Consider the following 288,358-nt stretch of genomic DNA (forward strand, 5'->3'; position numbering starts at 1 on the left):
AACATTAGTAAGAGGGCTTTAGCCATCTGAACAGATAACCTTGATTTGTTCCATCTGCCAGAAATCCAATTTGAATCAAACCTCTTTTGTAACTTGTGGGGTTTATATTATTGTACCTGATTCATGGCTGAAGTTTTGGAACAGGAGTTATGGGTTCTCTGTTTGTGTCTGTTGGTATGTGTCTTGTAGATGTGATGTTTTCTACCTTTGGATGGCATTGCCAAAATTAATTTGTAAAAGTGTTTCATTTAATTGGTTTAAAGAAAATTAACGGCTTACATAAATTCTCAGAAATATAATAGAAACTAACCCAAATGAATTTCAGGTTCATGTGATTTGGGAAAATATTTGGTATTAAACCTAGTTTAAGTTTGTTGGTTTAATTAATACAGGCATGTCTTTAGAATTATATATGACTACTGTTCTAAATATAAAACAATTTCTGTAGAAATAGCTGCATCTGGAAAACTACCAAACTGCTTCTGGAAAGTTCCTCATGATGTATAGAGTTGGCTTTTGTTAAACTTATTCTATGGGGAGTGGACGTCACCTTTTCCAGGACAAACATGTGTTAACTCAGCCACATGTGGATTCATTTAAGTAAGCACACACTGAGAGTATATGAGGGGCAAGGAACTGAGTTTGGTACTATGAGAGACACAAGATTACTATGTCCTCTGCTTTCGAGGAGTTGGTATCTAGACATAACAATTCTTTTTATATGTGCAGCACTTTGCAATTTATAAAATTTCTGCATATGCGTATACATCATCTCACTTGAGTCTAACAACACCTTGAGATACGGGGCAGATGTTGCATCTGCATTTTACACATCAGGAAACAGACTTAGGCAAAGGCACACATTCAAGGTCACATGATGCAGTAGATGCGATCGGGATACTACATTTTAAAAAATATTAATATGCTTTTCTCCTTTATATTTACTTACCTGACTTCCCCCTGTTCTGCCAGGTTACCTGTGTTTTCCGAATGTTTTATCAACCACAGTGATACTTCCACTGTGGGTGATATGTGAGGACAGTTTTCCTGTCGTAAACTGGTTACATGAAAGCCACATTTTTAAAGATTTCCCTCCAGTGAAAATTATTTTTGTTGGAGTGGTTTTTATTTATACTTCTTAACTACATTCTTTTTTTTTTTTTCCCAGCACACCACCATCCCCTCCCCACTGCGGTTTTCCCACCTTGGTGTCCATACGTTTGTTCTCTACATCTGTGTCTCAATTTCTGCCCTGCAGACTGGTTCATCTGTACCATTTTTCTAGGTTCCACATACATGCGTTAATATACAATATTTGTTTTTCTCTTTCTTACTTCACTCTGTATGACAGTCCCTAGATCCATCCATGTCTCAACAAATGACCCAATTTCGTTCCTTTTTATGGCTGAGTAATGTTCCATTGTATATAGGTACCACATCTTCTGTATCCTTTCGTCTGTCAATGGGCATTTAGGTTGCTTCCCTGACCTGGGTATTGTAAATAGTGCTGCAATGAACATTGCGGTGCATGTGTCTTTCTGAATTATGGTTTTCTCTGGGTATATGCCCAGTAGTGGGATTGCTGGGTCATATGGTAATCCTATTTTTAGTTTTTTAAGGAACCTCCATACTGTTCTCCATAGTGGCTGTATCAATTTACATTCCCACCAACAGTGCAAGAGGGTTCCCTTTTCTCCACACCCTCTCCAGCATTTGTTGTTTGTACATTTTCTGATGATGCCCATTCTAACTGGTGTGAGGTGATACCTCATTTTACTTTTGATTTGCATTTCTCTAATAATTAGTGATGTTGAGCAGCTTTTCATGTGCTTCTTGGCCATCTGTATGTCTTCTTTGGAGAAATGTCTATTTAGGTCTTCTGCCCATTTTTGGATTGGGTTGTTTCTTTAATATTGAGCTGCATGAGCTGTTTATATATTTTGGAGATTAATCCTTTGTCAGTTGATTCATTTGCAAATATTTTCTCCCATTCTGAGGGTTGTCTTTTCGTCTTGTTTATGGTTTACTTTGTTGTGCAAAAGCTTTGAAGTTTCATTAGGTCCCATTTGTTTATTTTTGTTTTTATTTCCATTACTCTAGGAGGTGGGTCAAAAAAGATCTTGCTGTGATTTATGTCAGAGTGTTCTTCCTATGTTTTCCTCTAAGAGTTTTATAGTGTCCAGTCTTAACATTTAGGTCTCGAATCCATTTTGAGTTTATTTTTGTGTATGGTGTTAGGGAGTGTTCTAATTTCATTCTTTTACATGTAGCTGTCCAGTTTTCCCAGCACCACTTATTGAAGAGATTGTCTTTTCTCCATTGTATATCTTTGCCTCCTTTGCCATAGATTAGTTGACCATAGGTGCGTGGGTTTATCTCGGGACTTTCTATCTTGTTCCATTGATCTATGTTTCTGTTTTTGTGCCAGTACCATATTGTCTTGATTACTGCAGCTTTGTAGTATAGTCTGAAGTCAGGGAGTCTGATTCCTCCAGTTGTTTTTTTCCCTCAAGACTGCTTTGGCTATTCTGGGTCTTTTGTGTCTCCATACAAATTTTAAGATGATTTGTTCTAGTTGTGTAAAAAATGCTATTGGTAATTTGATAGGGATTGCATTGACTATGTAGATTGCTTTGGGTAGTATAGTCATTTTCACAGTATTGATTCTTCCAATCCAAGAACATGGTATATCTCTCCATCTGTTGGTATCATCTTTAATTTCTTTCATCAGTGTCTTATAGTTTTCTGCATACAGGTCTTTTGTCTCCCTAGGTAGGTTTATTCCTAGGTATTTTATTCTTTTTGTTGCAATGGCAAATGGGAGTGTTTCCTTAATTTCTCTTTCAGATTTTTCATCATTAGTGTATAGGAATGCAAGAGATTTCTGTGCATTAATTTTGTACTGCAACTTTACCAAATTCATTGATTAGCTCTAGTAGTTTTCTGGTAGCATCTTTAGGATTCTCTATGTATAGCATCATGTCATCAGCAAACAGTGACAGTTTTACTTCTTCTTTTCCAATTTGTATTCCTTTTATTTCCTTTTCTTCTCTGATTGCCGTGGCTAGGACTTCCAAAACTATGTTGAATAATAGTGGTGAGAGTGGACATCCTTGTCTTGTTCCTGATCTTAGAGGAAATGCTTTCAGTTTTTCACCATTGAGAATGATGTCTGCTGTGGGTTTGTCATACATGGCCTTTATTATGTTGAAGTAGGTTCCCTCTATGCCCACTTTCTGGAGAGTTTTTATCATAAATGGATGTTGAATTTTGTCAAAAGCTTTTTCTGCATCTATTGAGATGATCATATGGTTTTTATTCTTCAATTTGTTAATATGGTGTATCACATTGATTGATTTGTGTATATTGAAGAATCCTTGCATCCCTGGGATAAATCCCACTTGATCATAGCGTATGATCCTTTTAATGTGTTGTTGGATTCTGTTTGCTAGTATTTTGTTGAGGATTTTTGCATCTATATTCATCAGTGATATCGGTCTGTAATTTTCTTTTTTTTTTTTTTTTTGTGGTATGCGGGCCTTTCACTGTTGTGGCCTCTCCCATTGCGGAGCACAGGCTCTGGACGTGCAGGCCCAGCGGCCATGGCTCACGGGCCCAGCTGCTCCGCGGCATGTGGGATCCTCCCGGACCGGGGCACGAACCCACATTCCCTGCATCGACAGGCGGACTCTCAACCACTGCTCCACCAGGGAAGCCCTCATAATTTTCTTTTTTTGTAGTATCTTTGTCTGGTTTTGGTATCAGGGTGATGGTGGCCTCATAGAATGTGTTTGGGAGTGTTCCTTCCTCTGCAATATTTTGGAAGAGTTTGAGAAGGATGGGTGTTAGCTCTTCTCTAAATGTTTGATAGAGTTCACCTGTGAAGCCATCTGGTCCTGGACTTTTGTTTGCTGGAAGATTTTTAATCACAGTTTCAACTTCACTACTTGTGATTGGTCTGTTCATATATTCTATTTCTTCCTGGTTCAGTCTTGGAAGGTTATACCTTTCTAAGAATTTGTCCATTTCTTCCAGGTTGTCCATTTTATTGGCATAGAGTTGCCTGTAGTAGTCTCTTAGGATGCTTTGTATTTCTGTGGTGTCTGTTGTAACTTCTCCTTTGTCATTTCTAATCTTATTGATTTGAGTCCTCTCCTTCTTTTTCTTGATGAGTCTGGCTAATGGTTTATCACTTTTGTGTATCTTCTCAAAGAACCAGCTTTTAGTTTTATTGATCTTTGCTATTGTTTTCTTTGTTTCTATTTCATTTATTTCTGCTCTGATCTTTACGATTTCTTTCCTTCTGCTAATTTTGGGTTTTGTTTGTTCTTCTTTCTCTAGTTCCTTTAGGTGTAAGGTTAGATTGTTTACTTGAGATTTTTCTTGTTTCTTGAGGTAGGCTTGTATAGCTATAAACCTCCCTCTTAGAACTGCTTTTGCTGCATCCCATAGGTTTTGGATCATCGTGTTTTCATTGTCATTTGTCTCTAGGTATTTTTTGATTTCCTCTTTGATTTCTTCAGTGATCTCTTGGTTATTTAGTAACGTATTGTTTAGCCTCCGTGTGTTTTTTTTTTTACGTTTTTTTCCCCTGTAATTCATTTCTAATCTCATAGTGTTGTGGTCAGAGAAGATGCTTGATATGATTTCAATTTTCTTAAATTTACTGAGGCTTGATTTGTGACCCAAGATGTGATCTATCCTGGAGAATGTTCCGTGCGCACTTGAGAAGAAAGTGTAATCTGCTGTTTTTGGATGGAATGTCCTATAAATATCAATTAAATCTATCTGGTCTATTGTGTCATTTAAAGCTTCTGTTTCCTTATTTATTTTCTGTTTGGATGATCTGTCCATTGGTGTAAGTGAGGTGTTAAAGTCCCCCACTATTATTGTGTTACTGTCGATTTCCTTTTATAGCTGTTAGCAGTTGCCTTATGTATTGAGGTGCTCCTATGTTGGGTGCATATATAGTTATAATTGTTATATCTTCTTCTTGGATTGATCCCTTGATCATTATGTAGTGTCCTTCCTTGTCTCTTGTAACATTCTTTATTTTAAAGTCTATTTTATCTGATATGAGTATAGGTACTCCAGCTTTCTTTTGATTTCCATTTGCATGGAATATCTTTTTCCATCCCCTCACTTTCAGTCTGTATGTGTCCCTAGGTCTGAAGTGGGTCTCTTGTAGACAGCATATATATGGGTCTTGTTTTTGTATCCATTCAGCAAGCCTGTGTCTTTTGGTTGGAGCATTTAATCCATTCACGTTTAAGGTAATTATCGATATGTATGTTCCTATGACCATTTTCTTAATTGTTTTGGGTTTGTTTTTGTAGGTCCTTTTCTTCTCTTGTGTTTCCCACTTAGAGAAGTTCCTTTAGCATTTGTTATAGAGCTGGTTTGGTGGTGCTGAATTCTCTTAGCTTTTACTTGTCTGTAAAGATTTTGATTTCTCCATCAAATGTGAATGAGATCCTTGCCGGGTAGAGTAATCTTGGTTGTAGGTTTTCCCCTTTCATCACTTTAAGTATATCACGCCACTCCCTTCTGGCTTGTAGAGTTTCTGCTGAGAAATCAGCTGTTAACCTTATGGGAGTTCCCTTGTATGTTATTTGTCATTTTTCCCTTGCTGCTTTCAATAATTTTTCTTTGTCTTTAATTTTTGCCAATTTGATTACTATGTGTCTCTGTGTGTTTCTCCTTGGGTTTATCCTGTATGAGACTCGCTGTGCTTCCTGGACTTGGGTGGCTATTTCCTTTCCCATGTTAGGGAAGTTTTCGACTATAATCTCTTCAAATATTTTCTCGGGTCCTTTCTCTTTTTCTTCTCCTTCTGGGACCCCTAAAATGTGAATGTTGTTGCGTTTAATGTTGTTCCCAGAGGTCTCTTAGGCTGTCTTCATTTCTTTTCATTCTTTTTTCTTTATTCTGTTCCACAGCAGTGAATTCTACCATTCTGTCTTCCAGGTCACTTATCCGTTCTTCTGCCTTAGTTATTCTGCTATTGATTCCTTCTAGTGTAGTCTTCATTTCAGTTATTGTATTGTTCATCTGTTTGTTTGTTCTTTAATTCTTCTAGATCTTTGTTAAACATTTCTTGCATCTTCTCGATCTTTGCCTCCATTCTTTTTCCAAGGTCCTGGATCATCTTCACTATCATTATTCTGAATTCTTTTTCTGGAAGGTTGCCTATCTCCACTTCATTTAGTTGTTTTTCCGGGGGTTTATCTTGTTCCTTCATCTGGTACAAAGCCCTCTGCCTTTTCATCTTGTCTGTCTTTCTGTGAATGTAGGTTTTGTTCCACAGCCTGCAGGATTGTAGTTCTTCTTGCTTCTGCTGTCTGCCTCTGGTGGATGAAGCTATCTCTACATTCTTTTTTATGATCAAAATATAATCAGAAAATACATAATGGTTAAATATCCTGCTTTCCCTGAAGCAAGATTCATATTCCGTAAATCTTTGGTGTCTGGTGAAAACTAGCTTTCTAGTTCATAGACAGCCATCTTTCTGCTGTAACTTCACATGGTGGAAGAGATTAGGGTGCTCTCTAGGGTCTCTTTTATAAGGGCACTGATCCCATTCATGAGGGCTCCGCCCTCCCAACCTAATTCCCTCCCAAAGGCCCCACTCACCTCTTAATACCATTGTGTTGGGGGGTAGGATTTAAACATATGAATATTTTTTTAAAACATCTTTATTGGAATATAATTGCGTTACAATGTTGTGTTAGTTGCTGCTGTATAACAAAGTGAATTAGCTATATGTAGACATATATCCCCATATCTCCTCCCTCTTGCGTCTCCCTCCCACCCTCCCTTCCCACACCTCTAGGTGGACACAAAGCACCGAGCTGATCTCCCTGTGCTATGCAGCTGCTTCCCACTAGCTATCTATTTTACATTTGGTGGTTAAACATATGAAGTTTGAAGGGACATGAACATTCACTCTATAGCAGTAACTAACTCTGTGAATGACGGTGAATATCTGTTTATATGTCTGCATTCTAGTGTTTCCCCCACTGGAATGCATGCTCGAGGGCAAAACAGATGTCTCAGTCATCTGTTGAGAAGACATATGATAGATTCTTGTTGTATAAATTAATGAATGAATGAAGAGTGAATGGGAGCCAAGAACAGAGTAAGGCATTTACTCAGAAGAGCTCAGCCACATTCATCCTCTCTCTCTTCTCTCTTACATTTCATTACAAATTGTGTGACTTTTCCTAACAAATATAATAACACGTGTTTAAAGTCATTCCTAGGATACGAGTGAGGCAGGCTGGGAGCTGGGACCCTTTGCTGCAGTGCTTGCACCTGAATGCACCTCTCCTCAAGCAACAAAATACAAAGAAACTATAAGGGACCAAAAATAACTGCATGCATGCGCAGTTGGGGAAGATTACGGACAAAAAGATACAGAAAGACCAAAAAACCCAACTGCCACTTCTGAAGAGCTAGGAACTGAAACAGGCTGTTGGGAGCAAAGCAGGGCACTGCGCATGCCCCCTGCACACAACACCACCAAAGGGGTGGGCAAACCACCTAAGCTACCCCTCCGGCCAGAGCCCTGGTCACACCCCGTAAGGAACCAGCTTGCCCCCACTCAGGGAGTGAGCAAGGAAACCTGTTACTTGTTTTCACTCCTTCCTGCACCTTCAGGAGCCCCAGTAAAGCCTTGTCTGAATTTCTTGTCTGGCCTCTAGTCAATTTCTATTGATTGGGGAAGGCCAAGAACCTTGGTCAGTATCAGGAGGACAAGTGGGAAAAAAATAAACATAAAGAGATAAGCACAAATATAGTCCTTTTAAAGCCAAAATACAAAATTTTGCTTTTAAAGCTAGTGATATAAATCAGACTGTTGTTAAAAACTTTAACTGTAAGGAAAGAATTAAGTCCTATGTAGTATGTTCTGGTTATAAGTTGAAGTTGTGAATAAAAACACAAATAACCCCATTTAAAAATAGGCCAAGAAGCTTGTATTAGTTTCCTACAGTGGCTGTAACAAATTTCCACAAACGGCATAGCTTAAGACAACAGAAATGCATTCTTTCACACTTTTAGCAGCTTTAGAAGTCTGAAATCAAGGTGTTGACAGGGCTGGCTCCTACTGGGGCTCTGAGGGAGAACCTGATCCATGTCTCTCTCCTAGCTTCTGGTGGTTGCTGGCAATCTTTGGCATTGCTTGGCTTCTGGAACATCATTCCAGTCTCTTTGCCTGTCTCCACATGTCATTCTCTTTGTGTATGTCCATGACCAAATTTCACTCCTCTTATAAGAACACCAGTCAAACTGGACTCAGAGCCCACCCTAATCCAGTATGACCTAACATTGACTTAATTACATCTGCAAAGACCCTATTTCCCCATAAGGTTCCAGGTGGACATGAATTTTTGGGGGGACACTACTCAATCCATTATACAGCTGAATAGACATTTCTCTAAAGAAGATACACGAATAGCTTATGATAGGTACATGAAAAGGTGCTCAACATCACTAGTCATCAGGGAAATACAAATCAAAACCACAATGAGACACCACTTTACACCCACTAAGATCGCTAAAATCAAAAAGACAGCTAAAGGGACTTCCCTGGTGGTCCAGTGGTTAGGACTCTGAGCTTCCAGTACAGGGGGCGTGGGTTCGATCCCTGGGTGGGGAACTAAGATCCCACATGCTGCACAGCTCGGCCAAAAAAAAAAAAAAAAAAAAAAAGACAGCTAATAAAGAGTGTTGGTGAGAACTGGAACACTCATACACTGCTGGGGTGAATGTAGAATGGTGCACCTTTGGAAAACAGTCTGGCATTTGCTCGAAAAGTTAAACACAGAGTTACCACATGACCCAGCAATTCCACTCCCAGGTATATCTATCCAAGAGAATCAAAAACATATGTCCTCACAAAAACTTGTATAGGTTGTACATGAGAGCATTATAGATAACTAAAAAGTGGGAATATCCCAAATCTACCAACTGGTGAATGATTCAACAAAATGTGCTATATCCATTCAGTGGAATATTTTCAGCCACAAACAGGAATGAAGAATTCATTCTATGATACGGATGAACCTTGAAAACATGCTAAGTGAAACAAGGCAGACACAAAAGGCCACATATTGTATGACTCCATTTATAAGAAATGTCCAGAATAGGCAAATCTATAAGACAGAAAATAAATTAGTGGTTTCCAAGGGCTGGGGGCAGGAGAGAATGGGTAGTGACTACTTATGGGTGCAGGGTTTCTTTTAGAAGTGATGAAAACATTCTGGAATTAGATGCTGGTAATAGTTTTCTTTTTTTTTTTTGGTAATAGTTTTGCAAACTTGTAAATAAAAATTTACACTGAGAAAAAAGAATGGAAGGATACAGTGTGAGAGTAAAATTTTATACAGTCAGAAAATCTAAATAAAAACAAGCTGTGAGGGCTTCCCTGGTGGCACAGTGGTTAAGAATCCACCTGCCAATGCAGAGGACACAGGTTCGAGCCCTGGTCCGGGAAGATCCCACATGCCTTGGAGCAAATAAGCCTGGGCGCCACAACTACTGAGCCTGTGCTCTAGAGCCCGCGAGCCACAACTACTGAAGCCCGCGTGCCTAGAGCTCATGCTCTGCAACAACAGAAGCCACCACAATGAGAAGCCCATGCACCGCAGCAAAGAGTAGCCCCTGCTCGCCACAACTAGAGAAAGCCCACGTGCAGCAACAAAGACCCAACTCAGCCAAAAATAAATAAATAAATAAATAAAAAACAAACAAACAAAAAGCAAGCTGTGATGTTTCCTTCTCTGGATCTTTAAGTATTTAATAGATGAAATAATATAAAGTGACTTACCCTAACAAAAACTTAGAGTAGTGATAAAATAACGTTCTTCATGGATTCTGAGTACATGTCTCTCAGTGTAACATGGAAGACTGTGGTACTGGTGTTGTTTGTCACTTGACGTCAAGATCCTAAGGAAGTTCTGTGGTAAATTATCACGGAAGATCTGTGTCAGAAACCTCTGTATCACAAGTTATTTTGGGTTCGTTTATAAGACTCCCCTAAAATTTACTCTTCATATCTTGCCTGGAATCAGTTGGATGGTAAAAAATAAATACCAGATTAAAAAACAAACACTGCTTATCTGTTAGATTGCTAAAATCTGACCAATTCACCCATCGGTAAAATGCTGTCACCTTTTAGGCTTTATAACACTCATCAGTATGCTGAAGTACATACATGGTGTTTTTGTCTGCCCTTCTTCTGTTTCCCTTTCTGGGGTAAAGGACTTGCCCACCTGGCCACAGGGATGGGCATGTCACCCAACCAAGCCAATCAGAATCCTCCCCTAGGTTGGGACTCTAGAAAGCTCTCCTTCTACCTGTTTGCTGCCTTGTTCTCTACTCTGAGGGGAAAGTCCTTTTTGCCGTAAGAGGGGAGGAAGTGACCACTAAAGAGAGTTAGAATAAGGAGAGCTGAGAGATGAAGGGAAAGAATTAATTCTTTACCCTTCTCTTAATCTAGGTGTTTAGAACTTTACATTTCCCTCTCAGGATTGTTTGAGCACCCTTTCTCTCCTCCCATTTGCTACCAGGGTTGGTCTGTGTGACCAACAGCATACGGCAGAAGTGATGGGATAGCACTTCTGAGTTTAGGTTATAAAAAGACTCCAGGGGCTTCCCTGGTGGCGCAGTAGTTAAGAATCTGCCTGCTAATGCAGGGGACACAGGTTTGAGCTCTGGTCCCGGAAGATACCAGATGCCTCGGAGCAACTAAGCCCTGCGCCACAGCTACTGAGCATGCACACACTAGAGCCCGTGCTCCACAACGAGAAGCCACCGCAATGAGAAGCCCGCGCACCACAATGAAGAGTAGCCCCCGCTCGCCACAACTAGAGAAAGCCCATGAGCAGCAATGAAGACCCAACACAGCCAAAAAATAAATCCATAAAATAAATTTATAAAATAAAAATACTTTATATAAAAAAAAGACTCCATATTGGGTTCTCTCTCTGATCCCTCACTCTGGGGAAAGCCAGCTTCTATGCCCTGTGTGCACCTACGGGGAGGCCCTGTGGTGAGGAACCAAAGCCTCCCGCCAACAGCCCTGTAGTGAGCCCGGAGGCGGGTCTTCCAGTCCCGTCAGGTGACTGCAGCCCAAGCTGACTACTCAATGGAAACTTCTGAGAGACCCTGAGCCTTCACCTTCAGACAGCCCCAGACTCCGGACTCTCAGAGACTGTGAGATAATAAATAAATGCTCTGTTGTTTTAAGATGCTAAATTCTGCAGTAATTTATTATGCAGTAGTAGATAACTAATGTGCTCCTCAATGGGTTTTTATTAAGCCTGCAGTTTAATTTTATTCCAGTATGAACAATTCGTAAGCCCCTCTCCAGGAAAACACATTTTAAGGTGCTCCATTCCTGTATGGATGGTGAAGGGAAATTGAAGACTGGAACCGAGTTGGAGGGCAGCTCTGTCTCTTTCACAAAGGAACCCACTAATTCATTAGAATTAGCAGGTGGCACTGGTCAATCAATGCCCAAGGGCTGCTTCTCATTTGGAAAGGAGACATCTCCATTCTAGACTTTCCAACAGTTGTTAGAAATTTCTAATAAATAGTCTAGGAAATTACTCAAGTTATCAAGGAAATAAGTAATAGAAGACGTGTAAATCTGGCCCATTAAAGACCTTTTATTCACAGGACTTACCCAGGCAACCTCTGAGAAATCATTTGTGGTCTAATTACCTGCTCTGGGGCCAGGGGGCCTACTCAGATCTCTCAAGACAGAAAGCTGTATAATTTTCCATTAAAGATCTCAATTATTCAAAACACATGGAAGAAAGGCAGCACCAGGCCAAGAAATAACTTGATTACTTCTTTGAAGCAAAAGGAGATGGTGAATCTAGAGTCAAACCACATGCAATGCTTATCTGTAGCTCAGAGAACCATGAATGGTGGGTATATTTTTTTCCATCCATATGGAAGTACAGTTAATAAAGAATCTATGTAACTTACTTGGAGAAAGCATTAATATACACACATCTAGCATCAGAATAGGCATTCCTGACATTTTTCTGAAATATTTATCTTAAAAGGCAAATACCTCCAATAAAATCTGCATTTCACCTAAACAAATCATAGCAAAATATTTTCTTCTAGAGCAATAATAAAGAAAAATAACATAAAAATTTTAAACAATGTAGAATCAAGGGAGGAAAGAGACTGAGGTATGTATTAGTAGTTTCTTAAAGTCTATATAAAGGTTATGTATGAAATAATGCCATTTGAAGCAACATGGATGGACCCAGAGATTGTCATACTGAGTGAAGTCAGACAGAGAAAGACAAATATCATGTCATATTGCTTTTATGTGGAATCTAAAAAAAAGGTACAAATGAACTTATCTACAAAACAGAAACAGTTACAGATGTAGAAAATAAACTTACCGTTACCAGGGGGTAAGGGGAGGAGGAGGGATAAGTTGGAAGATTGGTATTGACATATATACACTACTATATATAACAGATAACTAATAAGGACCTACTGTATAGCACAGGGAACTCTACTCAATACTCTGTAATGGCCTATATGGGAAAAGAATCTTTAAAAAGAGTGGAGATATGTATATGTGTAACAGAGTCACTTTGCTGTGCACCTGAAACTAACACAACATTGTAAATCAATTATACTCCAATAAAAAATTTTTTTAAATATTAAATAATATGGGCCAACCATCACCTTGGCCAAGTGTCATAAAACACACCTCATCCCCACTCCAGATGGCTGTCAATAAAAAGTGGCATTTAAAAACACTGACTGAAAAAAAAAAAAAAGGTTACGTAAAGTCTAATAGTAAATCAGACTTCTCAGTTCCCAGCACATTATCATCATTGATCCATGCAGGATACCTCTTATGTATGTATATATGTGTTTAACGTCTTTTTATTTGTATATATTCTTGCATAGTGATTACTGTCTTTGTATTTTAATTTATGTAATGCAACTGTTATATACATCTCACTGACTCACTTTTGTCATTCAGCTCTGTTTTTAAGACCCATCCATGCTGTTGTGTACATGGTTACTCTCTTGATGTGTAGTTCTCCACAGTGTCAATTTCCCAGTTGGGGACACCAGCTTGCCTCCATAAATAACGGCACAATGAACATTCTTAAGACGTCTCCTTACGGACCTGCATGAGAACATCTTTGGGATATATATCTCCAGGAGAACTGCTGAGTCAGGGACTTTGTTCTTTTTTTTTTTTTTTGGCCATACCACACGGCTTGCGGGATCTTAATTCCCCAATCAGGGATTGAACCCAGGCCCCTGCAGTGGGAGCGCAGAGTCCTAACCACTGGACCGGCAGGGAAGTCCCCAGAGACTTTATTCTTATTGATATGACAAAGTACTACCAGCTAGTTCTTCAGAATAACAGTCTCCATTCCCACCAGTATTATATCAGGTTTCCTATATCCCCACCCTCTGGCTAGACTTGGTGTTATCTGCTTTTTACATTTTTGAGAATAGGTATAAAGTGGGATCTTGTTTTAACTTACACTTACTGGGTTGGAGTATCTCTTCATAGGCTCACTTTTTCCTTTGTTGTCAACTGCTGTTTGCATCCTTTAGCCAGTTTTCCTATTGGGCTGCTTTTCCTTTTGATTTCCAAATTTTTATTAATCCCATGTTAGGATTGCAAATATCTTCTCCCTATTGTCTGTCAACATTGCCCATGGCAGTGAACCTAAAACATTCATGTCAATGTAGTCAAATTATACTTACATTACAGCAATGCTTTTAAAGCTGTATGAAGTCTTTTCCTGTGTCTGGGTCACAATGGCATTCCCCTACAATTTGTTCTGCTACATTTACAGTTTTACATTCTATATTTAGGTCTTAAGTTCATCTGGAATCCATCTTTGTATGTGGTGTTTGATGGGGAACCAATTTTTATTTACCTACATATGCTAAGCCAGTTTCCCCAACACCATTTACTAGACAATCCAGCCTTTCTCCATTTTTATTTTATGATGGCACTTTAGGGGCTTCCCTCGTGGCGCAGTGGTTCAGAATCCGCCTGCCAATGCAGGGGACATGGGTCTGAGCCATGGTCCGGGAAGATCCCACATGCCGCGGAGCAACAAAGCCCAGGCGCCACAACTACTTGAGCTTGTGCTCTAGGGCCCATGAGCCACAAATGCTGAAGCCTGCGCGCCTACAGTCCATGCTCCACAACAAGAGAAGCTACCGCAATGAGAAGCCCACCCACGGCAACAAAGAGTGGACCCGCTAGCTGCAACTACAGAAAGCCCGTACACAGCAACGAAGACACAATGCAGCCAAAAATAAATAAAAAAGATAAATTTATGATGGCACTTTATTGTATATTAAATTCTTATATGTACATGGGCTGGTCTCCATTATTTTTTTTTTAGTTTATTTGCCAGTTCTTGCACCAATCTCATTTGACTTTTTGGTTAATTGGTAAGGCATATCTCCATCTTATTTCTTTTTAAGGTTGTCTTAATTATTTATTTTGTTATTCTTCCATAAACATTTTAGAATAAGATTAATGAGTTTATTATAAAACTAGAGCTGGAATTTTGACAGAGATTTCACTAAATTTATAGATTAATTTGGAGAAAATCTGACATTCCTAAAATATTGCTACCCCATTTAAACGCATTACTTAGGGCTTCCCTGGTGGCGCAGTGGTTGAGAGTCCACCTGCCGATGCAGGGGACACGGGTTCGTGCCCTGGTCCAGGAAGATCCCACATGCTGCGGAGCGGCTAGGCCCATGAGCCATGGCCGCTGAGCCTGCGCGTCCAGAGCCTGTGCTTCGCAACAGGAGAGGCCACAACAGTGAGAGGCCCGCGTACCGCAAAAAAAAAAAAAAGCATTACTTAGATAATGAACCATATTCTTATTAGACTTTGAAAGTTTGTTTCCACTGATGTTCTGTTGCAATTACGAGTGGTATCTTATTATTTTTTAAAAAATAAATTTATTTATTTATTTATTTTTGGCTGCGTTGGGTCTTCATTGCTGCTGCGCGCGGGCTTTCTCTAGTTGTGGCAAGCGGGAACTAATCTTCGTTGTGGTGGGCGGGCTTCTCACTGCGGTAGCTTTTCTTTGTTGTGGAACACGGGCTCTAGGCACACAGGCTTTAGTAGTTGTGGCGTGTGGTGTCAGTATAGTTGTGGCTCACGGGCTCTAGAGCTCAGGCTCAGTATATGTGGCGCACGGGCTTAGTTGCTCTGTGGCATGTGGGACCTTCCTGGACCAGGGTTCGAACCCGTGTCCCCTGCATTGGCCCGAATGGTATCTTATTGCTTACGGTTTGGCTATTGATAGTGGAAGGAAACGCTACCAATTTTTCTAAGCAATTCTTATATTTGGCAACTTTGCTGCACCTCCTTAGAGGGTCTAATAATCACATTGGTTTTTCCATTCATTAAACCAGGAAGGCTCCTTCTGATGCCCCAATCTAATAATACTCTTGTTTAGAGAAATTAATAAAGAAATTTTAATTTGCAAAACTATCCTTTAACTGATTAAGTTAAAGTCAGGATTTCAGTAGCAAGTTTCTCTAAATGTTCTTTGCACACCAGTGCAATGAAGCACTTCTGGGCAAAATGGCTCCATAGTTTATTAGACTTGATAAGTACAGTATTATCCTCTTGGAGACTCAGAATGTGCAAATTTAAAAGTTCCTAGAAGTGGGACTTCCCTGGTGGCACAATGGTTAAGAATCCGCCTGACAATGAGGGGACACAGGTTCGAGCCCTGGTCCGGGAAGATCCCGCATGCCGCGGAGCAACTAAGCCTGTGCGCTACAACTATTGAGCCTGCGCTCTAGAGCTCGCGAGCCACAACTACCGAGCCCACGTGACACAACTACTGAAGCCCCTGCGCGTAAAGCCCGTGCTCTGCAATGAAGAGCAGCCCCTGCTCGCCGCAACTAGAGAAAGCCCGCGTGCAGCAACGAAGACCCAACACAGCCAAAAATAAAGAAAGAAAGAAAGAACATGCTTGATGAAAAAACGAAGTTCCTAGAAGCACTGCAATATAGCTGTTTAACTTTTCCAAATATTTCAGACCACAAACTTTTTCCAAATATATAACAAATTTTGATACACCCTATTTAAATACCTAATCCATGAATTACTTATATTTATACCTTCTATGTCTCAGAAGACCAGGGGAAGTTTGGCAAGATTTGAGATCTTTCCTATTAGCTTAAGAATTTAAATCTTTTTTCTTTCTAGATTGGAACCATATTTTGATGCGTTCAATGAAAGCATAGTGGGTTACTGCTCACTCCCCATATCTGTTCCAACATGTTTCTTGGTGATAATAGGACTCCGATACACACATCGTTGAATCTAACTTTTAAGTCAGTCTATTTTTTCTCTTATTTATTTATTTTTTCTTTTTTTAAAACTTTTATCTCAGTCTAATTTTATGAGGTAAATTACTTAAACCTTTATTCTTGTATTTTCTATCCTGAATTAAAAGAGTGTTTTACCTTTAGGTTATTTGTAGGGGTTTTCCAACTTGCTGTTTCAGCCAAGGAATCCTCAGCTCCAGTGAGATCTTATTTTAAGGCCATTATGTGCAACCGATTAGAGTGAAGAGTGCCAGGCCCCGGTCACCTGGAGGCTCAGCGCCACCTGGAGGCCGCTCCCCAGAACACAGCTTGAAAAGCATGTGTGACAATAGCAACGTCCCCAACAACTCTGGCTTAGTTCTTTTAAAACAAACAAAGAGGGACTTCCTTGGTGGCACAGTGGTTGGGAATCCGCCTGCCAATGCAGGAGACACGGGTTCGAGCCCTGGTCTGGGAAGATCCCACATGCCGTGGAGCAACTAAGCCCATGCGCCACAACTACTGAGCCTGCGCTCTGGAGCCCACGTGCCACAACTACTGAGCCTATGTGCCACAACTACTGAAGACCACAGGTCTAGAGCCCGTGCTCCACAACAAGAGAAGCCACAGCAATTAGAAGCCCGCGCACCACAAGGAAGAGTAGCCCCCGCTTGCTGCAACTAGAGAAAGCCTGAGTGCAGCAACGAAGACCCAACGCAGCCAAAAATAAGTAAATAAATTTATAAAAAAAAACAAAACAAAACAAAAAACAAAGAAAAACACTAATAATTTTAAGAACCTCTGAATCGTGATACGTCTTCTCCCGAAAAATTAAGGATTTCAGTTTAACAGAGTAGGAGAGTATGGTAGAAAGAACCTGGGACAGGGGCAAGAAACCGAGATTTTAGTCCCAGGTGGCCTACCATCCAGATGTGTGAACCTGGCAATGCCTCTTGGGCCGTTTGCTTGTAAAGGTGTGAGTGGGGAACATGGAGGTGGGGGTGTGGAGGCTACTGAAATAGATCCCTGTGGAGTGCTCTGAACTGTTCCATGAGCTCTCACACGGGCTGGAGGGGACTGTGGGTCCCCATTCTCCCCACCCCCTGCCTCCCTTCAAAAGGAGCAGCTCTGTTTACCTTTGTTTTTGGTAATCACTTTTACACTGGGATTTACATAAGACTTTTTCTGAACAAAGAGCAGAGTTCAACAGCTTAAAAACTGATATATATATATATATATATAAAATCACTGTACTAGATAACCTCTACAGTCATTTTTAACTTCAACATTTTGAGTTAGAGGCTTTTTTTTTTAACCAAGACAGAAAATAAGCCTTTAACAAGAGTAAATCAATTTTTTGGGGGGGCCACACCCCGTGGCTTGTGGACCAGGGATTGAACCCAGGCCCTCGGCAGTGAGAGTGCAGAGCCCAACCAATGGACTGCCAGGGAATTCCCAGAGTAAATCATTTTAAACTGAGGAACAAACCAGGGTAAAAGCTTTTCTTGCTGACGAACGCAAACCAGAGTCAGCGGTGGGTCACCACCTTTAACTTGGGCACAAACCCAGCACTAATGTCCAGCTGGGATCTAGTTAAAGAATCAAACGTAATATTTCACTTTTCTGCCTTTTGTGTTATTACCTAAATGTGATACTTAATTGAAAATACTAAGAAAACTCCGTTCAAAGGATTAAGAAAAACCTAACTTTATTAGCTTTAAAAACAAAACTGTTACAACGAATCACAAAGACTCCCCCCCAAATTACATTCTGCTTTTATCACCTTGATAGGATGAGGAATGTTTAAATGTCCTCAAAATACAGAAGAGCCAAAGTTAACAAATAACAAAGCACTACAAACTACGAATTGCCACTTCAAACACACTAAAATGTGGAATACACACATGTGAATTACTGACCAGCTTCTTGAAGTACAATAATATTCACTACAGTCGATAGTACCAGAAAGGTGATGTGCCCCAAAACGTAACACAAGATCACACATGTGTTCAGGTAAAATAACAAATTCAACTCCTGGGTTCAGTTAACAGAAGAGTGAAATGGTGGAGAAACGTTTCTTCAACTTGGAGGATACGCACAATACAGCACGAATGAAATCACGGGCGCCCCGACTTGGGCTGAGAAAGCAGTGGGAAGAGTATGGTACAATAACAGGATTAGCCACCTTCATCTCTCCTCAGTCCCTAATATGAGTTAGGAAGATTGGGGACTACGCAGAAAACAATACAGAAAAACGCACATTAGCTGCATAGATATAAATCTTCCCTTACGGCAAGAATGGACATTCAGTCAAGGCTACGCTTTGTTCTAAGCGCCTGCAGAACGTGGTTTTGTTTCAAAAGGAAATGCAGGTTTACAAGATGGACCACATGGCTGATTTAGTAAAAGGCCTTTAAACTTTTTGTTTAAATGGACAGAGACACTTTGACTCAGTCCAAGGTTAGTTCTTAACCCTAGCTGGAAACTTCTACTTTGAACTTGACCATTTTTATAATTTTTTTGGTCAGTGAACCTAGGAGTCGTTGCAAATTTCAGTGGCTTTGTTGCTTGTATATTTGGTAATAATAATAACACTCTACAAATTTTTACAATTTCCCCCGATTCATGATTTTTTTTGTATTTTATTTATTTTTTATACAGCAGATTCTTATTAGTTATCCATTTTATACACATCAGTGTATACATTTCAATCCCAATCTCCCAATTCATCCCCCCCACACTTTCCCGCCTTGGTGTCCATACATTTGTTCTCTACATCTGGGTCTCTCTTTCTGCCCTGCAAACTGGTTCATCTGTACCATGCAATTAAAAAAAACTGCATTTCAATGAAGATGTTCTGGCTGACCCCACTTCAAAGGAAGTTTAAAAAACATGTATTTATCAAATTGTTGGACAAGGTTCACAAATCTTACTCTTTAAATTTATTTAACCTTTTAAAAGGCGAGGTTCTACAACATGGACTTACCTCCTCAGCTAGGAGGAAACTACTTCTCCAAGTCTTTGGTTTCTTTATATTGTCACACTTATTGTCAGTAATTTATTTCCCTTCCTACAGGAAGATATAAATGCAAGTGTGCCAAGAAGAGAAAGACTGACCAAGCTCACCTGTAGGTCGGATATGAAGTACACAACTGTGGAGAAAAGAGAGAGATCCAGCAGACAGTGACCCTGATGAACCAAAGAATTTTGTACATTTTCCAATGCTCAATTAGGCGTGAGATTTTCCCTTTTACAAATGAAGCCATGGTCTGTAAGAGTCTATATAGAAGCCTGAAGCACAGGTCAGCCTTCAATCTTCAACAGAACTCCAGCTTATAGGCACTGAGTGAGCGTGCCATTCCACTGCAAGCTCTTTTCAAATCATATTAGATCTCATTATGCTTCATGAGAATCACATCTCAAGTATGCCTATTTATATTTTAATCTCATTACTATGAAATCTAGGAAAGCCCACATATTGATAAAATGTCAACACAATTCCTTGCTACCAAGACAATATTTAAGTAGATTCCAAACCCAATGGTACACTGACAACAAAGACAAAACATGGAACATCGAATTCATTCATTAAAATTACTAAGTCACTGATTTCATCAGATAAGATTTTTCTTATTCATTGTATCGCATCAGGGGAAAAGGAATTTTTTCCCTTTTGTTTGTTTGTTTCTTTTCTTATGACTGGGATTCACTGCCTCTGAGTGTCTTTAAGAGGCTAAGGTGAGAAAAACTAGAGGAAGGCCCTAGCCTGGGAGTTAGGACTACCAATTCTAGAACCAGGGCTGCCTTCTGTGGGCTTCACAGCAAGTCACAGCTCCTGTTTTCTAATCTGAGTAACACGAAGAGTACATTATGATTTCCAAAGTCATCTTCAGCTCTGTAATTGAGATTCTGAGAAATCAAATCTTTTCACTTTACATCACAACTTTTTTTTTTTTTTGCTCTGCTGTGTGGCATGCGGGATCTTAGTTCCCTGACCAGGGATTGAACCCAGGCCCCCTGCAGTGGAAGCACGGAGTCCTAACCACTGGACCACCAGGGAATTCCCTATATCACAACATTTTAAAAAGACAGAATTATTGTGAGTGGGAAACAAAAACAACCGTATTCTAGAATGGAAGTGCTAACCTGACTCTATCTCCTGGCATCTCTTTGATTTGAACATCCCATTAACCACAATGTTTACCTAAACTTCTACGTTATAAACAACAAGGTCCTACTGCACAGCACAGGGAACTATATTCAATATCCTGTCATAAACCATAATGGAAAAGAATATAAAAAAGAATATGTATATATATGTATAACTGAATCACTTTGCTGTATGGCAGAAATTAACAAAACACTGCAAATCAACTAAACTTCAATTTAAAAAAAAACCCTTTATGTTGAACTTAGAAGTTCCCAGGAGCTTTTATTTGGCTCTTAATTACTGATAGGTTTTAGTGTATAATATTTTGGCGAAGGAGAATGTGAAAAGACTAGTTGGCTTTCACCTGGTTTTCAGCTCTCCAAGGCAAGGGAACTAACTGTTCTTACCATTTCTGCTTCTTAGCACCTTAAACTAGTAGATGCTCACGGGGGTACACTTTTAAATAGATTAACTTCCGGTTTCATCCGGTGGGTAAATTGAAAGAACCTAGATCATAATAGCCCATGCATTACAGGTTCTGTCGACTATTTTTACTGTCGTACAATTTTCTTATCCTTCGCAAATGTTTTTTCCTAACGAAAAACATCATCTTCTTTCCCCATAACTGTCTACATAAATTGATTCCCAAGAAGAGGTTATCATTTCTAAAGAAAACATAGCTACCATATTATGAGTTAAATCTAAGCAATGACTCAATTTCAAAGAAGAAGTAGATAAACTTATTAGAAGGTACTTAAAAAAAAAAAGATGCATGAGACTTATCTCTCACAAGATGGATACATGAACTGGATACAAAATAGCCAAAAAAAGAGCTCATAATACCTGGGGAGATCCTGGTTGATTTCACAATATTTAAAAGTCAATGGGAGGGAATTCCCTGGCGATCCAGTGGTTAGGACTTGGTGCTTTCACTGCTGAGGGCTCGGGTTCCATCCCTGGTCAAGGCCCCATAAGCCGTGGGGCATGGCCAAAAATTAAAAAAAAAAAAAAAAAAAAGTTAATGGGCATATAGTAGTTTTTCTTTTAGAGTTCATCTTGTGGAAATATTATACTAGAAAGAATGAAAATATAAATGTTTTCCTTTCAGAAAAGTTTAATATATATTAAATAATTATATTTTAAATAAAAATATATATTACTTAATATATATTTAATTTTGGTTTAAGTTTTTCTTCAATTTATTCAACACTGGAAAAAAAGAAAGAAAAGAGAAAAAGAAATATTCAGGTAATTTGCATTGTTTGACTTTAAAAGACAGTTTTAAGTTAGGGATAGAATATTCTTTAATTGGAAGGTAGAGCATGAAAGCCAAGCCAGATAATAAAACATCATGACTTTTGACCACTTAGAAAATTATAGCAAATAAATATGATCTAAAAGGAAATTCAAAAATTCCCAAATGTTGAAAATACATACATTTCCTGACTTAGGGTCCGTCCTGCAATAAGTTAGTACACCCAGATAAAAGAGTGACAAAATGCTGAATTTAGAACTGCAAAGTAAATTTATTAAGTGGCTGCCAGTTAAACTGCCAAATAATGAGTTTAATAAACTGCTTACAGAATCACAAGTTTCAACTGAATTTACACTGAGGCTTACCAGTGGTGGATATATACAAATAGAAGAGTTGATCATCTCAGAGTATTTGAGGGCAAGGAAAATATAGAAAACTCTTTTTTTTTTCAATAAAGTTTATGTCCTTAGAAATAAATTCTACCATAATAAGAACATCTAGACCACAGAAATACATTACCAAAAATGTATAGACAGCACAGTCTGAATTTCTGCATTATTCTTTCTTTGTAGTGGCAGCCATATTGGTTTATTAGTCTAAACTCACACGTCCCTGCACAGGCACACCAGGGAACCCCAGACACTTGCCATACAAAGAAAACCTCGGAGTGAGCAGAGAATCAGCAGAGCCACTTGACCTGAAGCAAAGCATTCTTAGTTTTGATGCTTCTCTATAAAAGGGACCTCAAAGTCCAAAGAGACCACAAAGAGTTAAGAAGATGTCTGCTTCTACCTTAGCAGGTTCAACGATACACTCTGAAACACAAGTAGGAAACACTTCTATTTTAGGGGAAAATGCCAACTGGAAGCCAGGGTAAAAAAATTTCACCCAGAAGAAAGTCCAATTAAAACTATCTCTGTTTGCCCCATCTTTCCCTAATTCACAGAAAAAGAATGTGTGTGACTTTTCTTTCAAATCAAACTGAAAAATGTTTAAATGGACAATTTAAAAATGGAAAATCTTATCATGACCTTTTCTAATTCAAGAATAATGACACACAAATATGCATAACAAAAACTCAACTGGTGGTTGAAGACAGTCCGAGCTACAGGCCAGGACGTGGTCACAAATGGTAGAGTGCAGTGGCCGCCTGAGGTCACAGTCATCAAGCTCACAAGGGATACGTCCTGCCTTCCAAAGCAACAGCTCTGTGTCCGGGAGGAATGGCACATCAGGAACTGGGGTCTGTGTATCACTTTCGGGATGAGAACAATGTGCACATAGATTTGGGTCCCTTGATTCTGACAGTCAAAGGGAATTGGGTATTTCTTCCCCAAAGTTAAGGAAAAATCACTTGAGAAAAATGATTTTCTACGAATTACTCTCTATGTCAGGTTTCTTTCTGTGCAAAAAATTCCATGTATATTGAAGAGCAATTAACCATTTACCAATAGATTAGTTGGAAGCCAATAGACCATTACAAAAAAATCCCACACTACATTATTAAAATTGTAAGACTATTTTTAAGTTCTTAAAAATGGTACTGCACTCAGTGACTAGAGTTTTCATTTTGCGGTACCCCATGCTATACGGAAGCAGGGAAATCAACGTTGCTGGAGGGAGCCATTCTCCCAATTTGCTATTGTTAAAAATGGTCAAGAGTTGCCACATGTTGGGGGCTAATCCTTTACATTAACGTGCTGCTCAGAGCAACAGTTAAAATTTTGAACAGGTAAACCCGGCTGCTACTCTGTACTCCCCTGTCCCCAAGGCAGGCGCTGTTCCCTCCTGTCCTCGCCTCAGCTGAGCAGCGGTCACGGGGCAGGCATGTCTCCACCACCCCAGCCCAGGTGGCAGCAGCCTCGCCCCACAACCAAAGCCTCACAGCGTGCAGTCGAAGGCCCGGGGCTTGCTCAGTGCTGCAGTCAGAGGTTCAGGGCGCCTTGTCTGGGTGATTTTCTGTTTGGGATTTTTTGTTTCCTCTTCCTCTTCAGTTTCACTTTCACAGACATGAACCACCACGCTCGGTGTCGACTCGGTTCCCGCGTGAAGTTCGTATTTCTCTCCTGTGGAGGTAAACAGCAAAGGAAGGGTTCTGTCCCTTGGAACTTCTTGCTCTACTCATAGTTTCATTGCTCATTATTGGTTTTTCCATCCTTAAATCCTATTTCAGAGAACTTCATCTTGTCTTGGCATTAGAGAACTGATGCTTTAAGGTTCTTAAAGAGTTTTGGCATTTTAAGACATTAGCTAGTACGGAGTACTGAGGTCTTGGGGGTTAAAATGTAAGTGCTAATTACTGTTCTATGAATAACACAAGTACGTCTGCTTAATTTCATAACGGTTTCTGGTTTTCCCTTGGTAGACACCTGTAAGGTTCCGGGCAGCATCGGCAATCTCGTTACTATAGGACCTCAGAGATCCAAGATACAGCTCTGATGTCTAAAAACAACAACTAGCCACTTCCCCTCAAAATGCCTTTTGTATCCCCTATAATAGACATAACATTACTTTAGGCGGACAACTTGTATGAACAACAATGGCGCCGATTTCTTAGATTGTCTTAAAGGGATGAGAGAGAGAGAGAAATCAAAGAGAAGGAAAAGAAGAAATGAAAAATAAATACAGGAGAAGAGTCTGGAAGGGATGATATGGTATCACCACCAGTTCCCTGATGTACTAGTCAACGTGACGTCTGTCTATTTTGATGGCAACTAATATTCACTAACGACCTGTTATATACTGGAATTTATAGCGGTAAAAACCGCAGTTAGATTAATTATTACATACATATCATGTAATCCTTATAACCACGTTGAAAGGTAGCTATTATGATCCCTATTTTGGATTTTAGAGGAGAAAACAGAGGCTCAGAAAATTGAAGCTAAGTAACTTGCTCAAGTTCACAAAGTTAGCAAATGCTAGAATTTGAACCCAGGTTTTATCCTCCATGCTGATCATGCTCTTACTACTTGGCTAGAACACAAATTGCTGAATACAGTCTTTAATACCAAAGTTTCTTGGGGAAAAAAACAGGAGAGACAGAAGTTTGTTACCTGGTCCCAATTTGGAAACAGCACAGAGTAAATCATAATTTATAACAGGCATCGCGTCTTCCCCCTGCTTCCACCCCACTGGAGGCGACGCAGGAGGGGAGATGAGGAACTGTTTGACCGGCTGGGGGGGCAGTAAATACGATTTGTCCTGTGTTTCGCTGGACATCTGTACCTGCAGGGAGGGAGATGTTCAAAATTTGACTGGACTATATTTTTCTCTTTCATCTTTACATTAACTGTAACATCTCTTGGGAGAACATCTCTTGGGAGAAAATTTTTAAAAATTAAAAATTTCTCTTTAACAGTGCATCTCCCAGTGGCTGGGTCAGGGTCTGTGCCTGTCTGGTTCACCACTGAACACTCAGTGCACAGCACAGAGCATTATGTGCTCAATAAAGATTAGTTGAATAGAAAAATAAATTGGTGGAGAGATGAATGAACAATGAATGGTACTAAGCACTGAATCCCAGTTTTAGAAGAGATTAGGTTATACCATCTCCATCAATTCCACCAAGAAAAGTCCAAACATGGGTTTCATTTGGAGTATGAGATGACAAACCCCTTAATTTTTTTTTTCTATTTTGAAAGCTAAGACCAAGGGAAAAAATTCTGTGTTGAAAATAAAACAGTGCCCTTAACACATCATCTAATGCCTTTATTTCACTAATTCTTCCGAGAAGAAATTGGCTTCTCAGAGTCCTATCAATGTAGGATTAGAATAATAAGCATAGCCAGTTCTTGGCAACTCACAGGATCCTTTTCAATTCCAAAGTCTAAAACAGTCTTTCTGTATGTGCCGTGCCTCCTCCCTGCTCACCCCTTCGGCTGGGAGGCATTTTCAAAGGGGTGCCTCATATGAATCACAGCACACGGAAATGATTCCATAGACTACTTTCTCACTTCTTCCAAGGATATCCCAGCACGAGTGCCATTCTAGATGCACAGGAGAAAAGTTAATTCACTGGCCTTAAGGTGTTAGGGCTTACTTAACCTTCTCAACCCCAGTTGAGAAAAGCTGCCAGAAAAATGAATTCCTTAAACTGAATAAAAAAGAGGTTGAAACTCTTTTCATGTTTAAGCAAAACAAAGCTAGGACGGCAAATATGCTTAATAAATAAATGTATATATCTGTAAAATAAAGGAAAAAATATTTTTCTCCCTGGGGATTGTTCATATCAAAGACCTCTGGCATAATAATAGAGAAAGTGGAGAACTGACAGTATTTCTGGATGGAGGAAAACAAGTTTAGAGAACACTGCCCTCTGCACCATGAAGTACCTGTGCGAAATACAGCTTCAGCTTCTTCCCATTGAAGTCTGTCTCGTGGAGTTCTATTCGAGCCCGTGCTGCTGCTTCAGGTTTGCTGAAATTTATTCGGACTCTTCTAAAGCTTTTAAACAGCTGAAACGTAACTTGGTCATCATAGATGGTGAAAAGCGCTTCAAATCTCTCCTACAAATTGAGGGGCAGCCAGGCAGAGAGAATGGGGGCGGGGGGAGAAACGACAAACCTTTACCAAGAGGAAATTTAAGTCATTAAACATAATTAATGGGATAGAACTCATTATAATTTGCCTTTTTCCCCAAAAAAGCATTTTTTTCTTGTAGGTATACAAGAACAGGTATCCTGTTAGTCATATGCTAAAATTCTGCAGTTTGCCCTTATTCTAAAAATAACCTTATTAAATATAGTGTAGATTCATATTATAAAATCATATGTAAAGTATTATAAAATAAACGTAAGGTATAAAAATCATAAAAACGTTCCCAATTATAGAACAAAAACATTACTACCATTTTGAAGTCCACAGTGTGTCAGAGTTTCTACCCCCATCCTACTCCTTTCCTGCTTCAAAGTAACCATTTTCTGGAATTTTGTGCTTATCTTTCCCTTGCTTTTCTTTATAGTTTTACAACATTTATATGGATCCCTAAATATTGAATCATTTTGCACATATTCCTCTGTAACTTGCTCTTTTTTTTTTTTTTTTGCGGTACGTGGGCCTCTCACTGTTGTGGCCTCTCCCGTTGCGGAGCACAGGTTCTGGACGCGCAGGCTCAGCGGTGATGGCTCACGGGCCTAGCCGCTCCACGGCACGTGGGATCTTCCCAGACCGGGGCACGAACCCGTGTCCCCTGCATCGGCAGGCGGACTCTCAACCACTGCGCCACCAGGGGAGCCCTGTAACTTGCTTTTTGTTCCTAAGATTCTTCCTTGTTGCTGCGTGTAACTATGAGCTATCCTTTTAATGACTGTATAGTATTCCATTGTAGAGCCATACCACAATTCCTCTAGTGCTGCTGGAATCTGAACTGCCTCCAGATTTTGCTACTACAGTGCTGCTATGAACATTCTTGGTACTATATGCATGAGTTTCTCTGAAGTGCAATCCCTGGGCCTTAGCACTGGCACATCTTTAACTTTAGTAGATGTTGCCAAATAGTTTTCCAAAGAGCTTATATCAGTTTACTCTCTAAGAGTGAATGTGTGTTCTGGTTGCATCATATCTATGCCAACATTTTATAAAGACCTTTAAATTTTTATCAATGTGAAGTAGGGAATATGAAATGGGCTCTAATTTTGGTTATAATTCACGTTTCTCTGAATAATAAAGAGGTTGAACCTCGTTTCATGTTTATTGGCCATTTGGGGCTCCTCTTAATGTGATGTATCTGTTCATGTCTTTTGTCCATTCTTCTATTGGGTTGTCCTTTTTTATTGAGTCATGGGAGTTCTATAGAGATACTAATTCTTTGTCAATTATAGGTACCATAAATATTAAAATTTGAACATTACTAAATGTATCCACTTTTTCCTTTTGTGTTGTGTCTTGAGAAATCCTTCTGCACTCTGAGATCACAGTGATGTTCTCCCGGATTGTCTTCTCAAAGTTTTATGGTTTTACCTTTCATGTTTAAGTCCTTACTTAACATAAAGCAGATGTGTATGAGGTGCCCCCCCTCACCCCAGTAACCACCATCTCTTTTTCTATCACTCTAGATTCGATTGTATTTTTTAGCATTTTGTATAAATGTACTTTTGGTGTGTGTGTGGGGAGGTCCAGGTTTTTTCCCTGAGCATAATCATTTTGAGATTCATATTACTGGGTTCTCTTTTGTGGTCCTTCTTATTGTCAAGTAGAATTCCACTGTAAGGATGTTTACCCATGTACCTGCTGATGGACATTTGGGCTGTTTCTAGTTTTGAACTATTAGGTATTAGGCTGCTATGAACATTCATGTACACATTTTGGGTAGATATATGATTTTATTTCTTTTGGGTAAATACCTAAGAGTAGAATGGCTGAATTGTATGACAAGTATATGATCAACTTTTCAGAAACTGATTTTCAAAGTGATTGTACCATTTTACATTTACACCAACAGTGTATAAGAGTTCTAGCTGCTCCACATTCTCACCAACGTTTGGTACGGTCAGTCTTCTTAACTTCAGCCATTGTACTGGGATACAGTATTATCTCACTGTAGTTTTAATTCACACTTCCCTAATGACTACTGATACTGAGTATCTTTTCCTAAGTTTATTTGCCGTCTCTATAATTTCTTGGGTCAAGTGTGTATTCAAATCTTTTCCCACTTTTAACTTGGGCTATCTTTCTTATTAAGTTGTAAGAGTTCTTTTATGTATTCTATATAGAAGCCCTTTGTCAAGTCTATGTCTTTCAAATATTGTCCTTGCTTTCCTTTTTCATTTTGAAAGAGTATCTTTTGAAAAGCAAGGTTTTTGTTTTGTTTTGTTTTTGGATGAAGTGTTGACTCCATGTGTTGACTTAAAAAAAACCTTTGTGCTTTTTCAGGGAGATCAGCTCAGTGCTTTGTGACCAACTAGAGGGATGGGATAGGGAGGATGGGAGGGAGGGAGACGCAAGAGGGAAGAGATATGGGGATATATGTATATGTATAGCTGATTCACTTTGTTATGAAGCAGAAACTAACACACGATGGTAAAGCAATTATACTCCAATACAGATGTTAAAAAAAAAGAACTGTATCAAGTATAAACGCACATAAGTATAAAAAATAAAGACAATAAATAACTTAAAAAACCCCACAAAAAACCTTTGTGCTTTTTGTGTCATATTTAGGAAATCTCAGCCATACCCAAGGTCACTAAGATTTTTTCCTATGCTTTCTTATAGACGTTTTATAGCTTAGTTCTTACGTTTAGGTCTATGATCCACTTCAAGTTAATTTTTGTATGTGAGACAAGGGTCAAAGTTCATTTTTTACCCCATATGGCTATCCCTTTGTTCCAGCACCCATTGTTGAAATGATTATCCTTTCCCCTGTGCACTGAAAACTATAAGACATAGTTGAAAGAAATTAAAGACCCATATAAGTGGAGAGATATAATTCTTTCTCCTTGGGGAATCACCTTTCTGACACTATTGGCTCTCTCCATGTATGTTTATTCACTTTTCGTTAATTCCTGCTCTTTATTCTTTTCTTTGAGGTTTTCTCCTATCACCTTAAGATGGATGCTTACTCCATTAGTTTTTCAACTTTTCTCATTTTTAATATAAGCATTTTAAAAATATACATTTCTAAGTATTATTTTAGCTGTCCCACAAGTTTTAATATATATTATTTTCACTACCATTTGATTCTAAATACTTTAGTCTAATTTCCATTATGTTTCTTCCTTGTCTCATGAATTGTTTAGAGGTTTATTAAATTTCAAATAAGTTTCAGGGAAGTTCAGGTTCAGCTTGAACTTCACATCCAGCCTCAGGCTTCTATTGGAGTAGAGAGAACTGCATGTGCCAGCCTGTAGATGGTCCGATGGCCCAGTCAGGGACAATGTCGTCCACATGGTGGTATCTTTCCTGTGACTTCAGTGACCGAGCACTGGCTTTGATGAACAAGTACAAAACCCACCTCTGCATTTGCGAGGGGGACATGAGTACACACCATCCATTCCTGAGGCTCTCTGCTCATTGGCCTTTATTTAGCATGGGTAAAACACTCCTTCTTGCATCCAGTAACAGAGACTCTTCACTTCTTCAAACATGAGACCACAAAAGGAAGACCTAAGGAGGAACTCACAGCCTGGACAGATCACTTCAGCAAGGTCTTATGGCTTCTACCAGCCACTTATCTTCTGAGCACAGAGCTCTGGCGCTTGGCTGTCCGCGTTTAACTCCTGGCTCCATTATACATCTGTGTGACCTTGGGCGAGTTACTCACTTCTGCTGTGCCTACAGTTTCCTTATCCATTAACTGAGGATAGTAAAAGTACTCACTTCATTGGGTTACTGGTGATAGAAAGAGAGACCATTTAAAGGTCTTAGAACAATACATCATAGGGAGTATTATCACTATTAGTAACAGGAACAGGTAGAGCTGTTGCAATAATCCATTTGCCATTCTGTGGTCACAAAAATAGCTGTTCTACTGTGTGATGTGGATGCCCAGGAAGGAGGTAAACACACAGCGATGACAGTGTGAGCTAGATAGCAAGTACCACGGAGGTCGCCAGTGGAAAATTAAAACCTGCCCTTCCTGACAGTCCTTTAGTGTAATTCAGATGTGTCGAGCTGATGGAGCAGTCACCTAGGAGACATGCCCTCCCAGGAGACTCGGTTGCAGTGGGTGATACAGTGAACCACTGCTTAATAGAATCAGTGTCCATCTTCCCAGGGTTCTTCTGAACTTGACCTGTGACCCTGACCCCTTGAAGCAGAGGACACTGCTCCTCTGTTATGACACTGAGGACTCTGCATTACTCTGCTATGAACTTTGACTTGAACTGAGGGAGAGGATAGCAGGGTTTTTGTTTTTTTTTTTATTGTAGCGATAAATTGAATTGTACATACTGAAAAAATACACTATTTCCATGCCAGTGGCTTTTAATCTTCCGTATTAATTTTGTCTTTTTGTTTTGTTTTCTATTTCATAAAGTCAACTGTTTGGTGATGGCCTTGGAGTTGCTTACTATGTATGTATTCATGGCGCCAAGCTTGCACAGAATGAAAAGCCACTTAAAACATGGAAACGGCTGATATGAAGCTATCACAGCATGCATGAAAATGTGGAGGAGCAAGACACGATTCCTCTTCGTCAAGGCCAGTTACGTACAAAGACCAAGAAACATTTCATTCTCGGGCTTGTCCATGTGCTTAAGGATTGGCAGTAACTTGAGCTCTGTTCCATTTCTTTGGTCTCCATCTAGATCTTTGTGTGTATGTGTCTTGATAAATTCTTTCTCACTGTTCATCCACTCACTCATTCAATAAGGCCAGGTACTACCTTAGATATTGAGGCTAAAACAAGGAACAATACTGATTGTGTGATTTATTCCAGGGTAGACGTTCATTTCCTTTCTGGTGGTGTTTTCTTCATGGACATTAGAGAATGAAGGTGATTTTTCAAGTTAGGGACCCATCTTTCCAAAGACATGTAAACTTGAAAGAATGTCAGAAACAAGTCTGAGAAGGAAGTGTATTATTTGTTCCTTTAAAAAGAATAAGGCATCCTTCCTCTTCCTGAACATTCGGTTCAGAAGCCTTCAGGTGTAGCCAAGTAAGGTTGGGGTGTCCATGCTGATGGGGAGCCTGGAGCAGGGTGTCAGATACAGGTGGGTTAAGGGGGGCAGACACCAGGGAGGGAGGCAGGCCCAGCATGGGGTGCGGGAGCCCAACAAGGATGAGGACAGTGTGCCCACATAGGGGTAGCCCAACAGAGGGTGCTGAAGCTCAGTGGGGTGAGGTGGATGTCCATGCAGGAAGACTGCCCAGAGCAGGGCAAGAGGGAAGGTATCCAGCAAAGGGGCAGGCTGATGGCGTGAGAAGGCCGAGGAGGGGACCTGCTCAGGAAGGCAATCCAGCCTGGAGCTTGGAGCCCAGGTGGGTAGGGATATGTCTGTAAGAGGCCAGCACAGGACACTGGATCCCGAGCAGGGTAAGGAGGGCACCCACGGGAGTATCAGAACCCAGGTGGGGTGAAGGGGACTTTCCTGTGGTGGGTCTGGGTGCAGGGTGGGACCTGACACGGGGTGTTGGAACACAGGTGGGTGTCCACATGGGAAAGGGGGTGGGTGGTGATTTAATTTAAGGTGATACAGAAGAAGTGATTGAATAAGTAACTATAATAAGATAATGGAAGCTAGTTATCTCTCTGTCAGAGAAAATAGTTACAGATTTGAAAAGGGAGAAAACTAGAAACAATTCTTTAGTGTTGGACTGGAGCTGGAAGTATACGTGTAAACACAGGTATGTATGCAAATATGTTCATTTGCACATAGTTCCCATCTCTGTGCCAGAGGCCTAGGAACAGTGAGACTCCGAAAGCACCCGGCACACACAGCTAACTCCTATCTCGGTTCCTAAATATGACTGTTCTCCATTGAAAGGAATCAGGGCTCCTCAGAGGAATGGCTGATTCCAGCGCTGGGGCAGGGAGAGTACAAGATAATTCTGGAATAGTTTGTTATGCTAGAAAGTTTAAAGAGGTACCCAAAGAGTGATGGGCACATGTCAAAAAGACACAGAGACCACCTGGAAGGGGCAAGTGCTGGCCAAACCTGGGACGAAAGTGAGCATAAAATCGTGACAGTAACAGATTATAACCAATGAATGAAATAGGAAACCACGAATCTTGCTGATATGAGTAAATATGTTTAAAACTTGACGGGGATACAGGATATTTACTTTCATAGTAACTCCCCCAAAGTACTTATTAATTACAAGGAAAATAAGAATAACTCGACAGTGCAGAAACCTGGGAGACACTGTCTTAATCAAGGGCTCAAAGTGAATTTCATCGGTAACAGGACAAATTAAAGATGGATGTGAGAAGAGGACAGCATCGCTTCTGTGATGTTCCTGCCAAAGGTGCACAACCTGACTGACCCTGAAGAAACAGTTTTCAGCCAAACCCAAACTGAGAGATGGGCTACAAAACGACCAGCCTGCAGTCTCCTAGAGTGTGGGCATCCTGAAAGGCAGGGAGGACTAGGAATTGTTTCAGACTGAAAGAGACTAAAGAGGCCTGACAACTGAATGCATTGCGTGATAAGGGACTGGATTGTTGTTGTTGCTGTTGTTATAAAGGACATTACTGGAACCACCGCAAATTTGAGTAGGGTTGGAGAACTAGAACAATGTAATGTATCAGTGTTAATTTCCTGAATTTTGTTTTTTCTCTTAGAATGCCCTTGTTTGTAGCAAATACAAATTAAAAAATTGTGGGCGATGGCCACCATTGCTGGCAACTTACTCTTAAAATGGTTTGGGGAAAAAAGTCCTTTGTACACCCAAACCAGTAAAAGTATTTCAATACGCACTGCCAATATACTTTATTTATTTATCTACTTTTAAATTTATATACATACACACATACCCATACACACACATATTATGGACATGTTGTGCTATTCCAATATAATATGCCCTATAAAACTTATAAAAATAGAAATGTAAATCAGATAAGAAAATAAAACAAACAGAATAGACATGGTTACTGAAATTAATTTAGGAGGGCTCAACATAAACGCTGGTGAGTGTTGGTACCCTGACCTTGTAGATAATCTTCCCAGTTTTTTATTCATCACATATTTAATGCACAGCAAGGCTCAAAAGCTGGGCTCTGTGCCAGGCAGTATAGAGGTGACACACGTGCCTATTCCGAGCTCGCTCACTCCTGAATTATCCCACCCTCCCCCATGGGAGCACCCTGCTTTGGAGAGATTAGGAACACATACACATGGGTAATCTAGATGTTTCTTAGAACCCAAAGACCTTAAATCCTACCTTGATTTGGGGACCGGCAGATCTTTTCCAACTGAAATTGAGATTACTGGGGAAAAAAAAAGCTTCAATGCAGTATTTGTTTTGAGAAAGATAAAAAAAAAAATTATAAGGCATTTCAACTGTATAGACACATGAGAGAAAAGTTATTTAAATTATGTTAGGGGACTTCCCTGGTGGTCCAGTGGGTAAGACTCTGTACTGCTAATGCAGGGTTCCCAGGTTTAATCCCCGGTCGGGGAACTAGATCCCTCATGCCGCAACTAAGAAGTCCACATGCCGCAACTAAGAAGCCCGCATGCTGCAACAAAGATCCCGTGTGCCGCAACTAAGACCCAGAGCAGCCTAAATAAATAAATATTTTAAAAATTATGTTAGGGGCTTCCCTGGTGGCGCAGTGGTTGGGAGTCCGCCTGCTGAGGCAGGGGACACGGGTTCGTGCCCCGGTCCGGGAAGATCCCACATGATGCAGAGCGGCTGGGCCCGTGAGCCATGGCCGCTGAGCCTGTGCGTCCGGAGCCTGTGCTCCGCAACGGGAGAGGCCGCAACAGTGAGAGACCCGCGTACCGCAAAAAAAAAAAAAATTATGTTAGGATAAATCTCAATTAAATTATAGGAAGTATTAAATATTATACTGGTTCTTTCTCATTATTCGGTGACTTCAAACGTCACTTCTTCAGACAGGCCTTCCCCAACCACTCTAGTTAAAAACTGTCACCCATCAAGTCACTCTCTACCCTTCCACTATTTTATTTTCTTCACGGCAATACTTGTTATTATCTGAACTTCTAATTCACTTGTTTGCATGTTAAATATATTTATCTCCTTAATGTTCCATCAGGGCTGGAGAGTCACTGTGTTCACCACTGTCCCCCCAGAACTTTAACTGCGGCTGGCACAATGCTCAATAAACACTTACTGAATACACAAACCAAGATCGAATGTGGAATCTGTAAACCAATTGTCTCTAAGAACATGACAGCTAACCTGACTACTCAGTAACCTCTTAATATGGCCGATAATTAGGATACCTAACTAAATGATCTAAGACCCTTTTTAACTCTTGTTTTTGAGACAAAGTATTTACAATGGAAGCTACAAATATAATTGAAGATAACTGAAGATAGCTTCTTCATTTCAAAATCTTATATTTGTAATTTCCTAAATGTTATATATACGATGCAGTGGTCTGAGGACCCAGCGCTAGTCCATGAACTTCGCTACTGGTCCACAACAAGGTTTGGTATAGAAATTGAGAGAAAGGGTCTAGGAACATTTTAGCAAGTTTACACTGCTGTGACATTCTTACTGCATTTTACAAATCTGTGACAGTTTGGAGGAAAAACCTGGTCCTTCACTAAGAGATAAATTTGAGAAGCATTCATCTACAGTTTACGCAAAAGTGTGTTAAAAAGGAATAAAAATGTTAACTACCAGACTGGCAAAAATTTTCAATTCTTAAAATATAAAGTATTGGTGATGCTATGGAACAATGGGAACTCTTCTACATGGCTGGTAGGAATGCAGACAGGTACAACTTTAGAGACTATCTGACAGTCTCCACTAAGATGGTGAAAATGTGCAACCTGACAAGCCAGCAACATCATTCCTGTTTATATACCCCGAGGAGACCCCCCCACTCTCACCCTCACATATACAGGACACATACAGAACATTTACAACATCACTGTTGCAATAACAACATCTCAAAAATAACCTAAATGTCCAACATTAGAATGGGTAAATAAAGAATGGTATATTTGTAAAACAGGACAGTATACAGCAAGCGACACTGAACACATATCTCAACATGGATTAATCTTACAAATATAGGGGACTTCTCTGGTGGCACAGTGGTTAAGAATCCTCCTGCCAATGCAGGGGACATGGGTTTGATCCCTGGTCTGGGAAGATCCTACATGCCGTGGAGCAACTAAGCCTGTGCACCACAACTACTGAGCCTGCGCTCTAGAGCTCGCGAGCCACAACTACTGAAGCCCGCGCGCCTAGAGCCCGTGCTCCGCAACAAGAGAAGCCACCGCATTGAGAAGCCTGCGTACCGCAACGAAGAGTAGCCCACGCTCACCACAGCTAGAGAGAACCCGTGCGCGGCAACGAAGACCCAATGCAGCCAAAAATTAATTAATTAATTTTAAAAAAACACAAAACTTTGCAGGTCAAAAGGGAGAGGCATGGTATTTAAAAAAAAAAATCTTACAAGTATAACATGGAGAAAAAAACATATAATTATGCCATTTATAGAAAATTTTAAATTATGTAAAATTCTATGTATTCCATTAGTGTTATAGTTTTCAGCATACAGATCCTGCACGTATTTTGTTGGATTTATCTTTAAGTATTTCATGGTGCTACTGTAGTGTTTTTTAAGTTTCAATTTCCAAATGTTTACTGCTAGTATAGAGACATGTAGTTGATATTGTATATTGACCCTGTATCCTACAACCTTCTTAAACTCACTTATTAGTTCTAAGAGTTTTTATGTAGATTCCTTTCTAAATAGACAATCATGTCAACTGCAAATAGAGCAAAATTTAAAAATAGTATACATACATACACACAGTATTAGGCTAAACCAGAAGAAACGCCAATACAGGTATCCACCGCTTTTTGAAAGTTTGCTTTATGCTGCTTTGCTTTTACAAAAGACCTACATTAGTACGTGTTTTCACTAACTGAAAGAAATCCAAAGAGGATGTTTCCCTTTTACAAAAAAAAGGCGAAACTCGCATTCAGCATCTGTTTTGCAGCAGCTGTTACAGAGGCAGCGCACACCGCAAGCGGTGAGAGTGGCACCGAGCTCCGTCCCGGGGAACTATCCTTAGCATCTCAGCATCTCAAGCCACCTTAGCTTTGAACTGTGTCTGTGAGCATCTGTGCTCTACCTCGATTTATTCTGTGCATCCTTTGGTAAGATGTGTCCTAAGGGATTGCTTCTTCATTTTATACCATTTCAGCTTACAAAAGGGTTTGTAGAAATACTCTACTTTTGGAGAAAGGGGGAAACCTGTATTTGACCATTCTGGCCTACAGATACACCAATTTCATATGGTTAAACTTAATAAAAAGTTAAAATTGCATGGGAAATGATAAACATGGAGTTCAGGATAATGCTTATCTCTGGGAGAAGACAAAAGGAGTTCAATTTATTAGTAAAATTTTATCTGCTAAATTGGGTGGGCACGTGGTTTTTCTTTATATTAGTCTTTATCCTTTTTCCACAAGCTAAAAATTGCCCCCCCTTTTTTTTTTTTTTCGGTACGCGGGCCTCTCACTGCTGCGGCCTCCCCCATTGCGGAGCACAGGCTCCGGACGCGCAGGCTCAGCGGCCGTGGCTCACAGGCCCAGCCGCTCCGCGGCATGTGGGATCCTCCCAGACCGGGGCACGAACCCGTGTCCCCCGCATCGGCAGGCGGACCCCCAACCACTGCGCCACCAGGGAAGCCCTGCCCCTTTTTTGAGAGCCTGAGACAGTGCCTTTACAGAGGAGGAATAACCAAACTTGGAAGTTATTCACTTGTGTCTTCCCTGGGCTCCTTGTGAAAGCAGAGGCCGAGGCAAGGGTACACACACGGAGCTTGTTTTGGGAAGTGACCTCATGTGACAAGGTGGGAACAGGGAAGAAGGGAAAGCCCGTCCTCCTTCTGTCCAGGTTGTGTTACCAAGCTGGTCACCTCTGTGAGCAACTGGGGCTTGATCCTGCTAGGAGCACTCTGAGGAGCCAGAAGCCAAGGAACTGGTGGCTGGAGAGTAGAGAAGGGACGTATTCACTGGCTTCAGCCCTCCACTGGTCTAGGATTGCCCTGTGAGATGTTAATTAACTCCCTCACACTGCTACGTCTGCACCTGCATCAATACGGACGAGCATCTGTGCACAGTCAGCAGAGAAACACTGGGACAAAGAGTAAGATATCCACAGTGCCACGGAGGCCAGCTGCTGTGGGGTTACACCTGCACACAGGTGAGTACGCTCACAACAGCTGGAGTGAAAACGTGGGCCGAAAGCATGCAAAGTGGGGCAAAAGAGGTGCCCGTACATATATACATACGTAGTACACACACATATGTACATATTATATATATATTATATATGTATAAAAGCACATTACAAAGAATGATAAAGTCAAGAAAAAGGGGGGGTTGCATTTTTTTGTGGTAAAATATACAAAACACAAAATTTACCATTTTAACCATTTTTAAGTGTACAATTCAATGGCATTAAGTATATTCACACTGCTGCACATAACCACTATCCATCTCCAGAACTTCTCATCATCCCAAATTGAAACTCTGTACCCATTAAGCTGTAACTCCCAATTCCCCACTTCTCACAGCCCATGGCAACCACCATTCTACTTTCTGTCATATCATATAAGTAGAATCATACGATATTTATCCTCTTGTGTCTGTCTGGCTTATTTCACTTAGCATAATGTCTTTCAAGGTTCATCCACAGCATCAGAATTTCATTCATTTTTAAGTCTGGATAATAGTCCATTGTATGTATACACTGCATTTTGTTTATTAACTTATCCGTTGATAGACATTTGAGTTGTTTCCACTTTTTGCCTATTGTGAATAATACTGCTGTGAACATTGGTGTACAAATATCTGTTGGAGTCCCTGCTTTCTTTTGTGTATATACCCAGAAGCAAAATCATTGGATCATATGGTAATTCTATGCTTAATTCTTTGAAGAACTGCCATACCATTTTCCACAGCACTCATACCATTTTATGTTCCTGCCAGCAATGCACAAAGGGTTCCAATTTCTCCATATCCTTGTCAATAATGGGTGTGAAGTATCTCATTGTGAATTTGATTTGTATTTTCCTAATTATTCATGATGTTGAGCATCTTTTCATGTACTTATTGGCCATTTATACACCTTTGGAGAAATGTCTATTCAAATCTTTTGCCCATTTTTCAATTAGTTGTATATACCCCACTTGGTTTTTGTTGTTGAATTTTAGGAGTTCTTTATATATTCTGGGGATTAATCCCTTATCAGATATACGATTTGAAAATATTCTCTGCACACGTTTTAAATTCTGATAAAGTCCAATTATCTATTTTTTCTATTGTTGTCTGTGCTTTTGGTGTCCTATCTGAGAAATTAATGCCAAATCCAATGTCAAGAAGCTTTCCCTCTATGTTTCCTTCTAAGAGTTTATAGTTTTAGCTCTTACATTTAGGTCTTTGATCTATTTGGAATTAATTTTTGTATATGGTGTAAGGTAAGGGTCCAACCTCATTCTTTTGCATGTGGATATCCAGTTTTCCCAGCATTATTTGTTGAAAAGACTGTCCTTTCCCCGTTGAATGGTCTTGGTATCCTTGCTGAAAATCATTTGACCATATATGCAAGGATTCATTTCTGGACTCTCTGTTCTATTCAATTGGTTAATATGTCTATCTTTATACTAGTACCATACTTTTTTTTTAAATTGAGATATAATTGACAAGTAAGTACCACACTGCTTTGATTACTACAGCTTTGTATTAAGTTTTAAAATCAGCAAGTGTGAGTCCTCCAACTTTGTTCTTTTTCAAAATTGTTTTGGTTATTTGGGGGTCTCTTGAGAGTCTATGAATTTTAGGATGAGTTTTTCTATTTCTGCAGGAAACATCTTTGGGATTTTGATAGGGATTGCACCAAATCCATAGACTGTTTTAGGCAGTACTGACATCTTAACAATATTAAGTATTCCAGTCCATGGATATGAATATCTTTCCATTTATTTGTGTTGTCTTTAATTTCCTTCCGCAATGTTTTGTAGTTTTCAGTGTACAACTGAAAAATGGTTTCTGAAGCAAGCTCAATTACTCTGTTACTCTGAAATTACTGTATGAGACTTGGCTAGGATTTCTTCCAGCTCTAAACTTCTATGATTCTCTAGTGTTTAATCTAGCCTTGAAGTTAATTAAATTTTTACTAATTCTTGGCCAGAATGGCACTACAGATTCAATTGAACAAATATTTACTGAAACCATATTATGTTCCAGGCACTGTTAAAAATACAGTTCACTTTAACATTCTCCCTTTGAATCCCCTTTTTCAATTCTCAAGTTTAAAACAAATCACTCTCCTCAAAAGATTCATTTCTCCTGGATTGAAGGTTGTATTAGAACACTCAACAATTGATTAGGTCTAAAAACCAAAGACTCAGGGTATTTCAGTTAACTTCCAGATATCATTTATTTTTCTTAAGTAATATTTTCTATTCTTTAAATGGAGGGTATAGAAACCAAATGTTCGACAGAAAGATTATATTATGAATATGATTATACAGACCACAGAAGAATTTGCGCCAGTGTATCTGAAATCACAATTTCAGATTAAATCTTCTACATACTACTTAACCTCACTCAGCTTATAAGTCTGTTTCTCTACCACAGCTCTGTATCACTAACCCTCCACAAACATCTTACATAATCCATTCATTCAACAAACATTTAACAGGTGTTGCCCCGTACTGGGAACTGTATTAGATGCTAAGTGTCACTGATCAAAAAGCAGGACCAGGAGAGCAAGTAGAGATGTCTTAATATACCCCAACCATCGTCATTAGAAAAATAAATCAAATGTCGTATGGTGAGTAGGTCAGTGGAAACAGTTTCATGCGCGAAGCGTAGTGCTTTGCGAAGAGACTAATCCAAAAGCCACGTGCATTTCTTTATAAAGTCAGTCCTATCGGAATGCTGCTTCCCATCAACATTTACTGAGTCCCCTCAGATACTCAGACCTAAATCAGAAAGGAGAATCACTCCAGCTTCTCCCATCATAAAAACCTAAATTGCATTTTGAAGACCTCTCATGTTCAAACCAGAAGGCTGCTCAATTTTTCTTTATTTTAAGAAAGGGAAAACTGGGGTTAAAAATGTCAAGTTAATAAAATCACACGGAACAAATTCCAATCTGTTACAGAAAAATTAGGTACTAAACCTGCAGTGCTCCAGATGGAGCCACTGATTAGCTGAGCACATGTATAAAAACTAGCAACCGTGCTGCTGCAGAAACAGAAATGACGAGATAAGCCTTTTCCTCGGTTTATTTTTCTTACAGTTTACTATATTCTTTACTTTTCCTCCCCCACCTCATGCAATTTTCAAGAAAAACTGATGAAAATGTAGAGCCCAAATCCAGCCATCTAAAATGAAGATTCACCTTCACATGACAATGGCACCTGTGTTACTCAGTCTACCATTCAGAAGAGGGTAAAAGCGTATTCCAACACTTATAAAATTATCAAGACAGAAACCTTTTCAAACCTGGAGAAAAAACTAAAATTCTTTTGAAAATAAAACATTTAATTGCAATCAGAATTATTTTGCCCATAATCCATCAGAAGTGGTTTTTGTTTTGCTTTGTTTTTTGCACGTATGTGGATGACCTGCACAAACAGGTTATTCCAGAAGAAACTAAAGCAAAATAAGACACTGATAGTGAGAAGCAAACTATAAAGAAAACATTTGATTCTCCTTACACTTTATATCCAATTAATGATCCATATATAATTTTATTATATAAACATTTTATATTCTGCAGCTTCAGATATTATCATGAAGGTTTTTATATAAAATTTACTATGAGTTAAGAACTGTATGTAATGTGAAGTCCACTGAACTGCTGCTAGAATTTCTGGTGATATGATTTCCAATATAAATTTAGGTTAGATACAACGTTAAATGGTTTTAAAATGGAAAACCAACCAGAATTCATCACTTCGGCAAGTTAAACAAACCCCTAGGCTATAGTAAAAAAAGAAAAACTTGGGACAGATAAGATTGTGAGGTTTCTTGAAAAATTCTTACGAATTTTAAGATAAACTAGTAATACATGTGGTTTCTCACAACAACAAACAACAAAGTCAACGTAATTACTTATTACATGAAAATTTAGAGCTCTTAAAACGTATGAGAAAACTAGGAAGAATGATTTCAAAATGTCTACACTGTGACCGAACTTGGGAAAGAAAATAGCATTTGTAAATGTAAACAAACCCAAACGGTAAAAACCTGGTGGCTGCCACCCTCTCCCTCTCCCCTTCCAGGCCTCCCGCACCTCTTGGCTGGTTTCCACAAGCGCACCCCAACGGGCCCTGCTTTTGGCTCTCTTGCCACCACTCTGCCCTTCACAGGTTGTGGCTGACCTTCCCAATGTGTAATTCTGACTGCCACTCCTTTGCTCAGAGGCTACTGACCACAGAAGGGCAAGCTCCTTGAGTCTGCAGGATGCCTCACACTCACCTTTCCAGCCCAACTGCTCTTGACGTTGGCTACATCTCACCTCAGCGCCAGCCACACAGAACTGCTCACTACTCCCTGTAGTAAGCGGTCCACGCTCTCCTGATTCAGCTCTTTCGCTCATTCTGTTCCCTCTGGCTGGAACTGCCTTTTCCTTCCCTGCTAAACTCCTACCCAACTCACACAGCTCCTCTGCAATGCGTCTCCCCGTAAGCTCTTTTGTTCCAGCTGGCTGTGATCCTACTCCTCTGTTACCTCAGTACTTTCAAGTGCCTCTAAAGGGCACGAGTATTCTATCTTACATCAATTTACTGATCATCTCCACTGCAGGACTGTAAATTCTCTGTGGCAGAAGCTGTCTGAATTCCCTGAAGCAACTGGTACAGTGCCTTACACACTGGAGCACTCAACTACGTACTCAGTCAAACTGTATCGAGTTCTGCTCCATGAGAGTCACTGGAAGGAAAATACTTAGAGGGCATAGATAGCAAATTAAAAGGATCGTGATAGGATTTTTAAACGAAGTCTTAGAACATGCAAAATTCATACCAGTGGCAGAAATATTTTACTTTTGTATGACTAAGACCCACAAGCTTTTGTGAGGTCACGACGGAACCAAAAGCGCACATACAATCTCTTTTTCCAGTTAAATAATGAATGAACTAAAGAAGGGTAACCTTTAAAAAAAATAAGCTCAATCATTTTGCCCCGGCCAGGTTGTAGAAAGTAAAACAAGAAATACTAACAACTCTGTTAAAATGAAATCATAAATAGTCCTAATTATGTAATTAGCCCTAGAAAAAGGCTTAAAATAACTCCTTCTTTTGTGAATTAACTCCCAAGTAATAGGAAGCCAGGCTAAAAATCACTTAGCTTCTCTTTAACCACAGGCTCCAAAAATGAATGGTTGTATGAATAAATGGATGAACTTAATAGGACTTGATTCAGAGCTCACTAGAAACCAGTACTTCTCAAAACGTCTGTGGGGAAGGACTGGATTTTAAATATTTCCTATCTGTTGCAGACTGATAGTCTCATAAAGCATAATAAAAATGCCCCAGCAATGTCTAAAGTTTGGTGCACACTTCTCTACTTGTCACAGACCAGTAATAAGCTTTGCAAACGGGCAGCGACATGCTGTTTCCCCGAACCCGCACACATTTAACACACTATCAAAGGCAGGGAAAGGCAGGGTACATGCCTACCTTCTGCTCTGGCACCTCAAACACAGCTTCATGGACACTGCAAGCAAAAAGTGAGGTAGGCAGATCACTTAAATCCATCATTTCTTCCAAATCATCTTCATTTTCACCAAAAATCATCTCTTCTTCCTCTTCTTGGTCACTGCTACAGAGATCTGACTGGCTGTCATTCCAAGATTTCATAGTGACCCTCAGCTTTATCCCCTAAAAGCAGGTCTTTTCCGTTCTTAAAGTTCTAAGATGTCTACCAGGCATCTACTGTTAAGAAAAAGAAAACAACAGAGATAAGACTTTGAAGGCCCAATAAAGCTCCAATTAATTCTCAAGACAGTGACTCATCAAATGAAGCAATTTTATTCAGGAAAGATCACTCAAAGTTTAAATAACCTCATTACAGTCCTCATAAATGAATTCTATACATACTAATTTGATTTGCTTGGCATACTTTATGTAATATATTTCACTGGCAACGACATATTACGAAAAAAAGGCTGCAAGTTTTCTAGTGAAATGGAGCTGGGGGTATAATACAAAATGAGATACTATCAACATGTACACCAGTTTACAAGCAGTGGGAAGGAAAATGTGAACCAGAACTGCCTTTGCATATTTGTTTGGGATTTAGGTCTGCAACACTGAAACTGGCAGAGCAGAATAAAACCCACACTGACTCACTCACCGTCTGCACCCTAAAACATGGTCTGCAATAAGCTGACTTTACCTTTTTTTTAAACAATTTGTTCTTTTTGAATACACTCTTGAAGAACTAAGTTACACAGAACCAAAAGTTCTATACAGAGTTGGTCTTTGCTAGTATCAGTAATATTTACAACGGGCAAAATCTGACATAGAAGACAATTTTTAAAATGTCCTTTCTCTGAATGCTTAAAAATCAATAATTTTAACCCCAAAGCATGGAGCTGATAGTGTCCCACTGTTAAATAATGAACAGAGTCTGTCTTATAGGACTGTTTACGTGCATTTTTGTCTCTTCTGATGAACTGCACTCCACATCCACCAAGCAGAGTGCCTTGAACATAACACATTTCAAAATGCTGGAATTTAAGTAATACTTATCGGGCACAGAAAAATTAAGTGAGCATGATTATTACTACCTCAATATTCCCTTTGTGATTTTCTCTTTTATTTCAAAGAACACGAAGTTGCAAATATATTGCTTATATAGAAAACAGTACAGAATGTTAATTATGGGAAAAAATAGTGATTTTTCCCCCCCGTTATGCCACTATATCAATCAGGAAAGACTAATTTTAAAAAGTAAAATCTTTACTTGTTTTCAGAAACATTTTCCGAGTGTCTACTTCATGCCAAGTACAGGGAGCTATGAGATGAATAAAACATGGTTCCTATCCTCAAGGAGATCCCACCAAACCAAGAATTTCTTCTCTTCAATAATACCCCCAAAGGACCTTTTTCCATTAACTGGCTCCTATACTTTTAATTTCTCCGTCTCCACCCATTCATTCCTCTTCTTCAGCAAACATACCTCTTCAAGATTCCCCACCCCCACTCCGGCCCAATCTTGAAAAAAGAAAACCTTCCATTTGGAGTCTGCCTGCCCCTCCATCTACCTCCCTCTGTCTCTGCTTCCCCTTTCCTACCGGCTTCCTGGAAAGAGGAGTCTCCTCAACTCCAGTCACTCCTGAATTCAGGGCAGCAGGACTCCTGCCACCCCCTTCCAGCTAAAACTGCCCCCATTGGACAGCAACAGCCTCTTCGTGGTGTCCTAACCCCAGGCCTCTGCCTGTCTCTGCAGCTCGGGACCGCCGCCCACCCATGCCTTCTGGGACGTCTCTGTGCCCCTGCCCTCCCCGGGCTCCGTCTTTCCCGGCTCTCCTTCCTCCCCAGCTGCCCTTGTCACTGGCTCCTCTTTCCCTACTCACCCTTTACAACGTCTCTTCGAGGTTTCAACCCCATCCTCTTCTTCATCTTACTGTTCCTGGGTGGTTTTATCCAGGCCCAAGGATTTTCACTACTCCACCACCAGTGTTTTTCAACTTTGTTTCCTGCTTCCCCGTGGTTGACACACACAACACATGTATATCAATACAGTCTCTCGCTTCAGTAATTCTTAAGCGGGGAAAGATGTCACCGAAATTGAGGGGGAAGCAAGAGCAGAATCTTGGGCATTGGAGGCAATGATGCGTTGAAAACCGACAGGATCCCGAAAGATTCTCATCTGCCCCCAGGTCTTTCCTGCCTGTGCACACTGAACTCCACCTCTCTCCTGAGTTCTAGACTTGTATTTTTAGCTTTCCTTTGAATATACCTATCTGGTACTACAACTGTTTAAAACTTATTCCTTTAAGTAGATGACTGTGCTGGAAATCTCTGATCTGGACAGGGGCGTGCTGGGGGGGAAAATGGTATCTCACTGTGACTTTCATTGTAATCTTTTCTTTAAGCCTCAATTGTCAGGTAGAGTCTGTAGCTTTGTTCATTTCTCTGTTATGTACTTGATTATTTGTTTACAAATCACTCCTAAGCTACCAGAGCTTGAGTACCTTTGAATCCCCAGTCCCTGGCACAGTTTCTAGCTCAGAGTATATGCTTAATAAGGATTACTGAAAGCAAGCAGGTAGTATTGTGTTTACCCCTCTGATACGGCAGCACAGACAAAGGAAAATTTAATTCTGCATGAGATTAGAGACAGCTTCCCCAAAGGAGGTTATGGTTAGACTTGAAAGATGAACAGAATTTCAGCAGGAAGAGAATGGGGTGCATTCCAGGCGAAGCCAACAGTTCACGGACAAAGGCAGGAAGACAGAAAGAGGAGCAGGCACAAGATCATGAGATTTGGTGTGGCCAGAGTGGACCAGGTTTGGTGGGGATGGCACGAAACAAAGTGAGAAAGGCAGGTTTGGGCCAGGCTGCCTTGAAAGTAGGGTTACAGAGTTCTGACATAAAAATTAGTCAACATTAGCATGGCATTGAAGGTTTTAAGGAAGGGAAATGATATAACCAACCTAATTTAACTTTCAGTATCACTAAAAGTGGGCTGTCTTTACCTCTTATCTCTGAGACACTAATGTCTTTATCCTCCCCCTCCCCATTAAAAAGAGGTGAGGGGCTTCTCTGGTGGCGCAGTGGTTGAGAGTCTGCCTGCCGATGCAGGGGACACGGGTTCGTGCCCCGGTCCGGGAGGATCCCACATGCCGCGGAGCGGCTGGGCCCCGTGAGCCATGGCCACTAAGCCTGCGCGTCCGGAGCCTGTGCTCCGCAACGGGAGAGGCCACAACAGTGAGAGGCCCGCGTACCGCAAAAAAAAAAAAAAAAAAAAAGAGGTGAGGAAAACACCTGGCCTGGCTGGAGAGTTAGGGAGCTTTGAACGGCTAGATTTTGAAATTTGAGAAAGTCAAGTTATTTTTGATAAGATTTTCTGTTTGTCTCAAGTTCCTTCCTCCAACCTCTAAAAAAAAAGAAAATCAGAGCACAAGAAACAATCCTTCACCTGACTTAAAAAAAAAAATTCTTAGAATGTTACACCTTCATTTCCTGTTTTCTACCTTCATTTTGGGGTAACTTTTTCTTTTGATATAATGTCAAACAGAAAAGTTGTAAGAATAGTATAAGGAATTCCTGTGTACCCTTTTCCTGTATACAATTACTTACATTTTTGTCTATTTTAAAAATCATTCTCTCATTTTAATACATATACATTTTTCCCCAAACCGTTGAGACTAAGATAGGGTATGCCCCCTTTACTCCCAAATACTTCAGTGTATAAGAATAAGATCATTTTCTTATACAACCTACAGTTCAATTATCAAAACCAAGTACTTTAACATTGATATAATATTTTTATCTAAATCAGAGTCGATTTTCACATTTTGTCAGTTATCCCCTATAATACCTTTATAGGTATTTTCCCTTCAATTTTTTTACATTATTGTTAAATTATTTGCCTTTTGTCCCAAGATATTTCAATAATCTTTATATTATTGCTATATGTTCTTCACTTATACAGTAGTGTATATTTGATACAGCTTAAAAGGATGGATTAATGAAATACCATAGTAACTGCAAACAAGTTTGAACAATATTTAAATATATCTCAGAAAGATTCAGGCTCCATAATCAGATTCCTCTAGATTTAAACTCTGTCCCCTGTATTCTATGTTAGGTAAATTACTTTGCCTCCCTTTCTCTTTCCTCAACTATAAAATGGGGGTGATAATAATAATTCTTATCCAATAACGATGTTAGAAGTGTTAAATGAGAGAATACATGCTGGGTGCTCAGAATAATGCTTTGTATATAGTTGGTGGTCGATAACTAATTATTTTTACATAGGCACAATCTATGTCAATGTATTGTTGGGTCGAAAGGATCCCAATAATATCAGAACCTTCGGTGGAACTTATATTAAAATAACAAAATGAGAAAAATGCACACCCAAATGATCTAATTCCAAGCAACAACAAGGATACAAAAATAAAACTAACACTTTGTATCATTTCAAGAAAACTGTTCAGTCGCAGATCTATCAATAAAATCAGCTCCAGAGCAACCACTGGTAGTAGTAATATAGCTCCAGTATGAAATCATTTAAAGATTTAAAAACAGAGAGCTGGGCTTCCCTGGTGGCGCAGTGGTTGAGAGTCCGCCTGCCGATGCAGGAGATGTGGGTTCGTGCCCCGGTCCGGGAGGATCCCACATGCCGCGGAGCGGATGGGCCCGGGAGCCATGGCCGCTGAGCCTGTGCGTCCGGAGCCTGTGCTCCGCAACAGGAGAGGCCACAACAGTGAGAGGCCCGCGTACCGCAAAAAAAAAAAAACAAAAAAACAAAAACCCCAGAGAGCTAACTGAGAAAAGGCCATGGTGCACTTTTTAAGGGCCTCAAAGAATTTTATGTTGTAATTCAGTGCACACAGTATTAGAGATGTTGTCTTTCATATGACGGTTCTCTTGCTAAAGGCCTGCCATGAGATTTTTTTTGGATATAGCTTAAGTCAACATCATCAACCATTTCACAATTTTCTGACATCATAAATGCAGCCAGATTTGGACAGAGAGATATGATCAGAGTCAACCAGTGGAAAAGACAATCCTAGCACCTCTGTAAAGAAATCATCTTATAAGGTAACTCAGCTGGTACTTAAGAAGTTGTTTGGTTTTATTAAGGAACAGAAAAAAATTTACAGAAGTATACAGCCTCTATGCTGATATTACTGGAGTTGTTGCTAACTCTGCCTCACTGCAACTCCTAAAAGGCTAACCTGTCCCTCAGTTTACTAACTCAGGGAAACACTGATTGGAAAGGGCTGAACCAATATCCACCAGCTTTTGTAAGCCAAGGTCTGTGCTGACCAGGGTTTAGCATCACCTGCAGCACGGAGGTAGCTTCTGGCGAATTGTTTCTTCATGGAAATATCACACGAGTGGAAAACTCCAAGTGGCATGATCCTCTGCTCTGCTACAAGCCTAGTGACGGAAGTAATCCATCAGGGGAAAATGTCAAGCACATGGATTTGACTCTGCATTTTAAATTCCGATCAGGAAAAGGTAAATTCCTCCTCCTCCTCCAGGATTAAAAAAATAATAATTTTTCAAAATAGTATGCTTCTCAACTTGGCGCGTATTTAAAATACCTTAGCTAGATGCGCTTTGTTACGTTTTGATGTGCTCAAAATGCTATTGATCAATACTGGAAGCAAACAAAATACCCCATTTCCAGCTCTACAAGTGCCCTGCTGAATAACCTTGGAACAGTCACATGGCTTTTTGTATTACATTTGTCCTCTCAATATAAAATGAGGAAGATACTCACAGATGCTGTTGAACTACTAAATACCTTTTAAAAACGTCTAAATTATAAATTTAGACTAAATTCCTTTTTTAAAAAAAACCCTCTGGATTGTCAATGTGGGGGTTCTGAATAGCTATCCTATAAGCCTCTATCTCCCACTTCCTCCCCACTCACTACTTTTAGGTAGAATCTTACTACTTTTTAGTAGCTGTGGTATGAAAAAAAAAATGGTGCAACAGTAAAGATGAAAATTAGACTTTTGAATTTTGTATGTTTCAATGACCTATGCCCTCTTTTCACATTTGTCAGAACAAATGAAAATAACAGGTTTTAAAGAATAATTGAAGTAGAGATGTAAAGACTGATGCTATTTGTTTCGCTGTATGTAATTCATTTCCTCTCACTATAACCTCTACATTCTAGGAGAAAAGTGGAGATCCACTGTCTGACCTCCACCTTCTGTAGCTCTTTGGGTCTAAATAACAAACGGTATTGAACTTTAGACCTCCCATTATTTCACAGGTTTCAGCCTAATAGATTTCCAAATCACACTATTTTTCATGATGTTTTGCCTAAGTCTTTCAACCAACATATCCTCTAGTACCATACAAAATTTGTACTCATTTGTAATCCTTAACATGAACACGTTTAAAAGTTTTACAGACGTTACAATTCAATAGTGGGACAAATCTTGTTTTCCTGAAAAGCACTGAAATCTCTTCCCACGCTAAGAAAGAAAAGTTTTGCCAACATGGTAAAACATAAAGCTGACAGCGTGGCTAAAGAAGGGGCTCTGAGTTTTCAGGCCTTTCACTGTCTTCCTGCATCAAAAATCCATTTCTAGAAAACCAATATAATATCCCCACCAAAAAGCACGAATTTAGCTGATACACAAACATCTGTATTCTGAGTCTCAGTATTGTGTGTTTTTATAATTTAGTATTTTGAATCAGAGCTAATGAAACAGTCTTAAAATTAATCACTTTAAATCCTATGTAATCACAGCTACAAATAAGTCAATCGCTTATGAAATTGTACATCTGAGACTTCTATGAAATACAGAGACTTCTATTAAAAGTTCGAATAAATGTGGTGTGCTAGGTAACTTTCAACAAGAAGGAGCAAACACTTCTGGCTTTGAGCACTGCACTAAAACAACACTTTAAATAATCCTAGTTTGCATCTGCAACACGGATCTGAACTGCTCCCTGCAGCAGACTCCTAATCCCTGAAGGAGATGATCAGATTTTGCACGGAAGCTGGGACGAAGCAACCTGAAAACGGACCACTACTGCTCTATTGGTCCAGGCAGCAGATGGAAGCAGACAGACAAGTTTCAAGAAGTTATCGAATAGGTAATGCGATCGTTACCCGCGCATCACGGAGGAAGGAGAGCAAGAAAAAAGGAGGGGCTTCCAACTTCTGGTCGCCCCTGGACTGCACCCTTCTGCCTTCAGGAGCACGTTGGCTCTGTCAGCTTTTCAAAAAGTCAAACAGCTGTTGGGAGAGAGAACATTTTTCTTGGTTTTGTTTTCCAAGACACGACCCCAGAGCTGTCAGAGAAGAGCCTGGACGCCAGAGGGGCTGGACCCGGAAGGCAAAGGCGCAGCATCTCTGGGGTCTCGGGCACAGGAGCGCCCACCCCTCCCGGCACCTGCGGACAGTTTCTTTTTTTAACTTGCCACACCCAGTGCCCCCCATCCTACCGAGAGCCGGGGGCAGTGCCTGCTCGGAGAGGCGGGCGCCGGCCCCACCCTGCGAAGGGGAGACTCACCTGCTCGCGTGGCCGCCGCAGGCAGGCAGGCAGGCAAGGAGAGGCCGGGGCGGCCGGACGGGCTACGCGGGAGACGGGGCGCCGCGAGGGGCCGCGCTTGGGGAGACGCGGCGGGCGGTCGCCGCGGTACAGTCTGCTAGGTGCCCGCTGCCCAGAGCCTAGCTGCCACGCCCTCGACGTCCGCGGGAGCAGCCGCCTCCGCCTGGGCGCGAGCCGCGTCCTGTAGAGCGAGGCCGTCGGCGTCGCGCGCGCGCGCGCGCCCGGTCCCGCGCGGCTCCGCCCCCCCCCCTCCCCACCTCCGGCGAGCTCTCGCGGCGCAGGCGCCCGGTGTCGACCGCCCGGCGGGGGCGCGCGGGGCCCAATAGCCGGCAGGAAGCGGCCCGCCCTTCGCGTGCGGCCTTGGGGCCGGGGCGGGAGCCTGGCTGCGCGCTCGCACTTGACCTGCATCCGGGTTTTCTTGTTCCGCGCAGGTGAGGGGCTTGGGCGGTCTAGCTGGGGAGGGGGCTTTAGGTGCCCCCGACGGCGGGACCTTTGGCGATCTTCTGGTCTTGCACCGTGACCAGAAATGGCTTATCTCCTTTTCTTGCTTGGTCCCATTCAGTCGGTGGCAAGAATAGTTAGTAGCAATATAATGAACATTTACTGAGGGCTAGTTACTATGTACACTGCAACGTGTGCTTTGCAGGATTTACCTCATTTAACCTCACAACCAGTGAACCGAACATTATTATCCTCCTTTTATAGATGAAGAGGGCTTCCATGTGCTTAATTCCCCAAGGCGAGACAGCAAGTTCGGTGGTTGAGCTATAGGTTGCGTCCGGGTGATGACTCCTTGTCCTGGGCTCTGAACCACGGTGGGCTTCTGCTGCAGCCGCCGCCTCCTCCAACCCCCCCCCAACTCCCCCTCCACCTCCTCTTCATCGTATGTACAATCCTAATAATATTTACATTTCTAATGTTTTATTCCCCGTTTGCAAAACACTTTTCACCGCACAGTCTTCCTTGATTCTCTCAGAAGCCTCTATTTCTTTTACAAATAGAAAGACCAATGGCCTGAGCTGTTCAATGAGTTGTCCAAAGTTACAGTGGTAGGACTGGGGCTTCCTTTGTCAGGTTATTTAAAAAAAAAAAAAAAATTTTTTTTCCAAGGCGTCTGAGCCAAGCTTGGAAGGGAGCCTGTGTTCACAGAGAGGGAAACAGAGGCACAGAACAGGAAAGGAATTTGACTTAAGGTGTGCAGTTAGAGGAAAATCAGCTCTGATCTCCCACATAGTCCCCTCTGAGGCAAAGTGAAGCAAATTGAAGGTCAAAATCAAGGAAGCAGTGCCGTCAGGCACTTAGCCCCTGGGTCATGGGACAGGAAGAAGGATTAAAGTGTGTAGAATACATCTAATCTCTGTTAGATTTAAACTAAGGAAACAGGATTGCATTATGGTCCCAATCATTCTTTAACAATTGACCTGGCACCATCACAGAGATATGTCCAACGGATCACCCCTCTGACTTCCTGTTCATTGCTTGTGTTGTTTCTGTTGCTTCCAACCCTACTGCCCCTTGCGTCCCCCCAAGTTCTCCCTTTCATTCACTTAACAAATATTTATTGAGAGCCACTTCATGCGTTAAGGTCACCCTAAGAACCGCAGTTATTTTTCTTCTCTAAATTTCTCAAACACAGCAACTTCAGCAAAAATTGAGCTTTTAGGTCAAATGAATTTGGAAGTTGCTGCATTCGGTACCCCTGCATGGGGATCCATTAATGCATCTTAACACAGAAATGGCTCTGAGAAGTCCTAAAGTAAAAAGACTGGTTTAGCCTTGTTTAACTCAGGGTTTAGGCCTTGTGCTGGGTACTAGGCTTACAGGGGTAAGGGCCATGCAAATCTATCCCTTCAGGAGCTCACAGGTAGGAGAGACAGATAAGCAAACAACTAACTATGACACAACTTTATATGTACACTGATAGAGGCATTTGCAAAGTGCTGACAAAGCAGAGGAAGGATCGAGCAATTCTACCTGGAAAACTGAGGGAAGGCTTTGCATTAAGAGGATATTTGAGTAGGATTTTTCTAGGTGGAGAATATGGAAAAGGACATTCCATAGAATAATGGCATATTTAGAGATATAAAGGTATGCCTTTATGTTGGTCTTTGGGATAAGTATTAAATATTATTCAAGAGGTTTTGTTTTTGTTTTTTTTGCATGCAATATACCACTCAAACGGGATTAAACAGCAAATGGAATTCATTACCTCATGTAACGCAGAAAAGTTGTGGGCTTCAAGCATGGCTGGATCTAAGGGCTTAAAAGTATGACATCAGGATTTGATCTCCATTTCTTAACTCTGTTTTCCTTCGTGTTGACTTCTTTCTCAGGCTGCCTTTCCCCATGAGATAGCAGAATGGCTGCTAACAACTTCGCATCATATCCTTACCATTAGAGAGTTTCTTTTCTTCAGTGCTGTCAACAAAAGTCCCAGGACTGCATCTCGTTGGTCTAACTTGGGTTACTTGTGCATCATTAAGCCACTCTCTTCAGAAGGGGCGTGGACTATTCTGATAGCCCAGACCTGGGTCATGTGCTAACCTCTGGAGTAGCTCTTAAATCTCATGGACTGAGAATTGGGGAAACGTGGCTTCCTGTGTGACCAAAAATTTTCTCTTGGTCCCTTTATCTACTCTACATTTTTTTCTACCTGATTTGTGCCTTAGGAGATACCAGCATGGACTGCTTCAATGGGTCCCTAGTTCTCTGGCTTACAGTTGAATTTATCCATAGAAGACATTGGAAGCGTGCAGAGGATTGGAGGAGGATGAAGTTAGGCCCCTTCCGCAGGCCCTTTCCCTTCTGGGTCACTGCATGTTGGCCACATACCTCTGTTGAGTCGTCTGTCTAGTGCCCCTCTTCATACGGGTCTCTCCTAGCTCTGGTAGAGTCTCCCTTCTCTTGGCCTAGAGGTGGTAGTAGCTCCCTACTGCTGGCAGCCTCAGAGTTTCATCCTATCATTCCTTCTTGTTTCCCTCAACCCTGCCCACACATTTGTATATAACCTTTACCAAACTCAGCTCAGATTAACCTTCTGCAGGAACCCTGACGGTTACCTTCACCAAAGGTAATTCAAGTTTTTATTACCGAAAGAAAGGGAAATGTGTAAAGAGCAGGCAACAGGCGATAAGATAGCAATACTGATTTGGTAGAGCTATTACAATAAGGCAGGCCAGAGATGACAGTGGCTTGGACAAGGGTTATAGGAAAGGAAGTGGTGAAAAATAGTATGTTCCTGGTGAAATTTAAAGGCAAAGTTAACAAAACTTACTGATGAATTATATGTAAGTTTTGAGCATGAGAGAGGAGTTGGGATAGAAGCAGCTGGAAGACACAGGTCTGGAGCCTAGGAGTGGGCTCAAACCAAGCATAGTGATTTTGGAAGGAGGTGTGCAGGGTAGTTGAAATCATTAGCTCAGGTGAGATGACCTCAGAGGAACAGGTGGAAAAGAAACACAAAAAGGGCAAAGGGCCGAATCCAGAACAACATCAATCTTTTCATGGTGGGCAGGGGGAGAGGTGCCATCTTATATCTATCAACTAGGTTGTGAGCAACTTAAGAACAAGAATGGAATCTTCCACATCTTCCCTCTTACATTGTGCCCACGGTGTATAAGTGCTTGTTATGAACGAACTTCACGTAGTTTTATATTTCTAACACTCCCTCCCTCTCCTCTTCATCATTGTGAGGTTTGAGTTACAGGCAGAGAAAAAAAGAGAGAGAAGTTGATCCCTTGTGACTCAATCCATTGAAACCTATGCCAAGGTTGATAAGCATTTTTGCTGTCCTGAAAAACTCAAGTAGAACTCATCAGATAAGGCTACAGATCCTGAGCAGCTCATCTCTTACCTTGGAGGAGAATTTCCAGACGGATGATTTCATTTCAGATTTTGTTATTCTTATCTGAGTAGACTTAAAAGTCAATACTTTAAAAAGTCCTTATTAGGGACTTCCCTGGTGGCGCAGTCGTTAAGAATCCGCCTGCCAATGCAGGGGACACGGGTTCGAGCTCTGGTCAGGGAAGATCCCACATGCCGCGGAGCAGCTAAGCCCGTGAGCCACAAATACTGAGCCCACGTGCCACAACTACTGAAGCCCGTGTGCCCTAGAGCCGGTACTCCTCAACAAGAGAAGCCACTGCAATGAGAAGCCTGCGCAGGGCAAGAAAGAGTAGCCCCTGCTCGCCGCAACTAGAGAAAGCCCGTGCGCAACAATGAAGACCCAACGCAGCCAAAAATAAATAAATAAATTTATAAAAAGTCCTTATTAGGTTTGTGCTATGGAATTAATAGAAATGATAAAAGATCTCCATCTCACACTCCAGTGTTGCTGGTGGAATGTAAAAGGAGACAACCAATTTTGGGGAACTTTTGCCAGTTTTTCAAGCTAAGTGTACATCTACCCTGTGGCTCGGAAATTCAACTCCTAGTTATATATTCACAAAAAATGTCAGCAAATATCCCCCCAAAGGGGGAGGGGTTGTACAAGAATGCTTTTAACATCTTTATTCATTCATAATATGCACAAACTGGGAATATTATAAATGTTCATCAAAAGAAGAATGGATAAGCAAACTATGGTATATTCCAACAATGGAATACTACACAGCCATAAAAAGAATAAACTACTGATACACATAACAGCATAAATAAATCTCAAAAAACTGTTGGGCGAAAAGAAGGCAGACACCGAAGAGTTATAGATGTATGATTCCATTTACATGAAGTTAAATAAAAGGCCAAACTAACCTATGGTAATGAGCATCAGAATAGTGGTTGCATCTGAAGGATGGAGATTGACTGGAAAGGGGTACAAAAGAACATTCAGGGAACATTCACATTTATTGGATTTCTACTATTTGCCCAGCACTGTTCTAGGCATTGAGAAGATAGTGGTGAACAAAACAGACCATGTCCCTGCTTTTATACAGATCTAAGTTCTTTTCATTGGCTGCCTAGCATCAATGCACTTTAAATAGAAAAAAGTGGCCTTTCTTTAAATATAATCAATGACAAGTCTGAGGAACTTTCTTCTCCATTTTTTTAGTTGCTGGTGGGAAGGCAGCAAAATACAATGGAAAGAGCATGGGCTTCAGGAAGTCAGCTCCACCATCACTGGCGGTGTGATCTGCGAGCAGTTTCTTTAAACCCACTGAACCTCACTTTTCCAGTCTGTTGAATGACAGTGATGATATCTGCACTGCAGGGTTGTTTTCTAAAGAGCTAGACCCATTACAGATGCTCAGTAAACATTAGTTGGGTTATTATCAGTTTACAAGTAAATGTTATTCAAGGCAGCAATGTGTTACCTCCCTTGCAGCTAGGCATAAATTAATTTGGCCTAGTGAGATATGAGCAAAAGGAAGCTGACTTAGCTGGGAGAGGTACCCTGTGCACTTCTACTGTTCCTCTTTCTTCTAGCCTGCAATATGAATATGATAGCTGGAGCTCCAGCAGGCATTTTGGACCAGGAGGTAACCTTGAAGATGGAAGCCACATGCTGGGGTGGTGGATCCGAAAGATGTGGATCCAGGATCCCTTGTGACACTGGAGCTGTCATACCAGCCCTGGGTTGCCTGTATCCAGACTGCCTTTACCTAGGAGAGAAATATTCTTCTATACTGTTAGGTGTCTGTTGCAGCCAAACCTGATCCCAAATGATATACCTTGTGAATGACCCACAGTTCCCTATGCTACTTTTCATGGCATCTGTCACAGTTGTATTTAAGAGAATAATTATGCAGTTACTGATTTAATGGCCTAAGCCCGTTACTAGAATGGGGGCAGGGAGTAGTTCCATGGGGGCAGGGAGTAGTCTGTTCACTGATAAATCCCCAGCTCCTATAACAATATCTGGTTCTGGTATATAGTAGGTGCTCAATAAATCTGGAAGAGAGAAAGGGAGGGAGGAAACAGAGCTGCTTCTGATCGTGAGAGAGATCACCTCATGAGAGAACACACACTGAGGAAGGAAGAGGTCTGAAGATGGAAGCCTGCCTGCCTGCCTGCCAATTGGTCTCTGTCTCTGTCTCTCTGTCTCAAAGGCTCATAGAACCCAGCATATTAGATATTTAAATTCACGGCCTACCACACACTCTAGATCTCCTATGGGATTTGCCTTGTAGATGACACCTTTTCCTGAAGAGGCTTTAATAGCCCAGCCTCCCTGGTAACACCCTCATTTATCTCCTCTTCCTGGAAAATCAGTCATTCCCCAAAGAAGAGAGTTACAACAGGATCCAAGAGCCGGCTGGGAAGGGGGGAAGCTTCTTACCAGCACCATTGGTTGGGAGATGAGTGATGTCGATTTTTTATACTTAAAATTTCTCATTATAAAAACTAGATTTGGGACTTCCCTGGTGGCGCAGTGGTTGAGAGTATGCCTGCCGATGCAAGGGACACGGGTTCGTGCCCCGGTCCGCGAGGATCCCACGTGCTGCGGAGCGACTGGGCCCGTGAGCCATGGCCGCTGAGCCTGCATGTCCAGAGCCTGTGCTCCGCAACGGGAGAGGCCACAACAGTGAGAGGCCCGCGTACCGCAAAAATAAATAAATAAATAAATAAAATAACCTAGGTTTTTATGGATAATTTGAAAACAAAAGGATAAATAAGAAAATTAAAATCACTTATAACCCCATGATCTAGAGATTATTCAATATTTTGGTATATTTCCTTCCAAACTTTTTTGTAAGATGAGGTATATCAGTGCCTTCTGAAGCCTGGATGCTGTGTAAGATTTCATCCAGTTATGTTCCTCTAAATTACGAAGAATCAGTCCTATTTGCCTGCAGACTCAGAGGCTGCAGAATTCACTGCAGATGAGTTCAAGAGCAGCAGGGCTACTCCACGCTGGAAGGAGCCGCTCTTTAAATGTTGCATTTCTTGGATTTGTTAGGAGGAGATATTATTTCCTGATTAATTTGGGCTGCAGATGGGTGGAGGATAATAAGAGCTAGAAGACCATCATCAGGAGAGGGGGTGGGGCACAGAAAAGAAAGGAAGAAAATGGAACATTAAGAATAGGCAGCTGCATGAATAGCCCAGGAATTCAAATTATCTTGATTTTTCTTGACTCTCAGGGTTTGATCAGGAGACAGAAGTCACACTAGTGATTTGAACAGAAAGAATTTAATATAAAGAATTGTTACCTACATATAAAGCTATTCACTAGTAACTAAACAGGTAAAAAAAAGGGATCACAGAGGTAGCAACTGCAGGAAGCAGGATGAAAGGAACCAACAGAAGAGGTTTAATTATTAAAACTTAGAAGATAAGAGGATATTCAGCCATAAAAAGGAATGAAGCACAGATCCATGCTACAACTTCGATGAACTGTGAAAACGTTATGCTAAGTGAAAGAAACCAGTCACACTAGTCCACATATTGCACGATTCCATTCATGTCAAAGTCCAAAACAGAGAAATCTACAGAGACAGAAGATAGCTTCGAGGCTGCCAGTGGCTGGGAGGGTGGGTATAGGGAGTATAGGAAATATGGGTGGGGGGGAGTGTGATAGCTGCAGGGTACAGGTGTTTTTATTTTTATTGTGGTAAAATATGTGTAACATAAAATATACTATTTTAACCATTTTTAAGTACACAGGTTAGTGACATTAAGTACATTTGCACTGATGTGCAACCATCACCACCATCCATCTCCAGAACATTTTTCATCTTTCCAAATTGAATCTCTCTACCCAGTCAACTCCCCACCCGCCTCCCCCCATTCCTGGCAGCCACCATTCGCTGCTTTCTGTCTCTATGAATCTGACTACTCTAAGTACCTCATGTAAGTGGAATCATACAGTATTTGTCCTCTTGTGTCTGCCTTATTTCACTTAGCATGTTTTCCAGTTTGATCCATATTGCAGGATATGTCAGAATTTCCTTTCTTTTAAGGCTGAATAATATTCTGTTGTATGTATACACCACATTTTTTAAAATTTTATTTATTTTTGAATTTTTAAAATTTATTTTTTATACAGCAGGTTCTGGTCTCGTGCTTGTGCTCAGCAGGTAGTTGCCACCCTCCACGTGAGTATGGGGGTCTTAGTTCCTGTAGAACAACTGGTTTCAGGACTTAACAAAGCTCAGGTTCTCGATGTCTCATCGCAGAAAGAATTCAGTGAGAGACAAAGTGATAGGTAAGAAGTGGATTTATTTAGAGAGAAATGCACTCCACAGACAGAGTGTGGGCCATCTCAGGTGAGAAAGTCCACCTATTATTTTCTTTTCAGGGTTTCTTTTAGAGGTGATGAAAATGTTCTAAAATTAATGGTGGTGATGGTTGCACATACCCATGGATATACTAAGAACCATTGAATTGTACAGTTTAGATGAGTGAATTGTATGGTATGTGAATTATGTCAATAAGGGCGTTAAATATGTAAGAGGAGGGCACAGCAGACCTGGACCCCAGACCTCTGAGGAGGGGGTGCTGATGTCTCTGAGGGGTTGCTATGAAGTTGGTTGTCCAAGTGCTGGAAAGAACTGCAAAACCAGATTCAGCTGCTGCTGCGCTAGAGTGAAGCAGTGTTGCTGAGTGATGTACTTACGAACAAGAAATAGGAAGGAGTAAGTCCTTCTTCCTCGTGCAGCCTCACTGTCTCCCTCACCGGGAGCAGCTGGCAAAGCAGAAAGGCGGTTTCAGCCCCGGGCACCCCAAAGCCATCCGCTGGAAGTGTGGGTTTAGAACTGAGAGAAAATCTTAATGACACGCCGTCTTAATCAGCTTGGGTTGCTATAACGAAATACCGTGACCTGGGTGGCTCATCAACAACAGACATTTATTTCTCAGTTCTGGAGGGTGGAAGTCCAAGATCACGATCAGGTTCTGGTGAGTGCCTTCTTCCTGGTTTACAGATGTCTTGTGTATCCTCACGTGGCAGAGAGAGAGCAAGCCAGCTCTCTGGCCTCTTCTTTTTTTGTTGTTGTTAGTTTCTGGTGTGCAGTGAAGTGATTCGGTTATACATATTCTTTTCCATTATACGTTATTACAAGATATTGAATATAGTTCCCTGTGCTATACAGTAGGACCTTGTTGTTTATCTATTTTATATTCAGTCGTTTGTATCTGCTAATCCCAAACTCCTAATTTATCTCCCCTTACTCCCTTTTCCCTTTGGTAATCATAAGTTTGTTTTCTATGTCTGTGAGTCTGTTTCTGTTTTGTAAATAAGTTCATTTGTATATTTTAGATTCTACATATAAGTGATATCATATGGTATTTGTCTTTATCCTGACTTATTTCACTTAGTATGATAATCTCTAGGTCCATCCACGTTGCTGCAAATGGCATTATTTTATTCTTTTATATGCTTGAGTAGTATTCCATTGTATGTATATACCACGTCTTTACCCATTCATCTGACGATGAACATTTAGTTTGCTTCCATGTCTTGGCTATTGTAAATAGTGCTGCTATGAACATTGGGGTGCATGTATCTTTTCGAAGTATGGTTTTCTCTTGATATATGACCAAGAGTGGGATTGCTGGGTCATATAGTAACTCTATTTTTAGTTTTTTAAAAAGTATTTATTTTATTTTACTTTTTATTAATTTAAATATTTTATTTATTTATTTATTTGGCTGCATCCTGTCTTAGTTGCAGCATGCGGGATCTTTCGTTGCGGCACATGGGCTTCTCTTTAGTTGAGGCGCGTGGGCTCTAGAGCATGCGGGCTTAGTTGCCCTGCGGCATGTGGGATCTTAGTTTCTTGACCAGGGATCGAACCCACATCCCCTGCATTGGAAGGCAAATTCTTTACCACTGGACCACCAGAGAAGTCCCTATTTTTAGTTTTTTAAGGAACCTCCATACTGTTTTCCATAGTGGCTGCACCAATTTACATTCCCAACAGTGCAGGAGGGTTCCCTTTTCTCCACACCCTCTCCAGCATTTATTATCTGTAGACTTTTTAATGACAGCCATTCTGACCAGTGTGAGGTGGTACCTCATTGTAGTTTTGATTTGCATTTCTCTAATTATTAGTGATGTTGAGCACTCTTTCATGTGTTTGTTGGCCATCTGTGTGTCTTCTTTGGAGAAATGTCTATTTAGATCTTCTGCCCACATTTTGATTGGGTTGTTTTTTTGGTTTGTTTGTTTTTTAAATTAATTAATTAATTTATGGCTGCATTGGGTCTTTGTTGCTGTGTGCAGGCTTTCTCTAGTTGCAGTGAGCGGGGGCTACTCTTCGTTGTGGTGCGAGGGCTTCTCATTGTCGTGGCTTCTCTTGTTGTGGAGCATGGACTCTAGGCACGCAGGCTTCAGTAGTTGTGGCACGTAGGCTCAGTAGTTGTGGCTTGCGGGCTCTAGAGCTCCGGCTCAGTACTTGTGACGCATGGGCTTAGTTGCTCCATGGCATGTGGGATCTTCCCTGGCCAGGGCTCGAACCTGTGTCCCTTGCATTGGCAGGCAGATTCTTAACTGCTGCGCCACCAGGGAGGCCCTGTTTGTTTGTTTTGTTATTGAGCTGTATGAGCTGGTTATATATTTTGGAAATTAAGCCCTTGTCAGTTGTATTGTTCGCAAATATTTTCTCCCAGTCTGTAAATTGTCTTTTTGTTTTATTTATGGTTTCCTTTGCTGTGCAAAAGCTTATAAGTTTGATTAGGTCCCATTTGCTTATTTTTGCTTTTATTTATTATTGCCTTGGGAGACTGAACTAAGAAAACATTGCTCTGATTTATGTTAGAGAATGTTTTGCCCATGTTCGCTTCTAGGAGTTTTATGGTGTTCTGTCTCATATTTAAGTCTTTAAGCCATTTTGAGTTTATTTTTGTGTATGGTGTGAGGGTGTGTTCTAACTTCATTAACTTACACGTGGCTGTCCAGCTTTTCCAACACCACTTGCCAAAGAGATTATCTTTTCTCCATTGTATATTCTTGCCTTCTTTGTCAAAGATTAATTGACCATAGGTGTGTGGGTCTATTTCTGGGCTCTTTTTTCTGTTCCATTGATCCATATGTCTGTTTTTGTGCCAATACCATGCTCTTTTGATTACTATAGCTTTGTAGTATTGTCTGAAGTCTGGGAGGGTTATGCCTCCAGCCTTGTTCTTTTTCTTCAGGATTGCTTTGGCAATTCTGGGTCTCCTATGGCTCCATGTAAATTTTAGGATTATTTGTTCTATCGATAGTTCTGTGAAAAATTTCATGGGTAATTTGATAGGGAGAACATTAAGTCTGAAGATTGGTTTAGGTAGTATGGCCATTTTAGCAATATTAATTCTTCCAATGCAAGAGCATGGGATATCTTTCCATTTCTTTAAATCATCTTCAACTTCTTTTATCAGTGTTTTATAGTCCTCAGTGTATAAGTATTTCATCTACTTGGTCAGGTTTATTCCTAAGTATTTTATTCTTTTTTGATGTGATTTTAAAAAGGATTTTTCTGCTGTTTCATTGTTAATGTAAAGAAACGCAACAGATTTCTGCATGTTAATGTTGTATTTTGCTACCTTGCTGAATTCGTTTGTCAGTCCTAGTGGTTTTTGTGTTATGTGCAGATGACATGATACTATATATGGAAACCACTAAAGTCCTAGGAGTCTTTAGTGGTTTCCATATATAGTATCATGTCATCTGCACATAATGACAATTTTACCTCTTCCCTTCCAATCTGAATAACTTTTATTTCTTTTTCTTGTCTGATTGCTCTGTCTAGGACTTCCAATATCATGTTGAATAGAAGTGGTGAGAGTGGGCATCCTTGTCTTGTTCCAGATTTTAGTGGGAAGGCTTTCAACTTTTCACCATTGAGTATCATGTTGGCTGTAGTTTTGTCATAAATAGCTTTTATTATGTCAAGATATGTTCCCGCTATACCCACTTTGGTAACATTTTTCCTTTTTTTTTTATTATGAATGGATGTTGAATTTTATCAAATGCTTTTTCTGCATCTACTGAGATGATCATGTGGTTTTAGTCATTTCCTTTGTTGATGTGGTGTATCACATTGATTGATTTGTGTATGTTGAACCATCCTTGTGACCCTGGGATGAACCCAACTTGATTGTGGTCTATGATCTTTTTTATGTGTTGTTGGATTTGGCTTGCTAGTATTTTATTGAGAATTTTTGCATCTATGTTCATGAAAGACATTGGCCTGTAATTTTCTTTTTTGGTAGTATCTTTGTCTGGTTTTGGTAGTATCTTTATCAGGGTGGTGGCTTCATAGAATGGCTTTGGGAGTGTTACCTCTTCTTCAGTCTTTTGCAAGAGTTTGAGAAGGATCAGTATAAGTTCTTCTTTGTATGTTTTGGTAGAATTCCTCAGTGAAGCCATCAGTCCTGGACTTTTGTTTGCAGGGAATTTATTTTATTATAGATTCTATTTCACTTCTAGTGATCGGTCTGATCAAATTATTTATTTCTTCTTGATTCGGTTTTGGTGGGCTGTAGGTTTCTAGAAACTTGTCCGTTTCTTCTAGGTTGTCCAATTTGTTGGCATCGCCTCTTCTTATAAGGGCACTAATCCCATTCATGAAGGCTCTGCCCTCATGACCTAATTACCTCCCAAAGGCCCCACCTCCAAATACCATCACATTGGGATTAGGGTTTCAGCACATGAATTTGGGGGTCACACAAACATTCAGTCCATTGCATTTGCATACCTTGGCAACTGGAAGATTTTATCCTTAGGTATGACTGAGACTAGCTTTGTAGTTTTAGAAACTGTGTATGCAAGGGCGTCTTCAAAAAGATACCCACAAGCTTGGTGATAAGGTTAAACTTGTAAAAATCAATTCATGAGTAGATGAGTTACATGTCTATTCAAAAGGCTTCCCAAAGGTGGCCAAGCCCCAAATACAATGCAAAAAGCCAAAATCTAAGCACCTAGCTCTTTGACTTTGGCCTGTGGCTCTGTGCCTCTATTTATACTGCTCCCTAGCTTAAAGAAAAATAATAACAGTAGCTAATGTTATTTAGACGTCACTCAGTACCAGGCATTGTTGTATATTACATCCTTACAACAAACTGCAAGGGAGGCAGTATTACCATGCCAATTTTACAGATGAGGAAACTGAGGTTTGGAGGGGTTATGTAATTTCCTAAGGTTTCAGAGAAAGTAAGCTCCAGAGCCTGTACTCTTAGCCTTGATACTGTGCTGCCTCCCTGTGTCCTGCTCTGTGCTTCTCTTAGCTATTATTGGACAGGCCATGTGATCTTCCTTCAGTCAGGGAGCAATATCACTGGAGATCTAGAAGACACTAAAAAAAACCCACCTAAATGACCAGACCAGAGATCATGGGCACAGTTGTACTACAATGTGTGTGGCCACTGAGTGGTTTTCAAATGCTACCAGCATTCATCTTGATGTTGCCAGTGTCTAAAGGACCAGGCTGAGTTGCCTCAGTTCTGGGAGGGACCACTGAGTTGGGCTTTTTTTTGACGAAGCCAAATTCTTGAGGAAAGACTTGTTCTTTCAGGGCTCAGTGGGATTAGTCAGGTCTGGGTTCTCAGGTGCTCAGAGAAACCTGGTGGAGGAGAAAGGGGATGGGCAGCTAGCCCCATGGTGTGGAGGCCTACCTGGAACCAGATGAGATTCCTGCTTGTGAAGGGTTCCTGTGGTTCTGTTTGGGCTCACAAGAAGCTATTTCCAGGGGCTGCTGAAGGCCTGATCCATGCTTTGGAGGGGGAGGCCTACTGTAAGGACCAGAGAGGGTAGGGGGAGTATATATCAGTGGGAGGTCACCAGCAGGGGGCAGCTGACCCAGCTCAGTGATGGTCTCAAAGCAGCTGGTAGAGCAGAGGTCATGGCAAGAGGAGTAATTAAAAAAGGAAAACCCAAGAGATGTTACAGAGCACACAGTACACTTGAAATGTTTCCTGAGAATCTCTCAAAAAAGCAGAAGATGGGGCTGGGGAAGATAATGTCACATTGAAGTGGTTAATTTCCAGCTATTAGAAGCTTGTGCTATAATAGTCTGGGTATAAAAAGGAAAAGTATTATTAGCCAAAGTCATGGTCTGGTGAGGCCTGGGTTGAATGGTTACAGCTGAAATGTAAATTAGATAAGCACATTTATCCAACAAATCAAGCTGTCGGCTTTAGGTGATTTGACTTGAGAGGAATTTGCTTTGACCATTTTCTGAATTTACAGTTTTTCAGTTTTTAAAGTGGCAGCAGCATACTGGAAATGCCCACAGAGTAGAGTTTGTTTTCTTTCTTTCTTTGAATCTTTCTTTCTTTGAATCTGTGATTTATTTCAGTCAGAATGGACACCAACACCTTTTAAGAGCAATGAAAGACATTTTCACATATTGAGGTATGGGGAAGTCATTCTGGCTTATACATGGATTAACTTGATTTTATGCTAACACAGCCTGTTTGTGGCCTATCAAACAAACATTGTACATCTGCTTTAATTATTAAAGAAAAGGACACATTGACCAGAAGTAAAGAATGTCCATGTTAAAAATAAAGATCAACTGCCTCCCTTCCTGGGATGCCAATGCTAGTACTCATTTGAATGATAAGACTCCCTTCCCAGGTGCCAAGGCCATACTGACTTACTGTGTATGTGCTGATCTGTTTGTTTTGTTTTTAAACCTTGAAGGAATGTATCCCTGACTTATTTGGTTTTCTTTGCCCTGACAAGATACAAAATTGTGCTGAAAACCATGGTTCTCTAGAGCAGTTCCTCAGTTATCCGAGAGGCTGTCTCCTGGGCTATAGTCCTCAGTTTGGCTCAAGTAAAACTCTCTTCTATTCCTATTACAGGTTGGGACCTGGGACCTGGGACCCTTTGCTGCAGTACTTGCACCTGGATGAATATCTCCTCGACCAGCAGAATACAAGAAACTCTAAGGAACTAAAAATAACTGCCCACATGTGCAGTTGGGGCAAAGTATGAACAATGAGGTACAACAAGGCCAAAACCCAGCTGCCACTTCTGAGGTGCCAGGAGCAAAGGCAGGGTCCTGCGCATGATCCCTACAAGGGGGTGGGCAGACCACCTAAGCTGCCCCTCTGGCCTACCCACCGATCCACCCCCCCCACCCCATTTAAGGGACCAGCTTGTCACCCCCTCAGGGAGTGCGCAAGGACACCTGTTACATGCTTTTGCTCCCTTGTGCTGCAGCGATAAAGCCTTACCTGAATTCCTTGTCTGGCCTCATCCATTTCTATTGATTAAAGAATCCAAAAACCCAGATCGGTCAAAGGAGTTTGCTGTCGTTCATGAGATGAGACCCAGATTGATCTGGATTCAGAGCAGCTTTCACACTGAGGACCTATCAGTTTGCTACTATGAGTCCACATAAGCGGGCACCACGTGGGGGTCTTGGGAAAGCCCCTAGAGAGCCAGAGCCAGCTTTCCAGGCATGTGTGAACTGTGCACTCCTACACGACCCCACACTCAAAAGGGCCTCACACTTGGTTTAATGCTCTGCGTTTGCCATCTTGAAGTTCTTAATAATTTTATCTTTGAACATCTTTCTGTTTGTCAGCAGGGTCTGATGGGTGCCACATGCATGTGAGCAGAGGAGTTAAAAGCAACGTGTGTGCGGCGTTCTTTGCACATAGCGTCCCTAATGTCCTCATCAGGCGTGCTCAAGGCAAATCCTAGGTGACCGTTAGGCCTGTGATTCAGTGGGGGCAGGGGTGGGAGTGGGGGAGGGCTGACATTCTAGAGAGGCTACACTTTCCATTCCAACTGAAACTTTCTTCCAATGCAGGAAGGAGGCAACGGACAAGGATCCCCATCACGTCCTTCTTACACGTGTTACTTCCCTGTATCAGCCTATCAGACAACCACATCCGCTGAAAATGACGACCTAGATGGAAAGGGAAAGCTCAGGCCACCCACAGCTCCTTCTCTTTTTATTTCTTTACTCATCAATAAGCTGAAGGCTGAGAATGTTGGTAGGATATGTGTACACCCATTAAGAAATAAAAACAGTTGAGTTAGTTTTGTGTAGGATTTCCATTGTTCAGGTAAGAACACAATACTTATTCATGTACAAGCAATGAAATACGAATTGTGTCATATCAGTGATTTCCTTATTAGTTAGTGCTCTTATATTTGCGTTTAAAATGTGTATTGCATAACATAAAAATGAATGGTAAAAAATGGTCCATTTAATGGCACTTTTTCTCACTTTTTGGGCCCCTGCACTTTCGTTTTGCACCGGGCCCTGGATGTTATGTAGCTGGCCCTGCAGATACCTTAGTTTGGACTGAAAAGTCGTCTCCGCCTTTTCCTGAACTCCAGGTCCAGCTCAGCCCGGGCTCTGGGGCTGAGACACAGTGCCTGCTCTCCACCGCACCCAGGGCCATGTCCACAGCTTCCGTCTCCCCTTCTGGGTTCTCTCGTTTCCTGCTTAGTCCTGGCCCCATGAAATTTCATCACCAGTCCCTCAATTGTATTAACCATCACACTTTATATTGTTTGTTTCGTTTTCTGACTCCTTTGCATGGAGTTTTTCTTTTTTTCATTGCTGTATGTATGTACTTAGCACATGACAAGTGCTCAAAACACCACTTTTTCACTTTTTATTATGAAAATTTCAGGCATACACAAAAACAGAGATGACAATTTAATGAATCCTTGTGGACTATTGCCGGCTTTGACTACACTATCCTGCCATTCTTGTTTCACCTCAACAATTTTAGTCTTTCTCTTTCGTGTTGTTGGATTCCTTCAAATGCCTTGTATCTCGGTGGACAACTCCCACTTATGAATGAAGAGCTATATTGCTTCCTGAAGAGAGTTGGGTGGGTTTCCTTTGCAGTTGGGTGGGTTTCCTTCGCAGTCGTGTGGGTTTGTTTATTCAAAGGCTTACGGTCCCCTCCGTGGGAGGGGTAACTTTTGTCTCTGAGGAAGTGAACGGGGTCTCTCCATCAGCTTCCCCTTCAGGTGTGTGAGTGGGGAGCTGGCAGGCTGCCTGGGGACGTAGGCAAAAATAAGCAATACTGACTCTAGGGGTAGGGAGCTTCAGTGTCTATCATGCCTGCACAGGGCTGTCTTTCCTTATTTCTCCTCCTGGTTATTCTAGAGGTCCATTCTTTTCTTCAGCTCCATCTTGACCCCGCCCCCCCCCTCCCCGCCGCAGTATCCTTACCGTGGGCCCTCTACAGCCAAATCACTTCCACTGTTTAGAGTAATTCTTAGGGCTTCAACTGGGGCATAGCTACTCTGTGCCTGTCGGCACGGCAATCCCTCGGATTGCTGCCCAGAGCACTCTTGTTCTTGATACCTACTGACTTTAAGCCCAAAGCCGCTCTGGGATGGAGAGGAGGTGAATGCGTGTGCTTAGGCTCCATATTGAATGGGAAACTCTAACAAATATTTTTGGCATAATTAAATTTTTTTTTCTCCCGCTTAAGTTCAGAGAGTGTGGCTTCTTCATCTGTGGTCTCCAGGGCTTATCCAGAGGCTCGTGGGCCTGGGTCCCAGTTTTCCAGGGTCTTCCTCCAAGCTGAGGCAGAGCATCAGCCTCCATTTCAGCTCCTCTGAGTTTCAGCTCCGCGGGGCCCCTCCTCCAGGCATGTAAGTTGTAATCATTCCGACCTCTTCCTTTATTCCCCCCAGGCTTCGGGGTGGGAGCTGTGTCTTATCTGTATGATACTTAGCGGTCTCTCTGTACCCTTTCAGTTGCCTAGTGAACAGCTTCATTCCTAGTTACCAATTCTTTATATTAAAATTTCTGTTCTAAAAACTGGCGTGGTTTCTGTCACCTGACTGGACCCTGATTGATACAATAGTTGCCTAAAATACCATCAACTCAGTGTGCCAAAGGAACGAAAGATGCCTTGGCCCAGGGCAACGGTGAAGATTGAAAGTTAATGCTCTTGTGCTCCTCCAGACTCAGAGAAAGTTGCATTTTATGCTTAAAAATGAACAAAGAATGTAAAGGTACAAAAGTATTGTCTATTGACATATGGAGGATGGGATTTTAAAAAAAAGTACAGACTTTGGAATCAGTTATATCTGGGTTTGAATCCAGGCTCTGCGGCTTACACACCCAAATGACTGAATTTCTTTAGAGTCTCAGTTTCTGTATTTGTTAATCAGGGATTGAACAGGTTCCTTGCAGGGCTGTTGAAAGAATACATTGCGATAATGGATGTAAAGTGCTTAGCACAGGGCCTGGCACAGAGTTAAAACTCAATGAATGGGGTGGATGTAGGATGTAGGATATAGCACGACTCAGTGATGCAGTGGAAAGGGGACGGACTAGAGCTCATAAGACAGTTTTAGTCCTGTGTCTACAGCTAACTAGCCCCCCTTTCCTCACAAGTAATACCAAGTTTGAGCTGCGTCAAACCAGGTTAGGTTCCCTAATGCTGGTTTCATCTTACAGGCCTGCAAGAAAATGAGGCAAATAATGAGTCTGTCCTATATTTTTCATAAAGCTAAATTATTCAGTTTCAAGGATTATCCTTTGTTTTGAGATTTTGCTCTTACTATTTGGGTGCTGATGTCCTGTTTTAATGAAATAATAGTATAGTAGGGTATTTTTTCCCATGTTCTCACTGGACAGACGGGATGAGGGAATTCTCTGGGGTCTGTTTTATAAGGGCACTAATCCCATTCATGAGGGTTCCAACCTCATGTTCTAATCACCTCCCCAAAACCCCACCTCCAAAAACCATCACACTGGGGATTAGATTTCAACATATGAACTGGGCGCAGGGGGCATTCTGTTCTTTAAGTCTGCATCCTTCTTAGAAACTGTACATCCTTTTTATTTGTCAGATAAAGGTGAAATCCTAATGTGTGGTGAACTTACCCCATGGAAATTCAACCACACCAGGAAAGGCAGCACAGCAGAGGGATGAAGGCTCAGGTTTTGAAGTCAGGCACATCTGGGCTCAAATAGCAGTTCTGCTATTTACCAGCTATATGACCTGAGTCTCAGTTTCTTCATCTGTAAAATGGGGATAATATTAAAACTTAGCTCATGGAATTGTTATAAAGGAGAATTGAGATGTACATGAAGTCTTAGTATAGTGTGTGGCATATAATAAGTGCTTATTAAATGTATGAGTATGTATACATTATTCTGTGTGTGTGCGTATAAATAAAGATTTAGGCTCTATTCCACACCTGTCTTTGTAGATTGGAAACTTAGAATGAAGAGAGACACATTTGCTTAGAATTACTTAAGAAAAATCACAAGTGTTCATTATACAATTTCAAAGTGAATAAGTAAATAAATAAGTAAATAAGGAAACCATTGCTTCAGTGTTATACAGTGTCCTGATGGGATGCTGGACATAGTTCTAAGACTTTACAGCTATTAACTGACCTGATCCCCATAATAACCCTTAGGAAGTGACCATTACTATCCCGGATTTACAGACGAGGCACAGAAAGTTTAAACAACTTGTTCAAGACCACACAGCTAATAAGTAGTAGAGCCAAGAATCAAACCGAGGCAGTGCGGCCACGAGTCTATACTCTTCACCACTGTGGGGCGGGGGGGGGAAAGTGCTTAATTCAGCCTTAAGTACAATCACAGGCATCTCTAGATCTGCACGGTTTCTACAGCGGCCACTAGCTATACGTGGATATTTAAGATAACTGAATTTAAATAAAACTAAAAATCCAATTCCTAGGTTGCACTCACCAGGTTTAACGTGCTCAATAGCCACACGTGGATAGTGGCTGCCGTTTGGGCAGCACAGACATGGAACATTTCCATCGTTGCAGAAAGTTCCATTGGACAGCACTGTCGTAGATAACTCTGGAAAGTATTAACCAAACATAAAAGACTCAAACTCAACAGGCATCACATGGATTTTCTCTTTAATTAAATACCACTTCATAATGCTATTTGCACATAGCACATACATTTTTTTGAAAAATAAGACATGCCATACTTTAGTCACTAAATCGACAAAATGTGGGCTTCCACGTAGAATATATTCTAAGGTGACTTGATTTACACAGCTTCTCAGAGAAACACACAGTAAAATTTTTTGCCTGTCAGCCAGTGTTGGACCAGATTTGGAGTTCACAAGGCTGCGGGTTGGAGATTCCCCAACACTACCCTGATGGACATCTTGTCTCCACACTGTGCCATCAAGCTGCCTCATTTCCACCAGAAGAGCAATGGAGACGTCAATCCTCCCTCGCCTACCCAGTGTTCGATTCCATCCTGCAAAACCCTCGCGTGATCTGAGCCTTCACGTGATGGCATGTCAGACCCTGCATCTTCGCGGGGGGGCTGGGGGCGGGTGGAATGGGGCTTAGGTCCCTTCAAAAGCTGCAGGCACCAATCTGTGAAGAACTGCTTTTAATGTCTGATTAGGGACCCCAGAATCCCAGCCTTTAGAAGAGGGGAACAGAGTGGGGTGGGGAGAGGAAGCCAGAGAACAAGTGGAAAGCTGAAACCCAAGTTTGGTGACCTTGCTGTGAGAAGGGAGATGGCGGCAGGATACGTATTGTTGCCTGGAGCCTTCGAGAGGGCTTGGCGAGACGTGAGAGCCATGAGAAAAATAAAGAGTCAGGGCTGTGAGTGGAAAGCTGATGTCCTTGTGCCCCGCCCTAACAGCAAGTGCCGCTTATCTGCCACCAGCAAACCGTCCATTTACACTCAGGGACAAAGACTGGGAGATGCCAGCCCAAGACAGAGTCAGGATTCTGGGGACCATGGCTCCACATCAGCCGTTCTTCCCGGGACCCAGGTCACCTACCCTGGCTTCCACTCCGCAGCCACCATGCAACTCTGCGCAACCTTCCTGTACTCAGCCTCACGGGATGGCGCTGTTGCCCCAAACCTGAAGGCAGCTCCTGGATGGCACTGAACCCATGATCATCAGCTGACCTGAGATTACAATGTGCTTTTATCCATTCATCACTGTTGCCTGACTCCAGGTTAAAAGACCCAACACAAAACCAAGGGAAGGGGGCAGAGTAAGGCTGGGAGCACATAAGATACCAAATGATCACCTGGGTTTGACATATTTAAATGGCCTCCCCGCTCACCTTCCCTTTATCCACTCTGCCCTCACACCCCCTCCCGGCCCACGTTAGAAACATCACTGGGAAAATGTGAATAGCAGCGAAATTGGATTTTAATTCCCCTTTTGTGTTTTGTTCCTGCAGCTGTGCAGCCCGACCTTGAAAAGTGACTTTTATTACCCCTTCAGAGTCTTCCTCCGAACTGCATAGGGCCTCCTTTCCAATCAGTGCGGATCCTGCCATTCTCTTCCTCATGAACCATCAATGGCTCCCATGTTCTCTAGGATATGTTTAAACTCCTCGGCCAGGCCTTCCAGTCCCTCCATGATTCTACCTCCACTGCTTATCTTTCCAGGCTCATTTCCCATTACCTACCCTGGCTCTTCCTTTGCCACCCGCCTCAACCCATCTCTGTGTCTTTGCAAATGCTGACCCCTCTGCCTGGGGGTGATCACCCTACTTTCTATGCTTTGCCCAAATCTTAGCTAGATTTGCCACCCATCAATGAGTGGAGCCTAAATCATCTCCAATTCTGAATACCCAGTTCTGGGCTCAGGGCCTGACCTTTCATAGTTGACCAGGTATTTGTGTCTCTCACGGCTGGCTTGGAGTGCAGAAACCAGGTCTTATTACTTGTAGCCCTCACTGTCCAAATGCTTAACACATAGTAAGTGCCTCATAAATACTGTTTTGATACCTATTCTAAAGGGAAAAAAAAGTCATAGTCTGTTGCCTTCTTAGGCATGTAAGACACAATACAGACGTGGTTATCACAGGCAACAGATATCAGTTTGGAAGTCAAGGTACTAAACCAAATCAGTATGAAGCACAATCCATAAAGGTTAATGATCTATCAGCACTGGTCTATCAACACTGTTATCTTGCCGGTTAGTTCAAGGCTGCCTAGGGAAGCAGGAAGCGCAGTTCTAAGAAGTAATCACTGGATGCAGAAATGCCATGGGTCCTATGCGGATTATTCGGCCTGCCAAATGAACCCCCAAGAGGAAACAAGGAATGGTAATTCCAACTTTCCAGCAGGGGTGTGTCAGGGTTTCAGCAGACTGTCTCTCTCAGTTATTAGGCTTTCAAGGTGTGTGATACAGGCAGGATTACCTGCCTCAGGATCACCTGAGCTGCCAGTTAAGAATGCAGACTCTTGGGCCCGGTCCCAGTCCCACTTAATCAGAGTACCTGTGGTTGGGGTGTAGGAATCTGTATTTTAAATAAACTCCCTAGGGGATCCTTATTTTCATTAAAGTTTGCAGACCTTTACCTGCCATTCTCAAAAGCATACAGTCAGTCTAGGGGAAGACAATCGTGTACGCAGCCAGCCAGCCAGCCAGCAGCAGCCCCATTTCTGAGCATGCCTACTTCTTCCAGATGTATGTGCACGGGGATGAGGACCCAAAGAGTCTATCGACCCCAAGGAAGTAAACCAATGACTCAAGCTTGGTTTGTCAATCTATAAGGGAGAGGAGAGAGGAGAGGTGAGTGAGGCTGTCTCTGAAATGAGCACCCCTCGTTTTCCCAGAGGACCCTGGTGTGCAGGAAAATACACATACAACAGCCAGATTGTCTGTCCGTCCTTTATAGGTGATGCAATCACCTCTTGCAAAATGAAAGGGATTTTTCTCCCTTTATGGGCTGAAGGCTCATGACCCCTGCTCCTGTCTTTCTTATTCTTCCCCTTCTTCTCTTAATTTCTCAGTTCCTTTGAGGGGAAAGAAAGCAACCAAGTAATTCACAGAACCAAAACCAAATTCGTTTTCAGAGTGGATCCAGTATAAATACATCGAGCACACCCTCACCGGGGAGGCACAGACCATCAGAAAGCAGATGTGCATTTCCTACAGGCAAGTGACAGGATGTTACACCCAGGGCTGGTGCACCATGCCATGTGAAGGCGACACAAAGGTTATCTCAAGTACAGAATCAAGAGGGAGGTGGGTAGAGATCAGGTCTGCACATAAGGTGAGGGAAGACTAGATTTGGAGGTTTCCAGCCTTTCAATGCATTTGGAAAGTAAGGGCAGAATCTCTGCCTTCCTTTAGCTCTAAAGAATGTGGCCACATTTGGTCACTGACTGGGGAAACCCAGTTCCCATCCTCAAGGATGAAAACGGCTTTCCAAATCTCATTGGGCTAAATCAGGCAGAGGCTGAACTCTGTACTGCCCACCTAGAATACTGCTTTCAGCCCCCCACCCCAGCCCCACCCTCAACATCTGAAAGTTCCAGGACCAAGATAATCTACGCTTTGCCAGAGACAAAGTCTTTTCAAGATCCCCGTCCACAGAGTTCTTGGATTAAAAAAATAAGACTTGAAAGGCAAGTTTTAGAATTAAGGGTTGAACCGCTATCAGCATGGCTTGAGCAGCTGTAAATGGAGAGGAGGTGAGTCTCCTTCAAGGTGGGCTCACTCCTTCTTGGTGTGTTCCAGGACGCGATAGGGAACCCCAGAGGCGCTTCTAGAGCCATGTTCTTCCTGCATGATGGGCAGCGTGGCGGGAGCATAGATCTCAGAAATGTTGTCATTGTTTTCCAGGGCCCCGTAGGAAAAAGAAGCTTTGAGGTCAGGCTGGACGGTCATCCCTTTGTCATGCATGTTTTGCATACCTGAAATGAAATCCATTTCCCCCAAATCATTATGCAGTGGGGCCAAAGGAGGCTGCATCTCATCCTCCTCTATCCCACCACAGACTAATCACAGTGCTCAGGAGCTAAGCATGTGCACTGTCAACTTCCTGAATGGTTTGGATTGAACAAAAAAAGAGCGCCCATAAATATACACTAGAAATATTATAGTTGCTAAGCAACAAAGGATGAATCTTCAGGAAATAAGCACACAGACCAGCCACTGTCAAAAGAAACCATTGGCTTAGAATGAGGTGGGAATGTCCGGGCCACAGGGCAAGTGGAACCAGCACTGTGTTGTGAACGTGGTAGATGCCAACACTTTTCGCTGAATTAAATCAGGATCCAGAAAACTTCATTATACTGTTGAGAGAAGACGAAAACTTTTGTGTCATGGATACATGATGGTGACACATGTATTATGATGCTCAGAGGGAGAGTTTTGACATTAACATCCCTGATCCACATATGGAGTAAGGTGCGATTTTGCTTATTACCTCTGGGCACATTAATGTCGGATTTCTACTTACATTTGAGGGCAAAGACTTTAGTCATTAATTCCTTTAAATGTAGTCTACAATTCCCCTAGTTAAGTAGGACCTGGCCTCCTCTGAGGCCAGTTCTTTTCCTGGTAGGGAATTAAGACCCTTCAAATTCTCTTGCCCCCTGGTTGAGTAATAAAAACACTGAATGCAAATTATCTTCCATGAAACCATGATGATAATAACAGCTGACATCTGACTGCTTCCTATGCCTGACGCACCGGGCTAAGGGCTTTAAATAGTAATAGTAACAGCAGCAATAATGATAATGGCTGATGAGCACTGAGCATTTAGTTGGTGGCAGACACTGCTATAAATAGTTACAAAGTTTTATCTCATTTGATTCGCACAACTATTGATTAGGAAAATGAGGCAGTTGGAAGTTAAGGAACTTGCCTGAGGTCGCCAAGCTAGCAAGTGGCAGCTCTGGGGTGCAGACTCAGGTGGTTTAAATTCTGAAGCCCACACTCTTAACCAGAATGCTGTGTGGGCTCCCTATAGACCTTAACCCCCCCAAATCCTATGACAGAAATATGCTACTATCCTCCTTTTCCAGAGAAGAACACAGAGATTCAGAGAAGTAAAGTAACTTGCTCAAGGACACACAGCTAATGAGAGACACAGCTGGAATTTGACACCAAAGCCCATGCTCTTATCTACTCTGCAAATGGCCTGGGAAGACCCAATCTGTGGAAGGGCCTTTGCTTCCACATTGCACAAGCCTTGGCTGATGGGAATTTTTTTTTTTTTTTGCAGTACGCGGGCCTCTCACTGTTGTGGCCTCTCCCGTTGCGGAGCACAGGCTCCGGACGCGCAGGCTCAGCGGCCATGGCTCACGGGCCCAGCCGCTCCGCGGCACGTGGGATCCTCCCGGACTGGGGCACGAACCCGTGTCCCCTGCATCGGCAGGCGGACTCTCAACCACTGCGCCACCAGGGAAGCCCGGCTGACGGGAATTTGAAGGGTACAGTTTAAGAGTCTGTGGTTTAGATTTTGGGGAGGGAATTGGGAGGAGATGAGGGGATGCCTATTCCTCAGGGAAGAGAGTTGGCTTACCAGGCATAGTTTAGCTTTGTCAACGTTCCCCAGCCAAAACCCACCAGGAATACACCCATAGTCTAACAAATTTGGGTTTCTTGACTCATTTCAGTGAAGGAGGTGTACGTCACGGGGAGCTGTTTCAGTAAGAGGGTATTAGAAGGACTTACTACAGAATTTGGGTTGTGTTAGGTGATTTCAGGAGGGTTTAAGGAAGCAGGGCTTTGCTTTGGATTAGATGCTATCAGGAAGTGGGGATAATTCTATAACTGGGGATCTTAATGATTGTTATCTAGAAGGAACGAAGACTAGATGGAGACTAAAGCTGTGATTGGTAAAGAAGCAGCAGTCACTCATGTGAGGGGGATGGTTGGTCTTTTTATGGTTTGGACAATGTTCATGTTTGTCTGTGTTTGGACATGACAATGGCATGGTCCTGTTTGTGTCTTGATCCATCACAGTCCCAGAATGACCTTGTGTGATGTTGATGTTCTGTGAAATGGTCTATGTTCAGCCAGGAACACCAAGGCCCAGCTGTGAGAGCCAGGCCAGCTGTTTTTCTCCTTCTCATTTTCTAGAAGTCTTCCAGGTGCTAGAATTATTTCAAGCCTCTTCTAACTATGGCGTGTAGTTAATTTTCAGAACTTGAATGCCTCTTGAACCATGACTACTAGTTGGTTGTGAAGATATCAATCTGGTTAGACCCAAAGCCAGGGAGGTCCCGATGCTGACCAGGGAAACCAAGCAGCTGGAAAAGCGTCTCTGTTTAAGAGTTTTCTTCTTCTTATTTTACCTGACATCAGGTCAAACAAGTGTTTGAAATTTTCACAGTCTTTTTTCAAGTAAAAACAAAGTGAAACCAAATTCAACCAGGCATCTACCAGGTCCCAGACATTGTGCAAGGGGCCTTTAACATATTATCCCACTACCCTGGGAAAAGGAATCCCAATTTACAAGTGAGGGTCAGAGGCCTTGGGAGGTCCAGGCACACGCCCAAGGTCACTCAGCAGGTAGGTGGTTGAGAGCTGGGATTTGAATCCAGGTCATCTGAACTCCAAGCCCACGCTCAGCTTCAAAGCACAGAAGCCAGGCCTACTCAGAAGTCCTGACATGCCGTGGCATGAGGGCAGGTCTCCTTTCTCCAACATCCAACTTCCCACCGGTCACAAGGCACAAAGAGGAAGCGAGAGCCACGTCCACAAACAGATCACAGAACGCGGATACCTAAGATTACCTTAGGTTACCTTCTATCTTCTACCAGAAAACACATCTGCATATACGCAAATACTTATATAGATGTATACACATACACGGTTTATAAACACACAAACACACATGTACATACACATACTTGCACACACAGAGTTGACACCTCACCTATCTGGAATTCAGCTATCCAGCGCCCTCATCTATCCGGAACACAGCCGAGAAACAAGGAAGTAAGCAAAAAAGGCATCTGAGCAGCCAGATTAGATGTTTCAAAAGTCCATGCACTAAAGCTCATGCACTTAACTCGCAGGAGAAACCTTAAGGCCCCAACTCAGAGCTTATTTATTTTAATTTTATACATGATTCGAACAACTTGGGTCAAATGAGAAGATTGACACGGAGCTGCTATACACAGGCAGGCTGGTAACAGCAAGAATGACAGACAACAGCTTAATAGCAAGAGATGAAGAAATAATATAAAAAGTAGACACATAAACCCTGGGGCCATTTAAATCATGGGCACCTTGGTCAGCCCTGAGAACACACCTGCCTCCCGAGTACTTTATTAAGTAGTATTCTACTCCATCATTGTGACTGTCTTTTGTTCACAAGACTGTCTTAATGGAGGGTGGGAGATTATGCTTTGGAGAGAGTTCCATCTTATATATCTAAAATAAAAATTAAATTTGAGTTAAAGAGTGAAAGCTAGGGGCCGCTAGTATCCTATAGAATTTAGGTCAGCAAATCTAGATGGGGCTGCCCAACATCTTAACTTTCTCATCTGAATCCCTTGAGGCTGGAAAGTGCTCTCCAGTTCTCTACAAGCCCCATCACTCCCTTTTGTGCAGTACTCAACTGATTCACACATTTTCGTTCCTGCCATTTGAACTTGTGCTTCTCAGTGTGAACCCTGAGCTCCCTGGGGAACTAGGCTCTCCAGAACAATCCACTCCCTTGTGGAATCTAAGGAGTGAGGTTGTGGTATTTGAATTTCATTCACCCTATTTTCCTTCCCCTCTCTGATCATTCCATTCCACTGAGATGAACTGGATTTTTCCTTTTGCAGGCATGAAGCCTGGGGCTGCAGATCAGGATTATATCCAGTGTGAATCAGAATTGTCTTTAAAAGATCCCCAAATTGACATGAGAACTGGCAAGATGTGCTCAAAACCAATCGAGGTGGCTCAGCCATTGCCTCCTCTTTTGCAAACTGAGATCAAACAAAAAACCAAAAAAACCACAAAAAAACAGAAAGAAAAAAAAGAGAGACAGTCACATCATAATAGCACAGCACACCTTCCCTGCACCAAACCCAGAGGCTGGTTGTGTCTTTTTAAACAGGAAGTAGCAGTCATTCTATGTGGATGGGCTGGCCAGCCGGATTTGAATGTTACCTGGCATGGCATCCATGGAAATGTAGGGCTCAAAGGGAATGGCCTTCTTCCTGTTACGTGTGATTAAGAAGACGCCCAAGAATGCGATGAGGCACCTGGCAAACACAGATGAAGAGAAACAAGGTCAGAGTGAGGTTGGGAGGGATGCTTTCAAACGTGAGTAATGGGAAAAAGGGGAGAACAGGGTGGCAGGCTGCGGAGGTGGGCTCACTGCTGAGGGGCCCTGAGAGGCGGCCGGGCCTGGGATCAGCAGGAAGCAGATGCGAGATAAATAATAACAGCCCGTGCAGCCCACACAAGCCTCAATCAGAACAAATCAGGCCATCCTTGGCCAAACCCTCACCTCCACTTACCCTGCATCTCAGAACCCTGCCTTTAAAGATTTTTTTTTAAATTAAAAAGTTCTTTACGGCCTAAATTCAATCAATACTGGAGCAGAGAAAGTAAAAATTAGGAAGTCCCTGTACTTGCCCCCACTATAGGTGTATATTCTTCCAGAGTCTTTTTTTTTGTTTTTCTCTTTTCTCCAGAGCTTAGATAAACAAGCACACTTTCTAAAAACTGAGGCATAATTTACAGGCAATAAAACGCACAATCCCTAAATGCGGAGCTCGATTAATCTTACCTGTGCACACACTCGTGGGATCACCACCCAGGTCAATAGAGGAGTCATTTCCATCCCTTACCCACAGAAAGTTTCCTGTGCCCCTTCCCCATTCATGCAGACCCTTCCCCAGAGGAAACCACTGTTCTGACGTCCACAGAATCGACTGGCCTGTTCTTCAACTTCTTGTGAGTTAAACAATGCAGCGTGTACTCTTCTATGTCTGACTTCTTTCGCCTGATAAATGTTTTTAAGATGCATCCACTTCATTGTGTGCATTAGTAGTTCATTATTTTTTTATTGTTGTGTGGAACGCATTATCTGATCCATTGTCTGAATATATCAGAACTTGTTTTCCACTCTCCTGTCGTATCCAGTTTGGGTATATAACGAATAAAACTACTATAAGTATTCATGTACAAGTCATTTTGTCAATATATATAACTAATTTCTTTTGGGTCTATATCTAGATGTGGAATTGCTGGCTCATAGGGTATACTATACATTTTAAAAAATGTAACTTTTTTCATTCAACGTATCCTAGACATGGTTCTACGTCAGTACCAATAGACTGACCTCAATTTTTCAAAATGGCAGTATGGTACTTAATTATACGAAGATGTGTAATTTATTTAACCTGTATTTTACTGATGGGCATTTAGGTCGTTTCCAATTATTTGCTTATACAATTAATTTAAAAAATAACAAACACCCTCATACATGTGGCGTTGCGTCCATCATTTACTTTTCCAAGATAAATGATTAGAAATGGAAAGCTGCATCAAGAAGCATGCTCATTTAAAAATTTCACTGTTATTGCCAAATTGTCCTCCCACATTAAAGAACTTCTCACACTGTGGCAGAGAGCTGGGCTCCTCATCCTCTTGCCAACATGGGACATTACCCCTCCTGTTAGGTTTTGCAAAATGATGGCATCTTGTTCAGCTTCAGTATCCAATTCTTTGATCTGAGGTGAGGGTGAGAGTCTTTCCTGCATCAAATTGTGATGTGTTCGAAATGACAAGGAGATTAAAGCCCAAAAGAGAAGAAAGGAAAAGTAAAGCCCTTTGGGGAATGAAACGCTCACCTCTGGGGACAAAGCTCCCACTGCCAGCTGCTCCTCTGGCTCTAAGGGACTGCCTGAGAGGCTGGAGCAGGGGTAGGGAGAGAGGGGCAGCCTGCCTGGAATTCGGGGCCAGGGAGCAGGATGGGACTCACCCCAGTGCAAACATGCAGACGTGCAGCACGTCCTCCCCGAGGAAGTCCAGGTAGAAGATGGCGCCTGAGCAGCAAAGAATGGAAAATGCGGGTGAGCTGTTTTCAAATCACCTACCTGCCAGTCTGTTTAGGATCTGGCGAAGCTCCCTTCCCTACAGAATACCAAAGGGGTCCAAAATACTATGACTGCACCTAGTAAGAAATGAGCAGAATGGAATAAAAGCCATTTGGGGGGAATAGACTGTCTTCTCTTTCTCCCCCACCTAGGCCCCTCTTACCTCCATCTTTTGTTTCTTAACTTTTTATTTTGAGATAATATTAGATGCACAGAAATAGTACGGAATTCCCACGTACCCTGTGCCCAGCTTCCCCCAGTGAAACGACACTATGAGCTAAACTAGAGACTTACCAGTTTTTACACACTCCTCTCCCTCATCTTTCTTTCTTTTTCTTTTTTGTTAAGTTTTTATAGGAGTATAGTTGATTTACAATGTTGTGTTAGTTTCAGGTGTACAGCAAAGTGAATCAGTTCTACATATACAGGTATCAACTCTTTTTTAGATTCTTTTCCCATAAAGGCCATTACAGAGTATTGAGTAGAGTTCCCTGTGCTCTACAGCAGGTCCTTATTAGTTACCTATTTTATATATAGTAGTGTGTATATGCCAATCCCAATCTCCCAATTTATTCCTCCCCTCCCCTTTACCCCCTTGTAACCATAAGTTTGCTTTCTACATATGTAACTCTATTTCTATTTTGTAGATAAGTTCATTTGTACCTTTTATTTAGATTCCACATATAAGTGATATCATATGATATTTGTCTTTCACTGACTTAACTTCACTCAGTATGACAATCTCTAGGTCCATTCACGTTGCTGCAAGTGGCATTATTTCGTTCTTTTTTATGGCTGAGTAATATTCCACTGTATATATGTACCACATCTTCCCCCCATCTTTCTTAAGATGGAAAACCAAGGCTCCGTGGTTAAGCCGCCGGAGCTTTCTAACCTCATGAGACTGGCAGGTGTCACACCCTGCAGTGTGGCAGTGCCACAGGCCTGCCGCCCTCACCCTGCAGCCAGCATCTGTCTGGACCCACTTCACACCCCACCACCCCAACCCTGCCCGGAGCTCCTGATTCCCTGCCTGACTGCGGACTCAAGCACGGTGTTTCTATCCCTTTCAATCTTGCCTGGACCGAAGCTGTTGACCATGACTTGAATCTCTGCATGAGGTTAGCTTTCTGGCTGCTCTGGGTCAAGCCCCGCTCAATCCCTGGTCCCGCTCACGGCACAGGCCCTGGCAGGCTGTGTGCCCTCTTGTTCTAACCTCTGTGAACACCAGTTTGGGCGCCACTCGTCCAAACTGCAGTGCAAAATATATGGCTTTCCGGCTGGGCCTTCCTCAAAGGGAGGCACACTGGTTGTTACTGGTCTTTTTACTCTGAAAATCTTAGTCACCATTGCCATTTAAAAACAAACAAACAAAAAAACCCGACACACACACACACACACACACACACACACAAATATGCTTGCAGCCTCTGAAGCCACCTCAGAAAGAAAAAGAAAAAACCTATAGGGGTGGAGTAGAAGAAAAGGGGAATGTAATAAAGATGATGATCACTTACTGAGCACGTGTTATGTACATACTCATGATCTCTAAAAATTATACGGAAGAAATGTGTGGTCACTTGGCCAGTGGAGGCTGTGGAGTTAGCAGATGACGGTAAAAACTGTTAAAGAAACCTAACACAAGCAGTACAAAGTAGGGGACATTTGGACTATACATATTTCAATTCTAGGAGGAAAGTATTATTACTCCCATGTTATGAATGTGGAAATGAGGCTCAGAGAGGTGAAGTGATTTTCCTAGAGCTACACAGCTCCGTGTCTGTGCTGGGGTGCAAACCTAGGCCTCTCTGGCTCTAAATCCTGCGCTTTCCCCACAAAACCGTCTACAACTGTGACAGGCAGAACAAGTCAGCAGAATTGGCCTTCTGACAGAGGCGGCGCCCCTTCCCTCCACACTGGGGTAATGTCCCTGCTGTCAAGGTAGAAGACAGAGATCTAGCAACCACACCCTTACCTGCTGTGATAGCCACGGTAGTGGATAGAATGTAGCCCACACTGGCAATCAGAGAGGAGTCATACATCTGTGAGGCTTGACCTAAAAACCTTCAACACAAAAGCACTCTGGTCAGTGGGCTGTGGGGATGTCGAAAGGCCGAGGTGAAAGCCGATGACCGCAGGCTTGGTCTGAAAATACGAAGATGAGGCATGAAGGAATATTCCTTGGGATTATAAGGATGCCAGCCTTGTGTGTCTCCTGGGCTGGGGTCCACGCTTTGCTTCTATTCTTCCTCTGGACACACAGCCTGAGGCCCATCCCTCTCCCCGTCCAACACCTCTGACCACATAGTTCTTATCACCGCAATGCCCTTCTCACCTCTGTGTCCCCTGCATCCCCTACCCACTAAAAAGCCATTCCTGGGCCCTTAACAGTCCAAGAAACTCCTGTAGCGCTTATCACATCCTGCCTCATGTTGTAATTATTCTTTTAAACAAATTTTCTTCTTAATTCAACTCTCACTGCAATAAATATAGGAAAAAGAGAGAGTAAATTAGAGTCACTCCTAACCTCTCCACTGCGGATAAACACTCCATCATTTAGGAATATATTCTTTGTCTATTCTCTGCATAGCATTTTGGTTATTGTCGCAAAGTTCCTTACACCATAACACACTTCCCACCCAACTGTAATTGTCTGTTTACCCGGCTGTCCTCGGACCAGGGCTGTGAGCACCTTGAGTTCAGTGACTATCGCTCATGTCTCTGTGCGTGGAAGGCCCAGCACGGGCCCGGTACACAGCAGGCCTTGATGAATGTGTGATGTGTGAGTGAGAAGCTTCCCGGGGAGGGTGGGGCACCTGATCATCTTTATAAGCCCCGGAGGGCACAGCACAGAGCCTTGCATTGGACAGGGGCTCAGGGGTGATGACCAGAATCACTGTAGGAGGACTAAGCATAGTCATACTCAGCATAATAGTAACAAAAATCATAAAAGAAGCTACTATTTACTGGACGTTATCCTGGATCCTACTAGAGCCTGCTGCGACTCTGTTAGGTAGGGGCTGTTGCTATTGTCATTGCAGACGGGGAATCTGTGTCTTGGAGAAGCTGAGGAGCAGGCCTAGAGCAGAGGGGTGAGGGGCGCGGGACGGGGAGGGAGACAGACGCCGGGGTTCCAGTCTCAGCTCCGCCAGTTCCTGGCCTCTCGCAGCAGTTCCTTACATGCAAAATGAGGATATCATTGCCGTGGGGACCAAATGAATTCAAGTTCCTGTGAAGGCAGTGAGAGCACAGCTTACACCGGGCGCCCAGGTGGCAGCGGTCACCGCTGTGTTCCCCGGAGGCACCGCTGGTGGATGGTGAGCCCCAGCGGCTGGAGTCCAGGGCCTGACCTGTCCGGGGTGAACCGGCCCCATGCACCACACTGAAACCTGCACTGTCCACCCTCCGTCCCCAGGCAGGTTTGTCACATGCTCGCCCAGGCCCCCCGCTGGGCACCGGATCTCTGACGTGAGCAAGGCCCAGGCCTACCCTCAGAACTGCTGCTTCTGAGGCAGAAACCATCACCTTGCTCTTCTACTTGGAAAGATTTCTTGAGGACAAGAAAGTTGGAGACAACTGTCTGTCTTCCACCAGGCAGACAAACAGGTGCCTCACGGGGACGGCACAGCTTCTTCTGAGGCCCCGGAAGTGGGCACCTGCCTTGGTCCAGATGGGAATCGAGGCTGCCTCTGATTGCGTGGTTCTCACATTTTGAGGCAGAGGGAAAAATACATCCACTCCAGGCTTTTCAAGCAGCACGGCACCCCTCCATGTGATAACTCAGCAAATTAGCGACCCCTCTCTCTCCACAGTGGATGCCAAACCCTGGCGACAGAACATTTGCATGTTCTACCTGCCCTACAGCTTCAAAAACAATTGTAATCGGGCCCAGAAGCTGGAAGAGACCTTTGTGGGGAAGCCCAGCAGGAAAAGAATCTGCAACTCACGCGGCTTGATAGATAGCAGTTGCCACCATGCACACGAACATCACGTAGAAGATGGGGTAGTCGAGCTGCAGGTTCCCCTGTATGGACAAGACGAGCATCCCGGCCACAGCCTTCACTGTCACCACGGTCATTGAGCCTGCAGAAGGTTAACAAGGATGTGTGGGAGCCTCAGAGACGTGGCGGGGGTGGGGGGGCGGGGACAGTTTATAAACTCAAAGGACAAAGTGACCAAGATGCAGGGAACATGGGCAGAGCCCAGCCAGTGATTTACACAGTGAGAAGATCCTATTGGCATTGGTTCTTTTGTACCCTCCCGTGAAAGCAGAGAGGAAAGCAAAACTCCAAAGGGTATTTCCAAATGCCCTTCTAAACTCTACCAAGAAAGGGTAGTGAGTTCACTCTGAACTCCAGAGTGGCAGCACTGTGTCTGGAACACAATGCAAGGTCAAAACAATCGAATGTATAGATGAACTTCTTTTGAGTATCCTTCTCACGGCAATCACAAGAAAAATGTGGTGTGTACAGAGCTCAGGAGTTTTTTCTGTTGTTTTTTTGGTCTTTTAAAATGCTTACTCACTGGTATTTTTAAAAACATTTCTTTAGACCAGAGGTCTCCACATGTTTTGGAATGCATACCCCTATGCATAGGTATATACTTTTCAAATATATATACATTTATTTATTTTAAAATTATAGTCATGTAACACTATGCTTATATGGTATATACATCATAAAAACATGTGTAGGAAATATACTTAAAAGGTGGAGATAAAAATAAATACCAGTTCTAATATTTTTTCTTCCCATACACCCACCTCATTATTGAGACCACTGCTTTACCCAGTGCTGCAGAAACGACTTCTAACTCTAAACTGTTGGATCCCCCTGCCAGAGCGGGAATTAAAAGGAACTCCCAAGTATGGTACAAATGAAGTTCCTTGTTCTGGCTGAAATGCTTTGCTTTCCTATGTTTCTCAGCGTCTGCTCATTTTGCCTTCTCCTGCCAACAGCCCAGCAGACACAGTGGCTTCTGGGCGCCTCAGCTACTTAGACTACAGTTTTCAAACATCGGCAGGCAGTTAAGTCAAGCACTTTCTCCAGGCTGTCCTTGTTGGTGAGGAGGGGGCAGAAAGGAATTGGCCAACGTGCCTCAGAACCTTCTGACCTTCCAACTCACCAGGAGAGAACGTTTTGGGACCGTGATCTTCCAATCCACTTTGCAAACAAAATCATCAAGGAACGGACCACTGAGTCATGCTGCAACAGGAATGAACCTCTACAACGTGATGCTCAGTGAAAGAGGCCAGGGACAAACAGCCACATGGTGTACGATTCCGTTTATGTAATACGTCCAGAAAGACAAATCCATAGAGACAGAAAGTAGATTAGTGATTGGCCAGGGCCTGGGAGGATGGAAAAATGGGGAGTGACTGCTAGTGGGCACAGGGTTTCTTTTTGGGGTGACAAAAATGTTCTGAAATTCGATTATGATGATGGTTGTATCCTCTATGAATATATTAAAAATCACTGAATTGTAGGGGCTTCCCTGGTGGCGCAGTGGTTGAGAGTCCACCTGCCGATGCGGGGGACACAGGTTCGTGCCCCGGTCCGGGAGGATCCCACATGCCGCGGAGTGGCTGGGCCCGTGAGCCATGGCCGCTGAGCCTGCGCGTCCGGAGCCTGTGCTCCGCAACGGGAGAGGCCGCAGTGGTGAGAGGCCCGCGTACCGCAAAAAAAAAAAAAAAAATCACTGAATTGTATACTTTAAACAGGTGAGCTTTACGGTATGTAAACTGTATCTCAGTAAAGCTGTTAAAAACAAGAAAATGGAGCCCTGTCCTATGATGACATATCTGTGTGTTTTATGGCCTGTCGCTGGAATGGGGGCTTGCTGTTGGAAGGACAGAAGGAAACAACACACACTGGGGACCGGTGCTCATCTCATTTAATCGCCTCTCCCCCCAAGATCTGGGTGTTCTCTTAGGCCCATTTTTAGAGGACAGCGTGGCTGACACAGGGACAGTCACTAGGAGGTAGCGGCAAGGCCGCACCCACCTCTCCCTCTCCAGGAAGAAGGGGTGATTCTCACAGCTCTACTTAGTAAATCTAACTCTATGTGGGGTTACAGCCTTGCCCCAATCTGATTTAGGAGCCATTCCCCCCATTGCACCCATGCCTTTAAAAGGAAAAAAAAAAGAGAGCAAAATCAAAATCAATTCTTGCCTTTGAATCCAGAATTGTCTTAACCTCTGATAGGTCTTACACAGACCCTTAGGGGCTCACTTGTTGGAACCTGTTCCACCCCTGACTTCCCTGAAATAACCTCTTAACCCCCCACCCCTACCCTTACTCTGCTTTCTTCTTCGTCATTGTAATTGTCACTGCCCAAACTTATACTATCTATGTATTTGTCAACTCGTTTACTGTCATTTCCTCCCTCTCAAATGGGTGGCACCCTGAGGGGACGGGTGTCTGTCTGGCTCAAGAACACCGAATGCCGTCAGCAGCAAGATGGAACTGACAAGGCCTGCATCCGGTTAGCAGGGACCCAGCTCCTGCAGCCGCCGATGCAGAGGGACCAGCCTGAGCCGGCCTCCAGCAGCTCCTGGGTCCAGATGCCACAGCTCAGTAAACAAAACCCATGTTTCCTTTTGGTGCTACTTAGTGGTGGCGAAACTCAATCCCCAGGACCCTCACTTACCAAGTAACGCCACCAAGAGGAGAATCACAACAATGTTGTTGGCGTTCCTCTCCTTGTAGAAGTACAGCAGCAAGCAGAACAGAATGATCTCCACGAGCTACAGAGAGCAGCAAGGGGGGAGGTCAGCGGGGGCCACAGGCAAGACCAGGAGACCCTGGGGGGCTGGGCTGGAGTTTATGCTGCTGATTGCATCAGTCACAGGCCCTCAGAGTTGAAGGGGAATTGAAACAGCCAGTATTTCCCAAACTCCTGATACGTATCCTGCAGGAAAGCAGGGAACGCTGAATCTCTCTACTCCCAATACTGAGGAGCAGTTCACCTCGTGGTGAGGCTCCGAGGGTGCTGGGCTGGCCTCAGGTCCACCCTGTCTTGGATGGTCAAGATTCATCAGGCTGAGCTGGTGTCCCATTTCACTACTCCATGGTAACCCCCACCAAAACTGGGAGTTGGTTAAAGAGGGAGCTGCTTGTTCGGTGAGGAGAAGAGCTCTTCGGTTAAGTATATAAGTATATATACCACTTGCCTGCTAACCAAGCCTCCACTGCGTGCAGCTTGGTAGAGTCAGAAAAAAGAGGACTTCTGGAGTCAGGGAGGCCCAGTTATGAGGCCTTCTAAACTAGTTGTGTGACCTTAGCCAGGTCACTTAAGTTCTCTAAACCTCAGTTACCTCCTTTGTGAAACAGGGATAAGTGTTCTTAACTTAGAGGGCCACAATCACAGCTTATACTTAGTGAACTCATAAATCTGCCAGGCTCTATTCTAAGCATTTTATCTTTACTCAACTCACTAAATCAGCATAATAATTCTATGAAGAATCTCAAGCCAGCAAAAGGCAGAGCTGGGATTTGAACCCGGATAGTCTGGCTCCAGGGCCCATGCGCTTTCCCACTAGGCTACACTGCCTGCAGATGGGGGCCCAGTGCCTGGTGTTCAGAAGGTGCTCCATCAGTAGAATCTTACTAGACAACAGCGAGTTTGAAAACTCTGAAGTTTGAGAAGTTCCCCGCCTTTGCAGCAACAGCTTGTCCTTTCTATTCCTTAAAGGTCCAGACATCTGGCAATACTTTCCCAAGGAGTGAAGCCAGCCCCAGCCCCCAGCAAAACTAAAGCAATGGCTCAGCTCTGTTTGCCTATCCCAACCTCCTACCGAAGTTCATTTATCACAAAAACCAACGCAGAAACATTAATGGGCATTTTAAAAAGAAAAAAATTGTTAAATTCCTCAGAATTAGAGATCATAAAACACAGCTGCGTTCATTTTCCTGTTTCTTCCTGTCTTTGTCACAGTGAATACATATTTTATCTACTTGTCATCACAGTCAAAGCACAGTTTTGTGCTGGGCCGTTGTGAGTTACCGTAAACAATTTTCATGTTTTATGAAGTTGTCATCATTATCTTTAATTGTTGCAAAATACGCCATCAAGCAGATGTACAGTTACTCAGCAACACTCCCAACTGATGTGCATACATTTGGGCAGGGGGGGTGGGAGTGGCCGATCTCCCCACCATTCTTCATGACGCCTAAACGCACGCTGGGAGAGCCCTTGGCGTTCTATCGCGAGATGGCTGTATATGTGTCGGTGCCTCCTGATGGACCATGAGTTCTGTCAGCCCGTCTCGTTTAGCTTTTATACCCAGTGTCTGGCACATAGCAGACACTCAATAAATATGTATTGAATTTGATCTGGCCAAATCTTTCCAGCTGGCAGCACTGCCCCACAGTGACGACGGAGGAAGCCAAACTGAATTGGTCACTGAGCATCCGTCACGTGCTGGGTGGACCTGACAGCCACCCTGGGTCCAGTGACCCCGCCAGTTAACGTACAGAGAAGGAGGCAGAGCATGCGGCTAAGTGCCTGGGTTATGGCTACACAGTATGCAATGGACTCGAGCCCAGGACTCTCTGAAAGAGAAGCCTGTGTTCTGGGGTTAAGCTTTTCCTGAAGAGGTGGGTCTCTGGCTCTGCCCGGCAGACACTTCTCCATGCCTACAGGTCAACGCTGGGGCTGGCTGGCGCTAGGGAGATGACACAGCCCCAACCTTGGGGGAATCTATCACCTGCCTCACGGGCAATCTGAGGAAAAAGGACGTTCGGGGCCTCTACAGCAGGCCCAGGCTGCTTGAGTCAAGGCAAAACAGTGAACACCTTCGTTAGCAGGCTGTGGTGACACGTGAGGCCAGCCAGGCAGGCAGGCTTCAGGTCCAGCTTGGCTCTCACGGGACTCTGAGCAAGTTTGCTAACCCTGAGATCCAGTTTTCTCATCCATAAAATGGGGAGAAAAACACCTATGTTATAGGACTATCGAGGGAGTCTGAGATGTGATGAAACAAATTTTCACACACTGAGGTCTAGGGAAGTCATTCTGGCTTATACATGATTTAACTCAGATTTTATGCTAACAGGGACTTCCCTGGTGGTGCAGTGGATGAGACTCCGAGCTCCCAATGCAGGGGACCCGGGTTCGACCCCTGGTCAGGGAACTAGATCCCACATGCATGCCTCAACTTAGAGTTTGCATGCCACAACTAATGAGCCCGCCTGCCACAACTAAGACCTGGTGCAACCAAGTAAATAAATAAATAAATAAATATGGGGGGAAAAAAAAAAGATTAAAATGGAGAAAATTTAAAAAAAATTTTATGTTAACTAAAGTGGCCTATTTGTGGCCTTTCAAACATACATTGTACACCTGCTTTAATTATTAAAGAAAAGGGTACACTGACCAGAAGTAAAGAATGTTCACATTAAAAATAAATATTAAATGCCTCCCTTCATGGGATGCCAATGCTAGTACCCCTGCGATGATAAGATTCCCTTCCCAGGTACCAAGGACAAACCGACTTGCTGTGTACATGCTGATCTGTTTTTTGTTGTTGTTGTTTTATACCTTTAAGGAATGTATCCCTGACTTGTTTAATGTTCTTTGACCTGAGAAGATATAAAACTGTGCTGAAAACTGTGCTTCTCCAGAGCAGTTCCTCAGAGTTATCTGAGAGGCTGTCTCCCAGGCTATAGTCCTGAGTCCTCAAATAAAACTCCTCTGTTTACTGGTTATTTTTGTTGATAGATAATACATTAAAAAGTGTTTAACATGGTGCAGGGGGAGCAGGAATAAACTTTACCAAATACCTTAGATATTTTCCTTGATTAGTCTATTTGTAATCAATTTAGATTACAATTAGTCAATTGTAATCTATTTGTAACCTTGATTAGTTCTGGTTGGGGGTTTAGGAGATAAAGTCTGCAGTGTCTCCCGTGTTTCTATCAGCTTCTATCAGCTGTGTGATAGCGGGCAAAAATATATATATAACATTCTTTAACTGTTAAAAATTTTAACTTTTTTTCTTACCATAACAGTTTTAAATGCTCACTGTAGAAATTTTGGGTAATTTGTAAAGACGAAGGTGAAATAAAAACACAATCATAATTCCATCTTTCAGAGACAACTACTGATGGAGTTTCTGTTTTTCTATCCAATCTTTTACAGGTAACGTACAGACCTACAAATACCTCTAAAAAAATCAAGTTATCATACTATACATGCAGTTTTAGACATTACTCAGGACACAAGTGAAAAAAAGCACTTCCCCAGGAACTACGTGCTCTCTGCGAGCGTGGTGTTCGGCGCTGTGAAATACATCATGATTCCCGTGAACCCCGTCTTGCTGGGAATTTGGGTTTCTGGTTTCTAGGACTCCATCCCCACCCCCATCATCTCAGGTGGAAGGACCGGAGGCTTCTCTCACCATGTACAGGAGAAAAGGCCAGCTCACAAGATGTCTGATGATGTTCTCGCCTGTCATCTTCTCGTGACTGTTGGGTGCGAATGTCACCAGCAAGTAGGTGCCCACGATGGCCAGACCACAGCCAACGAAGGATAAGATGTAGCGCCCTGCAGGGAGAGGGAGGCCATCACAGGGCTTACTGCAAGCGCCCGCCCCAGGCCAGCATGTGTCTGTAGGGTAACATATGGGGACCTGCTATTGCTTGAATTTTGGGTTTTTCTTTACTTGAAAAAAAACAGAGTATCTTCATGAATGTCATTTGTTTTTTTTCTACTTTTTTGGCCACGCCTCAAGGCATGCAGGAACTTGGTTCTCCCACCAGCAATCAAACCCGTGCCCCCTGCAGAGGAAGTGTGGTGTCTTAACCACTGGGCCACCAGGGAAGTCCTCTGAATGTCATTTTTTAAAGATACATTTAGTGTTAAAAAATTTTTTTAGGGGCTTCCCTGGTGGCGCAGTGGTTGAGAGTCTGCCTGCCGATGCAGGGGACGCGGGTTTGTGCCCCGGTCCGGGAGGATCCCACATGCCGCGGAGCGGCTGGGCCCGTGAGCCATGGCCGCTGGGCCTGCGCGTCCGGAGCCTCTGCTCCGCAACGGGAGACGCCACAACAGTGAGAGGCCCGCGTGCCGCAAAAAAAAAAAAAAAAATTTTTTTAATAAGATAGCATGCATACAAAAAAGTGCTCGATGAATTCTTACAAAGTGAACTCACCCACGTAACCAGCACCCAGGTCGAGAAAGGGAACATTTGTAGGACCCCCAAATCCACACTCATGTCCCCTTCCAATCACTAGCCCCCACCCCCAGGGCAACACTTTGACTCCTACCAGCACTGACCATTTTCCTGGGTTTGTACTCTATATCAATGGATTCGTACAGTACGTTTTCTTGTGTCTGGGTTCATGCAAGACTATGTTTGTGAGATTCATCTGTATCCTGGCATGTGGCGGTAGTTTCTTCATTCTCACTGCTGTACGGTGGTCCATGTGTGAATAGGATACAATTTATCATTTCTCCTGCTGATAGGCATTTAAGTAGTCTCCAGTCTTGGGTTATAACAAATCACGTTGCTACAAACATTCTCGTGCATGTCATTTGGAAAACATATGCGCGTAGTTCTATTGGGTACAAAACTAGGAGTGGAATTCGTGGTCATGGGAGATGTAGACGTCCAGTTTAGTAGGTACTGTCGAATGGTTTTCCAAAGTGGCTGTATCAATTTACACTCCCACCAGTAGCGTATGAGCAAAACTGCGTATTTTTCCTTCATTTTAGCCGTTCTAGTATTGCACTCTGGTTTTAATATGCATTTTACAAGGAACATTCTAAAGCTAGATGGGCTAGATGAAAACAAAAAACAAAAAAACCTCAAAAGCAAACCTTCAGAGCCTATGGTATGCCTTTGAAAAACTGTCTCAGCCTCTCCCAATTGGCTACTTAACCTACTCCCAAGGGAACTATCTAAATACTACCAACGCTCTACTCCACAGCCCTGTCAGATATTGTTGGTGGCCCAGGAGGCATGCTCCTGGGTGAAGGACCAGAGTCTCCTGACTCCTCTTCCCCAGGGTCCTGTCACACTCCAATTGAACCCTGTGGGGTTGGTGAAAAGCCTCTGGTTGAAGCTGAGTGAACCCAGCCCCATGCAAGCTGAAAAGGGCTGTGAGTTCTGAGCTGCACATATTGTGACCACAGGCTTCTGGATTTTTCTGTGATAGAATTAACTCTACCTGTTTCATTTCACTATCTCGAGGAAATGTGATACCATATTAAATGTCCTTTATTTTCATTCTAGGCCTCAACAGGTGTTCAAAAAACCAGTTGTTCAATTGCTCAGCGAATGAATGAACCATGGTTAAACTCAACATGGTAAGTTCTGTGCAAGTCTATTGTCTTAAGTTCTCCGTAAGCAGGGACAGGTCTTACTCATCAATATGCCTGCGTTGTCCAGCAAAGGTCTAGCACTGGGTAAATGTTTGCTGAACTTAATAGAACTCTAAGCAGGGCAGCCAGGTACAGTTGTGCAGGTTGCTCACTGCACAAGGGCAGTGAAGAGGGCTAAAATCTAGCCCATGCTCTGCTCACCAAGGCATTTGCCCACAGAACTATAGATGCCCAGAGGGGCATCTTTTTCTAATTCATATAGGGCATGCCTCTCATTCCAGGACCACCTAGCATGACCCTGGAAGGGACATAAACCTCTACACTGATCTCAGAACCAGCCCAGCCCCGCCCCTCCCCCAGCAGAATTACTACAAATCATTCTGAGTCTTTTGGTCTTTGTGGCATCATTTGTTTGCTGAGCAGTAGTTCTGCTTTTTTTCAGTGTAAGATTCTTTTCTTTTTCCACCTCCTGGTCCAATCTTGCTGTTACTCTACACCAATGATTCAGAACAGTGGTTCCCAAACGTGGCTGTGTGTCTGCAGCATCTTGGGAGCTTCTTCTCCCTGACATTTTGTGTTTAAAAACTTTCAGACACAAGGACTTCCCTGGTGGTACAGTGGTTAAGAATCTGCCTGCCAATGCAGGGGACACGGGTTTGAGCCCTGGTCCGGGAAGATCCCACACGCTGTGAAGCAACTAAGCCCGTGCACCACAACTACTAAGCCTGAGCTCTACAGCCTGCGAGCTACAATTACTGAGCCCGCGTGCCGCAACTACTAAAGGCTGCGTGCCTAGAGCCCGTGCTCCACAATAAGAGAAGCCACTGCAATAAGAAGCCCGCTCGCCGCAACTAAAGAAAGCCCACGCACAGCAACGAAGACCCAACACAGCCAAAAACAAATAAATAAAAATAAATTTATATTTAAAAAATCTTTAATAGTAAGCACCCATAGTCCCACCACCTAGGTTCTAAATTGACATTTTATTATACTTGCTTTATCCCATATCGCGATCCATTTTCTTCATCCCTCCACTCATTCATCAAGCCAGGTTATTTTTGGATACATTTCAAAGCAAGTTGCAGACTAATATACTTCACCCTGGGGAGCTTTATGAGAATGCAAATGCCCAGGCCCCAGCCCAGATTTAAAGTCTCTGGGGATAGAGCCTGGACCCACCATCATGTCACTCCTTAACTCCTTAGCATGGCTCGTAAGCCCCTGCATCATCCAGTTCCTCCATGCCTCCTTGCTCTCATGTCCTGTTTCCTCCTTTACTCATCACCCTCCAGCTACACTGGCCTTACTGATACCGGACACGCCAAGCTTATTCCTGCCTCAGGGCCTTTGCACCTGCTGCTCCTTCTACATGGAACACTGCCCACAGACCTTGGCATTGGTAGTCTCCTTAGTATCAGTTAGGTCTGGGCCCCACCTCTTCAGAGAGTCTAACCCTGACCAGTCTAGGAAAAGCATCCCCACATCCCCAGTGCCCCAACAAAAAGCATTCTATTTTCTCTGAAGCACTCGCTAAGATCTAGAATTATTTTATTTGGTTAGTTATATAGTTAACTTGTTTACTGTATGTTCTTCCCTCCAACACACATATACATTAGACGGTAACCTCCATGAGAGTAGGATCCTCATCTGTCCTACTGCTATATCTCCAGCACCTACAACAGAGGGTGGCACTCAGTAGGTAACTTCTTCCCCACTCCTTGGGTTTCTATGTGGAGGAAGCTCCAATGGACCGACACTTCTGCCTCTTGCACCATTGGTCTGCATTTCTCGACCGAAATGGAGTTAATCTATCGAAAGAATTTAAACACTCAGGCTTTGATCTTTTTTTCTCCCTTCTCTGTCCCAGGATATGTACGGCAGTAATTCTGGATAAGTGTTCCATCCTGTAAACCCAAATATTTCCTTGGGAGACTGACCCAAGGTCTAGCTGTGGGCTGGAGCGCACTGCGGGGAGAGCGTAAGCAAGTTCATGTGGCTGCATGTTCTAATCTAGCTTTTATTAGTAATAAAGCGTAACTTCTGATCTCCTGTGTTTGACTTCCTTATTTAGTTCTCACTGTTTTAAAACTCAGTTAGGGAAAGAGGGTGCCTTTTCCTGGGCCTCCTAAAATCCCAGCAATAGATGTTCAATAAATATTGATTGAATGGAATAAATGAAAGCCCATTTTAAAAAGTTGCACAGATGGTTCTGATGCGTAGCCAAGTTTGGGAACCACTGATTAAAAAACCCAGCTCTCAGGAGCCTGATGAGGGTGGGATACAGAACCACACAGGGGAGAAGGAGACAAATGATCTCTACATTGGGGTGAGCTGGTTTCACAATGAAAAAAAGCACAAGCATGAAATTAAGAACAGAGCTCCAATCCACGAACTTACTCAGAAAGTCTTTAGGTTTCCATTTTTCTTTGATGAATATGATTCCTATGATGGCGCTGGCTATAAAAAAAAAAAGCACAGGGAGAAGAGCATTGAGGCTGCCATCAGTCAAATGGAGTCCCTTCGCCAGTGCCCTCTGGGTTGGCTCATTTGCGCTGGAGCTTGCCTAAGCTCTCACTCATGCTCCCAAGAGCTGTCTCTTGTTATTAGAAACAGAGGCTCCTCTCTGAGCCTCCCTGAGGATTTCCTACAAGGAACACCGGGGGTTGAATACTTGCTGTGTGACAGGCAACTTACACAAGTTGTTTCTGGCGTGTTTGCTCTTTGAGGTGGGCACTGTTATGATTCCATGTGGAAAATGGGGACACTGAAGCTGAGAGAGGGAAAGGACCCGCTCAAGACCATGCAGCTGGCGAGGAAAGGCTGGGCTCAAACCCAGGACTGTTGGAGGCCAGGGCTCTTGCTCTTTCAGAAGGCAATGCCTACCTCTGACATTTCCCCCCTGGTTCTTTTCTTTTCACTCCCTGACTCTTCCACGTTTGCAGATGTACTCAAACTTTCTTGTGACTGTCCTAAAGGATGGGGCTGGCATTCACCGTGAAAAGACCAGGGTTACTATCTCAGGTCTGCCTCCTCTGGCTGGGTAACCTGGGTAGGTCACTTCACCTGAGAGTCAGTCTCTGAAATCGTGTGCTGGATCCAGCCTTCACCAGCCTGCTGAGGGTTAATGGTCAGGAAACCATTGGTAGCTTGGAATCAGCGACAGTGTGGGTATTTACACCCTTTACATCAGAAACATTAAAAATCAGGTCTTCTTTTTCTTCCACTTTTCTGTCCCTTCCCTTCTTCCCTCCCTCCCTCCACCTCCTCTTTCTTTTCTTTTTCTTCTTCTCTCATTCTCTCGAGTTGGTTTATCAGCATATCACTGAAAATACCTACTTCTCAGAGTCATAGGGGTAATTAAATGAGATAATATATGCAAATCACTTAGTACATGCTCAGTAACTGAGTAATTATTATTATTATTATTAAAGTACCTAAAACAGTAACTAATAAGTAATAGGTACCCAATAAATGGTGATTATTATTTTAATATTTATTTTTAATATTATTTTTCACTTGGTGACTTAAGAAACTCTAAGAGCCCCTTAATTTCTAGGGGATTATATGTGAAGTCCCATCATTATAATTCAGCCCATTTTTAAGAATTTGGTTATTTGCTCCTTATTAAAATTCAAAGACTAAGATTTAAAGTACTTAGTCATTCAGTCACATATTCCTCATTGTCAATAAAGGTTCTGAGAGCCCTTTGGATAGATGAGCAATGGGCAGAGGACAAACCTAAATATGTGTTGGGGCTGGGCAACAACACAGATGTAGAAAGCGGGCCAGATGCAAGACAGCAGAGAGAAGCTGAGATGACGGCAGACAACTTGCCTCAACTAAAGGCACTCAAATGACATTTTGAAATGATACTGGGTGGGAAAGAACACAGCATGCCTGAGGACCTCAGTCATCTTGTAGGCTGCCTGTTTACCAACCCTGGTCGAGAAAAAGAGGGGCTTTCAATAAATAGGATCAGGGAAAGCAAATAAATTTCCGCTCCCCTGCCAACTCCTAGTAATTGGTAATGACTGCCTGAAGCTCTGAGAATTCTGAGGGCCCATCCAGGCTCACTATGATTGATTAGTGATATCTGCCTTGGGTACTGCAGGGGCACATAAATGCCATGCATATGCCATCCCTGTATTGAAGAGGCCCTCTTAATTCCAGGAGGATTAAGACTCAGAATAGGATTTTCTCCTTTAAGAGCCGAGAAGAGCTTCTCGGCACTGTAATGCTTACCAGCAGGACGGAAGGAAACATTTCAAAGCAAGTTCACTGTCCCTGCTCCTATGTACAAAAAACTACTGTTCACTAATCTACTAACATCTTTTACTTAAGAAGAAAAGAATTTTTTTTCTAATTCTATTTTATTTGTGGCTTCATGGACATTAAAACTCCTTTGTCTTCCAGTTGGTTCAAACGTTCTGAAACACTGGTTCAGTGATTACAGAAATCACAGAAAAATGGCAGATGAGAAAGTTAGTGATGTTTTAAAAATGGTATCAGTTGATGTAAAAAGATCAGAGAATAAGCTGAATGTGCATTTCTTAGAGGTGCGAAATACCTGCACTCTGAAAGCTTAGTTTATCTTGACAGTGTTAGGATGAATGTGTCAAGGTTATCTTCCTTCTGCAGTAGAAATATAAAGCAATTCTGATAAACTTTCCGAATCTTAAACAGATTCTGGAGGCAGAACGCCAGTTTGCATCCCAGCCCTGCTTCTCGCTAGCTGTGTGATTTGGGGAAAGTAATTTCACCACTCTGTGCCTCGGTTTCCTCATCTGTAAAATGGGGATAATAACAGTATCTCCCTCAAAAGGCTGCCAGGAGGATTAGAAGAATCACTATCTGTAAAGTGCTTAGAGCAAGTCCTGCTGAGTATGAAGCGCTTTGTAAGTGTTAGGCATTACTAGCAAAGCAAAAGCTGGTTTGGTGAGTCTCTTTGGTACTGGTGGTGACCTGCTCACAGAGGTAGGCAAGTCCCAAGGGAGGGGCGGGGTGGGAGCTGGGTCTTACCTATCACGGAGACGGCGCTGAGAGGCACAATCAGCGAGAGCGGGGCGAAGGCGTAGGAGGCAAACACGCCCAGCTCGCCCAGCAGCATCAGGAACAGGCCCAGCCACCATGTCTTGGTCTTGAAATAGGCCCGAGGGTCCTTGGAGCCCGCGAGGCGGATGTGACAGTACTTCTAGAAATCCGAGAAAGAATGTGATTTATCCAGATCTCCAGGAAAAAGATGCTAAGATGCACGAATCCTAAATCCACTCCCCACTTTTAAAAATAGTTTGAGGAGACCTGTCAAGTGTTTTTGGAGTTCTGACTCAGAGAAGAGTAAAGCAGTAGTGATCTAAATCTTAGGTTGCTATTCTGAGACAGTAGTTCTCAAATTGGCCGGGAAGCCTTAAATTCCCTGGGAAGCTTTGAAAAAATACATGTGCCTGGGCCTCATCCTCAGCGGGGAGATGTGGGTGAGGCCTGGAAATGTGCATTTCTGATGCACATCACAGGCAACGAGCAGTCTGGGGTGGGAGCCATGATCTAAGGACCCCCACTTTAGCCTGGCCCTTGGGTTGACTTTTCCCTCTAATAGCAATGCCCAGGAGTCCCCGTGTTCAGTGTGCCCACTTGGATACACTCCTTTCTGTAGAGATGCTGGCTGCTCTGCTGGGCAGCCCTGTGGGTGCTAGTGGACCCTGCTCTCCCTCGGGTGGATACTTGGCCCAAGCATGGACAATATTCCTGGTTCTGGACATGTGAACTTGGGACACAGACCCTGAGGCAGTGACTAAGGAAAGCCAGAAAGGCATGTTGACTTAGAGGGTCAAGGCTGCCATGTGGGGAGGATCTTGATGAGGGCTGTACAGAAGCAGATGCATAAGCAGAGGTGCTGGTCTGCAGAGAGAAGAGAGGGAACCACATAAGGAGCTAAGAGACCATGCAGCCTCGGAAACACACAGAAACACACATGTGTGTGTATGTGGAAGCAGAGTTCACGTGCCTGCTCCAGAGGAGCAGAGCGGCTCGCCGAAGCTGGAAGCTGTGCAGCGCTGGGGGAAAGCGTTGGCCAGTGCGCTGTGGGATTTGTCCTGCTGGCAGGTGTCAAGTCTTGGACTGGGTTTCCCAGAAGCAGTCCCTGAAACAAGGGCTGGGGAGCAGGGAGTTGATTTGGGAGGTGATTCCAGGAAGCATAAGTCAGGGAGTGGAAAAGTGAGACAGGGAAGGGAGGAGGACCAGTGAAGGGTGCTTTCACGGTGAGTTAGTGCTTTGGGCAACTGGGGCTCAGTCCTTCTGAGAAACCCTGTGAACTCCCCTCAGAACCATCCTACCCAAGGACGGGGGCCTGGAGCATTTATCCACTGACTCCCATCCCCCACTGGTTGAAGGCTGCCCCGGGGCATTAACAACCGCCACCAGCACCCAACACACACAGCTGGCTTCCCAGCTGCACCTGCAGCCAGTGGGGCCAGTTCCCATGGCGTCGTCAACTGGCTCTAAACCACAGCTGCCTGTGAGCTCAACTAGGCCGAGGAGTTATGGGGCAGGGCGTACACAGCAGATGCTCCAAGGCACCCCCCAGAGACTTTTAAGTAACGGAGAGCACTGTCTTCATAGTTGAGGGGTGATGGGGGATGAAGCAGGGACAAAGAATCAAGAGAGATTCTGGAACAACCTAAAAGGTATTGTCCCAGCCCTGGGATGGAATAGGCAATGTCCCCCAGAGAGGAGGCAGCCGGGCCTGCACCAGATACCCTGGCTATCAGCTGTATCTCTGCCCCAGGCAGCGCTGGTGACTGAAACGTACCTGGAGGTTAAGTGCAATGCTGACCACAAGGTGTCCGAAAATCGCCAAGAGGGCACCGATCAAGTTTTCCTGTAAGGAAAGTTCACAGGAGCAGACATGAGCTGGGCCTAAGCCAAAGGGCCCCAGGACACATTTGAATCCAACTGTTTGTTGTCCCAAAACAAAACCAACAACATCCATCACAAAGCCACGCCCCCCCAGACAATCTACTGGAATTTTTCTACCTGAGTTTACTCTGGCTGCCTTGCTGGTTTACAGAACATGGCCTGCAATGGGGCACTACCAGAAAGCACCATCCTTTGTCTTCCAGTCACAAGGACTTGATAAGGCCTAAATCTGCTCTTCCAGTCCCATTAATGTATTGACTTGGTATGGTCTTGCGCAGAAAAGCAATGTTCAGAAATCAGAATTTACAAGAAAAACACAGGCAGGGATACTATTTGCCATCTAATCAATGGAGTCTTCCTATTCCCAGAGGGGTCTCAGTGAGGCTCCTTTAAGTGGCAAAGTTGCTTAGGGCACTTTTAATTATTTAATTTATAAAAATTTAATTTACGTCACCTTAAGAATGAGGTTCAGATTCCTTAGCACGGCATTTTTTTTTAAACTTTATACAATGATTCCCAAAGTATATTCACTGTAGAATAATTAGGAAATATAAATGAAAAGAACAATAATGCAAAAAAGATAAAAAGCCACCTGTCACTCTAAAACCCCCAGAGATAGTTACTGCAAACATTTTGATTTTTGTAAAAATTTTTTTCTGTCCATGAATTTTGATGGCAATGGCAATGTTAATTTGTTTTTATAAAAATAATACTATAATTTGTTTTATAACCTGTTCCTTTACCTAAGATATTATAAATACATTCTCTTGATAGGCATATATAATTCACCATTTTTAATAAGTGTCAAAATAACTTACCATTTGGATGTGCATTTCTATCATTGCTTCTGTATTATTGGATATTTAGGCTATTTCCTTTTTTAAAAACAATGCTGTGATCGAACATCCTAGTTCATGCATTTTTGTGCATTTATGAGGATTAATCCCTTGGGATAAATTCTTAGAAGTGGGACTGCTGGGTCAAAGCGTACATGGCCCAGCATTTAAACCACACTATGTTATGTGCTCAACACACCCTCCAGCATTATCCCGCTAAACACCAAACGAATGCATCATTTAAACCAAATAGGAATCCTCTCTTCCCAGCATGGGCTTCCCCAACTCCTCCTTTGCTCAAGAGTCTCCCCCTGGGCTTCCCTGGTGGCGCAGTGGTTGAGAGTCCGCCTGCCGATGCAGGGGACACGGGTTCGTGCCCCGGTACGGGAAGATCCACATGTCACGGAGCGGCTGGCCTGTGAGCCATGGCCGCTGAGCCTGTGCGTCCGGAGCCTGTGCTCCGCAACGGGAGAGGCCCCAACAGTGAGAGGCCCGCGTACTGCAAAAGAAAAAAGAGTCTCCTACCACTGGTGCCCTCCCTTGTGAAATCTGCATGTTCTTCAAGGCCTGGGCCAGGCCCAAGTGAACCAGCAGTGAACATCAAGACAAACTCAGTCCAGTAAAAATTAATTAAAAAAAAAAAAAAAAAAGACAAACTCAGTCCTTCAATCCCTCTGGAAGGACAGATAATCAGCAAGCAGTAAGGGGGATAAAGTCAACCCTCCATCCCGCCTTCTGCCCCCCTCTTCCCTTCCCTCTCCCAGAGTGCAGAGGGCCCATAGCGCTGAGGGGGCCTTCCCAGAGAAGGGGCAGTCACTGTGGGACAGGGCGGGAGGAGGGCAGAGGAGGCCTGCTGATGGAAACCACCGTGGCTGTCCCCGACTTCTCCCCCTCAAGGTGCAGTGCTGCAGCATAAAGGAAAGATGCTGAGCTGGGTGCCCGGAGACCTGGGTTCTGGTCCCAGCTCTGCCACCACATCGCTACTTGGCCTCAGACAAGTCCCTTTTCCCTCACCAGGCTTGTGTGTCCTCTCTGGATGACCTAAGTGCTGGCCCAGACGACTGCTAAGGGCCCCTCCGGCTCTGACCCAAGCTTCTGGTCACAGCCAGGCTGCTCAGAGAAACCAAGTGATGATCATGCCAGACAAGAAACCGACCAATTCATTTCACATAAAATAGCTCATTAACTGGAGGTTATTGGGGGCATCTCCTGGGACCCAAAGGAGCTGGCTTCCACTGCTTCCCAATACGGCTCTCAGCCTGAGCTGCACTGGCTCGGTCCTTCTCCATCTCCACTGTTTCATGTTTTTTGGTTTCTTTTCAGTTAAACAGAAGCCATGTCCTTCCTGCAGGATCACAGAATCTCAGAGCTCAAAGGGTCACTGGAGGCCAATCAGGCCAGGGTTCCCAGATATGTCAATGGGGTTCCAAGGCAAAAGGCATCATGTGGTTAGATAAGTTTGGGAAACGCTGTATCCTCCACCCAGTGCACTGGCCCAGTAGAGGCTCTCAGCGGCAGTTTCTCCTTGTCTAGCTCAGGTTTCCCAAACCCATTTGGCTCTAGAGCTCTTAGCTTAGAGTCCATCCACTGGCATCTGTGGTACCTCTGCGATTCTCACCAGCCTGACATTTTAATCACTTTCCTTTCCTTCTGGTAACAGCACCCCGATTGTGCTGTGGAGGACTCCCTGCCTTCCCCCTGCCTCCTCATTGGATACTCCTGTTGGGACTGTCATTCAAAGGGCTCCAGTCTCCTCTCCTAGACAAGGATGGGCCTGTGACCCATGCTTGATCCAAGCCAGGCTGGTCAGAAGCTCTCTTTCTGGGGTCCAAATCCTGGACTGAGAAACACAGAGGCGGAAAAAGGCTGGTTCACTCCTGCCCGAGGTGAGGTTTAGCCAAGTCAGACCCCTGGAGCCTTCCTGGTTCCTGACCGTCTGAAGCTGGCTTCTCCAGCTCTTCCTTCTTTTCTGGAAGCAGTCCCACAATCTTTTTTGCTTACGAGCTAGTTTCTGTTACTTGCAACCAAAGAGCCTAATAGAGTCAAGGCTTCACAGAACAGAGTTTGGGAATATGTTTATTATTATTAGTCCAACTCCTAGTAAATATGTGTCCCCCCCCCTCACTTTTATAGACAAAAACGGGGTAGCTTTTACGGACAAAAAAGGCTATGTGCATTTACTTTGCTTTTCAAAAAAAATTATATGTGTTATTAAAATAACAGATTCCCTGATCTGGTTTTTTGGAAACAAAACCTTAACAAGGAACTAGGTTATTCTTATAAGTCTAACAAACTGCACTTATGAATATAAGGAAACTGAAATTCTCTTAAATACTTCAGCTGTTCACATACAATAAAATTCTCTGACAACTTTAATTTTAAAAGACTTCTGCTTCCAGTAGGACGGCGTAGACATTCTTTTTCCTATGCTTCCTGCTACGCACAACTAAAAACCCTGGACATTATATATAAAACAAACATAAGAAGACTGAAAGGTGGACAGAAGAAGGCAGACAGGCTAAGGACCTTGGGACCTGAGGAACCACATGGTAGGGAGTTCCTTGAGTTTTCTTTTTGCCTCATGTATCTCAGACTTGGAGCTGAAGAAACTGGCAACTTGGAAATAGCAACAGGTGTGACCCAAAAAAGCCTCAAGAAAAGCCTGCACTCTAGTCGGAGAACAAGGAAAGGAGCAGCCAGGCCAGGCAGAAGGCTTTTAGACAATAACTGATGTGCTCCAAACACTGCCGGAAAAAAAAAAAATGGCTCCACCCTGCCCCTGCCAGCATAAGCCAAGTAGGGAGCTTAGATTTCCACCCTTTGGAGGCTGTAACAAAGCAACCCAACTCCCCTGCTGGGACTATCAGAGAAAGCCAAGTGGGGAGCTGAGGCCAGTGATGAGGTGGTACCCCCCTCCTCCCAGTGTCAGTAGAGACCACAGGGAGACTAGACCTCTGCCCCACCTGGCAGTCACGAAGCACCCCTTCTCCTCCCCACTGTGGTGGTATCAGAGGAGGCCTGGTGGAGAGGCAAGATTCTTCCCACTAGACTTTCACAATTATATTGTCCTGAACTTGGGATTATCATTTGTAGTAAACTGCAGTGACAGCTGCCAACAATTCCTCCCATCCCTGTATGCATGCGCTATGACTCCCCTCAAGAGGTGGGGTCTTTTCCCCATCACTTGAACCTGGGTTGGCCTGTGACTTGCTTTGGTCAACAGAATGAGAGAGAGGTGAAGTTCTGGGATTTCCGAGCTCAGGCCTTACAGGTTCTGCTTTTGTTCGGAGGGGAACCCAGCCACATGTAAAAAAGCCCAGCCTGCCCCCCAAAAGAGAGAGAGGTCATGTGGAGGGCCAAACAGATATATGAGTGGGCCCAGTCAACACCAAGAGAAGAGAGAGGCACAGCCACCTCAGCCCACTCCAGCTGATTTAACCCATCCCAGCTGAGGTTCCAGACATGAGTGAGGACCTCTTGGATTCTCCAGCTCCAGCCCCAGCCAAGCAAAGATGCAAAGGCAAGCTACCACTGCTTTTGAAAGAAAAAAAGAATTCTTTCTTTTTAAAAAATTTTACTGTGGCATAAACACTTAACATAAGATATACCCTCTTAACAAATTTTTAGTGTGCAATACAGTATTTGTAACTGCTGGACGATGTTGTCCAGCAGATCTTAGAACTTATTCATCTGACGTAACTGTGACTTTACGCCCAATGATTAGCAACTCCTTACTGCCACCCTCCCTGCCAGCCCCTGGCAACTGCCATCCTACTCTCTGATTCTATGAGTTTGACTATTTAAGATACCCCATGTAAGTGGAATCATGCAGTATCTGTCCTTCCGTGACTGGATTATTGCCTTAGTCAATTTGGGTTTTGCTATAACAAATACGATAGACTGGTGGCTCAGCAGACTTCTATTTCTCACAGTTCTGGAGGCTGAGAAGTCTAAGATTAAGGCGCTGGCTGATTCTTTTCCTGGTGAGAGACTCTTCCTGGTCTGCAGATGGACACCTTCGTGCTGTGTCCTTACATGGTACAGAAAGAGAGCTCTGTCTTGTCTCTCTTATAATGGCACTAATCCCATTTATGAGGTCCACCATCACAACCTAATTACCTCTCAAAGTCCACATCTCCAAATACCATCACATTGGGGATTATGACTTCAACACATGAATTTGGGATCGGGGGGAGGCGAGGCACATTCAGTCTAGCACTTATTTCACTTAGCGTAACGTCCTCAAGGTTCACCCATGTGGTGGCATGTTCCAGGATTTCCTTCTTTTTTAAGGCTGGGTAATACTCCATTGTAGTATATACCACATTTTCTTTCTTCATTTATCAATGGACATCTAGGTTGTTTCCACATCTTGACCACTGTCGATCGTGCTGCAATTAACAACAGAGTACCAATATCTCTTCGAGATCTTGATTTCAATTCTTTTAGATCCTGTCCAGACTCCTGACTCATAGAATTGTGAGCAGTAAAATGGTTGCTGTTTTTAGCTAGGTTTTCAGGTGGTTTGTTACCCAGCAATAGCTAACTGACGTGCTTTCTTAGTGGACCAACGTTGCTTAACGATCCAGCAATTTTTGGCTGGGACTCAAGATGTGACTCTATTCCAGACCTTTACTAGCGGGCGGCTTTGATCGTCCATCTGATCTGAGTATGGATCACTCTACTGCTTGGTCATCTCCCCCCTCTTTTGCTCAGTTTAAGGTATTTTAATGTCTTCCCATCTTAATGCCTGGCTCTAAATGCTCTTTAAGGCCATTCTATGAACCCAGAATATCTTTATTTAATGTGTCACTACCTTTTTCATTGAGACAAATTCAAAAATCATAAAAGTCAGCATTTTGACTTTTTAAAGTGTACCATTCAGTGTTTTTTTTTAGTATCTTCACAATGTTATAAGTGATGCCATTGAAAATGGTGGAATAGAGAAGAACTCCAGGGATCCATCCCTCCAGTAAAACAATGAATGAACTGGCAAACACTGTCTGAATCAACTTTTCTATAACTCTAGAGTCTAATTAAAAACTTATAATAAGAAGGGGAAGGCTTGGTGAAGAAAGAAGCAGTTGCTTTATGGTCAGAAAGCAATGTGGCATTTTAAATTGCTTGCCAACCATCCCTTACACTCCAGACCTATGGCAGTCATGAGGACAGAGGGAGCAATAAGGACCTTATTTTTTAAAAATTGTGGTTGTGGGGCTTCCCTGGTGGCGCAGTGGTTGAGAGTCCGCCTGCCAATGCAGGGGACACAGGTTCGTACCCCGGTCCGGGAGGATCCCACATGCCGCGGAGCGCGTAGGCCCGTGAGCCATGGCCGCTAAGCCTGCGTGTCCGGAGCCTGTGCTCCGCAACGGGAGAGGCCACAACAGTGAGAGGCCCACATACCATAAAAAAAAAAAAAAAAATTGTGGTTGTGATTAAAAATAGATAACCAACAAGGACCTACTGTATAGCACAGGGAACTCTGCTCAATTCTCTGTAATAACCTAAGTGGGAAAAGAATTTGAAGAAGAATAGGTACCTGGGGCTTCCCTGGTGGCGCAATGGTTGAGGGTCCACCTGCCGATGCAGGGGACACGGGTTCGTGCCCCGGTCCGGGAAGATCCCACATGCCGTGGAGCGGCTGGGCCCGTGAGCCATGGCCGCTGAGCCTGCGTGTCCGGAGCCTGTGCTCCGCAACGGGAGAGGCCGCAACAGTGAGAGGCCCGCGTACCGCAAAAAAAAAAAAAATAGGTACCTGTATATGTGTAACTGAATCACTTTGCTGTACACTTGAAACTAACAAAACATTGTTAATCAACTATACTCCAATATAAAATTAAAATTTTTTTTTAAATTGAGGTTGTGGATTCCAACCTGTCTGGCAGCTCCCTGAAGGAACAGCACAAAGGGCTTGCCTTTGTTTTGCCTGATTTGGAGCAGTACCAGGGCTGGGGGGGGCAGCTTCCGGGATGCTTCTGCTGAAAGAATTTAAAGTCACAAGTATTGGCTGCAGCATCCCGAGGCAAGGGACAGCACTGGGATGTACAGTACACAGAAGGAAAAGCCTGAGCAGGAAGAGGCTGGGAGAGAAGATACGGGGGTGTGGGGTGGAGAGAGAGAGGGCTTTTAAAAGCTCCGGTGTATCCTGGGGAATCAAGACTATTCATATACCCAGGGCTGGATGCGTGCTCCAAAAACACTTGAGAAGATGCTAAGCCTTCACCTCAGGTGGCCTTCAGGCTGGGCAGAGCAGCAAGTAAAAGTGAAGGCAGAGCTGTAAATAGACTGGTAAACGATGGAGTAGTGCCCCAGCACAGAGCCAGTCTGCGAAGACTGAGAGAGGTTTTTTTCTTTTTTCTTTTTTCCTTTTTTTGGCTCTAGGTATTTAACAAAACTATCAAAACAAAACTGACCACCAAGCTAACAGACACAGACTTGGATAGGCCACACACAACAGAAAACACAGACTTTACAAAAAGAGTTGAGAAAAATCACTAAACAAGCAAACAATAAGAAACCACAACAAGCAGCAACAACAAACAGGAGGCCGGGTGTGGATCTGATTCCCGGAGCTGCCACATAACCTTGAAAACGTCCAGATTTCATCACGTTGTGCCATACCGATATCTAAATGCAGAACACTTCTGTCATTCCTCAAAGGAACCCCAAACCCACTAGCATTCATTCCCTGTTTCCCCTCCCCTCGTTTCCCGGCAACCACTAGCCTACTCGCCGTCTCTATGGATTTGCCTATTCTGGACATTTCATGTAAATGGAACTCTACAATGTATGGTCTTTTGTGACTGGCTTCTTTCACTTAGCATAATGTTCTTAAGGTTCATATGAACCTTAAAAGAACTGGTTCACATGAACCAGTACTTCATTCTTTATTACGGCCAAATAATATTCCATTATATGGATATACCATTTTTTGTTTATCTGTTCATCAGTTACATGTAAATTATTTCCACTTTTTGTCTATCATGAATGTTGCTATGAACATTTGTGTACATCTTTTTGCATGAACATATGTTTTCAGTTCTCTTGGGTGTATTCCGCTAGGAGTGGGATTGCTCAGTCATATAGTAACTCTGTGTTTAACTTTTTGAGGAACTGCCGAACTGTTTTCTATGGCGGCTACACCAAGTTACATTCCCACCAGTCAAGGGTTCTCATTTCTCCACATCATTGCCAACACTTGTTATTTTCCTTAAAAAAAAAAAAAAATTACGATAGCCATTCTAAAGAGTGTGAAGTGGTATCTAATTGTGGTTTTGATTTGCTTTTCCCTAATGACTGATGATGTTGAGCATCTTTTGAGGTATATAGTGGCCATTTGTTTATCTTTGGAGAACTGTTTATTCAAATCCTTGGCCTATTTAAAAAAATTCACATATAATAAAGTTGACTATTAATCATCTTAAAGCATACAATTCAGTGGCATTTAGTACATTTTCAATGGTGTGCAACGCTTTGCTTATTTTTATTTGTTTTTGTGTTTTTTTTGCGGTACGCGGGCCTCTCACCGCTGTGGCCTCTCCCGTTGCGGAGCACAGGTTCTGGATGCGCAGGCTCAGCGGCCATGGCTCACGGGCCCAGCCGCTCCGCAACATGTGGGATCTTCCCGGACCGGGGCACGAACCCGTGTCCCCTGCATCAGCAGGCGGACTCTCAACCACTGCGCCAACAGGGAAGCCCACTTTGCTTATTTTTAAATTGAGTTGTCTTTTTATCATTGAGTTGTAAGATTCCTTTATATGTCTGGATACTAAACCCTTGTCAGATATACGATTTGCAAATATTTTCTCCTATTTTGAGGGTTATAGTTTACTTTCTTGACAGTGTGCTTTGATGAACAAAAGTTTTTAATTTTGATTAAGTTTAATTTATCTATTTTTTTCTTTTGTTTCTTGTATGGTTTTTGGTGTCATCATTTTAAAAAACTGTTGTCTAATCCAAGGTCACAAAAATTTGTACCTATGTTTCTTCCCAAGAGTTTTATAGTTTTAGCTCTTAGATTTAGGTCTTTGAATTAATTTTTTAATTTTGAATTAATTTTTTTTACATGGTATGAGGAAGGAGTCCAACTTCATCCTTTTACATGTAGATATCCAGTTGTCCCAGCATCATTTGTTGAAAAGACTTTATATTCTTTCCCTATTGAGTGGTCTTAGCACCCTTGTCAACAGTCAATTGACCACAGATGTGTGGGTTTATTTTTGGTCCCTGTATTGTAGTCCACTGATTTGTACGTCTGTCCTTATGCCAGTACCACATTGTTTTGATTACTGTAGTTTTGTAATAATTTTTGAAATCAAGAAGCATGAGTCCTCCAACTTTGTTCTTCTTTTCCCAAGACTGTTTTGGCTAGTTGGAGTCCCTGGCATTTCCACAGAATTTTAGGATCAGTTTGTCTCTAATTTCCCTTGTGATTTCTTCATTGACCATGGTTTAATTTTCACATATTTGTGAATTTCCCTCTTTGCTGCTGTGAATTTCCTTCTGTTATTAATTTCTCATTTCATCCTGCCAAAAGAGAGGCCACAAGAGAAGCTGGGGCTACTCTTCATTGCAGTGCATGGGGTTCTCATCGCGGTGGCTTCTCTTGTTGCGGAGCACGGGCTCTAGGCGTGCAGGCTTCAGTAGTTGCAGCACGCAAGCTCAGTAGTTGCAGCACACAGGTCCTAGAGGGCGTGTGCTTCAGTAGTGGCAGCATATGGGCTCAGTAGTTGAGGTCCATGGGCTCAGTAGTGTGGCTTGCGGGCTCCAGAGCACAGGCTCAATAGTTGTGATGCATGGGCTTAGTTGCTCTGCTGCATGTGGGATCTTCCTGGACCAGGGGTCGAACCCGTGTCCCCTGCATTGGTAGGCGGATTCTTAACCACTGCGGCACCAGGGAAGTCCCAGCCTGAGTTCTTTTTACATGGCTGGGCAGCTCTTCTACTAGAGAGAGCTCAGCCTTTGGAAACTGACAGACTGGGTTTGTTGTAAATATTAGAAATAATCATGACAGCGATAATGACAAACAACAGTACTTCTTGAGCACTTACTACATGCCAAGTACTATTCCAATTACTTCATATATATTAACTCATTTAATCCTCATAACAACCCTATAAGGTAGGTAGTATTATTATCTAATTTTACAGTGAGGAAGCTGAGGCACAGAGGATATGAGGTAGCTGGTAAGTGGATGAAGCAGGACTGGAACCCAGGTAGTCTGACATTAGAGCCTATGCTCTTAACTATTATGTCAAGCTATGGAATATTTAAAGCTCTAGAACAATGCCTGACACAGGATAAGTATTCAATAATTAGTAGCTATTATCAAGGGCTGGGGAATTGGTTCTTGACTCAAAGGTTACTAGGCTAGTGCAGAATACAGACACTTTACAGAGGAGGGAAGAATAGCATTCCAGACACTTATTCAGTGCCTAGTGTGTGCCATGCACTGACTGCCAACGTGCCATGCGCTGTCCCGGTCCTCATGCAGTATATATTAAACACCTGATTATTTTTAAGCACACTTCAGTTAGAGCTACCTAGGAGAAGCACAGATGCCTGATCTAGTGTGTGAGAGACCCAGGATTAAGGGAAGTCAGGGAGGCATCTTTGAAGAATGGTTTCAGAGAGAGATCTGAAGACGTAGAGTGAGGGGGTGGGGTGGGAAGCCCCCATGGTGGGAATGAGCACGGTGCCTTTGCGGAATGGAAAGAAGGTGATGTGGAGGGATAAGACCCAGGGGGAAGTGGGCTCAAAGGCACTGAGAGGTAAAAGGGGATGTGTGTGTGAGAGCTTGAGGACCAATGAGGGCTTCTGTATAGCTGGGCAAGGGTCCACAGAAGGTAGAAGAAACGTGAGTGTAGAGGGATAAGGCTTAGGGGTGGGCTGGTCAGATTGGGAGGGGGCTTCTCTACTTCAAAGGGTTTGGATTTGGGCTTGGAGATGATAGGGAGGCTCTGAGTGATGTCACTAGGGCTGTTTCTAAAAGAGAAATCAGGGTAGCAGGATCTAGAAGGCCATATCCTTCAGATTGGGGGGCCCAGAGACTCTCTTCTACAAAGGTTTTGCTGATACTGACAGTTTTAAGGGATTCAATCACCATATCCTCATTTCCGTCTGTGCCCTTTGCTAGCCTCCCATTGTTCCCCTTTCTTACTTTTCTCTGTAGCTTCCTCCCACTTTATCAAAGAAAGGCTTGTCCTTCACTCATGTGGAATCTTGCTCTGGTACATTGCCCCAAATTGTAAAACCACTAAGAAACCCAGGGGAATTTTGAAATTTTGTTTCCTGGGAGATTTCTTTAGTGATAAATGCCCATTCTAGGAACTGTTTTCTCTCCCCCTCTCATACGTATTCCTGTAAGCCATGACAGATATCAGAATGGGATAACTTGGCCCTTGTTAAGATATTCTGAAATCAGAAAGTCTGATTTAACTGATGTTTGTACAATAAAAACTAGCTTTGTTAATTAGGTTACACCTACAGTTGTAAGTTTTGACAAAAATATATTCAAGCTAGGGATAAATACATGTACAAATATTTATAGTAAATATTTGCATTATATTCTAGAGTTAAAATATATGTACACATATATGTATTACAGTACAGTAAGGGCAAAGGTGTAGTAAAATTAATAATATTTCAATTTCCCCAATCCTTTCTGGATACATGAGATTAACCCAATGTGCCTCTAAGTGAAAAAAGTGACCGGCATAATTGATCATGCTTTTTTGGTAAACTTCACGGAAACTGTCAAAGCAAAAACAAATCCTGTTCTAAATTAAGTGTGTCTAGTACGTTGCTTTGAACAAAAATGAATGAGGTCCTAATCATACTGTTAGCTAACAGGTCAATAAAACTAGTTTATCACTACATGATTTTTAGCACATAACTTGGAAGGAGTTGAAAGAATTCAGTGATACTGCTGTAACAATACTTCTTCCATTCGGGGTACATGAAGAGGCTCAGTACTTCTAGCCATAAAAACCAAAGCTTGCTACAGGATTGATGCTAAACTCTGTCTCATTCTACCAATTAATAATAATATTTACCTTGAATATTGAAAATCAAGTCCAAATCTTTTCAGATACATTTTTCTAATACAAAGTTATTTTTGTTCAATAATGATGATAAAAATTTATACTGCATTAATCAATTGCTTTTATTCAATTGTATAAAAAATTCTGTATTGAATCAATATCTATGAACCTTATATCAAAGGAAATTTTAAAAAAGAAATTTGGTTACATACTCTACATTCTTTCTTGTAGGTATGATAGGTGTCCGTAAAAATTTTAAGTATTAAAAGACAGACACACATAAACAAAGAAGAACAAGAGTGTTTTTTGCTCACCACCCAATTCTGCAAGGATTAAGCTGTAATTTGTTGCAGTCGATGACCGACAGTACACTCTGAATGGAAATTAAGACAATGACAGGATGCTCTGTGCTTGGACAAGCAGGCCCCTTAGATAGTTAGACGCACATCTCAGGAAGAATTTTAATGAACCCAGATTCTTGCATCTTCCCACACATAAAAAAAAGCACTAAATCATTAACTTGAGATATCTGTTGTCTGTGACCAGCAGTAATCTTTTACCAAGATGTATACTTTACCGCATGTATTTCCTAGCCAAAAATCACATACGTATAAACTGGTTTCCCCCTCAACGTCTTCAGAACAGCTTCCTCAGAGCTACTGAGCGTCTGTCTCCCAGGCTATAGTCCTCAGTAAGGTCTCTGAAAAAAACTTAAGTCACAACTCTTAGGTTGTGTGTTTTTCTTTAAGCTGACACAATTTTGGGATAAAATTCTGTGGGGAAATGGAAGGGAAATAGAAATTCAAGAAGGAAAAGGAATGATGTAAACTTTCCAGCTGTTAAAGAAGAGTCTTTTCAGAAGTCTGATGGTAGGGATCAATGGTCTTTATATTCTGGGGGCTTTAGTTAAGTACGTGTAAGAGTTAAAAAAAAATAATTTAAATGTGTCAGGAATTACATACTTTGTGAATATTTAAACTTGTAATCAAAAGTTTTAAGTTTTAGATGTCAATGAAAAGAAAGTGTGAGGAAATACACAGTGTTTCCTTAGAGGGGCAAATTTGAGGACCTCAAAGGAAGCCCTTCACTACATGTGGTTCCTAAGGATTGAAAGCAAGGACCTCAACCTCATGGAAGGCAAAGAACTTGGGGCCAGGCAGGCACTCTGCCTAATAACTCAGTTTACATACACTAATGAGTAAATTGTTACAAAGTGTTAAGTGGCAGTGATTTTGCAGGAACTGCCTTTGGCAGGTAGGAGACAAAAAGACTCTGGTTGCTGCTCCAAAAACACTTCAAAGCTGCTTTAACACCGTAGTGGGAGACAGGGGAGAGCTGGAAACAGGCCCCAGGAACTGTGCAGAAACGGAGACCTGAGCAGGGGCTGTTCAGAGGCCAGCTACAGGTTCAGGGTCGGCAGGCTGCTGAGATCTGCTTCACTAAGCCTCGGTTCCGCTCTCTTCTGCTAGTTGGGATGACGGAGCCCCTCTGTCAGAGCTGGTGCACGAACTTCTTGAGATCATTTGGAAGAAACACGTAACTCAGTAAATAAGAATTAGGGTGAACCATAGAAATTGCCAATATTCAACCAGTTCTGACCTACAAAAGTGGTCGTTTCTTATCGTTCGACCTACAACTGATGGCCACTACATTATTATTACCCAGAGATACCAAGCTGTCCTCTGATGAGACCGAATCCACAAGGCTGCCGGAGAATGTGCTGTGAAATGTGCCATAAAATGGAGTCATTTAAGTCAGGGTTTTAAAATGGGTCTGGGGGGTTTCCCTGTTGGCGCAGTGGTTGAGAGTCCGCCTGCCGATGCAGGGGACACGGGTTCATGCCCCGGTCCGGGAAGACCCCACATGCCGCAGAGCGGCTGGGCCCGTGAGCCATGGCCGCTGAGCCTGCGCGTCCGGAGCCTGTGCTCCGCAACGGGAGAGGCCACAACAGTGAGAGGCCCGAGTAACGCAAAAAAAAAAAAAAAAAAAAAGAATCTGCCTGACAATGCAGGGGACAGGGGTTCGAGCCCTGGTCCGGGAAGATCCTACATGCCACAGAGCAACTAAGCCCGAGCGCCACAACTACTGAGCCTGCACTCTAGAGCCCGTGAGAGAGCCACAACTACGAAAGCCCGCGTGCCACAGCTACTGAGCCTGCCTGCCACAACTACTGAAGCCCGTGCGCCTAGAGTCCGCGCTCCGCAACAAGAGAAGCCACCGCAGTGAGAAGCCCGCACACTGCAACAAAGAGTAGCCCCCGCTCGCTGCAACTAGAGAAAGCCCGTGCGCAGCAATGAAGACCCAATGCAGCCAAAAATAAATAAATAAATAAATTTATTTAAAAAAAAAAATGAAATGGGGTGGGAGGCCATTAAGAAGGTGGACCTTGTATATGTCCTCACTGGCTGGAGCCATGAACTTCTGAACCAGGCCAAACCATGAATACTCTAAGGACTCTGCAAGAACGCTTGCCACTTGTCACAGTACCAAACTGCCCCCCCCAACCCCCAGTGATGGCCGGAGTGCTCAGTCACGCTCAGGGAAGACTAGCTTCTCCCTCCAACGCCAATGAAAGTCCCTTGTGATGCAACCTTCCCTTCTTCACCTTTAAAAGCCCTCGACTTGACACCTGAATCTGTGTGCCCTGAACTGTAATTCTTGGATCCCAAATGAACTCTTTTTGCTTGATTACGGCCTCCTAGGTCTATTTAGGTCGACAGTGTTGCTAACAACTCGCCAAGGGGAAGTAAAGAGATGAAGATAGGAAACAAGCAGCTGTGGCCACACAGACAAGTCAATGCTCAGGGAGGAGGCTGTGGAGGGGTGAAACCAGGACATGAAATTGTGAAGCTCACAGGGGTAAACCAGTCTAAGCATCAAAAACAAGGTTAAGGGCTTCCCTGGTGGCACAGTGGTTGAGAGTCCGCCCGCCGATGCAGGGGACACGGGTTCGTGCCCCGGTCCGGGAGGATCCCACATGCCGTGGAGCGGCTGGGCCCGTGAGCCATGGCCGCTGAGCCTGCGCGTCCGGAGCCTATGCTCCGCAACGGGAGAGGCCACAACAGTGAGAGGCCCGCATACAGCAAAAAAAAAAAAAAAAAAACGTTAAAAGGTTACCATAATAATATTTATGGAGCACTTATATATTATATCACATGTATTATATATATATATGTCAGGCATGGCACTAAGCCCTTTCTACGCATCACCTTTGAGCCACAAATAACCCTATGAAGTGGGTACTACTATGAGTCCTATTTTTAGCACACAAGTTGGAAGGAGTTTAGAGATGAATGAAGGAAGACTCAGAGTAGTTAAATAACCTGTCCAAGGTGAGGATGGGAGAACTTAAAGCTAGAGGTCTGACTTCCAGTTTCCTGATGAGAATCTGTGTCCCACTGTATTCTCTGGGGTGTCCTTCAAAGGTGGCAAGATAAAGGAAAAAAGATCCCCACCTTGTAAGGGCTACATTCCCACTAATGACACAGGAAGCTGAGGTTTCTTTTAAAAGCCGTTACCTCAAGCATATTAATCTCCACTCATAACGACTGGCTACAGACACAGTTAGTAACAGCGCAATACAACTTCACGCCCCTTTCATCCAAGGGTTTCAAAGGGCTTCGTCAATGCTAATTATGCCCCAAACCCTTGTGATGTGGTGGCTGGTTCAATTTTATGAGCATTTAAAGTCAAGCAAGGAAGCTCCCAGCAGCCCGGGGGTTACACAATTTGAACACACACCTACCAGCCGTCCTCAAGTGCCTGGTGGAGGGCAATTCAGAGTTGAGGCGACAGCCAGCAGGGCTCCTGACATTAAGTCCCTCCTCCAAACCTCAGCACTGGAAACTGTGAAATGGTGGTGTCCAGGTCTACTGGCAGGGAGGGAGGAGGACAGCAACGCGAGCCTCCAGCTCTGGACACTGCTGGGAGACTTCTCGACCCCGTATGCTCTGCTTTTGGCTGAGGAACCACCCGGGGGTTTTCACCAAAGTTATTCAAAGTGTTAAGTGCTCATAAGTACATGTGGACGGCTAACCCAGGACAGGGATTCGATCTTGGGATCAGTGACTCTGTGCCTTACGAAAAGGTGCAGACTGAAACACCGGTGCTCCCACTGAGGGGCAGGTTCAAGCTATGGCTCCAACAGACCCAGCCATCAAGGGAAGAGGGCAGCAGACCCAAAGTCACTTCCCTCTCTGCTTCAGCTTACCGATACAGATTTTGAAGACCAGCAGACCTGGGCTGGGGTCCTGGCTCTGCTACTTACTGCTGTGTGACTTCAGGGCAATCACTCTGAAGCCTCAGCTTCCCCTCTGAAAAATGAAGCTGACTGTAAACCCTCATGTAATAAATATTAAAACAATTCTAGCTGCTACCATTATTATTTTTACAATTTTTATTTTTATCATCGTCATTAGCAACAGCTCTAAGGACCTTTCTGGCTCTGATCTTCTCTGATCCAAGAACTGACCTTTCACCAGCTACAACTCTGAAAGAAAAGAAACTGTTCGCAGAAAAGCAGCCAAAGGTCGCAGAGGCAGGAAACCTTGGATACTGGTACCCAAGTGAAAGCTCAGCTCAGATCTCCTGTTCCAGCGCCTGCTTTACACCTGCCGACAACGACTGTCATCCCTTGCTATTTAAACGGAACTCTCACAGTCCCTTGGGCTTAAAATGCTAACAGTTAAGTATAAACTGCATTCTGGCTTGCTCTGAGGGTTACTCATATTCAAATACAAGGGAGGCAGCAGGCTGGCTAATGGGCTCTGCTACACCCGTGACCTGGCTTCAGGCCAGCTCCCTGACGTTTACCTTCTCCAGCAGGTAAGGCGTTACCTTATCTACGACTGCTATTTCGACACTTAATAACCAGTATCAGGGAGAGAAGGGGCCTTGCAGAGTGCTCAGCACAATGTAGGCAAGAGGAAGTGGTGGATAAAACCACGGGCTCTGGCAGAGCACAGGCTTGTTTCAAATTCCAGTTTTATGACCTATTGACTGTGTGGTCTTGGGAAAGTTAATTAACATCTCTGTGCCAGTTTCCTCATTTGTAAAATGGGGATATAATAGTACTTACCTTATGGGACTTTTGTGAGGATTAACACAGTCCCTGTTATAGTAAACACACAACAAATGTTAGTTGCTATTACTATGATGATCAGTTGTGAATTGGCTATAAAAGTGTGGATAAAGGACCTATATTTTCCTGCCAGGAAGACTGACAAAGGCTTCATGAAAAAGGTGATATTTGAGCTGGAGCTGGAAGGGTGGGTAGGATTACCACAGGCAGAAAACTGGAGATGGTACAGGCAGCTTCAGTTTCCTTTTCTGTAAATTCAGGTCATCCTCATAACTACCCTATAGGATGAACTTAATGCTGATGTGCAGAGGAATTACATGACTTTCCCCAAGTTATAATGCTACAAAGTGATAGAGCTGGGACTGGAAGCCAGGTCTCCCTGATTCCAAAGGCCATGCTCTTAACACCCTGCTGAATCTCTCTTTTTGTGCCAAATTCTGTCCTAAAGGGTAGATACTTGTGGAAATGGCTTCCCCGCCACCCTTCTAGACTCCTTCAGGGAGAAGAGATCTCAATTACCTACATAGCTCCCGCCCCACCCAGCATAGGCACGTATATGGCAGGTGCTCAGTTGAGAGACCTGTTTGCTAAATAGAAGTGAGGCCCGACTCTTGCAGGCTGAAACAGAGCCTCCAGTGTCAGAGACCCGCAGGGATGCCGACCCTCGGACAGCTCAGCCTGTTGGTCTCACAGACCACCTTCCCCCAACAACCAGAATCCATTCCCTGCTGGGTAGGGTGAGGGCAGGGCTGTAACTCAGGGCAAACTGCTTGTTTCTAGCCATCCCCCGATCAACGTGGACTTGGGGCCTCTCAATGTTTTCCCCAAAGGTAGGAGAGGCCTCCAGGAAAACCCACCCAGCCACAAGCCCACAGTGTGGAGACACCATGTTTGCTGGAGGACCCCACCCCCAGCCACTACTGATTGGACGAATGTAGACACCTGACCCAAGCTGGGCCAATCAGATCCTCCCTCTTTTGAACGTGTTATTAAGAGTTCTACCACCTTTCAAGCCCCACGGCCCTTCTTGCCCCTGGGCTCCATGAGCTACCCTGTAGCCTTATAATAATTTTACCTTTCCCTTCAGCGTCTCTGAAATGGATTTTTATTCCTTGCAACCAAAATAGCCTTAAAATCAAAGAGGAAAGAGACAGCTTCCCCTTAGAACCCCTTCCCCCAGGCAGAATTAACTACTCCTTCCTCTGCTCTGTGCACCTTCATCTGTTCCTGTTTGTAACCACGAGACATTTCTGAGTCAAGCGGTGAGTCAAGCCCCTCCTGCATGCCTAGCGCGGGGCTACGTGCTTTCTCATTGATCCATGCAGCCGAGGAGGGATGAGGGATGGAGGGAGGTGTTGCTACCACCATCCTACCCGTAAGAGAAGCTCTGAGGGTTACCTAAGCCCTACATCTAATCACTTAGATAGGAACAGGTAGGGATTTGAAGCCTAGCCTTCTTCCCTTTATTCTCCCTGGTACTTCGGTTAGCTTATCACCCTTTGTTCACATGCCTATCCGCCACCTCAATTCTTAAGCTTTTTGGTAGAGTCACTATGACTTATTTACCTTTTCTCTGGCATGAAGATACTTCTGTAATAAGTAACTGAATAAAATTTGTGATTAAAATGGAAACTTATTAGACACCTCATCAGGGAGAGTGTTCTGTGTTTGTCTATTTGGCATCCATTCACCACAAGGGCAATTATATTAACTATATTTTCTTATTTTCTGTATTCTTGATGCACTGGCATTTGTGACCTCGCTTGCTGGGGAGAGACTGCCTCTTCCAGGGCTATCCAATTCTTTTTTTTTGCAGTATGCGGGCCTCTCACTGTTGTGGCCTCTCCCGTTGCGGAGCACAGGCTCCAGACACGCAGGCTCAGCGGCCATGGCTCACGGGCCCAGCCGCTCCGTGGCATGTGGGATCTTCCTGGACCGGGGCACGAACCCGTATCCTCTGCATCGGCAGGCAGACTCTCAACCACTGCGCCACCAGGGCAGCCCTATCCAATTCTTAGAGATAGCAAAGGGGCATGATCTCTGGGATGGTCACTGCAGCATTTACAGCCATCCCAGATTAGAAACAACCTAAACTTCCAACAATAGGAGGTCTTTCCAGCAAATTTTGATACAGCAGCTCAACAGATTACTGAGCAATCATTCAGAAAGCATGCTTTCAATCACTACTCAATGATGTGGGGAAATAGTCCACAAATAAGGTTAAGGGAAACAACCAAGAAACAAAACTCTCTGTACAATCTGATCCCCAATCTGTAATACCAGAAAAAGACAGGAAGGAAATACACAGAAATATGAACAAAGGTTGTCTGAGTAATGGAGCAGGTGATTTTTTTAAAAAATCAAGTCTTCTAAGTGGGAATGAATTCCTTTTAAAATATTTCTCTACCTTCCTATTTTTACGTATTTTAATGAACATTTCTTTTGATTACACATTCTCTTGTACGCGTGGAGGGTCTGCCTGTTTCTGCCAGCGATAGGCACGCGGACCCTGGATGTATCTGTTAGCCAATGCTGCACCGTGTTACTTTCTTGTTAGAAAAATATAAAATTCCCAAACCAAAAAAATAAAAGCTCTTGCCTTGTAGGAGAAGGAAGCCTCACTCACAGGGTCAGCACTGCTCGCGGGCGGGAGCTGCTGCAGCTGCAGGGCTGCTCTGTGGGCTCCGTCCATGGTGGTCTAAGGGTACATCCCACCGGGCCTGGTTTGGCAGCTGCAGCTGCTGCTAAGCCATCTTTCCTTGTGGGGTTCGCCTCCTTCCACCAGCCATCACTTTCCCACACGGAAGGAGTACTTCAAGGCTCTTTTGGCCAATTTACAGCCTTTTCCTCATCTTCCCTCAGAGACGTGCCAGTTTCTAGGTCTCTTCCCAGGCACACAGACAGGGATGCGTTTCCTGATTCTCGCGGTGCTCTAGAGGGTGGGGAAGAACATTAAAAATGCATGTACAATGAAACGTTGAAACATTATCATATCAAATAAAGATATGGCTCACCTACCTCAAAGCCTTTTCCCGGCCCTTTAAAAACCCCATCCCTCGCCTCCTTTGCTTCCTTCCTTCCATCACATCCTAATTTAAATGCTACTTTTCTATAGGCTCCCCTACATAAGAAGTAGAACACTACCTACATCTACTTCTCCAGGACTCCAAAGAAAGAAAAAAATCCCACTGCCATAAAAAAGGAACCATCTACATTCTGATGCAGGAAAGAAAGAATGAGAAGAAAAGTTATCTCCATGGAAGATGGAAGAATTGTCCTGCTTCTGAGGGTCAGCCTAGCACAGGTGATACAACATTGGACCAGGAGGAGGAAGACCTAAATAACCAGATCATTTTGCCTCTGGAGTCTCAGTTGCCTCATCTGTAGAACAGGGGTAAAATCTGGCCTCAAGTAAAACCAGCAATGACGGTAATTCCCATTCACTTCATTGGACTGATATTTTCAGGGCATCTCAAGCTTTTCTACCAAATAGAGAAAGAGGAAGTACGCCCTTAGTGTTATAGGAAGCATGGCCAAAATACCTTCTGCAAGTGCTAAGGGATTCTTTGACGTCTTCTTATATTAAAAAAAAAAAAAAAAAATCATACAAATTTGGATTCTACTGCAAAGTCTATGTTTATTTACTTTATTTTTTTTGCGGTACGCGGGCCTCTCACTGTTGTGGCCTCTCCTGTTGCGGAGCACAGGCTCCGGACGCGCAGGCTCAGCGGCCATGGCTCACGGGCCCAGCCGCTCTGCGGCATGTGGGATCCTCCCGGACCGGGGCACGAACCCGTGTCCCCTGCATCGGCAGGTGGACTCTCAACCACTGCGCCACCAGGGAAGCCCTATGTTTATTTTAATAAAAAAATATTTTAAATTACTTTTGATCCGCCATGTGCTACCTGTTTTACATTGGCCAAGTCATTTAACTTTTCAGCCAGTCTCCTCTGCTGTGAAATATGGATATTCGAAGCCCATGTGTTTTGAGAATTTGGTGAAATAATGCATATAAAATATGTGCACAGTGAATGGTCAATGAATGTCAGTTATTATTAGTATTAATTTTATTATTATCGGTCTAATTATTTAATTTGCCTATGAATACACCTTTCTTTCTCTCAAGCAACGAATATTTGAGGGCTTACTGCGTGCCAAACAAAGTCTCTGCTGTGCCTCAAGGTGTCAGAAAGCTGCCTCCTATCTTTCCTGTAGCTTCCAGTTCCTTGTTATCTAGCCCTAGGCCCAGGAATTCTGGTTCCTGGTGTGAACAGCACAGTCTTATGTCATAGGACTAACACTGAGTCCGGTATCTAGGAGACATCAGATGCAGGGCTTAGCACAGGGGCAGCACTTAGACAATGTAGCCCAGGTCTCACTTTGTCAAATGGCCTCAAAGTTAAATGATTGCTTCTGCCTCTAGATGAGGTTATGTATTCAGTATATATATACCTGAAATACACTCATCAGACAACTTCGTAACTCACATCCCATAACCAGACCTCCCTGACTGTAAAGCCCTACGAATATTTGTTTGTAATCTTGTGAAAAGCGTAATTATTCTTCACTATACTTTTATGCCTTAGGAAGGAAGGGTGGCCCAGGGTTCCCTTGATCTCTGAGACCCTCTTAGAGGCTTTCAGCCTGGAGGTGAAGAGGGGCACTGGAGCACAAATTCTAGGAAGCAGTTTGCTGAATCCCCTGCTCCGTTGCTCCCTGCCGAGATCTAGCCCAGAGCCTGGCACGGTGACCTCCATACATACCTGCTGACTGGCTATAGACAGGCCTGTGAAGCACCTGGTGCACCGTGGCTGCTTCACGGGCAAGAAGAGAACGGATTACTCAGGCCTAACCAACCACGACTCCAGAGAGATACAGCCCGTATAGCCAGCCCCGCCCACAGCACATCAGAGAGGCCTCAGGGATGTGCCAAGGGGCTGATGGGAATCCAGGCCCCTAACGAACCTCGTTTGGATCAGCTGGTTCCTCCAGGTGGGTTTCTGTTTTTGCCCTCCTTTGTAGCGGCTGTGGTTACTCTCATTTAATTCGCTTTGAAAAAGCAGCTTCCCTCTCTGCCTCAGGAAACCCAGGCCTCTGAGGCATCATGGCCTGCAAAGACAGAAAACTCTCCCTCAGCTGGGTAGCCGTTGGGACTAAAAGCCTTGGAGGAACTCTGCAAGTTGCCCTTCCTTATAAGGCACACATTCTTTGCCCAGCGACTCTCTTTTCCTGACTTCAAAGCACTTTTCCAGGACTAATACATGCCCTAGAGGCAAGGAGCCAACTCTGTACTGCAGCCGCCCCTTAATTTTGAGGCCCCACAGCCACCAGTGAGCACAGGCTCCCTGACTCAAAAAAGGAAAGATAACTCACTAGGTGATGGCTTCCACTCCATCCCCCAGCCCTCGTCTCAATGAATTACTTCACTGACCCACAGAATACGGTTTCCCAGCCTAGAGAAACGTAGCTCGTGGCTGCTAAGAGTCGGGTCTTGGCTCTGCCTGAAAAACTCAAACACGCCCTTTCCCAACACCTGCAAATTCAGCTTCCGGTTGCTGAGTGCCAGTTACAGGCCAAGCGCTTTCCCTTTCCTGGGCTTTGGCTCACTAAAGGGTTACACGCTAAAGTCCCCACCCGATGCGCAGGAAACAACTTCCAGAGGCCGGCACGGATCAAGAAGGCCTTCTCTCATCCACCTGATAACTCCACCATCTGCTATCGCCCAAGCCGGCGTGTATAGGAACAATTTAGGCGAAGTTACTCTAGTTCACTTCCTGATTCGGTAACGCCTGGCATCACCTTTACTAAGGCAAATCCATGCCCCTCTCCTCGATGCGAAAATGGAAAAAGCATTCTGAGGCAATGAGACCCAAAATGACAAGGAAGATATTTACGGTAGATGATCACAAATGCATTCGCTTTTCCTGAAACGAAGGGTGAATTCAAGTCCCCCTTCCCCCGCCCTTAGTCTTAATCACTACTCACCGGCGGCGTTTCCGCTAAGGCCCACCTATCAGAGGTTTCTGAGCAATGACTTAGACTCTTCGCGCAACCCGGAGGCACAGCCTCCCAGATTCCTTCCCCAACCCAGAGCTGCCCGAGGGCAGCAGTGTTTTGCTTTCAAGGCCGCGATTTGACTTGCCAGACAGCCTGCCAGTCAAAAGCTGGCAGGCATTTGGCGCAGGCGAGTGGCTGCGAGGAGGGGGTGGGCGGGACAGACCTCCGGCATTGGCTCCGCCGAGAAGCTTGCTTGAAGCGTAGGGGGAGAGCCTTGAGGAGGCGGCGCCCCGCAGGAGCTTTGCGCTCGCCTGGAGAGGGTCCCCTCTAGCGGCCACAGGAAACACGTTGTAACAAAACTCCGCTCCCTCCTCGGGCTGTGTCTGGAAAGCTCCGGTGACTTGCTCACTCCACTTGCCCTACAGGTGGGCAGCCTGCCAGGTGTCCTGCCTCCTTATCCTCAGAGCCCCCTCCCGGGCTTTGCTCCTGCTGTTGCCCCACCCCCCGCTCTCACCAGGTATTCAAATCCTACACATTTTTCAAGGCCCGGTTCCTCCCAAAGCCGCGGGGCATAAAAGTCTCTCCTTGCCTATCCTCCCGGAACACCTGTTGGCAGCACAATATACCAACCCTCCCGGTACGTCCCCAGCTCAGCAATACTTAAGGTCCACCAGTAAGTCCAGCACTTGAATGCTTCCGTAATGTACAAGTGTAATAATTATAATTGCCTCGAGGATATATTGTACAATACAGGGAATATAGCCAATATTTTATAATAACTATAAATGGAGTATAAACCTTAAAAAATTGTGAATCACTATACTGTACACCTGTAACATATAATATTGTACAGCAACTATATTTCAATTTAAAAATTAAAATTTTAAAAAATGAGTTGTATTTAAAAAATAATTAATACGTGCATGGAGCTTCTGCTTTTTCACTCACGTGCATTTCATTTCAGATCCTCTCAACAACCCCCTGAGCGAGACATTGGGCTCATGCCCATTTTACAGGTGAAGACATGACATTTGGACAGAGACCTCGATGATGAGAAAGAGGCAGTTGTGGTTCAGACCCTGACACCAAGCGAACTCAGAGGGAACACCCGAGAGCAGGACGAGGTTGACATATTGTAGGAACTGCCCAAAGGACAGCGTGGCTGGTGCGAGATTTTTCTGGCGCGTGGGAAGGGGGAGCGGGACGGGCAAGGAACAGCTTATATGAAGATGTTTGGATTTCATCCTAACTTTAAAGGCGAGCCCTTGGAGTGTTCTAAGAGAGCGAATGACAAGATCACTGTGAGTGCTCTTAAGTGTGTAAAGAGGGGCTCCTGGAACACTACATGGCTGCCCTCGTATGTTGCCCGTTTCAGTCTTTTTTCTTTGCCTCTTATAAACAGGGCTTCGATGAATGTTAGTTCTTTTAGGTTTATTCCTTGAAGTAGGATTTCTGGGTGATCAAAAGTCTAAGGCTTTGGGTCTATCACAAGATTTTGGGGGGTTGCCTAGATAAGCCCTGTTAAGGTTCCCCACCCATCCTGACGTAGCTAACCCGAACCCCAAAATTGTGGCAGCTTCCCAGCGGTTTTTGAAATGCCTCTGATCATTGGCCAACAACTTTTCACGCTTAAGAAACGGAGAACACCATTGGCTCGAGTTCATCCGGAAGCGGGCAGAGGTGGAAGTTAGAACGTTTAGGCCTGTGGTTGCCATAGCGACAGGGAGGTTGACAGGCCAGATTCAGCCCTGGGGGACCCGACAAGGTAGGAAGATGTCCCTTTTGGGGGACGGATGCCAGGGTCGTGGGGAGGAGGACCCGGCGCACCGCAAGGGACGCCCACTGAGACCGCCGCCTACCCGGTGCGTGAGGAATTCCGCTGCCGAGCTAGGTGGTGCCCTGAGGGCCGGAAGAAGCCACTGTTGGAGGTTCCCCTCCCTGGAGGTGTGCCCTCAGAGTCCCCAGCTGAAAAGTGGTGATAATAACCGGGGCATCCCTTCCTCATAGAGCTCCGGTGAGGGGCGTGGGCATCTGACTCCCCTGCCTCAGCCCCGGCGAGTGGACAAACGTTTGGGGGCGTCTGGCAGCAGGTGGACCACAAAGAGCTAAATTCTAATCCCAGGTCCACTCCATCTCCTTCCCTGCTCGGGGCTTCGGTTTACCCATCTGTGAAACGAAAGGCTGTGATTGGAATCTAGAGGTCACTAGCCGGCAGCGGAAGTTTATTCCAGCTCTCCGACACACTTTCTCGGCTTCAGAAAAATATCAAATAGATTATTTACCCAAGATTGCTTTGAAAAATGTAAAATACTTCCAAGATGCACCATAGCATTGTAACTGAATCAATAAAAATCTCATACAGTCAAAACTACTCATGCAAGTCCCATAAAATTCCACATAAAGGTAACAGTATACATGAGGTAGTGTATATTGATATACTTGTACAGTAAAATACATGCATAAATATATGAAATATATGATAATACTATAAGATAAATAATAAGGGTTTTTTAAAACATAGAGATGGTAGAATGAAAACATGCCTACAGTTGTAGTTTTGTGAGTTAAATCTTTCTAGAATGTAGCTCCTAATGGAAAGAGTTGTATTTAATATTATGAGTACATCTATATACATTATGGATAAAATGTGTCTACTCCTAGTATTCATCCATTCATTCAGTCCACAGATGTTTATTGAGCAACTGCTATGTGCCAGGTAACAGATTGGGGATTCAGTGATGAACATCTTATTGATGAAGATCATAAAAAAATATTTTACATATTACATATAAAATATGATGTTGGGTAGTGAAAAGTGCTTTGAGAAAAATAAGACAGGGTCAGGGACTAGAGAGAGATAGGTGGTGCTTCCGAAGAGAGAGTGGTCAAGGAAGTCATCCCAAAGGCAATTTGAGGAGAGGCCCAGATGAATCTGGTGACAGGTCCAGAGGATGGTACCCAGTATAAGGGAGGAATCCCCATGTTACAAGGGTATTGCAGAAGCTGAAGAGGTCCCTTGTGGAGAAGAGGATTAGTCTTTAGGTTGTGGGTTATGACAGCTGCCTTCAAATACCTGAAGAATAGTCATATAGAACAGTGGCTTTCAAACTTTTTGACTGTGACCCATGGTAAGAAATGCATTTTATATTGTGATCCAGCACACATACACATGCACATAAAAGCTTCACAAAAGACTACAAGCTATGACCTGCATTTCAAAACTCACCAATGTGGAAGAGGAGTGAGACTTATTCTGAGCTGATTCACGCAGGAACTTTCTGGCAGTTAGAACTACCCAACAGTGAACTGCCTCAGGAATTTTCAAACTGAGTTCTGGGGACCCCCAGCATCCTGTGAAAATTCAAGACAGCCTAAATATTTGCATAGGACTCTATTTGCATAGTACATTGCATAGGATTCTATGCAATGTCCTAATTTTTAAAAAAACAACCATACATACTCAAGGATAGTAAATGTCAACATTTAGCATGTTAACATTTAGTGTGTGCTGCCTTAGAGGTTATTATAGTGGTTCAGAGCAAGCAGAAGTCAGACTTCCTGGGTTCAAAGCCTGATCCCACCTCTTACTTCTGGTGTGACCTTGAGTAAGTCACTTAACCCCTCCCTCTGAATTTCAGTTTTCTCATCTGTAAAATGGGGATAATACCTCACTGGATTATTGTAAGGGTTGCGTGAAGTATTCTATACAAGGCATTTAGGAGTGTAAGGGCTCAAGAAATGACAGCTATTATTTTAAGCTGTTAATACATTATCCCCGTGCACGTATTAAAATCTAATGTTAATAAAAGCCTACTGTAGGCTAGGCAGCATTAACTACTACTTGTGGATCATCGTATTTGATCCTCACAAGCAACTTGAGAGGAAGGTACTGTTACCAATCTCCCTTTATGGAAGAGGAAACGGATTTAAAAGGTCAAGTGACTCATCCAAATAAGAACTATTAAGTGGCAGAACCCAGGACTATTAACCTTGAAGAGAGGACTGGATACTCTTGATCACTGCACTGGCCCTCACCTGGGAACTGCTTAAACATATGCTGTTGATTAGGAAGTTAGCATATCTTCATTGCTCTTTCTTAGACTCCAGGCCCATGACATCCTGTCATGAACAGTTATACAAGCAAGTGCACCAGTGAGGCACATCTGCACAGTGCTCCATTCACACCTGGGCTGCACCTTCTCTCATCCTGGCTTCACAGGTATGCAGTAACAAGGCTGGAAAACATTATTAATAGTGTTGTCTTTGGGTGGTAGGAATATGGATTGGTTTTTTCAATCTTTTAAATTTATCTTTCCAAAAATTTGACAATATGTACATATAACCATTGTAATAGGAAGCTTAAACCTCTTCTAATTACTCATAATTCTAGCACACTAATGCATTTAAAAAATAACAGCTTTATTGCAGCTAGGGAAGTAGATGGTTATTACTAAGACAACAACACTGCACTGAGACGTGATAAGTGAATAGTGGCTGCTTTTATAGATCCTAAAAGACATTCTTATACTAGAGTAGTGATTGTGCTGTGATCAATATTGACTTGTTTCTGTTGTTTTTGATTTCTTAATTTCTTTGAGTGTGTTGCCAATAATTATATTAAATATTAAGTTTTTAGTATAGATTGTCCACCATAAATGATTGAGAATTGCTGCCGTGAGGGTGATAGAATAAAGTGAAGAGTAAATACTGAAGGAGCAAAGGATTGGTACAGCATAACATCATTTATTCAATCCTTCATTCCTTAGTATTTATAAATGATGTAAGTTCCTTAGGAAAAAAGGTGAGCAAAATAAAACTTGAGTCTGTTCATGAAAGATTAACTTCTATGAAAATTAAATCATGCTCCTGCTGTTAACAACTAAAAAAACAGAGAAATATAGGAATCATGGTTTTTAGACATTGAACAACAGGGAGCCCAGTACTGTAATCCCTGAGAGGAGAAAAACAAGGTGAGCCCCACAATTGCTCCAGCTTAGTGCTGGGGGCAGTTTCTAGGCCACAGTTCAGGGTGAGGGAAACCTCAGTTTCTGAGCTGGGGAGATAGAAATCAGAGTTCAGGGAGACCAAAGCAGCTGGAATTTACAGGGTAGAACACCATAAAGGACGGACCTGCACATAAAAAGTTCAGAAATAGGAAGAGAGTTCTCCTCAAGTCTTTGGCTGAGGAATGATGGGCACATGCATGAGAAGAAACTAAGACTGGGGAAAGAACCACCAGAAAGCGGTAGGCTGAACAATTTCTGGGCCTTATGCAGAATTGGGACTACTTCATGTTCCCATAAACCAGAATAGAGAGACACTGTACCAGATGAGGATTGATTGGGCAGAGTCTATAGAAATATCATGTCTTAGTAGTGGAGATAAATTATTCCTAGAATAAACGCTGCTCTGGATTCACTATAACAAAGCTTAAAAAGCTGGAAAGGAGCATATGTGTCTGTAAGTTACTGGAAATTGTGCCAGGAAAAAAAAATGCAACACTCTACAGAAATACTTCAAAATCCAGTACCCAACAGTGTAAAACTCACAATGTCCAGCGTCCAGTACAAAATTACTGGACATGAAAAATACAGGAAAATATGACATATATCCAAGAGAAAGAGCAGTCAATATTAGCAGTCCCAGAAATGACAGAGATCATAAAATTAGTAGAAAAGGGGCTTCCCTGGTGGCACAGTGGTTGAGAATCTGCCTGCCAATGCAGGGGACATGGGTTCGAGCCCTGGTCCGGGAAGATCCTACATGCCCTGGAGCAACTAAGCCCATGCACCACAACTACTGAGCCTGTGCTCTAGAGCCCTTGAGCCACCACTACTGAAGCCTGCACTCCTAGAACCCATGCTTTGTAACAAGAGAAGCCACCGCAATGAGAAGTCCACACACTGCAATGAAGAGTAGCCCCCGCTCACCGCAACTAGAGAAAGCCCGTGTGCAGCAACAAAGACCCAATGCAGCCAAAAATAAATAAATTAAATAAATAAAAATTTAAAAATTCGTAGAAAAAGACATTAAAGCAGGTATTATAAACATGCTCAAATATGTAAAGGAAAACATGAACATAATGAAGATAAAAATGGAAAATATTTTTTAAAAGGACCCAAATGTAACTTCTAGAGATGAGAAATGCAATATTTGAAATAAAAATATAATAGATGGGATTAACAGCAGATTAGAAACTACAGAAGATCTTTGAACTTAAAGGCAATATACACTGTCCAAATGAAAGTGCGGGGGAGGGGCAAGAACAGAATCTCAGTGATTGTGGGACAATATTAAGTAATCTATATACGTATACTTGTAGCTCCAGGAAAGAAGCCAGGGTGGGGAAAGGCTCAAAATTTTTTGAAAAAATAATGGCTGAATATTTTCCAAATTTGATGAAAACTATAAATCTGCAGATTCAGGAATTTCAATGAATCCAAAACAGTAAAAACATAAAGAAAATAATAAAATGATGCAAAGTCATCATCAAATTTCTGAATAAAAGTGATAAACAGAAAAACTTAAAAATAGTGGGTAAAAAAGATGTATTAGGACATAAGATAAGAATTACAGTGGATCACTTATCATAAACTATGCAAGTTAGGAGACAATGGAGTAATATATTTTAAAGTTGGGGGGAGGAGGGAAACTGTCAACACAGAATTCTATTACCAATAAAAATGACTGGGCTTCCCTGGTGGCGCAGTGGTTGAGAGTCCGCCTGCCGATGCAGGGGACGCGGGTTTGTGCCCCGGTCTGGGAGGATCCCACATGCTGTGGAGCGGCTGGGCCTGTGAGCCATGGCCGCTGGGCCTGCGCATCCGGAGCCTGTGCTCCGCAGCGGGAGAGGCCACGACAGTGAGAGGCCCGCATACCGCAAAAAAAAAAAATGACTAAGAAAAATGAAAGGAAAAAAGATTATTTTAGGCAAACAAAAACCTAGAGAATGCATTATCAGAAGACTTTCACTACAAGAAATGTTAAAATAGGTTCTGCAGACAGAAGGAATATGATACCAGACAGAAGCTTAGATAAACCCAAAGAATTAAAGAACACTGACAATGGTAAATATAAAATACATTTTTTCTTATTTTAATCTCCTTAAAAAATGATTGACTGTTTAAATGAAAAATAACACGAGGGACTTCCCTGGTGGCAGCCAATGCAGGGGACGTGAGTTCGATCCCTGGTCTGGGAAGATCCCACATGCTGCAGAGCAACTAAGCCCATGTGCCACAACTACTGAGACTGCACGCCACAACTATTGAGCCCACACACCGCAACTACTGAAGCCCGTGCACTCTAGGGCCCACATGTTGCAACTACTGAGCCCGTGTGCTGCATTATTGAAGCCTGCATGCCTAGAGCCCGAGTTCTGCAACAAGAGAAGCCACCGCAATGAGAAGCCCGTGCACCACAACAAAGAGTAGTCCCCGTTCGCCGCAACTGGAGAAAGCCCGCGCATAGCAACAAAGACCCAATGCAGCCAAAAAATGAATAAAATTAAAACAAGTCTTAAAAAAAAATAACATGAGATTCATAATATATGTAGAACTAAAATGTATCTCAACAAAAGTATGGAATGTGGGAAATGGAAGTATACTATTGTAAAGTTCTTACGTTATATGTGAAGTGGTGTTTCTTTTTACTGTGATAAATTAAAGATGTAAACGCTAAACCTTAAAGCAACTGCTAAAAATAAAATAGGTATAGCTAATAAATCAGCAATGAAGGTAAAATTGAATCATAAGAAATACTCATTTAATCCAAAAGAATGAAGGAAAAAAGGAACAAAGATCAAATAGGAGAATGATAGATTTAAATCCAACCATATAAATTTTTACATTAAATGTAAAAGTTTTAAACACTCCAATTAAAAAGAGATAACCAGGGCTTCCCTGGTGGCTCAGTGGTGGAGAATCTGCCTGCTAATGCAGGGGACATGGGTTCGAGCCCTGGTCTGGGAGGATCCCACATGCTACGGAGCAACTAGGCCCATGAGCCACAACTACTGAGCCTGTGCATCTGGAGCCTGTGCTACGTAACAAGGGAGGCTGCAATAGTGAGAGGCCCACGCACCACGATGAAGAGTGGCCCCCACTTGCCACAACTAGAGAAAGCCCACTCACAGAAATGAAGACCCAACACAGCAAAAATAAATTAATTAATTAATAAACTCCTACCCCCAACATCTTCTTAAAAAAAAAAGAGATAACCAGAACAGATTTTAAAAAACCAAGACCCAACTCAACTATATGTTACCTTTAAGAAACCAACTTTAAATATAAAGACACGGATAGGTTAAAAGTAAAACGATGCAAAAAGATACAGTTTGCTAACAGTAGTCAAAAGAAAACTGGAGTGACTATATTAATATCAGAAAAAATAGACTTCAGAACAAGGAATATTACCAGGGATAAAGAGGGGCATTTCACAGTGATAAAGGGTTCAATTCACCAAGAAGAGGTAAAAATTATAAATGTGCATGCACCAAACAGTGCTTTAAAATACATGGAACAAAAACTGACAAAACTTAAAAAAGAAATAAACAAATTCACAATAATTTAGTGTGGGAGATTTCAACACTTCTCTCTCCATATTGAAAGAATGAATAAAGAGAAAATCAATAAGGATATAAAAGACTTGAACAACATTATCAACCAATTTGACCTAATTGACATTTATTTTTAAAAACCTCCATCCAATAACAACAGAAAAACTCAAAATCCCTCCAGCTACTTGGAAATTAAACAGCAGTCTTCCAAATAAACCATATGTCAAAAGATATTATATGAAAAATAGAAGCTAGTTTAGGAAGAAAACGAAGGCACATTTCAGCATACATGAGATGCTGTTAAAACAGGGATTAAAGGAAAATTCACAGTATTAAATGCTTATATTAAGAAAGAAGAAAGGTCTAAATTCCTAGATTTAAGCTTCCACCTTAAAAAGCTAGAAAAAGAAGAGCAAATGAAGCCTAAAGTAAATAGAAAGAAGGAAATAATAATGGTAATAGTAGACGTAAATGAAATAGAAAACAGAAATGGGAAAAAAATCAATGAAACCCCTTGCTGTTTTCTTTTGAAAAGATCCATAAACCTCTAGCCAGTCTTAACAAAAAGATATAAGATGCAAATTACCAATATCAGAAATGAAGGAGGGATATTACTACAGAACTTACAGACATAAAGGATAATAAGGGACTATTATGAACAACTTAATGCCCATAAATTACATGACAGAGATGAAATGGAAAATCTTCCTTGAAAGACACAAATTACCAAAGCTCACTCAAGAAGACATAGATAATCTGAAGACCTTATATCTAACAAGCAAATGGAGTTTGTCATTAAAAAACCTTCCCACTGGGCTTCCCTGGTGGCGCAGTGGTTGAGAGTACGCCTGCCGATTCAGGGGACACGGGCTCGTGCCCCTGTCCAGGAGGATCCCACATGCCGCGGAGCGGCTGGGCCCGTGGGCCATGGCCGCTGAGCCTGCGCGTCCGGAGCCTGTGCTCTGCAACAGGAGAGGCCACAACAGTGAGAGGCCCGCGGACCGCAAAAAAAATTAAAAAATAAATTAAAAAAGAAAGAAAAAAGAAAACCTACAATTAACATCGTCATACTTAATGTTGAAAATAATTGGAGAAATATACCACATTAATGGGTCATAACACTCGACAAAGTTAAGATATTAATTCTCTCTAAATTGTTTTATAGGTTCAGTGCAATCCCAATTCAAATCCAAAGAGGTTTTTTGGTAGAAATTGAGCTGCTAGTTGTATAAATTGCATGGTAATTTGAAAGAGCTTATAAGGGCCAGTACCAATGGTTCCCAGAGGGGAAGTGTGTTGGGGGTGGGGGGGGTGAAATGTGTGAAGGGCATCGACTGTATGGTGATGGATGGTAACTAGACCTGTGGTGGTGATCATTTTGTAGCGTACACAGGTGTCAAATTACAATTCTGTACTACTGAAACTTATATAATAATAACTTTAAAAAGAACTAGTATACTCAAAATAATTTTGAAAGTGAAGAACAAAGTTGCAACTACCTTGATTTCAAAACTTATAAAGCCAAGATAGTGCGCTGTTGGTATAAGGGTATACATATAGGTCAAAAGAACAGAATTCTTGGACTTTTGATGACTATGCCAAAATAATTCAATAGAGAAAAGGATATTCTTTTCAACAAATGGTGCTAGAACAATTGAATATTTAAATGCAATAAAACAAACCCGACCTATATCTCATGCCAAATATAAAATTTAATTCAGAATGAATCTTAGACCTAAGCATAATAGCTAAAAGCATAAAACTTATAGAAGAAAACATAGGAGAAAATATTTGTGACCTTGAGTTAGGCAAAGATTTCTTAGACAAGACAAAAAAGAATCACAAACCATAAAAAAAAATCGATAAATTCGACCTGATCAAGATGAAAACCTCTGCTTTTGAAAAGACACTGTTAAGAAAATGAAAAGGCAAGCCTCAGACTGGGAGCAGATATTCCTAAAACACATATATGATAAAGGGCTTGTATCCAGAATATATTAAGAACTTCTATAACTCAATAGTGAGATAACCCAATTGTTTAAAAAATAGTCAAGATTTGAACAGACACTTCACCAAAGGAGGTAAACAAATGGCAAATAAGCACATGAAAATATACAAATTAAAATGACAATGAGATACCACTATACAATCACTGGAATGCCTAAAATTAGTAAGACTTACCAAATGTGTTGGTGAGAATGTATAGCAGCTGGAACAAATTATTGATACATGCTACCACATGGAAGAATCTCAAAAGCGTTGTGTTAAGTGAAAAAAAATAGACACAAAACAGTATATATACTGTATGATTACACATATATAACATTCTAGAAAAGGCAACTATTGTGACAGAAAGAAAAGCAGTGGTTTCCAGATGCCAGGGTTAGGAGGGTATCGACTGCAAAGAGACATAGGGAGCTTTGGGGAGGCGGAGGATGGATATATTTATATCTTAATTGTTGTGGTATTTTACACAATTGTAAACACTTGCCAAAACTTAAAAATGTACACTTTGAACCGATGAATTATATTGTATGTAAATTATCTCAGTAGAAATAAATTTATAAAATTCAAGCCTACAGGAGCTCTGTAAGCAACATCAACAGAGACCACTTACAGAGTTCCTACTACAAGCAGTGCAATGTATTTGGGATTTGGGGTCGTGGAACTTGGTAAATCTCAGCCTCTACCCACAAGATTTCTCAGTTTATCCTGCAGATACAACAGAACCCAATCAACATACTTACCATTGTGAAGTGATCCCTACAAATGCTGTATTTTGCTGTTTCAGGTGATTAGAAGAACACGCAGTCAAGTTTTTCATCAAACACGTGGAATATATCACAGAACTTTGCTAAGATGGACAACTCCATGCAAAAAGACCAACACTCTGGCAAAAAATATTCCAGAAAGACTGACAAAGTACAGAAAGGTCTAGTGAATTTTATAACAGAGGTCTTTGGGGACGAGAGCTCCTGACATATGTTCATTTTAGTACATAAGAGCAAATTTTAGGGGGATATAGTAAATCCTGGGTTATACCCACAAGGCCACTCTTAAGTATATCAAATAGATTGCTTTGGTCATTCTCCCACTGCCTCTAGGGTGATGATTGGGAAGAAACTATGAGAAGAAAGGATGGTGGTGGCGGGGAGAAGGAGGAAGAGATCTTACTTTATTTCCTAAAACTTAACCCAAGCCCCCATTCTGCCAGGTTGTTGGAAAGTTAAACTCCAGCCATTACTGGCACAAATGCTATTCCTCCTTATTTCAAGTTTTGGACCTTTCTTAGTAGAAAAAGGTGATGTGATGATGGGAGTCTGGGTGAGGGAGGGGAGAGGTACTCAGATCATGGGTCATCCATCCAGACAGGTGAAAGCTCCACTGTCTCAGCCCATGTATTCCTTTGGTTTTGTTAGTATGCACTAATCCGGGACTACCTCTGGGCTTGGGCAATCATTGCTGAGGCTGGAAACTTCGTTCCAAGATCCTCACTCACTCCACTGCTTTTTCTTTTAGGGGTATTACCACCGCCCTGGTGGGCCTCTAGAGTCCCTGCTCTCAGACCCACAGCTGGACCTCTCTTTCTTCCTCCCACCTTTTGATTTAGTGCTCTCTCTTTTTCTTTAATACTTTTAAATTGAAGCTTAATATATATTCAGAAAACAAATCATAATTGTACAGCTTAATGAATATTCACAAAGAAACCACCACCTATGGAATCACTTCTCAGACCCCGCGGTAAACACCAGCATCCCAGAAGCCCTTGTCTTGTCCCTTCCTGGGCATTATCCCCCTTCTCTGCAAATGTAAACACTATGGCTATCCTGACTTCTAATATCATTAATTACTTTAGTCTGTTTTGAACTTTATATAAATTGGAATCATACAATATGAACTCTTTTCTCTCAGGCTTATTTCATGTTTGAGAGATTTAACTTCATGTTTCATGTATCAGTGATTAGTTCATTTTCATTGCCGTAAAATGGCATAGCATTCTTTGTTCTAATGTACCACAATTAGTTTATCCATTATACTATTGCAGGACATCTGGATTGTTTCCTGTCTTGAGGCACTATGACTAAAAGCTTTTATGACTATTCTTGTTCATGTCTTTTGGGACATGTATGTATACATTCCTTGGGTCTATACCTAGGAGAATTGCTGGGTCATAGAGTGTGTTTATGATCAGCTCAGTTGATACCACTAGTTCTCCAAAGTGAGCGTGCCAATTTTACTTCCTTACAAGCAATGTATGATCATTCCAGTTGCTCTACATCCTCACCAACACTTTTAGCTCATCAGGGTTTTAATTTGCATTGTCCTTTGATCAGAAAGATTGAGCACTTTTTCATGTGTTGCCTGACTTTTAGGATATTCTCTTTGGAGAAGTGACTGTTCCCGTTTTTTACCCATTTTTTCTATTGGGTTTTTCTTTTCTTAGGAGTTCTTGAAAACATTCTAGAAATGTATCCGTTCATTGGCTATAGGTAAAGTAAATATCTTCCCTCCATCTGTGACTTTCCTTTACATTCTCTTAATGGTGTGCTAATGAAGAGAAGCTCTTGATTTTACTATAGGCCATTTCATCAATATTTTCCCTTATAGTTAGTGTATAATGTCTGTCCTATTTAAGAAATCTTTGCCTATCCCAAAATAATTTCTTCTAATAACTGTATTATTTTACCTTTCACGTCTAGACCTACGATTCACTTGGAATTGTTTGTGTGTATGGTATGAAGACGTCCAAATCTATTGTTTTCAGTATGTATATCCAATTGCCCAGCACCATTTATTGAAAGAGCGTTCTTTTTCTGCTACTCCGCAGTGCTATCATTGTTGTAAATCATGTCTATGTATATGCAGGTCTGCTTCCGGATTCTTTATGCTGTTCAAATACCACCTTTAATTACTGTAACTCTATAACAAGTTTTTTTCTTATCTAGTATAAGTCCTTCAGCTATGTACTATGTTTATCTTGGCTACCCTTGGCCACACTGAATTTCCATATAAATTTTAGAATCATCACATTAATGTCCTAAAAACATCTTTACTGTCATTTTGATTTAGATTGCATTGATTCTAGACATCAAGTTGGGGATAATTTACATCTTTACAATATTGAGTTCTCCAATCCATGTGTATCCTTTCTTTTATTTTCTTAAATTTTTCTCAATAATGTTTTATAGTTTTCTATGTAGAGGCCTTGCATATCTTCTATATATCTATTCTAGGCATTTGATTTTTATGCTGTTGTAAATGGTACTATTTTTATTTCATTTTCTAATTGTTTGCTGCTGGCATAGAAATAAAATTAATTGATTTTTGTATATTGACATTGCTAAATTCAGTTATTACCTCTAATAGGTTATCTATAGATTCTTTTGAAATTTCTCCATATACAGTCTTGTCTATGAATAATGACAGCTTTATTTCCTTCCTTTCTGATCTATGCATTTTTATTTATTTTTCTTGGCCTTTGTACAGGTTAGAGTTCTTCAGTACAATGTTGAACAGAAGTATGAAAGCAGTCAACCTGGTTTTGTTCTCTATCTCAAGAGAAAGCTTTCAGTATCATGTTTGGTGTAGGCTTTTGTCATAGATACCTTTTATCAGATTAAGGAAATTTGCTTCTATTTCTAGTTGGCTAGGGTTTTCTTTTAATCATAAAAGAACACTGAATTTTACAAAGTGCTTTCTCCATCTACTAAACAGACACTTTACCAAAAAAAAAAAAAAAAGATAAACAGGTAGCAAATAGCATATGAAGAGATGCTCAACATCATTAGTCACTAGAGATATGCAAATTAAAGTCACAATGAGATACCACTACACATCTAATGGGATGGCTGGAATTAAAAAGACTGCCCATGGGACTTCCCTGGTGGCGCAGTGGTTAAGAATCCGCCTGCCAATGCAGGGAACACGGGTTCGAGCCCTGGTCCGGGAAGATCCCACATGCCGTGGAGCAACTAAGCCCGTGCGCCACAACTACTGAGCCTGTGCTCTAGAGTCCGTGAGCCACAACTATTGAGCCTATGAGCCACTACTACTGAAGCCCGTGCACCGAGAGCCCGTGCTCCGCAAAAAGAGAAGCCACTGCAATGAGAAGCCCGCGCGCTGCCACGAAGAGTAGCCCCTGCTCGCCGCAACTAGAGAAAGCCCACGTGCAGCAACAAAGACCCAACACGGCCAAAAATAAATAAATTATTTTTTTAAAAAAAGACTGCCCATTGTTGTTGAGGATGGGAAGTAACAGTAAGTCTCACACACTAATAGTGGAGATACACAAAGATACCACAACTTTGGAGAAGGGTTTGGAAGTTTCTCAAAAAAGTGAAAGTATGATCCAGCCATTCCTCTCCTAGGTATCTACCCAAGAGAAATGAAAACTTATGTCCATTTTAAGACTTGGGATTGAATGTTGTTAATAGCTTTACTTGTAATACTTCCAATCTAGAAACAATTCAAATTTTCATCAACAATGAATAAAAAATTGTCACATTTCTATACAATGGAATGCCACTCAGCAATAAAAAACAATGAAGTATTGATACTTGAACAACATGGATGAATTTCAAAATAACTGTGCTCAGTGAAAGAAACCAGACAAAAAAGAGTACATATTGTATGATTCCATTCTGCCTCTATTGACATGACCATATAGTTTTTCTTTTTTAGTTTGTCAATATGGTGAATTACATTGATTGTCAAATGTTAACCTATCTTTGGATCACCGGGATAAACCTCATTTCATCATGATGTGTTATCTTTTTTATATATTGTTGAGTTTAATTTGCTAACATTTTTATAAGAATTTCTGCACGTATATTTATGAGGGTTAATGATCTATAGTGATTCCCTCTCACCTTCTGTTATGACTCTGTCTGGCTTTGGTAACACGGTAGTAACTGGCCTCATAGAATGATTTGGGAAATGTCTTTTTCTCTTCAGTTTTCTAGGATAGATTGTATAGAATTGATAGGTGGAGTGTTCTATAAATGTCAGTCAGGTCAAGTTAGGTAAATAGTATTGTTCAAGTCGTGTATGTCTATTGATCTTCTATCTACTTGCTTAAATTATTGAGGGAGAGATTTTGAAATCTCTGACAATTTTTGTGGAATCTTCTATTTCTTCGTGCAGTTCTATCAGTTTTTATTACCTGTATTTTGAATTTCTTGTTATTGAGTATATCAGTGCTTAGAACTGTTATATTCTCTTGAGGAATTGGCCGCTTTATCATTATGAAATTACCTTCTTTATTGCAGTCCCATCTGTTCTTTGTTTACATTTTCTGGATTCTTTTGTATTGAATATTTTTTTGTTTCTATTTTGTCTACTTTGTTGGCGTTTTAGGAACAGCTCTTTGCAGTGTTTTCTTCGTGGTTGCTTTAGAGCAAGGGTTGACAAACTTTGGCCCTTGGGCCTAATCTGACCTGTTGCCTGTTTCTATAAATAAAATTTTATTGGAACATAGTTACCTCTATTTGTTTATGTGTTGTCTGTTGCTCCTTCACTCCATAATGGCAGAGCTGAATGGTTGCAACAGAGACAATATAGCCTGCAAAACCTTAAATATTTACTATCTGGCCCTTTACAGAGCAAGTTTGCTGATCTGTACTACAGAGTTTATAATATACATCTTTAATTTTATCACATTCTACCATCAAGTGATATTATTATACTTCACATATAGTAGAAGAACCTTACAACTGTATATTTTTATTTTTTCTTTCCTTGACTTTGCACTGTTGCTGTCAAACATCTTACTTCTACATACGTTATAAATGCCACAAGAGAGTTATTATTTTTGCTTTAAATAGTCAATTATTTAAAAAATGATTTAAATTTTATGTTTATATCTAAATGCATCAATTTATACTCAGGGTTCTATGTTTTACATTTACCTACATATTTACTAGTTCCAGAGCTCTTCATTCCTTTAGGTAGATCCAGATTTCCAACCGGTATCATTTTTCTCTTGCCTGAAGGACTCCCTCCATTTCTTGTAGTTCCAGGTTACTGGTGATTAATTCTTTTAGTTTTCGTATATCTTCAAAAGTCTTTATCTTGCTTTCATCTTTGAGAGATATTTTTACAGGGTACAGGATTCTAGGCCGATAGTTTTTCCCTTCTGGTACCTTAACAGACGTTGTTTCTGATGGTCATCTGCTGTTATATTTGTTGCTTTGTGTGTAATGTGTCTTTTTTTCTCTGCCTGATTTTATGACTTCCTATCACTTTAAAAAGGCAATTTGATGGGGACTTCCCTGGCGGTCCAGTGGTTAGGACTCTGTGCTTCCACTGCAGGGGGCACGGGTTCGATCTCTGGTCAGGGAACTGGGATCCCCACATGCTACAGTGGTGAGGCCAAAAGCTTTAAAAAAATAAATTAAAAGTAAAAAAACAAAAAGCAATTTGATTATTATGTGCCTTGGTGGAGTTAAATTCCTGTTTCATGTGCTTGAGTTTCACTGCCTTTCTTTGATGTGCAGGTTTATGTTTTTTTAAATCAAATCTGGAAAATTCCAGCCACTTTTTTCTTGAAAGATTTTTTTCTATTTCCTCTCTCCCACCTCTCTTCTTTGGAACGTATATTAGGTTCCTTGAAGTTTTCACAAAGCTCACTGATACTCTGTATTTTTTAGTCCTTTTTCGCTCTGTGTTTTGAATGGTTTGTATTTCAATGTCTTCAAGTTCACTAGTCTTTTTTCTGCAGTGTCTAGTGTATTTTTAATCTCAGACTTTTTAGTTTTCATCTGTAGAAGTTTGATTTGGATCTTCTTTATATCTTCCATGCACCTACTTAATAAGTTCAATCTTTTTTCCAGCTTCTTGAACATATCAAATGCAATTATTATTGTAATGTAATGTTCTTGTATTCTATCATCTATATCATTTCTGAGTTGGATTTGATCGATTGTTTATTTTCTCCTCATTGTGAATTGTATTTTTTCCCTTCTTTGTATGCCCATTAATTTTTTATCGAATGCCAGTTATTTTTACCTGTTGGGTGCTGTATATTTTAGTAGTCCTATGAATTCTTGTGCTTTGTTCTGGGATGCAGTTAAGTTACTTGGGAAGTTTGATCTTTTCAAGTCTTGCTTTTAAGCTTTGTTAGCTGGAACCAGAGAAGCATTTAGCCTGGGGGTAATTTTACCCTATTTCTGAGGCAAAACCCTTCTGCATATTCTCCTTGTGTCCCATGAATTATGAGGTTTTCCACTCTGACTTGTGGGAACAGGAGCTATTCCTGTTCCCAGTGTTCAGGTATTGTTTACCCTAACTTTTTCAGGTGAATCTTTCCCCAGCCTTGGGGAGTTTTCTCACATGCCTGGGCTGATTGATACTCAGGAAACTACTTGAGGGGAACCTAGTGCACGTCTCCGGAACTCTTTCTCTGTACAGCTCTCTTTGCTCTGGTTCTCTGCACCATTCACTGGAAGGAATGTAAAAGGGGGAGTTTGTATATCATTTATACATCACAACCCAGACATATAAAGTTTTAACTTGATTTTCTATAAATGATCCTTCTGCTTTTTCACCCCAAGTCTGCTCAGAAACCTAAACTTACACTTGTGTTGCACTGTGTCCTGAAGAATGAGAGCGAGCCCCACTCTGCTCTGGGATTTCCTGACCTCTCTGTATCTTTACGGTGCTTCGCTGATCTGTGATTCTGGGCTGAGGATGAGTGAGGACTCTTGCTCTGTCCCGCTGCCTGGCTCTCTTCCAAGGCTGCTCCAAATGGTTTTGTGTCCCCTTCCTCCTTGGCAAGAACGCCTTTCCTGTCGGATCCTTCCTCTTCCCTTGATAATATGCTTCAGCTGTGTGACCAAGTCTCACTAGTTTAAGAGCTGGAGGTGCTTGGGAAGGTGGGGTGGATGGCGGGGCGGGAACCAATAAATTACCAAGAGGGTCTTTAAAAAAAAACAACCCAGTTTCATGTTTATCTCTTGTCAAAAGGCAAGTTTCTCTTTTTATTCCATTTAAAATAAAATGTTAACAGCTCTCTGTTTTGTGCATTCCTCAGTTCTGTGTTTTGTACTATTTTTTATTCTATTTTTGTTGTTTAGGTTTTACTGCTGCGTATCCAACACAATCCTCCATTCCTTTTAAATATCAGCCTTCCAGAATTCCAGAATCAGAAAAAAAAGGATTTAATAGTCAAGCCAAGAGGTTTTACCATAAAAAGGTAATGGCGCGCCTCTCGGCGTTTTCGTTAAAATCAAATGTAGTAGTTGTTTGTATCAGTTTAGCCTGTGGTATGTTTTGTGGCGAAAAGTAACACATTAAATGAGTTTTTAAAACCGTGGGGGGAAAAAAAAGGTAATGGCGTTGTCTTAGAAATGCTTTACTTTTAGTCTGGATTTTAGCCTCAGGGGACAGGCACGCGAGTCTGGCTGGTGCGTCTCTCTCTGTGACCAGTAGAGGGCAGTGTCATCCAAGGAGCTGCAGCACCCTCTCCAGCTGTGCGCTCTGACTGGGCTGTAGGAATGAGCTGGAAAGATATTAAATCCAGTGGAAAACATGTCTGGACTTACGGGGCCACACTGAAACCAAACATTTTTTCACAAGAAATGTATTTTTAAAATTACTATAAAAATCAAAAATGCAAAAATCCCAGACGTATGAAGTAAAAGATAAAAATTCTTTCCTCCCCCCTACCCCCAGCCTCACTCAAAACATGACAGGAAGAACAAGACTTTCTTCAAATAACATAAAAGGAAAAATAAACGAGTCTAATAAACGTAAAATTACCTTTGTGATGACACCCCCCCTCTTTTTTAAGCTTCCTTTGACAATGTGTTAGAACTGTTCCTGCATTTCCCCCTTCCTTACCCTCTTCCCCAAATATCTGTGTCTCTTTTTCTCTTTGATCTGGAACGTTCTGCTTGGGTCCTGGTGGGTCCTCACCTAACTTCTGTAATTTCACCGGCTGAAAGCCCAGGTCTGATGTTCTCCCCTCTCACCAGCAGGGGACGGAAGCAACTCGCAGACGCAAGAGTCTTTTAACATCTTCATTCCTTTATTCGTTTAACTAGGACCTTTAGAATAACATTCTTTTGGAGGAGTCATCATGTCAGTTACCTTTTGCTGCATTCTAAAAATGTTTTTCATCCTACCCCCTCGCCAAGATGGCGAGAGGGGATGGGGAGATCTGGGTCCTGAACCCAGGTGAGTCCTCGGCAAGCCCCTGTGCCCCTTGGCCTGTTTCTTCCTTTGTAAACAAGAGCGCTGAGCTAGAGAATGTTTAAGTTCCCTCCACTTCTGATATTTTAGGATTCCGAGAAAGCAAATAGTAAAGAATATAGTGTGTGTGTACACACACACATATATTTTTAACTACTTGCATGTTTTCTCCAACGGTGATAAATAAGCTATCCGCTCAGGTGTTTCCTCTCTATGTTTTAACTGTCCATCTGTCTCTCTGTCTCTTTTTTGTCTGGTTTTTCCATTTGTCATTTTACCGACAGTATACTGTCCATCTCTCAGATATCTGCAGCCAACCTCCAATAAAAATAATGACAGCCACCATTTACCAATCCCTACTATGCGTGAAACCAGTTTTAGACCATATTTCTAATCCTCTGAACAATGCTAAGAGGAAGGGTTTATACCTTAATTTAACAGAAGAGGAAACCCGGGCTTAGGGAAGTTAAATGACTGACCCACCCGAGGTCTCACAATGCAGGGTTTGACACATAAGAGGCCCCACATGAATATCTGCTGAATCAACGTTGAAAGAATTAGACCTCAAACCCAGGCCCAGCTCACTCCTAAGCCTCATGCTCTGTCCACACATGGCACCACACCTCCCTCTGTGGCCCGCAAAGCCATCAAGTCCATCTATGAAAGTCAGCGCGTGCGTTTCTGAAAATGCCTCCACCAAACAGACCAAACTCAAGATAGGGGAAGATGTCGTGTGTGTAGACCCCATTCTACATGATCATGTTCTGAAGACTCAAATCCAGAAACTGAATGGTCTGGCTTTTAAAGTTTGCATTTTAAACGACTATTACTTTTCAGAAATTTTTCTGCTGAAGGAACCAAGGTGGCAGCCAGCCAAAGCTATAGGCAGCATCCGATATAGAGAGAAATAGCTCAGAAATTTGATTAGTACTTTTCAAACGTGGTTGCGTTGGTTTGACGATGTGAAAACGTTCATTTAAGCATTTGAAAGCATTTTGTAAATAAGTATGGAATTTTTTAGAAAGGGCATGGGATCCATAAACCCTGGCCCCTGGGTTATTATTTTTGCTTTAAATAGTCAGTTATTTAAAAAATGATTTAAATTTTATGTTTATATCTAAATGCATCAATTTAGATGCATTTTTAGATATAAAATGTTATGTTTATATCTAAATGCATCAATTTATACTCAGGGTTCTACATTTTACATTTACCTACATATTTACTAGTTCCAGAGCTCTTCATTCCTTTATGTAGAGCCAGATTTCCAACCGGTATCATTTTTCTCTTGCCTGAAGGACTCCCTCCATTTCTTCTTCTGCTCTGTTACTAGCTGACCGGGTTTAGACTAATCACTTGACTTTTCTGGGCTTCAGTTTCCTCATCTGAAATGTACAATTTGGATTATTATACTTTTTTAGGTTCTTCAAGCTATAAAAACAGGAAGAAAATGTCTTATTGCCTGCTCATTATTCTCATTCTTCCTGAGAGAAATGGGCATTGAGAAGTTAAGAATTCTGTTTAACATCACCCAATAATTTAGTGAGGCAATACAAATTAAAAGCAGATTTTAAAACTCTGGTGTCTCACCACCCTTCTTATGACATTAATCGTACACACCCTGTGCCTCATCTCATGACTTGGTTGTGTCCTCACATTCGTTCTGTGACCCATCTAGCACACCTTTAACACAGAGAATCAGTGCCCTCTGAAATGTGCACTTACCTTATCAGCCTGACTTCGGAGAGAAACTTCAGGGCCTCGTTGCCCGGCTCCCATTCCCCATGAGAATCTGACTGCTGCGTACGAGGAAACCTTCACTGGGCTCGGTGCCCGGGCTGCAATTTTGGCTGCTAGAAATGAAGTCTGCTTCCCTGAACACGTTACAGTTATGTACAGATGTGCTGCTGACACTGGGTGCATGAAGAGACATGCCTAATCTGGAACAGAGCATAGCCCAGCCACCCGAGGGACAGTTTCCTCCCCCACCTCCCGATTCTGTCCCCATGCCACCCTGGATTGTGGTCACTATTTCCCAAGCTGTGTAACACTAAGGACACTCCCTTAAAGTCTTTGCATCTCTGTTTCCTCATCTTAAAAATAAGGATGTTATAATAGGTAGGCCCTTGCCAGGGATGACTATTCCATGATCCTAAACCTGATTAATCCCTTCCAGGCACACATGAAGGGATACTGGTAGGATACAGACACCCTTTCCTCTAGATGCACAATTTTAAAATACATGTTAATTTCAGACATAGCCTGACAGCAAATCCACCCTCCCCAGCGGTAAGCAGGACAGTGTTTAATTTGTGGTGAAATTGTACAAAGTTAATACGGTTCACTTATTGCCTTGATAAGGCACCAGACCAGGGATATTTTTAAATGAATTTTTTAACGTCAGAGCTTTTTCAATGAAAGGAAGTTCAGTCTGCAGAGACCGCCATCTTCAGGGGGATAATTTCCCCGCATGTGCACTCAGCTGCGTGTTTGAACCACAGTGGGGTCTGCCCGACCTTCCTGCTCTAGAAGCCTGACCACTTCCATATCAGTCACCAGCACCCCTTCCTCAGGGGTCTGCAGGACACGCTGGTGGAAATCGCAAACACTTGGCTGGCACAGACAGTGTGCCAGGCTCCCCTTGAAGATGTTGCCTTTATGAACTCATTTAATCCCCATAATCGATGACCCTGGGAGCTAAGTCCCGTTATCCCCACTTTTCAGATAATGACTCTGGGACACAAAGAAAGTTGAGTAAGTGGCACAGCCAGGGTCAGGCAGAGTGAGGACGACCCTCGCAGCAGCTCCAGGCTCCCACACTGTTTCCTCGCGTCTCCCGGGTGGAAGCCAGCACACCTTCCCCTGAATGCCCGAGCACCTTCTACTTGGCAGGGTGGTAATGGGCATGCGCATCTTGTCTCCACCCAGCCGGAACTCCTCGGGCAGCAGTCATTGTCCTTTCCAGACGCCCAAAGCCCCTCAAAAGTGGGTCGAATGAATGATCCCAACTCAAGTCTACGAGCCACGGGAACTTGTCCCACCCATCTTGCGTTGCTTTGCTGCGTCTCCTCCATCCCATTCCTAGAACATCTAAGCTGCCAACCGCCTGTATCCTGGTGCCCCAGCCCGGGCCCTGGCCCACAGCAGACTTCAGTGTGTGCTTGTTGAATTGAGTCTTGGCGCACATTCCACTCAGGGGATTTCAAAGGGCTGCTAATGAGCTGACACCAGAGTTAACAAAGAGGAGGGGTCGGCAAAAGAGCACCGCGGGTGCTCAGAGACGCTACTGACGTAAACTGATGTTTTGAAAATGCAGGTTTGGCTTCTCTTGTCTGACTGTGTTTCCAACCCAGCCAGGCCAGCGATGGGCAAAGACCTGGTCCCCATTTTCATCTGCCCAGGTGGCCAGTGTTCCTGGGCTTCCCCCACACCTGCTCTTCACCTGGGCCACTAAGAAGCAATCTCCTCAAGAGAACTCATCCCACTTTTCCTGGTTGCTCCCTGAGGGCGCCCAGGGATCTTTCATTTCTGAGATCCCCATTGTGAACAAAAAAGTGTCATTTTCTTGCTTGCAGTACGCTCCCTGCCTCTCCCTTCTCCTCTGCTGTCAGAGGCCTGGAAACTTTGATGCCAGGCATTAGTGTATGGAGTTGGGGCGGGGAGAGGGGAGAAAGCAGAAAGGAGGAAGGGCGTCTTACAAGGGGCACTTCTCAGGGTTGTAGACAGTTTGAACCAGAAGGGCTTCAGTGACTCCGAAATCCCTGGGCTCGGCAGAGGGGCCCCATCTGTGACAGCATCCCATGCTGAGGCCCGTCGGTGGAGCGGGTAAAGGGGACTTGCTGCTCGAAGCCACTGCCGATCGGGCCCCCTTTCCCTGAGTTCCTCATGGAGGCCCGGAGTGGGGTTGAAAACTACAGATCTCCACACCCGCACTTGCCTCTTTGCAGGTTCACAGATGAGAGGGCTGAGGCCCAGTGAGGAGACGTGCCCTGGGGGCAGACACTGGCCCATGCTATCACCACTTTGGCCACATCAGCCTGAGAAAAGGGTGGATGGATGCATTGTCCCGAGACCCTAAGACCAGAAGTATTTGTAAAAGGAAAATTTTCCCGTAGGAACCCCAAATTCCTGGGCACTTGTGCCAGTGAGTTAACCACAGGACAGGGCTCTGTTTCCACCTCAGGCGTGTCTTCCTCCTGTAATATACCGCTAGCCCTTCCACAGACTCTTAGTTTTCATTCATCTCGTGCACTCCTGAGAACCCCAGCTGGCCACCCCCATAAGAGACCAAAGCAGAGCAGAACATCCCTGAAGAGTCAAAAGGCAGCTCTAGTGTTGTGGACTTTGGCCAATGATCCAGCAGAGACCGCATTTTCCAACCTGGAAATGGGCTGACAAACCTGAAAGTCTTAATTGGACAGAATCTATGAAATCGGGACTAGAAAATCCAGGCTGTGTGCAGATGTGACCAGGTCCAGGTTGTGGACACTAGGCCCTGCCATACCCTAAGGAGCTGTCTGGGGTGAGGGGGTAAATGCCCTGCTCCCTCTCTTCCCCTCCTCCTCATGACCTCTCTAAACCTATCCCAAGGTCAAGTGAATGTCAATCTGTGTCCCGCCCTTGGCATGTGCTGCCCATTTGGGACTTTAATCCTTCAAAAGAGCTCTCAAAGTGCATTTCCACCAAATGTTGCCCAGCAACATCAATCATCTCTTGCTCCATCCCACTCTGAGGGCCTTTAACCGCCGAGGGAAGGTCCTGGCTCCCTTGAGGCTGTTGTGGCAACCTGAGGACTGGTAATGATGAGGCCGGTGGGACGTGCATTGACTCATTCAGTTCTCACGTGCACAGGGGACAACGGGTGTAGCCCTGGCCCAGAGCTCCCCGTGGAACACACAACAGGCAGTCAGCAGAGCTCAAATGAATAGTTCTCTTCCCTTCTCCCTCCCCACACCCATTTTATTTGGTTGGTTTATTTGGTTTTTGCCTTCTGGGGTGGTCTCGGCCAAGAAGCCGAGGGCTGGCTGAGTTCACACCAGTTTCGACTTGGATTCTTGCTCTCTGGGAGATGCTGAGAGGCCAGAACTCATCAACCTCATGTAACATTAGTCACATGAGCTGTTATCTCAGAGGCCAAAGGCTGGACTTTTATTGCCCTCCCAGGGAGCCATCCACCACCTCTAGCTTTTGCAGGAGAAAGCTTGAACCCCCTACAGCTGGACCTTTCCCTCCAGGCAGCTTTGAAACTTACTTGGTGTGGAGTGCAGGTGGTGGTGTGCTGGTAAACCAGCTCTCTCCTCCACAAGGAAAGCTCTGATTTAGAGCATTGGCCAATCACTGTGGTGTAAATACCGCCCCCCAACCTGGTCAATTTCAAGCTACCACGAGCAACATTTCTGAAAATATTTAACAGTCGCCCTCTTGAGCCACCACTGGCAAGCCCCAGCATCCTGCTGCCTGGAGGACCCTTCTTGGATATTCATTAAGAGCAAATAGGCAGCATGCTCTCCCTCCAGGCTAAGAGGTGACAGTTCTCTTCCTACTTGTCCTGGACTCAAACCAGTTTGCAATGTGGCAGAATTAAAATGTGATTAAGGTCCAGTAGGGTTGCCAGATTTAGCAGATAAAAATACAGGATGCTTAATTTAGAATTTCAGATAAATAACAAACTACTTTAGTATAAGTATATCCCAAATATTGATTGGGACCTACTTATACTAAAATAGCTTTTTGTTGTTTATCTGAAATTCACATTTAACTGGGCAGGGTGGGATGGAGCAGGCTTGTGTTTTATCTGGCAACCCTAGATCCTCAGACACATATAGGTGCCCAGAAAATTCTTGTGGGCTGATGCTGGTTTTGGGAGTGTGGCAGCAGACTGGGGGCTGGAGATGTCCAAGACTGTTTATTCTTTCAACCTAGAAGCGTCGCAGTTACACTTCCTGCTTCAGCTTTCCCTCGCTGTAGGGACTCTGGAAGCTAAAACGTGCCTGAAGTCATTTAGTGCAACATCTTCGATTTACACATGAGGAAACTGAGGTCTAGAGAGGTGACTAGATCAAGGTTACTTAGCTAGTAGCAGCACTGACGCTAGAATCCTAATTCAAGACTCAGCGGGATTGTTTTTCCTTTTATCCTGCACATTTTATCCTGCACTCGTCTGAGAGTTAGTTTGTCTTAGTGGTCAAGAGTCGACTGTCCTCACACTGCTTGGGTTCAAATTCTGGCTCTGTTACTTGCTGCGTGACCTTGGTCCTTATCCTTTTGGGCCCTGTCTTCTCATCTTTAAAATGAGGATTAAATGAGCTAGTGTGTATAAAGTACTCAGAACAGTGCCCGGCATGCAGTGACCATCAATAAACACATGCCATGGGCTTCCCTGGCGGCGCAGTGGTTAAGAATCCGCCTGCCAATGCAGGGGACACGGGTTCGAGCCCTGGTCCGGGAAGATCCCACATGCCGTGGAGCAACTAAACCTGTGTGCAACAACTACTGAGCCTGCGCTCTAGAGTCCGCGAGCTACAGCTACTGAGCCCACGTGCCACAACTACTGAAGCCCGCGTGCCTAGAGCCCGGGCTCCGCAACAAGAGAAGCCACCGCAATCAGAAGCCCGTGCACCGCAACGAAGAGTAGCCCCTCCTTGCCACAGCTAGCGAAAGCCCGCGTGCAGCAATGAAGACCCAACGCAGCCAAAGATAAATAAATAAAATAAATAAATTTAAAAAACAAACAAACAAAAAAAAACATATGCCATTCCTGCAAACAGCCCCCGAGAAAAACCTCTTTCTGTTCCTTCCTGTAGCACCTCAAATTGCACCCACATGCCAGGGCTCTTCTGGTCGGGCTGCATCTCCTGCATCTCCTGCCTCACTCTCCTGGTAGTCAGCTCCCCCTCTGTCCACCAGGGACCATAATCACCTACAAGGCAGGAAACAGCTCCCCTGCCTCCACCTGCAAGGCTCAAAGGCTCACTGCATTTAAAATTTAGCACAGAAGAACCTGCTAATAGCCCTTATATTAAACCATAATCACACACTGATTGGGCCACACTGGAGCGTCCTTGAAGGCCCTGGTGGTGCCTTGAGCTCTCTCTCTGCTCTGAGGAAGGTAGTAGGGATGGTGGGGACAGGAGGAGCCTGGGTGGCAGGTCTTGGAGGTAGCAAGCTCTGGAGTCAGGCTGCCTGGGTTTAAATCTGTGCTTCACCATTTACTAGCTGCGGCCCCAACGTCTCCGGGCTTCGCTTTCCTTAAAATGGACCTGCTAATAGCCCCACTGCAAAAGGCTTGTGTACACCATCATGTAGCGCTGAATTCAGGTGCTGCCACTGACAGCAGTGGGACCTTGGGCAAGTTCATCTCTGCGTGCCTCAGTGTCTCCATCTATAAAATGGGGGCATCCCTTTCTCACCGGGGGATTAAACGAGACAACCTTTGAAAAGCTCTTGGCACCAAGGAGGCACCCGGTAAACTCTCGAGACGGTGGGGCATCCTTATCATTTCATGTCACTTGCCTGGCCAACTTTTGTCAACATTTACTTCCCCCTGGTAACGAGCATGGGAAATGAGACCCAAGCCCCATTAACTGTGACGGCAGAAATGAGCTTAGAAATCAAACTTTTGTTTGTTCCTCTCTAACGTACCCGCATCACTTAGGACTTGAGCCCCATGAACCCGCCTCTTTTTGTCTGAGAGTTAGAAATGGTCTTGTTTGGGATGAAGGTTGTTTTTGTTTCATTTTGCTTTATAAACAGAAACACTCCCTGGTTTCTCTTCTGAAAGGCTGGGGAGGAAGCTGACTCAGGTGGGGTGTGGTGAACATGAAATCGGTCACCCTTCCCTCGCCGTGGGTTTGGTGAACCCAGTCAACACACACTGACACACACACTGACACACACACTGCACACACACACTGCACAGCCGCTGCCGCACTCAGGATTGCATTTTCTGCTCGTATCTCTAATGGCACAAAGAAACAACAGCATTCTCCTGGAATGCAGTACAGCACCGTGGAAAGAGCAAGGGCCCTGGGGTGGGGGGTGGGGGGCGGTCCCAGACCCGGGGTGGAATTCCAGCCCCAGCGCTTGCTAACTGAGATGGTGACTGGGCAGGTCAGGAATTGGTGGAGCCCGGCTGTCATCCACGAGGTGGCATCCCTGCCTGTCCCAGAGGGTTACAGTAAGGCTTAGTGTTAATGGATGTAAAACTTGCAGAAAAGCACCATGGAATTTGAAAGTATCCCAATGACACTACGTTCTCTTCCCTTTCAGGATGATATCCCAGGTCCTGGGTTCTACAACGTCATTCACCAGTCGCCTGTGTTTGACAGTGTGTCGTTGTCTAAGAAAGGGACGTGTACTTTTCCCTCTATGGTGAGAACCCCTTCTCTGAACATTAACTGCTCGGTACTTTCCTTCATTCATTGCATAATCATACATTGGACAACTGGTCCCTTCTCTCCAAAGGCCCGTGGTTCTAATTAGGAGAGTAACTGCCTCCTCAAATTTCCTGCAGGTAAACTGGAGCCTATGTCTTTAAGGAATTTTTTTCCCCACTGCTAGCGTTGCCAGAGTGGGAAGAGAAGCTAGAAGAATATTCAGAACCTGATCATCCAAAACCAATTTTGTCAGTGTGGAATGGACTTACAGATGTTTTCTTGAGATTTTTAGGCAGACCAGGAAAAAAGTTATTATTATACATCTTGCCCTAATAGGACTTTTTACACTGCTTAATCTAATTGGGTTATTCGAGTTACTGAGAAATCTGATGGGACCAAAAAGAAAACAGGCAGCAGGCAGGTAATTTAATGATATTCCTCTCCTCCCCATTTCTCTCCTTTGTAAGATGTGGGTCTTTATTTCTCTCCTTTGTAAGATGTGGGTCTTTATCTTTGTGGAAGGCTACAACCGTCAAGTAGCTAAATGAAGTTCCAATGTCTCTGACCAGACCTGGGCAAGGATAGTCTTTATTTGAACACCTATCAGTTGCCAAGAAAAATAGATATAACAAGGAGAAAGGGTCAAAGTAGGGTAAGACTAGCTGAGGGAGGAAATTGAAAAAGAAAGCAAACCCAAACTCCAGCATTAACAAAACACATATGCCGTCTGTCCCTTTAAAACTTATAATAATCTCTTGCAAAAATGTATTACGATACCTGACACTGGAATTGATTTTTTTTTTAAAAAAACCACACACAAAGAGACCATTTAAGACACACTGAATGCAGCCACTTATTGGAATTCAAGCTTGGCAGGGTTGAATACTCAAGGAGAAAACCGACTTTGGAGTTAACTCCTTATTAACAAAGACGTTGAGGCTGCACATGCCCCCAGTGAGTTCACAGAATAGCCACGCCTCTACTTCTCCTTCTGTCCCAAGCCCCGTGAGCAAAGAGACTCCAAAGTGATCTGCAAAAGAAGTTCCATCTCCCAATGGCCTGACACAGGAGACAGGACTTAAGACCCAATCTTGACTCAGCTGTGGGTTCTCGATGTGACCTCAAGCACGTCACCCTCTGTGTCCCAGTTGCCTCATCGAGTGGAGACTCCCTGGAGGCGATGGGCAAATTGACGTTGCAATGAGTAAAATAGACTTTGAAATTGCAGAGCATTATAAACATGTTGAATGTTATGATTGTCACCACCTGAGTCACAAACAAGACTTCCTGCAGCACCTAGGTTTTCTCTCTGAGACGTTGCCAAATAATGGCACTGCCCATTCCTGCCTGGTGCCAGAGAAGGCACTGAATCAGAGCACACTATCAATTCCCTGCTAGGCTTTACATGTAGTAACTTTCCAAATGACGTGGCTGGGCCACCTGGAGAAGGGGTCCAAGGGAAGCTCTGTGTATGACAGGATCCTGTGTAAGACAGGATCTAATCAGGTCTTTAAAAAATTCAGACCAAACCCAAAAGAAGGCAGAAGGTGAGTTGTTCAGGCTTCCTCTCCCCGCTGTGATGGATATGGGGGTTTCTATTTCTGTTTGTAAACACATAAGTTCCTATATCCTTGGGAAGGGACCTTAAGCGGTTGGTGGAAGTCTGTCAGGAAATCCCCACATCTCGCCTCTGTTCCTTCCCAAATTGGACGAGAATTTCATTCCTCCGCCCCTTCTTTTGCTGCCTTTCACATTCAGTGCCTCTTGTTTCCGGATCCCAATTCCCTGAGGGAATCAAAAGTAGTCCCCGTCAGAGAAAGGTCTGCCTTACTGGAGCCAGTATGGCCAGCAGGAGCGTGTCTCTCTGGGTGAGGCTGACCAAAAGACTCTGTGGGTCAACACGCTTTAAAAACTTCCTGATGACTATTGGAGCAACAGCGCCCAGCCTTTTGAGAGGACCTGTCATCCGCCTAAATTCAAATCATCTGAAGAGCTTCACGACGGTATTCCAAAGCTTTGCTCCAGAATTATTCACGGGACGGACTAGGAAGTTAAATGGGGCAGGTGGGAGGAGGTGTCCATGGCCTTTCCGTATTTGTGCGGTGGCAGCAGCGGCTCTGGAAGAGCTGGACAGAGGTTCATAAATGCCAGCATGTGGCCAAATTGGAGACCGGAGGCCTGGCAATGAAAAGAAAGCCAAGGGGCGGGGAGGGTTGTTGAGTGACTGTCAACTTCAACTAGACTCAGGCTAATTCTACCGCAATGCTTTATGAAACTTTGCCTCGAATAGGAATTTTTTAGTACAGTTTTTCCCAAAGGGTATGTTAGTAGGTATCTTAAGCCAAAAGATTCTATGATGGAGGAAGGTTGGGGAAGGCTGTTTAAACAAAGCTAGACATGGGACTTCCCTGGTGGTCCAGTGGGTAAGACTCCGCACTCCCAATGCAGCGGGCCTGGGTTCAATCCCTGGTCCAGGAACTGGATCCCACATGCATGCCGCAACTAAGGAGTCCACGTGCTGCAACTAAGAGCTTGCACACTGCAACTAAACATGCCACAACAAAGATCCTGCATGCTGCAACTAAGTCCCAGTGCAACTAAAATAAATAAATAAATAAATATTAAAAGAAAAAAAACCCCAAAACTAGAGAGGTTTCTTTATTGCAGACCTTCCCAGAGCATTTACTACACCAACGTGTGTTATGAATCTTCAAAATGGGAACATGGTGTGAAACTTCTCAAATTTATTTGACCCTGGAACTCTCTCCCTGCTGCCGTTACCACCAACACAACCTTATCTCACAGACCTGGAAGGCCGAGGAACACACTTTGGGAACTAGCGCTTTAGAAGAACACCCTCTGCCCACTCTGTTGGGTGACTCAGGATAGACACGCTACAAATGGCAGCACCAAGGAAGGTCTGACCTTGCCACCCTTCTTCTGTGGAAGTTAGAAGGAAAGAGCAGAGGTGTGTCTGCCCCGTCGGGCACAGCAGATTTCGGGTAGTGATTCTTCCAGAGCTAAAACCTCCCACAGGCATTTATCAGCTGTTCATCTTGTAGCTGCAAACGCATTGCTGTGACTCCTCTCGGCTCATTCTTCTTCAGAATGGATATCTGATCCATATCCTCTCATGGAGGCGAGAATGTTGGTTCCAACACTTCGCTAGCTGAGGAAGTTCAGGGTCCTCATCTGTAAAGTAGGGATATTCATAATATCCTCGAGCCAGGGTTGTCATGAGGATCCAATGCAACACCCCTGCAAAGTACTGGGTTAACTATTGCCCCAAATGCAAAGGTAAGGTGAGTTCAAGGCTGGGGTGACCTTACTTCTGGGAACATCAATGAATCCTTACAGTTAGGAGGAGGTGGAGCTGGGACTCGAACCCAGGTTAGACTCAGGACAGCTAAGACTCTGGAAAGAACACTCCTGCTTCTGGTGGCACATCCACCCACATTACTGGGTCTATGAACCAGATGGTGAGAATCATTGCTGCCACGTACAGAGTGAAGTCAGGCGAGGGGCTGATGCCTTCCCACACCTCCCCCACTTTCTGTGCTTGTTTATTGACCCCTGTCAAGTGGAGGAAACCCAGGGCAATGTTCTCAAGCTTTTACCCATAAAATAATGAAATTTTTTTGTTGTTGTCTTATCAGACTTCAATACTTGCCATACTATCCCAGGGTAAGGTGATGTTATCGCCGAGTTTTTATGGCTTTTGTCCCTGTTCATTTGGCAAACATTGATTCTGTTTGTTTTTTTTTTTAAGTGAAAATAGTTTATCATGGCTTCCTGGAAGAAGTAGGATTGGTTTCTGTTGAGACAGCAAAAATATCGTAGAGTTTTATGAAATCAGTGATTAGGTGGTGGATAGGAGGTGTGGGTGGGAGGCAAGCCCTATGGAGCCTTGTACCTTTAAGATGTTAGAAGCAAACTTGTTATTTAGGAAATTTGGATTATTTAAACTTAGAAACAAAAAGTGAGGGTTTTACTCAAAGGAAAACCAAGGTTGGAAGAAGCAAGTGTAAAGCGTCCCATCATATAAGTCACCCACCAGCTGATGGGACAAGTATAAGTGTCCTGAAATGAGATTGGGTGGAAATGCTTTTATGGAAGAATTATCTTTGCCAAGTCCCAAACATAAGATGAATAATTAGAGTTAGTTTACAGAAGTTAACACAGGTCTGAACTTGCATTTTCCAAGAGCAAATTCTCAAAGCCCAAGGTCATTTTATCACTGTTACCTGCCAGGGTTTCACCTTTTATAAAATGTGTTTAGACCTGGTGCTGGGCACCATCTTTTTGACATCGGCCCTTCGGAGCCATAAGATACGTGATGATGTGGATTCCCTTGACTTTCTCCTCACAGTGTGCCCGACTGGACACCATCGTCTCTAAATACCCTGCAGCTAACGCGTACACTATACCATCACGTTTTGTTTCGAAGAAAGACTTCAGTAATTCCTGTTCCAGCATGTTCCAGTTGCCAAGCTTCGTGAAAGTTCTCAAATTTGAAACTCCCGCACCAAACCATTACAATGTAAGAACACTGCCTATGCTTCTTAAATATATATTGAATTAATGGTTTGCTAAAATAAAAGAAAGGAAGGGGGGAGCTTTGGGGAATAGCATTTACTGCAATTGGTAAGCCAGCTAGCAGTTGCTGACTACCCAATGGCTACATGAGGCTGGGCAAAACTCTCATAGGGAATTTGCAGAACCCAGAGAAAAATGTGGGCAACACAGAAGTCAGTATAGAGCAGTGGGAAGACCACTGCCCTGGAAAATACTTACTGCAATTACTCTTATCACATAAGTTTTATGGGACGGTTTTCTCATCTGTAGCGATGATTATATTACGTACCACTTTATCTGCAGACACTATTATATTCTTTTTTTTTTTTTTTTTTTTTTTTTTTTTTTGCGGTACACGGGCCTCTCACTGTTGTGGCCTCTCCCGTTGTGGAGCAACAGGCTCCGGACGCGCAGGCTCAGCGGCCATGGCTCACGGGCCCAGCCGCTCCGCGGCATGTGGGATCTTCCCGGACCGGGGCACGAACCTGTGTCTCCTGCATCGGCAGGCGGACTCTCAACCACTGCGTCACCAGGGAAGCCCTGACACTATTTTATTCTTACAGGGAAAATAAACTTCTATCTTCCCATATCAGAAAATTGGGTTTTTTTAACAGCAGTGGTTCACCATTTCCCATCACTGTGTAGTCACTGAGGCAGAATGGTGTGGTTAACAGGTAAGAGACAGACTCAGGTTCAAATCTCGACTCTGCCATTTTCTAACTGTGTACGGCTTTGGGCAAGTCTCTTAACCTTTCAGGACTCAGTTTATTGATCTGTAAAGTGGGGTTATATGTCTACTCCATGGTGTTAATGTAAACATTAAATGAGATAGTCTAGGCTGAGTGCTTACCTAGCACAATATCTGGTGCACGAGGACTCTACAATACATGAAAACTGGTAGAACTGTCTTTAGGGAAGCCCCATTACCTCTTGAGTTTCAATTGTAAAAGGGAATTAATTATACTTGCCCTACAGGGTTATTATAAGAAGCATATGAGACTACAAATATGAAAGCACTCTGAAATACCTAAGACATGAATTGTACATAAGGTAGTAATATTATTACACTATATTTAAGAATATTTTGGTCTTAGAATACTTCATTTTAAATTTCCTTTTTCTTTTATAATATTTATAAATAATATTGATTTTTCTGACTACAAAGATCCTGCCTACCTTCTATGATGAATCCAATCAATTATAACATGTTCAAAGCAATACAAGTGCCTGCTAGGCCAGCATGGTCCAAAAGGAATATCAGTATAACAGGAGCCACATACATCATTTAAGTTTTCCTAGTAGCTACATTTAAAAGTAAAAAGAAACAGATGAAATTAATTTTAATTATAGATTCTATTTAACCCAATATATTCAAGATATGGCAATATCTAATCAATATAAAAATTATTAATTAGATGTTTTACATTCTTTCCCTCGTACTAAGTCCTTAAAATTCAGTGTATATTTTATACTTGCAGCACATCTGAATGTGGACCAGCCATGTTTGCAGAGCTCAATAGCTTCATGTGGCCAATGGCTACTGTTTGGGGTAGTATAGCTCTAGATACTCTTCTCTTAGGGTAATCAGAGCCTGAAAATAAGAATGATGATGATATGATGAAGCACTTTTCACGGTCTATGTGCTGTTCTAAGAGTTGTGTATTCACTTATTTCATACTCACAAGAACCCAGGAAGTTGATTCTCTTATTCTCAATTTACAGAAGAGGAAGCTGAGGCTCAGAGAGGGGAAGGGACTTGCCCAAAGTTACCCAGCTTGAAGGGACTGTTCCCACATCGGTGAGCACGGGCGGGTGCCGAGGTATAAAGCTGGGGAGTGATCAGAGTCCCCATGTTCCAGCCCTGCTGGGCTTCCCTTCATAAATCCTGTGGCTGCTGTGTGCCAGACCAGTGATACAGCTTAGATTGCAGTGGGGAACTCAAGATGAGAACTAGGAGACAGACAAACAAAATAATTACTGTGTGGCCAGCTCTGAGGGAGACAAACAGTTGGAGCCTGAGAAAGAGAATATGTGTGGGGTGTGGAGGTTGGCAATACCATGTACTTTAGACTGGGTGGTCAGAGAAGGTCCTGAGACTGAGACTCAAGGATTGAGGGAAGAGCCAGAGTTGGGGGAACAGCATGTGCAAAAGTCCTGGGATGGGGAAGAGCACGTGCAAAGGTCCTGGGACAGCAAACACCTTAGCCCATGGGGAACTGTAAGAAGGTAGCTAGAGGGAGTTCCCTGGTGGTCCAGTGGTTAGGACTCGGCGCTTTCACTGCCATGGGCCCCTGTTCAGTCCCTTGTCAGGGAACTAAGACCTTGTAAGACATGTGACGCAGCCAAAAATAAACCAAAGTATCTAAAGTAGAATGAACTAGGGGGTCTTGGGGGAGAGGGAACGAGGAGAGGCCAGACAGATAGGCAGGGACCAGTTCATGCAAGGCCCTAAAGACCCCAGGAGGGAGTTCGAATTTTGTTCTCTGTGTGCTGGGAAGCCCTCCTTGAGGAGTATAGGAGGTGTGGAGTGATGTCTTCTGATGTACCTTTTAAAAAAGATCCCTCCAGTTGCTGTGTGGAGAATGGACTGCAGTGTGGGTTAAGGGTGGATTTTGAAAAAACAGTTAGGAAGCTGCCATGATAACAAAAGAGCGGTGGTGTTAGTGCTTCATGCCTTCACCTCCCCAGCCCACTGCTCCTTCACCCTGGCTTCCTATCTCCGAGGCCCAGCTCAGGTCCTGGCATGCAGTAATCATGCAATAAATGTTTATGACTCCAAAGGAATAACTTCCTTTGTTAATCAAGAAATGACCATTCCCCACATCAGGACTCTGCCACCAGATCAATTTTAGTTTGCATGTTTTTTGTTCATTATTGTTTTAATGTGGCTCTGAAAAATAATACATGCTCATCATAAAATGTCTTCGAACATCACAGAAACCCATGAGCCAGAAAGTGGAAGTCCCTCATCATTCTGCTCTGCAAACAAACATCAAAAACCGGGGGCAGGGCTTCCCTGGTGGCGCAGTGGTTGAGAGTCCGCCTGCCAACGCAGGAGACACGGGTTCGTGCCCCGGTCCGGGAAGATCCCACGTGCCGCGGAGCGGCTGGGCCCGTGAGCCATGGCTGCTGAGCCTGCGCGTCCGGAGCCTGTTGCTCCGCAACGGGAGAGGCCACAACAGTGAGAGGCCCGTGTACCACAAAAAAAATCAAAAAAAAAAAACGGGGGCAATATTGTTCATATTCTCTTCCTCCCGTGGTCCTTCCCTTGGTTTTGGGATTATGCTGTCCACAGTATGCGTGCGTTTTCTACTTAATTATATCTGGGATTTGTTTTTTTCCCATGGCAATACAATGAATCTGCTTCATTCTTTTTTAACCTGCCAGTGGAGCTGACTCTTCCTAGTCTAATGGTGAAATCTTCCAGTAACACACACACTCAGTGTATACAAAAATGCCCCCTTTTTCTGTTGCTTTTCTGTCTGGGCGAGGAATAAAGCTGAAGTAGTGTTTTGTCTACAGGACGCTTTTTTCAGACCTGGAGAACAATGGTTGAGTCAACCGGCGAGGAGCAGAAATGCGGTAATCCTGTTAGCCACACTGTGCTTTGAGGCTGTCAAGACCTCTCTACCTTTGCTTACTGCGATCCCCCACTTCTCTGCTGGAAGCCTTTCCCTTGGTACCTGTTATTACTTCTTCTCTGGCGTCCTGGCTCTTCTCCCCGTGTCCAGTAATTAGCCTGGTCCACCTGATCTTTTTGTCTGCCCTCTCTGCAGGCAGTCTGGCCGTCAGGACCCTGGGAAAAGCGAAATTCCTCTGCCTTTGTCAACACAAAATCAAAATGCCATCTGCATTTCTCGAGAAACATTTTTTTTGACAAAGGAGTAGCACAGAAAATCAAGCCATCCTGGCCTCAGCAAACAGTTTCACTCATTCAGTAAATATTCCAGCCATTGCAGGCACAATTTTTATTGCATCTTTTATCTAATGAATACAGGAGACTGACTGCAAATTAGCCTTTAAAATATTTATGATTCATCATAAGAATGATCTCAGGGTTCTTTTTTTTTTTTTTTTTTCCAAAATTATTTTTAGTGTTCTGAGCTCACTGGACACTCTCTAATGTATATTGCCTGGGTCAACCAAAATTCTAAATTTCCGGTCAGCCCAGAAAAGTCAAGACAGTGCTTACAAATCTGATCATAATCTTAAGTTACACAATTTCTTTGTATGTCCTAAATCCCACACGTATTGAAGGATTATTTGAGCAGTGAGGGATCAGGGTGGGGATATGTAGGACTAAGTGTTCTGAAAAGAATGAAAATCATAGAAAACATGATGAAAATAACTTGCCTGTGTAATGTTACACACTTTTTAGAAAACCAGATGATTTGTGTTGACTGGCTGTCCCCTACCCCCAACCCAACAGCGCTCTGCCTCAAGTCGAGCAGGGATTATCTGATCCATTTTACAGATGAGAAAACTCAAATTCAGAGAAATTAATCCGTTTGAGCAGGATACCCTGCCCTGTGTGCAGGGAGCGAGCCCGGAAGCCAGGGCCGCTGGCTGGTTCAGGCCACCGTCCTCTGTGTTGTGTTGGGTCCCCAGACACTGGCTAACGATGACAAGCTCTTCCCCCAGTCCAGCTGCGGTGAAGGGGAAGGCACAGCCAGTGTGACGTTTTCCACTCACGTGCGCTCATTTTCTGAAGACAGGTTTAAATTTGTTTGTTTTTTTTAACCCCAAAGTGCCCCTCGTCCAGACACAACAACAAGGACAAAGAAAGGCAAGACACTGAGCACACCGTGCTTATTTTCTCCCGCAGGCCTCTGTCTCTTGCTGCAAACAGACAAACAACGTTTGTGCCCGAGCCGGGTTCATGTCCAAAACCCAGAGAGGACTTTTCACTATTACTAAAACAGGACCTGCCCCAGGTAAGCAGCTGCGTCGCACTGGCCTTGACCTAAGGCTCCCTGTACCAGATCTGATCAGCAGGGCACCCATTCCTTCACAGGGAGTCTCTTTGGAAGGAGTTAGGCATTGGGGGAAGAGGGGATGCAGGCAGGTATTGTACAAAGAGGAGAAGACTGGCTCCCCATTCAGGGGAGGAACGGCGGCTCTGGAAATGGACCCCGGGGCGGCCTATCACGTTGGCCTGCCTTCCAGACCCAGAGCACCTGCTTTGGGCAGCCAGCTGGGGAGGGGCTTCTCATGCCAGAAGTGTGCCCATGCGCATACCCCAGGTGCCCTCCCAGGCGCTGGGGGGAGGCGGGGCACACAATACATTCTGATCCTTGGACACTCGGCTGCAATATTCCTTTCCTCCCATGTCTACAAAGCGGCTTCATCATCTATCATCAAATGATGGGAAATAGCTCTGTTCACAGAGCGCCTACTCAGTGCTAAGTTTTTCCACGCGGTCCTCACACATCTGTCCTCATAGGGCCACACTCTTAGTCCTGTGTTTCAGGTGAGGAAATGGAGGTCCAGAGAGTTGAAGCAACTTGCTCAGCATCACACAGCTAATAAATGGCAGGCCTAAGCCCAGAGGTGTCTGACTGAGGAATCTCTTAACCCCGTCATCCCAATGTGACTTCTGAAGCCTCCAGGATTCAGGAACACACAAGGGCTCACCTGCAGATGTTTTCCCTGCCGGGCTGGGGAAAGGCATTGCACCTGTTCTGTGCCCTCAGACCTCCTCCCCACCCCAGCCTTAGTGAAAATTTTCCAGAGGGGTCTGATGACATAGCAGTCCATACTCCAGGACCACTGGTTAGACTAGACCTTCCCAAACAGGTCCAGAAGACCCCCGAGGGAGCTCTGGTCCCCAGAGCCCAGAGGAGGAGCAGGGAGGGTTTACCTCTGCAATCATGCTTCTCGGATGGGGGTGTGGGCAAAATCACAGTGCATGTCAGATTTCAGCAAATCCAGATTAAAGTTGAGATCAGTCTGAGGCTGAATAACAAAACCAGCCCTAATTAGGAGGCTAAGCCCGACTAAAGCTCCCTGCCTTGCATCACCACAGGCAAAACCCCACCTTGTTTGTTTATACAGGAGAATAAAGCCAGCATCCCTGGGGTTTGGCCAGAGGTTCCACCAGAGAGCCCCTGGGAAGTGGGCAGCTCCTCCCTCTGGGAGGGTCCCGAGGGGCCCCTTGTAACACAGCAGGAAGGGGAGAGGTGGGCACCAGCATCTTTTAAGCTCCTACTGTGTGCCAGGAACTTCCAAAACCCCATGGAGGGTTGCCTGGCACGTATGTGCTCCGAGAGTGTGGGTTATTATTAATATTATTATATCCCCACTTTACAAGCAAAAATGATATATAGAAAACAGGTGACTAGTCCAGGGTCCCACTGCTGGATTTGAATCCAGCTCGATGCCAGGACTCTCGCCACATCCCCCAAATTTGCCAGGGGCCACAGCCTGGGGAATCTGCTTCTCTGAGAGAAACAATCTGCTTTGACCTCTCAGAAAAACGCTGTGGTTTCTGCTTCTCCCCCTTGTGGGAAGAAACCAGATGTGGAGCCATGATTGGCATCCCTGCTGGGTTCCGCCCGCTCAGAGTGCCCAGGCTCAGAGGCTGAGGGCCGGGTCTGGTCTGCCTTCAGTTCTGAGCAAAATGCTCACCTTTACACGTTGGCTGGCTGGATTTTCTAAAGTCTGGCTACATCAAACACAAGGCCAAGCACTTCCCCAACATCCTCCTCTCTATTTCTCCTTAAAAACAAAAAAGTTATTAGATCATGGGGAAACAACTATGGTAAAGTGTCACTTGAAAAACGTGGGTGACACGATCAAATCCATGCTGTGGGCCCAGCACCATGAGACAGTGTTCAGTGCACGATGGAAAGACTGGGGGTAAATACAGCAGAGAGTCCAATCCTGGTTTATTCTGGGCCGTGAGAGCATGAATGCCTTTCCCCCTTGCTTCTGCTTTTTAACATTTTATAATCAAGCGTTGCTTTAAACTATTTTTTTTGGTAGGGGGAATAAAAATAAAAAATAAATATATGTATATGTAAAAAACCCAGAAAGATAATTTGAGAGATAGATACCAGTATTATAAATGCTGCTAACTGGACATTTGTTTTTTTTTTTTTTAACTTAAGCATATATTGGGACCATCTTTTCATGTTATTAAAAATCCTCCTAGAACATCTTTTGTTAATGGATGCATAGTATTCCATTACCTGGTGGTACCATCAGTTAAGGAACAAATGCCCTCTTGCTGGCATTTAGGTTGTTTTAAATGGATCACTCATATAAATAGAGTGGGAGCAAACATCCTTATAGCTCACAACTTGTGTACAATCAAGATTATGTCCTTACATAAATGGCCTAATGTGAAATTGCTAAGTCGAAAGGTATGTAAAATATTTAAGGTTTTTGATATTTGTGACCAAATTGCCCTTCAGCACAGAGATAATTTATCCTCCCGCTTCTATGAGAAATATGCTTTCCCTCACCTTTGCCATCAATGAGTATTACCATTTCAATAAAATCTTGCTAATATGTCCCATATTGTTGTTTTCAGTGCTTTTGCAATGAAAAAGTCGATTTTATTTTTTTAAAAATTAACTTTACAGTGGTTAGAAAATTTGAAATATTTTTCCCACCCACAATGCCACCATTAATATAGTTTTTCCCACTTTTCTGGGATCCCACCTATTTTTACTCACATGTATCCATTTGCACGCTGATGTCATAGTATATACAGTATAGACTGTTAGGCTTTATTTTACTTTTCTCGCTCACCTTTATTTTTGAGAACATTGCCATAGGCTTCATGGCCTTTGCATTTACCCCCCTCAGGGCTGATATTCCACCAGATTAGGCTGTTTTCCCATAACTGTGCCCTTGTACTTGGACCTTTGGGCTATTCATCGTTTCTCACACTGTAGCTACTGCTGTTGTGTACATCTTTAGGCTTAGAGCTTTTCCATTATGTTGAATAATTTCCTTAACTTCCAAGTAATAGGAAGCCAGGGTCAAAGTGTGCAGCATCTTGAAGGCCTTTGCCTAGTACTGCCGCTTTGCACCCCAAAATGCCTGCCCCCATTTACAGGGTTACTTGCTCTTTAGCGTGAGACTGCTCCCTCTTTACCCCAGCTCAGATCATTCTCTTCTTCCTTAAAGCTTTGTGCACAGCCAAATTACTTATATTCTGACAGTTTCTTGAGACAAGGCATGGTGGGGAAGCATGGACCTTGGAGAAAGGTGGGTCTGGGTCCACATAGTATGTACTCAATAAATATTTGTTGATTACATAATAGTTACTGAGCAGCTACCATGTGCCAGGAACCTAAAATGTTCTTCTTCTACCATAGCCTCCCAGTTGTTGGAAGAATTATTATCCTTAGTTTATGGAGGAGGAAGCTGGGCTTAGGCCCTGGTTAGATGAATGTCCTTTGGCAAATTACTGAATATCTCTTAGTCTATTTCCTCATGTTTGGAATGGAGGTGCTAATACCCACCTTGCAGGGCTGCCGTGAGGATTAAATGAGCCACATATGTGATGCACGGACACATGTTCTCTAAATGGTGAGCGTTATTTTCAGTTATTCCAGGCCCCTTCTACTTGACCATCCTGGAGTGATACTGCCTTATAGTCATTAAATGTATTCTTACTGCTTTTTATTTTTTTGAGAGGAGTTCTTTATTCTGTTTTAAAATTTCTTTCTGCTCAGGGCATTATAATGTCAACGAATCCCTTGTGAAGCAGTCGCCGAAGATATTAATGTCTTGTTTTAAATCAAAAACTGGCCGTGGATTAAAACTGACGTCGACAGGCCCAGGACCCGGTTATTACAACCCAGGAGGTCACACCGAAGTTCAAAAAAAGACTCTTATCCCGTGAGTCCTGATCATCCTGATCTTTCTTCTGAAAGGTATTCTGGGGAAGGACCAGAACCTGGGGAGAAAAAGAAGGGGTGTCACAGCTTGGCAGACACAGGCCGAGTTGCTCTCCTGGGGCCGTTGCTGACACATAGCAGGTGCTCAAGAAATACTTGTTGAATACGTAGTATTTACTGAGTAACTATTGTATGCCAGGAACTTAACATCTTCTTCAATGATCATAACAACTCTATTGTAGGAATGATTATTCTTACTTCATAGAGGAGGAAGCCAGGCCTCAGCGAGGCTGAAAGACTTGCGTAAGTCCACACAGCTAACTTGAGATGCACCTGGGACTCAGGCTCAGGACTGTTTGGACCTTCCAACATTTCCCATGATGCTGTGCTCTCCCGGTGCTGATATTATTCTATCTTTATAATACAAAATCTCCACTGGGGTGGCAGGATATACGAAAGTGGTGAAACTGTCATAGCTTTGTACTGACAGGTTAACAGCCTAGACTTTGGAGTTGGTCAGACCTGCTAGATTTGAACGTCAGCTCTGCTATATTCATGCTGTGTGACCGTCAGCACTGTGCTAACCCCTCTGAGCCTGCATGCCCTCGATTGTAAAGTGGGGATAATTTATCTGAAAGTTGCTTTCTGATTTAAAAAATATATTTGATATAGTAGGTACAAATAGTGAGTCAATAACACAAATTTTAAAAGACAGGGATTTGTGTTACTGTTTTTAATCTCCTGTACATTTGATGTTACTTTCACCTCAGAGGCTCAAAAATTCACGGGGCTTAATATTCCTCAAATGGGTCTAGAACTTCTAGAGCTAAGTGCCATTAAGGTCAGCCGTCCTGTCACTCTCAACAGGATTGGCTGTTGTGAGGGCTGACCAGCAGGGCTGGGACCAAGGGTATAGCCACCTGGGAGCCTCCAGAGAGGTCACCTGGGAGCCTCCAGAGAGCTCAGGCAGCTGGCTGGGCGCAGAGCCACAGGGGGTCAGGAGGCTGGGTGGCCCGGGGAGGCTGGCAAACTGGGTCTACTCGGACCATGAGCCCAGGGCAAGGGGTCAGGGGTAAGGGAGAGGAGCAAGACATGAGCCTGCCGAGTCCAACCCAGGACCTGGGGAAGGGACTCAGACCGCAGATGGAGTCCACCAGCTGAGTCCCTTCTGCCCTTCGGATCTGGGGTTCTGCAGGCTGACCTTTCATAGGCTGCAGGACTCGGGACCGGGGCGGAAAAGTCTCCAGGAACAGGCTCTCTCCAAACGTCAGGGACTTCCTGCCTCTGGGTTGGCTTGGGCACCACTACACACAGCCTTTCCCTATGCTGTCCCCAAATGGAGTGGGAGAGAGGATGGGCTTTGGGGTTAGCAGACCTGACTGAGAATCACAGCTCTGTCTCTAGCAGAGACTTCTCCTCCCTGAGACTCCATGTTTCCATGTATTAAGTGGAGATAAGAACCTTATCTCATGGGGGTTCTGTGAGGATTAGATGAGAAAGTGCTTGAAAATAGCTCTCACTCTTCTTATTACAGCAGCTATTATTCTATATCCTAGAGAGGATATGTGACGATAGAGGATGCAGCTGTTTTGCGTCATGGAGGCTCAAGCCCCCACCCTGACTCTGGAAGCTTCTTCAGGGAAACGATGAGAGGAGGGTGAGGGGCACTCGGTGTTTAACCGCCTTCCCCAGAGCGGTGTCATTTGGCCTGCGTCCGAGTTTGGACGTGTGGTTTGAAATAGCCTCATTTTATGGCATTTGCATCTGTCAGTCAGCAGGCTCTGGAGGTTTCTTGTGCTGTGCTGAGGGCTATGGGGGAGCTCACATGGACAGAGCACCATCCATACCTTCAGGCTCACCTGGCAACAACTCCAGAGCAAGGCAGAGGAACGTGCCACAAAACGCCGGATCGTGTGGGCCCCAAGGTTGCGTGACCACACTCCCCCACCAAGGGCACCAGCTTTCTGATGGGAGCAGTGCAGTAGTGCTGGTGTGTCTGGGGGTATCTGGGGCGCACTGGCTCTCTGTGATGCTTCGAGAATGGTGGATCCTGGGTTAATAAACCTAGGAAGCACTGCATACAATCCCTCTGCCCCCGGGTGCATCACAGTATACATGAGCTTATTAAAGGCTCTGAGAAGGCCCGCAGTAAAGAGACCTGTCAAACCCAGTGTCTCTTAAACTTGGGTTCACCTGGTGAGTGGACAGTGCCCCAGCCTCCACGGCAGGCTCTGTGGTCTGGGGCTGCTCTCAGAGCCTCCCTGGGCCTTTGTTTCTCCATTTGTGAAAAGAGGGGAAATCTTTCCATTTCTCACACTCTGTGACCCCAGCTTTGCTCACCATGTCACTTCGGAGAGCATACGGAGGCAGTGAACATGGGGCCAGGCAGGACCCACAGAGGAAGTCCAGTATATATTGTTGAGTTGGCATGGAAAGGGTGAGGTTGAGAAATCTGTAATTTCATTTAAAAGCAAAGAGGTAAAACTAAAGTGTGCTGTTGGTTATTCCAAAGTAGCATCCATCTGTTTATGTGGGACGATGGAGCAAGGGATGTAATATAAAGAAGAGATACAGCCGGATGTGATAGTATCGAAGGAGTATCCAAACTCCAGTCTCTCAAATTCAAATTCTGTTTCCTTTCCTGTGACCCTGGAGGGATGAGAGGGGCAGGAGCACCTGAGGGCCCATCCTGGGGTTGTCAGGCCCCAGAGAAGGTCTGCGTTGTTTCCTCCCCATCGATATGTTGAGACTTTGTCTACATCAAGCCTAATCATGCTCAGATCTCCGGGGGCTGCATGGGGCAGTGGTGGAGAATCTGAGAATCATCACAGTGTTTCTTTTGTGGAAGCACGGGCTGCCCAGGTGTCACACGCATGTGACAGGATGTGAGGCCTGCCCTTGTTTCTCTTGCTTGGAAGTGTGTGGCTCCCCATTCATGGGTGGGGTTCCAGTTTGCAAAGATGGTATTTCGGCTCTGCTTTCTTCAGGATGCAGGGAGAACGGGGGAGATGTTAATTCTCGCTGGGGTCACTGGTGCCGTGTTACCGACCCCTGCTGGCCTCCTGAGCTGGGAACCGGCTGCAGAGGCCGTGGCACTGAGGGCATAAGCACAGGCAGGGAGTCGTCAGGCCGCTGAAACTCCCGCCTTCCCCTCTCACCAGCCCTGGGAGGCTGGGGGTAGGGGTGGAGGGGGTGTCACTTAACTCCCTGGGAATTCAAATTCATCCTCTGTGAGTTGGGGCAAGCACACTTTACAACACGCTTGCAAGGATAAGAAAAGATGACTCACATAACTCACCAGGTCTGGCAAATTGTAAACTTTTGATGTGCGTGATTTGTACTTTCATCGAAACGTGTGAGCGAGCCCTCTGCACTCACCTGATGTTTCTTGAGTGGCCCCGCAGCACAGATGCTCTGAGAGGCTGTAGGGTCATTGGCGTGGCCGTTTCTGGGCTCCTCGGCTGAAGAACACATCACAGAGTGTCTTTGTTATGGCCACGTTGCTGACTCAAAAGCTAAGAGGATTTACCAGCTTCCGGGGGTCTTTGGAGGAGGCTATCAGCCAGGGTTTCACTTCTGTAGGTCTTCAGCATCCGTCACAGTGCTGACTCAGTGGATCAGGGTGAGTCAGGGGAAGGGCTTTTGGAGATCAGAATACTTCCTCCTAGGTGCTGCCTTCCGACTCACGCCAGCAGGGAGGTGAAACACCCACTGACATCCTTCTAACCCTTGATCTGCTTCCTGGAGTTTTTAAACCACTGGTTTTGCTCAGACACGCTGTCCTGTCACAGCCAGAGCCCCATCGGCCCCACTCCAATTTGGGTAATTACGTTGGACCCACCTAAAGTTCCCCTGGGATTTCCAATTAGATATGGGATGCTTCTTCCCAAGCAGCTGTAATCTGTCACCCACTCCCCTGTTAAACAGATACCGCATTCCACCCCAGAGGCAATCGGCTGCCCTTTAATGATGAGAAAAAAATTGCCCCTTTATCCCTCCCGACCCTGAGAATCCCTGAGGCAGAGTGAATCTGTGCCTGGGAGTGTCCCGAGGGTCTCGGATGCCCTCCCCAAGTGACCTGCTGAGTCCTCTGAGACATTCACTATTCTTTGGTGATTTGCAAACAGCTCACACTGGAAGCTGCAAACACAACTTAATCCAGTTGTGGCCAAGTCAGAGCCTTTGACAGATGTTTTCTTCCACGGGGCAGGACCAGGTTGGCTTTTAAAACTGGGCGATGAGGCTCATAAAAGCCCTGGTTACAATGCACTGTGGCTGCCCTGGGTTTGATTCAGTCTGACCTCAGTGATTTGCCCAGCCCCATGATGACATGGAAGGACCAGCCCTGGGTGATGATAAAACTGTCAGGTGGGGTTCAGATGCCTGGGCTCCCCTACTTGCTTCAACCCCTCTGCTCCTCTCTGCAGTTAGGCAAATGTCCTCGGGAATAGGGACCAGGGCCTCAGTGATGGATAAGACACCATCCCCTGCATTAAAGAGCTAGACAAGTAAAAAGCATAGAAAAGTAATGTGTTTTGTGCAGAGAAGAGAAGAATGGCTACAGTGTATTGAGGGGCCAGCTTCCAGCCCTCAGAGTTTTCACAGACTTCCTACAGCTTCATCTTCCAACTCTCCCATGGGTCAGGATTGTTACATAGAGTTTACAGGGGATGCAGACTCTACCCGGAGGTAGAGCAGAGGGTGGAATCCAGGTCCACCTGACTCCAAAACCCGTGCTCCTCTATGGAGCCCAGGAAGGGAGGCGGGGAAGGGGGAGGATTGTGGCCCGGGGAGTTTCCCTGGAGGAGGTGAGAAGCAAAGAGGGAATCAGAGTTGGCAGGGAAAGGAGGTGCTCCTGGCAGAAGGAACAGCACGGCAAAGGCATGGAGTCGTTGGACAACGCTGTGCTGGGTATTTCTGGTCATTTCTTTTTTTTTCTTTTGGCCGCACAGGGTAGCTTGCGGGATCTTAGTTCCCCAACCAGGGATCGAACCTGGGCCCACAGCAGTGAAAGCATGGAGTCCTAACCACTGGACCACCAGGGAAGTCCGTGTGCTGGGTGTTTCTGGGAGGTGACCTGGGAGTTAGGCTTCACTGAGAGGCCACTGGTAGTTTTCCTTTAGCTCCTCCTCAGGGCCTGTAACGGGGGTTGGTCGGAAACCCAAGCGAACAACCCAGAATTCAAGGGTGGAAGGAGGCTTGAAGGCGGTCCAGGGGCTTAGCCTCTGGCTCCTTGTGCCCCAGTCCCGGCCCCATGGAGCACGGCTTGTCCCTCTTCCAGGCTTTTGCCCCTGCTGTTTCCTCTGTGGGAAATGCCCCCACCTCCACCTTTTCTACCCAAAGAATTCCTGCTTACCTTTCAGAGCAAATGTTACCTCTTCTAGGGTAGATTTCTGGATTCACCCGGTTGGAATTAGTCTCTCTCACCTCTATTCTAACATTTCATATTAAAAAAAAAAAAAGGTACCAGTAAAGCACTCGTTAATCTTCATAACAACCCTGGGAGGCAGGTATTATTATCCACCGTTTTACAGATAAAGAAACTGAGGCCTAGGGAGATTACGAGGCTTTTCTAAGGATGCACAGCTGGTGGATGGGGAAGCAGAGATTCAAACTCAAGTGTGTCTGAGTGCAAAGCCTGTGAGTTGTCACCGGCCATGATTGTCACTGGCAGTGGATCGTTAAGCCCTCCGGGGCTTCCAGGGTCTGTGTCTTGGCACAGAACAGTCTGGACTCCCCAGAGTGCCTGGCACAGAGCTGCACACGGGGCTGACACTGTCCGAAGATCCGGGGAGCTGAGTTGGTGGGGCAGAGCCTCTCCTGGGCATGTGGATGGAGGGGAGGGTGAGGGACCTGTCTCAGTCACTCTCAGCAAGAATCCGGTGATGGGGCTTCCCTGGTGGCGCAGTGGTTGAGAGTCCGCCTGCCGATGCAGGGGACGCGGGTTCGTGCCCCGGTCCGGGAAGATCCCACATTGCCGCGGAGCGGCTGGGCCCGTGAGGCACGGCCGCTGAGCCTGCGCGTCCAGAGCCTGTGCTCCGCAAGGGGAGAGGCCACAACAGTGAGAGGCCCGCGTACCGCAAAAAAAAAAGAATCTGGTGAGATGCTGACCCCCGCCTGTCCAGCTCCCTGCAGGCTGTCCCTGGGCAGGAGAGTAGACATCTCACAGTTTCCTCAAAGACTCAGGGTGACCCGGACCCATGGAGTAACCTCATGCAGTGATTGGCTCATTCCACCTCTAACTTCCAGGAGTCAAGCCTGCCTCTCAATGATCAAATTTCCGAGGGTGCTCTGAAGGGGTGTTGCAGCCGGAACAAGGAGACGCCAGCTTTTATTTGTAAGGGGAGAGTGGTGGATCCACACTGTAACCAGTTCTTCCACGCAGACTCGAGGGAAAGAAAGGAGGCAACCTTTCCCCCCCTTTTCCTGTGGGCACCTTTATCCTAAATATATACATCCAAGCCAGCTGTTCCTCCATCCCAAGACGTGAGCCTCTCGCAGGTTTACGATGGCTGCCAGCAGCCTCCGCTGGCAGTGGGCGTGTCCACCCTGCCGCAAGGTAACTCTGGTGAGAGGCCCCCTAACCTCACTTTCCTGAGGCTCCGTTGCCCGTCCAGGCAGCGGATGGTGGTGCTGCAAGGGATCGTAGTGATAACACAACTGCTTTTACTGAGGACTTACTGTGTTCAGACGCTCTGCTAGGCACCTTACATAGCTTTTCTGCAGTCATCAACCCGCATATAAGGAGTGAGTGTTACTACTCCTTGTTGCCAGGAACAGAGAGGTCCAGGGACTTGGCTGCCCGGTATTCAGACTCAGGTCTGTGTGACTCTAAATTCTCCTCTGCCACAATGCCCTCCCCATCTTGCTAGTCACCAAGACTTGAGTTCCAGTGCTGGCATTACCATGAACTTGCTCTGTGACACTGGGTGACTCACTCTCTCTCTCTGGGCACCAACTTCTTAAGCAAAATAAGGATGTTGGATAAGACATCTCTAGGTCTCCTCTAGCTCTCCGAGTCTAAGAATGCCTCTGCTTCAGAAGGTGTCGGCCAAAGGGCAGCAGAGTTCCAGTGGCTGGGCATCCCAGTTCCCTCCTCTGTTTGGATGGGTTGGCTTTGAGCTGTGGTGAGTCTCCTGGGGCCATTCAAGGTTCTGAGAAATCTCTCTTTCATTTTGGTGAGAGACCTTAGAAGAAGCTTCAGATGTGAGGCAGAAGTGGGCAGCCCTTCTATTGCATGGCCAGGAGGGTAGGACATTTCCTGTTAACAATCCCAGGATTCCTGGGCAACCCAGCGGACCTCTCTGAATCAAGGCCAGATGGGAGGTCACAGCTGGAAGGGACCTCAGAGGTCGTCATGTCCAACCCCCTCATTTTACAGATGGGGAGACTGAGTCCCAGAGTGAATTAGTAACAGAGTGAGGGCTCGAATACAGGTTCTCTCTTTCATTTATTCTCTCGAGAACAGGCTTAAAAGACTCCCTTTCCTGAAGGGGGGAAGACAGACCTGAAAACAACTGCAATCTAAGTGGTGATCGTTATTCAGAGGTCTCTTGATTTCCAACCCAGTATTTTTCCACTCCTACATCCTGCCTTGCCAAAAAGATGTTTAATAAGTTTCTGAGATGTCAGTGCTAGAATGGCCTCTAAAGATCTACTAGTCTTGGGATGGCAAATCCTTGGAATTTGGGATTCCTCTTCCCATTTCCTGGCCATGGCAGACATCACAAGTGGCTCACCAATGCTCTTCCCATAGAGCCCAGACGAGGCCTCAGTTCTTTACATGGAACTCCAGCCAGGCACTACCAAGCGATCAGAGTTGGCACATGGCATGGATGTCTTCTGCCATTCCTGATTAGCTCAACGACATCCGTCATCCACAACGACAAATGTACTGAGCTCTCACTTTGTGCTGGGCCCTGTCCTGACTACTGTGTTTTAGGTGTGTCATCTCCTTTAACCCTGAAAACAAGCCTACAGGGTAGGTACTGTTATGACTGCCCTTGTGCAGGCGAGAAGACTGGGGTCCAGGGTCCCCAGATCACTAGCAGTGGAGCCGGAAGAGGAAATAGGTCTCCCAGTGCCTCATCCAGTCCTGTTGCAAATGGCTGGGCACTGGGCAGGTCCTGGCTATGTCGAAAAACTGCCATTTCTCCAATAGACTGATTTAGTGACATCTTCCCATTTTTGTCTTTTCTGAAGGAGAAACCCCATCCTAACTTTCTCTGCCCAGCCTTTGCCTCTGCCCCCGAAGCCACCTCTTCCAGGCCCTGGGCAGTATGAGATCGTGGACTACACGGGGCCCCCCAAGCACTTCATCTCCAGTGCATCCTTCGTATCCAACACCAGCCGGTGGACAGTGGCGCCGTCCCAGCCAGGCCTGCCCGGCTCGCCTGGCCCAGGTCAGAGGATTGCTTTCAGTGATTGTAAAAACCAAACCTGGAATTGTTTGTCATTCCTGGGCCATCAAATACCACTGATTTATAGGCTGTTTGCCAAACAGTTTACAGGGGTTAGAGTGGATCTAGAAGACTTTTCAGCTTACACTTTCAGAGTATGAAAGGTGGGTTTTTGTTGTTTTTTTTTTAATTTATTTTTTTAAGGTGAAAGGGCTCTTAGAGATGATCCAGGTCAGGGATTTATAACTGAGGACTATGAATGTTTCAAGAGACACAAAGCTGGGCTCCAGGAGGTCTGTGACCCTGAAATTGTCTGCAAATTTGGAGCATGCAGATATTATTTTCTGTGGAAAAGAGCCATAGCTTTTGTCTAAAAAGTTCATGTTCTTAAGAATGTTAAATCGTAGGTCTAGTCTGGCGGGGTCACCTCCCAGATGGGGAAGGCCCGGAGAGCAAGGTGTCATAGCCCTGCAGAGGGTGAGCGGAGGGCAGAGGCCCAGACGCTCTCGCCTCAACGCCTTGTCTGTCATGAAATAAAACAGGGCTCCACCCGAGCAGCTCTTTCAAGCCATATAGTTACCCCCAGGATCTGCCTGAGAGCTGATGGTCTGAGGGACTTGTTCCAGTGGGTGGTCCCTGCACTCCCCTGCCTACTTGGAGCCCCTAGCTATTTACCACCCCCGACACTGGCCAGAGTTTATGGCATTGGGGAATGACAGGTGCGCTGATGGGCTGGTGGCGTGGGAGGGGGAAGGCAAGAGCTGAGGTGGCCACCAGACCTGTGAAAGTCAGGCTCTCAATGAACATCACTGATGCTCCCACCCTGCGGAGGCAAAGATGACTGAGGCTCAGTGCTGGCCCCCGAGGCGTCCCCTTCCCTCCACACACACAGGTGAGTAAAATGTAAGGTAGGCGGGACAGGGAGAATATCATTCTCATGGCTCTGTCCTTGGAAACGTAGTGATAAGCCAATAAGATGGTACAGGTTTGACCTACGGGTCATCTGGTCAGTCCAGGCAGAACTCAGCTTGGTCCCACAAATGTACGAATGCCCCATGGAGTGGTGGTGCCAGGACCCCGGGGACCAGCCGGATCCTCGTCTGACCCTGTTTGGCCCAGCCCTCTAGGAGCTTTCTCCAAGCATCTTCTCCATGCGGGCACCTGGAGCGCAGGTACAGGCCGGGGCCTGCTGCTGTGATCACCTAGGCCAAGGTGGGCTTCCCTGAGGGCCTCCCAGAGTAAGTACATGCAGACATCTGCCTTCTTGGCTTCCAGTGGGCGCAGATCTACCTGGACCCCTCAGCAGCTTCCTGAGGGTGTACCGGAGGCCGTGCGTGGCCCTCGTGAACAAATCAGCATCAACGCAAGAGTTTCCAGCCACCCCAGGTTGTGGTTCCCAAGCCCTGCGTGGTCCTGGCTGCTATTGTGATGGCTTTCAGTTTTCCCGAAATTTCTGAACTAAATCAAAGCAAACCCGCATTAAGCTGACACCTTGCTTCTATAAGAGTGTTGCTCTATTCATTTCTTTTCAAATTTCCTACAAAACTCTTTTGTAAATTTTCTTCTGTTAAAAAAGTTAGTGAGTTGAAGAAGGTGGGCAGCCGGAGTTCGAGTCCCGCCTGGGCCAGTTCAGAGCCGGATGACCTAGGCCCAGTCCCTCCCTCCCTGTCTCCCCACATGTCAGGTGCAAGGGTCCCACCGGCCTCACCCGCTCCAAGGCCGAGTGCCAGAACCTTGAGAATTGGCCTTTTCTCTCTCAACACTGTCTCTCTGTCTCCTCTCACAGCCACATACAAGCCGGAATTCCCTGGAAAGCAGTCCTTTCTCTACAATGAGGATAAGAAATGGATCCCAGTGTTGTAGTCACCTCATCCGAGCTCAAGGAGACCCCCCCCCGGCCACCAGCTGTCACCCCAGGCACCCCGGACGGTCATTCAGAGAGCGCCCATCTCGTGTGTGACGCCTGATGACTTGGGACGTCCTTGCCCCCGCCTGGTGTTACAGCTGGCCTGCCGTGCTTGTCCTTGTCCTGAGCTGCCCCCTGGAGCGTGGACCCCCACCCCACGGACCCCCGTGGATTCCTGAGCAGACAGAGCCCCCTGGGTTACTTGGCCTTGTGCCCTCCGGCCTGGCTCGGCCCGCCTGCCCTCAGTCCTCAGAGCTCGTGCAGCTCAGGATCCAGTAGGAGGTGGCCGATGGCAGATGCCCCGTCTGGAAGCCTGCTGCTGAGCCAGGGCTCTGGGGCCGCAGGGTGGGCAGCGCAAGGCCGCGGCCCCGGCACACTCCCATGCTCTGGCCTTGACCTCCAGACTCCTCCCGGAGTTCCAGGAGCCGGGAAGGCCCACAGGCACTGTGACAGGGACCTGAAGGGGTTGCCTTGCCCTCGCCCCCAGCTCAGCCTCGTGTCTCGCCCTAGGAAGGGCATGGCAGCGTCACCATGGTCACATGAGCTCATCACCCACTTTCAGGAGAGGCCTCCGCATCCATTTGTTGGCTCCACGCACAAAGGGCAGATGTGGGCAGGACCCTCTGGGGCCAGAGCCCTGGGCACAGCGGTTCTGAGGGACGCCTGCAGGTTCTTACTTTTGCCCGGCCTTTCCCCTTCCCTGGCCTGGTCTCCGTCCCTCCCACCTCATGCTCAAGTCCAATATGATCTTTAATGGATCCTTTCTGGCCTGCCAAGTCGGTCCCCCTCAGCAAGAGGATGAGATTCTCAAAGAACCAAGAGGAACTACAGTTAACCACACATCCCCTCCTTCCCCAACTATCCACGTGTCTTGGGCTCTTGTAAGTGGAAGCCTCTTGCGCCACCTCCCTCCCCTCCGCATGTCCCTCCCTTGCCCTTGGCTTTCTCCTTTGACTTTCCTCAGTGACTGTTAGTCCAGAACTGGCCGCTGACTGCCTCTCCCTTCAGGGAGGGGCGGGTGAGGGAGAGGGAGGGAGAAGGATGGCACAACGGGTCCAGTTAAACAGAGTTCTCATTTCTCACAAAAGCTGGCCTTGTTGTGAACCTCAGATTCCCGCAAGTGCCCCACTGCTTTGGGATGAGCGGGAGGCAGCCTGGAGCATGGCGCCAAGAGCGACCAAGGTCTGGACCTAAAGGTGGACACCTTGTGCTGAGTCTGCTCAGGTCCTTAGCTTCTCCTAGAGGTCAAGAGTCGGATCCGAATTTGGAGGTTCAAGGTCAAGCACTTCCACGTTTGGGCAGGCAAGGCAAGGGAGCAAAACAGGTGAGGCGAGAGGAGGTCCAGGAGCTGAGGAGGCTGCCCATCTAAAGGCCAGCTACCTATTGCCAGATCTGCAGATTTTTCAAAAGAACCTGGGAAATTTTAAAATGTGAAACTTCTTGATCGGAGATGTTAACAACCATATTTCAATTAAAAATTTTTTGTTCAGGCTAAAGGAAACTCTTCTGCTAACCATCAATTGTCCACTTCGGCGCTAGAAATTCCGGAAGACCCCTTTAAGGCTGACACTTGAAGCTGCACCTTTCTTTGAACCCAGACTCTTGACAATAGGGCCAGACCTGAAGGCCTTGGCTTTTAGGTCCCTCTGACCCTAGGAGACCTTAGCAGGCCACTGGGCTGGAAGCAGCCGGCCCTGGGATCACTGCAGGCAGAGGCTGGCGGGACTGCATAGAAAACAAGACAGGCCGCTCCTCCCTGGGGCAGCTGGGCTGAGCACCAGCAGGTGGGGTCTGTCTCTATAGAAACCCCTCCAAGTGGGGTCAGGAAAGTGGAGAGGCTGGGAAGAGGATGGCCGGGCTGCTCTTGGCCAGTCGGAATCGGGGTATTCCATAGAAGACACGGCTGGAGGTGAGGCCCTGAGCTCAGAGGGTCTGTCTGGGTTGTACCCAGCCTCTCTGAAGATGTCATAGGCTGCTCACAGCCCTGTCCAGCCCTGTGGTTCTCAAGCCCCATCTGTATGGTAGGATCACTTGGGGAGCTGTTATAGAGACTGCCCAGGCCCGACCCTCAAAGTTCTGATCTGAGGTAGGGTCTGGGCAGTGGTATCTTTATTAACATTCTTGGTGTGATTGCAAAGTGTCTAGTTAGGGTTAGGATGTACTGCTAGTATTTTCCTAAATTTAACGTGCATACAAATCACTTGGAGATCTTATTAAAAGATCTCGGGTGGGGCCCGAGAGTCTACGTATTTTTTCTTTTTTTTTTTTAAATTGAGATATAATTGAAATATAACATTGTATTGGTTTTAGGTGTGTTTCTAACAAGCCCCCAGGTGATGCTGATGCTGCTGGCCCATGGACCACACTTAGAGCAGCAAAGGTCTAGTAAATACACCTAATTGTGGAGCTCTTCATCTGGCTCTCCGTGTGTTCATCCAACTGCCTGTCAACCTATTTATCCTTCCCTCCCTCCCTCCTTCTTCCTCCTCATTATTTGTTCATTCCCTCACTCCTGCGTTCCTCATCCATCCTTTTCTCCCCTCACTCACTCGCTGTCTACCGTGCAAAGCTACCTGCAGGCAGGGGATGGCAATTCCTCCAGCCACCAGCTGCGTTTGTAGTGACCCCCGTTTGGAAAGGACTTACCTTCACTCCTTTCACCTTTCCACTCTTTGAAGAAGGACAACCCCGGAATGGCTGCTGTCGGGCTCAGGAGCTGCCCTTTGCTCCCCGACCTTCTCTGAGGGCAGGACAGAATTTCCTCAAGCCTTTCAGAGCTCTATTTGCTTGAGGTCCAAATGGCCTCCCTAGCCATAGATGGCCTCATCTGTTGTCTGCTCGTGTGAAGGGGAGAGAAATGGGCCCTGGCATCTTGGCTGGAGGCCGTGGGTGGAGGTGGATGTGGAGCTGCAGGCCCCACCCCTGAGCTCGGCAGCAGGCTTTGCACTGGTCCCCATAGTTCCCTGTGTGCATTAGTCCAGCCAGACACTGGCAGGTTGCAAAGGCAGCAAGGCCTATGGAACGACGGCCATAGAGCAGTGGTTCTCGACCTTGAGTGCACATTGTAATCACCTGGGGGGCTTTAAAAGTACTGAGGCCTGGGCCCCAACCCCAGAAATTCTGATTTAATTGCTGCAGGGTGTGGTCTGGGCAGTGGGGATAAAAGCTGCCTAGGTGATTCCCGTGTGCAATCAAGGTTGAGAAGATCGCCTTCCTGCTTCTGGAGGCTCTGGAAGGAAACGAACAGGTGTGGAACACCTCTGCGTGCCTGGCCACGTGCCGATACTCTGCATATGCTCTGCCATTTCACCCTCACGCGGCACCCAGGGGGACGTAGCAGCGAGGCCCGCAGTGGGCAGAGCAGCTCTGGGTGCTCCATGGGGTCGCTCCAGCAGTGCCGGGCAAGCTGTATTGGAGTCAGAGGCCACAGGAAACATCAGTAATACTGACTTTCATGTCAAAGTTTTGATATTTTATCATGTTTTTTTGGCCTTAATTTCAAAAAGCATCGCATTGGACTGTGACTTAACTTGGTTACTGAGCTCTTTGGCTCCTCTTAATTTTGTGCCTGAGGCTAGGGCCTCACTTGCCTGACCTGAGTCCTGGCCACAGGGCCTTGAGAATTAGGACTCTAGACCTCCTGTCAGAGCCGGAAGGCCCTTGGAGACATCCACGGTTTTCATACTTCTTTTTTTTAAGTTTAGTTCAGACAAAAGTTAATACGAGAAATCTTAGTGTGTAAACGAAGGAAAGCAGAGCTGCTCTGACTGAGTCTGGGGAGGATGCCTAAGGGCTGCATGCTGTCTCCTCCCCCACATTGTAGGGGCCTTTGAGACCCACCAGTGAACCGTGGGGCTCCAAAGATGATAGCTACCCGATGACCCATTTTACAGCCAAAGAAGCTGAGGACTAGAGCTGGTGGTGTGCTGGTAAGCCAGAAGGGCTGAGGGAGGAAGGAAGCTCTGACTTGCCATTTGTTCTCTAGGGAAAATAAGGCCTTGACTTGTGGCATTTGTCAATTCCTGCGGTGTAAAAACTCCCTCCAACATACTGACAGGGCGTCACTGACCTCAGAGTCGGGGAGAGACGGCTGGATCGCGTCTGTGAGCGGTAGGAGCCGGCAACAGGAAAAGTGAGTTGGTCGAGAGCATGGGGGCAGAACTGGCAGGAGAGCGTGGTCACACGGCTCCCAGCCCTGGGCTCTGCCCACTGCCCCAGCTGTGAGGTCCTTAGCAAGGGCATCCTGGGACTTCTTCCCCTCCAGAGTCAGTGATCCCGACGTCATAACGTTCAGCCTGTGGGGCCACACAGGACAGGCCACACAGGACAGGCCACACAGGACAGGCTGGGCATCAGGACTCGGCCGCCTTCCATGGTGGCACCTCTGCTTCACCAGGGCCCAGCACTTACCAGCACCCTTCAAGTTCGAGGCAAACCTCTTACAGGATAGAGAAGGAGAGAGGCCTTGTTTACTTTCGCCCTCTCCTTCTGGAAGACTTTCACAAAAGGAACTAGTGTAGCATTTGAAGTAATACATACGTAGAATTTTATTACTAAATACCATACGAGTATACAAAATGCATAACTGAATAACAGCTAAAAAAATAATCCAAGAAATGTGAAATACACATTTTTTGAAATGATAAAAACGTATCCATGAAAAATATAAAGTGTTGCGCACACATACAATATATACTTACATATAAAACATAAGTGAAAATTGTAAATAAGAAATGTATACAGCAGTGAGCAGGCATGGCGGTCGCTTTACACCGAGGCCACTTCGTTCCAGTCGGTCGGCTCTGACTGCTGTCCGGTGTGGAGGAAGTACATCCATGAGGAGAGTATTTCCACTACAGTGTCTTTCAAAAGTCATTTGCACTAGAAATCAAGTGTTTTCAAGTTAACAACTGACCAAAGGGTGAGGACTCATTGGTCTGAAGTTGATGGAAGAGTCAAGAACGGGAAGAGTGAAGTCAGCTTGGGGAGACAGGGCCCACTTCCCCCATCCGAACGGCAGCCCGCAGGAGAGGGGCTGTAGAGAAGGTCTTCCGAGGAGGAAACAGCCTCTGGGCTTGTTAACCAACATGACGCTGTCTCTGGCTGGGCAGGCCCTGGCCGGAAGTTCAGAGAATAGATTCAAGCACGAGATGAGGGTTCGGATCAGGACACCTCCCAGGTCCCTTCCTGGCCTTGACGTCTGTGGGTCTGTGACTTGAGGGCCTCTTCCCTCAGGGAAGGCATTCAAGTAACAGCACTGAGGCATGCGGAGAGGTTGTGTGTGGCGCGGGGCCACTTCCCAGCTGGCTCCTCGCCTGGGGTCCACTTCAAGAGGTCTGAGGCTGTGGGCGCCCAGGGCTCACAGCTCCTTAAGGATGATCTGAATCTTGCCGTCAAGCTCCCCCATGTCCAGCAGGAAGGCGACGTGGTTGCTGTAATGCTGAATGATGTTGTTGTCCATGTTGACCAAGATTCTGGAAGAGAAGAGAAGGTGTGTGTAGAATGGGCTGGGCCCCTTGTTTACAGGACCTCTGAGTAAAGGGGGACAGTAATGGCTGCTACCTATCGGGCGCCCCCAGCACTTCAGGCACCTCTTGGACTTTCTCTCTGACCCGCATAACAACCCACAAGGTGGGCACTCACTGTCCCACTTTACAGGGGAGGACACAATTCCCAGTGGCCGAGCCCAGCTCAAACCCAGGCCTGCTGGCAGCCACGCCCACCTACTGCACCAGATCGCCTCTCCTCACACACACGAGCGTGGACGCAACCAGCGCAGTGCGCCTTAGTCACCAGGCCAGACTGAGCACTCGGACGCGGAGTGAGTTCAAGTGCAGGAGGCATGGCGGGTGGACCCGTGAGGTTTGGGTTCAGCAGGAGGCTGTGATGTGGCACTCAGATGTGCCCGCCTGACCCACAAGCAGGTGCCACGCAAGGCCCCCTCGGTTTCACCCCAGGAAGCTGAAATCTCAGGGATAGCATCGTGGACTTGAGGGGCTTGGCTCTCTCCCCCCACAGTCTTCAGGCAAGGACCTAGGCCAACCTGAGAGGGACAGAGCCTCTGTGGGTGTGGCCCTCTGCAGAGGGTCAAAGTCATAGTGTAGCCAAGGGCACCCCTCTAGGAGCTGCCTCCCCAGTGAAGGACCCACCGGGCTGTGACCTGACCTGAGCACAGCAGCTTCCTCTTTGTAATGGGGCAGGTGTTTTCCTCCATCCACCCCTCCATCCACTTCACCAGCATCTGCTGAGGTCTTTCCATGTTCAAGACCTTGCTCCAAACAAAAACAAGGGCCACATAGAGATCCTAGGTCCCGCCCTCCAGGAGTTTTGAATCTACTAGGGGTCGGGAGAATGGATCCTTATAACCGTATTAGCCCAGTTCACAGATGGGGTAGCTGAGCAAAGTCATTTGCCTGGGATCACACAGTTAAGAGATGGCAGAACTGGAATTTGAATCTGGACTTTTGTCTCTTTCCACTGCATCGTTTTTTTAGAAAAACAACAACAAAACCCAAAACCCTATAATTATAAGTTAGGAAGTGGCATATAAAAGGAAGGGAAAATCCAGGGCTGGGGGAGAGTTCAAGATAAGGCAAGATTATTTAAGTGGGACGGGAGGGAGGGCGGTGAGAATCCCAGACTACTACTCCTGGCAGGTAGCCAGCCGTCTGCTTTCCCCGGGGACCCCAGGAGAGGCGGTGGCTTTGTCCCCCCAGCCCGAATCCCCCGGACCAGGAGGTGTAATGGAGACAGCAGTGGGCTGAAGCCTGCGGCCCACGCCCAGGGTCTCTGCAGTAGCATCCAGCAACCGCTGCTTTCTGGAAGGAGGTCTGGGCTCAGGCTCCGAGGCCTGGGTGCTGACTGCCAGCATCTAATTATAAGATCCTGCTTCCTTGGGTCCTGTGTGCAGTTCCTTCATTTCACAGAGGGATCTTTGTCTGGGAGCTGCCGGCTGGGAACAGACCAGAGGAGACCAGGGCTGGGGCAGAGGGGTGGGCGCTTTGTCGGTGATGGTGCTTTTGTTCGTCTCCTACAGTGGCATTTACTGAGTGCCCTACGTGCACTAACTTGAAGGCCTACTCTCAGGCAGGGCCTCCCAGAAGGCCCGGAGCGCATGCCCGTGCACAGGGGATCCCACACAGGCCCACAGACCCTTTCCTCTCAGAGGTCAATGACAACCGGGCCCTAGAGGCAGGGGCTTGTCAGGAGCCGCTGTCCCAGAATGGGGGCCTCCTGTCACTTGCCAGCTTCTGGCTGTCATCTGTCCTAGTTCGCATAGAACCCCTGGCCAGCCGCCAGCAAAAACAATGTAATTGTTAATCTTTCGAGCACACTCGGTGGTGCTTGTAAAGCTGATTGTATCTACCTTTGTCCAGAGGACTTTCTGGAGGGTTCTGTGAAAATGAGCGAAGCCAGTGGTTACAGTTTCCCGCTCCTCAGATGAGGGGAGCAGCAGAGGAGCCTCCCTCTGCTCTCTCAACAGGCTTTTTGGGGGATTCTTCTCGTTTAGGCATCGCAGACAATCCTAGGCCTGAGGTTTCATAGCTGGGGTGTGTATGGGGTGTGGGTGCTTCTGAAGGGCCGCTGGGTGATGCCCTGGGCTATAGAGCTGGGCAAATATAAATCTGCTGGCCTGGCCACAGCCTTTATTTGCACATTGCTTAGCGGTTAAGGGAACAAGCAGGAGGCAAGATAAAACAGTGGGTGCGTGCATGGGCTTTAGACAGGCCATGCTTGCTCCTGCCATTACTAACTCTGTAACCCTGGGACTATCCCGAACCCCAGTTTCCTCATCTGTAGAAATAATCATACCAAATTCAAATGGTCAACGAGATGATGCTTGGGAGTTCCTTAACCCAGCGCTTGGCATGTAGGAAGTGCTCCACAAATGGAGGTTATTATAATTATAGTTGAAATATCTGGCTGGGGCTTAAGGGAAAGCCTTGCAACTCAGCCAGTGGGGCTATGGGGCATCTTTGTACGCAGTCATACACAAGGCATTTCCCAGCCCCTCAGCGCAGCCTGAGGTGGGAACTGTAAGAGAGGACGGCAGTGGCAGGTGGGGTGGCAGCCAGGGGGTGTGGACACTGGCACCAAAGGGGAAGTGGGGCTGGGCTTGTCTGGGCAAAGCAGAGCCTGCCCTCCGCTATGAGGTGGATTCCGCTCCACAGAGCATGTGAGCTCCAGTTCCCAGTTTGAAACCGAAACTTGGAAGGAAAAAAATACACAAAGAACCCTAGACATTCATACAACCAAAACCAAACGATCCTTTCCCAGGGGCTGCAGGGCTGCACACCTTCCCCCCACCACCGGCCCTTCTATGGGAGGCTGGGTGGGAGCCAAAAAGGGGAGGGAAGGAGGCCTGCCTGTGAGGAAGGAGGTGGCCCCTGGGCCTGACTGGGTGGCCCTCAGTTTGAGTACAAAACATGCCTCATTTTGCAGTCCCCTGAAAGAAGAGCCACAGACAGTAGCCCCAGGGCAAAGCCTGAGCACCTTCCAGGAAGAGCCGCGGGACTTAGTCTCAGGCTGTCCGGAGCTGGAGGGTCAGTCCGAGCTGTTCGGGGGCGGGGAGGGGCTGGGCGTGTTTCCCAGGGCCCTAGTCCAGGGTCCTCTAGGCAGGTAATGGCAGTCACGATTCCTCACTGCACAGGGGCCCCCATGCTGGGCTGGTGAAGCGACCTAGGCAGCAAGGGTTGCAGAGGCCTGGCTCACTGGCTCTGACGGGGGTGGAAGCCTGGGAGGGCCGTCACCACGTGGCCCTCCAACTCCACCCCCCCCATGCCACCCCTGCCAAGGAGAGATCTCCTGGGCAGAGAGCAAAGGCTACTGTGGTCCTTAGCACTAATCCTCTGGAGCCCGTGGCAGGTGGCAGTCACTGCCCGGCCCCCTGGAAGGTAAAGCTTTACTCCCTCCTGCCTCATCCAGACTTGAAGATGGAGGAGGCCTGTGGAGCATCCCTGGCTGGGCTCCCTCAAAATGACGTCCAGGGGGCTTCCCTGGTTCCCTGGTGGCGCAGTGGTTGAGAGTCTGCCTGCTAATGCAGGGGACACGGGTTCGAGCCCTGGTCTGGGAGGATCCCACATGCCGCGGAGCAACTGGGCCCATGAGCCACAACTACTGAGCCTGCGCATCTGGAGCCTGTGCTCCGCAACAAGGGAGGCCGCGATAGTGAGAGGCCCGTGCACCGCAATGAAGAGTGGCCCCCGCTCACCGCAACTAGAGAAAACCCTTGCACAGGAATGAAGACCCAACACAGCCAAAAATAAATTAAAAAAAAAAAAAATGACGTCCAATCACAGTTCCCTTCCCAGACTCATCGCCAGCCATTTCTTTCTCGGACCCTCTGATTCAGCTGGTAGCAACTTTGCTGGGCCCTTCTGCTTCTGTGTCTTTCCTCCACTGCTCCTGCCCCTCTGAACATTGCTTATCACCTCTGAGCCTCAACTTCCCTATCTGTAAAATGTGTGTAATGGTATCTACCTCATGGTATGGGTTAAATGAGGGTTTAACCCGTGAGGGTTAAATGAGATAATGAGATAAGCTTAGCCTAGTATGTGGCACGTAGTAGGTGGTTAAGTGATGATAGTCACCCTCATCATTACCATTATAGTCAAATGACTTGGTTACCTTGGTTATTCCTGACATGTGGCCCTGTGCTTCCCTCTCCCCCTGAGTAGGTGGCGTATGAAGACCCTTGCACCCGGCTCCCACTCCTTTCCTTCCCAACAGTGATCAGTGTCTGGTCTCTGCAGGTGGCCTTGGCCTGATAGGGCGCTCTGCACCCCAACTCCACATCGCCTCTACCTCTCCACAAAGCCAAGTACAAACACAGCTCAGCTCCGAGCAGCAGGCCTCTGCCAGGCAGGGCGAACCTGCTGGGAGCTCCCTGAGCCAACGTTTTAGAGGGAAAGGGGCAGAGTGGGGGTGTGAGGAGGGAGAGCTGTGCTGGGCACTTACCCCCGCTTGCATTTCTTGTAGACTTTGTAAATGTTCTCCTCAGGGAACCCATACTTCTCAGAGATCTGGAAGAGAATGACAGGAGATTCACCATCTGTTGCAAAGCTGGGTTTACGCCAGGCTTGTCTATCATGACTTTTAATTTCCTGATTATAAAATATACCCATATTGTAGAAAATTATAACTCATCCATAATCCTGTATCCCAGAGATAAACACCAATAACATCTGAGTGTATTCCTTCCTGTCTTTTGGCCATGTACACGGGTATTTTTTTTTTTTTTTTTTTTTGTGGTACGCGGGCCTCTCACTGTTGTGGCCTCTCCCATTGTGGAGCACAGGCTCCGGACGCGCAGGCTCAACGGCCATGGCTCACGGGCCCAGCTGCTCCACGGCATGTGGGATCTTCCCGGACCGGGGCACGAACCCGTGTCACCTGCATCGGCAGGCGGACTCTCAACCACTGCGCCACCAGGGAAGCCCACGGGTATTTTTATATCCCACGTAGATAGTTTTACTTATCATTGTATGTTATAAGCCTTCCCATATCACAGCAAACTCTTGACCAACAGCATGTTTAGTGGTTGTAAACTATTCCAAAGGTCATCTGCCATTTCCCTCAACCCTTGCCTATCATCAGACATTTGCATTGTTCCAGTGCTGGGAGCTCCCCACTCACCAGCTAGCTGACCAGCTGTGCAAACCACTCGTGGAGATGGAAATGGTGCCTAGTTCATAGGGTTGTTGACAGAATTAAATGAATTGGTCTATGTAAAACACTTAGGACCGTTCCTGGTATGTACTAAATAAATGTCAGTACTCAAATAAATGGTCATTATTACTTCAGAAGTGGTGCGACAGGGATGCTCCTGTCCTGTTGTGGAGGGGGGGAGGGGGGGATAACCCAAACACTTACCCTTTCTAGCAGGAATTATTTACCCCATTTGATGGGTGAGGATGCTGAACTTGAAAAAGATAAGGTATGCACCCAAGGCCTAGCCTAGAACCCAGATTTCCTGCCCCCATCACATCCCAGAACATTGGAGTTTAGTCTACAAGTGAGGAAATTGCAGCTCAGAGGCCTCAGCAACCTGGCTGAGCTCACACAGCGTCAGCCCATTTCTCCCCAGACCTCCTGAAGTCTCCTGTGGGGCAGACAGAACTGGTCTGGTTCCAGTTCCACCACCTGGGGTTGCAGAACTCTGAACAAGTCACCTTACTTCATGGAGCCTCAGTTTCCTCATCTGTAAAATGGGTGCCATGATGGGATGTACACACAGGTGGTTCTGCACAGGAACTGAGACGCTTATGTCAAGGGCCCGGCCCAGTGCCACCCCTGGGGAAAGCTCAGTCAAATGCCGCTGGTTAGTACTACTGGCTGCCTTGGAGCTGCAGAGAGCGGCAAGCAACAAGCTTCAGGCTGAGGTTGTCCTCTCTGGGCCTTTCAGGAAGAGGAGCCGATTCAGCTCCTCAACCGGTCTCTGCCTTGACAGAGATCTCTCCAGGCCAGAAAAGTTCTTAGACTACTTATCTTAATGGCAGGCAATGTGGCTAGAGGCTATCAGGAAGATCTCAAGTCAGTCTAAGCAAGAACTTAGGAGCTTTCTAACTATATGTTGTACAAAGACAACTGCATTGTATGGCTGTCCCCAAAGCGATGAGCTCTCCATCCCTGAAGTATGCAAGTCAAGAGTGGGCACCCACTTGGAAGAGCCGCTGAGGAGAGAGCTGGGGCACCAGATGGGAGCTGGCCCTTTAAGGTACCGTCCAACCCAAAGATTCTGAGTCTATATTCTAGTGACATTAATGGCCTTTTGCGAGCCCAACTTCCTGGGGCTGGTGCCAAGCAGGGCTGACGCTATGTGAAGAGAACAGGATAACATAGCCGAGTGGAGAGAGCTTGGGCTGGAACCTCAGCTCTGTCACTTCTAGTTACCTTGGCAAGTCACCTGACCTAACAGTACCCACTTTTCAGGGCTGTTAAGAGAATATGGTGAGTTAGCAAACGCAGCACGCCTGACAAGATGCCTGACACGTAGTGGGTCTTCGATAAAAGGTAGCTATGTTATCACTTGATTCATTTTCCCTTCCCCAACCTGACATCTTAGAACCAGCTGGCTTTTCTGTGTGGTTCGACCTTGAAACACAGCTGGCCCTGGCAGAGGCTGTGTTTGCTCAATTTTTAGCTGAACCACAAAGCTGCTGTGGATTTTGTTCGGGGCTGTTTCACCTGCTCTCTGGCAGTTTGGGGGGTTGGGGAAGGTCTCCTTGCCCAGACACCACCTTCAGCCGCCCCAGCCAGCGCCCCCCCTCCAACCACAAGCTGGAGGAATGAGGCCCTCTGGGAAAGAAAAAAGGCTATCTCTGGGGCCTGGCCTTTTGGGGTTTCATTCCCATTAAAATAGAAACAGGTTTGCAAAGCCAACAAAAAGCTCTGGCCTGTCAGACAGCAGCCATCAGATTAAGGAGGATTTATGGTGTGTGCGACTCCCAGGGTGGAGCCCGGGTTCTGGCTGGGAGATAACATCTCAGAGGCACACCTCCACCAGCCGGGCCCCACAGGCGCCCTCAGATGGGTGGGACGGATGGGCCACCAGAAAGCCAGCGTTCCAGCATATTCCTTCCCGGAGTCTTCCTGTAGGAAATCGGAACTATATGGCGAAGAGTCGGGGGAGATGGGAGTGCAGAGAGGGCCGCGGCCAGGGTGCACAAGGCCTCTTACCGCACTCCTCAGGCCCTTCAGGTCCGGGGTCTTCAACATGAGGGCGTCAAACACCTCCTCAGTCTCTCTCCGCACGTACAACAGCACTGAGAAGCAAAGGGGTGGCTTTTAGTGGTGCAAGGGAACATCTGGGGGTGGGAGAATCTTAAAAAATATTATTTGTAACCTAAGATTGATTTCTGCAAAAAGAGCAAATCCTTGCTGAGGGTGTGTACCCAGCTGGGAAACACCCCACCTGGCTCTGCGGGTCCCACACACTTGCTCAGACTTTGCTGATTTTGGTGGGTTTGAATCCCTGCTCTGCCACCTGCCAGCTCTGTGACCCTGAAGAAGTTCTTTTAATATCGTTGAGCCTCATTTTTTCCAGATGGAAAATGGAGGCAGCTCCGCCCACTATTTCACAGAGTTGCTGTGGGCAGTATTGATAGAACACCAAGTGGGGTGCAAGGCTCAGTTCCAGGCTGCTGGAAGCTTCTGATCTTGCTTACTGGTTGGTTTCTTCCTGATGGTCAGCTAGAGCACCCCTCTCTCAGGAAGTCACAGACTTACTGTGTCAAAGACAGAAAGCCAGGTATTGAAAACCCACCCCACTCCTACCCCCTTTAGAGAAAGTGGGGAGGACCTGCCCAACATCATGAGCCTGTTGCCTTACCAGCTGCCCCAGGACGCCCACGTTCAAACAGGGTCAGAGGCAGAAGCCCCCCAGCTCCGCGGCTGTCTCTCCAAGCACCCTGGATGCCCTCCTTACCCGCTCCACCCCCTCACTCAAATCCTGGCCCAGACCCAAACTCCAGGGAGTAAAGCAGCCCCTCGTGCTCTCCCCGCTGGGGTGGGCGCTGCCCTGGCTGCCTGGACCAGAATCAGTCTGAGGCTTTGGGGAGGCCTCATGGAGGGCTGGGGCTGGGATCAGAGGACAGATGGGGTGGGAGTGAGGCTACCTCTCTGTAGATCATCTTCCTTGGCCTGTTTGGAGGGCAGAGGCTCAAACTCCTCGGTGAAGGGTGAGCAGGTACGCTTCAGAGGCAGCCTGTGGGGATGGCAGGGAGAGACCTGTGAGGAACCCAGAGTCTGAGGGGCCCCAGAGGTGAAGAAGACCCTATGAGGGTGGGCACAAAGCAGTGGGACAGAGGTTACAGGAGCAGGTTCTGGAGTTGGCCTGCATGGGTTTAAATCCCAGCCCTGCCCCTCACTAGCAGGGTGGCAGCCCCAGTGTCCCATCTATAGCAGGTGCTGCATCAGGCTGCGAGGCTGGAGGAGACAATGCACACTGCTTTTAGAACAGTGTGTGACACACAGCAGGCCCTCCATAAATAGGGACTATTGTTTCATCATCAATATTATTCTTTTTTGAAAGAATCAAGTTGGACGTGAGTCAGTGGGAGGAGGGAGGCTTGTGGATTTTAGAGTGAGTCAGACTTAGCTTCCAGCCTGCCTCTGCTTCCTAAAAGCTGTGTGACCTTGGGCAAGTCATTTCACTTCCTCTGAGCCTCAGTTTCCTCATCTATAAAGTAGAGCAATAACCCCTGCTTGCCTGACTCACTGGGACTGTTGTGAGGTGATAAGTGACATAATTTGGTGTGAAAGAACCTTACGAAAAGTACTTCTTGTTTATAAGGAGGAGACTGATATCAACAATACACGATCTTCATAAAGTACTTTCCCGTTTACAAAGATTCTATTACATGCCGCTTCTCATATCTGCCTCATTCTCATGAGGCCATTTTCCTCCTTTGACAGATTTCTAGCTGAAGCTTGAAGAGGTGAAGGGACTGTGGCTGACAGAGGGAAGGATGTGGAGGTCCATCCTGGGCTGAAGGGCCAAGGGGCCCTGGCCACCCCCTTGGCCTCTTGGAGTCTGGTGGGTGTGGGGGGAGGGGACACGGGGTTGATTCCCCTAAGTCCTCCCACACAGCTCCCCTCCCTACTCTCCGAATCTGTACCACCATCTCAGAGGCTTTCTCTGTCCCATTTTACAAGCCGGTGTCTCGCCAAAGATTCTCCAACTTTTCAAACAAAACAAACCCATAAAAACTCAGGCAATTTCAGTGAGAAAGGAGCATGAGTCTAGCTTGGGGGTTGGGGGCAGAGTCTCAAGGCTGCTTCCTCCGGGCCCAGCCTCTGGCTTGGGGGACAGCAAAGGGAAGGGCAGGCTGGGAGCTTACGAGCAGTAAAGGGGGGACAGGCAGGGAGGTGAGGCCCTTGGCTGCTTCTCTCCATACCTGTTGGAGGTGCCGTGTCCTGCTGAGGGCACTGCCTGCAATGAAGAGAAAGACATTTTCCATCACATACAGGAAGATGAGAGTAGCCCTCAGCTGCTGGAGGCTTTCTGGGATGAACAATCTTTGTGGGGAGATACGGGGGAATGCAGTTTCAATGGCTTTCTAGCTCATTCTGCTCAGATGTGTCCCCTCAAGTGAGCTGAGACCTTGAGTTGAAAGGAAGTACCAAGCCCCAGTTGGATGAGTCAGGACTCAGTGAACACATGAGGTGCTAAGGAAAGGGCGGCAGAATCAGTGAGTCCCATCTGAGCCCCAGCAGGCCCAGAAGGGCTGCAACTGCAGACTGTCCTGCAGCTGGTAACTAGGTAGTTGGAGCTGAGGCAAAAGAAGTGGAGGGGGAAGAGGCAGTCTTTTTGAACCCTCATGTGTGCCTGGCACTGTACTACCTGGTGCAGCCATCACCAGCCCCGTGAGGTAGGACACCCAGGCCCTAAGAGGGCAGGGTCCCTGGGGTACCACCATGGGGGCAGAACTGTGGCTCAGAACTGGGCTCTCTGCCTTCCCGCACCCCTGGTGCCCTCTCTCAGGCTCACAGGCACAAGCACTGGCGCCCCACTTCTTCCTCCCACAAGGAGCTTTGAGCCCAAGTGGTCATCTCCCTACTTGAGGCCTCTGGTTGGGGAGAGAGAGTGGGTTAATGCAGCCTCCTGTGCTATGGGGGCCACAGAACTACTTCAGGACAGCGAAGGGGGTGTGGCGGACACAGAGAAGGCTTTGAATGTGTGCCAGGGCTGACCTCAGGACTGGCTGCTCTTTCAGCACCATAATCTATCTTATTGTTTGAAGTCACTGCACTGAACACATCCGTACACCGAGGGCCATTTCTGCAAACATTCCCACCTAAACGGTGGGAGCTCAGTGGAAGGCAACAGTCAGATTGTTTAATATGGAAGCAAACTCACAGACAGGCTCTGGGGTCTTGATTCTGCCACTGACTTGTTGAGTGACCTTGCCTGGAAAATGGGAATAACAGTCTCTACCTCAAAGGATGGCTGGGCTGGGCTGCCCAGGTGAGGTGAGGGGGAAACGAGACAATGCAGCGAAAGGCTGGGCCCAGCGCCGCGGGCCGGTCAAGGTGCTTGGTAAATGGCTCCCTGTGTTGAAAGGTGATGTAACTCATGGTAACGGGCACTGTCTCTGAAGCCAGGTTGCCTGGGCCACAATCCTGGCTCTGCCACGTCCTATGTAATTTTGGTCTCAAAGCCTCAATTTCCATGCCATGAATCCAGGGAGAATCGTATTATCAACTTCACAGGGAGGTAGTGAGGGCTAAAGGAGATAATGCATGGAAAGCACTTAGAGCAGCGCCTGGAGTAAAGTGAGCGCTCACAGGTGTTGCTGTGACGATTATTATCCACCCAGCTTTGATGCGGCCACAGTCTAACTTGGGACTCTGATATTAGAAACCTGCCCTGTGTGTGCTCCAGGAGTGAACATTTTGATGGGTATGAGGTCCATTTCTTTATTAACATTCTTCTCTTCAGTAGAAAAGGTCACTGAAGTTATATGACATATATACATTTTTTTAGTTCCCTGGGATTCAATAAAGATAATTTGATGATATCAGGACCTATCGACATCTAAATTGGCCTGTAATGGCTGAGTAGCAGGTTGCTCCCTGCTGGTCTGAGCTAAGACAGCCCCACCCAGGGGCCACAACCCTCTCTCAGCCCAAGACCCTCACCCCTCCAGGTCGCTGCAGGCCAGAGAAGTGCACGTTGGGGATGAACAGCACTGGCGGGGTCTCCAGGTCTGCCTCAGGCCGCAGGTAGGTGGTCTCATTGCCCCTGAAGCCGGATAGCAGGGAGCCCTTGATGCCTGATGGGAAAAGGAAGGCATTGTGCCGTGAGGGCCCTCCATTTACGCCTCCGACCGCTGCCCTCTAGTCTCCTATACCCTTAACCCCAACCCTGCCCCGTTGTGACCCATCCCCACTGACCACTGTTGCTGGAGTCGGGGCACTTGACCTTCCTCCGGAACTGCTTCCGCTCATCATCCCGCATCTTCCTTTCCGCTCCCTGTGGGGGATAAGGGAAAGGCGGTCACCAAAGGTCTCGGGAGGGGCTGGCTGCTTTGCCTCTTAAATGTGGGCCAGCCCTCTGGTGTTGCTTTCTTCCCAGAGCGAGACCAGGAGATGGGACGTTACCAGCACTCGGCCCAGCCCAGTGCAGCCTAGCCCTGAGGTCAGGTAGACCATGAGAGACAGAGAAATAGAAAGACGGAGAAAGAAGAAATTGAGAGAGACAGAGAGGTGTGGGGAGAGAGGAACAGAGAGAGAAACAGAAAAGAGAAAGGGACTCGGAGAGGGATAAGAAGAATGAGAAATGTGAAAAAGACAGACAGACACAGAGAAAAAGAAACCTGAAGAACTATTTACAGAGATCTAGAAAGAGGTCTTCAGAAAGAGGAAGGGATGAGAGACAGAAATGCAGAGAGCAGAGGAAAATATACATAGAGAAACCAAGACAGACGAATGACAAGCACGCAGGAGAGACATTCAGAGAGCAAGAAGCAGAGACAGACACGCCCAGAATGGCTGGGGAGGATGCACAGGTGGGGGCTGGCCCTTCTCCCTCCCAGGGCCCAGCAGAGGGTCCACCGCAGCCACCTTGTCACAAAAGATCTTGATCTGGCAGACAGCTCGGTGTACCAGGCGCTCAGTGCCCGAGCCACAGTCGTAGGTGTCGACCTGCAGGTTCAGGGGGACGCCCTTCACCCCCTTCTGCGAGGAGAAGTCTGTGCTGAGGCAGTTGATGCCGATAAACACCTGGGGACAGAGGAGGGAGCTAAACAGCTGACCCGGGTCACCAGGCCTGCTGTTCCATAACTACCCTGTATAATTATGGAGCCTACTGTGTGCCTGGTGGGCACCCTTAACTGCACAACGCCCCTGGAAGGCAAACATCACCGCCTCTCTTTTACAGACGGGGAAACTGATGCTCAGAGAGGGGTGGCAGCTGTCCCAAGGCGACACAGGGAATGTATAAGGGAACCAGAGTTTGGGCTCAGGTCTTCATCAGTGGACAATGCAGCTTCCACTAGATTGCCAAGGGCAGCCCAAAGGATCAAGGCCCTGGGAGGGAGACTAAGGGTCCTTTAGGAGCTTAAAATCCAGAGCCCATTTTTTTGCAACTCAGAGCAAGGAGGTAGAGAAGGGCCAAATCCCCCTCCCCGCCAGCTCCAGAAGACCGCTTTCCTGCTGGCCCTGGGCCACAGAGAGTGAGACACTGCCCCTATGCACGGCAACCACCAGCTCTAGCCATAGCTGAACCAGTCACCCCCATTGTACAGCTGAGGAAATGGAGGCTCTGAGCATGGATGTGACTTGTTAACGTTTCCACAGGGAGTTGGGCAGGGTGGCATGGTGGAATGAGCCTGGACATCGGGCCACTTAGACCTCTGCCACTCAAGCCATGTGGCTTTGGATAAGTCCTTTAATCTCACGGGCCTCAGTTTCTTTATCTGCAAAATGGAGACAATTAAACCTACCTCTTGTGGCTGTGAGGCTGGCAGAACACCTAGGGGGCTTGGATATTTTGTAACTGTTGTTGTAAGTGGGACAGCTGGAGTCTCAACCCGAAGCCTATGTGCATCTGATGGCAGCCTGGGGTCAGTCTTAGTTGGGCATCTCTTGGCAAGCTCACCCAGTGATTGCCTACTGCTGACTCCTCCGTGGGACCCTAGGCCAGACCCCACTCCAGGCTGGCCCCTGTCCCTTGGGGCATTTCCCTTGGAAATGACCCTGACTTGCACAAGTGGGGGTGGGGTGTGGTACCTGAGCAGACCCCCTTCCTTCCCTGGCTGGGGGGGGCCAGGCCCACAGGTGCATGCCAGACATACCTCCCCCTCAGCCAGCTCAGCCCTAATGCAGCCCCCACCCAGCTCACGCCTGAGAAAGACCCAAGCCTGGGGGCTTAAGAGGCTGTGAGAAAATCCCAACCGAAACCCACCTCTCCCTTCCCACGAAACTCATTCCCCCCCTCCCTGAACTGGAGGCCCCAGCTCCTCCCCCAGTCCCTGGTGTCTGTTTGAATAATAATAATCCCTCACCTTTGTGCCTCCCTTTGTTGTTTTCAGAGTCCCTTCACCTCCATTTTCTCCAGGCAGCCTGGAACGCCCCATGAGGCAAGCCAGGGAGACAGGGATTAGGTCCCCAGCTTTTCTAGGCCAGAAAGGCCCTTGCCAAGAGCCAGACCCAACCTTGGTCTGATGGGGTAAGTCTGGCCCAGGTAGGTGAAGGGACAGGCCCAGGGTTACCCAACTCGAGTCCCCAACACGCAGACTACTGCCCTTTCCACGATGCCACTTGTCCAAACAGAAAACCAAGACACAGAGGGACACTGCAGCACAGGTGACTTCAAGTCTGGTCTCAAGCACTAAACGGCTTAATCACTGGTGTGAAAAAAAATCACCAGAGGCTCCATTTCTCAGGCGTCTCCGATGGGCCTGGCATCGGGCCTGTCCCTTTGACGTGCGTGATCTCATAGGATCTTCACCACAACCCTAGGAGGCAGATTATTCTTCCCTTCCTGTGCGCTCAGGAAGTGAGGTCATGGCTTTAAGCCCTCATCTACCAGACTCCAGAACGCTTCTCCTGCAACGCTCTGCACTAGCCCACAAGTCAGGAAACCTGGCGTCCGCGGCGGCTTGCTGTGTGGCCTCGCACAGGCTTAGCTTTCCTATCTGGTAAATAGGTGGATTGGATTAATTAACAACAGCCACCGCTCATGTGCCAGGCTGTGCTCTACCTTTTCCTTATCTCACCCGATCCTCACGCCAACCTATCAATTGGTGCTATGGTTACACCCCAATTTTCAGCTAAGGCATCTGTCCAAGGTCACAGAGCTGGGAAGTGGGCCTAGCGTTTCTGGCTTCACCACTATGTATCCTGCCTCCTCCACTGGTGCCCTCATCGGAGCAGCTGCCACAATCCTAGGTACAGGTAAGCCCTTTTCCCAGGATGGGGACTTCCTGGCAGCCTAGCCCCATCCTGGCCATGACCCCAGCACTGACCTTGGCCTCCTCGTTGACGTTCCACACGAAGGACAGTGCATTATAGGCCACCTCCTCGATGTGTTGCACAGTGTTGAAGTTTTCTTTGCAGTCAGCTGAAACCACACAGACCAGAAGGAGAGTCAGAAGGGAAGGGATTTGGGGGCCCCATGGGGAGGGGTCATTTAGGGGGTGGGCCTTGTTCTTGGCAGGGACTTGCATCCTCTCCCCCAAGGACCATGCTTCAATGCAGGGAGGAAATTAGTAATTGTGCCCTGGGCTACAGGTGGAAAAACTGAGGTCCAGCCTGAGAAGCAGATCTGTCCAAACTCCAGAGGGACTCCTTAACTTTGCCAACTAGGCCAGGGCCCTCATGATTTTGTGGTGGAGCTTATACTTTTCATGGGATTGTGATTTAGGACATCTCCCAGACAAAGCAGTAGTAGCAGTAGTAATAATCGCAGTAATAGTGGTAGTAATAGCCATAGTAAAAGCCGTAGTACCAGTACTACTAGTATTGAACTAGTCATATTAAATAAATGATAGTACCACTGTCATTTATTGAACACTTACAATATGGCAAGCCTTCAGTTAATCCTCACAACAATGCTATGAATATTCAGCTTACACATGAGGAAAATAAAGCTCAGAGAAGTTTGGTCACTTGCCCAGGGTCACACAGCTAATAAAAGGTAGAGTAAGGACTGGAGTCCGGCTCTGTCTGTCTCCTGAACCCAGGCTCCTAACCACTTTACTAACTGGCCTCTCAGATAAGTCACTGAATCATCCCTATTTGTATTATGTTCTCTAGTACACGTGGCTCCAAGGCAGAAACAGCATCGTAGGCAGGCAGGGCAGCTGCCGTTTTCCCAGTTGACAGCTGAAGAAACCAAGGGCCAGGAAGGGGAGGTGACACAGGTCACACAGCCAGGAAGAGAGTGATAGAGCCAGAACCTGGAGATCTGAGGATGGACTGTGCCTCCCACTCATCTCGGGGCCCAGAACAAGGTGGCACACACAGAAGGCCTTTCCCCTGTCCCTTTCCCTCTGACAAAGCCCAAAGGTTCCAGCTTCCAAGGCAGAACTGCCCTTGCACTGTGCTTCAAGCCTTCCAAATCACCCACTGCCTGCACTGTTATGCATTTGTGTCTCAATTGGCCAAGCCCCCTGATGGGGACAAGCAGGTCAGCATCCCAGGGGTGTATTTATCTGACACTGCTAGGGTCCCCAGGGTCCTGTTTATCCCAAAGCAACACAGAAAAGAGGTCACTGCTTCCAGCCAACAGATGCAAATCCCTGCAAACCCCACAGCATTTGACCCGGAGACTGGGGCCAGGCAGGCGGCTGGAGTCAGAAATAAATCTGGCAGAGGTCAGAGGGGGCTGGGAAAAAGGGGCACAGCAAGCAAGGCCTAAGTGGTGTGTGTGTGTGTGTGTGTGTGTGTGTGTGTTGTGAGACAGAGGAAGGGAGACTGGGACAGAGGGCTCGGGCGGGCTCTCACCCACATCGATGACCCGCTGCTTGGCGGTGGGCTGCCGGGAATGCCAGTGCTTCCAGAAGCGCAGCTGCTCCACCGGACCCTTCTCGTTGTCGAAGACCACCATGACCACACTCTGCAAGCACAGCAGTCACTGTGACCCCAGCCTCAGAAGAGGCCCAGACAGCCTCATCCCTTGCCAGAGCCCGGGTCAAGTGGCCCGGCCCTTTGGCTTAGTTTCCCCCAATCCGTGGCAATGGGCAGTCATACAACAGCACCCTCTCCCTGGGGTCCCTGGCAGGCAGGGCTGACCCGACCCCCGCACCTACTGCCCAAGTACCTTGACTTTGCTGGAGGACAAGGCAAGGCCTTTGCCGCCTGCTGGGGTCCGCAGGGTGACAGGGTAGAACTGGCCCTTGTTGAGGTAGGCCATGGGTGACTCACCCGATTTGATGTGGATGGCTTTAGGGGAGCCCAGGGTGTACTCAAAGTCACTGCGGGGAGGAGGGAGAGGAGAATGAGGCTGGGCTTCCAGGCAGGAGTATCCCAAAGGGCAGTAGGGCAGGAAGCCCAAGGCTCTGCTATGGCCTTATTATGTGACCTCAGTAAATCACTTTACTTCCTGGGGCCTCAGTTCCCTCTTTTTCAGAGTTTCTATTTAATGGCTTTGTTGAGCCACAATCCTCCTGAATAATGAATAATGGAAACCAGAGACCCCTGAGGGGTGACAAAGTTATAGGGGAGACTAGGACAACAGAACCTTGGTTTTCTAACAGGGTGCTGAGCTCTGAGGTCCTTGTCACAGCCCAGGAAAGGGATGTAGAAATGACTCTCTTCTTTTATGTGCCTTCACTCCCCTCTTTTTATTCACTGACGATGCCTGTTCTGGGGACAGTAGGGTCTTTCTGCAGCCCACTGCCCAGGTGGCCAAGGGTCCAGGGAGGCTGACTTACCTCTTGGGGCTGGGATAGTCCTCTGGACATGGGGGTTCCGGGGATGTTTTCAGGATATCTGGGAAGAGCAGCGACTGCAGAGAAACACAATCCAGAGAAAATAAATGACCACATTCAGTTCTGCTGGGACCTCAGCCCAGGGCCACTGCATACAACTGTGAAGGCTGTATAGTGTACAACCTGGACAACAGTACATGGCAGCCCTGCCTCAGCTCAAGGACTCTTTCTCCCATGGATTCCAAAGCTTTGACCGCCTCACTGTCTTCTCTCCTTCTGTACACGTGTGACTAGACCCAGGGAGGCTGTGAGGGATATGGGGGTGGGCCCTCACCTCCTGTGGGTCATCTTTGAAGGTGCTGTCAGGCTGCCAGCGCTGTGTGGGAGGCACCCCATGAATGCTCTCAAACAAGGAGCTGAGGGAGCCGTTATCATACACATCACTGGTGGGCAGCAGGTAGCCGTCCACAGAGCCAGCTTCCAGCTTGCTGGGGCCTGGGGTGAGGAGAGCTGCCTTGCCCGGTGTGGGTGCAGCCCCCTCCAAGCTCATTAGGTTATTCTTCTTGAGCACATCTGGGTACTCTGGGGCTCCAGACACATTCTCTGTCAGGAATTTCATGAGGTGCGTGGGACTTTCAAGTGGGGTGAGGTCCATCTCATATTCCATGCCATGGTAGTACCTGAGGAGAGACAGGAGGGATAAGTGGGTGCACCTCTTCTCTCTGACGGGCGGGAGTTCCTTGGCTGCATCGGAGAGTGACCATCACACTGACATACTGACCTCTTTTAATCCATTGTAATGTTAGGTCTTACCAACATGTGTGAAACACGATACTGCAGCAAGCCAGTGTGTCACAGGGATGAGCAGGGAGGAGGGTGTCAAGAATGGAACCAAGTACAGGCTCAGAGTTCAGGGGGCAAATGTCTGCTTTATCCATTACAGTACTTGGTAATTAAAAAAACTGAAAGTTTAAGTATTTATTTCTTATCCAGAGTCAAATGTCTCCACACTAAAAAAAACCGTATTGAGTCATCCATGGTGTGGGCAAGAGTGGGTATTTGTGAGTACAGTTAATGTACGTTGAGAAAAAGTTCCGAAAGGATATACCCCAAACTATTAAGGGGGGCAGGGAAGTAGGATTACAAGAAACTTACTTTTTTACTTTATTTATTTTTTAGCAAAAATAACAGTGTCTTTAATGCATTTAATTTTACAGAATCCAAAGAATTTTTACATATGGTCCTCACTTGGTTGTCAAAAGAGCCAGATAGACTATTTTCACACATAAGGCCCAGAGATTCACATAATCAGAGACACTGAGTGAACACACAGACCTTATAATAAGATGATTCTATTATCAGTGGGTGGTCTCCTTTAATTGTGCCAGTCTTCCATTCCCACCACCATACTTCTGTTTCTCAATGCCCAGCCCCAGTATGGATATTTATTTTTATTTATTTATTTTTTTTGCGGTATGTGGGCCTCTCACTGTTGTGGCCTCTCCCGTTGCGGAGCATAGGCTCTGGATGCGCAGGCTCAGCGGCCATGGCTCACGGGCCCAGCCGCTCCGCGCCATGTGGGATCCTCCCGGACCGGGGCATGAACCCGCATCCCCTGCATCGGCAGGCGGACTCTCAACCACTGCGCCACCAGGGAAGCCCTGGATATTTATTTTGTAACTACACCAAATTTATTTTTAAAAAGTAAACTAAATTTAAAAATAGTTACAACTATAGGTAGTTTAATTATTATAATTATACAAATATTGTTTCCTGGCTGGCCAAATATTTTACTATAACTTTTCTTAGAACAACTTTTGTTGTTATTGGAATTATGATATTAACGAGTTTTTTCATTTTATAATTTTCTACTTGTCTATTCATAATTTCCCTAAAACTGTCATACACCTATAAACAATTTTCTTCAGATGAACAAGTATATTATGTAATCCACCAGTTCATTCCTCCCTCCTCCCCTTCCTTCCTTCCTTTTTTACTTTATACGCTTCTACAGAGTTTGAATATTTTATAACAAGTAGGTATTATTTTATAATCAGAAAAGCTAACAACATTTTAAAAAATTAGTTTTGAGAAAAGTCTCCTGCACCAAAGCCTACAGTTTCTAGCAGTGGAGGGGCCCTGAGGCAGCTGCAAGAGTCGCAATGCCTGCCTTAGCAGTTTGGATGTTCTCAAAGGCAGAGAGGAGACCAGAAGGTTTCCCATCAGAAGCCCTGCCCAGTGGGGGGAAAGGAAAAGTGGAGAAAGGGGGCAGGGCCCTTCCAGTGCCCATCTGGCCATGAGCACGGCCTGGGCTGCTTTCTACAAGAAAAGGAACATCAGTGCCCCGAGGCACTAATGCCAGGCAGAGGCCCAAGAGAGCCAAGGGAAACAAATACGGGAACATAGGTGTCCCCTCCCTTTGAGGCTGCAGGGAGGGTTTTGGAGCTAGGACAGAAAAGCTTCCATCAGGGCTTTTCCACCACTATGGCTTTGAAGTTTGTTTTCAGTAAACTCCAGCTCACATGGCCTACAGGCACCTAGGATGTGTGTGTGTGTGTGTGTGTGTGTTTGTGTGTTCAAGCAAGGTCTCACTATGATTTTGTGGGCCCTACTCTCTTTTGCCTTCATAGATCCCTTCCTCCATAAAAATATTTTAAAAACCTTTTACAATTGCACTGGTATAAATACAAATATAACCCAGGTTGGATCATATTCATTGTTTTCTTCTGACTTTAAAATAGATTACAATGCCTTCGTGGGCCCCTAAGAGTACGGTGGGCCCTAGGGACTGTACCTCCTGTGCCCAGGGGATAAGGGGCCTAGAGGTGGGGGTGGGGAAGGGCAAAGGGACAGAGATGGTGGCGCCGGCGAGCCTCACCTCTTTCCTTGGTCGTTCCGGCCCCCAGTGCTGGAGGATAGTAGTCGCTTCTCCTTGGGGCCCTGAGAGGAGAGGAAGCAAGGATTTATGCATAGCTCTTGGGTAAGATCTGGCTGTTAGGAGCCTCAACCCCTTCCGGGGGACTTGGCTGGGCAGGGTAGCTACCTTGGTCACTGGGAGAAAACCCACCAGTCCTTCGAATTGTCAGGCCATCATTTAGTCTGAGCCCCAAGTTACAGAGTGGGGAGAAGTACCCCAAGATTAGCAGTTAGGAATCATGGAATTTGGAGTCAAGCAGGCCTAGCTTAAGTTCTAGCTTTACCACTTAAAAGTGCTGTGTGACTCTGGATAAATGACTGTGCTTTTCTGAGATTCAGTTTCTTCATATGTCAAGTGGGCGATTATGAACTCTACTTCAAAGGGATTGTGAAGATTTATTAATAAAAATAATGTTCACTGTTTTTTAATGGAGTACTTCCTATGCACTGGACCCTGTGCTATGTGCCTTCTCTGCGTCCTCTAATCTAATCCCTACAACTCCTCTATGATGTCTACTAATGTTATCCCCATTATATGGATGAGGAAACTGAAGGCAAGAGAGGCTCCGTCATCTTAGTGATTAGGAGTGTGGACTTATTGGGTTTAGTCCCTAGATCTGCCACATATTGGCTGTGTGATCTTGCGCGCCCCTCAACCTTCCTGAACCTCATTGTTCTCGTGTGTAAACAGGAGTAATAATAGTAACGCCACCCCTGGGACTGTTGTGGGTGTTTAGACCAGCACCTGACTCATGGAGGGGACTGTGTAAATGTTACCTTTCATGATTATGATCATAATATTGTTGTATCTTAGAACATCCAGGTCATTTCCCCCTGAGGCTAATAAAGCCAGAACAAGGTCTCCGACCCAGCCTAGTGACTCCAATGCCTGGGTTCTTAGTCTCACCCCGTGGAAGAGCATGAGGAAAGGCGCCTGGCACAGTAACCAGCATTCGGTAAGGAATGGTAAGCGCTCACGTTTAGGACTATATTGCCCAAAGCCACATTGCCAGCTTGTGGTAGGAACAGGTCTCGAACTCCCAACTTGGTGCTCTTTCCACACCATTAGATCATGTCTTTACTATACACAGTGCTGCTCTGAATCTAACATGCTCTGGGATGGGAAGAGGGGGCCAGGTGTATCTCACCGGAACACTATATTGCAATAAACCACTGCAAGTGTCACCTTCAGAGCCTGTCCCCACCACTCTGGCCCTGGGAATGGCCTCTTGCCTAGGGGAGATGGTGCTAGATTTTATTTTACGGCCCAACCTCAAGCTATATATCCCAGGCTGGAGTTTAAGCTCAGACCTAGAATTCTGGCTCCTACCATGTCCCCAGGCTGAGGCAGTCAGCTCCAATTTCTTTTCCATCAAATGCTATGAGGATGTTATCAGTCTGCTGGGGAGAAGGTAAGGTAGGGTAACCATACTACTCCAGGATGAGAACCAAAGCCAGGGAGATAATTTGGGGCTTTCTCATATCTGAGGCCACTTCCCCCCTTGGCCTCTGAATTTACAGAGAGTTTACCTTCCTTTGTGTAGTAGAACAGATAAACTACTTCTTGGGCCTGTGAATTTGAGGGCTTATTTACAAGGTGGCTTTAAATCTTCAAGTTCAGATTGAGTTATCACAACATTTAGCTATTCATGTCCCCCAGCCTGAGATCTGGGAAAGTCCCTTGGAGCAATAACCCAGCCTAGGAAGAGTAAGAAAGTTTGCTGTCATATGACAATTCAGACAGATGGGTAGTGGCTGCCTGGAGTACTAGGTTGAAAAAGATTTTGTGTCCTCATATACCCTCAGTGAGAATACAGTTTGTAATCCATTAGCAATGTCTGGCACAGGCACTGGAAGAGGGGTGATGGCGTATGTTATGTACTTGTGGTTATTGACAGGTTTAAGCACACTCACCGTATATGACAGGGCCTAATTCCTGTTCTCAGGAACTGAAAGTCTCCCAGAGTCAAGGCCAAGGCCCAGGAAACAATTAGAGAACAATAAAAGATGGTCTGTCAGGAGGTATTACAATGCATATAATGGCAGCGAGCGTATGAACGACAGTGAGACACTCAGGAGAGGGAGAGGTGATGTGGCAGCATGGCTTCCAAGAGAAGGTGGGCCTTGGGAAGGGCCCTGAAAGAAGGGAATGGATTCAAGAGCAAAAGGCATGTTCTAGGTGGTGAGGTTAGAATAGGCAGGTGGGGATGACAGGGCAACTGGGATGACCTAAGGTACAGGGGCAGAAAGAAGATGGTAGGTTGGGGGTATTGCTGTGGTGTGTAAGGCCAAGGCATTGATCCATTCAATCAATATGTATTGAGCACTGTGTGGCAGGCAGTATGGGGTGCTAGGGGCTCAGTAATGATCATGACATGACTCTTGCCCTACAGGAGCTCAGTGTCATGGGGGAGATGGAGGAATAAATGCACAAACAGCAAGTTTCTAAGGAGAGCTTCAAGGAAAAGGATGGTGGTTGCTGAGGGTGCCCAGAGGAGGCACGGAATGGGAGACCCCAGAAACCCTTCCTCACCTCCGGTGGAAGGAGCTGACATTGAAGCTGAGGCCCAAAGCTGAGAGTACGGTTTAGCTAGGGGGAAGGGGAGGGTACCAGGCAGAGGGAACAGCATGTGCAAAGGCCCAGAGGTGTGAAAGAACATGGTGAGGGGCTAGGGGTGGTCATGGTGGGCTAGTGAGCCATGAGGCCTGAAAGCGAAGACACACAGTCAGTTAGAGGGGGGCATGCCCAGAGGTGGCAAATGTACCATGTAGTAATCGTAGAGGAAGCTCAGGGCTGCAACGCTCTCATCGTCTCCATTGACTCTCATCATGGCCTTCGTGGCCGCTGTCAAGGGATTTTCAAGGTAGGTCTTCCAGGCCTCATCCTCGTTAGTGTAGGGGAATTTCTGGAAGTTAACTGGGTCGTTCTTTAGCAGCCGTACAGATCTGAAACTGAAAGGCAAATAAGGAAGGTCAAGCTTAGGCTGTCCCAGCAGAAGTTCCGTGAATGGTCAGCCTCAGAGCAACACCCAGGAATTCAGAGAGTTACCAGCCTTGAAAACTTGAAACTGCTTCTTCTGTCATCATTGGGCAGATGGAGCATGTATCCAAACTCTGGAGCCAGATGCTTTGGGTCACCACCAAACGTTACCATGTAGAAGCTGTAGACCTGGGGCCTCATTTCCCTCATCTACAACATGAAGACTGTAATCCCAACCTCTCAAGGCTTCAGAGAAGATTCAGTAAAATGCTCCCATGGTAGATACTTATTCAAGGGGAATTAGTGTAACAAGGATGGGAGATAACAATGACAGGCTGCAAAGAATAAAATTTCCAGGTAACTCAGCATGAGTTCTTCTGATGAAATTCTCCTCAAGATGGAGAAAGACACAGAAGTCTAGAGATTATTTCAACTTAGAGAGTGTGGTGAGGGACAGAAAGAGCCAGAGCAAGGAAGCCCATAGGCAGAACCTGGTCTTGGGAAATGGCATTTCAGATCAACATTTATTGTAGAGTGGCCAAGCAGCTGCTCAGCTGCCAGGAACTGGAGTGGGGTGCTGCAGGGCACCCCTAGGCAGGCAGAACCTGGGCACTGCGCTGAGAACTTGGACAAGTACAAGCCACATAAGCTCAAAGGCAAGAGATCAGGAAAGACTCTTTGGAGGAGGCAGACATTTTAGTTGGGAACCCTCAGCACGGGGGATTATATCACTCAGATATGTAGGGTGAGTGTCCCAGGAATAGGAACATAATACAGATTAATGACGATGATGAAAATAATGTCTAATCTTTATTGAACACTGACCATGTTTTAGGCACTGAGCTAAGCACTTTTCATGGATTATCTCATTTAATTCTCACAACAACACTGTGAGGCATGTACTATTATTTTCCCTATTTTATACATGAGGAAACTGAAGCTCTGAGAAGTTAAGGGAGTTGCCCAAGGTCCCAGTTAGTGGGTTAGTGAGTGGCCCAGAGGGGATTCAAGCTTGAGCAGGATGATGCTGTAATATAGAATAGCGTTCTCAAACTTCCACTGCAACAGAATGACATGGAAGGCTTGTTAAAACACAGATTTCCAGGCCCCACCCCTAAGTTCCCTGGTAATGCTGATGCTGGTAGTTTGGGGACCACACTTTGTGAATCACTGGTGTAGAACATGCTCTTAATCATGAACAAGGGCATAGAGGTGGGAAAGTTCTGGTTATGTTCACTTTAGAGCAAAGAATGTGTGAAGGATACTGGTAGGGGAGAAGCTGGGGACAGCCAGGCTGAGAAAAGAGAACTCCTGAGACTGGTGTCCTGGTGCCCCGGTGCCCCCCTTTCTAGGTGAGTCTCATAGATTCTCTAATGTTAGAGACATAGGAATAATGCCAGCTGCCATTTACTATACTATATATGAACCCTTTCCACTCATCAGCTCTGCTCCTTACAAGAACCTTACGGGTAAGGATCATTTGCTGCAGTTCACAGATGGAGAAACCCGAGACTTGGAGGAGATAAGAAAATGCCCCCAAATCACCCAACTAGTCCATGACACAACCAGCATTTAAACCCAGGCTTGTCTAGTACCAAAGCCACACATTTTCCACTAAGCCACACAGCTTTACCATAGCGCAAGAGGGCAATCCCTACCACAACAGAAAAATGCTCTAGTTGCGGGATTGCAGGCACTGCGGCAGACTGGTGGGTGGGCAAGGACCTTCACAAATCACACCACAGGAAGTGCCCTCCTGCTGCCCGGCGGCTCAAGCCTACATTCTCAGACACAGAATGGCAACATCAGCCAGGCCGCACCCAGACAGGCCGAGGGTGGCACTCTCCCAGGGGCTTCTTCCAGGGCAGTGTCTCCCATCTCACTGAGCCCCAGGGTGTGGGGTATTGGGCTCTGAAAGGGAGGGAGGGGGAGCTATCACACAGGAAAGAGAGATGACAGAAACCTTCCTGCTCCAGGGGCATGTAGAGGGAGGCACACCTCAAGTTTCTGCTTCTATAAATCAAGGGCCTTAAGATGGAGAGGCGAGAAAAGGCCCCTCCCAGCGGCCTCCTGGGCCTGGGGTTAGAGGAACTTACAGAGCAAGCCCAGGTGGCTGCCCCCAACCCCTCCCAGTACCAGCCTAAACGGAACTCCTAAACCAAGGGGGCACAGGAGAAACAGGGGAAGGCCTGGCGGACCACTCTCTGGGTCAACAAGGCATCCCAGTGCTTAGCGCCGCTGCTTGTTTGTGAAATGTGTCTATAAAAGCGCCCCCCATGTAGGATGATGAGGACTCAGTGCGGCACCACAGGAAAAATGCTTGAAGCGGTCTCCGGCACATAACGAGTGCTTAATGCAAAGAGAATGACGTTGCCATGCCACGGAAAGGGTATGCTTTACAGAACGCTCTTTCCAGAATGTCAAAAATCTTGAGCCTATGGAATCTTATGCTGTATTTTGGTCTTCAGGTGTTGAAATAATTCCTCATTTATAATTTCTAATAAAGGAGTAATATGCCAAAAAAAAAAAAATTGTGCTCTCGGCCCAGCCTGGAGCTAGACATCAAAGGGTTGCAACGTGGTACAAGACATGGCCACCCTGAAAGTCACTGGCAGATCTGGGCCTGGAGCCCCAATCTGCTGACTCTGGTGGAATGACCATTATCGGCTTTGATGAGCTATCAGTTATCTTACCCTATTCAAAAGTTAATTTTTAGAAGACAATGATAAAGTTACCTCAGAAACGAAAGGACAGGCAATGTTTGCTGTTCATTTGGAGGGTTTTTCTAGTCTACAGTGGTCTCCAATCCATCCTGTTGGGATCCCAAAGTCTGATTCCTTGATACACAGCAGCTACCATACCTCAAGAATTTACCATAGGTAGACACTGTTCCACCTATTATTCTGCATCATCTTATCTACTCTGCACAATAGGTTTAGGGGAAGTTGAGACTCAGGTGATATTACCTGCTCAAGGTCACTCAGCTAGTAAGTGGCAGAGGCTTACCTTGAACCTGGACTTGTTGGACTCCAAGACGCAGCTCTTAACCCCATGCTAGTCTCCTTTCAAATGCCTCTTTTATTCTGGCAATTCCCCTCCTCTGGAATAAACTGAACCAATCCTCCACTGCAAGACAGAAAGGGATTTCCCACCCACACAAGTCAAGAGGGACTGAGTGAGGAAGTGTGATGAGTGGAAGAGTTCCTGGCCGGGCGCTGGGAGCTCTAGAGTCCTGGTTCCCAAGTACGCTACCAATCAGTGTCACGTTCCAAGACTACGCATTTGGCTTCTAGAAAGCCTTGGCTATGGATAAGGTTAGTTAGCCTTGACTCAGTGCCAAACACGGATCCAAAAACTTTTGGCTCCCTGTTCTCTTAAAGATTAGAATTGAGAGTTGAGGGTGCAGTGGGTAAGGATGTGAAAAGCGTTCCAGGAAGGAGTGAGCCCTACTAATGGGAGACAGAGCCAGAACAAAGAGGGAAAACCAGCTGACTGGAACCTATGCGGTCACCTTCCCCGAGGGCCTCCACAAACTCTCTGTTGGTGTCCCTGTCCAAGGCCAAACTCCTCAGCCATCAGAAGGTGAAAGGGGAACGGGGGAGGAGGGTATAGGGAGAGGAAGTGGCTCTGGGCAGCCTTCTAGCCATCAGGTCTCCACCAGGCCGCAGCACAGAAGAATCTGTAGCACCATGGGAGGAAGGAGCAACAGGGTCATAGCCTGACAGACCCGAGTAACCATGTGTCCTTGGGTCAGGTACTTAGCCCCTTCAAGCCTATTTCCTCATCTGTTAAATGGGGTCTATTGAGAGTCTTCTGTGTGCCAGTCAGGGACTCTTCTAGGCACTGGGGAATCAGCCAAGAACAAGACAGATAAGGCTCTTCTCCCTTTGGAATTTGCAATCTAATTGGGGAAAACAGATGGTAAACAAGTAGATAAATGAGTTAATTTTAGTTAGTGATAAGTGCTGTGAAGAAAATTAGAGCACAGTCATGTGATGGAGTTACCAGGGCTGGCTACTTTAGAGTGGGGATAATCTCATGGGTTGTTGGGAGAATTAAGTACATTAACATAAGAAATGTGTTTGGCCCAGAGCCTGCCAGAGAATCATAGCTTAGTAAATAATTGGCATCATCATCACGATCACCATCTTCTTAGAACCCCCAAATGAAAGTAAAGCGGAGACTCTGCCTGAGGTTCTTAAACTAACATCCTCTCCAAGCCTCCTGTTTGTGAACCAGGTTCCACATCAAAAACAAAAGAGACAATGTAATAACCCCTTGCCTTGATTTTCACATTCATTATCTCGTGGAGCCTCCCGACATACATGACATGTTATTATCTCTACTTTACAACCAGGAAATAGACAAAGGAAAGAGACGTTAGGTGACCTGTTCCAGGGGACTGGCTGAGTGAGTTACAAAGCGAGACTCCTGGAATCTAATTCCATGACTAGTCACTTTTCCACCAACCACTAGTTTCCAAGAAGGGATGTAGAAGAGAGGGGAAAAAACAATAAATCTGGGTGACATCCATCCACCTAACCATCTATGCTTCATTTTAATAAATATTTATCAATATTTATTATACTATGTGCCAGGCTTTGTCCTAGGCGGGCAACACAAGATCCCTACTGTCATAGAGGTTGCATTTTAGTGGCAGCCAAGGCAGACATGACCACAAAAACAAATGGACAGCTACTATCAGGTGAAGAAAGCTATGAAGGAAAAGAAGCAGGAGGACTTCTGACCTGCCTAAACTTTGGGGAATGACTAGATGTTGGCTGAGGAGAGGGGTGGAGGGGGAGAGGGGCGTGAAGATGGGTGGGGAGGATTTTGGACTTTCCAGGTGAAAGGCAAGACAAAGGCAGAAGCCTGGGACAGCTCCCAGAGCTTGTCTGCCTACTGTGTGACAGGTGTGAGCCAGGTTTTTTGCATATGTTGCCTTGTTTCAAGGAAGGCCAGCCCATTAAGAAGGAAACTCAAGTCTGAGACTTGATAATCCCTCACATTTGCATAGCGTGTCATATTTTTCAACATGCTTCTCATACATTTGTCATCACCTCTGATCCTGCAACGCCCCTGTAAGGTAGGGAGAGAAGGTATGACTATCCCCATTTGATAGCAGGATAAAATGAACCACAGAGAAGGCCACTGATTTGCCTAAGGCCACCCAGCTGGTATCTCATGGTGCCAGGCCTAGAACAGAGGTCTCTGTCTTCCATCATCAAGAACCTTCACAAGGCTGCCTCCTCAGAAGCCTGCAGTGGTGAAGTAGGGTTTCATCCCAAGTCCTTTCAGACTCTAATGCTCACTGCATTCTGGCTGAGCCACTTAAAACTCCCAGTGAGTGTAAGTAAATGTGTCTCAGCCATTATTTGAGACTTTTGGGGTTCCAGTTAGGGTGCAAGGAGACTTTAGAAATCAAGTCTCTCTCTTTTTTTTTTTTTTTTTTAGTTTTGTTTGTTTTGGCTGTGTCACGCAGCTTGTGGGATCTTAGTTCCCCGACCAGGGATTGAGCGCAGGCCCTCAGTAGTGAAAGAGCTGCGTTCTAACCACTGGACCGCCAGAGAATTCCCTAGAAATCTAGTCTCTGGGAGCAGGTGTGACTTGCCTAAGGACACACAGCACAGAACTGGATTGGGACTCAAGTCTCCTAGCTTCCTGTCCAGTACTCAGCTCAATCACTACCTTATCTCAAAGGCATTTCAATAATTCAGAGATGGAAAAGTAAGGCCTCTGACTCAATCTTACAGATGGGGGAAGAAAACTCACCACCAAGGGGGCAGCCTCAAACCCCACCAAAGGAGGTGCCTGACACAGGACAGATCCAGTGATCTGGGCCCCACTTCCCTCCAGCCTGAGGAGGAAGAGTTCCAGGGGCTGCCTGAGCTGGGTGTTGACACCCAGATAAACCCAATGACTTGTCAAACCCTGTTGTGAGCCACCCAGCCTCAACAGCAGTGATCAATCACATTCACTAATTACCCACAGGGAGGCCCTGCCACAGCTGCTCACGGAGGAATCATTTTTCAGTCATCCGCATGGAAGGTGTTCCCTGGGCATGACAGGAGTGCTCTGGGGTTGTTGTGCTTGACAGTGGCCCATCTGGTTTCTGGATGCACAGGTTGTGAAATGTGCCTTATCACATGCTGGGGCTCACTTGGGGGCCTCAACTGGGAAATGGCAGCACCTAGGGCATGGCTCTATAATGACTGCAGTTTGAATGAGGCAGTGTGAACTAATAGTTACAGGGCGGGCCCCAGAGCTATGCTGATCTGGGTTCCAGTTTCATCTCTGCTATTACTAGCTGTGTGACTTTATGCAACTTGACCTCTCTGTGCCTCAATTTTCTTACCTGTAAAAAAATGGGGGACGATGAGAGCACTAACCTCACAGAGTTATTATGATAGCTGTCGTTCACTGAGGGCTTACTAAGTGCCAGGTGCTGGCCCAACAATTTCTAGTCATCGTTTTGTTTAATCTTTAGAACTTTGTGAAGTATTACTGTTGGAAAATGCAATGGGATGATGGAGGCAAAGTGATCAGCGCAATGCCTGCACATAATAACATGCACTATTACTACTAATACTCACTTTGTGGGGTAGCCCCCAGAAAACTGCATGACAACTCACAACCTCACTTCCTCCTTCTACTAGCGGCAGAAGGAGGCCTGATGCTTGGAGATTCCCAGATAAAGAGGGGCAAGCATTGCCAGCTTCATCATCTGGATCCAGGTGGGCAAGCTAACTGAGAGCCATCAGGCTCCAGCCAACACCTCTAGTTGCATGGAAATTAATTATATGCCATTTTCTAATTATACCAGAAACTCACTTTCTCCCCTTTGAAAATCCCTTCCTCGATGGGAATTTTTCTTTCATGCTATATTCTCCTCTTGGTTTCCTGTCCAATTTTCCTATTTTTTTCCTCTGTTGTTCAATTGAGATGTGAAAGAAGTTGCAATCTACCTCTAGACCCAGGGCACCACATCCTTTCATTCATTCATTCACTCTGCTGAATAGGCCCTGTGCTGGGTACTGGGACACAAAGGTAAATATCATGCTGTCCCCACCCTCAAAAGTTCTCAATTCTTGCTGACATCCTAGGAAGGCCCAGTGAAATAACATCAAATATTTGTGAGAGAATTTCCCTTCAAGACTTTCACTAGATCAGTTGCTCTGACCTTTTTAAGGAGGCAAAAGGAATAGAAGAAGGGGGCAGCCAGCCAGGATTATTTGCTCCATTTTACAAATGGAAAAGCTGAGTTCCAGAAAGGGGAGGGAAGACAAGGGAAGGAAAGGAGCTAAGTTATTTTATGCGTCAGGCCTTGTGCCTTTTTGTTCTCATACATGCCGTGAGGTGGGCCTTATCACCGTTTTACATATGCAGAAACTGACACAGACGTTAAGGAGCTCATCCAAGTCACCCAGTCCGTACACAGCAGAGCTGCGCTCAAACACAGGTGTGACCGCATAGCAAAGCTCTCAGCCTGCCTACTCAGCTACTACACTGTAGGTCAGCGGTAGATCTGGGAATCTCCTGCCTTCTAATCCTCTGCCAGGTCTTCTAGGCCAATGGTTCTTTTTTTTATTCTTATTTTTTTGTTGCGGTACGCGGGCCTCTCACTGTTGTGGCCTCTCCCATTGCGGAGCACAGGCTCCGGACGCGCAGGCTCAGCGGCCATGGCTCACGGGCCCAGCCGCTCCGCGGCATGTGGGATCTTCCCGGACCGGAGCACGAACCCGTGTCCCCTGCATCGGCAGGCGGACTCTCAACCACTGTGCCACCAGGGAAGCCCCCAATGGTTCTTAAATTTGAACATGCATTAGAATCACCTGGAGGGCCTGTTAAAACACATATTGCTGAACCCCACCCTCAGAGTTTCTGATTCAGTAGATCTAGGGTGGGCCTGAGAATTTGCATTTCTAAGGAGTTCCCGGGTGATGATGCTGACTATGCTGGTCCAAGGACCACACTTTGAGAACACCGTTTTTTCTCTAATTAGGTGAACCAATAATTCTCTCTTTTAAAAATAATGACTCTCTTTCCTTCCTTTCCTCATTTCAAAAGTAACACAGATTTGTAAAACACAGTATATAAAATATGGAACATATAGAAAAATTAGAAGCAGAGGCTAGAATTCACCTGCATTCCTCTGCTCAGAAATAAGCACTGGTAGCAGTCTGGCATGTCCCTTAGTCTTTTTTCAACATCTGTGCTGGTAGGAAGCAGGGTAGCACATTGGTGTGGGCATCCTTTTGGCCCCTGGTAAGATCTCAGCTCTTCAGTGCGATGTTGGGAAGATATTGCCTGGGGCAAGCTGAAATCCCCTCACCCTTAAATTTATACTCCCATCCTTCAGTGGATTGCTGGGAGGGTTACAGGAGATGATGTATTTATCAAGTACCGGACACTGTGTCCGCTGTGGAGTCAGCGCTCAAGAAAACGCTTGGCTGTTATTTTTGTTTTACCGGAGGGCACTTAGGGTATGCTATTTGTGTTTTCAGCCCTGCAGTCCTTCCTCCCCCTCCTCCTCTATGTGGACCCCTGACGACCCTCTTGGCTCCAGGCACCGACCGGGCCTCCTGGGCGAGGGCAGCGGGACGAGTGGCAGGGACCTCCGCCGTTTGGGTCGTCGAGGGACCTCTCGGACCGGGGCCCAGTCTGCCTGTTTTCTGCCTGTTTTACAGCCCGGCTTTAACGAGGATTTTTAACTTTTCATTCACCAGCAGCGTAGCTCCGACTTTTAATAACACACCTCGTGCACGACAAAAATTTGCTCCTGGCAATCACGGTTTCGACCACAAAACCACAGCGGGAGGCGTTCCTAGTTAACTCTTTCAGCGCTGCAGGCAGTCTGGAGCTCAGTGCTCCCGGAGCTTGGGTGGAGCGGTGGATGGGTCGGGTCCCCCTCCCACCCTCCGCTTCGGCTCTCCAAGATTTCTGGGACGAAGATGATTCCAGACGGCGGCTGGGGGCCCAGACTGCGGCCCGAGCGGGGCTGCAGAGGGGAATCCTGGCGCGCCTCGCTCACTTCCCTCTCTCTCGTCCATTCGATAGATCTACTACGTGCTGATCACTTAATCTTAATCCCCTCGTATCCTCGACGGGCTGGACGGGACAGCGCAGGCCGGCCAGGCACCCAGTAGGCCCTCGCGCACTCTAAACATGGGACTCTAAACATGGCGGCCAGCCTGGGGCCCGTCGCCCTCTCTGGGAGCTCTTTTCCCGCGAGAAGTAGGCGTCCAGCAGCGACTTCCTGCACCCTCGCCGCCCCAGGATCCCTTGCGACCGGCTTTAGCCCCCCGAGGCGCCCAGGAAAGCGGGAGGGAGGTACCCGAGGTTTGCGGAGTCCTGGAGGCTGGCAGATGCTCCCGGCCCGACCACATAAAAGTCCCGTGCGCTCCCCCCGCCAGCTGCCTCGAGCTGGCTTTTAACTCCACCACCTTGGCCTCCATGCTCCTCAAGCGCCGGCCTTCGAAGTGGCCTAGTAATAGGGCTCACGTTTATGGAGCTTCTCCTCCGGGCCGGCTGGCCTACATACGGGAGCTCACTGTTTCCCTGACCAGGTGGGTGTTTATAGTCTTTATTGGACAGAGGAGGAAACTGAGGGTCAGGGAGGAGAAGCAGATTCACCAGGACCCTGAAGTTGCTAAGTGGCAGAATTTAGAGTCATGTGCAAGTCCGGCTTTTCCTACTACGCCAAGGCCCAGCAAGAGGTGGTGATTCTGTCGGGATCAGAATGGATGCTAGGACCAGTCCTCTTAACTCTACACGTTTGGGGGGAATGCAGCAGCAGCAGGAGCTCAAAACTTGCAAGCCAAGCAGCGGATTCCACCCCTCAACCCCCCTTATCAGTAAAGGCACTTGAGCCCCCAGGCACTGAGACACTGTCATTGTAATCTTTAGTGGTGACTTCAGAGTCTGCCAGCAATTACACAGCAGGCACAGGTTCCCCTCACCCCACCCCAACCGGAGAAGCCTCTACTGTCAGGAGTTCTGACTTCAAACTCAAATCATTAAGGAGGAGAAATGCAGGAAACCTTTTTGTTCAAGTAACCCAGCTTCAGGACATTTACCCCCTAAGGGGCACCAATGAATACATTTCTGTCCGCAGCCTCTGCTGTTTTAACCAACAGATCTGAGTGGGATGGAGACACATCAGAAGATGTTTTTTGTTTTCAAAGTATGGAAAAATAGAAGGCAAGAGGTTCAGAAAAGCTCATTGATTGGTTATTTCTGTATGAAGTAACAAGGCTATTTTAGATTGCTCCTTACCAGCCTTTAAGTCAATTGCTTGTCTAAAGTTACTGGATACCCCAACAGCTCCATTAAGTGGGTCCCAATATGGCCACAATTTACAGATGAGGAAACACATTCAGACTGGTGAAGTGACTTGGCCAAGGTCACACAGCTAATTAGTGGCAGCTGGAACTTGAACCCAGGTGTTGGCTCCACTGCCCCTGTTCTTATCCTAGTTGTTAACATGTTGTCAGCCCCAGGGAGCCCATTCAAGAGAAATCCGATGCCCAGTGATTGTACCATGAACATAGTTAGCTAACCCCAGAGAATCCAAGAGCTGACTGGTATCGTGGAAACTTGTCTGCGGTCAGGACCCACCAACTGCTCTGCTCTCAGGTCTTCAAGTTCTTAAAACAGTCTATTAAGGAGTAGCTAGAAAAAAAGATTGTTCAATCCTTGACTCTGCCTACTCACCTCTGAGGGTGGCAGGAAGAGGACAGTCTGTATTTTAGAAGCCTGGCTTCTGCCAGCTTCCCAAACCCAGGCTACGGCAGCCCAGAATCCCAGCCTCATCCCACCTTCTCTGAGGTCTGGACCCCAAGCCAGGGGTCCATGGTGAAAGTCATCATCAGCCAGCGGGGATTCTAAATCCCAGATATGGGCAGGAAGGCACCTGTGTCCTGTCAGGCAATAGAGATGACCTCACTGAAAACCACATCTCAGCCTCCTCAGCCTTAGAACCGCCTCTGGATGAAATCAACCACATTTTATTTGAGTGCATCTTCAGACTTTGGCTCTGTGCTAAGCATTTTACAGCCTTTATCACACAACTCTCTCAAGAATCCTACAAAACATTCTTGTACCCATTTTCTAGATGAGGAAAATGAAGTGCAGGTCAGTTGAATGACTTGCCCAAATCAAGATCTCAGCCCATGAGGAATGGAGCCTGGATTTGAACCTAGGTCAAGCTGACTAAAGAGTGCATATGTTTAACCAGCACACTTCACTTTCCCACTTGGGACTGTTCCAACCCAACAAACAAGTCCCTTTAGAGAAACCCAACTCTCTGCCTAAGACAGTTCTTAGAACCACCTCAAAGAAGTTCCTTTTGGCAAGAAGATAGAAAGCCTAGATGGGATTGGAGCTGTCTCTGATTTCCAAGGCCCCCTTCACAGTATCAGAAAGTGGTGCTGAAAGCCTTCACAGTTTCAGTCCTGTGTTTCCCTACCTGGCTCGAAACTGCTCAGCAGAGAGAGAAAGGAAAAAAAAAATTTTTTTCCCAGGGAAACACTCAGCTCTAGCTTGAGACGGGGCTTGCCTCAGCACGCCAAAATGAGATCGTCAGCCCATTCATTTAACCTTACAAATTGCTCTGTGAATCTTGGCGCCAGCCTCCCTGCTCTTTCCCCTTCTAGAAACCCCATCCAGACTCCATGCTCACAGCGCGCCAGGCATCCACCGGTGTTTACTCACTCAAGTTCATTCGACATCTTCCTGCTCCCAGGCTCCCAGGCTTGACGGATGGATCGGCACCGCGCACCAAGGCTCTGCTGACCGCTCGTCTCTAATTCTTGCCTGACACAGACATTCCCTGCCCAGGGAAGTGTTTGATTTATGTTGAGGTTTCAGTGACGGGATTCTGCTGACAGGTAGGTTCCCGGCAGCTCTGCCGCTGATTGGCTACAGGTACAGGTGCCGGCGACAGCAGGTATACCTCAACAGGTGCAGCTGTTAACTCATGGCCTGCCGAGCTGGGGGCGGAGCCATGGGTGGAGCTGGCCAATTCCTTCCTTGGTGAGGGGGTGGGGGGTGGAGATTAAGGAGGAGGGAGGAGAAAAAAATGTTGGAGAGAAGATAGCCAGAGGAAAAGTACAGGGACAAACAGATACTTGGCTGCAGGAAACCTCGATTCCTGTTTCTAGTTAGTATCCTGGATACCCCGGAACATCCCCCCACTCCCGCAAATTCCTTGGGCCCCTCTTCTACCCAGCATCAACTACTTCACAGCCACCAGGGAATTCTCAAAGGAGAGAGCAGATCTTCCCCTGTGGGTCTCTGTAAAAGTTCCCTTTCTTTTTCCTAGAGCTTCCCTTTAAGATAACGACATCTTATTTCTGAATAGTCTTCTACAGTTATTCAGGTGATTTCTTTTGACTTTCACAGTGACCCACTGTGGTAGCTATGATTATCACGCTCTCTTCCTCCCCAATACACACACTTCACAGGTGAGGAAATGGAAGCCAGAGAGGTAACGTGACTTGCCCAAGGGCATGAGCTAGTGAGTGTCAGAGCCCAGATCTGAATCTTCAGTCATCTCACTGCAAATTTGGCTTTCCCTTTGAGCTGAAGTCAGTGGCCACAATTCAGCAGACATTTATTGAGCACCTGTGGTGTGCCAGGCCCTACTCTGGGTTCTGAGGTGACAGAGGCCAAAAAGACAGGGTCACTGCTCTTAGAGGAGTTTATAGTCTGGGGGAGGGGGTGTTGGTGGTGTGGGGGGGTGGGGCAGTAGGGTGGGAGGCAGCCTGTTATTTGGTGTGATACAGATCTCAATGAGGGGTGAGCAAACCACATACCTCCGGCCAGCACAGAAGGGATGGAAAAGTCGAAGTCAGTCACCTCCAAAGCCTTAGCTCGCCAGTCATTTCACAAACTCTGATAAGTGCTTCATTCTGTGTTGGAAACGCAGGAGAAATCAGTTGCCCGTTAGACTAAGTAATTGTGAATGATTGCCATGAGCTGTCTCCTGTAAAAAACAAGGTTGGTAAACCCAGAAGGTCCACAAACACAGACAGGAGAATGCTAGAGGGTTTTTTTAGAGCTTCCACCAGGATTAATTTGAAACTGAATCTAAGCCAATCTTGGTACCTTTTGTTTCTCTTTTCTCTCTTTCTGTTCTCCCCCCACCACCCCCCTTTTGGCAAATTATCTCTTTGCTCTGTCTTCCTGGGAGCCTCACCTTGGCCCACTCCTTTCTCTCTCACGGAAAGGCGGGGTTTCAGCTACTCCTGCCAATTTGATGGAGGTTTTCAACGTAAGGTAAGGATCCAGAGGAGCCCCCTTGGGGTGCAGTCATGCCTATGGAAAGGGGGTACCGGATTTGAGAACTGTCAGAGGTTGGTTTCTCACTGGAGGCTGTGTTGGGGATAGCCAAGGGGGTCGTGACAAATAATAGCAAATAATAATTGCTAATGAAGCCACCTCCTCAGAGCAGGCCTCTCCTGCCACCCTTGTCAAAGCAGACATTCAGTCACTGTATCACACCACTTAATTTGGTTCTCTGCAAATCCCTTATGACTTTTGGACATGTTTCTAATTGTTTATTGTCTTTCTCCCCTTCTTCTGGAGTGTGAACTCCATAAGAGCAGAGACCTTGTCTGTCTTGTTCACTGTTGTAGCTTCAGCGCCTTCCACAGTGTCTGGCACATGGTGGGCGTTCAGTGTACCGCATGTGTCAGGCATTGTGCTAAGCCTTTGCATACGTTGTCTCATCTAATCCTTACAGCCACCCTATGCGATGGGCACTTCTGTTATGCTTGTTTTAGAGATGAGGAAACTGAGGTATGAAGTGATTAAATAAGTTACTCAAGCTGCAGGGCCTGGGAGTGGTAGAGCTGGAGCTGGGATCTGATCTGACAGCATAGCCTGGGTACCCAAGCACTTGACAGGGGTTATTGGTGGCAGGAGGGCCATTTGGTGCCAGTTGTAACTGCAGAGCTTACTATAGCCCAAGGGATGGCACGCTTGTCTGTGTACCTGTCCGCCCACCTCCTGAAAGGCTGTGGAGTTTCTGTCAGCTGTGTTGCAGCTCACAGGTAAAGGGCCATGGGGGTGACTCACGCTGGCTGGGCTCAGGTGGAGGCTGGTATTCCAGGCAGCGTGTCTGTGCTCGCTGGGCTCTTTAAAATGGGTCCTTTCCATCTACCTCTGGATCTTGCGTCTTTAATCACCCGCACCCATCTGCAGAGATCAGCAGAGGCCCAAATCATGGGGCACAGGGTTTCTATGTCTCCACACATGGAAGGCTCCAGAAGGCACCCTGGATGAGATGGAGGGACTAGTGGTCTGGGGTAGGTAGGCAGGGTACCATGAGCCAGTTTATAAGGTCACCGACCCCTCCAGCAGGAGCTAAGCCTCCCAATATGGAGGTACTGGCTGTTGTAGGCCTTCGTTGAAAGCCTCAGAGATGCCAAGGTTTTAGACACCACCCAAGCTTCGCTCCCGCTCTTGCCCCTCTCCTTCTCCTCTGTAGCATGGGCATGGCCCAGGGCTTGGCTGGGCTGGCATCTCTTCCCCTTCTCAGACTGGCCCAGTTCTTGGTTTCTTGGCGGAGGAGATTGAAAACAGAGACCATCCAATCATATGTGACATAATAATTATATTCACAATAATAGTAAACAATGATGGCTGCTATTCATTTCATGTTTGCATTTTGCAAACACAGTGCTAAGATTACCTGTGTCATCGGATAGTATTGCTCTGAGACTGGCAGACCTGGGTTGAAATCCCCGCCCAGCCGCTTACTGGCTGTGTGATGTCGGGCAAGGGACTTAAGCTTTCCTCACCTGTTTCCTCACCTGTAAATGATTATAAAAATAGTATCCCCCTCATGGGCTTTATTGTGAGAATTAAATGAGATAATGTATATGAAGTGCATTGTGCAGCGCCTGGCACAGAGCACTCAGTAATTGTTAGGAAAGCTTCTTTTCCCCTCATTTAGTTCGTATTTAAACTCAGTGAGGAAGCTGTTACCTCACTTTACAGGCAAAGAAACTGAGATTCAGAGGGGTTAAATGATTTGTCAAAAGTCAAAAGCTAATTAAGCGAAAGAGTTGAGATTTGAACCCACATCTTTCTGCCTCCACTCTTGTAGAACTAGACTAAGTTAGGAATTATCCTGGGTTCAAGTTCTGCCCAACCGCTGGCCGCTTGCCAGCTAGCTGTGTGACTGGGTAAATCTCTTTTCTCAGAGCCTTGGTTTCCCTCTCTATAAGACAAGATTAGTGAATCACTGTAAGGGCGGAGGTACATATCGTCACCTAGGTTTTCTTTTCTAGATTAGTTCTGGAAAAGAAATATTCCTCCTCCAGACTTCGTGATCTGCCCCCCTGGAAGATAGCACAGTCCTTCATTCCTCCCTCTGCTTTCCAGGGTCATGACTGCCCGTGAGCCACTGTTCCAAAAGAGTGTGACATTCTTGGCATGTTGGGGAGGAGTAAAGGTTAGGACCACTGAGTTAAGTGAGTGCTGAGAGCCAGGGCTGCTTTGTACATCTGTGAAGGTTGTGCACTGCACAGTCACAGGGCTGTTTACAGCAGGAGACTTGCACTATTGGGCATGATGGTCCTGCTAACAGCCCTTCCTTTTCTAACACATTAAAACTTCATGGTTGGGCTTCCCTGGTGGCGCAGTGGTTGAGAATCCGCCTGCCAATGCAGGGGACGCAGGTTTGAGCCCTCATCTGGGAAGATCCCACATGCCGCAGAGCAACTAAGCCCATGTGCCAAAGCTACTGAACCAGTGCTCTAGAGCCCACAAGCCACATCTGCTGAAGCCCACATGCCTAGAGCCCAGGCTCTACGAGAGAAGCCACTGCAATGAGAAGCCCACGCACTGCTACGAAGAGTAGTCCCCGCTTGCCGCAACTAGAGAAAAGCTCGCACGCAGCAACAAAGACCCAACGCAGCCAGAAATAAATAAATAAATAAATTTATATATATTAATAAAAACTTCATGATTATCCCAAACTTAATGAAAATTTGTTGGCATATATAAAAATATAGAAAGGACAAATACCCAAATGTCAACAGTGCTTCTCTGTGGGTGCCAAAATGATAGGATTTTAATTGTTTCCCTATCTCCCCTCTCCCACCAAATTTTCTGCATTGATGGTGCTTTTGTAATTAGAAATTCTAAACAAGGCCCCAGTGTAAGTGTCATTAAGCCAAAATAAATGCCCTTTGACTCAATGGTCATCATGTCCCTATTCTTCCTGGAGTAAAGATGGAGATAAAGATAGTAAAAATTCAGTCCTTGCTCAGAGCTTCCCTGTGAGGTCCATGGATAGAGACTGGAGGGCTGTCCAACCTGCAGGCTCTAGTCAGCTCAGGAATCGGATCTTAATTAGAATTATTATCATTTGCTGAGCACTTACTCTATGACACTGTCTTTAGATGCTTTATCTCACTCCTCCCTGCATTATGGGATCGCATAATTCATCCCAGACAGAGATTGGCAAACTCCTGGAGACTGACCAGGTTACTAAAGGAGTAACTCTGGAGTCAACTGCCCGAGACCTTGGACAAGAAACTTCACCTCCTCATTACCCACGTTTCCTCCTCAGTGACATGATCACCGCGAGGATTAAAGGAGATAACCCAGTGTCCTTAGTACGTGCCAGACACAGTCCAGGAGCTTTATTGCGTATCATGTAATTCTCTTGAGTCCTATGGAGTAGTTGTCATAATTATCCCCATCTTACAGAAGAGGAACAGACTCAGAGAGATGAGGTAACTCATCTAAGGTCACTTGGCTATCTACTTAGTAACAGAGATAGGATCAAAGCAACCTCTACCTGACGCCAAAACCATGGAAACGGTCCTTTCAGTCTCCTGAGTTCCTCTCTGGAACAAAGCCTAAGATGGATGGATGGATGGATGGAAGGAAGGAAGGAAAGAGGGAAGGAAGGAAGAAAGGAAGGATTTGTTAGCTTCTGGACTGCAGAAACTACAAGGAAAAGTAAATCTCACATGGCACCTGTCCCAGATGTCAACAAGTGTTCAATAAATATTTGTTGAATAAATGAAAAATGAGTGTGTATAATTTACACAAGATCATTCTGGGCAAATCAGCTGTGTGGCCTTCTACCCCCACCCCACAGGGAAGACCTCCAAAGTTTGAATCCCTGCCCTCCCTTTTCTTAGCATATACCTTTGGGCCAGCGACTCAATTCTGTAAATTTCAGTGTCCCCATCATCCCTCAGTGGGGTTGACCTGAGGATTAAATAAGATCTCAATGTACAGCCAATGGCAAGGAGTAGGTAGCTGGTATTATAGGTGAGCACTCAGCTTAGGAAGGGGTCCCCAGCCACCACCTATTTCTAGCCTCAATACACAGCTTAGTTCACAGCACTCAGCACTCAGCCTCCCTTAGAAAGAGCCCCTTCTGTGTGTAAAGCTCTTTTCAGTTTACAAAGTGTTTTCCTATGCTTTATCTCCTCTGATAAGGCCACAGAGAGGTGGGGGCAGAATGTATTACTGGCCCCATTTGATACATAAACTGAGGTTTAGAGAAAGCACCCCTACTTAAGCAAAGGAGTTTGGATTGGAACCTCAAGTTTGGGATAAAGCGTTACCGTAGACACCATTATGGATCCTGTGGGTCCCATAAGTACCATCCTGGATGTTCACCTAAAGGTCTGTTTCATCCTAATATTCTCTACCCTGTCACTGGACTTAAGTGGAGGGATAGGCCACACACCAGACATAGAGAATATAGCCCTGATTGGAAGGCGTGGAACGACCTGGAAGTTGTGCTCATGAAGAGTCAGGACAAGGAGTGGGCAGCCTCCAGGCCCTTTTACACTCTGTACTTTAGATTTTTATCACAGTTCTGCCAATAACATGACCTACATTCCTTCTAGAGGAATGGAAGGACATGAGGAATCATGGGGTCTAAAGCCATCCTGGAAGCTCCCCTGAAAAAAAACCAAGAGAAAGTTTGAAAACCCTGGAAACAAGCAAACAAGCAGGGTTTGTTTGTTTGTTTTTTCCACTTATCAAGTTGATAAAGATGAAAGAAAAGATGCTGAACCCTGGTGTTGGCAAGGGTGAGAGAAAACAGGCTCTGTCCTTGCTACAGTGAGTGTGAATCTGTCCAAACTTTGGCTTTAGATTTTAGCCCATCCTTTGATCTAACAGTTTCACTCATAGGAATTTCGCCTAAGCAAATAATCTGTATGCAAAGAGTTATCTGCAAGGATATGCCTCAGAGCATTGTTACAATCCTGAAAAATCAGAATTAATATAAATACCCTTCAGCAGAGATTCAGTGAAGTAAATTAAGGTACTTGAGTTGTAGTTGGATACTGAGTCATGGTTCAAAAGGATGCTACAGAAGGCCCCTTAGCACCATGGAAATTACTTCCTGCACTTACAGCACAATTGTTAGCATTTTTGTCTTTGCTGTGTGCAAGGCACCAGGCTCAGTTGTTTAATCTCATTTAATCCTCAAGACAACGCTGTGAAGTAAGTACCATTATCCTTATTTTACAGACGAGGAAAGTGAGGCCTAGGAGTGAAGTGACTTACCCAGGGTCATTTTCAGGGAGTCTCTGAGCTGGCCTTGAGCCTGGGTCTGATTCCCTACTTTAAGTCTTTCACTTACTCTACCTTTAGTAAATTAATCCATTCCTATTTTTAAAATCCATTTACATGAATAGAGAAAAAAGAGGAAAGATACACACCAGAGAATATCATGGGTGATAGGATCAGGGGTGATTTATAGCTTGTTCTTTTTGCTTATCTGTCGACATTATTTCTTCCATTAATAGAAAAAAAGAAACTATTTACAGTTATTAAAGAGTAATAAATCAGAGAAGGCTTACCCCTGAGCTGAGAAGGAAGAAGAGGCCAGAGAGCTGTCTGGAGATTCCTTCTCTGTTGCCAGGAACCAGACAGAACAGGAGGCAGCTAGAGAGAGGAGTGCCAGGAAGAATGTAGCCTCAATCCTGGAAGGAGAGGACCCACTGGAAAGAACAGAACCCAGCAGGCTCAGCCCCTGAGGTCCACTCTTTCCAGGGACCTGGCCTCGGGCCCTAGTAGCCCACCTGCTACTGTGGGCCATCTTCAGCCTGCATCAGAAAAGGGCCATTAAACAAGATACTGCCCACTTCCAAATGAGAGAAACACCTGTTAATCCCTACCACCCTGGCAACAAGGCTAAAAATGTATTTCCCCCTCTCTTTCATCTGTCTGAGGGGGTCAAACTGGGGACTCGGGGACTCAGATGAGGATTTCCTTGCGGAACTACAGAGGAAAAATGTCCAAGGCCTGGCTTGGACGGAGGGGGTCCTGGTACCCCAGTGCTGAATGGAAGAAGTGAGTGTCTGGGGTCAGGGCTGCCTTCCTAGGTTAGAGTGAGGTGCGGTCGGGTGGGGTGGATGGGATGGGTGTGGCCTGCCTGCTTCAGGCTCAGGGAGGTTCAAATAGGCACAGTTAATCCATAAGGTCCCTTCCTTTTCCTTAAGGGTTTTCCTTCCTAGGCTGCCTCTGGTGTTTGTTTAGATCTGATCTCACTGGAGGGGGATGTGGTAGGAGGGGAAGGGATTTGCTAGGGCCTTCTGAGCTCAGTACCTTCTGCGGAAGGCAGAGGCCATGTGGTCAGAGGTTAAGTGCTTGACCTTGGACCTTGGGCATTCAGGGGAGGGTTTTTCTGAATCCACGGCTGGCCTGCCCAGAAGAATTTTAAGTCCCTCAGTTTGGGGTAAGGTGGTCAAGCAGTAGGGAAGGGAAAGGGGAATGATTTAGAAACTGTGGCCTAGAGGGGCCTAAGAGCCATATCTTACACCAGGATCAGACCCCTCAGGCTCTGCCCTTGGGAAGGCGGTCACTCAAAGGTCACCAACCATTCACCGCCCCTCACTTGCCCCAACTCACCTTTCAGCTGGTGTCTGGACAGGCTGCCTACGCTGCCTGGGCGCGTGCCATGCTGTGGCCAGCTTTCCCTCCCAGACTAGGCTCATTTATTTGACTCCATCACCCCCCCGTTGCATTCCCCAATTGCTCTGGAACCTCCTCCACTTCTTGACCCAGCTGTGTTCACACATTATTCATTTTTTTAATACTTATTTAAAAAGGTATTCTTTAATGAGTAGCTCTCATTTTTTTAATACTTAACTATATGCCAGACTGTGCTAAGCACGCTACCCACCCTGTTCCACTCAATCCTCACAAATGCCCAAAGGTTTAGTTACAGCCATCACCTCTGTCTTACAGGTGTGGACACAGGCTAAGGAACCTCATCATGTCACGCGGCCCTACAGTGACCAAGCTGGGAACTGAGCTCAGGCTGTTTGCCTCAAAAACTCAGTTTCCGAACCACCACTTTCTGTTGCCTGAACAAGCAGTCATTCAGTAAATTTAGTGAGGACCTGCTCTGGTCAAGCATGTGTACCACAGGCTGCGGAGAGAAACGGATACTGTCTCTTTCTGCCCACAAGGAAGCCTGGTGGGTGAACCTTCATCAAATCCCTCTACTGGGGAAAACCTTTCCTCGTTTCTATATCTACAGCTGGAGTTTTGCTCAATCTTTTTTGCTATCGAATTTCACGGATTCATGTGTGTTGGAGGATTCCATGAGAATTCTCTAATCTCACCCTCCAGGTGATGCAGGAGTCTGTACTGCAGAGCACCTGCCCCAGCACACACACACACACGCATGCACACGCACGCACGCACACACGCACAGACGGTAGAGCACATCTAGTTGAGAGCTTAGGTTCTGGAGATGAGCTACTTGAGTTCAAATCTTGACTCTACTATTTACTGCCTGTGTGACCTTGGGCAAGTCCTTTGATCTCTTTGATCCTCAGTTTCTTCATCTTTAAAGTCACTCCTACCTTGTAGGGTTTGTTTGTTTTTTTTTTGGTTTGCCTTGAGTCTTCATTGCTGTGCGCAGGCTTTCTCTAGTTGCAGGGAGCAGTGGCTACTCTTGGTTGCGGTACGCGGGCTTCCCATTGCGGTGGCTTCTATTTCTGTGGAGCACGAGCCCTAGGTGCACGGGCTTCAGTAGTTGTGGCACACGGGTTTAGTTGCTCCACGGCATGTGGGATCTTCCCGGACCAGGGCTCGAACTCGTGTCCCCTGCACTGGCAGGTGGATTCTTAACCACTGTGCCACCAGGGAAGTCCCTGTAGGGTTTTATTTTTATTTTATTTATTTATTTTTTTAACATCTTTATTGGAGTATAATTGCTTTACAATGGTGTTAGTTTCTGCTTCATAACAAAGTGAATTAGCTATACATATACATATATCCCCATATCTCCTCCCTCTTGCGTCTTCCTCCCACCCTCCCTATCCCACCTCTCTAGGTGGTCACAAAGCACCGAGCTGATCTCCCTGTGCTATGCGGCTGCTTCCCACTAGCTATCTATTTTACATTTGGTAGTGTATATATGCCCACGCCACTCTCTCACTTTGTCACAGCTTACCCTTCCCCCGCCCCTGTAGGGTTTTAAATGAGGTAACACATGCCAAACATTTACACCACTCTTGTACACTAAGTCCTGATAAAGTGAGCTATTGTTGCTATCATTAGGGATGGGCCTATCTGGCCTCCCCAGTGAAACAGAGAGTTCCTCTCTTGCCTCTTCCTTTGCTCCTGCCACTCAGCCCAGGGCAGGTGTGCCTGGTAATGGAAGTTAGTCACCAGGTTCCCCAGCCTCACAGGGGATGTGAGCATAAGTGTTCCGCTCTGCCCAGGAGCCTTTGAAATCTGAGTCACAGCTTGACAGCTCTCCCTAAAGAGAGATTTCCTTCAGCCTCAACCTACTCCCCTTTCACAATAAACTCAGTCATTCGTACCCTCCGAGGTCATGTGCAGATACCCACAGTTTTACCCATTGATGGGCCCTAGGGAAATCTCCGTGGAGATAAGAGTCTTGATAGGCAGATGACAGTGACGTGACTCTCTAGCCAGTGGCTTTGGCTGTTTGTACATATTTCCAAACTACTAGTGGCCTCTGGATTTATGAAGCGATAGAGGGTCACAGTATTTCATTTGGACTAAGCGGCATCTCAGACACAGCCCTGTCTGGATGGGACAAGCTCGGGAGCTTACGTTTCACTCTCTTCGACTCTCCAGTCCCTGGGGGTTCCCTGAAGCCTATGAGGTGGCTTGGGGTGTTGAAAGTTAAAGCTCTCAATTTAAAGACTTAATTGTGCATTAGATAGTTTAGTGTTAATGATGACAAGCTCCAGGTCTCTAGAGCCCTAGACCCAGGTTCAAAACCTGGCTCAGCTTTTTGTTAGCTAGGACCCTGAGCTTCACAACTTGTGTCTCGGAGTCTGTTTCCTCATCTGTAAAATGGGAATAATAAAAGTATTTACTTCATAGGGTGGTTATGAGGGTTAAAGGCATGTGGAGCATTTAACATAGTGCCCAGCACATAGTTGTTATCAGTACTGTTGTCTTGCAGTGGGGGAGACAGTGCTGGACCCAGAGTCAAGAGATTGGGGTTTGAGTTCCAACTCTGCTGCTCATTGGCTGTGTTGACCTTAGGCAAGTTAACTCCCTTCTCTGAGCCACAGTTTCTTCAACTGTGAAATGAAAGTTTTGGGTTTGACGGTCACTTGGGTTCTTTCTAGCTGTGTAAGATCTGTGAACTGTGACTTCGAAGGTACCAAAAAAAAAAAAAAAAAAACCAGAAAGGGAAAAAGAATTAGTACCAGATGCCTTTATCTGCCAAGGTTACATTTCACGAATCCCAGGACCTTGACACCATCTTCAAAAGCCGCCCCATCCAGCAGCCTCTAGGCTGAAGCTTCTCGACCCAAGGAACTGTTAAAAAGACCCCAAGATGCTTTCTAGAGCCACAGCCAGGACTCCGTGTAGAAAGCAAAGCAGGCATCACAATGAACTAGCCAGCCCCCAGCATCATACCCTGGGATTTTACCCTTCTGTGCCTTGAGCAAGCATCACCCTTCACTCTACCAGAATGGATTAGTTTATGGCAAGGGAGGGATGTTTCCTCTGGAGCTTGGGAATGTTCTGATCTGTCATAAAACAGGCCCCGCCAGGGAACTAGAACACTTTCTTTTTGGTCTAGTGACCTCTGACACTACCCCCCTTCTTGGCCCCCCAAGCAGTCTGAGCCACCCCCTGCAGGAGACAGATGCTGGGAATGGAGGAGGCGTTCAGCATCCCTAAGAGTCCCTCCCCATTGTGTCTCCGTTAGTGCAGAGTCCCACTGAGTTATTCTTATGCTCTGTTTGAACCCGCAGGGGGATGAGATGTGTGGGATTTGCAGAAAATGAAAAGCAATTGGTTTCAACTCGTTCTACCAGTTTTTACCCTCTATAGTAAAACATCACTTAACCATTTTAACGTAACAAATTTCCCTTTACAGAGACAGTGGGCCTAAGAGGAATTTATTGGTGGTAACTAACAAACAGAGGTATCTTTTATGAAGCCCTGAGTACCCAACATCGTACCAGACATCTTATACCCATTATCTTACTTAAAAAAAAATATTGGCTTCACTGTGGGGAAAAAATATGATTTTAATTTTTCAGGTGAGAAAACTGAGGTCCAGAGAAGTAAGGTGATTTGCCTAGAGTAAGTGGTGGTGCTGGGACTTGTGTTGTTGCAGAGCATCTGCTGCAGCCATGACTTCAGTGTGCAAACTTAAAAGAAGCTTTCTTGGTGAAGTCTGCTCAGGCAGAGATCTGCTCACCTTTTATGAAATCTCAGACTCGGTTTTCTGGAAGACACACCTGATCATCTTTTAGTCCTTTGACAGCTCAGGGCTCCTCTGTCTGTGGGAAAGAGGCTGGTTCTAGGGATAGATATTGTGATGGGGTACGCTATTTCCTGATCACTGTCATGTCCAATGGCCAGTAACCATGGACCTTTTCCTCCTGTCCAGCAAATGCAGGGTCCAGATGCAGCCAGTTTTGAAGATAAAGTTTCTGTAAGAATTCTGCAGTGTGGGTGTCCTTTCCAGGCTCCAGTCCAGCCCTGAGCCAGTTCCTTCTCTAGCTGGAAGTTTCTTTCCTCTTCCTACTTCTGTGTAACTGCTAGGCCCAGCTCAAGCCCACTTCCTTTGCTCCTTTCCCTATGCCTTCCTGAGGAAGTAGCTCCCTCTTCTTCACAGCCGTGGGCTCTACCCTGCTCTGGCTCAACCTTCCTGGGCAGTTTGCTCTGTAACTCTCCTGGACCCAAACTGCTCCCGAGTCCCCTCAAGTCATGTCAGGGAATCCCACAAATGCATTCTGGGAGACCCAAGAATGCCAAAGATGCTCCAGGCAGAAAAGGTTCTGGGATCGAAATACTTGGGAAAAGCTTCATACCCGATGCTCTTATTAGAAATTAACAGTATACAGCTATCAAGTCAAGTGTCTGAACATTTCTGCAGTTAGGAATCCTGTTTTGTTTGTTTTTTCAACCCAAGGTTTCCCAAACTGAGATGACCATGAAATCATCTCCCCCTGCCCCCATCTCCACCACATACCTATAAAACCTATAGAACCAGTGATCCTTTGTGGAACACACTTAGAGAAATTCTACCCCCAGCCCACCACCAAAGTATAAAATTGACCTTCATATTTCTCTGGGCTAGTCTAACATGCAAAATAATCTAAGGTGATGTCTGCTCAGTAGGGTCTTCGAGAATTACATACTAGATGGGGATGAAGATCCTCTTAACAAGATTTGATGAGGATGCTACTTTCAGGAAAAAATCAGGGATTTTTCAGAATTTGGGAAGAGGAGGAGTAGAATTTGAAACAACCAGCAGACAGGGTTTACAGCACTTACTTCCTATTCCAAGGACCAGAGCCAGGGATGGAATGTACTGGAGAATAATCAAAGTCCGGAGCCCAGAATCAGGTAAGTACTTTTTGGGTGAATGAATGAATGATCAAATAATTGGTCTCCTGGCCTCCAGACTCTTCCTACTCGATTTTACGCTTCCTGTTGTGTATATATATCGTCTCAAAACCCAGATCTCATCAGTCCACTTTTCTGTCCAGGAATCCTGTGTGGCAACCTGCTTCCTTCAGGATCAAGTCCACATGCCGTGACCTGGCATTCAAAACCCTGCGAAATAAAACTCCAACCTACCTTTTCATCCTTCTTTCTTACTACTCCCCATTGAGTACCCCTTATTCTAGTCACAGCACCTCCCCCAAAGCACTTTATGTTTGTCTTTCTCCCTTCCTGCCTTTTCTCAGGCTATTCTTTTTGCCTCAGATTCCCTCCCCTGCCCGCACTGATACTTATTCAATCCTAGCAACGAGGCTCAGTTCAGAACCCGCCACCCATGTTAAATGAAAGCCAGACACAAAAAGAGGACATTATGAATGATTCCATTTATACGAAGATCAAAAATAAGCAAAACTAATCTATTGTGGAGAAAAACAGTCAGAGCTGTGGTTGCCTTTGAGGAGTAGGATTGATTGGAAGGGACGCAAAGGGGCTTTTGAGGTATGGAAATACTCTATATCTTGACTCCAGTGGTGGTTATATGAGTGTGTACATTTGTCAGAATTCATTGAATTGTACATTTAAGATTTGTGTATTTCCCTGTATTGTAAATTTAATCTAAAAATTAAAATCTTACCAGTTAGATCTCCCTGCCAAGAATGCACTCCTTTGTTATTCTCTCAAAGCACTCTGTCTATACTGGCAGCCCATCACTCAACATAGACAGCCTTCCATAATTATTCATGGAAGGCCCTCACACAGCAAGTATTTGACAAATGTTTGCGAGATTGAGTTGAGGCTAGATTCATAAAAATGAAGAACAACAGGGCTTCCCTGGTGGCGCAGTGGTTGAGAGTCCGCCTGCCGATGCAGGGGACGCGGGTTTGTGCCCTGGTCCGGGAAGATCCCACATGCCGCGGAGCGGCTGGGCCCGTGAGCCATGGCCGCTGAGCCTGCGCGTCCGGAGCCTGTGCTCTGCAACAGGAGAGGCCACAACAGTGAGAGGCCCACGTACCACAAAAAAAAAAAAAAAAAGAACAACAAAAACGGCTATCATGTATTAAGCACCTACTGTGTGCCAAGCTGTGTGCTAAGTTCCTTACACATATATTTAATTATATATATATATATGCATGTGTTTACACAAGTATATATAGGTATACACACACACACACACCACCCCCATGAGATAAATTCAGAGTAGCCATTAAGTCTGAAAACAAAAACATGCATAACAAATGTGAATGGTTTAGCTGTATTACATTATAATACAGGCAAGTTAATAGTATCTTTGTTTCCAAGCTTTACGTGATCGTGTGCGTGTGTGTGTGTGTGTGTATGTGTTATTATTATGAGTCTCCATTGTACACTGAGAATACTGAGGCCTAAGGTGACAGAAATGTGTCGTGCTGGAAATAGGATGCAAACCAAGGACTGCCTGATCTCTCAGATCCATTTAGCTGGACTGCCTCCAAAGTGGCTTCACATAAATCCAGGAGAAATGTGACATCTTTCTAGCCAAGAGACTTGAAAACAACAGTTTCCCTGAAATTGAAAATGTGTGTGTGTGTGTGTGTGTGTGTGTGTTTTCTGGGAAATGTAAAGGCTTTGGGAGGCTCCCCCAGCTCCAGGAAGTGGGTACTTAGCAAGAGGAGGACTTGGGTTTATAACCCTAACTTTACCATTTATCAGTCGCACAGCATGACCGTGGGCAAGTTATTTAATATCACTCAGCCTGGGTTCTCCTACCGTGGAGACTGGTATAATAACAGTGCCTACCTCATGGCTTTTAAGGGAGGATTCATTCAATGAGACAATGCATGTAAACCTCTCAGAATGTGTGAGTTCTCAGTAGATGTTTGTTGAGCTTATTATTATTATCATTTTGCTATTTTTACTATGATTACAACTCCCTGCCTCCTCCTCCCCCTCCCCCAACAGTGCTGTGGCCTGTTCCCAACCCCTCCCTTCCTCAGAGGGTGGAAACCCAGGCTATAGTCCTCTAAGAGCTGTTGTGACAGATACTTTCATCATAAACACATCACAGCAGCCAGTCAGCCCAAGAGGAAAAAAAGTCAGCTAACTCCCTGGTGGGGATGACTCCAGGGGATCCCTAGCTGATTTGGGACAAAAAAAAAAAAATCTTTCTTTTGCTTTTTAAGCATCTTTGCCACCTGCTTTGGGCTTCTCCTTGCCTACCTCATTCTGAAGTGGATTGGTTGGAAGGCTTGCAATAGGAAGAATGGGGCCACTATGACCTGAGTGCCCACCTTTGAATTGCTGGTGAAGTCCAGGCCTTGGAATTCAGGGGTTGATGGGAAGTTCCACCAGCTGGAACCTTGCCCTTTGGGATTCTGCCTGAGGGGGGCTGGCGGGGGATGAGGTTCCCCCATTATAGTTCTAAAGATCAGAACTTAGGGTTCTCTGCCCTCAGCCTGAAACAACCCTCTGGCAAGTGGAGGACTTGCCAGGGAAAAACCCTTTTGACAGGTCAAGCTTTTGGTTTCTTTGATTTGTAGAATTCAACAGGTCAGTGTTTTTTGAAATAAAATAATGATTTTTCTCATTTCAAAAGCAACCCATGGTCTTTGGGAGGGGGAAAAAATGAAAATGCAGGTAAATATAATGAAGAAAAAAATTAAATTCTGATAATTTTCCATCCAAAGAGAACCACCATTGTTCTTTCCTACCCTTTATTCTGTTTAGAGGAAGACCGTCGCCCCACAATTAAATGCACAGCCTCTCCGGCTGGACTCTAATCCTAGCTATATACCTGTGGGCTAGTCTCTTGAATTTTCTGAGCCTCATTTCCTCAATTGTAAAATGAAAATAAAAAGAGCATCTATGATATAAAAATTTTTTTTTTAATTTTAAACAGAGCATCTATGTTATACGGTTGAAACAATGCCTAAAAGTGACTCAACAAATGTTAGCTCTTATTATAGCAAATGCATATTCTTCCCAAAAAAAAAGGGCCGTCACACCATAGCTACTGTTTGTAACCTGCTTTTTTACCCCCACTAGCCAACAATCTGAATCTGTTTCCAACATCAGATATTCCATGACGACCTTTATATGGAAGACCTGACCTCATTTATCAGTCCTCCATTGATGGATATTTAGGTCATATCCAATATTTCGTTATTAGAAACAACGCTGCGTGAAATTAACTATGGCTAAATCTTTGTGCCCAGCCATCATTATTTCCTTGGGGCCAATTTCAAGAAGTAGAATTGCAGGGGTTTTTAGGGTAGGCACAATTTTATGATTTTTTATGCCTGTTACCAAACTGCCCTCCAGAAAGTTTGCACCAAGTTCCTTCCCCACCAGCAAGGAATGAGCGTGACTGTTTCCCTGTACCATCACCAACACTGGCTTTTATCATTTTTGTCCATCTATAAGCAATTATTCTTGAGCAAGGAGACTTCTTCTATCTGTTTGATTCAACTGGGAACTCCCAGAGGGCAGGGCAGGGAGGCAGTTCCTTCTATGTGTAGCTCCCATGCCTAGTACATGCTCTATTCATAATAAACACTCACGAAATATCTGAACTGAGTCTCAGAAGACAGAGTGACTTTAAGTGCCCTGAACAGCCATTTCTTAATAATGCAAAACCTAACAACTAAGAATGGTACCTGGAGGAAATTCAGCGACTCTACACAGAGGAAGGCAAAGGCAGTTCCAGAAGCGCTGCCCTGATATTCAGATATTAATCAGACATGTGATAAGTTCTGAGATCAGCCTGGGCCGGGGCTCTGTATCTGCCGGCAGATTTGCATGTATAACTAGAGATCCAGTCCAGTTTCAGATACTTAGGGGAGCTCTGAGCCAGGATACTCGGGTTTCACACTGTCACCATTTTGGCGGTGGCCCAGGACACGTCACCTTATCCTTTGGGGCTTGGTGTCCCCCTCTGCTTAATAGTGATTCCAGCAGAGGTATTTTAACAATCATGGGATTCTCTCCCTTCCAACATTTATCGAGGATTTATTATGCTTCCCATCTGTGCTGGAGGCAGGTTGGCATGTGGATAAGGAAACAGACTCTGGAGCTGGGCATTGTGGGTTCAAAACCCTTGCTCTGAAGCATCCTCACTATATGAATTTGGACAATGGGACTAATGAGACCTGCCTTAGAGGGTTTGGTGGGAAGATTAAATAAACTCATCTGTGCAAAGCAATTACGACAGTGCTTGGTACGTAGTGAGTGCTAAGTGTCAGCAATGACTGTCATTTAAACCTTGCAGTATCACTGTGAGGTAACGATTATTTACTCCATCTTTTTTTTTTTTTAATTTTTATTTTTTGGCTACGCCATGCAGCATGAGGGATCTTAGTTCTCCGACCAGGAATCGAAACCACGCCCCCTGCATTGGAAGCGCGGATTCTTAACCACTGGACCACCAGGGAAGTCCCTATTTTCTCCATCTTAAAGACGGGGAAATGAGAAGCAGAGAAGTTACACAGCTGGTAAGGATAAAGCCAGGACTTTTTGCAGAACCCTAAAAGGTTAAAGCTGGAAAACACCTTCCAAATCATCTAATCCAGTTCTGACAAGGCCCAGAGAGTGGAAGGGACTTGCCCAAGGACACACAGCAAGGTAGTGACAGAGCAGGGCCTGGGCTCCAGCCTCGCAATGGCTGCTCAGGAGCCAGCCACCTGGTGCCCAGAGGAAACAAGCCTCTCCCATTGCTGCCCTTGCTCCCAGGCGAGGAGAGGAGCCCAGGAGCTTGTGGGGACTTGAGCAACTCTGTGGGCCGGCATAAGCCAGATACAAGGAGAAGGCGCTATTGTCACTGGCCGCTCCAATGACTCCTTTTGTCCAATAGTTCCAGTCCCGGCTCCCCTCCCAGGGGGAGATCATTCACCAACTCCTGCCTGGACTTGTCCTCTCTGCAGCTCCCCTCGGTGCCAAGGCAGGGTGACTCCAAGAGTGGCTGTTGCTGCTGCCTGGCCCACCCTGCTCCTCATTCAGGCTCACCACTGGGCAGGGGGCACTGAAGGGCGAGATCCTGGGGGGACAGTCCCCGCCCCCTCCTCAACAGCTCACACTTCCCCTGCCTTGTTCTTAGGCTCTCTTTTTAAAAAATGATATATTTTATTTAACCCAATGTATTAAAAATAGTTTCAATGTGTAGTCAGTATAAATAGAGTATTAATGAGGAGATCTTATATTCCTTTTTTTGTACAAGTCTTTGAAATCTGGTATATATTTTATACTATAACACATCTCAATTTGGATGCTACATTTTCAAGGGCTAATGGCCAAAAAGTGGAAAAACGTAGATGTTCACCAACTGGTGAATTAACAAAAGGTGGTATATTCATACGATGCAGTATTATTCAGCCTCAAAAAGGAATAAAGTACGACGTGAGGAAACCTTGAAAACAGAGGCTAAGGGAAGGAAACCAGACACAAAAGACCATATATTGCATGATTCCATTTATATGAAATGTCCAGGATAGGCAAGTACACAGAGACAGGAAGTAGATGATAGCTGCCAGGGGCTGGGAGTCGGGGGGATTGTGGAGTGACTGCTAATAGGTACAGGGTTTCTTTTGGGGGTGAAGAGATGTTCTGGAATTAGTGGTGATGATTGCACAACCTTGCAAATGTATGAATAGCCATTGAGTTGTATACATTCAAATAGTGAATTTAATGATATAGGAATTATATCTCAATTTTTAAAATTAATTATACAATATATTAAAAATAAAAATGTAGTCCTACCAAAGCAATAAAGTGGTCTTTTTTTTGTCCTTTTTTTCTTTTTTATATTGGAGTATATTTGATTTACAATGTTGTGTTAGTTTCAAGTGTATAACAAAGTGATTTAGTTATACATATACACATATCTATTCTTTTGCAGATTCTCTTCCCGTATAGGTTATTACAGAGTATTGAGTAGAGTTCCCTGTGCTATACACTAGGTCCCTTTTGATTATTTTATATATAGTAGTGTGTGTATGTTAATCCCAACCTTCTAATCTATCCTCCACCCTGCACCCTGCCACCTTTCCCCTTTGGTAACCATAAGTTTGTTTTCTAAGTCTGTGAGTCAGTTGCTATTTTGTAAATAAGTTCATTTGAATCATTTTTTTAGATTCCACATATAAGTGATATCATATGATATTTGTCTTTCTCTGTCTAAATAAAGTTATCTTTAATAGGAAAATATTTTACACTGATTCAGTTTCCAAGTTTAAATGTAAATTAACGAAAAATTAAATAAAATTTAATATTCAGTTCTTCAGTAGCAATAGCCACATTTCAAGTCTCAATAGCCATATGCCAGGGCTACCATACTGGATGGTGCAGCTCTGAGGTATTGCTGCTCCAGGTGACCGACCACAAGAGGCTCTGAGTGGCATCCTTGGCCATCTCTGGCCTGGGTAAATCCTGAAGGGACCAGAGGCAGACGGGTATCAGGACACTGAGGTGAATGAATGAAATTATAAAAGGATACACATCTTTTTTTCCCATCATAATGCAAAAACATATCCGTTTAATCATTCCTTTCCAATAACAACTCTGTCTTACAGGTGAGGAAATCCACAGAATGTCAAAACCAGAAGAAATCTTTGAGATAATTTTTTTAAAATGTACATCAAGTACAATTCACTCTTTGTGGTGTGCAGTTCTGTGGGTTTTGACAATGCGTGACACTGTGTGTCCTCCACCACAGTCAAGATACAGCACAGTTCTGACACTCCCTAAGTTCCCTCGTGCTGCCAGCTATTGTTCTATGCGTTCATTTCTGCACTGCATGACAGCATTCCTACTTCATCTCCTCAGCAGCCCTAGGTCATGGGCATTCAGCTCTCCTTTGCTCAGGACCACTCAGGTCTCAGTGCCAGCACTGGGATGTGAACCCAGATCCACCAGCTCCAAAGTTCACATTCCTAACGACAGCTTTCCAAGATTCATGTATCGAGCACCCACTGTGCACATGGTAGTCATTCGAATACCCTGTCTCGCCCAAGCCCTCCTCGCACAAGTCTTCCTTGGGGTGAATATAATCTCCTGGGAGGTTGCCTCCCTCTGAAGCTTGCATCCTGTCATCTGAAACAGCAGCAGGGCAGCAGGCCCAAGGGAGTGCTGGGCCACTCGGAAGGCCCTCCTCACGGGCCACGGTGCTTTGTGACCGTGAGTGGAAGGGAGGCTCAGGAGAACATCTGAGGAGCAATGGCCCGTAGCAGCTGACTCCTGCCTGGAGGGTTTTTCTCCCCTTCCCCTGGGAACTAGGATCTGAGGTTTCAAAATCAGTTTTCAAGCTTCATCAGCCAAAAATGTTGTTTTACTCTCAAACGACCGGTTGTCATCTTCCCGATCTTCTAGATCTTTTTTATAAGCCCTTCCACTTCCTTAAAGTGACGTGATGCCAAGACTTTCCGGGCTTAACTTCAGGTGAGGGGGGAGGCAGGCCATTTTCGAGAGAGCTGAAGAGACAATAACAGAAGCCTCTCTCTGAGACCTCGCTTGTTCCTGGCTTCTGCAGAGGATACAGCCCCAGACAGATGGGAGAGAGAAGGCTGGTTCCACACTCGAGGTTCTGCTTACCTCAACCCAGGTTTAAACAGAAAATTTTTATAAACAAACCCCCTCTGAGAACGGAACAGTAGTTCTAATCCCTGGCCTTTCAGGAGAAAGCAGAGGCTGGAGAAACTAAACATTTTAGGGCTGTGGAAAGACAGCCGCTCCCACCCCTGCGTACTTCGGTGACAGCTCTCATTATGGGGAGAAACCAGGTCTAGGGGAAAAAATGTGCTACAGAGTCAAACACAAATGATGAACGATAATTTCTCATTAGCTTCAACCCCCTGGGCTTTGGGGGAGGTGGGCCTGAATTGAGGAATGAGGGATAAAAGTGGAAATTAGCTACTGACATCTAGATTTTTTGTCTGCATTGGAGAGACAGTTTAAGCTAAGCCTGGGTTTGATTAACCATGGATATCCTGGGGGTTGTGGGATTCTCTTTTTTTAAGAAAATTTCTAATTATGTATGTTTGTTGGAGAAATTTTTCAAAATTGCCAAAGGCAATAAATAACTAAAAAATTTTTAAACCGCATTATACCAACATTCAATGCTACCTTTTAAACCTTCCAAACTGTATTTCTGTCCATAAGTGGATCTTTTTTCCACCAAAAAATGGAATTGCACACCAGATACTGTGTTTTATAAACTTGCTTTTTTTCCCCCCCAAAAAACCATATCAATGGTTCATCTTTGTTGTTGTTGTTTTTTAGGATGACCTTATCAATAGTTCTTAGACACACCAGATAAATTACTAATATAACCAGAAACGATGCCCCCAGCCTCCGGGGGGAGGAGCACGATTACGCACAGCAGTTTCAGGATGGCGTATTAAGGAGATCAACTCTTCCATCTCTTCTCCTTAAGCGGCTCTTAAACAGTCGAGGCCCAAGATGAAAGGGAAGTGGTGTCAGGGCTGAATCAGCACCTGGATTCGCCGGGCCTGCCACCTGCTTTATTAAGCGTGCTGGTGTGTCGAATGCCATGGAATGAAAAGAAAGGCGTTTTTGTTCACTGAGACTGTGTCCCCTAACCTCCAACCCTTCCCCCGCACCCATCTCAGCCCGAGAGAAATTGAGGGAAAAGTGCCTCAAAAGTTAAAAGCTGCCCCACAGACCTACCTCAGAAACCAGGAAGCTCAAAAGAGCAGTGAACCAGATAGAGCTCTACTACCTTTAGAGACCAAGTGTTGGGCCTCTGAATTTTAAAAGAAATGTGTGTACGGAATCTCCGCAGGTCCACTCTGGCTGTGTGTGGGGTTTGCCCGCCGGGGACAGGAGGTGGTGGGCTGGTGGCCCCGGGGAGCAAGAGCCCATCTGGGCCTGGCATCTCCGTCTCTCATCCCGCACCTTGTCGTTTCTAGTGGAAAGACCGAGTTGTCTAGAACAGTGTCAAAAATCCTAAGACAGAATGCTCAGGAAGGAGGAAGCCATAATTAAGGAAGTCCTGAATGTCCTAAGCCCACCCGTTAATAAGAGGAACATAAAAACAGGCAAAGTCGGGCTTCCCTGGTGACACAGTTGTTGAGAGTCCGTCTGCCGATGCAGGGAACAGGGGTTCGTGCCCCGGTCCGGGAAGATCCCACATGCCGTGGAGCGGCTGGGCCCGTGAGCCATGGCCGCTGAGCCTGCGCGTCCGGAGCCTGTGCTCTGCAATGGGAGAGGCCACAACAGTGAGAGGCCCGCGTACCGCAAAACAAACAAACAAACACAAAAAAAGCAGGCAAAGTGAAGAAGCTCACAAATTACCTAGGAAGCCCCAGCACACTTGCGGATAGGGCCCGGCAGATGGGACCCGGGGTTCATTTCGGGGTTTAATGGAGCCCTGCCTGGGCCTTGGCATTGCCCAATGCCAGGCACGGTATTTCCTTCCTGCTTCGCCGGGAGAGGTGAGTAAGTTGGAGGGAGGTGATCGTAGCATAGTCACCGTGAGCCAGGGTGATACTTGCTCGGGGCCACAGAGGGAAGTGGGTCACAGGAGACACGAGGCTCTGTGCTTTGTCTTGGAGAGGTGCTCCCAGATCAGTAAATAACAGTCCCCTCCCTTTCCTCCTCCCTGTTGCACATCTTCCCCTCCCAGGCATTCATCACGGAAACAGAAGACAGGAAAAGGGAAACAAGGACAGGATGACCCAGGGCTTCTAAAACCCCTTTCCCTTCGAGAGCTCCAGGCTCTACCCTATGGTCACTGTGAACCTCAGAGAGAAACTCAGGAAGAGAGAGGTTCATTGACTGGATGCAACTCACACAGCAAATCGGGGATCCATTTCATTTGCTTTCCATTGAAGATCCTGTTGCTTACTATACATCCCACAACTTGATGGCTTAATAAAAGCAAAACGGAAAGCCCAGGACTCAGTGCACTTTTTCATGACTCAGGATCTGGACAAAATTGGAAATGTCGCATGTGGCATGTCTAATACCAAGAGGTTTCTTAACACCTTGATGTCTGTATGTATGTAGACAGTGATTTCAGGACTCTGCAGCCTAACGACGACAATGACAGTGAATGAATATTATCCGAGTCTTACTGAACCCTTATCTGTCCCAGGCACTTACAGACGCTTACATACATTTTCTCAGCTAGTCCTCACAACAAACCTGGGAGGAAACCCAGGCTCAGAGAGGTGATGTGACTGCCCAGGATGACACAGGTCAGAGCCAAGAATCAAACCCAGGGCTCTTGGGGTCCAGGGCCCAGTTTCCTAACTGTATGATTACTACCAGATCTTGGTACCATTTGGGATGCAAATGGTACCATTTGGTACCAAGTGGAGGTTAAGATCACGGGCCCAAGGTTCAAAAAGACCTTGGAGCCTGTCTTGGCCACCCCCTTTGCCTCCCTGAGCCTCGGTTTCCTCATCTGTGAAATGGGGAAAAGAATGCCCTTTGTGGGCATTAAATGAGATACTTCACATAAAGTGCTTAGCACACACAGTTAAGTTAGTCGCTGGGCTGGGAGTGCTGGCTTCTGGGGGCACCCAGGCAGGAGGGGTCGTGGAGCGGCCCACAGAACCCTTAGAGGGGCCGTAGAAAGCAGCGTTCATTATATCCACAATTTCAGTGAAACCCATAATTATAACCCCTCCTGCCAGCCCCCACCCTGGGGCAGTGATAGGATCTTTGCTCCTCTCCAGGGTCAAGTCTGATCACTGCATGGATGGGCAGACACAAGAAGACGGGTAGGACCAGGTGGGAGGGGGCGCCTCTCTCTGAGTCAGGCAGCAGGACACACCCACTTCCCTTTCACAGGAGATTGCAGAGTGAGATCGAAAGCCTTGGAGTTTCTGTCCAGGTTTGTTTTTCTTCCCCAAGAGCTCATATGTAATGTGCTGAATTTGAGCTAAATTCATACTAAATAACAGCTTCTGTCAATTGAACTCTTACCATATACCAGGCTCTGGACAGGGCACATTTTACGTATGATCTGATCTAATCCTCACCACAGCTCCGTTGGGCTGTATCAATCGCTCATATGTCTGTAGCAGTTATTATGTGCCAGATGCTGTTCTAAGTACTACATGTGTAGTAATTTATCCAAATACACATAGATTTTCTTTTGGAGAAATCTACCCCAAAATATGCTTGAACATTACCATGTTTGGCCCTGGGGCCATAGAGATGATGTGACATGTCCCTGGCCTCAAAGAGCTATCAGGGGACAGACACATGGAAATATCCATTGCAGTACAGCAGCAAGCCTGGTAACCACCCAGGTAGGTGTGACGTGCAGAGAAACTCGAAAGAAGAAGTGGTTCACTCTGGGGCAAAGGAGGGCGCTAAGTGGTCAGGGAAGGCTTCTTAGAGGAGGGGACATTGAACCAAGTTTACAAGGATTGGATTCTCTCTCTGAGCAACTGAGATGGGAAAGAACATTCCAAATATTGGAACAGCATGGCAAAGGCACAGAAGCGTGATGAAAAGCGGTGTGTACCGAGGGAGTCTTAAGGAGTCCTGGAATTAAGGACTTTGGGACGCCAGCATGTTATTAGCAGCTAGCAGCGGAACATGGACTCATGGAGCAGATGACTTTTAAACTGTCATCGACTTTTACTGTTAATACCCTTATTGTATCCAAAAGGTCAGAGGTATGTTCATTTACTATGTCAGTTGCAGTGCCAGGTTGTGGGGACAAGGGCATGAGGCGGACTAAGCTCCCTGCTCTCCAGCATCTTAAGGTCTGGGGTGGGGAGGGGTGTGAAGGTGCAGTGCACGCTGTTCGTCAATGAGACTTTCTTAGGATGGGAATGGTGGGCGGAGGGGGAGAGGACCAGGGCGGGGCGGGGGGGGGCGGGGGGGGGTATGATAGTTAGCTACTGACGCCTAAAGGCAGGCAAGGTGTGATGCATTCCAGCAGGGACAACCAGGGAGGGCTTCATGGGCTAGGTAGCATGGAAGCTTGGCTTGGAGACGTGGGGAGGATTGCAATAGAATGCATTCTGGGCCAGGGCAGGAGCAGCAGTAGGATAGGCGTAGAGACAGGAACGCATGGGTGTGACCAGGGAGCAGCCGGGCTGGGACGCAGCACTTGGTACAGGAAAAGAAGAAGAAGGAGATAAGATGCAAAAAGTTCTGTTGGAACCAGACTATGGAGAAATGGGAAAGAGGCAGCAAAGGAGTCCGGACCCAGTGATTTGGGCAGCAGGATCTAGGCACCATCCTGAGCAGGGCACAACCCCTCTCTCGCACCACCGGGTAGGGTGTTGGCCTCCTGGGAGTGTCTCTGAGGGACCAGAGCCATCACAGCCCAGAGGGACAGTGTCTTGTAGTGGCTGGGAGGGCAGCTTCTGGAGCCAGCCATGTGGGTTCAAGTCCAGTTGCCCTGCTAACCAGCCTTGTGAGGTTGGGCAAGTTGCTTTGCTTCTCAGGGTCCTCAGTTTGCTCATCTGTAAGATGGGGACAGCAATAATTATCTTCTAGAAATTGGCTTGAGGTTTCAGTTAGTTAATACATTCAAAAGGCACAGCACAGAACCAGTCGCATAGCCAGTATACCTGCTGTGCTAATTGGCCAACTCACTTCACCACTCTCCCTTTCCAGCCGTGGTCAGGTGTGGGGGAGATACAGTGGTTCCATTTCATTCATGCATTGGTTCATTTGCTAGTTTGTCTGGTCATCCAGTTGTCAGGCATTTAGCCTCCTCCCTTTTCCTACCCCTCCACAAATCTATTTTGAGTGCTAACTCTGTCCATTGCTCCCTTCGTTTTTCTGACTATTCTCTCCAGTATTAAAAGTTTCTTAAAATTAAAAATTGAAATTTACATTATTCTCCCAGGTTGCATTAGGGTGAAATTTCTAATGAAATCACAGTTTCGTTAGGGTGAAAAAATGTGTCTAGGGCCATTTAGGAAGTTTAGATACACTAGACTAAGCTGAAAACACCAGTAAGTGAGATACTGCTTCTTGAGCACACACTGCTGACACGTGTTCTTTGCCTTCTACTTGGTACTGGGGGAGGTTTGGAGTGGGAAGCTCGGTTCACTCCTGGGCCCTATTTTTTCAGCTGATAGCCTTTCACAAGGCACTGATCTGTGCTGAGCACAGGGAATATTGATGAGTAAGCAGCAGCCCAGCCCTAGTGAGTTGCCATCCTGGCTCCGAACCTGAAGCTTTTTTTTTTTTTTTTTGACTGTTAACCATAAGCAGTGAGATCTGTGCTAAGCAGACTCATGGGAATCCCAAGGAGAGAGCAGAGCCCCAGGGTCACACCTGAGGTGATGGGAGAGAAGAGAGGGGGACCATCATTTCAAAGGGAAAAGTTCCCATTCAACCTGGTGTTAGGAAGTAATTTTATTGCCTTCAATGTTCCAATATTCAGATTGTTGTCTGCTTTTGTAGGTGCAGCCAGAGAAGGGAAAGGTGGGACAAAGAATACGTGAAAAGGATGCCAGCCTGGAGTTCTGGTGTAAACAGCCCTTTATCAAACCTCGGTGGAACCCCCAATGCCCATCATGGGACGATGGTGGTGATGGTAACTTTGGCCGTTTTTGAGCACCTGCTACATGTCAGGCACTGTGTTAGGCAGTGTGCAGACGCTCGACCCTGCAAGGGAGAGGAAACTGAGCTCAGATATTGATCACACAGCCTGACAGTGGTCTGCTGTGAGCACCAGGGAGCTTGCGGAAGCCAAATGGAACCTTAAAAACCCAAGATGAGAGTGATCCGAGGTGTGGGAGGAAGGCTGAAGTATATACAGTCAATCTCCATTTGTGAACATGCCTACTCGCTAAAATTTCTTTGTAATCCCCAAATCAATACTCGAGGCACTTTCGTGATCATCCTGGGACATGCACAAAGTGACAAAAACCTGATTCGCCCAGCAGCACATTCCCGGCCGGCCGTGGCTCTGCCTTCTTATGTCAGTTCTTATACTGTAAACATAGGTCCTGGGGAATCTCCTGGCAGTCCAGTGGTTAGGACGCCGTGCTCTTACTGCCGAGGACTCCAGGTTCAATCCCTGGTTGGGCAACTAAGATCCCACAAGCACTCGGTGCGGCTGGAAAAGAAAAAGAAAAACAAAAACACGGATCCTTTTTGTGCGCTATTTGGTGTCACGCTTTTCACATTTTTGTGCTTTTTCTTGCTGATTTCGCTGTTTAAAATGGCTCCCAAGCATAGTGCTGAAGTGCTGTCCGGTGTCCTACAGCAGGAAAGCCGTGAGGGGGCTTACGGAGAACACACATGTGTCGGAAGCTTCAATTGGCCGCGAGTTACAGGCTGGGGTCGATGTTAGTGAGTCAACGATTTATATTAAATAAGATGCATTTAAACAGAAACACACAAAACAAGATTGTATGTTAATCAGTGGATGAAAATATTGTGATCAGAGGCTTGCAGGAACTTAACCCTGTATTTCCTGTAGGATCATTGGTTCAGAATTGTCTCATTCAATTCATTGGTTCGTGTCAACGTCATAGGATGTAACTGTCACAAATAACGAGAATTGGCTGTGCATAACAAAATGGGAGTTCTTCATTAGAAGTACTTCTCTCGGGTTTCCCTGGTGGTGCAGTGGTTAAGAATCTGCTTGCCAATACAGGGGACACGGGTTCGAGCCCCGGTCCGGGAAGATCTCACATGCCGTGGAGCAACAAAGCCCGTGCGCCACAACTACTGAGCCTGCGCTCTAGAGCTCGCAAGCCACAACTACTGAGCTCATGTACCACAACTACTGAGCCCCTGTGCCACAACTACTGAAGCCCACGCACCTAGAGCCCGTGCTCCGCAACAGAAGCCACCGCAATGAGAAGCCAGCACACCACATCGAAGAGTAGCCCCCGCTCGCAGCAATTAGAGAAAGCCCAAGCGCAGCAACCAAGACCCAACACAGCCAAAAATAAATAAATAAAATAAATTTATTTTAAAAAAAGTACTTCTCTCTCACACACACACAGATATAGTCATACATAAATACACATATATACACACATATATTCCCAATATTTTAAAACTTTCAGGGGAAAATGCAACAAAACATTCAAAGTCTGCCTTCATTTCTCCATCCCCACCTGCGTCCAATTGCTCCTTCCCCATTAACAATTTGATGGATTCTTTTCAGACCCTCTATATTTTTAAGCATTTATAACATATTTTTATTATTTTTCTGACCAAAGTGCAATGATTTTTAAATCTTCTTAACAGACTCATATGTGTTTACAATCATATCAAAGGCTATAGGCACCTACTTGGGACTGGTTTTAAATTAGCCTAAATAAAAGCCCACTATATATATATATATATATATATATATATATATATATATTATTTTGCCATTTTTTTCTTCACATAACAGCAGGTTGCACAGCACTTTCTGTGTTTCTGCGCCCTCAGATCTGCCTCGCTCTTTTTAAACACCTGTGGTGTGCATGTTCTCTCGTTTATTTAACCATTTCTCCCTTTGATGTACAATGAAGTTGTTTCCATTTTTCCTTATGACAAACATTTTTGGTTCATGTCGATGGGGGTTCGTAACTGAATCAAGATCCAACGGTGTCCTTTGTACATGGGGCTTCTGTTCTTCCCCAGTGGGTTTTTATGGGGATGGGTGGGGGGACAAAGGCTTGTCCAGATGGCGGTGGGGCAGAGCTAGAGCAGGAAGACCAGGAATCTCTGCAGAGAGAAACAGGTGCCTGCGAGGGCAGCGTGGCTGCGGGCACGGAGCCTGCTCCCTGGCAGTGCGTGTGGTCCCATTCCTCAGGCCCTTGTGCAAACACCCGGCTTTGTCACTGGCTGAATAGGAAAGGCAGCCCCAAATTAGCACTAATGTGAGGGTGTTTAACCCTCTTGTGAGGCCCTTTGAGAAAGCACAAAAGAACTTTTTCATGGGCCAGGCTGTCCAGCCCAAACAGGTCTGACTTGGAGACACATGCCCGGCCCTCTTCAGGTAACCCAGCGGCTGGAATTTTGAACACAGCTCCGGGTCCTGCAGGCCTGCACTTCAAGGGGCATGGCAGGCTGGGGTCTCGGGTCCGGCAGGCAGGCTCTCAGGGCAGGTTAGGGCTTTGATGTCAGGAAGGCCTGGGCTCGAATTCTGACTCTGCCCTCACAGGTCCTGAGCAAGTTCATTTCCCTTCTCAGCCTCAGTTCCCTCATCCATAAAATGGGGATGAAAGAGTGATAACTTCAAGAGCTTGTTAAGAAGGTTATGTAAGACCGTGAGGGGTCACCTTCTCCGGGAGGCCTTTCCTGGTCACACTGTTTAGACTCTCAGTGTCCCCTGCCCAGCCCCACATTTCTTTCCTGTTTTATTTTCCTACGTAGGATTTGTCACCTAACCCGCTATATAAGTTACTTATTTAGTTCATTTATCAGCTGTCTTCTCCAACCATAAGGTGCACAAGGGCAGAGCTTCTTACCTCTTTTGTTCATTGCTGTCTCCCAAGAGCCTTGCGCAGTACCTGGCACATAGTAAGTCTTTGATAAAAGGCCTGCTGCTGTGGGCATTAATCTTATTCTCAGTGTAACTGCCCAGGGCACACAGACAACCAGGTCCCCGTGGCCCTGGGCCATGTTTATCAGGATTCCCACCCTCCTCAGCCCATAACCCAAGGAGGAGATATATTTGGGCCCGTGAAAAACCACAGCAGAGGGCTGGGCCTGGCTCCAGAGTTTTCTCTGAGTGGAGTGTGTGTGTGCACGTGTGTGCTTATTAGCCTGTGTGTCTGTGTGTTTTCCCTTCTGGGCAGGAGCCTGATGAGACCACGCTCTCTGTCAGACGCTTTCCTTCCTCCTGGAATGGACACAAGGTGGAACTGCATGGGGGAAGCAGCCCTCTGAGTTTCACCAGGCGTGTAGCAGCCTGTGTGTGCGCTGGGTACAGGGTGAGGCCCGGGGTTTGCCCGCCCCAGCGGACTGCGCTTCAGAACTGGCCTGTCTGAGCCTGCCCCCCAGTAATCTGACCACAGAATCAGGGAGCAGACTGAACCCCAAGTTCTAGGGGAGCTCAGCCTGGGGCTCAGAGCCACGAGGCACCCCAGGCTGAACTCCGAGGCTTCTGCCGCAGTCTCCTTGGCCTCTGCCCAAACTTTATCCCACAAGATGCCAAGCCTAAGGGCCTCAGGCAGGTGTCGGAGGTTTCAGATCCACAGGCCGTGGTTCTGAAAAGAACTCTGATGTTTTCTGAGTGCCAACGAAGGCTCCGACCTGTGCAGGGACTGGGGATGGAGGGATGAGCCACTCAGACCCAGCCCTACTCTGTGGGGTCCCCAGTATGGGCCGAGGAGGTGGACGTTACTTAAATCATAGCTGTGAAGAGGCCGGGGAGGGCAAGTAGGAGGAACTGTGGGTGCTCTTCACCGGGCACCTGACCAGGTTGTGGGTGTTCTCTGAAGAAATAACATTTGCCTTCCGCTGGAAAGATTGTTGGTGTCAATCAAGCGACGGGGCTAGGGCTGCGGTGGACAGAGGGGAATTGTGTCTCAGGGAGAGTGAACAGCATGTGCAAAGGCCCGGAAGCAAGCTTGGCACACGGTGTCATTTCATTGAAACCCTGCAACGCCCCACAAGGAAACTTCTCTAACCCCTCCCTCCAAAGGCCAGCCCCATCTACCTGGGGAAAATGTTCAGAAAGTCTCAGGGTTAATGAGATTTCCGGGGAGGAAACACATCATGGAAGAGAGAAAGTGTGAATGGAAAACAGGAGAATTCTGCTGCTGAGGTTACAGGGAAGCTGATTCCCGGATTCCAGCATCCTTTCCCAGCCTGGTTCCACCTTGGGTGCATGGATCTGTCCTGAAATGAATCACTATGCGATGTAGTAGGCCAGATGCGCGCACGTAAGTGAATAAGCCAAACAAGTGGCCCAGTTCCCTCCCCCTGGAGGAGGCAGCTCTGCGGAGTCTCCAGACAAAACAGGGAGTGTCTTGTGGTTTTAGTTCAATTCATCACACCACTGATTAATAATTCATCACACCATTGATTTTCCCTGTGTTGTTGAATAAGGTCAGCTTGGAGAGGCGATGAAAACACCCATGTGACTGGGATCCTGGGCGAGTAAACTGAAGGTGGCATTTGGCAGCTCCTGGTGAAGACCTAAGCGAGGTGAGGGCTGCTCACTGTGACCTGCTCCACATTTATTTAAAAGTCCAGGATAAACCAGGAGTTTGGGATTAACAGATACACACTACTATATATAAAAGAGATAATCAACAGGACCTACTGTAGAGCACAGGGAACTCTACTCAACATTCTGTAATAACCTACGTGGGAAAAGAATCTGAAAAAGAGTGGACATATATTCATGTGTAACTGAATCACTTTGCTGCACACCTGAAACTAACACAACATTGTAAATAAACTATACTCCAATATAAAGTAAAAATTAAGTTAAAAAAAAAGAAGTCCGGTGAGCTGTCCCCCTGTGCCACAGTGACAATCACAGCTTGACTCCCTGGGCTGGAGAGGGTGATGTTGTTTTTGAGGAAGCTCTAAGCGGTGGTATCCCTCCCACCCCCACGACAGGGACAGGGTGACTTTGATTGGGCCTCTAAGTGGTACGTGAGGCCCAGACACCCACCTATTCCCAGGTAACCACACCCTCCTGAGTGAGCATTGGGCCACCCATCTGCATAGGAAACTTGTGCTATTTCCCGTTTGTCCAGGTGAATCCATTCTAGCTCCTGCAGTTCTGGGGGGCCCCAAATTTGCCCGTGGTGTTGGGAGTCTGGGGAAGCAGTTCAGCAGGGAAGTCTGGCCCAAGGGGCTCAGCTGACTCCCAGCTTCAAGAATGGGCGCTCATCCACTCTCCTTCTGCTATCCAGGGTTGAGGAGGTTGAGGGCCTTGGAGATATTTGAAAATCCCTACAGAAACAATAGCCTGAGACCTTTAAAACAGGGCCCGGTGAGGCTAGTTAACTTGCCCAAGGTCACGCAGTTACACATGCCAGAGTCAGGACTGCAACCAGGCTTGGGCAGGATCCAGAACCCCCATACCCTTGGGTTAGTATACTTATACCTATGGTTGTATATGTATGGAAAAAAGGTCTGGAAGCATGTATGTCAAAGTGATTGTCCTTTACTAGTGGGATTATAAAGAGAGGGAGGAGAGGCTTTTACTTTCTATATTGTAGAATATTTTTTCACATTCGTATATTGTCTCACTTTTTTTCTTTACAACATTTTTTTTCCGTTTTTTATTGCCTCATACATTTATGTTCAGGGAAAAGTGAAAACATGTTTTTAACATGGTGCTCCAATTTGGCAATGTTTGTTAATGGCTTTAAAAATTTCTTAAGGAAATATCCCATGTAGTCAAGACTGTATCTAGAGTCATTGATCCTGAACTCACTGCCTTATCACCTTACACATGTAGGACACATTCTGAATGTGGTACATCTGTTGCTGGAACATTACACACCCTTTAAGTGTAGAATATTCAAAGAATATGCAATGACATGGCAAGATGTTAATGATGTCGAGTTAAATATAGGAAAGAGGATATGAACCTGTATATAGAGTATGATGTCAACTGTGTTTTTAAAAAAATTTTACGTAGGAAACACTAAAAAAAAAAAAAAATCACCAAGTGTTAGTAACAGTTATTTTTGAGTAGTTGGGTTAGGATGACTCTAAACTTCTTTCTACTTTTATTTACTTTCTAAGTTTTCTACAATAATCATATATAACTTTTCTAGTCAGATACAACAATAACAAAACAGCTAACATTTACCAGTGTTTACTGTGTGCCAGGCACCGTGCTAAGCGTATTATGTGTATTATCTCCTTAATCTTCACAACAAACCTATGAGTAGATTTGCGAGAACAAGTTAGAAATGTTAAGTAATTTGTTCATCACCACCCAGCTGTTATGTGGTGGGGCTGGGATCTGAATCCAGATAGTCTGACTGCAGAGGCCATTCTCAACCACTATAAATGCTATTTTTCTTTAAAATAAAGATGGTACTTCAAGGGCTGGCTCTTATTCACTGTGCCCACTAGACAGGAAGATGGGAAGCAGGGATGCCATGTACAGTTGGACAGGATGTGGTCTGCTCAAGAGAGCACATACACTGCTCGCTAAGCTGCGACCCTTGACATGGAGCTATATCCACCTTTTCATGGAAATATAAATTAAAACCACAATGAGATATTAGTACGTACTTACCTGAAACATTCAAGAGACTGACAATACCAAATGTTGACAAGGTAGTGGAGCAACTGGAACTCTCATTCATTTTTGGTGGTAACAGAAAATGATCAATCACTTTGGATGTCAGTTTTTTATAATAACAAAGCGCAGTCCTAAGTATTTATTCAAGAGAAATAAAAGCATATATTTCCAAACGAGCTTGTACAAGAGTGTTCATAGCATCTTCTTCACAATAGCTCCAAGCTGGGAACAGCCCACGTATCCATCAGTGGGAGAATGGGCAAACAAACTGTGGTACATTCCTACAGTAGAATACTACCCGATGAAAAGGAGCAAGTTACTGATATGTATAACAGTATAGATGAGTCTCAAGAACAGTAAGCTGAGTGAAAGCAGCCTTACGCAAAAGGGTATATACTGTATGATTCCATTTACATGAACTTCTAGAATAGGCAAAATAATCTATCGTAGAAAAATATCAGAAGAGTGGTTGCCTAGAGGTGTGGGGTGGGGGAGTGGGAGGTGGTAAGCATGAGTATTGACTTGGATAGGGCAGGAGAGAACTGTCTGGGGTGATGGGAATGTTCTATATCTTGATAGGGTTGGGGGTTCCACATGTGTATATGTTTATCAAATCTCAATAACTGCACACTTAAGATTTGTGCATTTCATTATATATAAATTTTGTATCAACAGGACAAACACTGTGAACAAACATTAAACTCTTTAATGACAGGCATGCTGAAGTATTTAGAGGAAGGAAACTGAATTCTGCAACTTTGTTTGAAATGCATAATAAAATAGACATGTTAATGAATGGATAGAGGGATAGCTTTATATGTAAGAAAAGCTAGTGCACTGAAAGGTTCATGGCAGAATAGAAGTGGCAGATTTGTGGGAGTCACTGTAAAATTCTTTCAATTTTGCTGTGTGTTTGAAAATGTTTAAAATAAAACATTGAAGAACACACTTGCTATACAGAGACATAGTGTTGCATGAAAGAAGCCAGGCACAAAAGAATCCATGACGTGTGGTTTCATTTAGCAAAAGAACAAAATAGATATGATCAATTGATGAGGTTAGATGTGGTCAGGACAGGGGCATGAGGGGTCTGGGTCACTGGAAATCTGCTTCTTCATCTAGGTGCTGATGGGAGTGTTCAGTCTGTGAAAATTCATGATCGCTACACTTCTCTATAATGTACATTACTCTTTTCTGTATGTAAGGGAATTATACGTTACTAAAATGGGTTTTAGAGAGACTCACAATGTTACCAACCTGCTTCAATCAGTATACAGTAATAACCCCCCATTTACCCTGCCTCCTCTGGCCTTTGTTCCTCCCCCTCTTCCCCAGCACTCTCCACCCCACCACTTCCTCAACCACTGCAGCCACCACCCCTGACTCTGAAATGCATTCTTCCAGGTTCTACAGCATGTGGAAGAGTAATGGAAAATGGAAAGGAAAGATCCTGGCTTTGGGGGCCAGAGAAATTTGGGTCCAAATTCTGATTCTGCCACTTACTAGTGATGTGCCCTGGGACAAATAACCCCCATGGGTCTCAGTTTTCTCCTCTGTTAGAGGCATGATAATGTACCCACCTCAGAGTGGCAATGTTGAGACTGAATGAGACAATGCACATACATTGCTTGGCTCAGCACCTGTCACATAGTAAATGCTCACTGAATGTTCAGTAGGATGAAATAGTGACTCCGGCTCTCTTTGTCTTCCTCTTCTTTCAACACCACCAGGCAAGGCAGGAGGGAGCGCTTTGGAGTCAGCTGGGTACCCTTGGACCACTCAACTTCAACCTCTCTGAGAATCATCTCTTCATCGTCTAAGGTGAGATAATAATCCCTGCCCGGGGGCTTCCCTGGTGGTCCAGCGGTTAGGACTCCTAGCTCTCACTGCCAAGGGCCCAGGTTCAGCCCTTGGTAGGGGAACTAAAATCCCACAAGCTGAGCGGCTTGTGGGATGAATAAATAAATAAATAAATAAATAAATTTTTTTTAAAAAAGCCCTGCCTGGCGGAGTTGCTGTGAGGACTTGATGAACTTGAGACTTGCTGGCTTGAGGACTCCAGGGTTTCTGAGAACCCTCCCCTCCTCGAAGTTTCCAAAGGCCACTGTGGGGATAACATCTGTCACCTGGTCCTGTGCTGCTTCTGGTTCATCTCTCCTCAGGCTTTGTGTGAGGACCGGACATCCTGGGGTGGAGGGGCCCCAGCTGTGAGGTCCTGGGGTCCCCCCCTCGGTGCAGTAACAGCCCCTGAGCCCAGCTGGCTCAGCCCGGCAGTTCCCCAGTTACTAAGTCAATGGCTGCCCTTTGGTGAGGAACTTGCCGCCCAGAAATAGCTACCTGCCTCTGTCACTGCACAAAGGAAGCTCTGTTCAGCCCCAAAGCCGATGCGCGCTCAGGGCGCCGGCAAGACCAAGGGCTTCCTCTGGACCTCAGCCAGGGCCCGGCCCTGAAGGTAGGCCTCCACTTTCCAACAGCATCTGCCAAGCACAGGATCATCAGGATGTGCTCATTCCCGAGCTTCAAGCCAGAATCTCTTCCACCCGCCCACTCGGCCAGGGCCCCGGCTAGCTTTCCTGGGGACAGCCGGTTATTGTGGCGTGTGGCAGGCACGGACCAAGTGGTCTACAAGCCAAGGACCCTCAGATGGAGAATCAGCGCAACTCCTGCCCCAGAGGAACGGGTACTTAGGACCAAGTAGGCACTGGGTAAACATACATTAGCAAGTGTGGTAGCTGAGGGCTTCATTGCAGGGCAGTGTGCCAAAGCATTACACACACTGTCACATTTGGTACTATTATTATCCCATTTCTCAGACCAGGGAACCGAGGCTTAGGAAGGTGAAGAAATTTTGCCCCAGAATCCAGGTGAGGTGACTCTGGAGAGCCCCTTCTCTTACCGACGTTGCTCTGCTAGCACCACAATGATCACAATGAGGGTACCTAACGGTTGTTAAGTATGGAGGACGTAGCAGGTACCCTGCTAAACATTCTACGTACATTATTGTGTTAAATCACCAGAGCTACTCTATGAACTAGGTATTGAGATTATTCGCCATGGAAGAGGAAGCGGAATAAGTGAATGGCTGCTGGACTTGGCTCCCAGAGAAGAACTCGTCCTCGTCACGTGCCTGCTCAATAGAGCCGGGCATCAGAACAAGTACGTTCATACTGGTGATCTCAGTTAATCTCCACAGCCCCCACAAGAGGTGGGTGTAAGTTCTCCCATTCCCTAGATGGGGAAACTGAGGCGCAGAGCAGTTAAATAACTTGTTACACAGCTAAAAGTGTTAGAACTGGGGTTCAAACACTAGGCAGTCTGTCCCCCAAACCCACACTCCTACCATCTCATCCTACTGGACCAGCTATGTTCAGCCACGCCTCAATAAAGAACAGGACCATATGGGACATAGCTGGCTCGAACGATGAAAGCAGTTGAGCGTCAAAATATCCAGGTGGACAGGAAACGAAGAAATCACCGTGAGTCGAAAGAGATGCATAACTACCCCAGAAGCCCCTAGTTCAGGGGGTGGTATTGCTTAGTGGTGAAGAACGCAGGATGCTAGAGCCAGCCCACCTAGGTTCAAACCACAGCTTTACTATTTGCTAGCCGTGCAAGCTTAGGCGTGTTGCTGAACTTTTTCAGTAAAATGGGGATGATGCTAGCCGTATAACAGTATCTATCTCATAGGGTTACTATGAGGATTAAAGCAGTTAATGTATATAAAGTGCTTGGAGCGCAGCCTGGCACGATGCTGCTGTTAGCAACGTAGGAGCGTCTGAGAGTGTCATGTATTAGGCAACGTACCCAAGTTACTTGAGTTTTGCTGCAAAAATATCTTTGCTGAGTTGTGATATGATATTCTCCCTCGGTTTTTATAGAGGGTGAATGGGATAAGCAGCCACTGAAGAATGTGTCGGTGTCACTGGCGAGGACGTTATTCACCAAGATACACAATGGGGGCTTCCCTGGTGGCGCAGTGGTTGAGAGTCCGCCTGCCGATGCAGGGGGCGCGGGTTCGTGCCCCGGTCCGGGAAGATCCCACATGCCGCGGAGCGGCTGGGCCCGTGAGCCATGGCCGCTCAGCCTGCGCGTCCGGAGCCTGTGCTCCACAACGGGAGAGGCCACAACAGTGAGAGGGCCACGTACCGCAAAAAAAGAAAAGATACACAATGCCCCTTACCTCGAGATTCCTCCTGTGCTTTATTCCTCCCAGAGCCGAACACTAGGAGAGACTGTGTCTCTTGGGACAAACACATATGCTGTCTTGGGGCAGCTCAATACCTCCTTGGCATTAAAAAATTTGGAAATGAAGTGAAATATGAGGTTCATGTTGTAAGCCCAAGTTCTAGGTACAATGAGCCCTCTCTTTTTCCTGTTGGTTGCTCTCTTTGTTTAAAAAAAAGAGTTTTTAAACACTGTTTTGTTCAAAATAGAAATTGTTTTATAGATTATTTCTGATTTTAAATACATGCATCTTAATTCTAAACAAGAAACTCAACTTTTTGACGTATCCCCTTGTAGAGTTACATATAGATTTGGGTAAGTATAATTTTGCATGTGTGTGTATGCTTTTGGAAATGAAATTTTAGAAAAAGGAGAATCACGACCTACTGTTTTGAAACCCACATTTTACCCTTAGCCTACCACAGACAATTTAATATATTAATAACAAGAGTAACAATACCTTCATTCATCCAAGAAGATATTTATGATATCCATAAATATTTTCCAGGCCCTTTCTCTAGGCACTGAGAATAAAAATGAACAAAATAGACAAGGCCTCTTCCTCACTGGAGTTATCAGGCCATAAACCAATAAAAGTAAAATAAATTTAAAAGTTCGTTTCAGATAGTGCTGTAAGGCAGGGGTCACCAACCCCCGGGATGTAATGCCTGATGATCTCAGGTGGGACTGATGTAATAATAATAGAAATAAAGTGCACAATAAATGTAATGTGCTTGAATCATCCCGAAACCTTCCCCCGCCCTTGTCCACGTAAAAATTGTCTTCCACGAAACCGGTCCCTGGTGCCAAAAAGGTTGGGGACCGCTGCTGTAAAGAAAACAATGCAAATAGAGTCACAGATGTAGAAAACAAACTTATAGTTACCAAAGGGGAAAGGTGGGGCAGGGGAGGGATAAATTAGGAGGTTGGGATTAACATATACACACTACTATATATAAAATAGATAACTAATAAGGACCTGCTGTATAGCACAGGGAACTCTACTCAATACTCTGTAATGGCCTATATGGGAAAAGAATCGAATAAAGAGTGGATACCTGTATATGTGTAACTGATTCACTTTGCTGTACACCTGAAACTAACACAACGTTTTTTAGAAAAGAATCTAAAAAAGAGTGGATACACGTATATGTATAACTGATTCACTTTGCTGTACACCTGAAACTAACACAACATTGTAAATCAACTATACTCCAATAACATTTTTTTAAAAAATAAAAAATTTTAAAAGAAGAAAATGCAATATGTCGGGGCAACATTTGAATAGGTGGTCATAAAAAGCTTCTCGGAGGAAGTGACATTTGAACTGAGCCTTGAGTGAGGAGAACGGGCCGGGCTTGGACTGGATCCAGCAGAGGAAACAGCAAGTGCAAAGGTCCTGAGGTGAGAACAAGTTTGGTCTGTCTTAGGAACAGCAAGAAGGCTAGTGTGGCTGGAGCTAAGTGAGACCTCAAGATACAGTTGTAGAGACAGGCAGGAGCCAGATCTTGCAAATCATGGAGAAGGGTTTGGATTTTGTTTTAAGTGTCAGGATCTGATTTTAGCCATTTGAAAAACAGGATTACTGTGGCTGCGTGGTGAGGACTAGACTAGGGGGTACCAAGTGAGGAAGCAAGGAAACCAAGTGCAGGAATCCACATGGCATGCGCTAGAGTAACTAGGGTTGTGGCAGTAGACATGGTGAGCACTGGATGGATTTAGACTTAATTATGAAGTCCGCCAACAGATGTGAGGAATAGGGAGCTCAAGGACAGCTCAGAGGCTGCTGGTAACAGCAATCGTTCTCATTTACTGAGCACTTACTAATGCCAAGAACCGTGCTAAGCTCATTTACAAACCTTGACTCCACGGTTCCCCAAAGCAGGTTTGCCGTCCACCGCATTAGACCTGCCTGAGGGCTTGCTGGAGCTACAGGGATTTGTATTTTGTATCATTATTCCCGAGATTCTCATTCAATCGCCAGACTTGGGGACACCAGCACTCATAGAATCATTCAACAAGTCCACAGGGAGGATAGTGCTGTAAGGCAGGTGTCCCCACCCCCTGGGATGACAGAGAGGGAACTGAGGCTCTGGGAGTATGTGACTCACAGAAGCTCACAGGTCCCCTTGACTTCACACCTGAACACTTAAACACGGCAGTCGAAATACTGGCAATAAATACAGCAACTTGCATGGTTTTAATAGCTGCCCAGCACTCTATTTTATAGATTGCCTGGCACCAAACCCAATCTTTCCTTTTTATCTTTATTGTCACCTCTGTGGGGTGTGACATGGACTCGGATTTGAAACGATGGGCTTCAAATCCTTTCTAGATTTGAAACCATGGGCTTCAAATCCTTTCTAGATGTAGCCAGAGTAAAGCGCCCCCTCAGTAGCAGTTAATTTTCTTTAATGATAATTGATAACACAAATAATTGCTGCTCCCACCCACTGAGCTCTTACTATGGGTCAGGTCCTGCGCTAAGCGGTTGAGTGCATCCTCTCCTTTACCCCTCCCAAGGGATTGTGGGCTGGAGATAGATATTCACATCGCCCTCGGTTCCCTCCCCTCCTCCCGGATATCTGTCACACCAGGAGGCAAAGATGCTATCAGCTCAGCGTGGTGATTAAGCATCTCAGGCCTTTGCTAATATTTTGATAATGAAGCAGTGACTTTTGACCCACTTCCTGGGCCAAAGCCAGTCTCAGGGCCTCTCTGGGGGTTTGGTGGCTCTGGTGGCAAAATCTGACCCATGGCCTCTCTCCTATACTCAAGAATTGTGCTGGGGCAGTGGGTGCAGGTCAAGGGAAAAGGGGAGGGGGTCTTTATTAAATGATATTATAAACGGGATTCAAATAAAATATACCAAAACTTGTGGTTGACTTTGGGTGGTGGGTCTAAACATGGTTTTTAAAAATTCTTTTTACATTTTCCCTTTTCCAAATTGTTTAGATGTGTATTACTTGTTTAATAATAAAATGACTCATTTCTTTTTAAGGGGGAAAAGAAAAAGAAAGTGGGCCAAAGAGGCCTTGAAAATAACACATTCTCAAATTTGTCACATCCCATAGAGGTGATAACCTATAACAAAGGAGATCATAGGCTCAAGAAGACTCCAAAAGGAGGCTAAAAGCATCTGAGCTTCTGCCTGACATCTTGCCTTCCCAGAACACCAGCTGCCTTCTGGGTAGGGCCTGAGAGCCAGGGGCATAGAGGCTGCAGTGATCTCTTCTCTGGTAGTCTACCACCGCGGAGGATTGATACGATACAGGGCCAGTTGGCACGCACTGCCCAAGACAACCTATGATTCATTCTTCCCTCTCCCAGGGAATGTTAAATAGCTATCTGCTCTTGGCTCTCTCAAAACCCACCCAGCCAGACAGCCCCTGGGGACTAAAAGAAGCCAAACTCCACCCACTGCATGCAAGTTAAACAGAGGGACTGACACTGATTTTAAAAGAACCTTAGCGTGTCTGAACCAGGAATTAGGTGGAGGGGACAGCAATACAGCCACCCGGTACTGCTTCCTGGATCCATTGCTATATTGGAAGACCCTTGCGGGCCCAGATCTTTTTTTGTCTGGCACCTCCGCCCTCCAGCCCTGATTATGGGGTTTTGTAGAGACTTCATAAATATTCATTCATTGGATGAACCAAGAGCATCCTATCGTTTAGGCAAATAGCTTATATGAGGTGCGGTGCATTCATCTAGGGAAATCACCAAGAGACTGGAAAGTTCCAGCACCAGGCAGAAGACTAGCAGGAAGGAGGCCTTAGGCAGCGGGGGGCTGGAAAGGATGCAAGCGCATCATAGGGAGTCCCTGCTTCCTTCCACCTGCCCAGCACCCACGCTGCCTCCTCTGAGTGCCAGACTACTTCCTAGCTTGATGCCCTCTCCTGTTCCTGAGAAGCGTGATAAAAGCTGCAGGACGGCCTGAATCCCTTTTCCAATCCTATACAGCTTGGCTGGAATATATAATAAGCACCTCCTGGTACTGTCCCTGAGGCGGGACCAGGAGAACTGAGTGTGAGCCCCAGATCTGCCACTTACGAGCTGGATGACCTTGGGTGAGTCATGTATCCAATGGGCAACAGACTCTATCATCATGGTTTAAGGCATACCTAATTTTAACACAAATTCCCACAACACCCTATGATGAAGGGACTATTCTTATCCCCATCTTACAGACAAAGCAAGCCCAGATTCAGAGAAGTTTAGTAAATTTCCTAAAGTCTAAAGGTTAGTAAGTGGCGGAGCTGGGATCTGAACCAGGTCTGAGGACTTTACAACCTGAATCCTTTCACCAGGCCAAGCTGCCTCCCACCCATGCCTACCTGCAAGGCATTGCTGTGAGGCTGGACGTGGGCTCATGTACGTGAAAGCGTGTTGTGAACTCCAGCACATAGGATGACTGGCTGTTGGCTGTGGAGACGGTCACAGGACCAGGAGAGGGGAAGGGACTGGAAAATTTCGTGACCACCTACCACACCTGCATCTGCCCCTATTAACATCCTTGACTCCTGGGTGTTCGGCCCCTGGGAGCCCGTCCCTCCCAAGGTGGGCAGGAAGGAATTTTCCCTGCTCTGGAACCAAGAGTGGTTTCCAGCAAGAGCTATGCCCCATGGGCTCTCTTTGCTGCGCAGAAGCATTTTAGTTTGAGGTAGTCCCACTTGTTTATTTCTGCTTCAGTTGCCTGTACTCTCTCCCATGTGCTGGGCCTCGCCAACAGCCTTGAAGGGTTGGAAATTCACCACAGGTCTGCCAATGAAGCAATAGGCTGAACATTCATTGTTCCTCCTTCAATCACTCCTTTGGAATTGATGGATTCATATGCGGGTAGTGGTGTCTCTTGGATGACCTAATCATGACGGTATGCAGGGAAGCAAAGAGTGGAGAGAAAGTGCTTTCACCAAGCCAGCGCGTATTTGTGACCTATTGTGCGTTCAGCCCTATGCTAAACCCTCAGCATATAGACATCATGCCCTTCCTGTTCCTTCAGGTTTGTGAGGACCCAAGGCAAGCACTGGCGAAATATTCAGCAACAAAACGGTAATCAGAAGCTAAGTTTTACTCTGAAGTCCAAACACTGTATTATGATCTTGGATTCATACAGATAGGAGTCAAAACTGTGTTCTGATACTCTCATCTGTGGCAATTTTGAGCAAGTCCTTTCACCCCTCTGAGCCTGTGAACTGGAGCTAAGAGAAATCTACTCAGTAACGACGGCTGATAACTGCTGCTGGGTTGTGCAAAACAGGATGGGTTTCAGGACCGCTTCCAGGAGACACTACAGGTGCCTGGTTAAGAGCAGGCTATGGTGACAGACCAAGGACTGAATGCTAACTGTTCTGTCCTAGCTGTGCACCTCTGTGCAAGTCACTCAACTTCTCAGAGGACTCTGTTTCTTCTAAGAAGAGAATGCGGTGCTAGGACGCTTCCTGGAGCAGGTGGGGCTTGTGTATGATCACAGGAAAGACCATGTCAGGGAAAAGACATAGCAAACCTCCCCGGATAAGGCCACCAAGGGGCACACCTGTGACCTCCAGTTGGACTAAAGAAAGAGTCGGGGGTTGGGGGGAAATGCCACCAGCCTTGAAACAACCTCCTAGGGGCCTCACGTGAAAGCGTGAGGAGGAGTGCCCCCTTCCTCCAGAGACAAGATGGAGGCCCAGAAGAACCACCTTTTGGGTCCCCGAATGTGAACTTCCGGTCCCAGGGTGCCCCGCGTGGTCGTACCGATCATGGGAAGCTCTGATTGGGTCCACTTGCCACTGTCCAACACTGAGCTCTCCTATTGGGCAGAGCCTTGCACACACACGCCTCTCCCTGTGCCTTGAACCAATCAGCTGAGCCAGGGCTGCGGGTCACCCAAGGGACCGGTTTGCCTCCAGACACGGCCCGAAAGAAGCCCTTCTCCAGAACTTTCTGGACTCCTGGAGTCACAGCTCACTTCCCTAACTTAATGTGCCACTTCCTCAGGGCCATTGGCCTTGCAGATGGACTCGATTCCATACTTCATGCCCACAGTTCTGAGGCACTGGCCAGAGTGGTGTTGTCCGAGGCCCTGGAACAGAGTTTATGTGCCCAGCAGCACAACCGACCCCAGGGCCAGGTTGGGGAAATTACTTCAGATGCCCAAGAAATGGAAGCCTAGACAGGACGTTATGGTTGGTTACCAGCACCAAGAAGACCATTAAGATGATCCAGACGCGACCCGTGTCTACAAAGAGCATCTACTGCCTTGGAGAAAGAAAAAGACTTTTGCAGAAATAGAATACAAAGTAGAAAGGACCTGTGCTTCAAAAGAAATGAAGATTGGGTGCTCCGACGCTCTGGGACTGCTTCACGGAGTAGCATTGGAACTCTGGAGCAGGAAGGATGGCACAGATGCTTCCTCAGGATGACGCCATTATGGCCATCACTGAGTGTTGGGGATGAACCCCCGGTGCTCCAAGATCTGTCTCTCTCTCTCTCTCTCTCTCTCTCTCAGCAGGAGGCAGGGGAGTATAGCGGTTAGGAGCACAAGACTTGGAGTCAGTCCACTTGGTTTCAAATTCCTGTTCTTCAGTTTTCTAGCTCTGTGATCTTACCCCACCAACCTCCCAGGTTTGAGACGTTTATTTGAGATAATGAAAGCAGCTCAGTGCCTGGCCTATAGGAAGAATGGCTATTATTCTCCAATGAATAATCACATGCTCTCAAATCAGCATAGCACAAACTGCAGAAATCACAACGACAGAACTGGAACTGTGGACTCTTCCCTTTCCCAGCCACCATCCCATCTCCCAAGGCCCGCGATTCTCCTTGAATGCTGAGTAGAGAGGATGAAGTGGGCAGACTGCAAGCAAGCACTTACTCAGCTTCACACCTCCTTGCTTGCGGCCCCAGGTGAAGCAGCGAAGACTCAGGGAGCTCCCTGAGGCCAGCCTCCCTCTTGGCTCTGACATGTGCGGGTCTGAGATACGACTGATGGATGATTGCACCCTGGACTTCCTGCAGGCGGTGATCTGGGGCTAATCTTTCACCAGATAAGATGGACCCGCGTCAATGGACAAGGAAGAGAGAAGCTGACACCTGCCCTTTGTGGCCTTTCATTAGGAGGCAGTCAGCAGCCTAGGGACATGCAAAGGTTTCCAGCCCTTTAACTCAACGTTTCTTGACGCCTTTCTCTCCCAACTCACCCCCAGGCATCTTATGGGCAAAGGAAGCTTCTAATGTGACTAGCTCTTCCACAACTTGGGATAAAGTTTCATCACTGCTTGGCACTCGCCTTGTTTGTCACCATATTCTCATTTATAAGAGATATATGTTAAGAGCCCAAGCAAGGAAAGGGTTGTTGGGCTTTGCTCTGCATTTTGTAATTACTTTTATTTTAATGTTAACCCCAAAGTGATGATCCACAGCTGGATCTGCCTCCACCATTGTCCTGTGGTCTCCTCAAGGACTGGATTTGTGTCTGATTCATTTCTGTGTTCCCAGGGTTGAGCACAAGGCCTTGTACAGAGTAGAGGTCCTTGACTACTTGAGAAGTGGATGGATAGATGACACAGCTCATTCATTTGAGCCTAGACACTTGGGAGCTCACTTCCCAAGAGGAAACTGTCCCAATACTCTTTCTTCCTCTGAGTGGATCTAGGTTGTTGCCTGAAATTCCCTCATTGATAATTCATCTTTTTGGATTCATCATTGCTAACCCTGTCCCTCTGGAGTTTGAAATTTAAAAAAAAAAATCACTTGGTCAGGGGTTCTTAACCTGGGGTCTCAAGGGTCTCAAGAGGTTCAGAGTCCCCCTAGAACTGTACGCAAAGTTTTCAAAAGTGTGTGGGTTCGGTTTTCTTGTGGCAAGGGTTTCACCAGAGTGGCCACTAGCTTTCTTCAAATTTCAAGAGGGGCTGTGATGAGAAGAGGTGGAGAAATACTGTCAGGATGAGGGCCACACATGGAGACTTTCTGAACTTCTCAGATCATCAGTACTCCTGTAATATCAACAGTCAACAGTCGTGTCATCTACAGAGTGGGGAGAGCAGAGCTCACCTCATAAGGTTGTGGTCAGGACTCAGTGCATTTTTGACATCACATAAGTTGGATTGGGGCTCCTCCATACACCCCTCCACACACACTTAAGCTTTTTCAAAGGCTCTCCACTGCTCTTAAAGACTTCCTGCTGCCACCGTGGCCTTCCAGACTCCTTTCATTGCTCCCTCCACAGACCTTGCTTCTTCTCATCATAGGATCTTTGCACTTCTTGTTCCCTCTTCCTGGAATGCTTTCTCAGAGGTGCCCCCTAACTCCCTCTTTGCCTAGATAATTCTTGCTTATCCTTCAGATCTCTGCTCAATTATCTGTTCTTCAAGGATGACCCTCCCAATGAGGTCAGAACCTTCCTTCACTTGCTCTTAGAACACTCTGGACTGCATCCCACAGCTGTGGCAATTTTATGATTTTAGACTGATTGCTGGGACTCCTTAATTGATGTCTGGCACCTCCACTGGATCGTGGGCTCCAGGAAGGCAGGAATCACATCTGTTTTCCTCTTCATTCTATTCCAGCACATGTGTGCACATAATAGGTGCTAAATAAATGTGTGTTAGGGACAACAAAACTGTCTTGTTTTTGCATACTGGAGCGACCCTGGCTGAAATAGTTTCTCTAATAACTTCTTCTTTTTTCTGTAGAGTTCACAAGGAGGGCTTGTTCACATGAATGGTGGGGGATGGTCATTGTGGATGTGGACTCTGGAACCCCACCGCCTGAATTCAAATCTCGGCTCTATTACTTACTCACTGTATGACCTTGAGCAGGTTATTTAATCTCTCTGTGCTTTCATTTTCCTCATCTATAAAATGAGGGTGAATATAGCACCTACTTCAAAGGGTGGTTGTGAGGATTTGTTGGAGTCACACAATAAGTTAGAGAACAGCACCCGGCACGTGGCTGTTGTTATTCTTAGAGATCCAACTTCCTCCTCAGTTTGGCGTTTAATTCTTTTTTTTTGCGGTACGCGGGCCTCTCACTGTTGTGGCCTCTCCCGTTGCGGAGCACAGGCTCCGGACGCGCAGGCTCAGCGGCCATGGCTCACGGGCCCAGCCGCTCCGCGGCATGTGGGATCTTCCCGGACCGGGGCGCGAACCCGTGTGCCCCGCATCGGCGGGCGGACTCTCAACCACTGCACCACCAGGGAAGCCCCAAACATCATTTTTAAATTCAGTCATCACGTCAACCATACATTTTGGAAATGAGGAAAGTAAGGATCAGAGAGGTTAAGCTATGTACCCCAGGGTCATATAGTAGGGAGACTAGGATTTGAAAATAATGGGTCTGATTCCAGTCAAAACCCATGTTCTTTCCACTCAAAAAGTGCTGGGCAGTTTCGTTAGAAAAAGCTCTGAAAGTTTCTTTGTGGTGATGGAAAAGTTCTATATCCTGATTGTGATGATGGTTATAAACTAAACATGTGATAAAATTTCGTAGAACTACGGGCATGAATGTGTGCGTACACTCACATACACACACACACACAGAGCGTGTCATGTAAAAACTTGTCAAATCCAAAGAGGCTTACTTTTTTTTTTTTTTTTCGGTACGTGGGCCTCTCACTGTTGCAGCCTCTCCTGTTGCGGAGCACAGGCTCCGGACGCGCAGGCTCAGCGGCCATGGCTCACGGGCCCAGCCGCTCCGTGGCATGCGGGATCTTCCCGGACCAGGGCACGAACCCATGTCCCCTGCCTCGGCAGACGGACTCTCTACCACTGCACCACCAGGGAAGCCCTAAAGAGGCTTACTTTTGAGTTGATAGTATTGCACCAATATCGGCTTCCAGGTTTTGACAATGTACTATGGTTGTGTGAAATATTATCATTGGGAAAGCTGGGTGAAGAACACGCGGGAACTCTCTAAACTATGTTTGCAACTTCTTGTGAGTCTTAAACTATTTAACAAAAAGAAAGTATTATGTATATATAAACTCTGATGTTAAGAGTTACTGACAGGGAATTGAGGGTGGCCAACAGGTAACGGACTATCAGTCTTACTTCAGGTCTCTTGGGCTGTGGGTCAGGAGACTTGCAGAGGCTGAGAAAGGGGCAGCCCTGCCCCAGTGGCTACACAGACCCACAGCGCTGTCCATAGACAACCCCAGAGTGAATGTGATTGACAGTCATGCTCATCAGTGAGGCAGACTGATTGCTCTGATACAGCAGTGTGCTCAAGCCATCTGGTACCAGCTCTCAAGAGCCAGTGTGTGCACTTCTTCCTAACTCTACAGTCAGTGATATCAGATTGGTAGCTTGAAACCAGCTATGGAGGGAGTCTTTACAGCATAGAAATCAGACTTTTTCCCCTGGACAGCTGGTTGTGAAACATTTACCAACACACCACTACCCCCATCTATATCATATGTCCACACTAGAAAGATCTCGGTGCTTCCAAAGGGCAGTGGGGTACCTATAACAGGGGCTGGTTCTAACACCAGCTCTGCTTCCAGCTGCCTTTAACAAGCCAGAGAGCTGAGCCCCAGGGATTTGCCAACCACACAGAGATAAGGCCTTGTGACCATTTCAGTCACCCTGGATGTCTACCTATAGGGGAAGGGTTGAAGAAAGTCCTGCCCAGCAATACAATGAAAAAGTATGATGTTATTAGCAAGAATGAAGGCAACGTGAGTTGACCTAGAGAGAGATCAGAAAGAATGTTAAAAGTAAGAAGCGAATTGTGGAATGCTGGGCTCTGAGCTGCCATGTCTCCACTCGCACTCCTTGGAAGTTGCCCAATCATTCCTGTGATTCTCTGCTTAAATTTTCATTTTCCCTCATGTTTCTCTGAACATCTTCTCTGCTGATGGTTGGAAGTAATTAAGCCAGCCCCGGATAACCGTATCTAGGCCTTCAAGGAACAAAAACATAAATCTCAGACATAGAAACTATACTGTATATATAAAGTAAGGTTTTCTTTAAGGCAAAAGGAACATATCCGTGTAAATACGTATGCATGAATGTATATGTTAACAGGCACTTAGAGAATGTTTATATTCCTTGCGTTGGAGGGGGAAATGGAAGCTTATTAACTTTTTCTTCACACACTTTGGCATCGTTTGACGTGTTACGACTGGCATATATTATTATTATTTGTAATTAACAAAACAAAACAGAAGGTATCGGAGCTCCTGGTACTATTTGTGCTACTTGTCTGTAAGTTTGAAATTACATCACAATCTAAAACTTGACTATTTAAAAACAAAACAAGAACAACAAAAAAAATTTTTTTTCAAGAAATGAAATACTAGGACTTCCCAGGTGGCGCAGTGGTTAAGAATCCACCTGCCAATGCAGGGGACACGGGTTCGAGCCCTGGTCCGGGACGATCCCACATGCCGCAGAACAACTAAGCCCGTGCACTACAACTACTGAGCCTGTGCTCTAGAGCCTGTGAGCCACAACTACTGAGCCCAGGCGCCACAACTACGGAAGCCTGTGCCCCTAGGGCCCGTGCTCCGCAACAAGAGAAGTCACCGGGATGAGAAGCCCACTCGCTGCAACTAGAGAAAGCCCGCACACAGAAACAAAGACCCAACGCAGCCAAAAGAATAAATAAAATCAAACTCACATTTAAAAGAGAAATGAAATACTAAACCAGTGGAAACCCCCTCCTAAGCTGTCAACTAAACTGAAATGTCCCCCACAAAAAATATTCAGGTGAAAAAGAAGAGGGTGAAGGGCAGCAGAGGTGTTGGGTGTGACGTTCCTTTCAGCTTGAGGGAATCGAAAGCCCTTCTTCATTTGATAATAATACATGAAGAACTGGGGAATATTCAAACTGGGGCCCACGTGCCTAGGCAGGTGCTCTGGAGAGTCTGCGGACCCCCTGACGTTTTAGGAAGACATTATACGTGCATTTTTGTGTGTCCATAGCTCTTAGATTCTCAAGAGCCTCTGTGACCTAAAAGAAGTTAAAATCCACAACTTTGTTTTATCTTTAAATTGTTTGTTTGGAGAAATGATTTCAATAAGCCTGCCTACATGCTGAAAACCTTTTTATTAATAATATTCATTACAACACAATCACAAGAAAAATGAGAAAAACCTAGAAAGTCATACTAGCCGAGATTAACTTTTCTTACTCTCTTCTTTTGTTCCTTTCTACTCTCTAAATATTCTACAGTGAACACGTATTATTTTGACAATAATAAAATGTTATTATGAATACATTTTTATTATAACTATAAATATGTATATAGACAGGTGCAGAAACAAAAGAATGGAAGGAGCCACACCCAAAATACTAACAGTGTTTACGCATGAGTGATGGGATTGTGGGTTTTTACCTTTTCTTCTTTGGGCTTCTCAGGAGTTTCCAAGTTTTCTTTATTACTTTTGGAACAGGAAGAAGTTATTTTGAAGCAATAAGAAATTACTTCACTCCCGTTGATCAGCGTTAAGATTTTTTTATTCAACCCCCGCAACTGGCACCCCCCTTACAGTCCCTCTCGCCCCAAGTGGCACCACACTCATCTCCTTGTTTGGGGAAAGGGGCCACCAAGACAGGGGGGCTTGCCCAGGCGTGCTGGGGCTTTCTTTGGGGGCCCAGCCCCTGAGTCACTTGGGAAAATCTTAAACACACTCCAGACACTTTTCTCCCTCTTCCGCTGCTGCTGTCTCGGAGGAAAGGAAGATTTGAAAAGTGATCCAAGAATTAGGCCAGGAGTGGCTCAGGCAGGCTGCAGGGAGGAGGCCTTCCCAGGTTCAAGGATGTTTCTAGAACAAGAGAAGCAGGGTGAAAATTGGGAGGTTGGGGGTCCGGCTGCCTGAGCCCCAATTCCAGCTCCACTATTTACCCCAGGCTGGTTCCTTAATCTCTCAAAACCTCAGTTCCCTCATCTGCAAAATGATGTTAGTGAAGGTACCAAGAAGGAGGTTAGGCGATAGAAGGACATATTAACAAAACATCACAAAACTATGAAAGAGTACACATGGCTCCTTCCCACATGAAAAACTTATCAAAACCCACGTGATCTCACAGCAGGCTGAGCAAAGCAAACTGTAACCTCTTCACACCACAGCCTCACGGTTGTACACTTTGGATGATAAATGAAAACACTTGAGACAGCTTTGTCAGGATTCATCTGGTACCCCACGAGTTTGGAATTATGTAAGGTCTTCGGTGAAAAGATTGTCACCTAAAACAAATTCATCCCGAATCTCACGGGATTGTCAAATTCCAATGAGATACTTTATGTCCAGCGCCTAGGCGAGTGCCTGGCATGAAAGGAGGCTCCATGTACAAATATTTATTTCTAAAAGTGGCTTGACCTCCTGACCCTGGGGCCTGGAAGCCACCCTGAGACCCCATCCACCACCACTGGCCCCAGCTTCCATAAAGGGGAAGGGGCTGCTGTTACTGTCCCAGCTGGTGCCCCCTCTGATTCTTACCCCAGAAATAGAATGTAAACAGGGGACGGGGCTTGTGGTAGAAATCCTGGAACTCCTCCTGGGCTAGGAGGCAGTGTCCCAGTAACAAGTCAAAACGGGGAGCGGGGTTACCAGCTGTGTGCCCCTAAGATGCTATTTATTCCTCCACGGAGCCTCCTCCTCCTCGCTTGTGGGTCCCCAACTTGTCTGTCACTTACATGCCACCTCCTCCAGGAAGCCATCCTTGCCCACCCCCTCCCCAGTCTGGGTCAGGACCTCCTCTGGCTCCCTCGCACTGCTCACCCTATCACAGCACTTGGCACAACAATGTGCCATCGCCTGTTTGCTTGCTTAGCCCTCACACACCCCGCACATCCCGGCCAAGGAGACGGCCCGCTGGGAGGAGAGCAGGGGAGTGTTTCATTCATCTGTGTCGGGGCACCTAGCACAGTGTTCAGTAATCTGGTACGGTTAGTAAACGCCTGACTCTTAGCACAGCGATTTATAGAGGAGAGGTTACGAGTCTGGGCTGTGGATCTAGAGAGGCCTAGACCAATCCCAGCTCCAGTCCCTAGCTTGGCGCGTGGACAAGTTATTCCCTCCTTGGGCCTTGTATCCTCACAGATAGAAAGGGAATAATAGCAGCTCCCACAGTGCAGATTACTGTGAGGGTTAAATGCACCAGGCGCTGGAAGGGATTAGCTCAGAGCCCACCGCAGACAGCAAGCACTCCATAAATGCCCTTGTGCTCCTGTTTCCTCGGCCCCCATAGAGTGGCAGCCGGAACCCTCCACCCCCTCGGGAGTGTGGGGACAGTGAAGGGTGCGGCCCAGGGGAGGGACCCGGGGAGCCAGGCTTCCTGACTTGGATTCATGGCTCCTTCTGAGACAAGGGGTGAGGCTCACCCCACCTGGGTCTCCGAGGCTGGGGCTCCCTCTCTCCTTCCCCAAAGTAGCCTATTGCATCCTGTGAAACTCCGGTGGGTGACTCAGAGACAAGGCAGGCCACCTCAACGGCTGCTCCCAGGGCCGGGCTCCCAGGCAAGGCCAAGGCGTGGGCCGTCCACACACATCCACATCCCGCAGGGACCTCAAAGCCACAGAGAACCCCCACTCCTGCTTCTGCCCCTCAGAGCAGCCAGCAAAGCCCACCTCCTCCACCCTTTCTCCTCTTTCCTTTTATCCCCATTGTCTGGCCTGTTGTTTTCTCACCCGAGGTGAAACGTGAGAGCTGTCATTAGAAATTACCATGATAGTCTAGCAGCTGACACGGTAAGGCGGTGAGAGAAGGGGGCTGCGTTTGGGGGCACCGAACACACATTTGGCTTTTCACCAATCCCTTCCCCCCTGGACAGCGGGCCAGATGTGTTCACACCCAAATCACGATGGTTCTTTCCGGAAATAGTCTGGGAGAGTCTGCCTACAGCAGCGGTTCTCAAAAGGTGGTCTCTGGACTTCTTGGGGTCCTAGAGACCCTTCGAGGGGGTCTACAAGGTAAAACTATTTTCATAATAGTTTTGAGTTGTTATTTGTCTTTTTCACTCTCATTCTCTGACAAAACTAATTCTCTGGAATTTTCCAGAAGCTACATGACATGTGATGTTACAACAGAGTGAATGCAGTTGTGGATACAAGAATCCAGCCATCTTCTGTTAAACCAGACATGGAAGAGATCTGCAAAAATCTAAAACAATGCCACTATTCTCGCTAAATTTTTTTTAATATGGAAAAATTTTGCTTTTTTTATGAAAATACGTTTTTATGTTAGCCTGTAATGATATTATTATCCTTACTTTAATTTAGGGTTTCACAGCCTTGGCAACATTGGCCACAGTAATCCTCTGTTGTGGGGACCATCCTGTGCACTGTAGGATGTTGGCAGCATCCCCGGCCTCTGCCCACTAGATGCCGGTAGCAGCCCCCAGCCCCCAGTTGGCAACAAAAATGTCTCCCGACATTGCCAAGTGTCCCTCTGGGAGGCAAAATTGCCCCTGATTGGCAACCACTGCTTTGAATGGATTAATAAATAAATATTACTAAAATGTCTCAGGTTCAATTTCTATTTTGAAAATTAGCAATGGATATAACCCGCAAAACCCCTCAACAATTTTTAAGAGCGTAAATTGGTCCTGAGACTAAGTCTGAGAACTGCTCTCCTAACCACAGACACACAGACACACAGACACACAGACACACACACACACACACACACACCACCACCACAGGCTTGCAGATAAGGACAAAGGAGTTGCCAGCCCCGATGGCTCTGATGGAACTGCTCTGGGAGGGGCAGGCTGTGATCAGTCCTTCTCACTGGGCTGCTGCAGGAGATGTGAGTCAGCCTCCCTATGAGAGGGCTAGTTTTTTCCTTTTAAATAACACTTATTTTGCTATTTCAAAAAACAGAAATCAGCACAAACTCAGGGTGGAAAACACACAAAAACACAAGGGGATGAAAAGGAATCCTCAATGATTCCAACACCCAAGGAATACATATATGTCACATTTTGGTGTTTGTCCTAATATTTGAGTCTTTACAAAGTCGTGACCCCAACATTATAGCAGTGGGCACCATGAGATGTCTTTCACCCCCAGCTCAGCCCAGGAAGCCCCTTCTGAGACTTTCCAAAGTAACATAAGTTGCTCTCTGATGGACCAGGCAGTGGGTAACTGACCACGTGGTGAGACTTCCAGAATACCCACAACGCCATGTGCCGCCATGGTCACATCTACCCCCAAAGCCTCCTGGACTACTGGTTAGTGCCTGAAAGCTCACCATTTGAGCAGCATTCCTTGAACTTAGGGCTTTGCTCCCTATTGGACCTTCTCGAGATACTTACAATCTTCCAGCTTAAAACCCTCTAGCTTCCCCATCGTCTACAAGTTGAAGTCCCAACACATTTGCATGAGTTAATAATAATAGCTCCCAATTACCATGTGCTTACTAAGAACCAGGCACTGTGTTAGGTGCTTTAATATCATAACTCATTCCATCTCATGACCTACGCTAAGGTGGGCCTTATTTCCTCATTTTACGGATGAAGAAAACAAGGCTTGGAGAGGCTAACTAACTTGCCCAAAGCCACAGAGACAGTAGGGGCAGTTTGAACCCACTTCTGATGACACCAAAGACTGAGTTCCTAGGTGCCACGTTGTACATGCACTTGTGCCCCAACAGATGCCTACCTGTTCCTTCAGCCTCTTCTCCCAGGAATGTCAACAGCACAGGCTGTAGACACAAATAGATTCCAACCTTGACTTCATCTTAAAATAGCTCTGTGACTCAGGGGAAGTCACTCAACCTCTCTGAGCCTCATCTGCAAAATAGGAGGGATAATAATACCGACCTCATAGACTTGTTGTGAGGGCTCAGTGATGTAAAGCTTGTTAAATCCTTAGCACTGAGCCTGGCCACTAGCAAATGTTCAATAAAAGAAAAAAATACCCTTGACCTGATCACACCAAACTTTATGGGTTCCCAAACACCCTGAGGTCCTTGAAGCTACTCTGCCTTCATGTGCACTGTTCCCTCCATTTGGAATGCCCTCTTCTCCTTCACTTTCAGCCCCTATTCATCCTTCAAGACCCTATTCAGGCTCCATCTCTTCTTCAAAGTCTTTCTTACCTTCCTTTCCTCACCCTCCACACAGCTAAGCACTCCTTCCTCTGACACCTACAACTGGGATCCCAAGCCTGGCTGGTCTCAGAACCCCAGGTCTCATGATCAATCTCTGTATGTTCAGGTCCCACCTCCCACCAGCTGAATCAGCACTTCCAGGGTGGGGCCTAGAGTCTGTATCATGATAAAGGCGTCCCTATTGATGAGCACATACAGCCATGTACACCATCCCTGCCTGTAGCACAGTGTCCTCTCATTATTTGTTTCCAGGATGCTTGGCATGGTCTCCCTGAGAGGGCAGAGAGGGCCTTGAGGGCCAGAAGGGGCCTCCTTGGTTTTCAATCTCCACCCTGCTCCTAACATTTGCTGAGCACTTACTCTGTGGCAAGTACTGTTCTAAGTGCTTTACTTCTATTATCTCATTTAACCGTCAAATTACCCTAGGAAATGGGTATTGTTATCAGGGTAGGCTCTGTGGATTGACCTCCGTTCCACCATTCTGGGGTGGCCATGAGAACACGCCTAGACCTTCTTACTACAGGGAGTATAATTGCCTAAGGGCCCCAAGAGTAGTGCTTTGAAACCCATCCCCATGGGATGGTTCCATTAATGACTGACTGTAATGGGGATACTAAGACAGACTCCTTCCTTGGAGACATGAACTACTTTGTAGACCAACGTTGGTTCAGGTGTCCTCTGATGGCTTTGCTGAAATTCCTTAGATGCTTCCACCCAACTTTCTCTCCATCTCCCCTTCACTTGAGTCAACTTGCTTTGCAACCTGACAGCTCTCCCGGCCTCACCTGGCTCTTTACCTATTTTCTCTACTCATGCATTTCCCCTAATAAAACCCTTGCATGTTTAATTCTGTCTTGGCCTCTGCTTCTCAGAGGACCTAGACTACCTCACTTTTTGTGAAAAGGTTGGAAAGCTAAATACTATATTTCCCAGACTCCCTCGTATGTAGGGTTCTGGCTATGACTTAGATTCTGCCACTTAGTTGCTCTAGTGAGATATTTGCAGGTGGAAGAGAGGCAGGATCCCCTTTTCCTCTGCCTTTAGTTTTTTCTTCTGGCCAGCAAAGTTTGCGAAAATACGAGGTTTTCTGCAGCAGATTTCTATGCCCCTTAAGCATGGGTGCCAGGAAGCAACTGCAACGGTGGCTTCAAAATCTGCTTTCCTGTCCTGTGATTGGCAATTAGGGGTGTGTGGCTTGAACATGGTCTTAGAGGCTATAGCTCTCCTGGTGGGTCAATTCTGGACACGGTTCCCAGAATTCCAGCCTAGAGCTTTTGCCTTCAGTCCTTCCAGCAATTCTGTAAGCCCCCAGTTCCCTGTGTTAAATCCCTATTGTTTAATATACATTGAATGGCTTTTGTTTCCTGTACTAATACTGGCATAATTATTATTCCCTTTTTAAAGATGAGAAAACTGAGCCTCAGGTGGTTAGGAAAACTACCATGGCCACAGAGTGGGAATAAGCAGTAGAACGTGGCAGTCAGCTTCCCAGCAGTGCCCTTAGCCACTGCCCCAGGCTCTCTGCAGCTCCATTCACCCTGCTAGGCATCCCCTATACTCTGGGAACACCCTCAATAACTAGATTGGAGGAAAACATATTTCCTGCCTTATAAATGTACTCTACCTTGTATTCTTAATACAATTATTTGTACCCACTTCATTCCATAAAAGACTTCAGGTGGTTTTTACTTAAGTGAAAAATCTTTCAAAATACAAGTCAAATTTTGTGATGCGCTTAAGAATTGCTTTAAAACGGGGAAAACACAAAACTCAGCAAAAATATACATTTTTAAAACTAAAAAGCTATTTGGCTTCCTTTCTTTCTCTGAAAGCAATATATATTCATTGTATTTAGAGGCAAACACACAAAGTAAAGACAGATTACCCACAATTCTACTTCCTAGGAAAAAACACTGTTAACATTGTGTAGCATGGTCTCTGTAGTGAGAGGAAAATTCAGATTCTCTACCACACCCTGTAGTCACAACATGGCCTGGGCCTGTCACTTCTCTGCCCCCACCCACCCACCCTCCCCCTCACTCACTCTGCTCAGACTTCCAGATGTTCCTCTTATGAGGCAGGCACACTCCCACCCCAGGGCCTTTGCACTTGCTGTCTCCTCTGCCTGGAATGCTCTTCCCTTCATATCCCTTGGCTGGTACCCTCGTGTCCTTCAGAATTTTACTCAACAATCGGCTTCTCATTGTCATCTCCCTCATTTAAAATGTTACTTCCCCTCTCACCAACTCTTCTCTGCTTTATTCTTTCCTCTTAACACCATCACTGTAACGTGTCCTCCATTTTACTTTCTTGCTTGGTATTGTCTGTCTCTCTCACCAGAGTGTCACCTACATGATGGTATGGATTTCTGTCTGTTCTATTCACTGCTGTGCCTAATATTGTACATCATACAGGTATGCTCAATAAACAGTTATTTAATGAATTGCTGAATGAAAATTCACATCAAGAAAAAGTTCATGCTTATCACTGTTTTAAAACTTTCATCATTTAACAATTTGGAATAAAGCACCTATTTGAAAGCAGCTGCCCTGAATATCCAGGGTCTGTGACCACCATACCCAGTGAGCTGTTTAAAATGTTCACCTGGGGCTGTGATGTGTATATGGGAGCCATAAGGGTGCAGTTGTATTCAGACACTTCCCAGATCCCTCCCACTCAAGATCTGAACCAGCCCCTAATCTGGGGGAGGGTGGTGGGTTTTTTTGTTTGTTTGTTTGTTTGTTTGTTTTTTGCTGTACGCAGGTCTCTCACTGCTGTGGCCTGTGGCCTCTCCCGTTGCGGAGCACAGGCTCCGGACGCGCAGGCCCAGCGGCCATGGCTCACGGGCCCAGCCGCTCCGCGGCATGTAGGATCTTCCCAGACCAGGGCTCGAACCCGTGTCCCCTGCATCGGCAGGCAGACTCTCAACCACTGCGCCACCAGGGAAGCCCTGGGGCGGTGTTTTATAAGGAATCTGCCTGCCAAAGTCCACAGCCTCTAAAGTTGGCCGCAGAGCAGGGCAGCTCCAAGTCCTGTGGTTCCAGACTCACCCTCTCACAGATCCCTGCTGTCTTGGGGAGGGAACCATAGTGCTCCCTTTGATGGTCTGCTTAGAGCGTGGCCTTAGAGTTCTCGCCTGCATTCCCCACAGTACAGCTGAGACCCTTTAAACAAGATGCTACTAAGGCCGGGGCAGGGGGCGGGATCAGAGGGAAATAAGCACAGACAGCATCACGCTGCTAAGTTCTCTGTGTCACATGCCATGCTCCCTCAGCTTTGGGTTCAGTGACCTCAGTAAATGCCCAGCTCCCTGTCTACCTCTGTGTACAAGAGGCCCCCCACTCCACACCCCAAGAGAATGCTCCACCTAGACTCCTTCAGGTCCAGATCACAGGGAGTGAGGCCTAGAGGGATGCAGATGCTATCAAGGCAGGAGAGGAGAGGGCCGGGGAAGCCAAGGATGCAGCTCAGGGAAATACATCCCCAAGTACAAAGGTTATCTGCAAGGATTCGGGTCAGTCACTGATGGCTTAAGAACAGCTATTTGTGACCTTTGTTCCAGGATATGATCTCATTGGAGCCTCACAACAGTCTCTGTGGGGTAACTTGGCATAAGCATAATTTTTAGGGGCTCAGAGCTTAGGCTGCCCGTGGACTTGTGTGACCTTGGGGAACTCTCACTCTCGCTGACACTCAATTCCTAAGTCTCTAACAGAGGTTCTCCACGGGGGCAATTCTGCCCCAGGGGCATTTGGTAATGTCTGGAGACATTTTTGGTTGTCACAACTCAGGGGTGGGATGGTGCTTCTGGCATCTAGTGGGGAGAGGCCAGGGATGCTGCTAAACATTCTACAATGCACAGGACGGCCCCCACCAGGAATTATTCATCCCTAAATATCAATAGTGCCAAGGTGGAGAAACCCTGCTCTGTAATAAGGGGATGATAAAACCCATCTCATGGGCTGGTGGTGGGGGTTAGAATCAATCATGTGAAATGCAAGATTGTGTGTTGCAAAGTTAGAGCTGTCTGCGTAGCTAGCTGGTCGTAGCTTCCAGGGGACCAGGAGACAGTTGCAATTTACCAGAATTTGCATTATCATGGGTATTATTGAATTTCATTATAATCCTATCGTATGGATGAGAAGCCCAATTTCCCATTGGAATCATTTCTGCCTGAGTGCTTCTCCATCTTTGAGGGCTTCTTCATCTCTAGCTTGTTTCTTCTCGTCTGAGAAAGGTGGGCTTCAAAACCACCACGTGATGTGTATTGGATTTGTTTGTAAACTAGGTTAAAAATGAAGACCAGAGGGTACTTCTAGGAGAAAAGTCATAGGTACTGGAGCATGAACTTTATACTGTCTGTTTCGTGTGTTCAGAGTTCTTTGTTTGCTTATTTCCTGGTTCACAGATGAGGCTGCCTGATATGGAGTCTGAAGAGGGTAGGTATTATCATCACCTGAATAAATTCTGTCTGCTTTGGAATGTACTGTATTGTTTTTTTTGTTGTTTTTTGTAATTTTTTTTTTGGTGCCTGAAAATGACTTCCTTAGGTTGGACTTAGAAGAATTATTTTGGCAAATACACGTTAGGTGCCTACACTGTGCCAGGCACAGTGGGTACAGGGAGCCAGCCAGCCAGCTGAGATCCGGAACTGAGTACACACCTCAGCTTGGTAAAGAGTTATCCAACTGTTCATTATTCATTCCCTCATTCATCGAGAAATATTTAACAAGCACCCATGTGTGTCAAGCATGGCTCTGGGAATTTACTTACATTAAATCCCTTTATCTTCAAAATTACCACACAGGGTAAGTCTAATAATACCCACTTGACAGATGAAAAAACTGAGAGTCAGAATGGTGAAATCACTTGTTCAGGATCACACCTCAAGGAAGGGGTGGAGCTGGGCCTGAGCTCTCAACCCCTCTCACACCCTCCCCCATCCTGGGCTCCTGAATTCCCCAAGAAAACTTTGCGTAACTGCTCTCTAAGAACCCTGAATGGAATGCTTGTCTTTTCCTGGTTTCAGGAGCCATGAAACTGGTATTTCCTTAGCTCTTTACAAACTTAGATGGTTCCACCCTTGAGAGATACCTAAGCACCAGCCTCCCATGACAGAGGGGGAAACCCAGCTGTTCTGGGGCCCTGGTGATGCTGGCCTAGTGCCAGCTATCCTCAGCCCCAGAGTAAAGCCAGAATGAGGGCTAGCAAACAGAAGATGGGGTGAGGGGTCAGCCATCAATCAGGACAGATGGGAGAAAACACCTGTGTTCTTGCCTTGTTTAGTGGATTTTGGAGCCCCAGAATCTGCTCTGCCCCTATTAGCTGAGTAAACTAACAGGCAAGCTATGTAGCTTTTCTGTTTCTCGGTTTCCGTATTTATAAAATGGAGATGATAAGCCCTACCTGTGAGGATTAAATGAAATCACGTCTTGCTGTATTCAACATGAATTTGCCAGGAATATGAAACGTGTAGCACAGGTATCTCCTCATCTTCTCCCCTGTACCCATGGCAGACCTCACTAATAGATCACAGACCCCTTGCAGGATCTCAGTTCCCCGACCAGGGATCAAACCTGGGACCCGACAGTGAGAGTCCTAACCACTAGACTGCCAGGGAATTTCCCGAAGTTAGTGGTTTAAAACAAGCATTTTATTACATCTCATGATTTTGTGGGTTAGGAATGCAGGCAGGGGTCGGCGGGGCAGTACTTTGGCTCCACATGGTATTACTGAGGTTGCTTGATTCAGCTGGCAGCGGGGCTCATCTGAAGGGTCCGTCAGCTTCACCAACACCCCTGGCAGCTGGGTGGAGACTTCTGCAAGGCTAGGCCCAACTGGGCCACTCTCCCTCTCCACGAGGTCTTGGGGCCTCTGCGCGTGATTTCACCGGCCAATGTAGTAAGACCTGTCCACGCGGCAGCTCAAAACTCCACGTGCCAGCAAGTAGAAGCTGCAGTCTCTCAAGGCCTGAGCCAGGACCTAGAAGGGCACCACTTCTGCTGTCTTCTGTTTGTCAAAGCAGTCACAGGCCCACCCAGGTTCAAGGGAAGGGGACCTCGACCCCACCTCTCCACAGGAGAAATGTCAGAGAATTTGCAGTCATCTTTAAACTGCTACAGCAGGGGAGATGAAGTTTGTCTGCCAAGCTCTGGAAATAACCAGCAAATCAACAGGGCCCTTCTTACCCCTCCCTAGGCACCCACTGTCCCCATATATATTTGTTCAGAAGCTTCTTTGTGCCAGGCTCTGTGGGGGGCACAGAAATAAGACTTTCCTAGTCCCTGCCCTCCGGCAGCTCACAGCGGGTCTGGGAAAATGGGCCGTGTTCCATAAAGAAGTAAGAGGGCCAAGTGACTCGGCCAGGGGAGAGAGATACAGATCCTTCGGAGGCTCACGGGAGGGAAATATGGCTTCCGTGGTGGGATAGGGTGGGGCAGGTGGCCTCTGAGCTGCATTTTAAAGATGGCAACACTTTACAGCTGGACTCACATATCCCCCGAGAATTTACCAGATGCCTGCTGTGCGCCAGGTACTGTCTTTGGCCCTGAGGATGCAGCAGTGGACAGAACATGGCTCCTCTCCCAAGAAGCTAACCATTCTGGTTGGGGAAGACTATTAATAGGCAAGGTTCTACGTAAATAAAGAGCATAGTTTCCGATCCTCATAAAGGCTGTGAAGAGGATAAAGTGGGCTAAGGGGACCACGTGTAACTGGCGGGGGGCGGCGCGGGGGAAGGTTGTTGTAGGTGGGGTCTGTTGAGGCCCCCAGACGCCACTGGAGCAGGGATGTGATGGGCGCGAAGGTGCCAGCCAGGTGAGCGCCGAGGGCCGGGCAGGATGCCCATCAGCGTCAGGGCCGGAGTGAGATAGCGGTGGTCGCAATTCTGTCTGAGGAACAGGGAAAGACCAGGGAGGATGGTGCCCCCTGGGCAGGGTGAGGGGAGGTAGGGCCAGCCAGCGAGGCTGTAGAGGCCCTGGTGCGGAGTTTGCAATTAACCTAGGGTTTGACTTGAGTTTGCTGGAAGAAGAACCCGCCGGCTGCTGTGCGGACAGTGGATTAGACGGCGTGGAATCGGGAGGCCAGTGAGGAGGCCTCTGTGATGCCCACAGTGGAGATTTGGGGTGAGAGGAGTGGAAGTCGGGAGGAGGCTGGACTGCGGCTGGCCTAGGAGGCGCCCAGAGCATTTGCTGGTGGACAGATGAGGGTGTGGAAGGACTCTAAGAAGACTCTCGAGTTGGGGGCCTGCCTGTACTGGGTGGAGGGCCAGGGCTGCCATTTCCTGAAATAAGGAAACTGGGAGGAGGAATTTAGTCTGAGCAGATGGCATGGTTGTCATTTGAATTTTAGCTTCACTTTTTCAAGCAGCTATCATGGTAACCTTGCAACAGTTGTGGTTTAAAACAACGTCACCTGTGAGACAGGCTCTCCGGTGCCCGATCTGCAGCCAAGCAAACCAAGGCTGTGGTAGTTCCCGCCCAGTTCCCCACTTAGCAGGAGCAGAGTGGGGCGTGAACCCAAGGTCTAGCCGACTCCCAGCCCCTTGCCATACATTATAAGCCAGTGGTTCTCAACCACACCCCACCCCACCCCAGGGGACATTGGGCAACGTCTGGAGACATTTAGGACTGTCACAACTGGAGAGGTGCAACAGTCTTCTAGTGGGCAGAAGCCAGGGATGCTGCACGTTGTAGAACAGTCTCCACAACAAAGAATTACCCCATCCCAAATGTCAGGAGTGCTGAGGGTCAGAAACCCTGACATAGACTATCCAAGAGAGGTAAAGAACAGTATGAGCGGGGATGGGAAGATGGGGGGGGTGATTTTGGTGATGGGACTCGAATGAACAAAGGCACTGGGGCCAGACAGCCCAAATTTTGGGTGAGAAGACATCCAGGTTGGCCAAGGGGTCATGTGGGGCATGCACAGTGAGAGATGGGTTCGGACCAGATCCTGACAGGCCAGGGCAAGGAACCTGGATTCCCCTCAGAGGTAACAGGAGGGCCTGAGGGTCAAGCCCAGGGGATGGGCACAACGGGAGAGCATGCTTTTCCTTCCCATATCCCTCTCAGGAAAACGGCTGATAAATGTCCTCACACTAAGTGATAGATGATGGAAGACGGAACTGGTGACCCCTTCCTGGGCTATCTGTATTTTAATGATGACAAAGTGTTTAACCAAAGAAGTGAAGCAATAATGGTGGAATTTCAGGCATCATCAGAATGAGTCCAGGCAGAGAAGCCTGCCAGTGAGTGATCTCAGCCTGGGCTGAGGAGGTCAGAGGCCTGGGCCAGATTTAGGAAGCCCAGGTAAGGAAGTGCACTGATTTTCCATCAAGTCAACATCCACAGAGCACTCAGGACTCCATGCCAGACACTGGTAAGGGCTCCACCTGCACAAGGCCCCCACACCTGTGAGGACAGTTCTGTTTTACACAAAACCCAAGACACTCAGGGCTTAAGTGGTAAGTCATGGAGCTGGGACTTGAACTCAGGCAGTGCTGGTCTGGGGCCTGTATTCTTTATCTTGACCAGCCCAGGGAAATCATAATCATCACCATTTTAAGCTTTACATATACTAACTCATTCACTCCTCACGACAATCCTGTCAGGTGGTACTATTATTGGCCCCACTTTACAGATTAGGAGACTGAGGCACAGAGAGGGAAGTAACTTGCCGAAGGTTACACAGCCGTCACACTAGGACTGAAATCCAGGAAATCCCACTTCAGAGCCCACGCTCCTTCCCACCATTCCACTGGAAGCCCAGGGCTTTGTGGGAGGGCAGAGGAGGGCCCAGGACAGCTGTGCACCTCCAGGCTGTTTCTGAGATTTCCCACTCTTGCGATGGGAGATTAACACTCTGGGAATTGTAGACACCAGGGATGGGGTGGGTGGTGGGGAGGGACCAAGGAAGAAAATACAGGACACATTCTTGGCTTGAGGCCAGTTGAGAAAGTTAAAGAAAAGACCAAGAAAACTCTCCTTTGGGGGCCTGGTGCTATTTTGCAAGGTGTTGCCTTTCTCCTCAGCTGTATTTGCTTTGCCAAACTGGAACGCTTTTCTGAAATACAGCAGCCTAGGAGGCCCAGGGCTGTTTGCCAAAGGAACGGGGCCAGGGCAGGCGGGGAAAACAGAGGGCAGAGCTCTGTGTCACCCCAGAGGCCCACCTTGTCTGCCTGCTCCTGGGAGGATCTGCCAGGAAGCTGAGAAAGCAAGAAAGGGCCAGACAGAGAGAGAAACGGTGGAAAAAGGACCGGGCCGGGAACCAGGAGGCAGGTAACCTCCCTGATTCCGCTTCTAAGCTGATGATTCCCGAGTGTGTACCTCCTCAGACCCCCGCCACAGGCTGGGTTCATATATCCACCTGCTCACTCACTGGGCCACTTGGATGTTTCATTAGCATCTCAAACTTGTCCCAAACCAAACTCTGATCATCACCCCATCCCTGATCATTCCCCGGGCTCTGCAGCCCAGCAAGTGGTGCTCAGGGCAAGAGTCCAGGAGTCATTCTTCTTTCCCTCATGCCCCACATCCTATCTATCAGCACCTCCTGTAGGTCTGCTGTCAAAATGTACCCCACATCTGACCCCACTTCTTGCCACCCCCATCAGCCCAGTCCAAATCACCAATCATTTCTAACCCACTCTCCCATCTACCCTTGCTCTTCCACAGTCCATCTGCACACAGTGGCCAGAGTGGTATTGTAAGGCTATAAATCAGATTGTATGACTCCACTGCTCAGAACTTCCCCCTGGCTTCCCATCACACTAGAAATAAAAGCCACACTTCTCATCATGACCTCAAGATCCTGTCTGATCTGGTCCCTGCTCACCTCTCCTTCTGCATCAACACCCCCTTCCCTCCCCCGTCACTCCTGCTCACTGAGCGCTAAGCATGTGGCCCTGCTGTCCGTGCCTTCTACGTTGTCTCCTCTCTCTGGAATGCTCTCCCCGCAGAACTTCCCATAGCTCCCTCCTTCCCGTCATTTATGTCTTATCTCCTCGGAGAGACCCTCTACGACCACCATGGATAATCACTCCCTGTCCCTTTTTTTCTGTAAAAAAAATGCATAAAACCTCTCATATTCTGAAATGATCAGGTTTATTGATTGTCTTTCCCCTGTAGAATGTCAGCAACTTGAGATCAAGGACTGAGTCTCGTTCCCTGCCGTGTCCTCAGCACTGAAGTAGAGCAGGTGCTCAGCATGTGTTTGTTCACTAGGGAATGAAGAAGCTCCGAGGAGGGTCATGGCAGGCCGGTCGCAGGCCCTTTCTGCACCCTGGTCCTCTTGTGAGGAAAATGAGGCACCTGAGCTTCACCTGCAAGACCCTTTCACCTCTAACACTGGCTGTGACTCTCTGATTGTTCAGAACCATGAAAGCCCAGATGGAAGATCAGCAATAGATGCAAAAGAAAAATGAGAAAGATGTAATTTTCTGGGACTTCCCTGGTGGCGCAAGTGGTTAAGAATCTGCCTGCCAATGCAGGGGACACGGGTTCGATCCCTGGCCTGGGAAGATCCCACATGCCGCGGAGCAACTAAGCCCGTTGCGCCACTACTGAGCCTGCGCTCTAGAGCCCACATGCCACAACTACTGAGCCCGCATGCCACAACTACTGAAGTCTGTGCACCTAGAGCCTGTGCTCCACAACAAGAGAAGCCACTGCAATGAGAAGCCCGCACACCACAACGAAGAGTAGCCCCTAGTCGCTGGAACTAGAGAAAACCTGCGTGCAGCAACGAAGACCCAATGCAGTCAAAAATAAATAAAAAAATTAATTTATTTTTTTTTTAAAAGATGGAATTTTCTGCAGATAGTAAAGGAAGGAATGGGAGCCCCAGGAGAGTCGAGGTGTGAGAAGTATCGGTGGGAGAGCTGGGTTCGAATCCCATGCCCGGACCATTTACCTGCTGAGGGATCTTAGCCAAAGCAGTTTGCTCTTCAAAACCTCAGTTTCCTTCTGCGTAAAATGGCTAACTTTGCAAAGTCACAGGGAGGGTCAAACAAGAACACATTATACGGGTTAGGGTTTTATGAACAAGCACGTGGTAAAAAAAAAAAAAAAAATCCAGCAAATCTTTACTGAATGTCTGGAAGCCAGACATTGTGCTGGGATGTGGGGGTGCCATGGGGAGCATCCCTGGCCTTCAAAGAGAAGGATAATCACATAGACAGATATGCGCTCATCAGTAGTGAGGAGTGGGGGTGGGGTGTCCTCTGAGACCCTAGTCTGGGGGTGCATCTTGGAGGGCTTCCCTGAGGAAGTGCCATTTGGGCTGGGAGATGGAGGATAAGCAGGAGTTAAATAGGTGAAGGGGTGGAATGAGGGCTGGAAAGGGTGTTCCAGGCAGAGGATAAAGCTCATGCAAAGGCCCTGAGGTGGGAAGGAACACAGAGAATGCAGGGCACTCAAAGAGAACCGGTGTGGCTGCAGAGATTGAGTGGAACATGCAGCAGAAGGAGCTGGGGAGGTGGGTGGGGGCCACATCCTTCAGGACCTTCTAGGGTGTTGGAAGGATTCTGTCTTTAACCCAAGGGCAGTGTGACCTCAAAGGGGCTTTCTTGGGGGAGGTGGCAGGTAATGACATGATCAGATTTGTATTTTGAAAAGGCATCTCTGGCTATTGTGAGGAGGAAAACTGGAGGGTAGCAGGGTGAATGTGGGAAGACAGTTGAGAGGCTCTACACACATCCTAGCAAAAGCTGCTAAAGCTACAACGAGGGGCAGGAACTTGCATGTGCTGTGTTCTGGAGGGTAGTTTCTGCGGGGCCATTGGCAATCTGAGCAAAATGGTAACTGTGTAGACAGCTCAGCAAAGTAGCTCTGCTGTGACAAATCAATCCTACAGAAATGCTGGCACAGAAGTTCAAAGATAGACCAGGTGTACAAGATATTCATTGTATCACTGCTTAAAATAGTAAAAATTAGAAACAACTCAAATGGACACTAATAGGGGGCTTGTTAAATAACTTGGACAGAACCATGCAATGGTACTATATAGCTGGTAAAAAGAATGAATTAAGTTCATCTGTACTGATAGAGGAAAATAGACACAATACATTGCTAAGTGAGGAAAAAAAACCAGGTTACAGAACAGCATATATATTATCAAACCATCAATTTTTAAAATTTTTACACCCCACTTACAGTTATTACAAAATATTGGCTATATTTCCCATGTTGTACAATACATCCTTGACCCTATCTTACACCCAATAACATATACCTCCCCCTCCCCCATCCCTGTATTCCACCCTGCAACTCGTAACCACTACTTTGTTCTCTATATCTGTGAGTCTGCTTCTTTTTTGTTCTGTTCACTAGTTTGTTGTATTTTTGAGATCTCACATATAAGTGATATCATACGGTATTTGTCTTTCTCTATCTGACTTATTTCCTTTAGCATAATGCCCTCCGAGTCCATCCATGCTGCTACAAATTCAAACCATCAATTTTTTAAGTTTATATCCTCCTCATGTTTCTGTTTACAGAAAGGCTGGAAGATTGCACCCCACTAAACCACTGGCAATCTCTGGAGTAAAAGAATAGAGGGAGATTTTCACTCTATTGTTTGAATTATTTTTTACAATGGATATGTTTTTTTAAGAAAAATAGATGTTCCTTTTAAAATATTAGATGCTATAAATGAGATGGCTTCATCCATCACCACCCCACGATCACCTCCATCCCACTGTCCTTACCTCCTCCACCACCATCACCATCACCACCATCACCACCACCATTGCCACCATCGCCATCACCACCACTACCATCACCATTACCACCATCACCACCATCACCATCACCATCACCACCATCACCACCACCATCACCACCATCACCACCACCACCACCATCACCATCACCACCATCACCACCATCACCACCACCATCACCACCATCACCACCATCACCATCACCACCACCACCACCACCATCACCACCACCACCACCATCACCACCATCACCACCATCACCATCACCACCACCACCATCACCATCACCACCATCACCACCATCACCACCATCACCATCACCACCATCACCACCACCATCACCACCATCACCACCATCACCACCACCATCACCACCATCACCACCATCACCACCACCACCATCACCATCCTCATCACCACCACCATCACCACCATCACCACCATCACCACCATCACCACCATCACCACCACCACCATCACCATCACCACAATCACCACCACCATCACCATCACCACCATCACCACCATCACCACCATCACCACCATCACCACCACCATCACCACCATCACCACCATCACCATCACTACCACCACCATCACCATCACCACCATCACCACCATCACCATCACCACCATCACCACCACCATCACCACCATCACCACCATCACCACCACCATCACCACCATCACCACCATCACCACCACCACCATCACCATCCTCATCACCCCACCACCATCACCACCATCACCACCATCACCACCACCATCACCACCATCACCACCATCACCACCACCATCACCACCATCACCACCATCACCATCACCATCACCAACATCACCACCACCACCATCACCATCCTCATCACCACCACCATCACCACCATCACCACCATCACCATCACCACCATCACCATCACCACAATCACCACCACCATCACCATCACAACCATCACCATCACCACCATCACCACCATCACCACCACCATCACCACCACCATCACCACCATCACCACCACAATCACCACCATCACCACCATCACCATCACCACCATCACCATCACCATCACCACCATCACCACCATCACCACCATCACCACCATCACCACCATCACCATCACCACAATCACCACCATCACCACCATCACCATCACCATCCTCATCACCACCACCATCACTACCATCACCACCATCACCACCATCACCATCACCATCCTCATCACCACCACCATCACCACCATCACCACCACCATCACCACCACCACCACCATCACCACCACCATCACCAACATCACCACCACCACCATCACCATCCTCATCACCATCACCACCATCACCATCACCATCCTCATCACCACCACCATCACCACCATCACCACCATCACCATCACCATCACCACCATCACCACCATCACCACCACCATCACCACCATCACCATCACCATCACCAACATCACCACCACCACCATCACCATCCTCATCACCACCACCATCACCACCACCACCATCACCACCATCACCACCATCACCACCATCACCACCACCATCACCACCATCACCACCATCACCACCATCACCATCACCACCATCACCACCATCACCACCACCATCACCACCACCACCACCATCACCACCATCACCATCACCAACATCACCACCACCACCATCACCATCCTCATCACCACCACCATCACCACCATCACCACCATCACCACCATCACCACCACCACCACCACCACCACCATCACCACCACCACCACCATCACCACCATCACCACCATCACCATCACCACCATCACCACCATCACCACCACCACCATCAGCACCATCACAACCATCACCATCACCACCATCACCATCACCACCATCACCATCCCCGTCACCACCATCACCACCACCATCACCATCACCACCATCACCACCACCACAATCACCATCCTCATCACCACCATCAGCACCATCACCACCACCACCACTCTCCTCACCTGCCCCACCCTCTTCACCCAAGAAGTAGACAGTTCAGCACAGTGCTTCTGAGCACAGAATTTAGAGCAGCAGTGCCCAATAGAAATATATATAAGCCACATATATAATTTTAAATTTTTGAGTAGTCACATCAAGAAGTAACAAGAAAAGTGAAATTAATTTTAATGATCTATTTTATTTAATTCCGTATGTCTAAAATAACATTTCACCATGTAATCAATGCAAAAAACATTAATGTGCTATCTTAACATCCTTTGTGTCATGCCACACCTTCAAGACCTGCTGTGCCTCGAATGCTTACAGCACACCTCAGTTCAGGCTAAACTTACCTCCAGGGCTCAATAGCCACATGTGGTTGGAGCCTCCCCTATTGGACAGCACAGCCCTAGAGCCACACTGCCTGGGTTTGTATCCCAGCTTCAACACATCCTTGTTGTGTGTCTGTGGGCGGGTTACATAACCAATCTGGACTCACCTTCCTCATCTGTAAATTGGGAATAAGAGCAGAGTTGTCATGAAGATTAAATGAGTTAACATTCAAATGAGGTTTACTCCGGTGCCTGGCACGTAGGCAGTGACGCATAGTGTGAGCCACTGTCAGTCTTCCAGAAAACTGGGAGAAGTTCAGAGGCTGTGGTTCCACATGTGGGAACCATTGGAGAGAATGAGACGCATAAGGGCTGGTGTAGCCGGAGGTACTTTAGACTTCATGGAGGAGAAGGGAGTTTAATCAGGCATTTGCCTGGGAGAAGGAAAGTGGAGAGGGCTTTGTGGAGAGGAGAGAGGAGAATGGTCAGGGTAGACACAGGCCAGGGTCTAGTTAGGCGAGAGGGTATTGGTTGAGGGGCAGAGGGAGGAATGGGGCAGTGCTAGACAATGGGGGCAGGGCCAAAAAGCAGGCTGAGGGACCCCAGCAATCATGTCTCCAGAACCTTCATCAGAGAGATGGGAACACTGAGGCCAGAGAGGAAAAGTGACTTATCCAGGGAGCCTTGCAGGCCCAGTCGGGGCTCGGCCACACATGCTGCCCATCGTGCACTTCTCAGAGCACCCAGGCCATCCACGCCTCTGCCTCTGAAGCCAGGTCACACCTCAAGCCAACTGAGACGGACAGGTGCAGCTTCTCTTCTCGGCCATGCAGAAAAAAATCCTGTGGCTCCCCAGGGCTCCCATCCCAAGGTCTCAACACCCAGAGAATTGAACCAACTCCCTCTTGCCAGAGTTAATGGTGAATGCACCTCTTCGCAGGGTGGGCAAAGAAACTGGCCTCCAGGCTGCAAAGACCCCCAGACTGTCGAAGGGCAGGAGTGTATGCCAAGGATTCAATCACCTCTGTTCTCTGGTCAGTAATTAACTAGGCCTCATCTGGGCAGTGATAAGCATGTTGGGTCCATTAGCTGGGAGCACGCTGTATGCACCACTCCTCTGGGGATCACATCCAATTGTTTGCTCTGGGAAGTGGGTGGCAAGCCTGGCCAGCCCCCGTCTCCAGGTGACTGGCCTTGAGGCCGTGCTGCTCTGGATAGGAGACCCAGGCCTCCCCTGGACTGACCGGTGGGCAGTGGGCAGGCAGCTCATTCACCAATGGCCTAGGCCATTCCCACCGAGAAGGTAATGGCCAAGGCCACCCAGGGGGCAGAGGCAGCTCCTGGTTGGTGCAGCCCTCTGCAAAAGTCATCCATGAGGAATGTTGCTTGCTTTTGTCATTTGAAATAAGATCTCCAATAAATTGGTCAGTGCCATGTAGATTGGTAAATATTTTGAATATCACTCCAGATAATGCAGAATCCATAGCTTGGGAGATTATCATGACTTAACCCATCAAATGACTTAGATAGCCCTCTTTGCTTCCAGAATAATATTCATCTCACCAGTTGTTTTGAGAATTTGCTGAGATTTATCACATAAATGCTTAGCACAGAGCCTGACATAGAGTAAGCCCTCCATCCATGGAAGTATGCTGTATTGTTGATATAAGTTATTGCTCAGCTGGGTCTGCCCTTTCTAGAATATTCTATATCCCAGCATTTCCCAAAGGGTGCCCAGTAGCACTCTAGGCCCATGAGAGGCTCCACTATAAAAAAAAATTCTAAGGTCAAGTAAATTTGGGAAACTGCAGATCCTTGGAGATTCACAATGTGCATTGACTAGTAAAAGATCGCTGAAAGCCTGCAGTACAGAAATAAGATTAGCATTGTTTAACCCCTAAATCTCAGGGTTCCAAATCTATCTGACCGTGGGACTCTCTTGTTCTGGTAGGAGAGTCAGGTGGGTGGGTTAACATCGATGGGCATCGTCCAGAATTCACTTTGGAAACATCTAGTCTTCCTGGCCAAAAACAAGATAGGATGATCAAGTAATGATAGATGATAGATGTACTTGTGTGTCTGTGTGTGTTTGTGTGTGTGTGTGTGTGTATGTTTCATCTGCAAACTGGTCCTGAGGGTCATTTTCAAAGAGGGACCCATCATTTGTGCATGACATGGAAGGCGGACCAAGCCTTCTGAGATGTGTAAGCTCCCAGATGGACAGCGAGTTTACACCATGCTCGCCTTAGTCTCACCTCCTTCCCTCGTGGAAGATGCAAAGTGATGTCAGGCAGTGTGAGGTGGGGTCAACCCGGGAAGGCTTCCTGGAGGAAGGGAGTGTTGAGCCAGCTCTTTTTTAGGAGGGGTGAGGCCCAGATGGGCAGGGAGAAGGGTGGAGGTGAAAATGGCACTCCCCTTGAACACTTGGCACCTTCCACACCATGCAGAGCCATGTCAAAGCCCAGCTGTTGGCGTTCTGCCCTGGCTTCCTCCCCTCCCAGGTCTAGAACCGCCTCCTGAGTCAGCTCTGGGCTTCCTGCTAGGGGGTGGGTCCCCTTCCTGCTCTGGGAAGGGAGACCCCTTCCTGCTCTGGGAAGGGAGGCTTAGCTTTAGGACTCCAGGGTCCCCTCCTTCCCTCCTCTGGGGCAGGGACAATGCACAGCCCGAAAAGGACGGAGAGTGCAAGGTTCCGTGTCTGCTCTTCTCCACCAGGGAAGCATGACCTCAGCCCCGGGGACCAAACCTGAGGCTCAACCCTCTCACCATAGTCTCTCCCCCAAGGGAAAGTGCAGGCCGAGGAAGGAGCCCTGGGAGTGGGACCCCGACCCAGGCTGGAGGCAGGACCAGAGAGGGCTTTGGGCTTCACCAGAGGCCCCAGAGCTGGGTCTGGGAGTGAGAGGTGAGCAGGGAGCGGCTGGTGGGAGAGGCCCAGTGAGCACAGGCGCTGGCAGGGCTCCTCCACCCCAAGCCCAGGGGAGTGGTCTGAATCCCTCCCTCTCAGCTGACAGGGCAGGGCCAGGAGCGCGTGTAGGGACCTGGAACTGAAACTCAGCAGAGAGTACGCACCCCAGGGACCCTTGCCCAGGTGGAACCCCAGCAAGCCCCGAACTACCCCGGAGCCAGCCCTGCCCAGCGCCGTGCTTCCCAGAAAGGGGGCCAAGGCAGAAATCACAGAGCCCTGGCAGAGGGAGAGGGCTCTGGGGCCAGCCAGAGGGACACGTTCTCTGAGTGTCTGCTAGGTTTCAGGCCCTGAGCTTGGTTCCGGGAACAAAGTAGGGACCCTAACCAGGCCTGGCTTCTAACGTGCTGTGTGGCCTTAGCCAAGCCACTCAACTTCGCTGAGCCTCAGTTGCCTCAACTGTAACAAGGTATTCCTAACCTCCCCCCACACCTGGCTTGCTGAGAAGTTTAACTGACCTAAACCTTGCGCTGTAAGGTATGTGACACCCTGCAAACAGCAGGTGCTCAATAAAGTTGCTGTGTCAGCTGGCCCAAATCTGCCTCGACCTGTCTCTACATGGGAATCCCAGAGCTCTCTGGGTACCCCCGGCAGGAACTGCCCTACCCCTCTCTGGTGCTCAGTTCCGTCCTCTCTGAAATAGGGTCACAGTGCCTGTGCTGGCTACTTCCTAGGATCAAATGAGAAAGACCTTGAACCCATTAAAAAGGCCTTCCCTGGGGCAGAGAAGGGACAGCACAAGAAATGATTTTCAAACTACAGGTCACGACCCATTTTGAATGAGCCATGGCCGCTGAGCCTGCGCGTCCGGAGCCTGTGCTCCACAACGGGAGAGGCCACAATGGCTAGAGGCCCGCATACCGCAAAAAAAAAAAAAAAGAGTAAAACAATATTGAGAGCATCTCACGTGGTACAGATATGTTTTTAGCTCATGAAATCTGTATTCCAGTTAAATTTTGATATCACGTGTGTTTACTGAGTTAGGATGTGAAATGTCTGTTTTTCCGTGGGTGAGGAAACATTGGAAAGCTACTGGGAATCATTAAGAACACAGGTCTGGGGCTGGATGGATCTGGGTTTGAATCTTGACACTGCTCCTTACTCATGGAATGACATTGGGCAAGGCAGTCTAGCTCTCCGTGCCTCAGTTTCCTCACCTGTAAAGGGGGGATAAAAATAACCCAGACCTTTTTTTAAAAGGACTGTTGGGAGAATTAAACAAAGTCCTTAGAATGGCCTGGCAGGTGGCTCAGTGAACATTAGTGATTGCCATCAGCCTCAGACAGATGATAAAGTGAGGCCTCGGAGGAGGTGGCCTCTGACAGTGGGGAAGGGGTCTTCAGCCCCCCTCCACTGGGGAAGGTCATTCCAGCCCTGCACTCCCATTTCTCAGATGAGAAGACCGAGGCCCTGAACCAG

General features: G+C 45.7%; 4 protein-coding genes and 1 long non-coding RNA gene across 34 annotated transcripts; 2 read left to right on the forward strand and 3 right to left on the reverse strand.

Annotated features, from left to right (window-relative positions):
* Positions 1–18,047: 18,047 nt before the first annotated feature.
* On the reverse strand, positions 18,048–50,860 carry RCAN3 (regulator of calcineurin 3). 5 transcript variants are annotated; one of them, XM_089898988.1, is made up of 6 exons: positions 50,596–50,860; positions 48,399–48,496; positions 43,055–43,309; positions 26,096–26,269; positions 24,818–24,989; positions 18,048–23,827 (listed from the first exon to the last, which is right to left on the reverse strand). In XM_089898988.1, exons 3-6 carry the CDS (start codon positions 43,232–43,234, stop codon positions 23,643–23,645), a joined length of 711 nt encoding a protein of 236 aa, XP_089755114.1. In that variant the 5' UTR covers positions 43,235–43,309; positions 48,399–48,496; positions 50,596–50,860; the 3' UTR covers positions 18,048–23,642. The 5 variants fall into 5 exon arrangements, with proteins under 5 accessions (XP_089755114.1, XP_089755113.1, XP_022407560.1 ...); XM_089898987.1 differs by lacking the exon at positions 48,399–48,496 and adding an exon at positions 50,193–50,318; XM_022551852.3 differs by lacking the exon at positions 48,399–48,496 and having other exon boundaries at positions 43,055–43,306.
* Positions 50,861–50,946: 86 nt separating this feature from the next.
* On the forward strand, positions 50,947–72,370 carry LOC111163453 (uncharacterized). Its single transcript, XR_016388541.1, has 3 exons — positions 50,947–51,065; positions 65,365–66,211; positions 66,321–72,370. It is a non-coding gene; the product is annotated as an uncharacterized LOC111163453 (long non-coding RNA).
* Positions 67,124–144,269, reverse strand: NIPAL3 (NIPA like domain containing 3). Of its 13 annotated transcripts, none has more exons than XR_016388404.1 (15): positions 126,527–144,269; positions 125,718–125,842; positions 121,460–121,603; positions 119,094–119,426; positions 99,430–99,498; positions 97,644–97,815; positions 95,022–95,081; positions 90,703–90,848; positions 86,955–87,051; positions 84,254–84,389; positions 82,282–82,370; positions 80,192–80,255; positions 78,370–78,464; positions 69,378–70,334; positions 67,124–68,683 (listed from the first exon to the last, which is right to left on the reverse strand). XR_016388404.1 is itself a non-coding variant. In XM_089898952.1 (15 exons), the coding sequence occupies exons 5-15, from the start codon at positions 119,184–119,186 to the stop codon at positions 69,979–69,981; spliced, it is 1,377 nt and encodes a 458-aa protein (XP_089755078.1). In that variant the 5' UTR covers positions 119,187–119,426; positions 121,460–121,603; positions 125,718–125,842; positions 126,527–141,546; positions 143,964–144,269; the 3' UTR covers positions 67,124–69,978. The 13 variants fall into 13 exon arrangements, 12 of the variants coding, with proteins under 12 accessions (XP_089755078.1, XP_089755073.1, XP_089755077.1 ...); XM_089898952.1 differs by having other exon boundaries at positions 67,124–70,334; positions 126,527–141,546; positions 143,964–144,269; XM_089898947.1 differs by having other exon boundaries at positions 67,124–70,334; positions 126,527–143,623; positions 143,964–144,269.
* Positions 144,270–149,990: 5,721 nt separating this feature from the next.
* On the forward strand, positions 149,991–179,118 carry STPG1 (sperm tail PG-rich repeat containing 1). The gene is given in 8 exon segments (XM_089899009.1): positions 149,991–150,365; positions 150,367–150,414; positions 150,507–150,608; positions 154,983–155,153; positions 160,014–160,122; positions 163,876–164,041; positions 172,243–172,442; positions 174,226–179,118. Coding segments are annotated over 8 exon segments (1,008 nt in total). The 5' UTR covers positions 149,991–150,230; the 3' UTR covers positions 174,303–179,118.
* On the reverse strand, positions 178,868–214,635 carry GRHL3 (grainyhead like transcription factor 3). 14 transcript variants are annotated; one of them, XM_089898882.1, is made up of 17 exons: positions 202,687–210,752; positions 202,403–202,589; positions 199,600–199,661; positions 197,056–197,401; positions 196,725–196,798; positions 196,112–196,265; positions 195,796–195,907; positions 194,316–194,410; positions 191,911–192,069; positions 191,242–191,320; positions 190,987–191,120; positions 189,243–189,277; positions 187,962–188,119; positions 186,842–187,109; positions 184,303–184,367; positions 180,511–180,613; positions 179,609–179,819 (listed from the first exon to the last, which is right to left on the reverse strand). In XM_089898882.1, the coding sequence occupies exons 1-17, from the start codon at positions 202,722–202,724 to the stop codon at positions 179,705–179,707; spliced, it is 2,184 nt and encodes a 727-aa protein (XP_089755008.1). In that variant the 5' UTR covers positions 202,725–210,752; the 3' UTR covers positions 179,609–179,704. The 14 variants fall into 14 exon arrangements, with proteins under 14 accessions (XP_089755014.1, XP_089755031.1, XP_089755024.1 ...); XM_089898888.1 differs by lacking the exons at positions 180,511–180,613; positions 202,687–210,752 and adding an exon at positions 214,330–214,635 and having other exon boundaries at positions 178,868–179,819; XM_089898905.1 differs by lacking the exons at positions 180,511–180,613; positions 202,687–210,752 and adding an exon at positions 210,760–214,317 and having other exon boundaries at positions 178,868–179,819.
* Positions 214,636–288,358: the final 73,723 nt, after the last annotated feature.

Source organism: Delphinapterus leucas, chromosome 1, assembly GCF_059928025.1.
Source record: "Delphinapterus leucas isolate spDelLeu-1000000601 "Yukka" chromosome 1, BTC_Dleu_Yukka2, whole genome shotgun sequence".
In the NCBI taxonomy this organism is placed as follows: domain Eukaryota; kingdom Metazoa; phylum Chordata; class Mammalia; order Artiodactyla; family Monodontidae; genus Delphinapterus; species Delphinapterus leucas.

Bases quoted from the DNA above. Each gene is read 5' to 3' on its own strand.
- RCAN3 (XM_022551852.3), bottom strand. From the start codon at position 43,234: ATGAAATCTTGGAATGACAGCCAGTCAGATCTCTGTAGCAGTGACCAA. The intron at 26,270-43,054 runs GTAGGCATGTAC...CTCAATTTGTAG, and splicing joins TTGAGGTGCCAGAGCAGAAG to GAGAGATTTGAAGCGCTTTT. The intron at 24,990-26,095 runs GTACTTCATGGT...CCCTCCCTGCAG, and splicing joins TGAAGCTGTATTTCGCACAG to GTACAGATGTCCAGCGAAAC.
- NIPAL3 (XM_089898952.1), bottom strand. From the start codon at position 119,186: ATGGACGGAGCCCACAGAGCAGCCCTGCAGCTGCAGCAGCTCCCGCCC. The intron at 95,082-97,643 runs GTAAGACCCAGC...TTTTTTTTATAG, and splicing joins CAGCGCCGTCTCCGTGATAG to CCAGCGCCATCATAGGAATC. The intron at 84,390-86,954 runs GTAAGTGAGGGT...AACCTTCTGCAG, and splicing joins CCTCTTGGTGGCGTTACTTG to GCTCAATGACCGTGGTGACA.
- GRHL3 (XM_089898880.1), bottom strand. From the start codon at position 202,724: ATGATGACAGAAGAAGCAGTTTCAAGTTTTCAAGGCTG. The intron at 194,411-195,795 runs GTGAGAGCCCGC...GTGTGGTTTCAG, and splicing joins GCAGCGGGTCATCGATGTGG to CTGACTGCAAAGAAAACTTC. The intron at 191,121-191,241 runs GTCAGTGGGGAT...TTTTCCCATCAG, and splicing joins CCCCGACTCCAGCAACAGTG to GCATCAAGGGCTCCCTGCTA.